General features: G+C 43.0%; 11 protein-coding genes and 4 non-coding genes across 24 annotated transcripts; 6 read left to right on the forward strand and 9 right to left on the reverse strand.

The window, feature by feature from the left end:
* Positions 1-4,780: 4,780 nt before the first annotated feature.
* CRCP (CGRP receptor component) lies at positions 4,781-45,756 on the reverse strand. The gene is made up of 6 exons (XM_073315997.1): positions 45,453-45,756; positions 40,586-40,622; positions 34,455-34,553; positions 31,506-31,600; positions 13,139-13,196; positions 4,781-5,226 (listed from the first exon to the last, which is right to left on the reverse strand). The coding sequence occupies exons 1-6, from the start codon at positions 45,719-45,721 to the stop codon at positions 5,080-5,082; spliced, it is 705 nt and encodes a 234-aa protein (XP_073172098.1). The 5' UTR covers positions 45,722-45,756; the 3' UTR covers positions 4,781-5,079.
* Positions 45,757-45,770: 14 nt separating this feature from the next.
* TRNAG-GCC (transfer RNA glycine (anticodon GCC)) lies at positions 45,771-45,841 on the reverse strand. Its single transcript has one exon. It is a non-coding gene; the product is annotated as a tRNA-Gly (tRNA).
* A 5,840-nt stretch (positions 45,842-51,681) lies between these two features.
* Positions 51,682-71,747, forward strand: ASL (argininosuccinate lyase). The gene is made up of 17 exons (XM_073315391.1): positions 51,682-51,787; positions 52,029-52,094; positions 55,130-55,324; positions 57,139-57,222; positions 57,855-57,911; positions 59,738-59,835; positions 60,759-60,836; positions 61,657-61,734; positions 62,460-62,512; positions 63,979-64,041; positions 64,698-64,812; positions 67,132-67,216; positions 68,348-68,407; positions 69,372-69,455; positions 69,885-69,965; positions 70,501-70,607; positions 71,507-71,747. Exons 2-17 carry the CDS (start codon positions 52,083-52,085, stop codon positions 71,655-71,657), a joined length of 1,401 nt encoding a protein of 466 aa, XP_073171492.1. The 5' UTR covers positions 51,682-51,787; positions 52,029-52,082; the 3' UTR covers positions 71,658-71,747.
* Positions 71,748-75,910: 4,163 nt separating this feature from the next.
* Positions 75,911-106,057, forward strand: GUSB (glucuronidase beta). Of its 3 annotated transcripts, XM_073315748.1 has the most exons (13): positions 75,911-76,154; positions 78,994-79,182; positions 80,832-81,013; positions 82,347-82,489; positions 87,653-87,840; positions 89,000-89,152; positions 90,007-90,185; positions 91,213-91,359; positions 92,226-92,310; positions 94,234-94,410; positions 95,564-95,699; positions 98,517-98,665; positions 100,413-106,057. In XM_073315748.1, exons 1-12 carry the CDS (start codon positions 75,957-75,959, stop codon positions 98,663-98,665), a joined length of 1,926 nt encoding a protein of 641 aa, XP_073171849.1. In that variant the 5' UTR covers positions 75,911-75,956; the 3' UTR covers positions 100,413-106,057. The 3 variants fall into 3 exon arrangements, with proteins under 3 accessions (XP_073171849.1, XP_073171848.1, XP_073171850.1); XM_073315747.1 differs by lacking the exon at positions 100,413-106,057 and having other exon boundaries at positions 98,517-98,786; XM_073315749.1 differs by lacking the exons at positions 89,000-89,152; positions 100,413-106,057 and having other exon boundaries at positions 98,517-98,786.
* Positions 100,380-126,401, reverse strand: VKORC1L1 (vitamin K epoxide reductase complex subunit 1 like 1). The gene is made up of 3 exons (XM_073315750.1): positions 126,097-126,401; positions 105,816-105,925; positions 100,380-105,172 (listed from the first exon to the last, which is right to left on the reverse strand). The coding sequence occupies exons 1-3, from the start codon at positions 126,288-126,290 to the stop codon at positions 104,946-104,948; spliced, it is 531 nt and encodes a 176-aa protein (XP_073171851.1). The 5' UTR covers positions 126,291-126,401; the 3' UTR covers positions 100,380-104,945.
* A 4,521-nt stretch (positions 126,402-130,922) lies between these two features.
* On the forward strand, positions 130,923-132,489 carry NUPR2 (nuclear protein 2, transcriptional regulator). The gene is made up of 2 exons (XM_073315290.1): positions 130,923-131,283; positions 131,917-132,489. The coding sequence occupies exons 1-2, from the start codon at positions 130,951-130,953 to the stop codon at positions 131,923-131,925; spliced, it is 342 nt and encodes a 113-aa protein (XP_073171391.1). The 5' UTR covers positions 130,923-130,950; the 3' UTR covers positions 131,926-132,489.
* A 3,359-nt stretch (positions 132,490-135,848) lies between these two features.
* On the forward strand, positions 135,849-140,085 carry CHCHD2 (coiled-coil-helix-coiled-coil-helix domain containing 2). Its single transcript, XM_073315275.1, has 4 exons — positions 135,849-136,034; positions 137,764-138,013; positions 139,060-139,216; positions 139,728-140,085. Exons 1-4 carry the CDS (start codon positions 135,985-135,987, stop codon positions 139,736-139,738), a joined length of 468 nt encoding a protein of 155 aa, XP_073171376.1. The 5' UTR covers positions 135,849-135,984; the 3' UTR covers positions 139,739-140,085.
* An 8,090-nt stretch (positions 140,086-148,175) lies between these two features.
* PHKG1 (phosphorylase kinase catalytic subunit gamma 1) lies at positions 148,176-162,949 on the forward strand. 2 transcript variants are annotated; one of them, XM_073315129.1, is made up of 9 exons: positions 148,176-149,000; positions 151,039-151,214; positions 153,335-153,389; positions 157,048-157,113; positions 157,622-157,785; positions 158,366-158,456; positions 160,126-160,279; positions 160,756-160,881; positions 162,343-162,949. In XM_073315129.1, exons 1-9 carry the CDS (start codon positions 148,831-148,833, stop codon positions 162,592-162,594), a joined length of 1,254 nt encoding a protein of 417 aa, XP_073171230.1. In that variant the 5' UTR covers positions 148,176-148,830; the 3' UTR covers positions 162,595-162,949. The 2 variants fall into 2 exon arrangements, with proteins under 2 accessions (XP_073171230.1, XP_073171231.1); XM_073315130.1 differs by lacking the exon at positions 157,048-157,113.
* Positions 162,950-166,245: 3,296 nt separating this feature from the next.
* On the reverse strand, positions 166,246-176,502 carry SUMF2 (sulfatase modifying factor 2). 2 transcript variants are annotated; one of them, XM_073315131.1, is made up of 9 exons: positions 176,301-176,502; positions 174,625-174,778; positions 173,465-173,579; positions 172,528-172,572; positions 171,227-171,377; positions 168,788-168,843; positions 168,127-168,211; positions 167,343-167,508; positions 166,246-166,465 (listed from the first exon to the last, which is right to left on the reverse strand). In XM_073315131.1, the coding sequence occupies exons 1-9, from the start codon at positions 176,383-176,385 to the stop codon at positions 166,369-166,371; spliced, it is 954 nt and encodes a 317-aa protein (XP_073171232.1). In that variant the 5' UTR covers positions 176,386-176,502; the 3' UTR covers positions 166,246-166,368. The 2 variants fall into 2 exon arrangements, with proteins under 2 accessions (XP_073171232.1, XP_073171233.1); XM_073315132.1 differs by lacking the exons at positions 168,788-168,843; positions 171,227-171,377.
* A 1,869-nt stretch (positions 176,503-178,371) lies between these two features.
* Positions 178,372-188,612, reverse strand: CCT6A (chaperonin containing TCP1 subunit 6A). Its single transcript, XM_073315779.1, has 14 exons — positions 188,411-188,612; positions 187,911-187,974; positions 186,731-186,865; positions 185,827-186,000; positions 185,537-185,640; positions 184,335-184,445; positions 183,578-183,737; positions 183,229-183,311; positions 182,703-182,799; positions 181,982-182,129; positions 180,380-180,513; positions 179,967-180,069; positions 179,166-179,238; positions 178,372-178,726 (listed from the first exon to the last, which is right to left on the reverse strand). The coding sequence occupies exons 1-14, from the start codon at positions 188,545-188,547 to the stop codon at positions 178,654-178,656; spliced, it is 1,596 nt and encodes a 531-aa protein (XP_073171880.1). The 5' UTR covers positions 188,548-188,612; the 3' UTR covers positions 178,372-178,653.
* Positions 183,885-184,017, reverse strand: LOC140899917 (small nucleolar RNA SNORA22). Its single transcript, XR_012155504.1, has one exon. It is a non-coding gene; the product is annotated as a small nucleolar RNA SNORA22 (small nucleolar RNA).
* LOC140899915 (small nucleolar RNA SNORA15) lies at positions 184,593-184,728 on the reverse strand. The gene has a single exon (XR_012155502.1). It is a non-coding gene; the product is annotated as a small nucleolar RNA SNORA15 (small nucleolar RNA).
* Positions 186,195-186,326, reverse strand: LOC140899916 (small nucleolar RNA SNORA22). The gene has a single exon (XR_012155503.1). It is a non-coding gene; the product is annotated as a small nucleolar RNA SNORA22 (small nucleolar RNA).
* Positions 188,424-212,354, forward strand: PSPH (phosphoserine phosphatase). 6 transcript variants are annotated; one of them, XM_073315786.1, is made up of 7 exons: positions 188,424-188,777; positions 190,884-190,991; positions 204,415-204,573; positions 205,875-206,009; positions 207,953-208,098; positions 209,701-209,849; positions 212,169-212,354. In XM_073315786.1, the coding sequence occupies exons 3-7, from the start codon at positions 204,434-204,436 to the stop codon at positions 212,277-212,279; spliced, it is 681 nt and encodes a 226-aa protein (XP_073171887.1). In that variant the 5' UTR covers positions 188,424-188,777; positions 190,884-190,991; positions 204,415-204,433; the 3' UTR covers positions 212,280-212,354. The 6 variants fall into 6 exon arrangements, with proteins under 6 accessions (XP_073171887.1, XP_073171883.1, XP_073171886.1 ...); XM_073315785.1 differs by lacking the exons at positions 188,424-188,777; positions 190,884-190,991 and adding exons at positions 194,505-194,761; positions 200,635-200,844; XM_073315787.1 differs by lacking the exons at positions 188,424-188,777; positions 190,884-190,991 and adding exons at positions 194,505-194,761; positions 200,635-200,844 and having other exon boundaries at positions 204,418-204,573.
* A 3,417-nt stretch (positions 212,355-215,771) lies between these two features.
* Positions 215,772-240,161, reverse strand: NIPSNAP2 (nipsnap homolog 2). The gene is made up of 10 exons (XM_073315780.1): positions 240,009-240,161; positions 233,536-233,675; positions 233,405-233,450; positions 227,755-227,849; positions 225,339-225,409; positions 223,917-224,057; positions 222,629-222,660; positions 219,466-219,560; positions 217,951-218,034; positions 215,772-217,125 (listed from the first exon to the last, which is right to left on the reverse strand). The coding sequence occupies exons 1-10, from the start codon at positions 240,104-240,106 to the stop codon at positions 217,061-217,063; spliced, it is 867 nt and encodes a 288-aa protein (XP_073171881.1). The 5' UTR covers positions 240,107-240,161; the 3' UTR covers positions 215,772-217,060.
* Positions 240,162-240,840: the final 679 nt, after the last annotated feature.

The raw sequence follows: 240,840 nt of genomic DNA on the forward strand, positions 1-240,840 counted from the left end.
GAAGCTAGAAATGGTATGGGATGTGCTTCTTTAATATGTATAGCTTCCTACACCTTCAAGATTAAGGACCATATTTTTCAGAACTCCTCGTCCAGTTGTGTGCTTTGTGTATACATGCACATAGCAAGCTAGAAAAATGGGCTGCAGGCTGGCTGCCTGGACAAGCAGCAGGACTCCAGGCAGCTAAGCCTGCTGGCGGGGACTCGGGGAGCAAGAGGCTCCTGGCTGGCTGCTAGGGACTGAGTAAGGACTGAGCCTGGGGAGGGCTACAGAAAGATAGTGTTTCCAGGGAGGAAGCCCTGGGGATACAGCCTCATACCTGGGCTGGACTACTTGAAGACCGTGTGACTCAGCCAGAGGGCTGAGCCACTGAAAACCCACCTGATAACCACTGAAAGGGGTCTCCAAACCTAAAGAACGCAGACACGCCCCATCAGAAGGGGGAACTTGCGAGAGGTGGGCTGCCAACCATGTTGCAGAGACAGAAGATTGACAGACAGATTGGGGTATGCAAGGAAACAATGACAAGGAAACAATGTGCAAGGAAACAATTGGTCAGCATGACAGGCGATCTCAGGATAGCAGCTATCTAACCGTTACGATTTTTGTAGGCATCATGGCAAAGGACAATTTTGAGGAGGGTTTTGAAGGAAGATGATATTAGCTTTTTGGGATCTTTAGAGGGGGCTGCTCCTAAGCATCAGGAGCAGCAGAAGAGAAAGCACAAAAGGTGTTTTGTTTTAAATTTAACAAGTGGGTGGTGGCAGGCATCACAGGCTGACTGGCAGCAAAAGTCAGCATCTCAATAGCAAATGAGAGATGCATATTCAGGGTGAAAAGTGGGGAAAAAAGCAGCTTACATTGGACCCAATGAGAAGGGAGAGCCAGTGAAGAGATGCATGGAGAGGGGTGCCATGGTCAAAGCACTGGGCTAGAAAAATGATCTTTGCAGCAGCATTCTGAATTGACATTTAGTAGCACTTGAATGGGTCAGTTTAGAAGGTAAATTATCTGTAGAGCCATAAATGCATTACCTGAGACACCTTATTACTTGATATCTCAGTTTCTGTAGAAACATACTTAAAACAAGATCACTGTCATTTTTTATTCCACTTTCTCTTTAGCCCCTCTCCTAAAGCTCTTGTCCATGGCCTTGCTCATTTTTCACTTTGACTACTGTAAGTCTCTGTCCCATCCTATCTCCAGTCTGTCCAGAACATTAGACCACAGTTAACTTCATCTCCTCACAATTTGCCCCCCTCTTTGAATCCCTTCACTAGCCTGCTGTCTTTAACAGCAACATCAAACCCATCCTCACCTTTGAGACCCTACATAACCTTACCCAGCCTACACCTCTGCTTTAATTTCCTTTTACTCCTCTGCCAAGTTCTCCCTTTACTATCTCTTTCACCATCTCACTCTCTTGTTTTCATGCCTTTTTTCATGCTGTCCCCTCTGCTTGGAAACATCTACCAAATTCTTCTCTATTAAGTGTGCTCTCTCTTTTCTTTCTTCAAAATCCTCCTCTTTCAGAAATCCTACTTTATTTTCTGCAGCAGTATTTCTGACACCCTCCTTTACCTAAACTTCTGTGATATGTTTCATCCGGTCTCTCAGGCCCAGAGTCAGCAAGGTACTTAAGCATGCTGCTAACTTTAAAAAAGTGGGTAGTCTCATTAAAGTTAATAGGATTATAAAAATGCTTACAGTTAAGCAAATGTTTAAGTATTTTGCTGAATCAGGGTCTCAGAGTGTAAGTTCTTTGGGGCAGAGAATGTGTATTGCTCTCTGTTTTATAACCCAGCATACACTTGCAGTACTAGATAACAGATTAGCGGTAAAAAAATAAGATACTGATCAGCTCTTTCATGTAACGTACAGCACACCAGAAGATGATATCACACATGAGGTAATATTTGTTTTCCATAAACCATTTGTGTCTCAGGATCATGGCTTCCAAGTAATAATCGGAGTGAAAACAAGCATGAAGCAAGAGCCATTTATAGTTCCAGAATCCACCGCCTGTATTTGTGCATTCAGAAAATACAGGCAGCAGGTTAAAACAAAATGCAGAGGTTGGAACCCTAGATAATCTTTCACAGAATATCATTTGGCAAAATAGTTCCAAGAAAATTATCATTTTTGTGTCTTCACTGAGAGAAGTAGTCTATTCTTGTATTTGTACAAAAGTAAATATTTTTATTCACCTGGAAGTGATTTATTGTTAAGTACATTAAATAAAAGGGCAGTTTATTAGAAATCCAAACAACACATTTTCAACTTTCAACATAAAACCACACTGACTCTGGCACAGATATATTATGATAACAAATCAACAATTTCCCACGTGGAACAACCAGCTTAAGAAAGTGGTTAAAATACTCACTTGTATTTTAAAGGGACTTGTGATTTTGCTTCTGTTTGCTCTGTTAGTTTTATAATGACATTTCATGAGCTGGCTTTTAGAAAATACAATAAATTCTAAAAGACATGGCCCATCCCTGCAAGCTGCCGAGCACCAGTAATGACCCATAAGAGCCAAAAAGGTTAATTTTAAAACAAATTTAAAAATGTATCTTTCAGTAGTCTGATAGTCCATTAAGCATTTTGGAGGGCTTCCCCTCCACCCTCTATGAATATTTACATTTATTTAACAAAAAGAACTCGGAACTTTCTTTTTAACAGCATAATCACTGTACCTTGTGCTAACACACACCTTGGCTTTCAGCCTTAGAATTTATTAACCTTATAGTTATACACTTCCTAAAGATAGCAGTAGTTGTCATTTCTACTTCAATAGCACCTTCCATCTTAGTACCTCAGAGAATCTTACAAATATTTATGAACTGAGCATTACGACACTCCTGTGAAGCATTCTACTTTACATAAGGGAAAACGGAGGCAGAGCAATGGTAAATTATTTGCCCAATGTCACAAACACAGGCTGTGAAAGAGCTGGAAACAGAAATCAGATATTCTGACTCCCACTGCTATCAACCACAAAATTCCTAGGAGTTTTTTTCAAACTTTTTATTTCGGTTTTTAACATATTATAATGACTGGTACAATTTTTGTTTGCAGACATAGCATAAGAAGAAACAGCGTTGCCTGTACCATATATGTACGATCTGTGATTTAATGATCTTTAACACTTTCAACATTAAGTGCTTGATCCTGTGGTCAGAAAAAACTATTGACTTCAGTGATTTTGCTTGAGCAAGGACTGAGCCTCATTAAACTTCTGAAAACAAAATAGGGAAATTCACAGTTAAGGCTGTCATGTCATGATTAACTCACCCAGGTGTGCCATGACAGCATAGCTCATGTGGACTGTGCAATCTTCTACATGTTAGACCGGGGGTGGGTAAACTACGGCCTGCAGGCTGGATCTGGCCCCTCAGAGCTTTGGATCCGGCCCGCAGGATTGCCCCCCATTGTACCGCAGGCCCCACACCACTCTCAGAAGTAGCTGGCACCATGTCCCTGGGGCCTGGGTGGGGAGGGAAGGGAAGAGGGCTCCATGCATTGCCCTTGCCTCCAGGCCCCAATGGGAACAGGGAGCCACAGCCAATGAGAGCTTCGGGGGAGGTACCTGGAGGCGTGGCAAGGGCAGCATGCAGAGCCCTGTGCCCCCCACTCCCCCAGGGGACGCGCAGGGACATGGAGCCTGCCCCTGGCCCCAGTGTGCGCCGCTGCCACACCGGAGTCACTTTAGGTAAGTGGTGCCAAGCCGGAGCCCGAACCCCTCCTGCACCCCGTCCCCCACAACCCCCTGCCTTGAGCCCCCTGCCTGCACCTCGCACCCCTCCTCCCTGCCCTCAGCCCCCTGCTGCACTGTGCACCCCAACCCCCTGCCCTGAGCCCCCGCCGCACCCCACACGCCTCTTGCGCCCCAACTCCCTGTCCTGAGCCCTATCGCACCCTGAACCCCTCCTGCACCCCAACCCCCAGCCCTGAGCCGTCGCACCCCGCACCTCTCCTGCACCCCAACCCCGTGCCCTGAGCTCCCTCCCAGTCTGCACCCCTCCTGCACCTCAACCCCCTTCTGAGCCCCCTCATACACCCTGTACCCCACCTCTGCCTCAATCCCTTGCCCTGAGCCCGTTCCTGCACACTGCACCCCCCCCACACACCCCAACCCTCTGCCCCAGCCCTGCATACAATTTCCCCACCCAGATGTGGCCCTCGGCCCAAAAAGTTTGCCCACCCCTGTGTTAGACCTAGACAACAGGTGATTTCAAAGGAAAACAGCAGCCTTAGACTTATAAATTTTTTTGTTTGTATTACTGAGAACCCTAACTTCATGGGCCAGATCCTCAACTGGTGTGAATCAGCATCACTCTCTTGATTTTGATGGGATTCTGTCCATTTACATCAGCTGAGGATCTGGCCCTATATTTAAAATAAGCATAGGGTCATATCAGAGGTGTCCTTGAGACTAGTTACCATATCAATACAGCCTTTACATTCCTCCACTTCCATGGTATAACCCTAAAGATATTAGTAGTTATAAGGATCTATTATTACTACTGATCTTATATGGATATTAAACAGTTTTTAAACTTTATTCTAACTGTGTACTGATACCCTGAAATGGCTTCTTCCACACACAATTTGCACTGCATTGTAAACTGCACTCTGAAAAACAGTTGAGTAATTCAAAAACATATGAAATCAATTATAATTATAGTGTATTGCTATGATAATGAGAACACTGCCAGCTGCATATACCCTCCTCAAAAAAGAACAGCTGTTACATGGGTAATGGAAAAAAAGAATATTCAAGCATAATGTTTATTTTCACTATTTCACAAACTCCTGTATTATGAAGCCAGTTACTATCTTTCTCACATCTCAAAACAGGCTGACATGAGAGCTCTCCTTTGATTTATGTTTCTTATAAACAACTGTTGCTCTTATGATTTACACAACAAAACATTAACGTACTGTACAACGATGTCACACAAGATTAAGCCCTGGGTGAAAAACCCCAGACCTGGTCTTTGCAATCAGAAAGTTTAGCTGGTTCTTTTCTCATTAAGCTTTTGATGATGTTGCCAACTTAGGTTCAGATGCTGTCTATTCTGGGTCACCTTCTTCTTCAGCTGCCATTGTCGCCTGTCTCTGCAGCTCTTCCTCTGGGTTTCCTGGAAGAATGCTGGAAAGTGTCTGAAGAAGTGACTCAATCTGCTCTTCTGTTAGTCTTTCTTCACTTTCCTCTACCATCTGCAAATCCAAAACAACCTACTGTCATTGTAAAATCCACACTTCCTCCCTCACCTCCAGAGGGAAGATTTACCCAGTTAGGAGGTGCTGCATTACCTGGACATTACACATTGTCTGAGCTCATTATGCAAACTTTTGCTTTTAAAAAGCTGAATCTTGATGATAAAAAATGTACTGCGGAATGATAGTTGCTCCATAGTTATGATGGGAACTAGCTCTCCACACTATAAGCCAGATTTGTAAGACCCCCATCTTCTCCAAAAAGAAACTTATTTTCTAAAGTGTCGCTTTCCATATGTCATCCCAGGGTACATTAGTATTTTTAAAGAAAATGTGTTAAAAATGAGCCAGTTTTAAAGTTATAATGTTATGAACATTTGGCAGAAGTTTCTTTTGGACATTTTTCTAAGACTTTGGGCTCAGGACCTCCCTAACGTGACTTGGCATAACATTGTCAAAAAATGTCTGAGTGACTTAGGTGCCTAAAGTTAATAGGCGTAAGCGCTTAAGTGCTTAGATCATTTTTGAAAAAGGAACTTAGGTGCTTTTGCAAATGTTGTCTTTGGTATAGAGATTCCAAATTTCTTTTTTTTCCTGTTAGCCTGTGGAGGAAAGAAATGCCTTTTAGGTTTTATTTGTTAGTTTTTAGGGGTGTTATTTTTAAATAAACATTTTGGGGGGATTTTTAAGAGTGCTCAGCACTGGTCTCTGTTCTGACTGAAATCAATGGGAGTCTTTGCCATGCTTCAAAGGGAACAGTTAGGCCAACACTGAATGCTTCGCAGAGTCCCACCTTTACGGTTTTTCTTTTTATTCATAAAAAGTTTAACTATTAATTCAACACACTGCACTAGCAGAAAACTTAGGGAGCTCTGCCATACGCTAAGGCCCGCTAAGTACTTAATTTTGAAACAGTTCGCTCTAAAGGAGTGAGCAGTATATTAATTCTCCTGCATGCATTCAACAACATATTATTATTTTAGAACACAACACAGGGGGATATAGTACTGGCAACGTGGGAGGGTGTAACTTGCATGGGTTGATAGCAAGTTTGGAGACACATATGGCAGGAAGAAAATGGCTGCATCTCTTAACTATTCACTTCCAGACTGTCATACTTTTGATTTTTTTTCTGAAGTTAAAATTTCCATGGGAATTATAAATGATATCTTGGGGGCCACTCATATCTGTTGACACAATAAGCTAGATCCACAAAGGGATTTAGGCACCTAATTGCCATTTTAGGCACCTAAATCCAAAATTAAGATCCTCAAAACTTTGAAACTTTTTTCAGTTTACTTTTCCTTGCTAAAGCAACTGAAAAGGCTTGAATTCAAACAACTGACCTGTCATCCTATTACTAACAGTGCTGTAGAAAGAGAGATTGGTCTACCTGGTTGTGCACCATATTATAGTGTTACATTATCAATTAGTAAGTATTATTGTAGGGCCAGAGCCCTATTGTGTTAGGCACTGTACAAACATACAAAAAGAGACAGATCTTTTGCTCCTTAGAGCTAGTTAAGACTGAATGATTAATTTCTCAGTGCTAATGATAGTGCATTAATTGTCCAGAGTGTTGTTTCATTTGGTAAACTGTAGTGTTTAATCCTGCTGCAACTCCTCATGTGAATAGTCATGCTGACATTAATAATAATACTTGAATAAGGAAATCTTGTAGGACTGGTTGATTCCAAACAGTGACTTAAGCATGCACCCTCGTTCTTCTTTAGAAGTTCTTATATATTGGAATGGGGCCAACACACAAAGTCTTTGTGTTTGGGATGGGCTGAGCGCTTGCTATTGAGGTCCATTCTTCTGCAGAGGTGCAGTATAACCAAAGAGTTCAAGGATCAAAAGAATAAACTAGAAAATTAGATTTCCTCCCCAGCAAAAAAAAAAAACAGCAAGTGTAATGACATGAAATGTATTATGCAATTAGAAAACAGCAAAGTAACATGTTAAAGGAGAAATGCAAAAGATTAAGCATGACCGAGATACAGACAAAGAGACAAATGGAAAGGAGTCAAATAAAAACATCAAACCAAGGAAACAGAAGGAGATTCAGTGGCTCATTCTAAGTGCTCCAGACTTTAGCACACAGTCTTCTGATTTACACACAGGCTCCTGATTTACAAGACGACAAAATGCTCCCTGATTACTGTATAGTAGTCTCTCGAGGAAACACTAACCTCGCAGAAAAAATAATATAGAAGGAAAAACACAAAAGGAGGGAAAGAAACAAACATTTTAAGTACTAACATTTATATCTAAAGGTTCACAAACAAAGGAACAAATACCAAATCATTTATGGATTATAAAGCAGTCCTGCTAACCTCTATCCTGCAACTAGCTAAAGTTGTAAAAGCAACAAATACAAACTCTAAGCAGAAGGGAATGCAAAACTTCACGCTGGGAAAAATAATATTTTTTTTGGTCAATGGATTATATATAGTGTATTTATTGGCAGGACCACACAATCCAAAAGGAGATAGATTACCTCAGCAAATGATGCCATGTCGACAGCATGGCATAGTCAGCCAACATTTCAATTGGACTGGACATTTTTAATGTTTACTATGTTCTCCGTGTTTATATTGTGTTTGGAGATACAGGTGGGCTTTAAAAAAGCTTCATGTGACTAGTGTAAAGCACCTGGCATTACAGTAACAGAAGGTACATGTTAAAAAACACTCTCCAATACAACCAGACAGACACGTGTCTCTCTCAAGGCTCAGAGTAAGAACCTAATTAAAATCAAAGTGGAAGAAATGCAATAAATCATAGTGTCTATGCTACTGGTTCTAATAAATAATTCCAAAGATGCTGCTGCATTTCAGCACTCACCTTTTCGCTACCCTAAATCATTGTAAAATCTCTCTGTTGCGGATGCTGTAGCATACGAGTTGCATTTGTATTGTGACAAAGTTCCTCCTCTGCCTTGGTGGTTCCTGCACTTATTGGCAGATTTTCTCACCTCAGAGGCTCACGGCAGCCCTCAGTTTGGCCACTTTCGTGGCTCAAATCTGCCATTCACTCAGTTAGCCTCATCACTGGCTAGCATGGGGAAAGGAAGAAGAACAATCCCCACAGTCTCTGCTGATCCACCTAGTAGATCGGGGAAAAGGCCAGAGACCTTCCCCTCTGGTGGAACCCACAGTCCAGGTCAACTCCTCCGGTATCAAGTAGGGAGTTGGGAGGATGGGGGGAACCCAGGCCCGCCCTCTACTCCGGGATCCAGTCCAGGGCCCTGTTGATTGCAGCTGTCTACAGTGGCTCCTGTAACAGCTGTGTGACAGCTACAACTCCCTGGGCTACTTCCCCATGGCCTCCTCCCAATACCTTCTTTATTCTCACCACGGGACCTTCCTCCTGATGTCTGATAATGCTTGTACTTCTCAGTCTTCCAGTAGTACGCCTTCTCACTCTCAGCTTCTTGCACCTCTTGCTCCCAGCTCCTCACACGCACACCACAAACTGAAGTGAGCTCCTTTTTAAACCCAGGTGCCCTGATTAGCCTGCCTTAATCGATTCTAGCAGCTTCTTGATTGGCTGCAGGTGTTGTAATCAGCCTGTCTGCCTCAATTGTTTCCAGAAAGTTCCTGATTGTTCTGGAACCTTCCCTGTTACCTTACCCAGGGAAAAGAGACCTACTTAACCTGGGGCTAATATATCTGCCTTCTTTACACTAAGAAAGTTGGCAAGGCACCGAAGTCTGCATGTGGTGTGTGTCCAGGAAGACTTCGCGGTGTTCGTGCTGTGTGCCCTAAAGTCCTTATGAGGTTGTCAAAAACAAAGAAGCATATTAGCAGAGCCCATGGCGGTTCCATGTGTGCTAAATGTGTCCATGACAGAATCAAATGAGCTTTCCTTATTGAAGAGGAGATTGTTGTGAAAGTGTTGAAGGCACAAGCACAGAGTCAGAAATCTAAGTGAATCTCTTTGTACTGTCTGCCTAATAAATAAAAAATCAACTTTTCTTGTGAGAAAAAAAAAAATCACTCTCCTATAGCCATCTGGCCCGACCCTGTCACAATATATATGAATACATGGGTCTGGTTTTTTTTTTTCAGGAAAATGCAATTGTGGGGCTAACAAGATCAAATGTATTGCCATGCTGTAGTCAATCATGCTTCCCATTTGACATAGACAAATACTTCAATTCAATTATTACATTCCAATGTGATATGTTAATACTATGAGCAACAGTCACGATTTTTTTCTCCTGCTCAGCAGTGGTCACTATGATAGGTTCAATGCAGGAGTCCGGAGAAAAGATATTGTAAGTGAGCACTGTTCTGTAATGTGATTGAATAAAATATTTTCAGCTGAAAAACGGCTGTTTCCTTAGGCATTTGATCCACAAATATATATTGCAAATGCTGGAGAATAAACAATACAAGGAACTTTAAAATACCCTGCACTGGTGAACAATTTTTGATGTGCTAATAAGACTTAGTGCCAGTGAAGAGAACAATTTGTGGGTTGCACATTATTGTTTTTTTGTAGATAATAGTTTCAAGACTATTAAATGCAAAAATCAATAACGAAAAAGAGAAAAGGTGCATTTTGGTACTTCTCAGAGCTACCAATCACAATATTCTTTTGTTCGAATGTAGGAGACACTTTAAGCAAGGAAATACTTGCAGTTTCCTCAAATGTAGAGTAATTCCAAGATGTTCAGCACAAACATACAAATAAGACAGACCATAAGAAAAAGAAATACAGCAAAAGACTGAGTGGCTGGATTCATCTCCTTGTGATAGGAAACTAGACAAGTACGCAAAGTACATTGTTGAGAACATGAAATGTTTAAACCTTCCAGCTTTTTGCATTTTCCAGAGCAATAGGTGTTATTATTCTCTGGTCAACAATAAATGACAATCTGCCAGTTTGGTTGCCTGGAGTGGATACCATGAGGCAGTGAACTCCCAGGTGTGGAAGTCTAGTTTTAAAATATGCAAAATTAACACCTACTGCTCCAATGAGAGACAGATATGGAACAATCTGTTCTTTAAAGAGAAGCTCCTCACTCTTCTACCACATCATTGTTAAGCGTTACATAAAGTTGGAACCCATGTCATGGTTAGATCAACATTACTGTCTTTCTTTTTTCTTTCTCTGTGTGAGTCACTGAGCCATGAACAACATATGTTTGAGATTAAAGCTAGAGGTCAAGATAGCTGTATTGCATACAGTGTTTAATCCAGTGGGATAAGGATTAGAATTTCATGCTGCTTTTGTTGTTATTGTTTAAAAACTATCTCAGCAACAATCTGGAGAAGGCAACTATAAACAAAGTGGAATGATTATGCAAGAGGAGGACATAAACAAAAAAGACCTGAATTAAACCAAAAAAGATGCATCTTTCTGTGGAGAGGTCTTTTAGATTAAATATAGTTACCCTGATTTATATCTTGTGCACTATTACAGGGCAGGAATTGTACAGGAGAGGATAAAAAGACTTGAAGCCAAAAAGAAAACAAATAGTACTAAATACCGTTTTACATAAATTACTCAAAATAAATTGGGGAAATTACACATACACACACATACTTAAACACACTTTTGGGGACATGGTTTGTTTTATAACTAGTTCCAGAAGGTGTCTCTTTTTAAAATTGAATTAATTCACCTGCTTTTTGTGAAACTTATTGTTAAAAATGTTCTGTATCTATTGCTGCAGATCTGTAGCCAGGGATGAGTCAAAGCTTTTAAGAAAAAAAAGTTCACAGTGCAATCAAGATCATTTTAGAGTTCATATTAATTTACTTGTATATTTTGCCTTTCAAATCCTCTAATCCAGCTAACAGACTTGCTTTCATGGAAACTTGTGTATAGACAATCCCTGTCCTCCTAAAGTGAATGACAAAACTCCCAGTGGCTTCTGTTTTTATGAATTAAATTCCTTATAAATACATGGAGGTTCTACTTGCTTGAGGATGCTGTAACACTAACTCTTGCCATTATATCAGTAAACAGCCATTCATTACACAGATCCCAAAGGCAACCTTCACAAAAATGGCCTGTGACAGCCTAATATTTGTTACTCCCCAAAGATTGATTAGTTTAATGAAGGATCTATGTAGTTTAAGTTTTCTGCTGACTTACTTTGGCAATGCCATGTGTACATATGAGCAATCCACTCATCTTAACCTATTCTGATGTTGGAAAAACTTGCACAGATACATCAATAATTCATTCTATTGTCTAGTCTGGGGTACAGTTTGGGGATGAACTCAAGATTAGTTGCCAACTGTAACATCACATTACCTCCTAAGAGCAATTTCTAATTATATAACAGATTGCTTTGGGTTACTTAGAGAATGGTTACGTACCAAAATTGGTGAATTCGCATTTAACTTGTTTTATTGCCGCAACTCATCAGTTTTAATAGAGCAATTTTAACTTTTATATTGCTAAACCTTGAAAGAATTGAGGTACAAATGATGTACCAGTGCAGTAACTTTACTCCAACTCAAAAGTCATATTTTGCTTAACTTGCCTCATGGACCTGAAGCTGAAACTGATAGCTGGATATTGGAGCATAAACAGATACACTCCATGTTATCACAAAAAGAAAAGGAGTACTTGTGGCACCTTAGAGACTAACAAATTTATTTGAGCATAAGCTTTCGTGAGCTACAGCTCACTTCATCAGATGCATTCATGTTATGTGGCTAGACAAGAGAATTAGTGACTGAGGAAGCAGTCAAATACAAAGGATGTCTTGAAAGTGACAATAAGATGAGTACATTTTAAGAAGAAGAAGAGAAGATAGAATGTGAACTGTGCTGAAACCTAATGAATTGTAAGTGCAATACAGGAAGCTAACAGAAATAGAGAGAAATTCTAAAACATTTGAAGGCTCTACTTCATCTCTTCTGAAAAGCTGCCTAACAAAACGAGTGAAGCCTTCATACTCTTGTTTGCAGCTGCAGAAAGTGGCATTAACTTGTAGATAAACTTGACAATAGCAGTTCCTGGGATATCAGATCAGCTGTTTTCACTGCTAGAAATGCTAGTTCTTGGCTATCAAGGAATATGAGAAGTAAGGATGCAGTCCTATTAGCATCCACTTCTAACCCATACACTTTTGCAACAGAATACAATCCGGCTATTACACAATCAACAGATGTTCTCCATGCAAGACAGCCTTATTAGAGGAATAGCCTTGTTACAATAATCTCCTTATTAATACAGCATTTGTGTTCTTTACACGATGCTCTGGAGAACATTTAACCTATCTATCCCTTTTTATCTGTAATATTCCTTTATCCAAACGTTATGTTCCAGCAGATTGATAATGGATGACTTCCAACTGATAGCTTCCCAGCTTATGCTCAAATAAATTGGTTAGTCTCTAAGGTGCCACAAGTACTCCTTTTCTTCTTCCCACTGTAGAGTTCTCATGCTACACGGTCACTTCAAAAGCACAGCGGCAGACATTGCTAACTATTGTTCTCTCCCAAATGTTTGCCTTCCTTGTACCTTAGAAAAATAATGAAAAGGAATATACCACAGTAGTTTTCTAAATCAAATTTCATATTCCAAAGTATTTGACTTTACAAAGCAACAGAAGAAACCCTTAGGTAAATGTATTCCTAGGACATGATATTATACCTCCATTTAACAATTCTGATGGCTATTTTCCATCTGAAACATTGACACAAACGTGAGAGTGAAGAGTTGCCCCTGCTGTGGGTTCTGAGAGGAAGAGGGGTAAGTCTTATAGAGAGGTCTCTTAGGGGAAGCAGAGAGGAAAGAAAACAAAATCAGAAAACATGAATATAAAGATGTGTACAGAGGTCCTATCAGTTAGTGACCATGAGCAAACGATTATTCAATTGATCTGCAAGATTAAAGATGCATTAATATATGGATTTACGCAGTTAGGAGAACTGTAACTTACCAGCTGTATCTCAACTGCGGTCATTGGCCTGTGGTTAAGCAACTGTAGCTTTTCTGCTCTGTTGAAAAGAAATATATATATATATTTACATAGAATTCTGAACAAATGAATGGTCAGATGCAAACACTTCCCTAATAACAGAGTTATTTCCAGAGGTCATTTTCACTAGAGTTGATGCATGGTCTCTGACCTTGATTGTCACAATAATTCTGTAGATGTCTTTTCTTTGGCTATCTACCCAAACTGGTATTTAGTAGACCAACGTGGCAAAGCAGCTTCCATTACAATCCCTTGTTTCCACACATGCATAACTTACTGAAGCATTAATCTTTTGAGTTGGAATTTTCAATGCTTTGTCTCTGCCTCAATTTATTAATAATACTTTGGACTACTCCTATAGCACTTTCCACCTGAGGATTTTAAAACACTTTACAAAAATCAGTGAAATTAAGCCTCAACATCCATGAGAGGTAGGAAAGCACCACCCAGACGCTGGACTTTATGATGAGTGGTTACTGAAAACCAATTTAATCAGATATAGGATCCTTCCAATCCCCAGGCATCAGCCACTTAGCGAGGTCAATATATAACTCAGATCTTACCCAATAATCATGCCGATGCCAATCCTTTAGTAGCTAAAAACTAAAGGTTTAATAATCTAAAAGAAGAGTGTTATTGAATGGTTAACAGATCATATACATACAAGTACTTTCAGTGTTCATAGATCAGGATCATAGCAGTGATGGAATGAACTGCTAGCTTGCAAAAGTCTCTCTAGAATCACCCAAGTAGATTGGGGATCATCAGTCCTTGTTTAGAGCTTCCTTGTTAAAAATCCAATCCAGAGAAATGAAATAGGAAATGAAGACAAAAAGGAGATGTCTCAGGTGTCTTTTTATATCCTCTGCCATGTGCTTGGAATTTTACTGTACTGTCCCAATCAAAGCCCACAGCCGCTGTTTGTGGAAAGTGACTGGCCAAAGATGGAGTCCAGGATCACATGTCCTCACATAGTTGGCTGGATCACAGGGGTGGGCCATTGGCCACTCAGTGTCTGAGGCATCCTCAGGGAGAGCTATCTGGGCAGGATAAGTTTCTTCTATGGCCCATCGTTACAGTGAAGTGTCCTTAATTGGCCATCAACACATAACTGTCTAGCCTTGATGTAAATGCCTCTATTGAAGTCAATGGAAAACTCCCACTGACTTCAATACAGAGTGCACCCATAAAGCCTTACTATACCTTGGATTCACTCTCCATAATAATTCTACTCATTAATCTACAAATTAAAAAAAAATTACACATTTTTCCTCCTTTAAGAGCTTTATTACTGAAGTGGAAAGAATGGAAGAAAACATATTTCAGTATTTATTTTACATCCTAGTGAAATACATATCTTCCCAACAGCTAAGCCCAAAGGTGCTGTCATATGCCAGAATGTGTTTCTCACTGCTCTCAAAAGCTATATTTTATCACTCTGGTCCTATTGACCAGGTCACGATATCAAAGTAGCAGTGATCTGAGCCCGCCTTAATGGCTTAGGGGAGAACCACACAGCTATATCACACTGCTAGAGATAGAACTGGTACGACTGGTGAGGGAATCTGCAGCAGTAATAAAGACATCTTATAATAAAAGGTCAGTAGTTGTAATTTAGTAAGTTTAGATACAATGAAAATGGGAGTTAAGATAAAATTTTAACCCTCACCCCCCTTTTGAATAAAAGTAATTGTTCAAGAACTATTTTAAAATTAGAGGAATCTCATTTCTTTATTGCAATCTGTATTTGCCCAATATTTCATTATTGTTCTTATTATTAATTAGTAAACTAGAATAAAAAAGAATCAGTTAATATTTATGGTTTTACTAGTTTGCCATCTAGGAGCAACCTCCCATTTTAAAAGGACTAAAGCTTCTTTCCAAGTTATTTAATAGAATTCCAAAGAGTATTTAAATGTATATTTATAGCAACTCCAAATAGCTTCTCATCAGTTTCTCAGAACTGTAGGAGGTTTCAAGAAAGAGGAAACCTCACATTCTTCAAGAGGAAAGAAATGCCAAACTCACAGAACTGTGCTCAGATGTCTGGGCCTTTGCAACCAGCTGGTCATTGTCTGCATGCCTATGCCCTCCAGATACCAGGGAAATAAAATATTAAACGGTTGACTGATAAGTACCAGTCTTATCATTAACCCTCTCTCGTTCACCCACCTCCTTCCGGGTGACAATCAGCTGGTAGAAGTCCAGCTGGGGGCTGTGCCAGGTCTCGAACAGGTTTTCCTGAAGCAGAGATGTCATTTTTGGGATGCTGGCAGGAGGTAATTATGGCAGCCAGGAAGGGGCAGGCATCACAAGAGGCCACTGGGAGGCCAGCACCCTCTTAAAAGGGCTGGGTCGATATTAACGGGGGGTAAAGTAGCCCCTCGCCTCTGCCTGTGCCACTGGTGCTGTGGCTTCAGCTGATATTTGAAGGGAAGGGAAGCTGCTGCTGGGGTGGCACAGAGCATCTGCAGAGGCCACACTGGGACAAACTAGATACCTGGGGCCTCTTTCCCTGGGTACTGATGATGCGAGGGGGGTGCTGGGATCACTCAACTGCCCCAGGCTCTCCTGGCTAGACTTGTTGTGTCACCCCCAGTATGAGTTCAGCTGCCCTTCCCAGTCTGTCCGGGGCAAAGAGGGAGGGGAGACGCACCATCCTAGGCATCGTGAGGTCCAAACTGGTTAACCAGTTAACCGATTAAATTTTAATAATTTAAACAGGTACTTTTTAAAATTATATTTACATCCCTTCCAGATACCATTTCAGTTTTAAATGGTCCTCAGACATAGTACCAGATTTCAAAGGCTGACAAACACCTTATAATATTTAAGACACTTCAATGCCTTATCACTTATGTATGCACCCTAGTAACCATTCAACAGCCAAGGCATTTACATGAGAAAACAGTGACAAGCGATGTGCTGCTCTGGTTTGTGTGCGTGCAAAAAGAGTGAACTTAATACTCATGAAAGGAGCCTGAATGACAGCCCTGGAGACTGAAGCCCTCTGTTTATCCAAAGAACATACACAGCATAAGCAGCCGTAGTACAAACTTTTCCAGGCTGCTCCACCAATATGTCTCTACTTTGACCTGAAGGAAAAATCCCACATTCCCAAAGACAAGATGACCTGACAGGTCTTTACCATCTCTGATGTCCATGATTCTATGAACAGAGTATTCCTATGAGAGACAACATGGTTCATTCAAATCTGAACCATGCTGCTGAGGCTGAAACAACAGTGTTAATTAGGTTTGGTGATTTTTGTGATGTGGATGCGTACCCATTAAGAACTCAGACTACCTCCTTATTTCACAGGAGCCTCCAAAGAAATGTCATATTCATTTCAAATCTGGCCAAAAACAATGTCCTAAAGGAGAAAGACTATCTTATCTTACCTAATTCCTTAAGCCGTTCAGTTACCATTTTTATAAAAGCACTGGAAACTGTTCTAAAATACGTTTCAACTTTAATACATTCACAATACAGTTTTTAATAATAATACACTTGTGAAATACTTTATATTTAACCATACAAAAAACTCTACATTTGCTTAATATTTGAATAATGTGCTGAACACTATTTACTAGAACCAGTCAAAATTTTTCAAATTTTGATGAAATTTAAAAAAAAAAAAAAATCAGGACAATCTTTGATTGAAACCATTTCTACTCCACTTTTTGACCATCCCTTTCATTTTAATTTGCTCTCATATTTACAAAGAACAGAATTTATTTCCCCCGCTACCCCCACAAAACAGACACATTCGCCATTCCTTAAGCAAGAATCTAGAATAAAAGATGTCTGACATCCGGATCAACTTCTGTAAATGTACAAAATTATTTTTGTTTTAAGGAACAAGATGCTTGCTTCCATTCTATAATCATCAGTGTCCTTTGAATTTAGCACTTGCCATGACAGCATGGACATGTATGCATCCCCTTAAGTACAACTACCAAGATTTGTTCTTCAGAGGAAAGGTAAAGTGTTTTTAGAAATGCCTGTTATTGTTTCACTACTTATACAGTGGTGGTGCATATCTCATAACGTTTTACAAAACAGGTAAAGATCATAATCCCAATTTTACAGACAGGAAAACTGAGGCACTCAATGATTAATTGGCAAGAGTTCTTTTGTATGCTTTTTGTTTGAATATTTTAAGAACAAACAAAGATACCATCTCCCTTGAAATAGGGATCAGCTAGTGTCCCTAGCCTGTCCAAAAGGCCTGTCCTTCCACGGCAGTCTCTACACGGGGTGAAGAAGAGAAATCTCTTTGCTCCACGTCCTCCCATGCAGGGTTTGCCACAATCTAACCCAATGTATCTAACCCAGTTTGTCCACTGCAGCAACTACATACTCTCTCTTCTGTCAGAGTAATTGTTCAGGGTTTTTTCCTCCCATCAATAATCCTTTTTGCAGCACAGCATTTAGCCTCTTTAATTCTAAAGTCAGACTGATTGCGCAAGAAGAAAATGATGGTTTACAAAAGACATGCAGGAGTCAGTATTAGACTCATTCCCTGTACCCATAACTTTGCTTTGTTTTTGGAAAGTCAAGGATAAGAGTCCAATATGCTAGCCTCTGGGAACTCTGCATATACCTCCACTGTTTTTCCATATTAGCCATTTATGAAGATTTCTCTACCAATAATCCCAAACTTGTTTACAACAATACAGTGTGTGTTAAGAATGTAGCTGGATTTAGAACTGAGCTGAGGTCACATTGCTGGCTGCTTTCTGTCTAAAAGATAAAGTATTTATTTCTGTTGGAGTTCATTACTATTGTGTGCAGCTGAAGACACAGACATGTAAGAATGAATGCTGATTAAAGATACTAGCATAAAATGTTCTAATGCTACAATTAAATAGGAAAAACAATCACAGAAGGAAAAAACCTACACTCAGAAAATAATACTATAAAAAAAGCAAAACAAAAAACAAACAACCCTACCCAATCTAAAAAAGAAGTCCTGGCTCGCTTGGGGAAAAGATGGTAATCAGTGTCTTCAATTGGTATTGGATTAGGCCATGGCTCACCTGAGTAATCATATAAGATGAATTTTTCCAGAGCTGGGAAGCAGTATGGATGATCCAGTGGTTTGAGCACAGGCCTGAGAGATGGGCGATACCATGTTCTAATCCTGGCTTTCAATTTGGCTTGATGTGTGGCTTTGGCAAGCCAAAACTTCTCTGTGCCTTGGTTTCCAGAGCTGTAAAATGGGGATAACATTTGCCTCCCTCACAGAAGAGTTGTAGAGATTCATATTTGTAAAGCATTTTGAGAAAGAAAAGCTCTATGTACCAGTTAAAATTATTTTTTTATATTAAATGACAATAGTCTAACCGCAAGTTCCTCACACTACACTCTCGGGCTATGTTTAGACCTGAGCCTTTTTAGCTGTTTCCCCCTCCCCCCATTGCTGCAAGATGCATGTTATTCAGTCCATCCAGGTGACCCAATCACCTTTATCAAGAAAAAAATCCTTGACTAAATAAAGGGAAAAAACTGTTTATTCGTAAACAATGGCTCTTGTTCTTGTTTTTCAGGCTGGAAGGAGCAGATGTCCTTGGATTTTGACCCTCTCTGCGTTCGACTTCAAAATGAGTTTGAAAAATGTGTTTAAACAAATGTCTAGCTAGAACCAATCCTAACAAAATGCTGGCTAGCCATAGGGTCTTAGATTAGAATATTTAAATATATGTATTAGTTGTAACATGGTCTGGCCGCGTGCATATTTGTCAATCCAGTTGTGTTAGGAGCTGGTTTAGAATGATGAACCCATGTTTCAACATGGTCTCTTAACTCAGTTTAAGCCCCAGTTTGGATGAGATGGCTGCCTTGAGGTGGGAGAGCTAGTTGCCAAGGTTGCATTTAAAAGCATCTTTTAGCTTCTGAACAAGTTTTATTCTAGAAAGTAAAGTTATAATAAAAGGGGCAAGGAACTTAATACAGAAAAAACAACAGCTGGGATCAGGTGAGTAAGTAAGATGTCAAGGTTTCCATTGTAAACATATAATTCTGAAAAATACACAGGTTTAACAATCTAATTTATAGCATCTAGCCAAAAAGAAGTCACTAAAAGTTGTACCCTGCACCGAACAGAATGGCACGAGGATATATTTTATGAAAACTAAACAAAATGGTGGATCAAAATATTACCAGAAAGCAGAAGCTGTTTTGGAAAGCGATTTTTGCTCCGCAAGTAAAAACTCTATTAATGGGGAGATTGGGTTTTGACAAACCATCTTTAGCATGTCGGTTTTCCAACTAACATTGATATCTGTAACATTTAGAATTATTTATTCCCCCAAACAATGCAGAGCAATAGTTCCATCTCCTTGAACCTGTCAGGAAATAAGGATGTTTTAAAAATACAGCTGTTTGAAGAAAATTCTGTGAAAAACAAAAATCCCTCATCAGTTCTTCCCAGAGGTACATAATTCATTATGGAAAAGAAAAACCTAGTATGGTTTTTCTCACTTTTTACCAAATAATTATTCACTAAGGAGAACATAATCATAATAGTTTTTGTTTGTTTTTTCCCCAATTATGCCTTGAATATTGGTCACATACCAAAGCTATGTCATCTCGAATATTAAAGATTTTATAAATTTCAGTCTTATTTATCTAGATTCTTCTAGAACAATTTTAAAAGACACAGATCTCCAGTTAACAGTACCGTGTTATTGGCAGAACAGGCAACAACAACAACAACTATAGACAAATGTACATCATAACTAGAACCATCTAATGTGATCAGTAAGCAGAAATACTCATCATTCCTTGAGACAAGGAATATAGGTTCCAAGAGTGTAAAGCAATGTCATCTCTCAAAGGGTGTTTTGACTTAAATGTCATCAATAGAAAACATAATAACCTGTAATGTAGTTTTTTAGAAGGCTTATCAGCAATGCAATATAATCTCAATGAGAAATGCTTCAACAAAAGATGAAATCATACAGACTGTTCTCAGTTTCCAAAATTTATGTGCAGAAAAATGAGGGGATAATTTACAAGAGGAAAAAGTAGCAAGTCATTAAAAACGTTTTATCTGGGCAATTTCATTGAGCTTTTGATCATAGTGCTTCCTTGCAGAAAAATGACTAAGTGCATCAAAAAAGCATTAGCAGCAGGGTACAAAAATCAAAAAGCAACATGAACAGTTTGCATGTCTTTTTTCATCCTAAGATGCCTGAACAGGTCCTACCAGGTTATAAACTGCAAATACTAATTTATACTGAAAAAAATTAGAAACCTCAGGCGTGAGTGTTAATGTCTTTCAAACACTGGATATTTAAGATTGCAAACAATGCATTTGAAAAAAATATACAGGGCTTCAACCGGAGACACAAAGGAAAATATCAAAAGTTACAGAGGTAGCTATTTGATTACCGGTAATTAGTCATCTATTTACTGATTGACCTAAATACTGTTCTGACCATCAGAACTGTAGGTTATCTTCTGTTGGTGAAGCATTTCGGATGATACTGGTTGGGTTGATCATAAAACTAGGCTGCGTGTGTGTTGATATTAGTATGAATATTTGTTCCCATGGTTATTTTTCATTCAGCAACCTACAGCGAGAACATGTTCTCTGATAACTCTTTGTTTAGGAAATATCCAGAGGCAGGGATTTGTTTAACAAATAATCAGCATGCACAGAAGTGTAATAAATATAGCTGCATCTTATGGCATGGGAGGTCCACGTTAGCAGTTCCCTCTCCTGTTTGCACAGATGTACTCTAAGGGTATGTCTACACTACAGCAGCTTCTGTAGAAAAGCTACAGTCTGCAGCTGTGCTGCTGTAGTACAAACACTCCCTACATTGACAGAAGGGGGTTTTCCATTGACGTAGGTAATCCACCTCTCTGAGAGGAGGTAACTAGGTCTCTGTATACACCGGAAGTTAGGTTGACCTAACTATAGTGCTCGGGAGGCAAAATTTTTCACAGTGTGCGTGACAAAGATAGGTGGACCTAAGAGTTAGGTGTAGACCAGCGTAAGTGTGAGCTGTGAGAACACCACAGGGGCTGTAAATATGAAAGCTCCTCTTTCCTCTGTATAAACAGCAAGCCCCTGACCTCCCTTTCCTCAAACTGAGTGGTACAAACAGAGGAGAACTCTCCTTTTCTCTTGCATGCTGCTGCAAGACTGGGGAACTATTAGCACTTCCTTCTCCACTTGTACATTGCTTCCAAGATTTAAATTTCCATCAAGGGATAAAAAGCAGGATTGGACTTTTAAAAAAGCAGTTCAAAGATCTAAAATTTTAACAGTGTGGCTTCTTTCTGTATCTATGATGTCACTCCTGCAGCATGCAAGGGAAGATAGAAAAAAATGCATGTATGCCGTGGCGGAACAAGAACCCACAGCCCCATGACACTAGCAATAGGTAGGCTACCCCCTATTCACTATATAAGCAGGGAGCGAACAGCCACTGTGTTGTTTTAGAGCAAAGAGCTCAGAAACTGATCTGCTCCCATCTAAGACAATGTCAAAAAACTCTCACAGATGTCATTCACATAGGATCATGCCCTACAAGTGTACGTAGGGTTCCTTGCTAGCATATATATATATATACACACACACACACACAGAGAACTTGATTATTATAAACTCGATCAAAAATAATCTTCACAAGAGGCCAGTGTTGCCAGTCTCAGTCTGAGCCCACAATTAATGCTGCCTTTGCACGAACATGAATACACAGCAAAGAATTTAGGGTCTGAGTTGAACTCATGATTAGTTATATCAGACAAGAACTTTGAGCCAGGAACTTTGGAACTCAGGTCAACCCATCTTTAACTTCCTATAGCATACCTAATTTAGGCAGCACATGCCCTAACTAAGATATCTAATTAACAGCACACTGTTGCAATGCCTCTGCAGATTTAAGTCCTATTGTGGATGCTACAATAACAACAAATACAAATAAGTAAGTATTATGGTGAAAATTAAAGTGGGAGCACCAACTTTGATCAATAGCAAACCAAATGAATTTTGCACATTTACACTTTTAACCAACTCCTTGTAATCAAACGTTAACTTTAATACAGATATTTTAAGTAGTGAGAATAAAACAGTTACTCACTTTCTCGTAACTATTGTTCTTCGAGATGTGTTGTTCATGTCCATTCCAAGCAGGTGTGTGCATGCCGCATGCACGCCAGGCGGAAGATTTTCCCCCTAGCAGCATCTGTAGGATTGGCCTGGGTGCCCCCTGGAATGAGGACAAGGGCCCAGTTCACTGCCTTCAGCCCCACCAGGGTGCCTTGGCTATACGAAGTTGCAGGCTTCCTGTCGAGTAGACCTTCCGGCCAAACAGGTCCAGTTTCTTGGCATCCCTGTTTTTAGATGGGGTGGATCCTTGCCACAAGTTTTTAGATGTTTCGGTTATCCACTTGATAAATGGCAATGCAACCCTGGATGGGCCGGAGGGAGCCAGGATGTCTATGACAGGGTCTAAATCCTCTTCCACCTTCTCTGCCTGAATCCCCAGGCTTTGGGTGGCCTGCCTCAAAAGCTGTTAAAGAACCCAGTTGTCCTCCAAAGCTAGGGCCGTCGAAGTCCCTGCGACTGCTTCATCGGGTGAGGAAGAGGGCCAAGTTCATTGCCTTTGGCCCCCCCGGGGTCCCTTGGCACGCGGTACTCGGGATGTGGAGCTGGTACCGATGAAGAACTCTGCGCCACAGCCGGTGCCGGGGCAGATGAATCCGGTGGGACTGAGACCATCGGCGTCAGTAGGGACGGAGCTGAGGCTTCCTGGAGAGCCGGTGCCGGAGCTGGCTGAGGTATCAGTGGCGAAACCATGGGAGTCGGTGGGGCCACTCCGCCCGAGGGAAATGCCATCATCGGCAGTGCCGGTGCTGACTGTGGCACGAACGACGCCAAGGACACCAACACCGTTCTGGAGTGCGGACCAGGGTGTCCAGAAGGGCCATTGAGCAGGTGGTTGCCACTGTTGCTGCCATGGTGCCGGGTATGGTTGGTGACTGTGCTGGGACCTGGACCTTCTGCTCCGCAATCTGATAGATCGAGCTGAGTCCACCTCCGACTGAGAGGTCTCCAAATAAGAAGACCATAGAGGAGCAGTCCCCTGGGTGGCCAACGAACGACGACCCAATTCTGGGGAGCGGTGCACTTCCGACGGGCCATCATGGTTGGCTTACCCCTGGAGTGGAACAGAGGGCATACGGTCGCCAGAGATTTGTCTCTCCTTTGGGGGGGAGGAGAGAGGGGACGGCACCTTGAGGTGCATCAGGTCTGTTGCCGCCTTGAATGGTGGTTATATGTCCACCAGATGGTCCGGGGACCAGGGCAGGAGTCGACAAAACCCTGGGTGCACGCCGTGTGCACGCCAGCCAGAAAATTTTTCCCCTAGCACACGGATACCTGCTTGGAATGGACATGAACAATCACTCGAAGAACCACCCTAGGTTGTCCTTTTCAAGTTCTCCACATTCTCATGGGAAAAAAAGTCTAATACAACTGTTGTACAGCAGGTCTGAGCTCTGGTAGTCTCCTCTTGCAACACAGGTGGAGATCTACACAAGTGGGCAGAGTAGCCTAACAGCACCAAGGTCCACCACTCAGAGCTAAAAATCAGAATTTCCTCCCGCTGCATGGAGGCAGATTTATACTTAAGGAACATGATTTTTCTAGCTGCTAGAAGAAAAATCATATTGTGGCATATGCTACCACTACTTTATATTTTATCACATGCTTCAAACTCATAGGGTTAAATCCAATCCTCCTACTTCAGCCAAGACTCCCCAGTAGGCCTCTGGCTGGAATGAAGATTACAGGAATTGCTCTATAGATAATATGCCCAATTACAATTGCACTGAAGCATGGGAAGTACAATGGATATTCTTCAGGAAGCTAGAAAATTATGCTGTTACTTAAGTGGTACCATTTTGTCTTCCAGGAAATGTTTTCATTCTGAAAACTCTGGAGGAGATAGCAGTGACAAAACACACAGCCCGCCCTTAAACATTTTAAGGGTTTTGCTTTGTTATAGTTTTTGTCAACGACAAGGGAAAAGTAAAATCAGCATGAAATACATTTTAAAGTGCTACTGATCTTCAGATCCAAATTTCTTTGAATTTGTCGGTTTAAAAACTAAAAGGATAATGTCTGGGTCCTAACCGTAATATACTTTCAAATCTTTAGGTCCACCTGATATCTAAAAATTGATTCTCCCAAAATAAAAGCTACATAGGTAATACAGGCAAGAAAAAGTGAGAGAACAGTCAGTTTTGATTTAAGCTCAATTACAAACCGTAAGATTGATACATGCTCTTTTAAGTGAAGTGGCATTAACAACCACATAGAAAAATATCAGATCCTTCTAAAGAGGACTAGGCCTGGAAAATTAATCTAGAGTGCCGCACAGTATCTTCCCCTTGTTGCCTAATTTTAGGGTATTAATATTATTGTTTATTTTAATAAAGGTTATAGGCTCGCCAATTGATCTGATCAGAACTTAGTAAGGTTCTTGTCCCAGAATCAGGCTACACAGAGTCTTGCAAGGACCCTCGGGACGTATGACAAGGACACTCATGCTGGGAACAAAATACAATAAAAGACTTTTATTGACATAAATGGAATAGTAATCAAATGGAAAAGTAATCAATCAGAATTAAAACGGAAATAATACGTTCTCTCTTAGAGGTATATGTGATATCATTTACGATAAAACTTCCTAGGTTAACATACTCACACCCTTCCTTGATAACCTGGTAGTAAGAGGCAAAGGACTAGCCTCGACAGTGGCATGCCAAAAGAGTCCAATGGTCCAGGTTCCTCAATTCTCGAGTGGAAGATGAAAAACTTAGAACAGGGGTGGGCCAACTACAGCCCGGGAGCCACATCTGGCCCTTCAGATGTTTTAATCCAGCCCTCGAACTCCCGCCAGGGAGTGGGGTCCAGGGCTTGCCCTGCTCTGGCGCTCCCACGTGCCTTAGCTCTGCACAGTTCCTGGAAGCAGCGGCATGTCCCCCCTCCGGCTCCTACGTGTAGGAGAAGCCAGGGAGCTCTGCTCCACACACTGCCCCCACCCCATTGGCTGGGAACTGCCTGGCCGCGCCTCTGAGTAGGAGTTGGAGGAGGGACATGCCACTGCTTCCGGGAGCTGCTTGAGGTAAGCGCTGCCCAGAGTCTGCACCCGTGACCCCGCTCCCACGCCCCAACTCTCTGCCCCAGCCCTGATCCCCCTCCCACCCTCCGAACCCCTCGTCCCAGCCCTGAGCCCCCCCTACACCCTAAACCCCTCATCCCCAGCCCCACCCCACAGCCCACACCCCCAGATGGAGCCCTCACCCCCTCCTGCACCCCAACCCCCAATTTCATGAGCATTCATGGCCAGCCATACAATTTCCATACCCAGATGTGGCCCTCAAGGCCAAAAAGTTTGTCCATTCCTGACTTAGGAGAAGCTAGAGAGCTAGAAAGCTATAGGAAGACCCAAGAAAAACTAAATTAAAACCTAACTAAACATGGTGATTTGCCCCTCTTCTAGCGCCTGACCACTATGTACCCACCTTCCATGTCCAAATTTAATTTCCTCACCCACATACTATGAGGTATGCTTACTCTATAGGCTGACATATTCATACGTATTAACAACAATTAACTCATTCTCACATCCAGTTATTTCTGGCCTGAACCGGTGGTTGTTATTTCCATGTTCTTTGTGGTGTACCCATTAAGTGCATAGAAGGCAATCGGTAGGCCACTTATCTATGTCAAAGGTTACAAACATATGTATGCTAACCTGCTTTAGCTCATACTGGATGTGGCCTGTAGGTTCCTTGAGTTACTGCCAAAATACTCAAATACAAAGCTATAAATCTATTATCAACAAACCCATAAGAAAGGAAATAACAAAGCAAGCAAGCAGGCTAGACCTCATATTTCCAAATACAACACTTCTGGATTTGCTAACGAACTAATGAATTAATTAAAGCATAAGACCTCAACAAGGTAGTTATATAATTTACTGTGATGTTAGCTTATAGCTTTTTTTACTTTTAAATTCTCTGTTCCAAGCCTTGAATTTCATCCAATGCTGCTGAGGCCCAAGTATGGCTACATCTCATGTCAGACTGTATCAGTGAGTTAGGTATTTGCATGGCTTTGAAAAACTGTCCGTTGGCAAGCCAATTGGCTGAAAGCACTAAAAACTGGAGGTTTTAAATTGTTTTAGTATATTTTACTACTTTGTTCTCTCTTTAAGAGAGGACTGAAAAATAAACTTACAGGGGTCACTAAACGCCCAACAAGTGTGTTTTGGAAAATGCATCAACATCACTGAGCACAGCAGCAATAATGAGAAACTTAGATCAGATCAGACCACCGGTCCCGCAAGGCCACTATGAGGAATCAGAAAAGGCTTGTGGCAGTTATTTTACTGGGATCACACCATACGCCAGCATTAAAATGCTTTGAACTATAAAACTATTACAAGAAATTAGGACACAATGACTGGCCATAAGGGCAATGCGCTTCCATGGCTACTCATCTTGTTGGTTTGCAGAGGGAAGGCAGAATAAAAATAATTTACTTGATAGAGGCCTATTTCTTCATGCAGCGCTACCTCAAGCAGTAGGTTAGGTGGTTCTCCATAGACAGTCACTGAGCTAACAAACCTATCTAAAATTCTGCTATATAACAGCTCCCCCTAGTGTTCAATGGGCGCAACAACAAATGGAAAAAGTTTCTCATTCTCACATAGTTCTATTGAATTGCATACCTTAGTTCTTCCTGTGCCATTGACGCATCAGACGGTACAGTTCCTCCATTGACTAAGTCATTTGCCAGTTATGTTACTTCTTCCCTAGTGATACCAGCACATCCAAGATCCTCCTGTCACTGTCTTCTGTCAGATCTTCCTTATCCTTTCTCACCTTCTCTTCCCTCCCTCTAATACCCAGCTGAATGTTTGCTTAGTGCATCTCCCAACTTCCATACGATGTACCTCTCCCAACCATCTGAGCCTTCTTTCTTTGATGATATTTTCTAACATGTCCTGCTCTGTCATCTCCCTTCCTCTCACGTTTGTTATTTTATTTTTCTATAAAATGTATTCTCTCTTCCGCAGCCATCTGTGATGAGAAGCCTCCAATCTCTGTCATTGGCCAAGTCTCTGCTCCATACAGTAGCATGCTCAGTACAATCACATGGTATCATCTTCTCTTTAGTTTGATGGGGAGACCTCTGTTTGACCAGATGTTGTTCATCCTTTCAAAACATGATGTTTGCTTTTCCTCATCTTGTATGAATATCTTTATCACAGACACCTTCAAACATCACCACGCTGCCCAGATAGCAGAACTCTTTTGACCTGTTTAATTTCTTTTCAATCCACATACACTTTTGCATCTGTTATCCAGTTTCTTACCTTCATAATCTTGATTTTCTCAGCATTTATTTTCAATCCCATTTTTGTTGCTTCCTATTCTACCTCTGAAGTAAGATCATTCTTGTTCCACATCATACTTAGTAAAGCAATATCATTGGCAAAGTCAAGATCACATAACTCATCTCCACTAACCCATTTTACACCATCCACAATGCCTTGTGTTGTCTGTTTAGTCACTCAATTTATTGCTAATGCAAAGAGGATTGGTGATAACTCACACCCTTATCTAACTCTAGTCACAACATCAAACTACTCACCCAGGGCCTTATCCGATCTTACTGCACATCTACTTCCATCATACAAACTCCTCATTATGTTGATCAGCTTGTCTGATATCCCACAGCTTCTAGCAATATTCCACAGTCTCTCTGTGACACTATCAAATGCTTTTTAAAGTCAATACAGTTGATTAAGATCCATTTTTACCAAATAGTAGCTTTTTCGATGATCTGCAGAAGAGTGAATACCTGTTCACAACATAATCTACCTGGACAGTACCCAGCCTGTTCTTCTCGTAATATTTCATCCACTGAGGTCTTCATTCTATTCATCATGACAGTAGTCGATACTTTCCCAGGGATTGATAGTAATACAATACCTCTTCAGTTCACACATTAAGTAAAGATCACCCTTTTTTGGCAATGGTACAAAACACAGGTGAAAGAACTAGTGCCACAAGATTGCCACGGACACCTTTTTATTGTCCTCATGTTAAACAGATATATTAAAGGCCCAAAACACGAACTATTGACTAAACCTGTGAACTAGTAACAGAGGCTGCGACATATAAGATTTTTAAAATAAGTCTTCAAGATAAAAATCTGTCAATCATTCACTCTTCAATCCTCTTCCTGGATTAGGATCAGATGGGAGAGTAAAGAATAGCTCAATTTTACCAAAACAGGAACCAGTGCAGTTGACTGGGGATGTACAATCAGAAGTATCTTGTAAGGAGAGTGAAAAAATAGCACTGAGGAGAGTGAAAAAACAGCAAATGCGGTTAAGGAATCTTAGTTGCTCACTGGTTATTAACACTATGGTTACATGGTTAAAGAGGCAAATGCTATCCTAGTAAAATAATACTGTGGATTTCTTTTTAAATAGAGTAATATATTTAACAAAGTTATTTCTCCTTAATTTATAGAATCGTGGAAGTTAAGAGATAAGATTAATCACATTGAATCCGTTCTCTTACAAGTGCAACATCACCATATGCTTTCTATGTTTTGGCGAAAGTTGGAGAAGTGGCTGCCAGATGTGATCTGGTAAATCTGGCCTGGACAAAATGAACAGAAAAGATCAGAGGGGAAACAAGTCCCAAGATCATGCAAAAACAGAACTTGAATGACTTTTTTTTGTAGGAGTAGCAGTGTAAACCCTGAAGTCCTATTCACATTCCAACTCAGACAATTATTCTGGGTGGGATTCTCAACAATGCCTAAGTGATTTAGCAGCAAAAATCCCATTGACTTTTAATGAGACTTGTGCTCATGCTGGTGCTTTTGAAAATCCCAGCTATCCTGCCTTACTAAAGTTCCCCAGCATTTTCCTTTTGGTACAGCATTCTTTCTTCCTATCATAGATTATTATATTATTTGTATTATCAAAGTGCTTAGGAGTCTCAGCCCCGGACCAGGGCCCCATTTTGCTACCCGCTGTACAAATACAGAACAGATGGACAGCTCCTCCAAACTTTACAATCTAAGTACAGGACAAGAGACAACAACAGATGGATACGGACAGATGGGGGAGCACAAGGAAACAATGAAACAATATTGGTAAGCATGACAGGCAGTGGTCTCAGCTCACCAGTACCCTGACCACTGTCAAGTTTTTTGTAGGCATCACAACAGAGGAGCGTTTTGAGACAGGATTTGAAGGAGGATAATGAAGTAGCTTTGCTGATGTTCATCCAGAGCTTCTCCAAGTGTGAGGGGCAGCATCGGAGAAATCACTTGTTTGAAAATTTAACGAGTGGGTTATGGAAGCTGGCATCATGGGTTGATTGGAGGCAGAAGTCAATTTTTTGATAGCAAATGAAAGATGATAGGCAGGGTGGAGCTAGGCCAAGAAGGGCCATGATTGTCATTCAACACATGTTAAACAGTCATAGTCCACCTGAGAAATACTGTATTTCAGCACAGGGAGAAATGTACACTATATAATTCAGTGTCACTTGCTGCCTACACAAGAAAATGACTGCCATGGGGATTTCAGGAAAAACTCTCTCACTTTCAGTGTCAGCTCTTTATAGTAAAGACTTTTCTCATACACACTAATACTTCAGTGTCAGACCTGGAAGGGATTAGGAGACCTTGTCTGAATGCCTGAAGGTGAAATTGTCCTCCTAGATTATGTAATTTGCTCAGAAATCCCTAGAGTGCTTTCAATTTTGTTGCATGAATGTGGTTTACAGGATCTATGTAAAGTACTCCATTGTAAGATAGTATGCCAGCATTGTATCTGGGCAATTAATGTTGACTACCATTGAAATGAATAAAAGCAGAAATGTTTAAGTTAGGTGGGTTCTCAGTACTAGTACCTCAATGTCAACACTGAGAGTGATGCTAAATGATCAGCAAAATGTCACTAACACTCTGGGCACAAGACACATGGGTTGAATGAATTTTCTTTCTGCCCAAGTTACTGCTGTTTCCAGAGAAGTAAGCATTTCCCTTGTAGTACTGTATACGACAGATAATCTTAACTTGTGTCTTTTTGGGACAGAACCAAGTTAGTCTTCTCCCCAGAGCAAGATTTCTTTACGGAATCTCCAGAGGAGAAAAAAGTAGTCAGAGAATCCACGGGGAGTACACTGTTCACTTGTGGAGTTAAGCGAGTGGTTTAGAAACAACTGAGCCTTTGTGAAAAGCTGTGTTTGAAAAAGGAAGGATGGAAAAAGAGAACAGATTAAAGCTATGCAGAGGGAGAAAATTGACTCACTCCTCCCAGTTCTCATGAGCTTAAAAATGTATGACAGGCTTAAAAATGTATGACAGGCTTCACTCACAGTTTGATGAGGTGTGCAGGAGACCTAGGCATTTCAGGCACTAGGAACACCCATTCACACTAATGCCTAAGAGAAAAAATGTTTTTGAAGCTTGTTGGAAGTATGAGGGAAGCCAGTCAAACTTCCACTCTGAATTCCCCAGAAGAGACTAAGGCTGTTGTCTGGGTGTTGATTCAAGTGAACAAAAACACATTTCCTGAAAATCACAGCAGACACACCTTTAGTGTCCAAGGAAAACAGAGGGGGAAAAGAAGTATTTTAATTTGCTGAACATTAATTAATTAGAGGGTACAATTCTGGGAAGCTGCTGAGCATCTACAACTCACAGACTCAGGTAAGAATTAGTTTCTTCAACAGATTACACATTTCCCATACATCTCTTTGGGGACCTTATTTTCAGTCACACTATTATGCCTATTCTTTGCCGGGGAGACATCAGGTTTTTTTAGGAATGGATTTATTTTTCTGAGGATAGAAATGAGCAAGATGACTCAACACACTGAGGTTTCTCTTAGTGTCTCTTTTTATTTTGCTGAAAATCCATCCACCTCACACAGTTTCTACCTCAGCAAACATATTTTTTAAAACTTCTTTGCATTTTGACTATGAGAACTCATGCTGAACACTATAAGGTAAATACAGGCAAACAGTTTGAGAAAATTTTGGCAAACAGCATCAAATTAAACCAAATGTGCATGTGTGTAGGTGTTCATCTGAAAAAAAAGGATGGTTAGACAGAGAATTTTAGTTTTGTCCTTCATTTTTCCGTGAACTGAATTAGACAAGTTAAGCAAAAGCAGACAAATTATTAAATTATTTTTATGAAGAACTGGTTTTGCATATTCTCATGCACTCATATACACATACTCAAAAGGAGATCTTTACTTACTTGGTTAGTTTATGGCCTTTCATTGCTATGAGGAAATCTCTCACAATCTCAGGACTTTGGAATCTGCATGGTGTTTTGGATATGTATTTCAATGTCTGCACAAAGTTGGAAAAAAACAAGTTACTCCACATTTATTTTTGCTTTATGAATCATATGAGATCTCTATGAAACAAGTTATTTTGTGAAAAATCTCCACACTCCTTTTGAGAGAAGTCTGAATGGGGAACTTAGTTCTTTAACCTCGTTCAGAAGGTGGAATGTGCTGTCATAACTGGCACAGTCATCTGGATTTCCCTTGATTCACTAAGACCATATTCATTTCTGCTCTGAAAGTATAAGCAACAGGCAGTACCTAAAAAAGTAATTATGTGATGGAAATTATGCCAGCACTTATCTAGGAAACCCTGCTGAAGTTGGTCCATACAGAGAGACACGGTCTAATGCTGAAAGACAGGAACTCCTATGTTCTAACCCAACTCTGAGGGTTCCCTCTGTAGTGTTGAACAATCACTTAACCTCCCTGTAACTTCACTTGCCCATCTGTAAAATCGGGATAATAGCTACCCAGATTTGGAAAGTGCACTGAAGTGTATGGATGAAAGGTCCTTTTTTAGTGCTAAGCATTTAAACACATGCAATTCAAAGGGTATTCACCTGTAACACATTTTCTTTATTAATTTGAATGAACTAATCTTAACTGGAAGATCAAATTGGGACCAAGATATTTTTAACAACATCAGAGATTTAGAATGTTTTGTATATGTATAATTCTAACAATACAGAGGATTTCAAAACCTTGTTTAAAAAGGGATCCAGTTGCTGTTAAAACTGAACTGAAGAACCACCTTATGGTATTCATCCTTGGGACCATGTAAAGTTATTTTCTGCCAAGTGTTCATGAATTCATTGCCAGTGGTACTCTCGTTCCCAGGCCATAAATAGCTAATTTGAGCTCCACAACTGAAACAAAGCCTTCCAGCATAAGGATGTTTTCATCTTTTACAGCTGAAAGCATGCTGTAATCAGCATATTTGGCAGTGCTTTCTCAAAGAGCTCAGAAGTTATTTATGCAGAGCATAATTAAAAAAAACTTTGCAAGGACATTGTAGTAATTTATTCAGATATTCTCAGTGAGACAATTCACTTCCCTGCTCTGTTATCTTTTACACTAAAATAATCTTGAAAGGATATGTTATGTTTTGTTTCTCTGTTTAAATGAATGAGAATCCAAGATGACATTATAATACATCTTTCAACTTATCTGAGCCTGTCATCCTAACTAAATGGAAGGCTTAGTGAAGAATCCCTGCTTTAGTTTTAAATAACTATATGCAGACTGCAGTTTACAGCTCCCTTTTTAATTTGACAATAACTTATGAGCTTTTGTGGACGTTGCTTGAAAAACACCCACTATAAGGAATTGGGATCATAACAGGATTCTAGAGAATTCTTGCATTTTTCTGAAATAAAAAATGTACTAAACATTACTATTATTTACCAATTTCCCCATTAAAATACCATTTTCTATTAGAGGAACACAGCGCTATTTCACTTCTGTAGTGATTTCTTTTCAAAACTCTGCTGCTTCTTCCATTAAAAAAAATTAAGAAGTACAAAAATGTCATATTATGGTCACATCAAAATTCAGCTCCTGTTTATTAAGCTAGATCCAGCGACTACAATACCAGGGGGTACATGCGTGCACAAAACTTATGAGTGTTTGTGTGTGGTGGTCAGAAATAATTCTATTAAGTCAAGTACTTAAAGCAAGTACACCTAGAATTAGTCTCTCTCTACTGGCACAGAATAAATGTCTAGATGGGAAAATGCATGGGAAAGCATTGCATACACAGGCAACAATATGATTAAAGAGTTAAACTGTAAATTATGTTTAGATGTAAATATACTCACAGAATGATCTTTTCCCCCATATATTTGCAACACGTGAGAATGAGATAGTAAATTTCAATGTAAAATTAAACTAGATTTTTGTAAACTTCTGTTTTATCAAATCTAAGGCTTATAAATTGCAATTTTGTCCTTTCAGACAAAAAACAAACAAAAAAGAAATCCTGGACGAAATCTTGCTCGCATGAATAGTTCCCCAGCAGTCAATGGGACTATTCATACAGGCCAGGAAAGCTGGAACTGGCCCAGTATTAACCATGGTGATATTAAAGACAGTTCTCTTCCACGGCCACCAGAGGTCAGACGACAATTTTTAAAATTAATTACATTTGATAAAGCTGCTAATTTAAGATACTCAAAACCATCTCATCCACATTAACCATCAGTAAATAATAGTTTTAAAGATTTTTCCAACAACACATCGAACATTTAACACTGAATTTGCCAGTGACTGAATGTATATGTATAATTTAGTTACACTGTGTAATCCCAGGTAGTAGTTTCTTTTTTAGTTGGAGAATTTAATTTACTTGTTTTTAACAGAGAAATCGATAGACCATGTGTGTTCTAAACCTCAGGTCTGAAATGCCTAGACTCCCTGGAAGTACAGATTCAAATACCGGCAGCATGTGCTGGCAGGCTTAAAAAAATATATTGAATGTAGTTTGCTGTGTTGAGGTCTTTTGAATGACACCTCAAAACCAGAGCCACAGCCTGTCTGCTCTCTAACGTTAAAAATCCTTTGGCAATTTTCATAAGAGCAGGACTTTGTCCTTGACCAAAATTGCTCCTTTCCTCCATAATGGTGTGCACCAGCTAGCCAGCACTTTCCACCTAGGTGGTTGTATTTCAGTTGTGCTGTTCTTTTGGGGAGGAAAGTTATATTACAAAAGTAAAATCTGTGTTTACTGAAACAACGTTTATCAGTAGGAAAATTCAAAGACTTAATTTTGCATGTGTGATTGTAAATGATGAACAGTGTGATACAGTCCAGCCTCTGACTTGTGCTAACGTGCTAAGGGAATGTATAACTCTACTCACTTCGTACATGATAGTGTTCAGATTCTGCTGGCCAGAGCTCTGTTTGTGTTTTCCACTATCTTTGCGCTGCTGCTTAAGATCGGTAAGTAACTGGAACACCTGGGAAAAAAAAAAAGTATTTTATTACTAAAATACTTTAAAAGATTTTTTGAACTAGTTTAGCATTTTTTCTACTGCTGTTTTTTAAACATTTGTTATTAAAATATTACCAATCAAATACAAAAGATTGCCCTGACTGGGAGACTGACTGGGTGATTAAAATGGTATTTTTATTTTGGTAACGGAAATGGTATTTCTATTTTGGTAACGGAAAAATTATTTGTATACAAGAAATGATGAGACAGCAGATCATTCTAAATTATGGTTATTGGTCTTGAATTATGTTGAACAAAAAGATGTAGAAAGTGTTGGACCAAAGCCTGTAGATATTTGAATGGACTATCAGCACTTGTTGAAGCCTTACCCAAAAGCCCCAATGGAAAAAGTGGTTACCAGAATGAATCAGCCACTTACTTTATTCTGTGCAACTGCTGCCTATGTCCCACACCCTGCAGTTCTTAATTGAAACTCCCACTGAAATCAATGTGAGTGTTGCTGGAATAAGGGCTGTAAGATATGGCCCTATCTTATAGTGTGTAATGTATGTATACATTAACCTACAATATTAAAAGAAAAATATTCAAAATATTCTGTTTTACAGAAACTCAAGTGTGCTGCGGGTGCAAGAAGAATGCGTGCCCTACAATTGTGTTTCTGTAACAAGCCTACGAAATTAGGCCCTGATGCTGCAAACACGACTACGTGTAGCGGTGCTACTATAAATTCACTTCAGTGGGGCTGCTTGCAGTAAGCACTATGCTTAACAGTAAGCATTTCTGGGATCAGCTTAGCAGTGTGCTCGGATGCCACAGTGATAAGTATGGTATAAAAACCTCAATAGATTTAATTAGTACACAAGTTCCTTAGAAAAAATAAATACAAGCAGCAATATTGTTGAAAAAGGGGTAATAAAGATGTCTCCACGTTTTTGAATACTCAAAACTGTAGGAATGAAATTAACTATTCAATGTTTTATGTAATAAGAATTTTTCAAAATAAATTATGTTTCAGTTTCTAAAATACAGTATTGACAAACCTACTACACTGTTGCTACATCTTCTTGCATGACAGCCAGAACTGTAGTAAAATGTAAAGACAACTTCTGTTATTTTTTTCGGCTCCAATGCAGCAAAGCGCTTAGGCTTCAGTGGTTCACGCGCTTAAGTGCTCCCAGCCAGGCTGTGGGAGGCATTCAGGACAGAAAGGTTTTCAATCATCTATTTAAAATTCCTTTTATACACTGTGAAAGTCCACTGATGGTTCTGTGTTCACAGAGACCCCCCAGAATGCATCCTTATGGGTCATTGCTGATACCAAAAGTCTCCATGCACCGACTCTTCTGGTGCATGTGTTGTCCTGGAATAATGCATTCTGGTGCGTCACTAATGAGCTCAGAAGAGGGAGTAAACTTTAAAAAGAATTCTCTAAACATTTAGTTAAAACAGTATTTCTCTATCTAAGCATTTATACTGTACTCACTATATTTGAGCCCAGAGTAGCAGATGGTACTATTTTTAAGGTTGTAATAAACCAAAAATAAATACTGCTTATATGCCCCATTTCTGAATTGCCTGTTGTAATTTTTAAACTTACTTTAACAGCAATGACAGGTTTCAGAGTAGCAGCCCTGTTAGTCTGTATTCGCAAAAAGAAAAGGAGTACTTGTGGCACCTTAGAGACTTACAAATTTATTTGAGCATAACAGCAATGCTACTTGCTGCCTTAAATACTGGATCCATAACCACAGAACCATATTAAACTACAACTGCATTGCTTGGGAACAACTTAGCTATTTGTGCAATTACTGTGAATGCCTTCACCTCATGCCTCACAATATGTCCAAAGCTGATAACAAAATCTAAGTAATGGACACCCTTCTATTTCTGCTTCCTTAATTTTTAACAAGCCCCACTCATGTTCCACTTATAAATCCCATGGCCTTGTAAAAATTACTGGTTCATAAAACTACAGTGAAATCTGATGAGCAATGTTACCAGTTTACTAATGCTAACTCTGCCATTACAGCAAATGTTGCTATAACAGATCTTCAAACAAAATGCAGTCTTTATATACTAAATAGAGTATAAATAAATATAACCAAACTGGGACTTGAAAGAGGACATTGATTCCACAAACCTACATACAAATAAGTATCAGGTTAAATGAGGGAAAGTGAATTATAGCTGTATTTACACTTTACTTATTCTAACCAATGCACTACTCTGTTGTAATATTTTCTCTTCTAAAAGGAGATAGGGAAGAAAGCATATTGTGCAAGAGTCCCCCTGCCTTCATCTTCGTCAGCACAGTTCCGTCAACACTAGTTGGCATTTTTCTAACTGTGGTCAGGAGAAACATGACTAGCCCTAATCCTAGGTGAGATATCATTTCCTATAATTTTTCACATCTATAGCACCTGCCACCTGAGGATCTCAACGCACTGTGTACACATTAACTGTAGACCATACCAATACACTACTGAGACGGGAAAGTATTGTCTGCAGATTATGAAAATGAGGCACAAACAGGTGAAGCAACTAGCCCAAGGAAATCTTTTAAAGAATCAGGGATAGAACCCAGATCTCTTAACTCTTAGACCTGTGCTTTATTCAAACATTTTTAGAGCAAAATATTAGCTTGGCACTGATTGAGTTAGACACCCTCGCCAAACTGCAATACAGAGAAAAGAAGGCACAAATAGCAGCCGATGGGAAATAGGATACTAGTTTTAGAGGAATCTGTAAACTGAGAGTGCTGAAAAAATGTGCTTAAAATGCCTACAGCTGCAGACACTGCAAATCCCTTCCTGAAAAGAATTAAAAAGCTATATGTGCTGAGACAACTATGCTGAGAAAGGGAAATGGTGAATGAGCAGTCTGATCAGTAATTCCATTTTCCACTTCCTTTCACTTTCTCACTCAGCACATATGGGTATATATGGCAATAGTGGGGAGGTACTGACGCTAAGATGATGATGGTGCAGACTTAGGGACAGAAAGTGGATTTAATAAACGTAGATATTTAGTGCTTATAATTAAGGGTCCGATCATGCAAAGTGATCAGCACCTCACTGCACTGGGCCCTTGTTCTGGGGTGCCAGAAGATTTACACAATGCAAGAATTCTTCTTGTACATGAAAGACAGGATCCATACCCAATTTTACCATAACATCCTTGCATGTTGAAAAGGAATACAGAGAAGTATTAGAAAGGTCTGATTCTGCAAGCAATAATCTTTTCAATACTTCTTGCTTTCCATTCTGAAATGGTAGATTTTTTAAATAGACATTTAATACCACACTTACATCCTCTGACATAAAACCATAGGCTATTTTCTATTTCTTAGACAGTAAGATTCCTTCCAAATATTTAATTAAAGATCTTCTAATGACTGCCAGGTGGCATACTCTGGCCTCGTCAAACACTTCAAGACTTAGCTCAAAGTCAGGATGAAATGGATATGTAACCCCAAAACTTCAGCAAGGAAATAATCTGAAGGAAGATGTATGGTTTTTAAAGCCTTAAAAAAAAAAAGCACTGAAATCCTCAAGTTACCTGGTTGAATTTACACCTCATACTAATGTCACATTTCCATCTTACCGTCACCAAAAAGGCATTTTCACTCTGAAGACTGTAAAAGAGGTGACTCAGTAAGGCCTTCTCTTCACTAGGAAAAAACGTGTTTTCTTAGCTAACATGGTAAAAACTTTATGAAGACAAGGCAGTTGTAGTTCTAATATGTGTTAGCAGGTCAAGGTAAACCCTAGGCTCCCCTCTAGAGTTTACCTGGACCCACTAACACATTTCCAAACAACAAACTATTGGCCATTACTAAGATTTTACCACCTTAAGAAAACACATTTTTTCTGTAGTGTGGACTTACTCCAAGATCTTTTAAAACCAAGCTGTGAGAGACTTACAAAGCGCTTTTTTTCTTAAAGCACTTATTTTAATTTCAGTAGGTATTTGAGAGTTCTGAGCTGCAGGATCATTCAAGTTAAGCATGAAATAGTGACCCTGCTATCAGCAGCCATTTCAGAAAACATCTGGATTTTTTTTTTTTTTGCAAAGATTTCCTCCAGTTCTAATTCTGTTTTTCTCTGCAACATGAAAATGGATTCAGCAGTTGATCACAGAAATGTAGGGCTGGAAGGACCTTGAAAGGTCATCTAGTCCAGCCCCATGCTGAGGCAGGAACAAGTATACCTAAGACCATTCCTGACAGGTATTTGTCTAACCTGTTTTTAAGAACCTTCAATGACAGGGGTTCAAAAAGACCCTTGGAAGCCTGTTTCACCACTTAACTATCCTTGTAGTTGAAAGGTTGTTCCCAATATCAAACCTAAATGGCTCTTGCTTCAGACTAAACCCAGTATTACTTGTCCTATTTTCAGTGGACATTAAGAACAATTGATCCTCCTCCTCCTTATAGCAACTATATTGAAGACTCTTAGTAGGTTTCCCCTCAGCCTTCTCTTTTCAAGATGAAATATGCCTACTTTCTTTTTAAACCTTTTGTCGTTTTTGTTCTTCTCCTCTTCTCTCCAATTTGTCCACATCTTTCCTAAACTGTGCAGCCAGAACAGGACACAATATTTTAGATGAGGCCTCACCAGGGCTGAGTACTGTGAAACAATTATCTCCCATGTTTTACATACAGGACACGACAGAATAATATTAGCTTTTCCCACCATAAACCCCAGATCATTTTTAACAACTGCCTAGACAGTTATTCCATTTTGTTGTTGTGCATTTGATTTTTCCCTCCCATGTGTAGTACTGTCTTTCTTGAATTTCATCTTGCTGAATTCAGACCAATTCTCCAATTTGTCAAGATCCTTTTGAATTTCAATCCTGTCCTAAGTGCTTGCAATCCCTCCCATCTGTAAATTTTATAAGCATACTCCCATTCCATTATTCAAGTCATTAATGAAAATATTGACTAGAACTGGACCCAGGACTGACCTCATGCAACCCCACTACATATATCCTCCCAGACTGACAGTAAACCATTATTAAATACTCTTTGAGTATGGTCTTTCAACCAATTATGCACCAACCATATAGTAATTTCATCTAGACCACATTTCCCTAGTTTGCTTACAAGAATGTCATGTGGAACTGTGTCAAAAGCATTACTAAAATCAAGATATATCATATCTACAGCTCCCTCCCACCTACTAGGTCACTAACTCAGTCAAAGAAGGAAAACAAATCATGCCAGACCAACCTATTCTTGAAAATCCATGTTGGCTACTATTTATTACCTTATTATCCTCTAGGTGCTTACAAATTGATTGTTTAAAAATTTGTTCCAGTATCTTTCCACATATTGATATTATGGTGATTGCTTTATAATTGCCTGGGTCCTCTTTGTTCCTCGTTCTAAAGATAGGTACTGTGTTTATTCTTCTCCAGACATCTGTGACCTCACCTGTCCGCCAGAATTCCCAAAGATAATTGTTAACAGTTCTGAGTTTGTTTCAGCTAGCTCCTTAAGTACCCTAGGGTAAATTTCATCAGGCCCTGCTGACTTGAATACATCTAACTTATCTAAACATTCTTTAACCTGTTCTTTCACAGTTCAGGCTTGTGTACCTTTCCCCTTGCTGTTAATATTAATTGTGTGAAGTATCTGGTCACTATTAACCTCAATAGCAAAGAATGAAGTATAATAGGCATTAAACACCTCAGCTTTCTTGATGTCATGCATTCTTAACTCTCCTTCCCCACCAAGTAGTGGACCCACACTTTCCTTCATCTTCAGATTTGGGATCAAACCTTGCTGTCATTCACCATGCAAACAGTACAAACAGCAGCATTTCTAGGTCCCCTTTAAAGCCAGGAATACCATTCTACCAAACTTATAAAAACAAAAAATTCAACACTTGAAAAATCAAGTCATACACAAATCTCCCTGATATCCTGTTTAAAACTCCCTGGAGACACTATTTGTATTTGGACCGGGACATGCTCTCACTGACATCAAAAGGATAAGTTGTCAGTTTAAAATCATGGTACAAATAAACTTACCTCAAAGTTACTCAGCAAGGCAGCATTTGCGTCTTTCCTGAAAAAGAGAAAATTATGCGTGTCTCAAACAAAACTGTCAGAAATCTATTCTCTATTCTTTGCTGATGTGTTTACACTAAAAAAGGGGACACTTTGTTAATTGCAGAGATTTTTTTTTTTTTTTTTAATAAAATCTTCAGGATCAAAATTCTGTTAAATCCTCTATCATTTCTGGCTATTGCTGCCTTTAGGAGTTACTTATTTTTGCACACTTCAAATGCAGCCATTACACAAACTAACTGTGTAAGAATATTTGGCTACAACTCAGCACACAAAGCATCATGAAGTGTTTAACTTGCACACCCCCACTGAATGGCTTATCATCCTAATTAAGAATCTGCCCCATTACTCCCGGATTAGACAAAACTCCCTGAAGTTTTGTCTGAGTGAAGAGTGATAAGCAGAACCATTACAGAAGACCATTATAAAAAAGAAAAATATATACAATACAGAATACAAATGAAAGAATAAAATAATATTCATTGCACTTCACCTTTATTTTGTTCTTTTAATGTTTATTTGACAAGTTCTATACTAGCAGACTGAAGTTTAGAGCTTCCCATTACTTAACACCAACCAAATGCTTCCCTATTAAGTGAAATATATAATAATTCTGACCCAATTAACCAAGAATCATTGACATTCACTATGCTAAACAGGTTTGCTCTGAGTTAAGCATGCCCTAACTAAGTAGAGAATACTGTAATTTATTTTTTTAAATAAATGTTATGTAGAAAAACTAGTCAAGAGCACCATACTTCATCAGAACAATATGTTCTGCTGAGCAGACAGTAGTAACAACAACAGAAAGTTAACATACAAAACAAACAAACAAACAACAACAAAAAAGGCTTTTCTCGGACGTCTGTGTTGCACCATATAAAAAAGGTAGAATGTATTGTCAAGCAGTCAACTGTTTGAATAGAACTGTCACATTCATCAAATTCAAACAAGCTAAATGCCTTCCACAAACTTCCACAGGTTCTACTATTGTTTTTAAATGAAAGGGACCTCCTAAACTGACTCAAGAGAAACTTCAGTAAGTAAGCTCACACACATCAGTTTTCATTCATGTTTTACGAACCATATCACTTTTGTTTATTTGGTAAATGCAGTTCTTTAGAATCTTTGCATTCAGTCAGTCTCCACAGAAATCCCTGTGGATGAGGACATTCTTTATTGTAAATAATAATAATAATGCCATGGAAGAATCACATATAAAGTCATCCAATTAAAAAAGTGAGATGATTATGTGCAGTAAACACAAGGTTTACAGGATATGAGTCTGTGGAGAATAAGTTTTTTAAACTATATTTAAGTCAAAGGATTGGTTTGTTTTAAAAACTGTATATCTCTACAGTTCAGGGGCTTTCACTTTTTTCGTGTGCCAAACCTAAACCCATACAGACCTTGGATTATCTCAACATTTTATATTTTGCCAGGCTAGTAGGATTTTAAATTGAACAACAGAAACATTATTGCTAGTGTGCTTATTCATGCTGAGTTATATCTTTATGAAAAACTGGCACCGTTTATAAAGTACAGATTTCAGTTTTCACGTCAGTCCCAGCCCTCTTATGGGTACTAAAAAACAACCAAAAGATTTAAAGAAAAGAATGTACATAAAATACCAGAACTTATTTTATATCAGTTCAATATGTAGTTTCATATCAGATGTCTAAACATATAGCACTCCACTGTAATGAGACTCAGAGATTAATGGAAAAGGAAAACTGACTTGATTTTAACACCAACTCTGTAATGTATTAGAGTCCCTTAGAGAGATATTAATGGCTTTAATTGCTGTCCTAAGTGAAATATTACTGAAAGATGTTTCTTGATATAGTACTATTTACATTACTGTATGGGAGCCCTTCTTTTAAAAAAAATATTATCGGCACCTTCTGCTTTTAACACTGAAAAATACATTCCATTTCTAAACCAAAACATTTTGTGAACTTTTTTGGAGGGTGGGTGTGGGGGGGGTAAACAGATTTTCACTTTGAACCTCTAGAGCGCTGTGACAATTTTATTTGAAGATTTTCCTCTTCTGAGGACTGCTTGACGAACAAGATGGGGGTGTTTGTCCACTAGGCCCCAACAGGGCTGAGAGTACTACGTGGGGTGGACTGCACAATATTCCCACCACATTCAGTGGGGCTCAGCACTGGGCAAAGGTCCACTCCCACGGAGCTCACTGCAGGATCAGGATCCTAGGCCCCAAATCCTGCAACCACTTACACACATACCTAACTTTACTACCATGAGCAGTCCCATTGAAATCAGTGGGGCCACGCTCGGTTGTAGAGTTAAGCATGTGCATAAGCGTTTGTTTGCAGGATCAGACCCTCAGTTATGATAGGCCCTACTCATCAAAGGAATGAGTAGGAATTTTTCAATGAGCCAGATCCTGTCACATGTTGAATTGCCACTTATGTCCTGATCCTGCTAACTGCTTCATGCATACACAGAGGTCCTTCCAAGCACAGTAGCTTGCAAGGCAGGGGCCTTACTCTAAAAGTTGCTACTCGGTTTAAGGCTGACAGAATACAATCCTATATTTGTAATAAAAACAACACCCCTCTTCAGTATCAACTTCTGAATTTCAATAAGTAGCTTCAATTATAATAATGGAGAGACAGCGTCTCAGATGGTATAGAACACCATTAGCTCCAGTGATGTCAGCGAAGAAGCTATGCTGACATACATCAGCTGAGGTTCTAGTACCTAATACCCATATTTCTCAGAAATCAGTGCTGTACGTACATAGATAACAGCACAAGTCAACATTTATGAAACTTGCTTTCTATAAATAATAGTTTATTATCTCTAGAATTCATTTTTAAAATTCAAAATAGATTAAACTCTCTGAGACACACAATCTAATTTTTCATTTAACTTTTTGGAAGTGTGTACTACTGTCGATTTAGAAATACATAGGTTTGTGTTTTATAACATGCACAGCACCCAGATATACAACAAATTGCTGGAGTTCCTAGCACTGCTGCCGTGAACCAGCACTCTTCTGCTGTAGTAACTTCCTGGTTTGTTTGTTTTGATGTTTAATTTTGTTTGATTTTTTGTTTATTTTTGTTTGTTTGATTGTCTTAATCGCTTTCAAGGTTAGTAGGCTAGGCAAGAATTTGACTTGCCTCTTGTGTTTTGAATTGTAGGTGCATGCATATTATGTTTCCACCCTCTCTGTGCCAGTCTGCTCCATTCTTGCAAGCGGGCATAAAGGTCCCCAAGGATCCCGAAAAGCAGGCTTTGGATTTTACTTTATGGCAAGAACAGAGAAAGAAGATGGGGAGAATGTTATGTCCATGCACGTCTGACCAGAGAGGATGGTTTTATTAGAGGGTTAAAACTGTTCCCACAGTGTTTTACTCAAATAACTTCAGCAATATTTTTTAAGCAAACAAAAATGCAGTTTCTCATTGGAAAGCTCTTAACAAACTGTCCAAGAGTATTGGCCTGATCTGGAGTATCAATACCTAAATAATTACAGTTTTTAACATATTCCAAGTATTTAGCCTCCCTGCCTCCCCAATGTTCCTCTTAAATTTACAGAGGGAGAAAGTGAAGTAATGATTAGATTTGGGGTGCAACAAAGCACTGCGCTACCCTTCATGTATTTCATGGGTCCGTATGGTACTTTGCAGCCATGTCGTGCATCCCACCTCAATTCTGGATCAGTACAGGATGATACTACATAGCACCAATGAGGTGAGAAGACACAATTATTCTGATGTGGTACCATGATGGGAAGCACTAGATGTCGAGGTGCAGCGTTGGGAGAGTACAGACCCCTGCGACTTTAGGACACAACACTGTCAAAGTGCAAACACCACCACCTTCTTCAACCCTGACGTTGGCCACGGAAGCAGCTGGCAAATGGGTGAAGGGGAACCCTCACTTCCCCAGGTTTAAGGGGCAATTTCACTTCACCTCACCTCAGCAGCCCTGTGGGGTCAGGATCCCACCTCCTACACAAGATTCTCAGTCAGCCCCAACTGAAAGGGAAGCCCCCTGCAAACACCTCACATACCATGCCCAGCTCCCCCTTCAGGCAGATCCCAACCAATAGGGGGGTCCCCATAACTTATAAAGTCCACATCCCACTCCTGTAGCCAGACCCCCCCCAGACAGGGGCTCCCCTCTCCCAGCTCCCACCCGTAGCCAGACCCCCCCAAGAGGGGCTCCCCCCCAGCACTCCCCGAGGCCAGACCCCCCCCCAGGGGCTCCCCTCCCGCTCGCAGCCAGACCCCCCCCAAGAGGGGCTCCCCTCCCCCAGCACTCCCCGAGGCCAGACCCCCCCAGAGGGGCTCCCGCTCACAGCCAGACCCCCCCCCCAGGGGCTCCCCTCCCGCTCGCAGCCAGACCCCCCCCAAGAGGGGCTCCCCTCCCCCAGCACTCTCCGAGGCCAGACCCCCCCCCAAGAGGGGCTCCCGCTCACAGCCAGACCTCCCCCCAGGGGCTCCCCTCCCGCTCGCAGCCAGACCCCCCCCAAGAGGGGCTCCCCTCCCTCAGCACTCTCCGAGGCCAGACCCCCCCCCCAAGAGGGGCTCCCGCTCACAGCCAGACCTCCCCCCAGGGGCTCCCCTCCCGCTCGCAGCCAGACGCCCCCCCCAAGAGGGGCTCCCCTCCCCCAACACTCCCCGAGGCCAGACCCCCCCCAGAGGGGCTCCCCCGTCACAGCCAGACCCCCCCGCCCCCGAGGGGACGCCCCTTTCGCTGGGTACTCGGCCGGCGCGGGAGTGGGGGGGTCCCTCAGCCGCGCCCACGCGACGCCCCAGGAGCGGCCTACGCGCGCGCCGAGGCTCCTTACACCTCCATCTCGCGCACCCGCCGCCTCGCCGCCGCCGCCGCCTGCCCGCTGGCGGAGCTGCACGCCCAGGCCGCCCGCGCCCCTGGAGCTCTGGTCCCGGCAGAGCCGCGCGCGGGGGCCGCCCGGCCTCTGGGCGGAGCTGCCGCACGCCCGGGCCTCCTGACGGAGCTCGGCGCTGAGGCCGCCTGACTCAGGGCGCGCAGCCCTGGGGCCCTTCTGTGGTTGTGGGCCTCGGCGGGGGCGCATCCCCATCGCCGAGGCAAAAGCATGGAGGCAAAGTTATTCTGGGGGGAAAACGGGGGCCAAAAAAGCGAGACTTGCATTGGCCGGGAATCGAACCCGGACCTCCCGCGTGGCAGGCGAGAATTCTACCACTGAACCACCAATGCAGGTGATGATGATAGTGCTCACTACCAGGTACTTAATTTAAAAGAGATTAAATGAGTATTTTTTTTGTATTTCTTTTCCATATATACTGAACAAGAGAGTCCAACCTATAGAAGCCTTGCACAAATGCCCTAAAAATGTACTTGTCTGCCCTTTAGCCTGACACAAGTTTTGGGGGAAGGTGGGCAGGGGAGGGAAGAATATTCCACTTGCCTATTAAAAAAATTAATTAGGCACTGTGGACAGAGAACTCGGTACATATAGAAGCCTTGCAAAAGTGTCCTGGAATTTCATTAGCTCTGGTTCCAAAACTCTTGGCTACCTTTTACCAGGATAAAAATGGGGGGGGGAAACATATCTCACTTGTCCATCAAAAAAATTATTGACTACGTGCAAGGAAATTTTGCTAGTTCTGCAACAAATATATAAAATCTGTTCCTATTCCCACCTACCCGCCCAATTCTATGTGTATTTCACCATCCAGGTCATAAGCACTCTCAATCCCCTTTTCTCCCCTCCCTCCTCTTGCACCGCTTTGTATATATATTTTATTATATTTTGTACACTCTGCTGAGTGGATTCAGTTGAAAATCCCATTGGCTAGGGCAGGCAAAATTCTGCCTTGACCAAACTGGCTGAGAGGCAGGAGTAGATGAATACAAGAAACAGTTTCTTCTGTTATTGATCTGCCATTCAGGAATCTATGTAGAAACAGTACATCAGTGATTCCTCCCATAACAGGCACAAAGTGCTTGTTTCTGGGGGCTGCATAGTGAATGCACAGTCTTGCACTGACTCAAACTCATAAGTAAGGATAAGATTTAGTCATGGGCATTTTTAGTAAAAGTCATGGACAGGTCAGGGGCAATAAACAAAAATTCACGGCCCTGTGACCTGTCCATGACTTCTACTATAAACCCCTGACTAAATTTTGGCGTTTTGCAGGGCTCCGGGGGCTCAGCTGCTGTGCTGGATGGGGTCCTCTGGGGCACCCGCTGGTGCACTGGGGGGGCCTCCGGGGCACCCACTGCCTGGGGGCAGGGGTAGCACACCAGGGGATGGCCCTGCCAGCCCAGGACCATGGCAGCCACCGCTGGTGGCGCAGGGCATCCTGGGACCCCCGCTGCGGCTGGCAGCAGGCGGCCCGGGACCTCCACGGCTGGCGGGGGGCAGCCTCGCCAGCTTGGGACCGATGCACTGCTGCTGGTGGGGGCAGCTCAGGACCGCCACTCTTGCTTGGGTGGGGGGAAATCAGTGCAGCTGACCCTGGGGCTGCCCGAGCTACTGCAGCGGCCCTGTGGTCAGTCGTACCTGCCAGCTGTAGAAGTCATGGAGGTCTCGAAAAGTCATAATAATGCTAAACAGGCAAAGAGATGCCTTGTAACTTCTTTCTTGGTTGGAGCAAGTCTCCGGATTTCTGCCTGCGACCCTAAGTGCTCATCTGTTCCCAGTTTGATGAAGGGGACGAAGAATGTCATGTTTCTTTTGGGAATACAGTGCTTCCAGATTGTATTCATTTCTCAAAGTTTTTTCGACTGATCTGTTCACCCCTGCCCTCCACCTTTCCTATACAATTAGATTTGGGATTCAACATCTTCAACATATTAATTTTTCCTCATGGCATCTCTTTTTTATCTCTCTCCCCAGAATTCCATTTTATTCCTAATCATCTGCATTTTCAGTTTCCCATGACTTCCCTCCAAGGCTTTGCTGATGGACCTTTAGGAACTACACCCTACCCCAGCTTCTTTTTGTTTCAGTTGCTGAATCTAGGAGCTCATGCATTACCAAAATTACCACTATGGGTCTTGCAAACAACTTTTCAGGAGAGGCGACAAAAGCAGTGATTAGCTCAGCGTTTCCAAATGCTACACTTTAGATTGGACTAGGAGTATGAGATACACAGAATAGAACATCCATAGAGAACACAGATGTGGGGTTTTCGAAATGTGCTCAGTGTGTCAACATTCTAAGCATAGGATTTTGATTGTTACTGCTAAGCCTCAGTGAGAGGGGGGCCTTGGTATTAACTATTGAAAGCAGGGGGCCTTGTAACTGCTATTGAAAGCAGATCTGCAGTGTTTGTATTCTTTGTTATGAAAGATGTTTGGCGTAGTCAGCATTTTGCTGATCACCCTATAGTGTCTTTTTGGCATTCAAAATTAAGCAATTTTTTTTTTTAACAAAAATGTCAACTCTGCTCCACACCACTACAGCTGACAAGTGCATTTGACTAGCAGTTTCAGTCCATATCGCGAATGGACCCTTTTTTTTTTTTTAAAGCAAAGTCACTGTTCAAAAAGAACCTTCTGAAGAAGCTGAAAGGTAGCACTTTTCTTCACCTCTGCTCTGCATTGTGAGTCAACGAGCTTCTACAGTTAGGCCTATTATTATTGTAGCATATTTCTGGAAACCACTCAAAACACTGAAAGAAGTTGAACACCACTAGAAAAACACTCCTCAGCCAAAAAAATACAGTTAAGAAATAGTAAGTTTGTGACCTTAATTTACAAAAGCAAGCGCAGTTAAGGTTCAAATGTCTAGTACCTAGGGGCAATGAAATGCAGTGAAATGAAATTAAACACGTCCATGCTGCTGAATGTGCAAAATGCCCTTTCAGAGCTGCCCAAGTACATCAGTTTGGAAAAGGGTATAGCAGGAAACATCAGTAAAGGGGTGATGCTCCACTCTTTCTCCCCAGTGTGGGACACATAGTGCTATGCTCTGGCACTGCCATTCCATCAGGGCCAAAGAAGTACCTTGCATTTAATTAAATAATTAAGTACCTTGTATTTAATTTTTTTTTAAATGCTTCTGTGTCACTTAAGCAAGTAAAAGACTGAAAGAATAAAACAGAAAGAGAAATAAAATAAAAAACAGAATGAAAAAAATAACTGAGATCCGAGTTTCTGGTCAAGCCCTATTTTGCAGTCCTATTTCGCAACTGCCTGCTGCAGAGCTCTAACTTCCTCGCTCAGAAGCACTCCATAGAAGACCTTGCTCATTGCCTGGCCCAATCCCTGAAACTTCTCTTTTGACCTCCAGTTTCATTTCTGTTTTCTGCAGTTTCCTGGTTTCTCATCACTATGAAAAGGACCGTTTTTGAGCTGTTCCATCCAGAAGAGTAGGACAGAGGATTAATCAGCTCCTAGAGACAGGCAGGTATATGAATGTAATAAATCAGAAATAACATCACTCCCACAGGCACCTGGACACCAGTGATGGATGTCATGTAAATGCCTGTGAAGATGAGATCAATAAGAAAAATATTGTATGATAACATACACCAAAGGCACTTTACTTGCAAAACTAGATCACCTGGGTTTTGTGCTGAGGCATGTAAGAGAAGAAAGAACATAAAATAAATTCAGTTAGAATGCAGATGGTGGATAATACTCAAGTGATTTACAATTTGGCCTCAGTCCTGATCCATCTGAAGTCAATGGAGTTTTGGTATTAACTTAAGTGGGAGCAGGTCTAGTCACTTGATAACTCATGGAAAACATATAGTATTAAGTCAATGGATAACCAGTACCTGGTTGACATATATGGGGGGGTGATCACCAGTCTACCTTTCACTTTGGGAAAGTCCTTTCCCACATCACCTTCCTGCAGGGAGACACTATCCTTGCAAAGAGAAAAGGAGTACTTGTGGCACCTTAGAGACTAACAAATTTATTTGAGCATGAGCTTTCTTGAGCTACAGCTCACTTCATCGGATGCATCGGACTATCCTTGCAAGGGTTGTATACATTCTACATAGCCGGTGCCGGGGCAGTGCAACACGTGTGGGCACACAAAAGGTGCCTTCTTTACATGACTCATCTTGTCATAAGGAAACTCTGTACTAGCTGTTTTGCCAACACAACAGCTTCCCCCCACCCCCAGGCCCAAAATAAGGAAAACAACTCCCCAAAGTGAGAGGAGGAGGAGAGGAAAGGAGAGGGGGAAAGAAGGGAACTGGAAAAGGGGAGTAAATAGTGGGATAGAAACAAGAGGGGATGAATGGAAGGAGAGGCCAGACAACAGGAAAGGACCAATAAAGGAAAGAGAGAGATCCTAAATGTGCATAGAGGAAATGGAAAGAAGAAAGAACAAAATCACAAGGAAATAGATGAGAAAAAAATAATCTGAATAATCTGCTGAGGATCTAATGGCTAATTTCCCTAAGGATTAATTTGCACCATTTCTAGAGTCTCTCCAAAGTCTTGACCCTTCAGACTGAGATAAATATTGCATTATAATGTAACTAACAAACAATGCAAATCATAAAAAAGTCTCAGGCAAAAGATTAAAAGAATGAAACAGAAAGCAAAAGAAACGGAATTAAAAAAAAGAGAACACATTTGACTGTCTGGAGAGGGAAGGAGAAGAAAGCACCCCCCCTTGGCTGCTGCATTATTTAATATTTAAAGCCAAGTAATAGATTTGGGGGGGAGAGGGTGATTTCCTTGGCTTCCCCCTGCTCTGAAATGAGTGACTGAAGTCCTCAACCTCAGTTTTGAAAATGCAAATCGCAAAGCAAAATTTAAAAGTTGGCATCCAGGATCCCATTGCATATTTATAAAGGTCCATGCCAGCAGCAGCACTGGTATTTCAGGTTGCACAGTTTAGCATCCAAGGATCATTCAGTTGCGCCTCAGCTCTCCTAAAAAAGTCAAAACGCTAAAAAGAGCCACTCATCAAGAATAATTCCAGGTAATCAGCAAGACTTGGAACCTTGTAACTATTCCTGCAGTATCCACAGGAAATGGGATTAATGGAATTGCAAACACAGAGATGGAAAAGACCTATTAAATCCCATATCAATCCCACCATCCTTGTTAGACCAATAGACAGACCAGACAGTTCCGGATTGATCCCTACCCGTAACAGGTATAGAATTGAATGCAGTTTGCAGGGGTATGTCTCCAGCTTGTGCAATTTTTTTTTAAATGCAGAAGATTTTAATCGACTACTAAATAACGAGCGGAGATGTCAAATGTCTGGCATTGAAACGAGCAGTGGTATTGCAGCCCTGGTGGTTCCAGCACAGTAAAGAGACAAGGTGGGTGAGGTAGGTATCACTCATCAGACCAACTTCTGTTTATCAGAGAGGCGAGCTTCCCAGCCACCCGGAGCTCTGCTTCTGGGGAAGCTCAAAAGCTTGTCTCTCTCACAGAAGCTGTTCCAATGAAAGATACCTCACCCACCTTGTCACTGACACCCTTGGTTAGGAAACCCTTGTGTTGCTCTCCATAAGGAATCATATGCCTTACAATTAGCGCCCTGGGAGGGTGTTTCCCCCAACATACATAATGGGGGAATGACAGGTTTCAGAGTAGCAGCCGTGTTAGTCTGTATTCGCAAAAAGAAAAGGAGGACTCGTGGCACCTTAGAGACTAACCAATTTATTTGAGCATACGAAAGCTTATGCTCAAATAAATTGGTTAGTCTCTAAGGTGCCACGAGTCCTCCTTTTCTTTTTATAAGGGGGGAAGTCTCTCCCCTGTACCTGGGGTGACCAGATGTCCCGATAAAGTCTTGATATTCAGGACTTTTTCTTATATAGGTGCCTATGGACCCCCCCCCCATCCCCTGTTCTGATTTTTTCACACTTGCTATCTGGTCACTCTACCCGTACCCCATAGCCCCCCGAAAAGTAGCCTCCCTACAAACGAGACAGACTCGGGGTCAGCTCCGAGCACCGCTCTCACCCCCTCTGCCGAGCTCTGTCCCGTGTGAGCAAGGCAAGAGGCTGCCGCAGCAGCCAGAGCGAGCCTTGGAGGCGGACGGAGAAGGGAACAGCCAGGCAAGGGGAGGAGGGCGGGGATGGGAGGGAACCTCCGGGGCCTTTCCAGGCTCGGTCCCGCCCCGCCCCGCGAGGGGCGTGGAGCCCGGGTGGGCTGTAAAAGCAGCCGGGCCGGGGCTGGAGAGGCGAGCGGCGCGGGGGCTTTGCAGCAAAGCAGGTGAGCAGCAGAGGGGCGTTTCGGGGCCCCGCGGATCTGGCCCTGGGGCAGCAATGGCCTTGCGCCGCGTGTGAGCCGGCCCCGGCCCCGGCCCCGGCCGGGCGGCTCGCCTGCTTTTCTCGGTCCCGGCTGAGAGTAAATAGCGGAGGGCAACAAAGCCGGGGGTACCTGCCAGGCAGGAGCGGCAGACCTGCTGCACTGCCCGGCTGAGGGGAGGAACCGGTGTCTTCTTGTCTTGCAGGTTGCACGAGTTGCTGAGGTTTCCAGAGGCGAGAAGGGGGAAAACTCCTCCGTCATGGCATCCGAGGTGAGTGTGAGCTTGGATGTATCATCAGGAGCTGCCGCCTGATCATCAGTGTCCCTGTCAGGGGAGCTGCTCCAGACCCCAAGTAAATGCTTTTGGAGGGAGTTGGCGTCAAAAAAATGTTGCAGCCCTCCATTTGCTGGAGGGTTTCTTCCCATGACAAGGGCAGTTTTTGTAGGGGGCTGTCGCTCTTGGGACACCCACTTGTAGAGTTGCTGGCCCGAGCCGCTTCTCCAGGCAAAGGCTCCATTGTCGGCACTTGCCCCAGTGAGCAAAATCCGACCCGCTCCCATAGCGGCTCCTGCTTCAGAAATTGCTCTCGCAGTCTTCTTGGCCTTATCTGCTATTGCGCACAGTTGCTGTCGATATTCTAATAAGCGTCCCGCACCTGTCAAAAATTTGCTAGCCTGGCTGTTTCCATTGTTGGGCCAAAGGTAGCAAATTTTGACTAGGAGTGAAGCCTGTACGAAATATATTATGAAATTCTGTGACCTCTAAAAGATGAGAGAAACTGTTTGCATGTTCACAGCTAGACTTTTTTTTAATCACTTGTAGTAAAGGTTCAGTTACCTCAATTTTCTGCTTATACCTGAATTAATATGGGGAGAACCTGAAACAAATCACGTAGATATATCTTTGCCCATTCCCCAGTCCCAATGCTGCTATGTTCTGGTGTCGATCTCCAGATTTCAGCCTCCTTCACTTGTCCTTAGTACAGAACTGATGAGGAAAAATCATATCTAAAGTTTTGCAGAGATCAGGCTGGGTAATTTTATTGGTTTGACAGGCAAAATGCCATTCACTTGAAACAGTAGAGGAAATCAATATGATGGCAACATGTAGGTGGTGGTGTAGCTGAGGCTGTGCAGAATTAGACTGACAATTTAGAAATAAAAAGGGCTGTATTGACAAAGCTGCCCTAAAAATATATATATATTTTTTTAAATCTCCAACTATAGGCCCTAATTCTACAGTCCTGGGGGCAAAATGCCTCAGGATTTCACTAAGTGTATTGCCCCCATAGGGACTGTGAGATAGGCTCCATGAACAATCTTTGTTCATTGGGGTTGGTAGATATGTGGAAACAGTCCTCGGGGAAAGACTTGCTTAACAATGACCCCGCCAGTTGATGAAATAGTGGCACTGATTAACCTGTCCAGTCTTCTGCCAGAGAAGGTGACTGTGATTCATGGCCTGTAGAAGGGGAAATACATTAGATGGGCAAAAGTATCCATTTAACAACTTAAACCCTGCTACAGGTACTTCCTGTAAATGCTTCCCAATTGCTCCTCTCTGTCTGCTAATCTCTGCTTTGGAAATTTTCTTTTTGAATCTGTTAGGCCAAACCATGGCGTTTTTACACAAGCAGACATCCCATTTGACGTCAGTGGGAGTTGTGCCTGTGTAAGGACTTCAGGGATGTGTCCATCTGTGTAAACAAGTGACATGGGACCAAGTGACATGTTTGTTTGCTAATGAAGCAATGCCGTTGTACAAATGCATGGTGAAATAGCTCACACACAGGTTTATGCATCTGAGTGGCTTAAAGTGTGTTCACTTCAGAAAGGTGCCCAGAAAGAATATCGTAATGCCACACTCCAATGTCAAATTCATGCAATGGATTTACACCAGGGTAAACTGACCCATTTGAGTTACTCTGTAAATCCAGAGTAACTGCATTTAACAGACCAAAACCTGTCCCTAAAACTTAACCCACAGCAGGCTTGATTCTCATGCCTCTTACACTGTGTTTATCCTGGTGTAACTCCACTGAAGTAAATGAAGTTATTCCTGATACACACCAGGATAAGTGAGGAGAGACTCTGGCACAATCTGAACTTAAAATACTTCATAATTTCATAAGTGCTTTTAATTGAGGTAACTTGTATCTGCCCACAGTACCCTCGCCATTAAAACCCCTCCCCTGCTTTTTATTCTTTGTTCAAAACAGTGGAAAAGTGCTAGTCTTTGCTATGTCCTTTGCTGACCAATTATTTTGCTCTAAAAGGATGTCAGGGGCTTTCAACTGCTTTAAAAGAGAGTCAATGCTGGTTGTGTGTCACATGTCCTTTTACTTATTTTGAAATATTAGGCCATAAAAATGCTATACTTGTGTTGGGGGCAAAGTACAATTGGTTAGCCCATGATCCAGCCGTAATGGCTCAGTAGCTAGACACTAATGACAAAGACAAACTGCACATCTCTGGAACAGCATGCAAGAGTCCTGGCATTCTGAATATTACGTCAGCCTTTTTCTAATCTGTGCTCTTATGATGACTCAAAGGCTGGATTGCTTATTATATGAGCATGGGCCACATTCTGCTCTTAGATGAATACTGGCAGTTCCCATTCACTGAGATTCAGAAGTGATGTATAATTATTTGCATTATGGTAGTGCCTAGGACCCCACTGTGCTACGTGTCAACACAGAACAAAAAGATAACCCCTTTCCCAAGAAGTTTACAATCTAAATACAAGACAAGAGACAACAGGTGGCTACAGAGAGATGGAGGGGGGAACACAGGGAAACAATGGGCAGCATGGTAGGCTGTGACCTTAGGACACCAGCCGCCGAACTGTAGTCAAGTTTTTTTTTTTGTAGGTGATTACAAACTGGTAAGCATGCCTAAGGGAGACTGACTCCAGATAAGGGTCTGGGAGAGCGAGATGTAACGGGAGAAGCTGTGGACAGGAGGGTTTCAATGTACAAGTTTAAAGCAGGGCCTCCTTGCTCCCTTTTTGTCCTAGCCTCTCTCTGCACAGGTTACAGCAGCGTAAACTAGCTTACAGCACCTTTGACATTACCGCCAAAGTTGGCCTGTTGACGTCAATGGAAGTTAGTGTAACTGGCCAAATTAATTGACAGAGTTGTACTCACCTACACCAGGTCTCAATTTGTTCCTTCTATTCTGGTAGACTCAGGGATGCTGTCCCACAGAATTAATACTCATCCCAAAGAGTGTTTCTTTGAAGGTTCTTTCAGATTTATCAGTATGTCCTTTTAAGCTGCATTTTTTTTTAAACTTCCTTTTCCACAGGGGGATAAACTTTGGGGAGGAAGATTCGTAGGAGGCACTGATCCCATCATGGAGATTCTCAACTCTTCCATGGCTTCCGACCAGCGGTTGTCGGAAGTTGACATTCGAGGAAGCATGGCTTATGCCAAGGCTTTGGAGAAGTCTGGGATTCTAACCAAGGGTGATTTGGAGAAGATGCTGAGTGGATTAGAAAAGGTATGTATTTGCTTGAGCACAGACTGTGGTAAAAGGTTGTCAGTCATTGCCACAGGTACCCAGCCTGACTTGAAGCTTTAACCACTGCTACTTGGCTGTTGATCTTCCTCTTTTCAGGTAGTCTGCATTGTAATCTTTCTTAGTCCTGATTCAAGAAAACATTTAAGCCCATGTTTAAGTCCCATTGTTTAAAAGTGGGTACATTACATGCTTCCCTGAAGAGGGATGGTGTCTTTGATTATGAAGTTGGGGATCCAGCATCTGTCCTGACCCTTGGCTTATCTCTGCTTCCCATTCAGTTGTATGCACTCTAGCCCACGTTGTGCTTAGGCTGCTCCATGCCACCAAACGGTTGCCTGGTGGAGATTTCCCATTTTAGTGTTTCCGTTCCTGCAAGCAGAAACGCTTAATCAAGTACAACAAATCTGTAATCCCACTCCATGCCCCTGCCATTTCTGACTCTGAAAGACTTGTCGTTTCTGTCTATAGCATAGCATCACAATATCTGAAGGTATTACAAAGGGGAATGATTTCCCAAAGAGGCAACTCTTGGTCATGACTCTATCCTTTATTTGCTCTTCACCTCAAAAAGAGGAGGGGTTTTTGTTTTACTGACTTCTGTAGTATACCTGTACCACTTTTGTTTTTTGGGAAATGGCAGTGTAGGTCTTGGGACTACTTGGATATATTTAGAACTATTGATCCCTGGAATCCTGAAGAGTAACACAGTCTAATGGCATGAACCCAGGACAGGGACCCAGGAACTCTAGTTCTAATGTTTTCTGACATTGGCTTGCTCTTGTGGCCTTTGGAAAACTCACAATCTCTCAACCCTCATTTTCTCCCCATCTGTGAATGACTAGCATTGTGTGTGGAAAGATAAGAGCCCGTGTGTAGAGACAGTCCCATATTTAAGATCAACAGCCTCAGTGGCATCTGTTTAAGATTTACTTAGACCTAGAAGAAACAGAACCCTGTGCTTAATATAATAAATGTTGTCTGGTAGCCTGTGACCCCAGGTAATGTGGCAGGAATGTGCGTTCTGAAAGTCTTCTACAAATGTTATTAATGGCCATTATAGAAGCTGGGACACCCTGCTGAGGTGCATTCAGTGCAAACCCCCTTCCCAGAGCAAGCAGTACTCAGGAATTGTTTCAATAGAAATTGGGAATGTTCTCTTTGAGCTGACGCACAGGATGCTCATGTGTCTGGCTGTCTGAATTCACCATATTGTATAGGGGTGAAGAGAAAAGTCAGCCGATAAGCCAGGGGAATGCATCTCTGTTAAGCCACTGTTGCTGCTTACACACTGTGAATAATGGGGAATCTATACAGTGTTTACGGATGAAAATGGTGGTGGTTTGTATTACTGGTTGCCTTTTCAACTCACTTTGTCAAGTACACTTTTAACCTCCTGTGTCAAAGGTTAGTAGCTAGAGGTGGAAAAACCAATTCATGGAGTGCATCCATCAAAGTGCAACAACACCTATTCCTGCACACTGAAGGAGGGTGTGGCACTGATCTGATGCAATTTTAATGAGACTTAAAATGTATTTCTAATCCGATAGGAAGAGTCTCTTAATAATGCTTTGCACTTTTTAGTTCCTCATTTTGATCTCTTGTGTACCATTGTGTAAATTCAGTGATTTCAGTCAAGTTATTTGATTGCACCAGTTTGAGATCAGGATGAGGCCCCAATTACTAGATCTCAGGATCGCAAAACCTTTTACAAACCTGACTGAATCAAGCCTCCAACACCCTTACGCAGTAAAGAATCGTCGTTAACCACTGCCTGGTGTCTCTTGCTGATGTAGATTTCTGAAGAATGGTCCAGGGGAGCCTTTGTGGTGAACAAAAGTGACGAGGATATCCACACTGCCAACGAACGCAGACTAAAGGTGCAGTTCCTCTAATTTCCTCATAACTTCCAGGTCATGCCTCTGATCAGTCCAGCAGTAGTAAAATAAGTCTTCTCCCCTTAAATACTTTGATCTAAGTGTTTCCTTTTTAGGCTACAGCCCTGTTGAGAGAATTAAAAATATGTTGCAATGACAAAACTCTTATTTATACATTCGGTGGCGTATATTTTTTTCCATCTTATTTTGTATTCAGAGTGAGAGGAGGCTGTCCCAAAATATTACTAGGAGGAGACTTGGCCAGACCTGGCCCAAAGCAACCTTGGGCCCTGATCCTACCGACCGTTATGAATGTTAGTATGTTAAGCATGCGGTTATTAGTTACTACTGAATATGTATCGTCTGGTGGCACCTAAAGGCCCCAGTGGGGATTATTTGTATTGCAGTAGCATGTAGGGCCTCTGATCAGGGCCCCATTGTGGACCAAGCACAACACAAAATAACTGCCCTGAATTGTATGGCTTTGGTGTATTTGCTCGCATAAAGTTAAGCGTTTGCGTCAGAGTTTGTGAATCCAGCCCTTGTCTTTTAAGTGGAGGTGGGGTCTGCTTTCTCTGCAGTCCTTATAGTTCCCATACCGCTAACACTGATGAAAATTCTTCTGTCGCCCTCAGGAGCTGATTGGGGACGTAGCTGGGAAGTTGCACACCGGACGAAGCCGGAATGATCAAGTATGGCAAGAATTGCTTTTTATCATTCAGTACTTGCTTTTTTTCCTCCTCTATCAGATTTCCTTTTACCCCCTTTCCCTTTTCTTAATTGCCATCCACAACACGATCCCTTGGGACTTAGTCACTGCAGGTGCGCAGCTCATCTAGTGGCCCAGGAGCGCTGGATGGACAGAATGAGCACAATTGCTGAGCAATAGTATTGGGTATGAACACAAATTGAACTCCATTTCTTTTGGCAAAGACACTGAAGCCAGACCCTTGCACAGCGTTCCTTTGGGACTCAATAGGAGCTCTGTGCAAACAAGAACCCGAGGCGCTTCAAGACTCTTTCAAACAAGTTGCAGCAGTTCCATGGCAGGTTGTGGTTTCCACCTGGACTGAACATCATTCCTATGTGAACTTAGTGGTCCAAAGCAAGGACAGAACTCGGGACTTAGTCCTGACCACTTGAGCTGAGATAGCTGCAGTACTAGTCATAGTCTGGTCTATCTTCTGCATCCACTAAAGGGTGATCAGTTCGTGCACACTGGAGCAGGTTAGAGGTGCTACTAAACTGAAGGAATGGCATACATATGCACTGCTTTGGAAGGCATCTAGCTCTCTGTTGAAGACTCTGGGATCTAATAGCTCTTAGAGAAACTTGCATTTTCCCAGCCAGAGGGTTGTGTTTGTGCAGAGAAGGGCAAAAATGCCCCCCCCCCTTGTGTAACCACACTGTATGTTCTGTTTCCATTTCTGAGGGACTTTAGAATCCCAAGTCTAGCCCATAGTCATGGGGATCCTCCTCTATAGCTCACACACATATACTCCGGCAATTAAATGGGAGTTACTGAAGCTGTCGCTATGGTTAGGCGAACACCTGCAGTTAGTTTTTTACACTTCTGCTTTGACCGCTAGCAACCTTTTTTGTCCTTATTAATTTTATAGTCCCAGTATATTCCATTTTATCACCATTACTCAGCAATACTGACTCCTCATCCTTTTCAATTCAGAGCTTCAGAGGTTAGTCCAGGCTGCTGACTGTTGCAGTAATTTCATTTGGCAAGCAATATTCTTGATCTTAGGGACATTGAGATCTGATTTACTAAAATGTGCAGTCCATAACTTTTTCCCAGACTTTTTTCTCCATCCCCCACCTTCTAGTTTGTTTCCCTAGATAATTTTGTTTTTTACTTCTCTCTCTGGGCCTGATCCAGCACCCATTGAAATTAATGTGATCTTTCCAATAGCTTCACTTCAGTGGATCTGGTCCTGTGTGTTTGAGCACGGAGTACAGGTTTCCTAGAAAAAGCTTGGGTTTATCTGTGAGCTTTTGGCCTCTGACAGGTAGATGGACCAAACCTCTAAGCTTTGGGCCGCTTGATGTTCTTTTGAGTCCCTTCATGCTTGTATTAGCTGATGTGATTATTTTCCCCCTCTGTTTGTCTTCTGCAGTGACTGGGACCTGATCCTAACATCAGTGGGAGTTACAGCCCCTTTAGGGAGCAGACCCTCTATTAAGGGAACCACTGATGGGGCCTGAGCCAAAGACCATTGAGGTTAACGGAAAAACTCCCATTGGCTTTGGATCAGGCCCCTGGAGAGCAAATTCAAATATAGTGAAACTCCCATTTAATAATGAATTAGATTGAAAGCCCTGAACTGTTTGAATGGCATCCGTAAGACACACTGAAGTTGTTTTTCCTATTGAAAATGTGTGTGTTGGGGGGAGGAATTGACTTTGTTATCCGGTTCCCCAAGCTGGCAAAAGTCAAATGATCTGGTGAGTATTGTTTGGTCACAATGTACATCATGCTCCATCTTGACTGACTGGGGATCTCTTGCAGGTTGTGACTGACTTGAGACTCTATATGCGAAATTCCTGCTCTGTCCTGTCTGCTCACCTGTTGCAGTTTATCAAGACTCTGGTGGAACGGGCTGCCGCGTAAGTCCTTATTTTTCCAAGCCCACACTAGGAAACAAAATGCTGTGGCCTCTCTTGGGGAAGCTGCTTGTGTGCTGTGATGTTAAAAATTCTGGGCCAGATCCTTAGCTAGTGTAAATCAGCAACACTCCGTTGAAGTCACCAATGTTCTTTCCATTCAACTCGTACAGTGTCCATGTGCAGTCAGGCAAAGTGCGTGCAGCTGATTGTCCGGGTAATATGGTTGGCCCCTTCTTTTCCCTTGGGGAATAGCTGGCCTGCTGCATGGAGACTTCCTCTTATCCCAGATGTATCCTGGCAACAAATCATGTTGAAGAGGCTAAAACTTAATTTTAATAAAGCAAAATCACACAGAGGCAGCTGGGACTGCTCACCCTTTCCAGATTGTAACTATTAAACTGTAATGAATTTAGCTGCTGACTAAACTACAGTGATCCAAACAATTTTTCATAGACTGAGCCTTCATTACAGGATATTTTAATGTCACAGATCTCTTCATAGCTAACAAATATGAGGATAAATAACTACTGTACAACAAAGGGTTGGCACTGCTCTAAACCAATAATGTTACAAAAACATCTTGAAAGCCTAGTGGACTATGCACTGGACTGGGAATTCCTGAGGTCTAATCCTGGCTCTGACATGTGGTTCATGGATTTAAGCCAGAAGGGACCATAGTGATTATCCAGTCTGACCGTCTACGTAACACAGGTCAAAGAACCTCACCCAGATATTTCTGCATCAAGCCCATAGCTTCTGTTTGAGCTACTGCATCTTTCATTAAATTATTGTGTTCAGTGCTTCCTGGCTTATTGTGAGCCTCCAGCACATAATCTGCAGGTTGTTGGATTTGATTTGCTGGACTCCTTTGAACTGTAGATCAGCTGTCTCCCTTTTCTCCCTCCTCTTTCTTCTTATTGCAGAGAAACTGATGTGATCTTTCCTGGCTATACTCATCTGCAAAGAGCTCAGCCAATCAGGTGGAGCCACTTTTTACTCAGGTAACTATCCTCCGTAGGATCTGCTGTGACAGTTTGTCCTTGGGGACCAGCTTATTGACACCTATGTGTGCAGCCATGTCACACTGTAACATCAGCACATGGTGATGCTGCAGTGACCCCCAAAGCTAACCTAAGAAGCTGCTGTTTTTCCAGATGTCTGACTTGGGATGGGTAGCACACCAAACTTCACGCTACTAGGAGCCCTGTGCTAAGTTAACCTTCCTTAATGCTCTTCCTGGGTTGTGGGTGGCTTCAGAGAACAACCACAGGGGCTAAGTGCATAAAATCCAAAGCTTTCCCTGCACAAACACCAGACAGCCAAGCTCAGGAACTAAACTTAAAGTAGCTCATAGGCTCTGCCACAAAAGACCGTAGGACCAACCTAACCACCCCATTTTAATCTGCACTTAGTTTACCAGGGTTCTGAGCCCACAGTCTACTTTGAGTAAATCTGCTTTCTGCAAAATCATTGAGGGGGGGCCATGGAGACAGGTGCCCCCTTTTCGCACTTAGAGGTGATCCCTGTAGGCCAGAGTTATGGCTCACTGGAGAGGGCAGCATGGGGAAGCTTGCACAGCTGCTAGCTTTTCCATCGCTTCACTGACCAAGCATCCCTCACCATGGTATCTGGGTGCCATGCTCTCCATGCCCATGGTATCACAGGCTCTGTGACCCACTGACGAACAGGATTCTGGTCTCCAGGGTTGACAGCCTGGCACTCTTTACAACAGCTACATTCCACTTTAGAGAGGAAAATTTGAAACCAGCTTCTTTCCTACCCATCATCTTTTTCCCTTTTGTCCCCCCCCCCCCCCCCCAGTCATGCAGTTGCATTCACCCGCGATTCTGAGCGTCTGGGAGAAGTGAAGAGAAGGATCAATGTTTTGCCGTTGGGAAGGTAAAGCATTCAGTTGTTCTGCTTGTTCGTTGTGGTGGGGTAACACTTCTGTATCTTACAGAGAAAACACAGATGTGAGGGCTGGGGTCCTTCCGCTTAGTGAGCCCAATGTGAGCTGTATGTGCTGATGGAGGAGGTTGTTGAGCTCTGTTGTAAATAGCACAGATGGCAAAGCTTATAACCTTCTTGTGCTCCCCCCCCCCCCCCCCCACTTTTGATACATTCCTTCGGACTACCCTAATCATTGGTATGCATCATCTAAGGCTCTGTCAACTTTGGAGGGATCTACTGTTAGCCTACCTGAGCGAACATGGACTGAGAGCACTCGGACTGCTAGTGCTTCTCAGGGTAATGTTGTACCTTCAGCCCAAGGCCCCCTGGGTGGCAGATATCTGAGACATGGTTGTCTGGATTTGTAGAAGAGATCTCCAGTATCTATAGGCTCTTCTCTTGGGTACAGGATCCTGCCCTAAACACTTCAAAATAGAAACCATGCCTTAGTCACAGGGGTTGACTTTGGCCAGGAGCTAACAAAACCTACTACAGCTGCCCACATACGGTGCACGATGGCTGCTTTTTCTACTGCGCTGCCCAGGTATCGCCAGTCTTAAGACTGGCTTCCCTCGCCGCTTTCTGTAACTGGATTTATGTTGTGGATGCTACTGCAGGTTTGTGAGTGTAAGAAGTGCAGTGCGTCATGCATGAGGTTTCTTTCTACCTTGCAGCGGTGCTGTAGCTGGCAACCCACTGGGTATCGATCGAGAGTTTCTGCGTAAAGGTAAAGTGTCTTTCCATTCACAGAACTGAGTGAGTGACAAGTCTGGGGATGGTAACAGATTGACTGCTGTATCATAGACTAGATCAGTTAAGCAAAACGCTGACTTTTATAGGTACTACACCCTTTTCATGAGGCTGGTAGGGGAATAAAGCTCTCATCAGCCAAATGAATTTAATGTACATTGAGGAAACAGGACAGGGGTTGGGGATGAGGGGTTTGGGTGGGTGTTCTAGGGTGGGTGTTCTAGCAGGAGGGTGTTCTAGGCTGGGACCGAGGGGTTGGGCAGGATGGCTTGGGGTGCAGGCTGCAGACCTCCAAGCAGCTCCCAGAAGTAGCAGCATGTCCCCTCTCCGGCTCCTATGCCGAGGCATGGCCAGGCAGTTCCCAGCCAATGGGAGCTGTGGGACCTCGTTTGGGGTGGGGGCGGGGGCAGCGTGTGGAGCTCCCTGGCTGCCCCTACACATAGGAGCCAGAGCAGGGACGTGCTGCTGCTTCCAGGAGCCGCACAGAGTGGCCCCCAACTCTGCTCCCCAGCTGGCATGCTGAAGCAGGGCAAGCCCCAGACCCCACTCCCCAGCAGGAGCTCGAGGGCCAGATTAAAAAGGCTAGCGGGCTGGATCTGGCCTGCAGGCCATAGTTTGCCCACCCCCGCTATAGAGGGTCTTCACCCAACTTCCTCTTGCTATGCTTTCTCCTTCTCCCCCACAGTAGAAGAGGAAAGATAGCTAGTTCCCTGCCCCCAACACTTTCTCTAGCATGCTTAAGAGAAGCCCTAGTAGTGGGGCATTTTGCTACAGCAGCCACTGGCAGGGAATACTCCTCTTTGCGTCTGCCTAAGATGAAGCACAGGTAGAAAGATGCTGATCCATGCACTGTGACAGCAGTAGACCCCAGAGGCCTTGTTAAAGTCAAAACCATCCATCAAAGACGAGGCAGTACATCCCTGAGTTTTGTGGGTCCCTGGAGCAGACTCTGGTTGGAAATGGAGTACTCTGGAGCCATCTGTGATAGCCATTAAACCAGGTATTCCAACTCCACTGTCTAGATATGTTGCAATATCTTGCCATGCTGCTTGGAAAATAACTGGCACTAGAAGGCTTGGTCCAAAGCCCACTGAAATCAATGGGCAGACTCCCATCAACTGCACTGTGCTTTGCTTAGGGGTCATAGTCCTTCTCTTGTGATAAATGTGCTCTCTGAAGTGAGATGAGATTACAAATATTTGGTGCTCCAGTGCCTGCAAGAGGAACACCGTAGCAGAGCTGATCAGCTACTGTTGCCTTGAAAGTCTAGGGCTAATAATTCAGGCCCTGATTCATCACCACTCTTAAGCGTGTGTAGCAATGGTGCTATTCCTGCTGAGAGTTGAAGTACATGCTTGGGTAGCCTGGTGAAGCCAGGCTTCAGAGCTCAAATAATAGCCAGCAGTATGACCCTGTGTACGTGTGTTTGTTTTTAAATTGCAGAACTTGACTTTGCTTCCATCAGCCTGAACAGCATGGACGCAACTAGTGAGCGAGACTTCGTGGGTAGGTGCAACTTTATCACTTTTTTTTTTTCCCCTCTCCCTGAATGCTTACCAGTAACCTGCTTCTCTGAGATTCTTCCCAGTAAATTTATCAAGAGGGAGAAAATCTCAGATGTGGTATTTCCCACCCCCGCACACCCACACTTCCTGGTGGGGAAGACTTGAGCTCTTAACCTGGCAATAAATACTACATATGAATAGCTGCTGTTATATTTGTGGCCAGAAGTTGGGACCCCAGGGTCCTGATCCTCAGCTAGCATAAATCTGCAGAGCTCCTTTGACTCCAGGGCTATGTTGATTTAGCTATGCTGAGGATATTGCCCCTCAAGAGGAGTTCAGTCCCTCATGGTCAAACTCCCAATGCCATGTGCTAAGGAGATGGAGTCACCATTAATTTGAAACTATCAGGGCTTTGTGCAACAACCCAAGTGATGGACCTTCCACAAATCTAATAGATCTCAGGCAAAAGCTTCGAAGGTGACTTAGGAGCCTTAGTCCCATTGACATCCATGAGTCTCTGGCTCCTATGTCACACTTGAATTTTACCTCAAATGTTCACTGCCTGAATTTTCCTGCAGCTAAATTACAACTTTGACTAGCAAAATGGCAGCCAAAACAAGACCTTCATATGCTCTTTACTGTCATCCTTCTCTACAGTGGAGTTTCTCTTCTTCGCCTCCTTGTTAATGATTCACCTAAGTAAGATGGCTGAAGATCTCATCATCTATAGTACAAAGGAATTTGGCTTTGTGACCCTCTCTGATGCCTACAGGTAACTCTCTAGGGCTTATTGCAGGTTGTGGGGGGACGGGACTATTTCCCACATTCAAAATAAAAGGTATTGTGAATGAATATGAATTGTATTAAAGGCTTGAATACAACAGGGGATCGTGGAGGGAAAAGACCCCAAAACCTCAATCAAGCCAGTTGCTATAAATCTGCATTGCTCGCACCCTGCACTGGGATCAGGAGGGAGAGGAGTCTAGCTCCCCTCAGAGTGGGCTGCTAGGACAGAGGGGGGGTCTTGGTGGCTGGCAGTCACATACTTGGACTTCAGAGATCATCTCCCCGACCCAACGGAGCATGCTTCCAGCACCTGTTTTTCTGCACCCTCTTTTCAACCCACTAGTATCGGTAGCACTGCAGAGCTGCATGTGTCCTGCCCCTGTCACCACAGCATAGGGTTGGGTGGTTTGGGGAGGCAGGGATGGGCACTATAGATATATTTGCCATATCCTAATGACAGGCTTGGCACTGAGCTGGGACTCTTCTCGATCAGGTGTGAAGAGAGAAAATTAAAATGTACTCCAATGTGGAGCTTCCTGCTTGCAAAGTCCTGTCAGATGCCCAGTAACAGCATGTGTTTGAGCGGTCTCTTATCATTCACTTCTGCACCCAGACAAATATTCCCTGTTAACCGGATTTTTCCTTCGGGTGCAGGGAGACCTGGTTACTTGTGTGACTAGTTCCATTTTGGAACAAATTGCTGCTGGGAGAGGGGCTGTGGATTCTACTCCCTCCTTGCCCTTGCCACTAGGAAAAATCACTCAGCCTCTTTGCCTCAGTTTGCCTGCCTGTAAGATGGGTATGGTAAAGGGACTTCCCTGCTTCACAAAAATATAATGAAAATGAAGACTAGAGTGTCAGACAGTAGGAGCTTTATAAGCGTACATATTACTAAAAAATATTTTGACTCTGATCCCTGTAAAGGCCAGATCCTGTAGCCCTACTCTGCTGAATCTTCTGTCATACTCACTGGGCATTTTGCCTGAGTAAACACTTGTGGAATCAGGCTGTAAATGAGAAGCCAGGAATAAAAAACCTCCTAGGCTGGGAGTTCCTGTAAAAAGGGCCTTTCCTTAAAACAGACTTGTTTTGCAATCTTTCTAGATTTCCTGTTACTAGTCTCATGTCTCACTCTGACAGAGTTACCAAGCCACAATTTGTTAGTATATCCTGGTACAAGAAAGACCACACCCTTAGGGGACTGGGCTCCCTTCAGTATATGTACATAGCTGTTGAATAAGACAGCTAAGATCTTTCCATCTAGACGGAGCTAAACCCAGAGGAGCTTTGATACTGGCTCAGGAGCAGGGATGCATGATAGCTGTAGATAAGATGCACCTCAAATATACCTGCAGGCATCCCTGCCCTCTTCCCATGAAACAATCTGGCACATGTAGGCTGCGTTAGGGGAGAAACAGCACATCTCAGGGATCTGAGAGACCCAGAGAAATGTGATATTTTGCATCTTATTTAAAGCCTTCATTAGACAGACACAGCATCACGCTACCCCAGCAGCACTTTAACGTGCAGGGGCTCTGATTCTGCTCTCAGCTGTGCTGGCTTAAATCCAGCCTCGTTCCATTAAAGTGCAGCTACCACAGTGTCAAAGTGGCAGACTCCACTCCTGGCTTGTTTAAGCGAACTAAGCTGAGGAGGCTGCAGAGCAATAGCACGCGGCTCCAGTCCACAAAGGATCAAATTCAGCCTTGGTGTAACCCCACTGAAGTCAATGGAGTTTGCAGGGATTCGTGTGGCCCCATGTGTCTAAGGCCATGTAAAGGAACTGGCATTTCCTTCAACTGTGGCTCTCTGTGTGCTGAATTCCACCCAGTGACCCCAGCGTAGTATCTTACTATGAGTTACCCTAGTCTCCTTTAACATCCCAATGCAGCATTTCCCAAAGTGTGGGATTGGGGGCTGCAAAGGACTAGCGAGCAGGGCAAGGAGCCATTCTCTGACCCCCTGCTAACATGCCAGAGTTCACATGGGGTGGTGCAATGGGTTTAGTAGTCCTGACATTTTCTGGAAAATTCCTGAAATCCACTTTCCACAGTTTGGGAACCCCTGCCCATACTGTGTGTGTCAAGAGGAAATTAGCCCCACTGTTCATCATGAATGCTGGAGAGCACCAGCTATTTCCTGCCACATGCAGTTAGACTGTACATGGTGGTGGCAGGTGTAGCTTCCCTGGGCCCCCAGGGGTCTGCTGTAGTGCAGTGTTAGGAGTCCCCGTGAACTTTCCCGTCTTGCTCTCCCTACAGAAAGGGATCTCGCCAGTCTAATGTGCTCAGTGTTTTGTTTTCAGCACAGGGAGTAGCTTGATGCCTCAGAAGAAGAATCCAGACAGTCTGGAGCTGATCCGCAGCAAGGCTGGACGTGTATTTGGAAGGGTGAGTCTGCAAGGGGAGGAGATGTCGGAGCACTAGGGTTTATCCCCAGTTAGTGTAGCTGGGAGAGAAACTTAAATCCCACCTGTCATACTCTGGTTCTCTTCCTGAATCTGGGGGAGCCACTGGGCAAGTCAGAGGCCAGACCTGAAAAGATTGGCTTGGCTTTTGTTTGTAGCATGAGACGCCTCGGGCCTGATGGCTCAGAGGTGCTGACCACCCACAATTCCAGCTCACGTCAGTAGGAACAGATGGTGAAAACTAAGATCAAAGGTGTGCCAGAGTTTGGGGCACCCAAAGTCAGAGGCCACATTAACAATTAGGCCCTAACTTCCCCTATATATCTGTTTCCTCACTGTCACCGGGAGATAATAGGGTGTCCCCACTGTTGCACTGTATTTTGATCTTCTCTGTTGGAAGATGCTGTGTACATACACAGTGTTGTTAGTCATTACACCTGCCAACCCTTCGAGCATGCTACTAGACAAAGTAGAATATAATCCCTAGGAAAGATTGTACCACAAGGCTACAGACAGCAGGCAAAGCACACCTGCCGGGCTGTATCCCAGCTACATACCACAACTTGGCACTGATGGGAGTTAGATCGGTCAAACAGGACAACATGGATGACCAGCAGCAAAACCCTTACAAAACACACAGCACTACTTGAAGCAATGGCACAAGGTGGCCACCAAGTATTACAAGTAACACCACCAAGAGGCCAAGTCTTGCCAGTGGAGGAAAGTCCATCAACTGTGTACAACAGGCATAAGAAGGTGCATGTCTGCTATACATTTGATAACCATCTACAGAATCCTCTAACTGCAGTGGAACTCTGAGAATGGTCCATTTGGGGTGGGGGGGGCTGGTCTGCCAGTAGGTGTTTGCTTTGGTTAAGGTTTAAAAAAAATCTGGCAAATTATGGACTTCACTAGGAATAGGATCAGCCCTTTGAGAGTCTTCCCACTGACTTCAGTGGGCCCTGGATCAGGCTTTAAATGAGCAATGTCTGGTGTACCAAACTCTGGCCAGAGGATGCAGCCTTGGTTTTGTAGCTCTGCTGAGTGAAAGGGTTTAAAATTCCTTGCTATTCTTGTTTTAATCCAAGTACCATAAACTTCCCCTTCTCTGCAGTGTTCTGGAATGATGATGATTCTCAAAGGACTCCCAAGCACCTACAACAAGGACTTGCAGGTAAACCCTCGTTCTCATTCCATTTCTCTGCATAGACACAACAGAACACACTCCCTCCAAAATCCATTAATACCTACACACTGCACATGACCTGCTTGGTACATGGCTGTTACGTATTCAGAGATGAGGGGGGTTTAAAGACTGCAGTTTGTATTTGAGTCGCTCCAATCCTAATGATTGGATATGGAACAAGAGACAATTGAGAATTTTAAGGCTACAGAGCTAGATGCTCAGCTAGTGTCAATCCAGTATATTGATTTCAATGCAGCTATGCCCATTTACACCAGCTGCGGATCTGGCTCAGGTTCTGGATGGCTTGGAGGGCTGATAATAGGACATAGCTTTATTGCCAGATTTTCTGGTTCAAATCTGGCCCAGAGTGACTGCAATCAAGGGTCTCTATCCTCTGATAACTGTTAGCTGAGCTACATTAAGGGAGTTGGTGAGGTTGCCATCCAGTTGCTACCTGGAAAGTTTCTGCATCACAAACAGCACCAAGGGTGGGTGTCTCCAGCCAAGAGCTGAGTGGGTGTGGGGAATGAGCTACTCCTGTGCCCCTAGCAATAACCACTCCAGAGCACGTGGCAGAGAGCTGCATGGAGAAAGCTTGCACTGATGCTGTGTTTGATACAGGCCTTCGCTCTCTTGGGCTGGCAGTCTGGCACCTTTCACTAGCACAAAGATTCATTTAAGAACAATCTACAGTGTAGTCAGCCCCCCGCTGAATTGCTATTGTTAGAATGTCTTCAGCTGGGCACGAGACCGCACAGGGAAAGAAGGCTGTCATCATGCCCAAAGCTCCATGGGCTGGCAGTTCCTCCAAGTGTGGTTATTTCCACTCGTGTATGGAGACTGAATGTGTTTGGTCAGCACGGACATTGCATCCACTCACCAAGCTGCTGCTGCTTTCTGCTTTGTCCACTGCACTAGGCTGACTGGGGTTTTTATTTTTGTTAACAAATAGGAAGACAAGGAAGCAGTGTTTGATGTTATCGATACTCTGAGTTCTGTGCTACAGGTGGCAACTGGAGTCATTTCCACTCTCCAGGTAAGACTAACTTTTTACTACTGTGTTTTGGGTCTGATTCTGCGCTTGCGCACCGCTGTGTAAATCAGGAGTAACTCCATCCAAGTCAAGAGTCTCGCTGGTAAAAAGTGATCCAAATTGGGCCCACAAGTTGAAACTTATCTCCCTGACGTTCTCATATGCAGACCCCTCGAATGGGGGGTTGTATAGAGGAGAGAGTCTCAGCTGAAGCCTTTGTCCCTCCCAGTAGTTTAAAATGCAGGATCTGGATCATCCGCTGTAGTAAAACGAAAGGCAGGGAGTAAATGTTTTCAGCTGGTGGGTTGTGTTTTACAGTGAGGCCTTTCAAAAGCCAGGCCTCTCCTTGTGATCTTGAAATCTCTTGTGTGAGGACTTGTCAGTGACCTGTGAGTAGCTGTTTATTTCTGCTTGTGGTCCTCCCTTCTGCAGATCCATAAGGAGAACATGGAGAAAGCTTTGAGCCCTGACATGCTGGCTACTGACTTAGCCCTCTACTTGGTTCGTAAAGGAGTAAGTATTGAGGAAATCCTAATGGAAAGCATGATAGAGGGTTTCGAAGCCACAAACACTCATGGCGGGTGTGTCTCAGCTTGAGAGTGCAAATATGATTGGGCTCAATTCTCCTCTGGACAACATCCCTTGACATCAATGCACAGTAGGAATGTTAAGCTATTCCATTTTGTGCCAACAGCTGGATATGTCTGAGAAAGGGGTCACTCTCCTTTCCCTGTGAGGCACCTGGTTATGTCATGTTGGATCTCCAGCTGATGCTCAGTTTGTGCCCTGAGCCAGCAGGACTGAAAGCCCTTTTGAATGTATCCCTAGTAGTAACTGTTGCATCATGGCCTGGCAGACATTTTTGCAGATAGTGTTTCCCTGTGTAACATGCACACCCTGTATCCCAGAAAACCCAGCCTCTGACATCACTGGGACTGTTGCATCACCTTGTAAAACAAGGGCCACAGTTACTTAAGTGTTCACACACTCTTTGGTCCTGGACCATAGTCGCTTGCTCACTTTTTGTTGTTTGTACTTCTAACTGCAGATGCCATTCAGACAAGCCCATGCTGTGTCCGGGAAGGTTGTCCACCTAGCCGAGACAAAGGGCATCTCCATTAATCAGCTCAGTGTGGAGGACATGAAGAGCATTAGGTTTGTATTCCTTAACTTAGCTTTCAAAGGCCATTTGTTAAGGTCCTCACAACTTGTCCCCTTGTTGTACAACTCCCACAACATCTCACCTGGGCACAACTCAATCTCAAGCCCTTCTGGGCTGAATTACCATGTGCTATTGAGGTTTACATGTGGACAGTGTGCCCTAAAACAATGCCTGTGTGACAAGGGGGTCACCCCCTTTACCCATGGGGAGGTGCCTTTCAGCTGGAGCCAGGCATGGACAGGGAGATTTGTGCTTAGCTGGGGAGGGGAACAGACACTGCAGCATTTCTCACCAAAGCACTATCCACTTCTCCGTGGAGTAACTAGAAAGTGATTTTATTTGTCAAACTTTTCGTTGATGTTAATATCAGCTTCTGTAACTGATGGTGTGTGACTATGCAGTGGATTCCCTGAAGCAGGGTGGATTGAGTCTCTCCACTGACTAGAGTAGGATTTGGAGCCGGCCCTAGGTTCCAGATCCTTCAACGGGAGTTAGCCTCAAAGATATTTAGGTACCTATGGGCTTAAATGTCTTGCCGATTTAGACACTCTACAGTGCTAACTCATGTGACCATTTCTAAAAACTGAAGGCCTGGTTCTCCACAGTCTTGCCCCTACCTTGTCACTGGCATCTCTGCAGAGCAGGTGTATAACACTGCCCTTCTGATCGGGTAGCACTCACTGTGCACAGGCGTAACTGACAACACAAGGTGCAAGGCATGGCAGGAGGCCTTGGGAATTTTGGCCTTCACTTCAGTGGGAGTGAGCTCCATAACCCAGGCAGTTATTGAAGCATGGTGTAGCCGGCTTGCAAAGCAAAATCCATTCAGCCTGTAGGACAGACCCCAGGGTGGAGCTCTCCACTGACGCATGGCCTCATTTTGCCTCCCCAGCCCCCTGTTTGGCACCGACGTGTCTCAAGTGTGGGATTACGCCAACAGCGTGGAGCAGTACACCACGCCAGGGGGCACGTCCAAGAGCAGTGTGATGGTGCAGATCGAGCAGCTGAGGGAGCTTCTGAAGAGACAGAAAGATCTGTTTTGAGCATGGGGAAACCATCCCATTCGTGTGAGTTTCTGCTTATCACATGACTCCCGAGTTAATAAACCTGGGTGTATTGTCTTTCACTGAAAACCCTGCATGCCTGCCGTGTCTTTCTTCCCCAGGAAAACCCCAGCAGGGCTTTTTCAGCTATCACGAGCACTGGCTGGGCAAGAGCTCTAAAGAACAGAAAGCCCACCCTGACCTGAGCAAGCCTAGGTAGGGGAGTTGCAGGCTTGGTCCCCAGAGGTTCTAGAAGGATTTTACAGCAAAATCATTCAAGTTTAATAGCAGTAGGAAAAAGACCTTGGGAATGCAGGGGTAATGGGTACAGCACAAAGAGGAATCAAGGAACATCAAAGGGGCTATCCAGCATATTAAGGGGAAGTCAAGTCACATTAAGAGGAGTAGGGGTGGTTTTCCTTTGCACATGCCTCTATCTCCTCCAGGGTATCACATCCCCTGGCTGTGTGTCCCAATCAGGTGATGAGGGGAAGGTTTTCCACTTCCCAAACATCTGTGTTGCCTCTTCCTGACCAGGGGTTGTGCAGCCTAAAGACATTCTCCCATGGAACATGAATTGTCAATTGAAAATGGCTGTGTCTTACTCAGATCCAGGGTCTGGCTCTGGTACACCATTAAGCTAAAGATGCACTTTCAGATGTTGTTTACAACACACACACAAGTCTCTGTGGGGAAGCGAAGGCCACACTGTTCTCTGGGGTGGACCCCTACTCTATTGGGAGCAGAGTTCTTACAAGTATTCATTAATGGTTGGATTCCACTAATCGTTTACCAGCCTCCTTTGGAAGACAGGAACTTCCCAAACAAAGGGGAAGGGGGCGGGGGTCCTGAAGTGAAACACTTCAGGAAAGATACTGCAGCATGGTTGTGTCTTGAAGATATTTATAGAGTTCACTAGCAACTGCATAGGTGGGACACACAAGAGTGCAGTCACCTTGGGTGGAACACAAGTGCACACTACACAAACATACTAGGGAGGGGAGCAGAGGACTAACTGCTCCATCTGTAAGGATGGGCAATTTTAGTTCAACAAAAGACCAGCTTGGAACGTGAGCCAAACCAAAGGGCAAGCATGAGGCTGTTTAGAATGAGACAGCAACAGGCTGGCCCGGACTACTAATGCTGGCATCTCAGTGCAGGGCCAGTGGCTCATTACCGACCCAGAGAGAGAACCCCCATAAGGACCTGTACCAGCGAGGTATGCCCACAAGCCACCCTGCTTAGTGCAGGGGATCTGACCAGAACACAGCTTAAGCTGGCATAGCTGCAACCATCACAGTTACATCAATGTTGGGGTAGAAACAAGCCACTTTCACGCTATGTAAGACATCTAAGTTAATGCGCTTTCCAAATGGGAGGGGAGGCTCAGCCATGAAAAATAATCCCCCATTTCCCAAGAGTCAAGACTTTCCTTTCTCTGGTACTAGGGTGGACCCATTGCCCTAACATAAAAAGGTGCAATTCAGAATCACGCAACCCTGACCTTGTTTGCACCGGTCACATGCTCAGTTTCCATATTTTAGGACACAGAGCTCGCTCAGTTCTGGCTAGCTAGCTGGCAGAGGGAAAGCAATGTCTCTGCACAAGTGGAGCCTTAGATGAAAAGGGCATGAAATAAGATTGATGCACAAAACCAACCAGGTCAAAAAGGAGTGTCACCTCCTGGCCTTCAGTGTGCGTGTGTTATGGGTTGCAGAGCCAGCCCCCAACCCCCAAAAAAATTAAAATCAGCTGGGTTGCTAAGAGGTGCACTTCAAGCATTATCTTATTAAAGCTGCAGTGCCCACGTTACTCACGGCCCAGCCTCCACTTTGCAGCTATTTTCTTTCTTTTCCCAAACCTTCTGTAGCTGAGACATCTCCACACTCAGTCAGCAGCTTTTAGCCACCCACTAATGTGATGGCCCTTAATGTCAATCAACAACCATTAAACAGCCAGAGGGGTATGTGTTGTGTGACACAGGGTCCTGCCGACCCAAGGAACAAGAGAGCTGCGCAGAGAATCATACCCAGGTGTTCTGCATGGCCAAGCATTCCATGAACACAAGCTGTCTAACATACCTCCCACCCCTTCTCCATCACCCGCAAGTGGGGCCAATCCCTTCACTTATACCATGCTGGAATAAACAGCTGTTGTCTCTGTAAGTGAGTCACTGGGACACAAGATTCCAGTGACTAACTTCCAGCTGCTCAGTCACTGGGGCCACTTGACTTGCAAGCCAGGAGACTGAAGTGAACCAGAAAAAAACTACTGTACCCAGAAAAAAAAAATCCATCTGAAACCATCTCCTCCCACCCTTGCCTTTGTGTGAGTCTTCCTCCGCTGCCACTAAACAGCATTTAATCCCGTCGAGGTTTGGGGGATGCAGTTTGAATGAAAGCTGCTACCCGAATTACAGCCCTGACCCTGCCGCTGACAGCGTGCGGACGGACTGGAGTCTATGGAGTTCCATGCAGGTGCAGCAGTGCACCCCTGTGTCGTCAATTGACAAATCAGGGCCTCAGGGTCCAATCCTCTCACTAGTACCGCTCAGGAATAGCCCCAGTTACAATCACGCAGGTGGCTTATCTTTCTTAGCCATTACCTCTCTTTGTAACACCTACACACTGCTTAAGGAAGGCAAGCAGAATCGGTGGCATAGACTTTAAGGTCAGAAGGGAACCATCATGATCATCTAGTCTGACCTCCCGCACATCGCAGGTCCCAGAACCTGACTCACCTATTCCTGTAATAGACTCATCATCTCTGGCTGAGTTACTGAAGTCCTCAAATAATGATTTAAAGATGTCAAGTTACAGATAATCCACCAGGCTGCAGAGAAAGGCGAAAACCCTGCTATCAATCTGCCCAGAGGACAGTTCCTTCCTGACCCCAAATATGGCCATCAGTTAGCCCCTGAGCATGTAGTCACACCCAGCAGCCAGACACCTGGGAAAGAATTATCTAATAACTCAGAGCCCTCCCACTCTAGTGTCCCACCACTGGCCATTGGAGAAATTTGCTAATAGCAGTCAGAAATCAGCTGGATGCCATTGTAGGCAGTCTCATCGTACACCCACGCCATAAACTTTTCAAGCTCAGTCTTGAAGCCAGTTTTTTTCCCCCCTAATACTCCCCTTGGAAGGCTGTTCCAGAACTTCACTGCTCTGAGGGTTAGAAACCTTCATCTAATTTCAAGCCTAAATTTATTAATGGCCAGTTTATATCCATCTGTGTATGTGCTTATGGGGCTTCCATCACCATGGTAGCAGAGCACCTCGCAAGTATTTTAAATGAACATCATGTCTCCCTTCTTACCAGCCTGGAAATAAATTTGGGCCCTAAAGTCACAGGGCAAACTTCTACTGTCATTGAAATTCAGAGTAACTCCACCTATTTAGGTTGAGTCCCTCTGGGTTTACCTACAGGGTTGCCAACTCTCATGATACGTGGTGTGTTTCTTAAAGCCCCAGCTCCTGGAGTCATATGAGTATGTGAGGACCTCAGTTTTCCTATTGTAATAAAATTAACTTCTAGCTCTCACAGTTGTGGAAAAATGCTTGCTGACCCAAAAGCATCTGAAAGGTTTAAAAAAAACCCAGAAGATTAAAAAGAATCTACATTATTATTTTACAGTTCTGATGTGTGTGTGTGTAGGGGGAACATGACGACTTGAGTAATGATTTCTGAATGCCTGGGGTGGGCAATCCTGAGTCACTGAGAACAGAACGAAAAGGAGTACTTGTGGCACCTTAGAGACTAACCAATTTATTTGAGCATGAGCTTTCGTGAGCTACAGCTTACTTCATCGGATGCATACTGCTGAAGTGAGCTGTAGCTCACGAAAGCTCATGCTCAAATAAATTGGTTAGTCTCTAAGGTGCCACAAGTCCTCCTTTTCTTTTTGCGAATACAGACTAACACGGCTGCTACTCTGAAACCTGAGAACAGAACCTGGCTCAAACTCTGTACAAGTTACACTGGGAAATATTTGTTATCCTATTTCGACTGTGAGCTTGTCAGGACAGGGGCCAAATCTTGCCTTCTTATGGATCTGTAAAGTGCCTAGCAATCGGGCTCAGTGTAGGTAAAAGACTATAATCCCCTGGCCCCATGGCCCAGTCAGTGGGATCACATCCACGTTCTGTCACAGGTCTCAGGCACACAGAGAGCCTGGCAAGCCCATAAGCAAGATGGCTGCAGGTGCCTCCAGCTGGAAGTCATGTGAGTGTTCCTTGCAGTCAGCTGGGCCCTGGCTCAGCTGACTGCCTCTTGCAGAGCTGCCCAGCAGACAGCAGCATGGCTCTGTGCTGTTCTCTGTGCCTGCTGCTGCTCAGCTGCCAGGCTCTCGCCCTGCGGGGAGGGATGCTCTACCCCAGGGAGTCTGCCTCCAGGGAGCTGAAGGAGCTGAATGGCATCTGGAGCTTCAGGGCCGACTTCTCGGAGCAGCGGGACCAGGGGTTTGTGCAGCAGTGGTACCGGAAGCCCCTGAGACAGGTATGGGGGGGGGGCACCGCTGGGGCAGGAGTGGCAAAGAGGGTATCTGCCACTGGCCTTGGCCACCGAAGAGAGACGTCGGGCCAGCCTGGGAGCTGAGAGTTTCCACTGGGTCCCCGCTGCAGGCGAGTTAAATGCCTTTGTCGCCAGGGCTTGGGGCCCGAACCAGAACCCAGGCCCGGAGTTTGGATCCAGTGGCATGAGCCCATCTCTGTAACGGGGCAGATGGGTGAAAACGCCACGGTCCCAGCACCAGGAGTTCAACCCCTTAAAGCAAGTCCTCCGCAGAGGTCAAACGGAGCTGTGAGATTCGGATCAGGGGGCTGGTTCAGGCCCATCTCTCGTGAAAAGCAGGAAATGAGCATCATAAATATCAGCATGAGACAAGAGGGAAAAAGAGCCCCTTTCCTCCAATTGCTCTTTGTTATATCAGTTTCCATCCTGACCTTCACTTGCCGTTTCCTGAAACACAGGCATGGGTGTGAATACTGTATTAGGGGGAGGGAAAGAAAAAAAAAAAAGGATCTTTCGGTAGTACAACTTAACTGTTCTTTTCCGGTTATCTGGGCATGTGATTTTAGCTTCCCCTTTTCTATTTAACTTGAGGCAAATCAGTTGCTGTTTACTTCCTGCATTGCATGAATAATGTTTAGCATCTGAGTAGTGCTTTTCATATTCAAGATGCTTTCCAAATACTAATCAATAAAACTGAGCAGGCTTTTATTGTTTCTCGGTTTCATTCACAAGGGCCTGAAGCAGGAATCTTGGAACGTGTATGAACGTTTGATTGAACTGTAGAAAACATTACAGCAATCCTAGTACTTCAGAAATTAATACCATTCTCTAAAGAGTAGTTATACATGCTCAATGTTGCAAAATTCGGGAAATATAGAATGATTCTAACAAATAGCCAATACAAAAATAATGGAGTAAATGTTGAATCTTTTCCAAATGAAAACATGTCAACAGTAAATATAGAATTTACTTCAGAATAGTTATGAATACAAGAAGGCAAAGTGGTGTAATGTAATGATATGTTTTGGTTTATTTTGTTAAAGGGGAATAACCATTGGAGTGTGAGGTGCTGCAATTATGGGGCACTTAGAGAAATAATATCTCAGAGAGGGGGGAGAGACAGAGAGAGAGAACAAACACTGTATGGAGTATTATATTTTGTAATATAGTTTGAGAACCTGTAATAGTGAAATAATTATACCATCTCTAGGGTTTCCTTATGTCATCCATGGAGGGAAAATAGCAAGCCACTGGTTACACTTTCTGAAAGGCATGCAATTATTTTTTAATATTTAGGGGGGCGTTAATATTTATAGGCTGGTACTCAATCACTTTAGATTCAAACAGAATAGTTTGTGATCACTGAATAGTTTTAATCCTTTACAGTGTGCAAATATCGTCGAGAGCCTCTTGCTTAAAAACGCACTGAATTTGCCACATTTTGTAGCTGTAGAAAAACTACCTAGTGCTCAGAAGACAAAGGGCCAGATTGTCATCTGGTGCTAACTCAGTGTCAGTGAGGCTACACCAGTTTCCACCCGTTGAAGATCTGGCCCCAGACCGCCCAAATTCTTGGCAGCCATACTACTACTGCTCTCTATGATCAGTGACTTTAAGGATTGTGCCTAATTGGCTGAATTATTTGCGAGAAAGGATGGTCCCGTGGTTAGGGTTCAATTCCCTGCTCCACTATAGATTTCCTGGGTGACCTTGGGCAGGGCACTTAGGGCCACATTTTCAAAGGTATTTAGGTGCCTAAAGATACAGCCAGTGGGATTTTCAAAAGCACCGAACCAGATTAGATATCTACCCCATGGAAATTAACCGGCTTAAGTGCTTTTGAAAAAATCAACCTAGGCCTTTTGCAGCCTGAGGCACGCAAATACCTTTGAAAAGCCGGCCCTTAGACTCTCTGGGCTTCCCATCTGTCAAATAAGGATAATAATAAATTCCCGCCCTTTCAGGAGTGTTGTGAGGATAAATACGATGGGAATGGACGCCACAGGAGTACCAAAGAGATTTATGTGATGGCAGGTGTCCAAAGATCCCTGTTCGGGCTTGGGGCTCCATTCTGTAGAAATAACACAAACTAATTGTACAACTGGCCGTTCCCATGCCCTGCGTTGTGTGGGGCAGCTGTGTGTAAGGAGTTTGTGAAAGTAGCAGCGGGGGGACTGGAATTGATGGAGCAGAAACGGGCACTCTTCACTAAGTGTGCAGGTCAGTGTTTGAAATTCATGCACGTGATTGTTCGTCAGCAGCGACCAGGGGGAGAGTTATAACCACATGGGAAACATGAGCACAACAGCCAGATAGATACATTGGCTGTAAAAGTTCCTTGTGAATCCCGCCCTGTGTGGGTTAATGAAAGGTTTACTAACCCTCAGCCCTCCCTGCTGGCTAATTGGTGTAACTACATTGCCAGTAAATCCTGAACAGTTAGTGCAGGGCGACATGAACGTAACCCCAAACTCGGACACAATTTGCCTTTTGCGATGGGGCTAGGGCCTGAGTTTCTGGTCAGCCTGATGTGATATGATTTTAGGTGGAAATTATGCAGAATCTGGTAGGTTCAATCTAAATCGGGGAGAGAAGAATTTCCCTTTGCATTTTGTAGGGGTCCATTCCAATCCAAAAAGCCAAGTAACGTAAAGGGACAGAAACCCCTGGTGAATTTACAGCAGTTGATGGACATGAGACTCTGACCCACAACGGATGTGCCCGTGAAACTTTTTGCCCTGTAACCCAGAAGCCTAACTTCACACTGTTTTCTTTTTAGTCTCAAGTGAATCATTTCACCCTCTGTCTCCTTTGATCCTCTCAGAGTGGGCCTGTGATCGACATGCCAGTACCTGCCAGCTTCAACGAGCTCACTCAGAATCCCAACCTGCGGAAATACACTGGCTGGGTTTGGTATGAGAAGGAGGTGCTGCTTCCCAGGAGCTGGCTTCCGAACGCCCTCAATACCCGAGTGGTGCTTCGGGTCGGCAGTGCCCATTACTACTCCATAGTTGTAAGTATGGTGGCCCGGTGAGCAATTCGCCATGCATTCAGCCCTGCTCAGAGGCTCTCGAGATACCCACAGTAAAAGCTGCCCTAGGGGACCCCCACATCCTGTATTATAGAAGAATGTGGCAGCTCTGTGTGTTCTGACAACACGCGGCAGGCATGTTTACACCGGGGTGCTGGAACAATTTTTATAGTGGGGGTGTTGAGAGCCATTGAACTAAACAGTAAACCCTGTTTATAATGGGACCCACTACAAGCCAGGGGGCGTGGCAGCATCCCAAGCTCCAGCACCTATGGTCTACACCAGGGGTGGGCAAACTTTTTGGCCCGAGGGCCACGTCTGGGTATGGAAGTTGTATGGCGGACCATGAACGCTCACAAAATTGGGAGTTGGGGTGCAGGAGGTGGTGAGGGCTCTGGCTGGGGCTGGGAATGAGGAGTTTGGGATGCAGGAGGGAGCTCTGGGCTGGGACTGAGAGGTTCGGAGGGCAGGAGGGGGATCAGGGCTGGGGCAGAGGATTGGGGTGCAGGGGGGTGGCTCAGGGGTGCAGGCTCCAGCTGGCTCTTACCTCAAGCAGCTTCCAGAAGCAGCGGCATGTCCCTCTCCAGCTCCTATGTGGAGGCGCTGCCAGGAGGCTCTGCTGCACGCTGCCCCATCCACAGGCACCACTCCTGCAGGTACCGTTGGCTGTGGTTCCTGGCCAATGGAAGCTGTGGGGGCAGTGCTTGGGGCAGGGGCAGCGTGTGGAGCAGAGCCCCCTGATTGTCCCTATGCATAGGAGCCAGAGGGGGGGCATGCCGCTGCTTCCGGGAGCTGTACAGAGCAGCCCCTGACTCTGCTCCCTGGCTGGAACACCAGAGCAGGGCAAGCCCCAGACCCCGCTCCCCAGCGGGAGCTCAAGGGCTGGATTAAAACAGCTGGCAGGTTGGATCTAGCCTGCGGGCATAGTTTGCCCACTTCTGGTCTACACTAAAAACACTGCAGCGCCGATGTAGCTGCACCACCGTAGCGAGGGGAGAGAGCTCTCCCGTTGGCGTAGTTAATCCACCTCCCCGAGAGCCGGTAACTGTGTTGGCGGGAGAAGGTCTCCCATCGACAGCTCTGTCTACATGTTAAGTTGGGCATAACTACGTCGCTCAGGGAAAAATCCACACCCCGGAGCAACGGACAGAGTTATACCAACATAGTAGTAGGCCAGGTCTAAACTATGGACCTAAGTCAGCACTCTGCAGTTTTTCCCTTTGCGAGTCCAGCTGCACCTTCTATGTTTGTAAATAAGAAGTGGAGCCAAGCCACAGATCTGGAGTCCAAAGTGCAGAGGGCTCAGAACAAGGACCTGGTGGTATTTTTCCAGTTCTAGCTTCATTGATCCTCTGAGCTAGTAGCTGAAAGTGTTGCCCCATTGCAGGGCTGAAGGACACCAGTTATTGATGCATCTGAAGCACCCCGATAAGTCTCCCATGAAGGTGATGTTGGCTTTGTGGGACTCCACTGGGAGATAAGTGCCTAGAAGAGCTGCAGGGGTGGGCCCTTGGGAGGAGAGCTCTGACCCCGGTATTAGTATTCAGGGAGGTCATGTTCTTCCCCCCAGCCTAGGGTTCCCTGTGATATCTAATGTTGCCACCCCACCCTTTCTGTTTCTTCTTTTGCAGTGGGTCAATGGTGTGCAGGTTACTGAGCATGAAGGTGGCCACCTCCCCTTCGAGGCAGACATAAGCAGGATTGTTCAGGGCGGCTCCAGAGCTGCGTGTCGCATCACCATTGCACTCAACAATACGCTGACACCTCAGACCCTGCCTCCCGGCTCCATTCAGTTCATGAGGGACGAGTCTAAGTGAGTTCACTGAATTGCTACCAGGGCAGTGGTGGAAGTTACACACCAGAGTTATCCTCATTAATCATCATGTCCTAGGAACTCATTCAGCACCTCCAAGTAACATTAGGCCCCGTTAATCCCTGTTAATGCCCAGTATCTTGTCTCCCAACAGTGGCCAGTGGCAGATGCCTCAGAGGGAATGAGCAGAACAGGCTAATTTATCGAGTGATCCATCGCCCAGTTGGCCAGTCCAAACTTCATGCAGTCAGAGATTTAGGGACACCCAGATCAGGGATTGCATCCCTGACCATCTTGGCTAATAGCCACTGATTGCCCTAATTCTTTTTCAAACCCAGTTATACTTTTGGCCTTCGCAGCTTCCCCTGGCAATGAGTTCCACAGGTTGACTGTGCATTGTGTGAAGAAGTACTTCCTTTTGTTTGTTTTAAACCTGCTGCCTATTAATTTCATTGGGCGACCCTTGGTTCTTGTGTTATGTGAAGGGGTAAATAACACTTCCTCATTCACTTTCCCCAAACCATTCCTGATTTTATAGACCTAGATCATATCGCCCCTTAGTCATCTCTTTTCTACAATGAATATTCCCGGTCTTTTTTAATCTTGCTTCCTATGGAAGGTGTTCCACACCCCTAAGCATTATTGTTGCCCTTTTCTGTACTTTTCCCTATTATGTCTTTTCTGAGATGAAGTGACAAAAACTGCATGCAGTCCTCAAGGTGTGGGCATACTGTGGATTTATGTAGAGGCAATATGATATTTTCTATCTTCTTATCTACCCCTTTCCTAATGGTTCCTTAAGCATTTTTTGACAGCCGCTGCCCCTTGAGCAGATGTTTCCAAAGAATTATCCAGTTTCTTGAGTGAAAACTGCTGATTTAGACCCCATCATTTTATCTGTATAGTTGGGATTATGTTTTCCAATGTACATTACTTTGCATTTATCAACACTGAATTTCATCTGCCATTTTGTTGCCCAGTCACGCAATTCTGTGAGATCCCTTTGTAACTCTTTTCAGTCAGTTTTGGATTTAATTATCTTGAATAATTTTGTATCTGGAGTAATTCCTGTCTTTTAACCAGTTACTGATCTATGCGGGGACCTTCCCTCTTATACCATGATTGCCTACCTTGCTTAGGAGCCTTTGGGGAGGGATTTTGTCAAAGGCTTTCTGAAAGTCCAAGTACACTATATCTACTGGATTCCGCTTGTCCAAGTGTTTGTTGAATGGGATGACGTGGTCTATTGCAGGAGTAAAGTGAGTCGCTAACATCTGTACTTTGCTTTTTAATTCTTGTGAAATGGAATGTAACCCTTTCCCCTCCCACACAGGTACCCTAGGGGTTATTTTGTTCAGAACACAAGGTTTGATTTCTTTAACTACGCTGGAATTCACCGGCCGGTCGTGTTGTATACAACCCCTTCTGTCTACATAGACGACATCACTGTGACTACAGCCTGGGCCGGGAATATTGGTAGGTGTCTAGGCAATGATGGCAACTATCTTCCTATCCAACGGAGGCAATGGGAAAACTTCCTGCTGGGGAATTCTTGGACGGGTTGAACTGATCATGTAGTAGGTTTAGTGTGGGCAGCCACGTGTGCTCATTTGATCACAGAAGTTGTAAAAATATCCTTCAGGGGTTTAAAAGAAGAAAAAAGGCACTTGACTGACAGTATAGTCCACGGTTCTCAACCCGGCGTATGCAGAGGTCTTCCAGCGGGTACGTCAACTCATCTAGATATTTGCCAAGTTCAGTGTTTCTCAACCTAGGGGTCATAATTTCCTGGGGGGTCATGGGACAGGTTTGGGGGGATTGCAAGTGCAGAGCTGACATTATGGGGAGGCAACCAGGCAATTGCCTGGGGCTCCATGCCACAGGGGCCCCCACAGAGCTAAGTTACATGCTTTAGCCCCAGGTGGCAGGGCTTGGGCCCCGGGCAGCAGCTCAGGCTTCGGGTACACTGAAATGTAAATACAATATTTATATTCTGATCAATTTATTTTATAATTCTATGGTAGAAATGAGGAAGTCAGCCATTTTCCAGTAATAGTACGCTGTGACAGTTTTGTAGGCAGGAAGTTGTTAAGAGAGGTGAAATTTGGGGGTACACAAGACAAATCAGACTCCTGAAAGGGGTCCAGTAGTCCAGAAAGGTTGAGAAGCACTGATCTAGTCTAGTGAAAGGATCCAGGTGTAGCACCTTGAGGGGGAATTTTGTGTAAGGGCCAATCCTGCTTTGACTGGCATAAGGACCAGTGCCAATGGAGATGATTTCTTGAGCTCCACAAAATCCCCACAGGAATTTTCTGGACCTCAACACACACACATTATGCCCCATAAAAATCCTTCTGTGTACACATCTTAGGTACTGACACGGCCCCCATTTCTCTCAGACCTGAGCACTGACAGTCTTTTAATTCATTTACTCTCACAACTGCCTGCCTGGAAGCAGGGCCTGGCTCTTATGCCCGTTTCACAGGTGAGAAACTGAGGCCTAAACAAGGTCTCACACATAATCTGTGGCAGAGCAGGGAGTTGAATGCCGGTCTCCAGAATCTAAGACCAGTGCCCTAAACGCTAGATCAACCAGCCTCATCCTCCCTTCAGTAGCGCTCTGCACCCAGCTGTGTGCATCCTGTATTCATGTGTAGCCTTACAAGCCCCAAGCTGGCTCCCACTGGGGTCAGTAGCCAAACTCTCAGTGGTTTTAAATGGTTCAGGTTTAAGCTACGAAAGTGCCTGACAAAGGCCTAGTTGCTCTTCCCCTTCTGGACACTTATCAGGCAGGCGCATTTGGGTTCCCCCATGCTGTTAAACTTCCTGAGTCCCAGCAGTGTTGGGCACGGCCTCTGGTTTTCCAGGCACATTGTTGGGTGCAGATCCTCTGTTTCCACCCCCTCGTGAGACCTGAGACCCCATAGTCCAACTGCCTAAGACCTTAGAGTAGGCAGGCTGCCCCATGCCCTTTCCCGGAGCACCAGCACTGGTTCACCATTTACCATTTCAGGGACCCAGGAGAGTTGAACCACATAACACAGGCTTTGCAAAGGGGAATTCTAAACCACTCCTCTTACTTTGGACAGCACAGATGATATAAAGATTCAGACAAAATATTAAACACACGCATTTCCCTACCTCAGTTTCCTCACCACTCTGGAGCATTCTTTGGGCTTAGGTCAGAGTGCTCTGGGGGGTATTGTGGCTCCTTCTTTTCTTACAGCTTCTCCTCCAAATCATAGAACTTTTGTCTGCTCGCTGCAGTGAGTACCCTCTTTTATGCATGGATGCTCTCTTTCCTCTTCTAGCCCCCCATGGCTAATAAGAGCCTTTCTTTTATAACCTTCAGTTCCTTTGCCGTGTGACCCTCTCATCAGCCTTGTCAGGTGATCAATGGCCCCCACCAGGTGAGTCATTACTTAGTTACCAGCCCACCTGTGTAGACTGGTTCTTCTGTAGCCAATTGTATGTCCTAGGGTCCTTCCCTGGGAAGTTTTAAAAACTCTCCACTGTTAACCCAAATAAATTGGTTAGTCTCTAAGGTGCCACTAGTACTCCTTTTTCTTTTAGCGGATACAGACTAACATGGCTGCTACTCTGAAACTGTTAACCCTGTGTCACCACTCCTGGGAATTTCAGTTCCACATGGAGGTAAAAAGACAACTGAGAAGACAACCAGCCCCACATTCAAAATGCAATCCCCAATATCAAACAAAACTCATTAGCCATATATAGACAGATTCCCCAGATTGTCGCAGCACTTTTCATTCATAGATCTCAAAGCATTTGATAAAAGAGGATCATTATCCCTTTTTCACAGATGGGAAAACCAAGGCATGGAGCTGTGAAGTGACTTGCAGAGTTGCTACCCAGGTCTCCTAGTTCCCAGCCCAGTGTTCTGTCTATTGGACCCTGTTGCTAGGCATATTACATTCCTTTTAATTAGTCTTAATTATTTCAGCTGCATCTCTAGAGCTTGCCTTTTAAATTGTTCCTCTGATTATATGTCATTGAGGATGACTATCCAAATGATTGCAATTGCTTTAAAGCCATGTCAAATGGCCATAATCTTCCAGGTACACAAAGAATATAAAAGTCCAGTAAAATGGCTCATATCCCTAGAGAGGTAACCTCCAAAGGCAGATAAGAGTCTAGGGAAATGAAGGGATTTTTGCTTGACTGGTCCATTTCATTTCGCATGTATGGACGCCTGTCTGTTTAGAGCTGTCACTTGTAATACATTTAATTAGTTTCCCCTGCAGCGTTAAATTGAGGGCAGCTGCTCAAAAACATGCTTTTCCCTGTAGCTTGCCTGGTGCAGGTGCAGATACTAGGCCAAGGTGTGTGCTATAAAGGGTAACTGTTTCTCTCACCCTATTTCTGACAGCTGCAGGTCCTTGCAACAGGAAATGCAAATCTGGCTTAGATTTCCACCCCCAGCTCATATTAAGCAGTGGCCAATTACTTTCCATGTTTCCTTTTCTGATACTCTGTCCCTCTTATCTTGACATTCTGTGCTATGTCCCCCGCATTTCCCGCTGTGTAAATGTCAGGCTTCTCCTCTGCTACACCCTAACCCTGCGCTTCCCTGCATCTCTGTGCATGTCAAATCCTCTGACATGCATCCCTGGCTTCACCTACCCGTCTCTCTTTGCCTCAGTCACCTGCTCCTGCCTGCCCTCCTTCTGTGCTTGGAACAACCTCCCCAGGAACATTCTCCAGGCAGGCCCCCCCCACCGTCTGAGAGCTCCCTGTTCCCCCTCCCACTCCCCTCTGGGCGTGTTCTGTGACTGTGCCTTTAGATTCTGAGCTCATTTGGCAGGGCCATGGTAGGTCGTTCAGTGCAAACTGACAGAGCTGGACGGAGAACAATAGTCAGGAAGCCAGCTCTGAGCGAGCGTATAGGTGTGTGTAGTTAGCACTGTGTTAACACCCAGCCCTGGAGACTGGAGCCCTCTCTCCACAGGAGGTCAGCAGAGGCATTGCCAGCTCAACCAGTCCTGCCCTGTGTGTGCCTGAGCTTTGGTCTGGAATTAGGGTGCCCAGATGTCCCATTTTTAAAGGGACAGTCCTGGTTTTGGGGACTTTTTCTTATATAGGTGCCTATTACCCCACCCACCCACTGTCCCGGTTTTTCACAGTTGCTCTCTGGTCGCCCTATCTAGAATTCTTCAGGGTGAGACTCTACATGCCAGCAATGGGGCCAGTAGTAGCAATTTTGGTGATGGGGACACCAGTCCAATGGGAACTGGCCTGAGACCCACCAGACTCATTTCACACAGGCCTGGTGCCTGTGAGCCGACTAAATTCCAGTCTTGGGCTTGGTCACTGGGAAGATGAGCACTATGGTACCAAGCCATAGTTGGGTGTCAGCTCATACACGGTACCTTCTTTCATCCACTGATCCCTTGGACTGGATTTGAAGCGGCAAAACCTTTGTATCTCATATATTGTATACATACAATATGATGGGGGCTAATTTAGCTACAGCTAATCAGGAAAGAGATCTTGGAGTCATCGTGGACAGTTCTCTGAAGACATCCACGCAGTGTGCAGCGGTACTCAAAAAAGCAAACGGGACGTTAGGAATCGTTGAAAAAGGGATAGAGAATAAGACGGAGACACTCTTATTGCCCTTCTATAAATCCATGGTACGCCCACATCTTGAATACTGCGTACAGATGTGGTCCCCTCATCTCAAAAAAGATATACTGGCATTAGAAAAGGTTCAGAAAAGGGCAACTAAAATGATTAGGGGTTTGGAACGGGTCCCATATGAGGAGAGATTAAAGAGGCTAGGACTTTTCAGCTTGGAAAAGAGGAGACTAAGGGGGGATATGATAGAGGTCTATAAAATCATGAGTGGTGTGGAGAAAGTGAATAAGGAAAAGTTATTTATTTGTTCCCATAATATAAGAACTAGAGGCCACCAAATGAAATTAATGGGTAGCAAGTTTAAAACAAATAAAAGTTCTTCACACAGCGCACAGTCAACCTATGGAACTCCTTGCCTGAGGAGGTTGTGAAGGCTAGGACGATAACAGGGTTTAAAAGAGAACTGGATAAATTCATGGAGGCTAAGTCCATTAATGGCTATTAGCCAGGATGGGTAAGGAATGGTGTCACTAGCCTCTGTTTGTCAGAGGGTGGAGATGGAAGGCAGGAGAGAGATCACTTGATCATTACCTGTTAGGTTCACTCCTTCTGGGGCACCTGGCATTGGCCACTGTTGGCAGACACGATGCTGGGCTGGATGGACCTTTGGTCTGACCCAGTATGGCCATTCTTATTTCGGTAACAAGCTCATGAGCCAAACAGTCCCCACAGACCATTTACAATGTAGAAGCTGGGTGAGGAAGCAATTCTTCAACTTGACTAATGCAGGGTATTGCTCTAAAGGAAACACCGCTTCTAAGTCAAGGCTTTCAGACTGGGAAGAAACAATCTGTGTCACTCCAATTAATATGTATCAATAACGTGAAGTCCAGCAGGTAGCATGTCAGTGATGTAATTATTGGGAGACCACCCAGCACTGCTAAGCTTGGTGATGTAGGACCCACATCACAGTGGGGTCACCGGGAAACATGTCTGATGGGAGAAGGGTCTTCAACCTGCTCCATGCTTTCTTTTGGTTAGGTGTGGTACGATACCAGGTTTTGGTGACGGGCAGCACCCGCTACTCCTTGTCGCTGAATTTACGGGAGAAAGAGGGGAAAGTGGTGGCTATGGGAGAGGGACCGATCGGGGAGTTGAAAGTGGTGGAGCCAAGGCTTTGGTGGCCTTATCTGATGCATGAAAACCCCGGATACCTTTATTACCTAGAGGTAACATGCACATATTTGTCTCATTTTGTGTGTCTCTCATTTCATTCCCCTCCTAGGGTTACAGAAATTCATGGGCATCATGAAGCCTGTTTTCCTTAATCCTCCTATCCTAAGAATCCTGCCTACATGCTTTCATTTCATGCCCGCTACCGTGTTGCTAATCGTGCCATAATCAAATCAAGGTTTGCTACCTTCTTGGCTTACTGAGCTGAAAGCCAAGCCACTGGGCAAGAGAGGGCTGGCTGTGTGGGGAGGGAACGCGAGGCCATTGGCTTCAGGATCTTACCACAGTGCTTGTAATCCTCACTGGTGTCTTGTCTCAGGGCCCTGTCCATCTCTTACTGAAGTCAAGGGGAGTCTTTCCGTGGACTTTAGCAAGCTCTGGATGAGAATTCAACAAGGAAAGAGAGGGAGAGCACCCAGGGAGTGACAGAGGAGATAAATGATCCACCTGGAGCAAACTGCTAACCTGCTGCACATATTTAACAACTGCAGTGAGCTCTTTCCCCCTTAGTACAATACAGGCATTTGGCTTTGTTTTCAGCGTGCAATCTTGGAGGATTAGATGTCATACGTGTCTGTCTTTATCTCCTCTGCCTGAGTAGGGATTTAACTGTGATGTAGGGTAGATCCACTAACCCACAGCCAGTTTGCAAAGCCCCAGGTGCATGCTGCCTGTGAGCCGGCTAAATTCCAGTCTTGGGCTTGGTCACTGGAAAGACGAGCACTATGTTACCAAGACAGCAAGAATGGAGGGTTCTGGCTGTTGGGGTTGGGTGTCAGGTCAGAGCTCTTGGGAGGAGCAAGTCCCCAAGCCAGCCAGCCTGCCTCCCTTCCTCCTGCTGTACTCTCTACCTTCCCCAGCCTGGGCTCCTGCTGTGACCCACTTTCCGTGGGTTGACCAATCCCTCAGGCCAGGAGGGGAGGTGGGTGCCATCAGGGGGACAGGCTGGGAATGTGGAGGAACCAGCCAGTGTAGGACAGCTCAGAGGTGGGGTTGGTGCAGCTGTAAAATGGATGGGGAGTGCCATGCTGGGATGGGCTGCCTTCAAGGGGTCTGTGAGAGGGAAGCATTGGCTGGGAGGGAGGTAGAACTGAGCGTATTCTCCTCAGTGCGCTCAGGGTTGAGCACAGATGCTGGTTTCTCTTGGGGATCCAGGTGAAGCTGTTGGCGCAGGTGGGCGGTGAGCTGTCGGAAGATGTGTACACACTCCCCATCGGGATCCGCACTGTCCATGTCACCAGCAGTCAGTTTCTCATCAATGGAAAGCCCTTCTACTTCCATGGAGTCAACAAACACGAAGATGCCGATGTAAGAGCACAGAGCGGGGTGAGGCGTGGGGGGCCGTTTCTGGCCCCACCGCCAGAAACAGTCCATTGCCTACCAGCCCCTCCCCAGATGCACAAATGCAGTTGGCAGTAACATTGTGAGGTTTATACAGAGACATCCATGGGGCACCAGGCCGTTTAGTCCCTTCTGTGATACAAATAGCGGCCCCAACTGAGAAACAGGCCCCATTGTGCTAGATACTGTGGATATGCCTACTGAGAGATGTTCTTTGTCCTAAAGAGTTTACAATCCCAAATAGACAAGCCCCACAAAGGGTGGGAAGCATTATTATCCTCATTTTACAGGTGGGCAACTGAGACACACACTTTAGTTTGAGGGTACACAGCTGCGAAACCCTGGCTCTGCACAACACCTCAGCTGGTACCGTGGAAACAGCAAACCCTGTTTCCAGTGACTAATGATTTTTCCAGCCTTGGTGAGCCTTCTGCCCCTCTCCCCTCCAAAGCTCTTCTGCATAACTATTCAGTTTTCAGCTCTGTGTGAGTCTTTTAAAACTCGCAAAGACAGACAAATATTGTAGTGTTGGAAGCCGAAAGGCTCCCATGCTGTCCACTCAGGATGGAACCCAGGCAAGCCTGATCGTGTCCCTCTGCCCTGTGAAAGTGAGTGGAGGGCAGATGGAGCCCAGCCGGTACAGGCTGAGAGAGAGGGATGTAGCAACATGTTTAGCCTGAAGCCAGGATTCTCCGGGTGTAACACACAACTGTGCTGTCAAGCTTAGGGAAGCGACTGTGAAGCCTGGAAGGTGCAAGCACAGTGAAAAGTATTACTGAGTTCTTATTCATCATGGATTGTCCTGCCTGCTCTTCCCCCAGATCCGTGGCAAAGGACTGGACTGGTCCCTGATCGTGAAGGACCTCAACTTGCTGCAGTGGCTGGGGGCCAATTCCTTCCGCACTAGCCACTACCCCTACGCAGAGGAGATCATGGACCTGTGCGACGCGTATGGCATTGTGGTTATTGACGAGTGTCCGGGCGTGGGGATGAGAGATCCGTAAGGGATTGTTTGAAAGCTCACTCCACCCTTTGTATTTCTCCCTGCTCAAGAACGATTATTTCCAGCGCCCCGGCTCTACTGAGTACACAGCCCCTGCCCGGGGAAAGGTCTTCTCAGGTGTGCTGGGCACCTGTAGCTCCTACTGACCGCAGCTGCATGTGCGGGAACTCGACCCCACGTGAAAACGAGCCTATGACGAGGTCAGGCCTGTCTACACTCGCTGGTGTGATGGAGCAGGCTACAGCTGTGCAGTTTCTCAGCATAGTTAACATACTGTTCAGTCTTGCAACGTAGATGGGCCCAACCTGCCTTCCTAAACTACACTGCAGCCCAGGGCGGGAGCACGCTTGTATCCCAGCTACACTGCAAGGGCGAGCTGTGCCTTATCCCCAGCGGGGAGAGGGGCAGGCCGAGGGAATCAAGCTGTAACTGGAGCTACCAACATGGGGGGTTTTAGTAGAAAGAGAACCTAGTTCATCTGAGCCTTGTCAGCCTTGTTTTGTTTTTCCAAATCCCAAATCAGGGGTAGCTTGGTTCTGGAGCCCGTTTAAAGCAGACCACCAATGTTTGGGGGTGAGGGGAGGTTTGGCTCAAAGGCTCTTGTCTGGGTTCCGCTTTACTTCAGACACACAAGCTGCGCTGGGTGATGGTGAAATCTTGGCAGTGCTGTAGAAGTCTCTGAAAGGCTGCCTAGAAGTATGTATTTTAAGCTGGAAGTTGAAAGAGGAAGAGATGGTGGTTTGGCTCCTGAGAAGAGGGAGCAGGTTTCAAGTTCAAGGAGTGCGTGAAGTAAAACGTATTTTGCTAGAATATCCAAGAGGCCAGCTGCTGTTCTGCAAATAGTTATCCCCATCCAGAGATACAGGGCCATCTTCGTTTCTGGTGTGGACGGACTTATACCAGGGATTAATGTTGGTCACTACGCTCCAAGACCATTCATTACATTGTTAGTGTCAATAATGGATTTAAGGTGAGTTTTATTTAGCAGTTTAGTGACCTGCTCTTGCTTCCTTTTGCCTTTGAGGGAGAACTTTGGGAATGCATCACTGGCACACCATCTCGTGGTGATGGAAGAGCTGATCCGCAGGGATAAGAACCGGCCCTCAGTTGTGATGTGGTCTGTTGCCAATGAGCCAGCCTCGGAGCTATCGCCGGCAGCTTACTACTTTAAGTAAGTGCGTGTTCTTGTGTGTGGAGGTTGACACTCAGTTGTGATGGATGTGCCTCATCATTTTTCATTTTTCAGGTCAGTTGCATTGGGAAGTCTGGCAGGTGTTCAGGGATCCCTTCATCTATTGTAGAGTTTCTTTGTAAAGCCTAGGAATTTGTATACATGTTCTATGTGCTTACTACATATTTCCCCAACACACCTATTCTGTTGCATATTGAGTTTAATGCCCCGCAGCAGCCTCCTAACCAGTTCTCTGAGCTAAACTCTGAAGAGCCAACAGGAGATCATTTGGAATGAGAGAGTCCTTCAAGACTAAGATTCAGGTAAGGCAGAATTGGTCGAGGGTTTGGTCATTCCTAACTACAGAAAAAACAGGATCCAAATTCTCTGCTGGCTTAACACTGTGGAGTCAGGCCAGCATAGAGCTTGGGCCTGCATACTGAAGAAGCTCTGATTGTTAGAGTACCACCACTCATTTGTTCTTGCTGGGGCAGGCCACAGCACCTTATCTTGAAGGCTACAGAGACACTGGCCCCCTACCCCTTCCTCTCTCTTTCTCTTTTTAAGTTATGCTTATGATGTCTTATTGGGACGGACACCTCTCCAGCGATTTGTGCAATGGATGTGTTTCACCCAGGCAAAACAGTCTCCTCTCCCTGTGACTCCTATTATTTTTAGCTAGAATTACACACACTTGGTGGGGGATAACTACCATCCAAGACCCGCACCGTTTCACTTTCAAAACTCCTGCCTATTAAACTAAACACCAACTCCAAAGGTTGGGGGCGTGGGGAAGTTCGCTGATTTTTGTGGGGCTGTTTCTCCTTTTTGGTGATGGACACTTGTGTTTTACTGTTTGTAAACAGGACAGTGATAGCTCACACTAAAGCCATTGATCCTACCAGACCCGTAACCTTTGTGTCAAATGCTAATTACGCTCATGATCATGGTGTAAGTTTAATTTCTTTTCTCCTTTGTTTGCTTAATAAAACTGGGAAAGGGGTAGATTTTAGGAATGTTAAATAACCCTCTTCTTCTGCCCGCCCCCCTGTACAATCTATTAAAGATTTTTGGAGGAGAGAACATTTGAGTTGCACAGAGAAGCAAAGCGCACAGCAGCCCTGCAGTCTTTACTCAGGCAAAACTGAATCCAGGAGAATAAGTAGAATGGTCCCTTCTCAATAATGGTGTGTAGGATCAGACCCATTGTGTAACTGTATAACCTATTGTGGATTTTTGTTGTTTCACTCCTCATTGTGCCTATTAACCCCTGAGCCTCTCCCTTGCAAGAGGCTGCTTGTTAAAGCATAGAATAAAACCTCTTCAGATGGGAGCAGGCCCCACGTATAGTATAGTAAAGAATGTTTTGTCTCCACTCATTGTAAATTACTCTTGTTCTTCTTGGGCAGATGCCTATTAGCTTTCCATAGTCTAACCACCCCCCATGCCTGGCTTGAGCCTCTAATCTAAGGGTATGTCTACCCAGCAAAAAAAGACCCGTGGCAGGTCAACTGGGCTTGCACTGCGGAGATAAAAATAGCCGTAGAGCCGGTCGAGTTTGGAGCCCTGAAACCCAGCATGCGAGGAGGGTCTCAAAGACGGGACTCCAGCCCAAGCCCACACATCTGCACTGCTACTCTTAGCTCTGCAGCGCGAGTCTTGAGCAGGCTGACCCTGAGACTCGCTGCCGCAGGAGGCTTACCCGGAGTTCTGAAACGGGGCTCGGACATTGGCCCATGAAAGCCTTTGCCGGCTTAGTCCTGCTACAGGGGCCCTACATGCAGAATTGAGGGCCTTGCTTTAAGTGCTTGTGTTTGAAAACTGGTCTCCCTATAGAATTTCCTTGGAAATCAAAGACAACATAAAAAGCTTTGTGATGTTTTTAGCATACCATGTCTTTGAAACAAGTCTATTTTTAGATGAGCTTGTACGGCTACATATGATGGGTGTATATAAATGACTTTCCCAAGTACCTGCGAGAAATCCCATTTCATTTTCCTTTCAAAGTAAGCTAGTTTTTCCTCTCTAAACTGGGTTGTCCTAGAGCAAACATGTGTGGCCTTTTGGAATGCTATGACTTTTCTTCCATTGGCACAGGATCAAAACCACGGGGGTTCGTTTCCGTTTTAAACATAGCAAAGGCGGCACTGCTGTTGATTACCCCAGTGTCCCATCTATCGCTAGTTGCATGCACCCCATCATGCTCCACGCTTTTTTCCTACAGCTGAGGGAGACGCAGAAGAGGTTTAAAGAACTTATACGCTGTAAATTCTGATTTCAGAACTTTATTACAAAACATGTTAAGAGAACATTGGATAAGTTACATATAACATCATTTTATCTTCAATGGGCTAGTGCCCTCTGTCATACTGTCCAGGTGGTAGAAATGGCATACAACTCGCAGAATGCATAGTCCTAAATTACACAACTGATGCATGAACTTAGTCACTACTCAAAGTAATTGACCACTAAGTTGATCATCACATTATCTAATAAGTTAAAAAGGATGTTTAAATGCACAACCAGATCCAAGACACATCTTGGAATTTCCAAAAAAACCTAACATACCTAGGGACGAAACAGTTAATCTTGTTTAACTGGCTACTTTGCCTACCTTAATCTGTAAGAAAATGCCAAAATTAACATAGGTTGATGGGGAAAACTGCTTGACTTGGTGAGTTTCCTCCTGTTTTTTCTGGGAATAGGGTGGGTGGTGGGCAGTCTCATTTTTGTTTTAAAATGCTGTGGGCCAAATTGATCCTACATGTAACAACTTAGGTCAGTAGAACTACAGCAGAGAGGGATGTAGCCTTGTGAATATACGTAGGTTACTTTGGGGTTTGTTAAAACTATTACTCTACATTATTTCTTCAGGCTCCATACGTGGATGTAATTTGCGTAAATAGCTACTTTTCCTGGTACCATGATGCCGGCCATCTGGAGGTTATTCAGCTGCAACTCAATACACAGTTTGAGAGCTGGTATGAAACCTACCAAAAGCCAATTATCCAGAGCGAATATGGAGCAGATTCAATTGCTGGGCTTCACAATGTGAGTTTCGCAGCTGTGCCAGTTTGGGAAACACAGTGCCAGTCAAGGAGGGAGGGTCAGTCACAACCAACCAACCCATGAAATGTACTGACCCCTTAATTCTGAGACACGCTAGACACAATGTGAAATATACTCCTCAGCTGCCACGCAAATTATTCTGGACTCTACTGTTGAAACACTGGGCCCCATTGAAGTCAGCGAGTTCTGCCCTTGATTTCACTGGGGCTAAGATGGCACCTGAGGAGATGAGTTCTTTAAGTAAAAGCACTGCTGTATGCCGCAAGCCACGAATACATTTCCCTAATCTCTGAGCCACTAGCCTTCTATAATTGTTTTTTGCCCCTTTGAAGACCTGTCAAACTTAACATTCTGATTGTGGTAGCTAGTTCTCCTGTTTTCCTTACTTAAAACACTGCTTAAAATAGACTGGTTTACACAGTGTAACTCATTAACTGGCTCTTATGCGATGTTGCAGTTTTCCTTTTAAGCTGAATCACTGACATTTAGGCTACAGTTCACTCACTGATTTACACTTTTGTGGTCAAGCCTCCAGAAGATACAACTTGGAATATTCTCTCAGTGCTTTGGCACTTGTGGAGAATATTCAGCAGACAGGAAGGTACGGTGCTGGGGAGAAACGTCCGTTCATTATGGGGCGATTCGATTGTGTAGCTTCGGAGAAACCATTTAGATGTAGGTTTCAGAGTAGCAGCCGTGTTAGTCTATATCCGCAAAAAGAAAAGGAGGACTAGTGCCACCGTAGAGACTAACCAATTTATCTGAGCATAAGCTTTCGTGAGCTACAGCTCACTTCAAATGTAGCACCTTAAAAGCCGTTGCCAGGAAGTACATTCAGAAGTTGATCAATCAAAAACTATGTTACTAGTTTCTCCCCTATGAATCAAAAAGGAACTGCCAACATAGGTAGAAGATGAATTCAACACTATCTAAAACTTCCCCTCGCAGTTTCAATTAGATACCCTTCTTCGGTACTTCTAGCCTCTGCTAAGTAGCCATCACATCCCATAATTCAGCAGTGGGTGAAGCGAATGAATAACTGCACAACTCTCTTCATATGAAAAGTCAATTGAAAACCTTTGCTGACACCTGCTATGTCCTATGTTTGAGTCTTTTCTCCCTTCTTTGGTTACAGGACCCACCTCTTATGTTCAGCGAGGAATACCAAAAGGCTGTGCTAAAGGAATACCATTCAGTATTTGACAAAAAGAGAAAGGACTATGTGATTGGAGAGCTCATCTGGAACTTTGCTGATTTTATGACAGATCAAGGTAGGCTGGGATTCCATTATAGATTTAAGCTGCAATGTAAAGGTAAGTATTTTCTCCACACATCGTGTTACGGAATTGAGAGTACAAGATTTTAAGTACAAGCATGTGTTCTAGACAACCTAGTTCGTATATGTAGCACTGAAGATGGTTAAATGCAGCATAACTTATTTAAAAGTTCCCTTGTCACTTTCTTCCACATGAACAACTTTTTTCGGGGGGAGAATGAAGCGAGTACTATAGTATCAGGCTACTGGCTCAGAAAGAGGCAAAGATGCCTAGCACAACCATCTATCCCAAAAGCTTCCTTTAACTTCATTTTCTCTGCCAGCTCTGGAAAACGTGCTCTCTCTGGGGAATTGTGAAGAAGACATGAGCACCATAAGCATATCAACGGCAGTCTAGTCATATCTCGTTATGAAAATAGTACCGTTGTTCAGTGTACACTAAACAAACTGCTCAAGTCTTTCGGCAACTGGGGAGAGTCATAGCTACACTACAAAATAGAACTATCCCTCCCCCAACCCATACACAAACACGGGGGCTAAAGCTGTACTCTAGCCAGACTGTGGGTGTAGAAAGAGATCACTGACTTTTACAGTGTCTGCTGTGTTCTTAAAATGCAAAACAGTCAAGCATTTCTCCTTACTGTAAAAATCAAGATAAGTCTGTCCTTTCGGCAGCTGTTGTGTGGTCAGCTGAAGTGTTCAAAGCCCCCTTATGTGGTATGCAGAAACTTCATGCTTTTCACGAAGAACTTCAGAAACGCCCTCTGTAGCCAACTCCCACAGCTTGGTCCCTTTATTTCTCCAGCATCAGCACCGTTAGATGTTAGTTGATTTAGGACTGAGAGCACAACCTTGTCACAAAGTTGGATTTGAATGGGATAATCTCTCTACTCTTCCATTACAGCTACTCATTGAAATGTAGCTAGAATTTAGGCCACTTGGCTCTGATGCTTTAGACTCAGTCAAAGTTCATTAAAATGATGACTTAGTAAGAAATGGAAATATTCTATTTTTGCTGTTTCTCTAGAAATGGGTTGTGTTCCAAACAAGCTGGCTCAGTCTAAACTCTTGCATTAAGGCAGGGGAAAAGTGACATTTTTCCATGACCAAGTCAAGTCTCTGGCTAGGACCTCATCACAAAGCAGCATTTCCGATGCTGAATGGTCTCTCTCCTTTGGCTGGGGTGAGTTACAAAGCATCCCACCACTAAGAGAAGTGCTGTAGGAACACCTTCATCACCAGTTTGTGGAGACGGTGCACTACGACAGAATGCAAGTGAAGTCTGCTCATTCCACCCTCTCCTCTTCCCCATCCTCCCAAATGCTCAGCCTCAACTATCTGTTTTTACTTTCTAAATTCTGCTCAAAGTTGCTGTAGGTGTTTCACAAGTAACTCCCATCACTGCACCTACACTGGCAAACTGCATTAATCACACTGCAGGCAGCTTCTCTGGCTGTAGCCCCAGAGGCTCTGCACAGCAGGGCTAGATGCCATGATGGTAAAAGTGATTGATCTTGTATGCTACTGTCTCCACCACCGGTGCATGACCAGTCTCATATGTTCCCAGGGCAGAGCTTAAGCCAGAGTACAGAGAATCTGTTGGAGTTACAAGTGTGACAGAGAGATGGTCAGCAGAAGCAGCGTGAGCACTGTCTTGGGTGGAATTCTGTAGGAATCTGTTCCACGGGTGCTATCTTCAGTGACTTAAGTAAAGAGCATGTGAGATACAAGGCTCTAAAGAGACCAGACAGACATGGGCGTAAAAAAATTAGGAGTAGTGGGGGAAAAGATACCGATTCAAAAGGAATAGTGGAAAGGCAATTAGACAAAGTTTGCAATGGCAAATCACTGCAGCTTTGGGCTCCACTCACACCATGCAGCATGGAGGAACTGGAGGTCACTTGGAGAAGATTTGTTGTTTGGACTGGTATGATTAAAAACTGAACAAAAGACTAGTAAGGTGGACAAAAGGGCATGAACAGCAGGAAAGGAAAGGAAAAGAAAGGAATGCAGGGTAAGGGTATATCTTCACTACCCACCGGATTGGCGGGCAGTGATTGATCCGGCAGGCAGCGATTTAGCATCTAGAGCAGATGCGATAAATCGATCCCTGAGCACTCTCCTGTACTCCAACGCCACGAGAGGCGCAGGCAGAGTCGATGGGGAAGCGGCACCAGTTGACTCACCGTGGTGAAGACACCACGGTAAGTTGATCTAAGTATGTCGATTTCAGCTACATTATTCACATAGCTGAAGTTGCATAACTTAGATTGATCCTCCTCCCTCCCACACCCCCCCCCGTAGACCAGGGCTAAGGGTGAAGAAAGAAGAAAATCTAATTGAGTATCAAAGTAAAGTTTTTCAGTGAGATTTAACTGTAGAAATAGAGCACAAATAGAACCCCCAGCTATTTAAGATAAGACTGGTTATAGACTATTAAGCACCAGCTTAATTAAAATTCATTTAATTAAAGCAACACAGCCCATTCATACACACACTTAAAGCCATTTACAACTCATTTGACAGCTATGAACCTATGTAAGTGCATAGTGGTTTAAGCTAAATCAGTTTTAACGCACCCAGCGTAACAGTAATCATCTTCCATATATAGGAAGGTGGTGACTTAAGTTTCTTCTGTATAACTTGGTTGTGAAAAGCTGCTACTAACATTCTTTCCCTTTGGCTGAGGAGTTAGTCATGTCACGTTGATTACCGCAGGGAAAGAAAGGTGTCTTACTCTGTACACAGATGCTTTATTTTGTGATTCTTCTGTAAAACACCTGCTTTATTTTATGACTTTTTATATCTACAGCAACCAGTCGTGTTTTAGGGAACAAGAAGGGGATCTTTACCCGTCAACGACAACCAAAGGCAGCTGCATTTGTCCTAAGAGACAGATATTGGAAGCTTGCAAATGAATCCAGTTGTCTCCGTCCAACACTGACATATTACAATTTATGAGTGGGTATTAAGCTCAGATGTTTTCATTAAATAATATTTTGCTTAATATTTTACTGAAATCTAATATTACAGAATTAGTGCAGCGTGTTTGAAATAGTACTAAAATAAAAATATTTCCATACCATGGGTTCTATTTAATACACACCACCAGGCAAATTGAAATATATCCATAGAAAATTAGTAATCAATAAGCTGTATGGTTGCAGGTGGTAAAGTGGATACCTAACGTTCTTAATAACTAACGTATTTGAGAGAGGTAGATTGGGAGACATGCATTAGCTCTCCGGATTTTTAACACTGTAGTGTTTTCATACCCTATCCCTGAAAATGGATTTCCGGATAGCTACGTTCTGAAGGAATCACCCTTTCCCCTCTACCCTCTGGTGCCTCAGAATGAGTACTATAATTGATTAGAATTGCTCTGCTATAAGGGTACACAACTAATTCTAGTTAGTATGGAATCTATACTACATTAGGTTGTTTCATTATACCACAGTGGCTTCTACCCTACCATGCCAGTCAGACATAAATAGACATGCTTATGGATAGCAGCTCCAGTTCTTTTAAGTATGAACTTCTCTCCTAGGACTACAAGGATGAGATGCAGCCCCAACTTTCAGCTTGGAGGAGCTTAATTCACATTTGGAGGTCAAACCGTAGTAGTATTCTCAGTAGATAAGTTAACTTTGTCCAAGTCTGACCTGAGCACTATCACTTAACACTGGATTGAAATATAGATACTGTAGCACCCTCAATGTTTTTGGGGTAGACAGATTTGTTGATCTTCTAACAAATTCAGGGTGCCAGCCTTACCTTATTGGCTACAATACAGTCTCAGTGAAGCTAGTATAGTGGAGGTAGTTATAAAAGCTTCTTACACAAAGATTGGTTTCAGAGTAACAGCCGTGTTAGTCTGTATTTGCAAAAAGAAAAGGCGTACTTGTGGCACCTTAGAGACTAACCAATTTATCTGAACATAAGCTTTCGTGAGCTACAGCTCACTTCAGCAGTATGCATCCGATGAAGTGAGCTGTAGCTCACGAAAGCTCATGCTCAAATAAATTGGTTAGTCTCTAAGGTGCCACAAGTCCTCCTTTTCTTTTTACACAAAGATTGTAAGTCTAGTCCTACAGCAGCATCACCTTGCCAGATCCATGTTCCTGAACAGTGGTTGCTTACTAGATTTTGGATAGTAATTGATATGCATTAAACTGCCTGGGTGTCCCCATTTCTGCACACCATCCCCTGACCAGAATGATTAAGAATACCATCACTTATAGTTCTCCTTTATGCAAATATCTCCTTATGGCCTGATGTAAGGGACTTAAATTTCTGCCCATATATAAAGAAAAGAAAACAGTGGCCACTATTTATTGGGTTTGGATGGTATCAGAGTGTTCTTCCACTCTTGAAGCAACACATTAGAAGCCAAGGGCAATTCTAACCACCACATGCAGCAATAAAAAAGGAAAGATACACTCACTACAGAACTCAGAACAATTTTCTTTTAGTTTCCAAAAGAAAACCCAGACTATGAGGATGTCATGTTTACATTACATACTTACTTAAATTTTACAGATTTCCTAATTAACTAAAACTCAGAATATAAAAAAGTTTATCCATGTTAAAAAGCAGTCACTCAAATGTTATCCAGTACTTTACTGAATACCATATTAATCCCATTACCAGCATTTGAAAGTCATTTAAAAACTTGTTAATTTCTAAACTTTAATTTTTTTTTTTAAAGTTTCTTTCCCCATTTCAACACTGACAGAATGACATACCAACAGCTGTCACATCAAGATACAGAGACAAATTTGACATGGTTAATGCATTACAAACTAGGACTCAGATCCCGACAATATGCACAGGACTTGCAATTTCAGTAGAAAAAGCTACACTTTTGTTCACTTTCCAACAAGACAGATGGTTAAGGGTTCAACATCCATTTGTGTGGTAAGCACGCATGTCAAGGAGAGTCATTTCCTGCTTAAGTTCTCCACAGCTCATTGCAAATTTAAACAAAAAACGGGAACACATACTGCAGGTTTAGAATACTGAGACATTGTCAGAGTGGAGTTAAAGCAGATCTTCACACCTAACAAAAGTAGGCAGTGAGTAAAATAACACTTAGAAATATGTTTGCATGTTGCTTGAAGAACTGTAAACAGTAAATCCTTAAGTCAATGGTGCTCAACCTTTACGTACCCATGTGCACACAACATTCAGCAATACATGAAGCTACAGGAATTTTCTGCACTAGTATCTCTGGGGACTCAGTGCTTCAACCTTCTACTGCTAACATACATCTTTTTGAAAAAAGAAATCACAACTGAGAACATTTCTACAAACAAGATTACAGTGCTGGCTTTAAAACCAGTTTCTAAGGCTCTGACTGAGTCCAAAAAGGCCTCTCGTCAGGTTCATTCAAGCTCTTTGTCTGAACGGCACTACTGCAGTGTAAGAATGATTGCAGCAAGACGCCCACAGGTCATTTCTACATTTATTTTTTTACCAAAAAAAGTTGTGCAACAAATAAACATTTATATATTTACATTAGTTTTCTTTACCTGTTAGCAAAATTGTATTCTAAACCTCTGATATAGAGTATCTCAACCCATACTTGATAAAAGGAACATCTGCCCAATGACTCCACTTTAAATGGATGTTTACTCTGGAGTTTAAAGCACTAGTAATAAATATTAGATGGAACATACTATACAGAACACATACCTAATATTTAGGCCATGCTTAATACAGTTTTACGGTAACAGAATACTTCACTTTTTTTGGACTAGTTTTGTCTAGATCATGTTTAAACAATGTTGGCTGAACCAAAGTCAAGTTTTATCAGATTGTTTATTTAAGTTTAGTTCAAACAAATTAGGAGCCACACTTGCCTCGTGAAGCACCTAACCATCCATTTTGACCAATCAAGACCTATTAGAGACTTAGTACAGTAGAAGACAAGTACTACAGCATACAGAAATTTCTCTCCTCTAAATGGAGAGTTTTGTTCTCACCTCTGATACTTAAAGTGGTGGGAAATGTTTCATCGGCCTTCTTGTAGCAAATACCTTACAATAAGGAGCCTTTTCAGGAATGTTTGCTTTCTAAGCAAGTCTTGGGATTCGATTCTTTTCCCTCTCCTCTTATCACCCTCCAAAACCTGAAAGGGTAGAAGTCCAAATTTTGAACAGCTTTTGTGTTTTGAAGAAAGCACAAAATGGTATGAGTGCTGAAGCCACAGTTGGGATGGAGATTTTTTGTTTGTTTATTTTTTAAGTCTGGATACTAGGTAGCATTTTGCCTTATTCTTGTACCCCAATCTTTCCATGAAAGTTTACCAGAAGTTACCTTTAATTTGAAAAAGCTCAAATTAGCATATTTTAGTACATTTGGCATGCCATTTACTCTGGTTGGGGGGTAGGGGCGGAGAGATGGATTAAGTACTAGTCTGATACCTGGCACATTACTAATTATGACATGAGCTGTTTTACTGGAAGAAAAATGCTGTCTCTCATTGGCAGCAATAAAGAAGAGAGGTCAAGTATGGGCAGTGTCTACCAAGAATAATTGTTTTGCCCTTTATTCACACAAATTGCATTTTCTCTGACATAAAAGAGAAACACGAGAAGAGGAAGGGGTCATTTCTAGCAAGTGTTATTTCCATGTTAGGATGAATTATAAAGTAAACACTAGAAAAGCACACAAGAAAAAGGATTTAAAATTAAGGGTCAGATTTGCAAGGGTTTACACGCAGCATCGTGACAAACTCTTATGGAGGCCAAGCCTGATATACACGCAAATGGGGGCCGCAGGCCGGGTGCCTTTTGCAAATCTGGCCCCAGATGATTCTGCTGAACAAACTTTAAAGTTACAGACTGTGCCCGCACAGTTAAGCACAAAGACACAGTGAAGACAGTCAACACCTATATTTTCAGCAGATGGTTTTGGGGGTTTTATGCATTAAGTCATTAATTAGACCAAATAATACTTATTATACTTGTCTCCACTGCTCCTTATTCTCAGATATTAGCATTGTGACTAATCATTTCAAGCAGCCCATGTTCACCTTTTCTTTCATTGAAGAGATGCCTTAGTGTAGCAGATCACATGAATGTATCAAAATAAATCCATACAACAGATTCAACAGTGGTATTTCCCCAAACCTTGAGCCAGGAGAGGGTAAAGCTTTGAGGTACACAGTTGAAAGTTGCTCATGTCAAAGTTCAAGGCATCTGAGAGAACTAAACATCAAGACAAGCTTTAGCTCTAGTCAATACAAAATGTATTTAATGGCGACATTGTCTAGCGCTGTTAGACAAAAGAGACAAGTTATTTAGTGTAACACGTAACAGATGTTACTCACACCATAGAACTCCATCCATAAATCAAATCTCCACCTACTTCCAGGGTAAGAATCAGAAATTTACCTCAACAGTAATTTAAATACTGTTGTGAATTCATCCTAAATATTTATTATCACTATTATACATCATACTTTCACACAGTTAAGTTTATTTTCAACCCTTTAGTGTTTTTAATTCATTTTACAGTACAACACATAAGAACAGTGTCCCTTAAGTAGGCTCATATTTAGTAGAATTAACTAAACTTGCTTCTAAATCTGAAGATGTATTCTTTAAATGATCTAGTTCAATCTAGCTGACATGAGGGAAGAAAAGTCATGGCACCAGCGACTGGAAACTGTTGAATCAATGTATTCTGGATTCACCAAGTTTCAGAGAACACGGTATTTGGCTTGTTTGAGGGTAAATGAAGTATCAGATTATCAGCCCCACATGTCTGTCTAACACACTGGCTTAAGGAACCAATCATATTGCTACCACTTCTCATTCTAAGGACTAAAATGGACCATAGAATACTTTTCTACACACTGTAAGTTTATTTGTTAAATAGCAAGGACGCTTCTGCCTGCCAAGTTCAACACACAAAATATTTGGTTTACGAATTTAAGACAGAAGGCACTTTCAACATTCTACTTCAGGATATATTGAGCGTAGACACACTGTTTACAATTTTGTTTACTTTTTAAAAATAGTTCTTAGAAAGAGCAATGATAGCACTACTGTGTTTCATTTTCAAGAGCATGTTTACCTACTTATCCCACTCAAACAGATAAGACCCCTTGAAAGGGCAATACGTGTCAGTTCTAAAGTTCATTTCTAAATATAACACAAATCAAAGATCCTGAAAAAGATCAGTGAAATATCTGTTCAGTCAGTGCATTACTCAGCTAGCCCAGTAAGTCTCTGGTACCCACTGTAAATTACAATTCTATTTTGCAGCATTCAATGTAATGTCAGATTGTTGTTGGTAACACTGTGTTGGGCTGTCTGACACCAGTTTAAAATGAAAAACAGATCTGCATGAAAATTAAGCCATTCCAAGAAGTGCTACTCAGATAATCTTATATAAGAGATTTCTCCAGTTTCAACATACCACCTCCCACGCCTTCATGTATTAAATTTCCCAATGGTGGCTTTTTGCAGGCTATGTTAAAGAGTCTTCATTCGGTACAGATATTAAATTACAATTTCATTACTGGATATACCTGAAGTTTTAGCTTTAATTCCATTTTCATTAATAGGGGAAAAAAAGATGGAGCAAAGGTAACATCACTTGTATTTCTGTACTGACTACTACTAGTGCTTCTCATATATGGGCTCATTCCTTCCATTATTTCAATCAATCAATCAACTATAAGCTGAACATTCTTAAAGTTGCTACACTAACAAAATTGACTGTACAGTGACTTCTGCAGGAATGGATCCAATATTTCTAGTTATTTACAATATCATGTTTTAGTCAGATCTACATGTTTAAGTCCATCTGCTAAAAATGTAATACACATACTGTAAACATGGCAACATTAAATATGGTACCTCTATTCTAGGATATTTAAATGGCATGATCACATCTCATCATATCTGAAGTTGAATTTATACACAGGATATTTTCTAGCGTTACCCACTTTACAAGTTGCAAGGAGTCTAGATTTTGTGTGGCTAAGAAATTTCTTCAAAGTAAAGTTAAAGCTTGTCTTTGATTGTATTAGAGCTTTTTCTTTTGTAGCCATATTTAAATTGAAGATTAGCACAGAAATTATCTAGGGCCCCTTCCAATTTACAGTTATTAAAAATATCAGTTATGATTCTTGGGAAAAGTGTCTGATATGAAAAATAAAAAATTACTGCAAAATAAACTTAAATGGAAGTCAGGTCTTCAGACTATCGGTCAAAAGTTCAAACATGTGTTATTCCTGTTTGGGCTGGAGTTGCCGTTTCCAGGCCTCATTCAAGTAAACTAGTCGTTTGTAGTTGATGATAAAGAGAATGAAGTTCAGCAAATATGTGATGACGCATATAATGCAAAATTCCTTCAGCACAAAGTACAGAATGTATGCCAGGTACAGTGACCCTACTACTGACACTATGGAGGATGTCATGAGGATTAGAGCTGCTACTGCACTTGCTGTCATACCTGCAACAAAAGACAAAAATTATTATTGCTACTTTAATGCCCTCATTCCATAGTTAAGCAAAAAAATTATGAACTAAAATTTTAACTATTTCTATTCAGTGAGTTTGTATTCATATAGCTCTGCTTAAAATACCATGAGTCCATGCTGGTTGCAAATCACAATTTGGAGCGGAGTTTCTAGGTTCTGTATTGCAGTTCTTTTTTGATCAGCAGTGTGAGTGGTATTATCATCATCTTTCATGTTCCTGAATTATGGGAAAGTTACCGGTTGATGAGGTTACATCTATGAACATTTTCATTGGTTTTAGATCATATTACAGGGCCGGGCAGAGATGGGTTTGCATGTGTTACTAGTCACACATCTTATCTCACTTGTTTGCCTGCTTGCCACATGCAGTCTTTGTGCCAGTGCTCATATTAATGATATAGAAGAATACTAAAAACAAGCAAAGTAACTCTTGACGTTATTAGGAGTTTTAGAGCTACCACTGTGACTGGACAGCTAGACTGGTGTAAATTGTGACTTGCACCAGTGCAATTTATCGTGGTTTCATCCAGGTTTAGCAATGTTATATCAATGTCCTGTTTTATTAACATCTACATTGTTATATACTTTAGATCATAAACAAAGTTAAATACTTACCAAGTAACATTTGTAGTATATAAAATACAAGTCCAAAGACACTGTTTGGCTGATTTATTGCACTGTCCTTTCCAAAGATGGAACCCAACAGACCAAATCCTCGACCCCATCTGTAAAATAACAAACACCAATAATCCCAGATTTGAGATCTGCTTCTTTCTAACCCAAATTTCACTTTAGTACCATAGGACGATATTCTGGTGCAACTAGAGCATTCCCTATATGTAGCTCAAACTTTGCTTTAAAAAAATACTTTGTCATAATGAGGGTGTACTGGATACAACGCTATCTCATGCATCCATGCTAAAATTGGGATTTATTACATTCAGTACCAGTATAACCACAAAAAAATGCAAGACATTATAACAAGTCATTTATTTCTGTAGGAGTTATCAGTTTGAAAATCTTGCTAATGCTTATAAGCTATAATGGTAAGTCAGGATTTATTGAGGAAACCTTTAGCAGAATCTCTCTCCACAATATTATACGGAATGTGATTCTGATGTAGCGTCTCAACAGGGCAGGCTTCAATTTTATAAATGATAAAGTTATAAAAGTAATAGTACAAAATAGCAACTACAGTAAGAAGGAATTTTCTAATCAACAATCGTGTATTTGTGCTAGGAATAGATGGTTCCTTCTCTCTAAGACCGAACACGTCAAGAAATATCAGTGGCCAGAGCAAAGTAAGGATAATTTTTTAAAAGTGACAACTGAAAGAGGAGATAAGCAAAGTAACTTGAATACTGAAGCAATGTTAAATTACAGAACATTAGATTTCTATTACTATTTATAAGTTAGATGTCACCTGCATTTTCTCCAACTATCAAGCCAAAGTTTCCCTACATCTGACTTTCCCACACTTTAACAGCCCCGATGAGGATGATTTAGTGCTTTTCATCTCCAAACACTTTCAAATCAGGTATGCTTCTATGAGCAACATTTTCAAAACATCCTCAGATCAGACATAGTTAAAGCAAATCAGCCACTTCGGAAAAGTGGGCTCATTGGTTGAACTACTATGCCCACCAGCCGCCTCATCCATCTCCTCCAAACACTGTAGAGAGAATTACACACCAATTCCTAGATAGAGTCTGACTAGACAGTCAACTGTATTAAAAGCACACTAATTTGTTCCAATATGAGTGTGTTCCTTGGAAATGCTACATGAATCCATGTTCTCCTAAACCTCAAAATGAATGTATGAGAAATGAAATTTAAGTATAAATATGAAAACCCATATTGCTTAAACAAATTGTTCTTCCAGTGTTAAAAAAATCGCAAAATACCTGGTTTCCTCAATAAGCCAAGTGTGAGCAGAAGAGTTGGGTTTTTTAAATTAAATCTTATACTAGGCAAAAATTAAAGTTTATGACCCTATCCACTGGTGGAAAGCTTCCTATAGCAAGTGGACCTTCAGTCCTAGGTATTATGCTCTTACCTACTTTGACCCCAATCCTGCAAACACTTATACACAGGTTTAACTTTACTAATTTGTGTAAGGCCAGGTCTACACTACAGAGTTAGGTCAACATAAGCTGCCTTACGTAGACCTATGTAAGCATCTACACTAAAATGTAGCTCCCAAAGACGTAAATCACCCACTACATTGATTTAACTCCACCTCCACGAAAGAGGTAGCACTTAGGTCGATGTTTTTAGGATAGACACTGAGTTACTTACGTTGCCTGTTGGCTGTCAGCCCCAGGATGAGGGGGCCTGCAACTGTCAGCCCTGGGCTGGGGGTTAAGGCAGTGGAAGCACTCTTGGTGAGGGTGCACAGAAGGAGCATTAGTGTGGACATGAAACACCGCTTTAATTACTGCTGTGGCTGTACGTCAACTTAAGTTGACTTAGGATACGTCTACACTACAAAATTAAGTGTGACAGAGTTCAAAGACTGGAAATCCTGCAGCAGATTCCCATTGTTACCACACTCGCCTAATCAGTGGCACGCAGTTTCACACCACAAATCTGTGTAAGGAGTGAAAACATGTGAAATTCTCTTGTACTTGGTTCCTTTCCGTCTCTGTCTCAAATGGCTTACTAACAGGCAATTTATTATTGCTGATATTTAATCTGTTTGTGAGTTGGCAGCATTTAATTTCTTTATAAAATTCCTGGGTGGAGCTCCAGTGCTTCTGATCCAGTACTTCTCACAGGTGTCACCTCTAGAGTTCATGGTAATGTCCCTCCTCAGCACTAAACTTTTCTATCTCCAGCTTGTTTGACTGCTTCTCAGGTGATCAAAATTTAAACTGAAGTAAATATTCATGATAAAGAGCATGCAAATTACAAGGCTACCAGACTCAGAACCAGATTTGGGTTTCTTAGCCCTCATCTTCCAGGACTTGTAAGGGTTGGAAAGGCAGTACACTAAACTCAAGTAGGGTCTTCATGGTCCCAGAAGCATGGACTACTTCCAGAAAAGAAGTAACTTGGCTGTGTCATTCTCTAAGTTATGGACTAGCTCTCATTAACTTATTACAAGTACTGATACAAACAGTCAAAGTTTCCATGCATCTGGTAGGTATCAAACAGAGGAAGTATGCCAGAGTAGCACCAAGCAGACATGTTAATAACACATACTTATATTTACAACCATGTGCAACTTTTGTCTACAAGTAGCTTCTCAAACCTTTTTCTCTACTGTAATAGTACAAACCTGGTTTCCTTCAAGTTTGGGCAAGCATGTAACTTCTCTGCATCATTTGGTCATCTCAATTAGGAAGTACAAAGAAAATCCCACTTCAGAGTTTTTATTGCATTTGCATTTAGTATACCGAGTGTGTGATCATATTCTAAAATTTTTTGGAAAGTCTCTTGTAGATCATTAGCTCTCTGGTTCAGTGAATAGTAGTAGCATTTAGTGAATAGTAGTAGCATAACAGTTTTTGGCAATTCAGTTGACGTACCTCGGCAAGAGAAGGTCCTATGCAATTGGGGCAGTGGCTTTTGGGATCAATATGAGCATATCGTTTATTAATTTGTCTATGGCAGGTTGCTAACCCTTTCCTGTGTCCTGATGGAGGCAGCCTCTACTGCTGACTGTGTAGTGTTCCATCTGCATTAAAACTTGCATTATTTTAATAAGTGAGATGGCTTGCATACATAGCTCAAACATCATCCAAAGTCTAATGGATGGCTATGCAGTACTGCACAAGATGACAGCCCTTTCCATAGAGAAAGTGCACAAAATGCATACATAAAGTATGCTTTTTTCAAAATCGAAATGGGACTCTAAACTTCTTGCATCTTCCATTTGGTGAGAAAAGTTTACTTGCTTTTCTCTTTTGCTATGTCTACACTACAGCAGAACAGCTGCACCGACACTTAACACTTCAAGCTTTTAAAGCTGCAACAAGGCCAACAAAATATATAATGAACTATTCCATGTTGCAGACACCTCTACCATCCTGATCTTTTTACAGCTACATACAGATGGCTAAATTTAGTGAGCCCCTCATTATAGGGCTGACTTCAGAATCTTTCCATTAGCAAAACTGTTCTTCTGCATTGTCCCAAGAAGGCCACTCTTCCAAATGCAGAGTTGCTGTTTGTTTAGGTTTATGCCAAGCTTTTCCCAGAACCATTTCCCAGATTGGACCATATCCACCACCTGTGCAATCCTCCACAGATTTGAATCATTGTGAAATATTGTATGCTCTAAGATCTTTTGGAGCTTATTTACATGGGAGGAGCAGATTATGGCTTTGCTAAAGAGGTCTTTACAAACTGGAGATTTTAACAGTCTTGGGGATGATGATTCTGATTCCTTCCCTATGCGATTTAATTTTATTTTCAATATCTTTGGAAATTCCAACATGGTTTACATGAAAAGTTCAAATTTCTGTAGTATTCTAGTTTCCATTCTGTAGCCAGTGAAGGTTTTTGGAAGAGATAGTTTGCTGCAACTGTGAAGAAGCAATTTGTTATCGACTTGTCTGAGAGATTCAACAGACTTGGCTCTGACAGACCTCAGAAACTGGGTGCCCTCCTCAATGGCAGTAACTGTTCTACTAATTACCAATTCCCATGCAATCCGTGCCACACATCGGCTCTATTGCTTTGGATTAAGGAATCATTTTGAACTAGAATTCCAGTCTTACTTTATTGAACAGTGCTAGTTTGTTGGCTTAACTGCTCAAAGGTTCTTCAGGGCCAACGATTTTCAGCTTATAAAATGCTACCGTTTTACATGCTGCTGTAAACTCCCTATTCAGGTTATAGCAAAGTTCACAATAAACAAAGAAGGAAATTCAATTAAACAGTAGTTAATAAAGAACTGGCTGATGCAATAAACTCAAAAAACATAAGAAAATGTACCACTCAAGATCACCATTTCCTTCCCTTTATTGATTTGTAACTGTTGGATCGGACAAGTGTTCAGTTGCGAAAGTAATGCAAAATAAAAGTACTGCATGATTTGGTGTTACACAAAAACTATACTTGGCATGTGTACGTATGCCACAAGCAAGTTTCACTCAGTTAGAGGAGAGGCAATTTGCATGAATTTTAAGACAGTTTTAAAAAAGTTTCCTTTAGGAAAGATTCTGCTGCCTGCCTCAAAGAGAACTTCAAAATACCATTTCAAATTTTTCCTCCTTCAAGTTATCACAGCTTGTCAGCTCTACTTAAGTTGTTTGCAACTAATACCCTTAATGTTTTAGACAACTTTATGACTTGAAAGCGTTCTTAAAAATTTATGTAAAAAAGACCTCATAGTAAAGAACCTGACACACAATAAATTTAGAATAGTTTATCTAGCTTTACCAGAATCACTAGAACTGTGAATACCGCACACAATTCTATTCACACATGTCCCTTTTAAAAGAGTGGAAGATAGGCAACATCTAAAGGGTTTGACAATTTTGACTTGTGGCATTTAAAAAGGCTCAGAAGCAACCAATTCTTAATGTTTTACTATAAATATATGCAATTACCTATATTTGACCCTTGTCTTCCTCTTGTTACACCGTGGCACTGATGTGTCATTCTGTCCATCCATGATGAATGCTCAACGAAAACTTTAGAAACTGTTAATCATTAGCTCTGATCAGCTATGAATTTCACTCATGTTCAAGAACACCACATCCAAAGGAAAGGAGGACTTGAGCATAAGCTTTCATGAGCTACAGCTCACTTCATCGGATGCATTCAGTGGAAAATACAGTGGGGAGATTTATATACACAGAGAACATGAAACAATGGGTGTTACCATACACACTGTAATGAGAGTGATCAGGTAAGGTGAGCTATTACCAGCAGGAGAGCAGGCGGGGGGGGTGGAGGGACCTTTTCTGGTGATAATCAAGGTGGGCCATTTCCAGCAGTTGAATAAATGGATACAAATCAGACATCAAGAATTATAACATTCAAAAACCAATCGGAGAACACTTCAATCTCTCTGGTCACTCGATTACAGACCTAAAAGTGGCAATTCTTCCACAAAAAAGCTTCAAAAACAGACTTCAACAAGAGAGTTCTGAATTGGAATTAATTTGCAAACTGGATACAATTAACTTAGGCTTGAATAAAGACTGGGAGTGGATGGGTCATTACACAAAGTAAAATTCTTTCCCCATGTTATTCCCCCCCCCACACACACACTGTTCCTCAGATGTTCTTGTCAACTCCTGGAAATGGCCCACCTTGATTATCACTACAAAAGTCCCCGCACCCGCTCTCCTGCTGGTAATAGCTCACCTTACCTGATCACTCTTGTTAAAGTCTGTATGGTAACACCCATTGTTTCATGTTCTCTGTGTATATAAATCTCCCCACTGTATTTTCCACTGAATGCATGCGATGAAGTGAGCTGTAGCTCACGAAAGCTTATGCTCTAATAAATTTGTTAGTCTAAGGTGCCACAAGTCTATTTCCTTGTTATTTTGTTCTTTCTTCTTTCCATTTCCTCTATACGCATTTAGGATCTCTCTCTTTCCTTTATTGGTCCTTTCCTGTTGTCTGGCCTCTCCTTCCATTCATCCCCTCTTGTTTCAATCCCACTGTTTACTCCCCTTTTCCAGTTCCCTTCTTTCCCCCTCTCCTTTCCTCTCCTCCTCCTCTCACTTTGGGGAGTTGTTTTCCTTATTTTGGGCCTCGGGGTGGGGGGCAGCTGTTGTGTTGGCAAAACAGCCAGTACAGAGTTTCCTTATGACAAGATGAGTCATGTAAAGAAGGCACCTTTTGTGTGCCCACACGTGTTGCACTGCCCCAGCACCGGCTATGTAGAATGTATACAGCCCTTGCAAGGATAGTCCGATGCATCCGATGAAGTGAGCTGTAGCTCAAGAAAGCTTATGCTCAAATAAATTTGTTAGTCTCTAAGGTGCCACAAGTCCTCCTTTTCTTTTTGCAGATACAGACTAACACGGCTGCTACTCTGAAACCTGTCATTATGCAAGATCCAAAGGAGTGCACTTGAAGAACTGGCTACTCCATTATAAGTTAGCAAAGGCAGCTAAAAGTAGCATCTTTGCTATTATGCATCGCAAGGTTCTTTACAAGTGACTAAACAAACAGCTTACATGTTTAATACTGGTTTAGGAGCTGGCAACAGCTATCAGTGTCTCAAACGGAGAATGAATGTAATTCCGAGCTTGTTAAGTGCAATAAAACTGAACAAAAAACAAACAACCCACCACCCTTAAAATTGATGGCCAGGAATCAAATGACTAGCATCCAGATGACTACATACCCAGATTCAATTTGGAATATAAGTTCTAATAAGGTCAATAAAGCTGGCCTGAACTCATGGGGTGCACCTTTGATCTTTACATCAGCTTTTGATTAAAGGACCTAGAATGTGCGTTAATATGTAGCAAGGATAAGAACCTTGGTTGCAGCTTTTGCACAACTCCGCTAGAGACTTTGGATTAAGCCCAGTTCACAGCTATAAGGTCACTTGGGTCACTCTGCCAGTCTTAACTGAAGCTCTTTAAAAGCCAACAAAGAATAGAGTCAAAGTTCCAGTTTGTAACCTTGCCAACAGTGCTCAAAAATACATTTCAGACATTTACTTTCATGATTGATTTTAAATATTAGTATACTTAAGAACGAAGATATTTTATTCTATATACCTTTTACACTTCACATAAGAAATGATAATTAGGGCTATCAAGTGATTAAAAAAATGAATCATGATTAATCACACGATTAAAAAATTAATCGATTAATCACATTGTTAAACAATAGAATACCATTTATTTAAATATTTTTGGATGTTTTCTACATTTTCAAATATATTGATTTCAATTACAACACAGAACACAAAGTATACAATGTTCACTTTATATTTATTTTTTATTTACATTTGCACTGTAAAAACAAAAGAAATAGTTTTTCAATTCACCTAATACAAGTACTGTAATGCAATCTCTGAAAGTTGAATTTACAAATGTAGGTTTATGAACAAAAAAATAACTGCATTCAAAAACAAAACAACGTAAAACTTTAGAGCCTACAAGTCCATACAGTCCTATATCTTGTTCAGACAATCGCTCAGACAAACAAGTTTGTTTACATTTGCAGGAGATAATGCTGCCCGCTTCTTGTTCACATCACCTGAAAGTGAGAACAGGTGTTCTCATGGCACTGTTGTAGCCGGTGCCACAAGATATTTACGTGCCAGATGCACTAAAGATTCATATGTCCCTTCATGCTTCAACCACCATTCCAGAGGACATTTGTCCATGCTGATGACGGGTTCTGCTTGTTAACAATCCAAAGCAGTGTGGACCAACGCATGTTCATTTTCATTACCTGAATCAGATGCCACCAGCAGAAGGTTGATTTTCTTTTTTGGAGGTTTGGGTTCTGTGTTTCCACATTGGAGTGTTGCTCTTTTAAGACTTCTGAAAGCATGCTCCACAGCCTGTCCCTCTCAAATTTTGGAAGGCACTTCAGATTCTTAAACCTTGGATCAAGTGCTGTAGCTATCTTTAGAAATCTCACATGGGTACTTTCTTTGCGTTTTGCCAAATCTGCAGCGAAAATGTTCTTAAAATGAGTAACGTGCTGGGCCATCATCCGAGACTGCTAGAACATGACATATATGGTTGAATGCGGGTAAAATAGAGCTGAAGACATACAATTCTCTCCCAAGGAGTTCAGTCACAAATTTAATTAATGCATTGTATTTTTAATGAGCATCATCAGCATGGAAGCATGTCCTCTGAAATGGTGGCGGAAGTATGAAGGGACATACAAATATTTAGCATATCTGGCATGTAAATACCTTACAATGTCGGCTACAAAAGTGCCAAGCAAACGCCTGTTCTCACTTTTTGGTGACATTGTGAACAAGACGTGGACAGCATTATCTCCTGAAAATGTAAACAGACTTGTTTTTCTGAGCAATCTGATTGGCTGAACAAGAAGTAGGACTGAGAGGACTTGTAGGCTCTAAAGTTTTGCATTGTTTTGTTTTTGAGTGCAGTTACGGAACCAAAAAAAAAAATCTACATTTGTAAGTTGCGCTTTCACAATTAGGAGATTGCACTACAGGCATATTGAAAAAATACGTTTTTCTTTTTTTACAGTACAAATATTTGTAATCAGAAATAATAATATAAAGTGAGCACTGTACACTTTGTATTGTGTTGTAACTGAAATCAATATATTTGGAAATGTACAAAAACCATCCAAAAATATTTAATAAATTTCAATCGGTATTTTATTGTTTAACAGTGCAATTAAAAATGTGATTAATAGCGATTAATTTTTTTAATTGCAATTACTTTTTTTGAGTTAATCGTGTTGAGTTAACTGCAATTAATCAACAGCCCTAATACAATAATAATAATAATAGCAGCAGCAGCTAGACTACAATCTCACGTATTTCAGCTTTTAGATCTATAGCAGATTCACATGCAGATGCCAATTTTATAGCAGACACTGCTGGCTATTCAACCTAAGACTTAACAGCAATTTTCTTCATTCTAGGTAAGCTTTGCTAAGTTACTTAGGCCTTGTCTACACTTGTAAGTTGGAGCGCATTAAATCATCCCTGCGTGCCCCAACTCCTGAGGTGTCTACACTGGCAAGGCATGTAGAGCGCCCAGACTCCGTGGCTGGAGCACGCCTGGTAATCCACCTCCACGAGAAGCATAGAGCTTTCTGCGCCCCGGCTGGAGCAGCACAGTGCCAGGAGGCACTCTGACTGGCCTCAAGGAAGTGTCCCACAATGCCTGTTCTAGGCACTCTGGTTATCACTTTGTAGTATACTGCCCTGCCCTCAGGTGACCAACAGTCAGACCTGCCCTTTAAATTCTCTGGGAATTTTGAAAGTCCCCTTCCTGTTTGCTCAGCAAGGCATTGAGTGCTCTCAGAGCATCTTTCCAGGTGACCATGCCTCCATGCGATCCCCAGTATAGAGCAATGGCGAGGTGCTAGACCTCATCAGTGTTTGGGGGGAGGAAGTTGTCCAGTCCCAGCTGCGCTCCAGCTGTGGGAATTACAACACTTACAGGCAGATATCAAGGGCCATGACAAAAAGGGGCCATGACCGGGACACAGTGCAGTGCAGGGTTAAAATGAAGGAGCTAACGCCTACTACAAAACGCGGGAGGCAAACTACCGCTCGAGAGCTGCCGCCACAACCTGCTGGTTCTACAAAGAGCTGGACAAGATACTTGGGGGTGACCCCAACTCCACTCCAAAGAGCACCATGGATGCTTCAGAGGCCGTGGCAGCCTAGAATGCAACAAGGCAGGAGGAGGAAAGCAGGAATGAGGGTGCTGAGGAGGAGGGGAGCCCAGAACCAGAGAACAGCCCAGCATCCATAGATGCATGCAGCCAGAAGCTGTTTTCAAGCCAGGAGGAAGGTAGCCATTCGCAGCAGATGGTTCTTGGGGAAGAACAAACAGCAGAGGAAGTGCCCAGTAAGCGGCTTTTATTTTGAGAAGGGAGTTGTTGGGTGTGGGCTGTTGGGGAGAGGAGGGTTGCAGAAAGAAGGGTTAGGGCTGCGTGCATGCCTAGATGCAGAATAGGGCTTTGATGTACTCTCACATATTGCAGTAATTGGCCTCAGTGATCTCATCGAAGGTCTCATGCAGAAACAGGGCAATCCAACTGCACAGGTTCCTTGGCGGAGCCACTGTGCTCATTGTCCGAGTAAGGCTAACATATCTGCACCACTGTGCCGTGAGAGGCAGGGGAGGGGACCATTGCTGCACACAGGCAAATCGCATAAGGGCCAGGGCTGAAGCCGCATTGTTACCCAGAGTCACAGTTCTTCTGAGCAGGATGTGATTAATGGCCCTGCACACTTGCCTCAACACGATTCCAACCGTCGACTTGCCCACTCCAAACTGGTTAGTGACCGATTGGTAGCTGTCTGGAGTAGCCAGCTTCCAGACTGCAATCACCACGAGCTTCTCCACAGACAGGGCAGCTCTCAATCTCGTGTCCTTGCACTGTAGGGTGGGGGCGAGCTCAGCACACAGTCCCATAAAAGTGGCTTTCCTCATCCGAAAGTTCTGCAGCCACTGCTCTTCATCCCAGACTTGCATGACGATGTGATCCAACCACTCAGTACTTGTTTCCCAAGCCCAAAAGCAGCGTTCCATGGCGGTGAGCATGTTTGTGAATGCCACAAGCAATCTCACGTCGTATGCATTAAGCGTGTCAACATCATCATCAGACTCCTCACTGTCACTTTGTAGCTTAAGGAGTAACTCAACTGCAATTCGTGATGTGCTGGTGAGACCATATTCCTCAGCAGTTCGGGATCCATTCCCGCAGACCAAAAGGGAAGACAGAGCGCGCAGAACAGAAACCATTGAAAGATGGCTCCAAATGTGGCCGGAAGCACAGGGACTGCCAGGACGCGAAGCGATGCATCACACGGCATTGGGACAGGACCCATGATGCCCCGCACCCCCCATCCTCCTTCCCACAAGCCTCAGCACCAGAATGGGAAGAGGTACTCTGTGGGATAGCTGTCCATAATGCACCACTCCAAAAGCTGCTCCAAGTGCTGCAAATGTGACCACACCACTGCACTTGCAGCTGACAGTGTGAACACATGGCAACCCTTTTCCTGCTGCTGGTTTAACTCCTGGCACGCTACATCTGCAAGAGCATGTCTACATTTAAACCATTGCAGCTGGGCCGCTGTGGTGCTTCAGTGCACATACTCACTCCAACAATGAGAGGATCTCCAGTCACCGTAGTTAATCCACCTCCTGAAGAGGCAGGAGCTAAGCTGACTGTTTGATATAGCACAGTAGGTGCGATAGCAGATGGCAAGTTTCTGCAGTGAAAATAAGATTTAGAAAGTAACTATACTAGTGGCTTTCAAAACAACTTCTTTCATACAACAAAAATGATTAATCCATATATAACTGCAAAAGTTTTCAAATATCCTGGTATTTTTGCTCTGGAACAACCCAAAACCAAGACCTGGTCTATTCTACAGAGTTAGGTCAACGTAAGGCAGCTTACATAGAATCATAGAATATCAGGGTTGGAAAGGACCTCGGGACGTCATCTAGTCCAACCCCCTGCTCAAAGCAGGACCAATCCCCAGCTAAATCATCCCAGCTAGGGCTTTGTCAAGCCTGACCTTAAAAACCTCAAAGGAAGGAGATTCAACCACCTCCCGAACACCTCCAGTGCTTCACCGCCCTCCTAGTGAAAAAGTTTTTCATAATATCCAACCTAAACCTCCCCCGCGCAACTTGAGACCATTACTCCTTGTTCTGTCATCTGCTACCATTGAGAACAGTGTAGAGCCATCCTCTTTGGAACCCCCTTTCAGGTAGTTGAAAGCAGCCATCAAATCCCCCCTCATTCTTCTCTTTTGCAGACTAAACAATCCCAGTTCCCTCAGCCTTTCCTCATAAGTCTTGTTTTCCAGTCCCCTAATAATTTTTGTTGCCCTCCGCTGGACGCGTTCCAATTTTCCACATCGTTCTTGTAGTGTGGGACCCAAAACTGGACACAGTACTCTAGATGAGGCCTCACCAATGTTGAATAGAGGGAAACGATCACATCCCTCCATCTGCTGACAATGCCCCTACTTATACAGCCCAAAATGCCGTTAGCCTTCTTGGCAATAAGGGCATACTGTTGACTCATATCCAGGTTCTCGTCCACTGTAACCCCTAGGTCCTTTTCTGCAGAACTGCTGCCTAGTCATTAGGTCCCTAGTCTGTAGCAATGCATGGGATTCTTCTGTCCTAAGTGCAGGACTCTGCACTTGTCTTTGTTGAACCTCATCAGATTTCTTTTGGCCCAATCCTCCAATTTGTCTAGGTCCCTCTGTATCCTATCCCTACCCTCCAGCGCATCTACCACTCTTCCCAGTTTAGTGTCATCTGCAAACTTGCTGAGGGTGCAGTCCACACCATCCTCCAGATCATTAATGAAGATATTGAACAAAACCAGCCCCAGGACTGATCCTTGGGGCACTCCGCTTGCTACCGGCTGCCAACTAGACATGGAGCCATTGATCACTACCCTTTGAGCCCAATGATCTAGCCAGCTTTCTATCAACCTTATAGTCCATTCATCCAGCCCATACTTCTTTAACTTGCTGGCAAGAATACTGTGGGAGACTGTAACAAAAGCTTTGCTAAAGTCAAGGAATAACATGTCCACTGCTTTCCCCTCATTCACAGAGCCAGTTATCTCATCATAGAAGGCAATTAGATTAGTCAGGCATGTCTTGCCCTTGGTGAATCATGCTGACTGTTCCTGATCACTTTCCTCTCCTCTAAGTGCTTCAGAATTGATTCCTTGAGGACCTGCTCCATGATTTTTCCAGGGACTGGGGTGAGGCTGACTGGCCTGTAGTTTCCTGGATCCTCTTTCTTCCCTTTTTTAAAGATGGGCATTACATTAGTCTTTTTCCAGACGTCCGGGACCTCCCCCAATCGCCATGAGTTTTCAAAGATAATGGCTGATGGCTCTGCAATCACATCTGCCAACTCCTCTAGCACCCTTGGATGCAGCGCATCTGGCCCCATGGACTTGTGCACGTCCAGCTTTTCTAAATAGTCCCGAACCACTTCTTTCTCCACAGAGGGCTGGTCACCTCCTCCCCATGCTGTGCTGCCCAGTGCAGTAGTCTGGGAGCTGACCTTGTTCGTGAAGACAGAGGCAAAAAAAGCATTGAGTACATTAGCTTTTTCCACATCCTCTGTCACAAGGTTGCCTCCCTCATTCAGTAAGGGGTCCACACTTTCCTTGACTTTCTTCTTGTTGCTAACATACCTGAAGAAACCCTTCTTGTTACTCTTAACATCCCCCGCTAGCTGCAACTCCAAGTGTGATTTGGCCTTCCTGATTTCACTCCTGCATGCCTGAGTAATATTTTTATACTCCTCCCTGGTCATTTGTCCAATCTTCCACTTCCTGTAAGCTTCTTTTTTGTGTTTAAGATCAGCAAGGATTTCACAGTTAAGCCAAGGTGGTCCCCTGCCATATTTACTATTCTTTCTACATGACGGGATGGTTTGTTCCTGTAACCTCAATAAGGATTCTTTAAAATACAGCTGGCTCTCCTGGACTCCTTCCCCCCTCATGTTTTTCTCGCAGGGGATCCTGCCCATCAGTTCCCATCAACCTAATTATGTCAGTGTACATACTACAAGCCTTGCTCCTGCTAATGTAAGTTCCCTACTACACCGACATAACTCCGCCTTCAGGAGAGGCACAGGGCTTATGTCAGTGTAGTAAGGGCAACACTGTGTCCCTGTGGATACTACCTGTTACTTACATCCCCTACTTGCTGTTATTCTTCTCAATTTCAGGGCTCTATGCTGGAGCTGTGAAACTGACAAGAAAGTCGCTCAGAGTGCTGTTACCCTGGGGCAGATGAGGGGCTCCCTGCTCCGAGCCCAGCTGCACTGAGGCTCCCCGGGCTCTTGGCCCCCATACTACCCTCTTAAACTGGTGGAAGTGCTCCTGGTGAGGATGTGCACCACCGACAGAAGAAGGGCAGTGTGGACATGACCCACTGCAGTAATTGCTGCGGTAGCCGCAAGTCGACCTAACATAGGTTGACTTAAGTTTGTATTGTAGATATGCCCCAACAATCTGAAATCCCTGTTCAATGTGAACTACAGAAGCCAAGTTAAACCCCCTGGAAGACATTTTAGGGTCAACCCTGATGGATCTGTGTTTCCATACAACATACCTACCAAGGTAGCTTAAATACTATAGGAATGTCCACACACTCCTGACCTTCAAGAAAGATCTACTACTTAAACTTTATTTTTTGCTGCACTGAGTCAACAAAAGCCAACAAAAATACTAGCTTGCACTCAGTGTGGTCGAAGTCACAAAAGACAAACCAATAAGGAATCTGTATTGGTGCCTCAATACTGAAGAATGAATAATACTAATCAAAACGACCAGTAAAATTTAAAATAAATGCTGTTTGCTAAGACAGTTCCAAAGAATGGCTCACAGGGTATTTTGCTTTCTACCCCAGATTGCCATTATGGTTGCTAACCTTACACCTCAGTCACTAATAATTGCAGTAGTCAGGGTTAAAAATATTAGAATATTCTCTTGAAACTACAGCAATATAAAAGTGCTGATGTCAGTGGACTTACCATTAAAGAGAAAGATAACTGCTATAAAATGTTCTTAACTTGGAATCAAACTTGACAGACATCAAGTTTACAGGAACTGCCCCACAACAGAACTGAATAGGAACCTGTAATATAAACAGCAGGTTAGGTGTGAAGTCAAAGAAGCTTTGATCTATGTCCCATGGTTTAGATATGGTTTAGGGGTGGTTCTTGTGAACTTGACCTTGATTATATCTAAGGCCTGGTCTATTCTTAAAAGCTGTACCAGTATAAGAATTTTGAATAGGGGTGTGATTTTAAAAAAACACCACCACCAAAGTAGTTATACTGGTAAAAGTTCTAGTATGGATGTGGTCACACTGGGCTGTATATCTTTTTCCTCTTCCTGCATGGGAATAAACAATACTGGTATAACATTTTAATACCAGTATCAAATGTCCAAAATAGGGGGGTTGTACCACTTTAAATAAAAAAGTTATACTTCTATAAATATCTGGCATAGTTAGACAAGCTCTAAACACTATTTATTAATTGTATTTGATAAACTAGTAAACAGATGCCATTGTACAAAGAAAAACATTAGTGGTTACACAGCAATGCTCAGGAACTCCACATGAAACAACTGGAGAACTGCAAAGACTCATCCACAAAAACAGCAAAATTTTCTAGAGCGTGTTTATAAATTAATGACTTTTTAAATTTGACTATCCAAATGTATTTCTTGCATGAGATATACATACAGCCACCAAATGTTTTTCAGCATAGTCATCTTAGAAGGGTTGATAGCTGACGTCCTTCCACACTTGGTAATACCTTGAAGATAGAGTTCCTGAAGTAGATTGTTCGAAGAGTCGCACCCAAGTCAATGTCCACTCTTAAGAGCTATTGGACTTATCTTTATTCTAGGACTTACTTGATAAACTGAATGTGCCCAACTAGATCAATATTGACTATTTCCAAACCCTCCACATTCAGCCACTCGGTGAAGGCTGCAGATATTGTTCAAGATGTAAAATTAAACCTGCCCCAATGGTCACTCACACTAGCCACCAGAAATCTGTCTCAGAGTTGCCACCAACATGTTAACACACATTGGGTTAGGGGCTACACATTAATAGTCATACGCTGACATGCCCCACTCCATAAGACATTTAAAGATCAACCTGGAAGATAGCCAGGAGGCGGAAACATATCTGAAGACCTAAAACAGTCCACTGCAGTATGCAAGGGACAAAGTAGGGGAAAAAAAAACAAAAAAAACCCCAAGCCTTTAGATGAGAGGATTTAAAATTTAAATTTAACTTTTTAAAAATAAAGTATCACAAACAACCTTGCATGTTTCATTCTGGGTTTTTTTTGAAGCTACTCTGGAATAGTCTAGCCTGCTGTAAATAACAGCTATCAGTTCCTTTCATGATTGCCTTTAACAGATTTCATTGTAATTAAAATTTTACCAGCTATTTACAATTATTCTTACACATAAAAGAATTAAGTTATTAAAAACATTACTGTAATTGCCAAGTGAAGATTTTGAATGTTTCCTTAGTTCCTAACATTTTTCTCAGATGCAGTAACATGAGCTTACAGTGTTCTTGCTAACTTTCGCTTGTGAACTCCCTCGGGGACTCAGTTATATTTGGAAGTCTCCCAAGGCTTCCCATGTTACTGAAGTGTCAACACAAATAGATGGAGAGCATTCCATCTCCAAAAGGAAGATAAAATGGTAGAAAGAAAAGTTACTCCATAGCATGCAAGAGATATAAAGGATAGATTTCTTGTATTCTGTAATCATATTAAAGTATAATTTGCCATCAAATACTAAATTTTAAGAAGTTATTTGTAACTCACAAAGTAAATTGTTTCAGTTAAATATAAACATTCTACTTCCTTATTTGAGTATAAAGTGTGTTAATTATAAAATCAGGCCCTCTTTATAGTTTGCCATGTATAGCAAAATAAAATTTATATTCAAGTATACAATAGTTCATTCTTATAATTAGAGGAATATTTAAGAAAGTGGTCTTGCAATGTTGAGCAAACTGTCATTTTAGAGTGGCCTGATACCAGCTTGAAATAAACTCAATAGAAAGCTTATATTTCACATATAAAAGTGAGGAGCTAGATTTCTCTGATTAATTCTTCATGATGAATTAATTTTCAGATACATGGTTTTCCAGGCCTCTCCCCATTAATAGTAGCCTACATTAATTATTTCCCTTTTCAATGCTGAGTCAATACCTGATTCATCTTTTGAGTGACTTGTGAAATGCTAACAGTTTATTAATAGAAAAAATATCTTCCCTGAAGACCAAAAATTAATCCCCAAACTGACCAGATCAAAGCAGAATAAATAAATTTATAGACAAGCTAAATTACACATTTACTTTTAATCTAAACACATCAACTGAATGTTTTTATTCAATCCACCACTTGTACAAACACTTTAAGAAAAGATATTGACCCAAGGGGATTCATCTACAAACCATCAGATCCCATTCAAATTTCAGTCACAAATCTAGCTTAAGGAAGAATACTGTTGCACAACACTAACAAATTAAAGACTGGTCTTTCAGTTGACGACAGACGACTAACTAATCTATTTGCTGTTATACTGTGAATTTAAATAGCGGATCAGAATAATAAGTTAACACTAAAATTACTAGCATACCTGAAAATGCTGGAACACCATAATTTGAGCCTTCACTGTCTCTGCCAACTTTAACTGGAATTTAAGTTCCAATGAAACAGTGCTATTGCTGGAGGTGTCAAACTATTTAACTGAAATACAGTGAAAGGCAAGAAACAGCGTAAAAAGAAAAATCTCCATTTGGCGGTGTTTTAAGAGTGACTATTCTTTCAACAAAAATGCACAGCTCCCCTGCCACAGATAATCCTCTCACTTATGTATTGGAAATATTATCATTTGCTGAAAGCGCGTTCTTCTCCTAATATAGTTTGAAATAAAGATAACTTGCATGCTTAATATCACCTGTTCCACAGACACCCTTTGCATGACTGCTCCACCTGTCTTGAGTTACTTCTTTGGTCCTTGCACATCCTTGTACATCACAGGAACCCAACACTCAGATTGTAGTAGTATATTAGGGCTTGTTTACACTGGCACTTTACAGTGCTGCAACTTTCTCACTATGGGGTGTGAAAAAACACCCTCCTGAGTGCTGCAAGTTTCACTACTGTAAAGTGCCAGTGTAGACGGTGCAGCAGCGCTGGCAGCTATTCCCCTCATGGAGGTGGGTTTTTTTACAGTGCTGGGAGAGCTTTTTAACATTGATAGTGAAGACGTGCCCTTAGTAAGTGCTCTAATTACTCAAATACTCTGAAACCTGCCAAATACTAATGAGCCATTAAAAATTCCTTAAAAAGTTAGAGCACTTTTGCATATTCAAATATTTTGTAAAAATTAATCACAAGACTGTACCTCATTATTTACTTACTTGAAACTTGAGACCTTATATATGCGCAGCATTTTAAGTACAGAAATTAAAGAAAGGGGTGTAAAACCCTATGGTCTAATCTTGAAAATGTTACTTAGGACTACTGTAGTCCCACTGACTTCTGGTCCAAAGGTTGGAAAAATTGATTATTGTGACGGTTGCCCCACTCAGCCAAAACACACAGGACCAGACTTTTGATTTTTTGTTACAGCTTCGGTAACAATTATATTGTTAATGATGTTTGAATAGTTTAACATAAGTGGCCTAATAACAGTTTAATGTAATTGCTCAAGTTGTTTGACCATCTTAATCTAAAGAGAGAAGACTAAGATTTTAAGTTATTTCTCAAAGAGAGAGGGCCAATTCTCAAGTCTTTTCTTGGCTGAAGATTAATCTGATGACTAGCAGAAAAGCAAAAATGAAGTCCCCACCCAGACCCAACAAAATTCCTTTCAGAGATTGGTACATAAACTTCTCAACACAGTATGTTGCAATGTTGGTTTCAATCACAATAAAATTAGTTTTAAGAGTAAGTACTAAGTTATAGTTAGACTAAATTAGAAAGCAAGTCCCATGTACTCTTTCATTTATTACAGGATTATTCTTCCTATGATTAAATCCTGATATGACAATATGATAATTGCCTAATATAAGTATTTTGACTGCTAAAATATTTGAGTTAAATAGAAAAAAAGTCATTTCTGCAATTCTCACTGAATTTAAGCCTTAGGTGTTTGAATAAATAATCATGAACACGTTATCGCAAAAGCATCAACAAAAAAACACAAAACTTTTCAAAAATATAAGCAAGTTGTTTAGAGAATGTTTGTTTGTTCAAGGACCAAATCCCTCCAGCTCTACAACTTGTTAAACAATAGAGAGAAAGATTTCTAATCTACAAGTGAATGCTGTCTTTGGATAATCCTCTTGTTTCTTAGACTAAAAAATAATTCCTATTAATTTTTCTTTAAAAAAAATTGTGGAAAGCTATATGCACTTAACCACATTTGTAAGTTTATTATAGTTTGAACAGTGAATGGCAAAGTTACAGCACTATTAGTGTGTAAAAATAAGGGATACATACATTCTCCACACCATTTATGATTAAATAACTTAGCTGCTTGCCAATGGAAGTCAGATTAGTACCATATAAAATTTATATTCTATTAATCTCCTAAAATACCTGTAAAAATGGAGAGTAGCTATCCATTTAATTTTATTACTGATACTTAAATAGAGAAGCTCATCCTACAATATTAAGAAAAATCCAAATTTGGAATGGAGTCTTCAGTACTGAAGTAAATTAAGTCTTACCCTTAGCATTAAACATTAAGCATTTTTAAATGCATCAGACAGACACTCATATGCACTATGGGGTAAAACAACATTTACTGAAAAAGCACTTCAACTGTTTATGTTAAAATTAAACAACCTAAACATCCAATATCTTAAATATTTTCCTCAAACTCTGATTATTTACACCATTTAATTTTGATGAACCACGTTTTACCAAAAAATGCCTGTCACCCTAATCACTGTGGATGACAAAACACAAATGGCATGTACTTAATCCTCAAACCCTCCTCGCACCCAACAAAAGACACACAGAAGAGCAATTCCTACCTCATTCCCTCAATACATGACACAACAGCCGCTTTCTATCAGCCCGGAATCCACCCCTCATTTATCACAAGTCCATAATGGCAAGATTACCATTTCCCCAAGGCTGTACCCAGCAGAAGCAATTGAAATGAAGATCACAATCTGGCAGAGCGAAATAATCCCACGTCTCTTTAGGTCAGAATCCTCCATCCTCGAGGAGACCCTGACGACAACACCCCTTTACAATTCGTCCCGAGCCATGAAATCTCCGAGTCCTGCAGCCCCCCGTGAGAGGCTAAGGGAGGCAGTGATGGAGCCTCCCTCTCCTCCCCCCTTTGCCCTTGGGGAAGAGGAAACGCACCCCGGTACCCGCTTCACCGGGGAGGGGAGCTTGCTGGGGGGGTGGGGAGTTTCTTCCCATTACCCCTCAGCTGGAGAAGCGCCAGACCTAGATTCTCCACGTCGCCCACCGGCCTCCTCCACCCACCACCCAGAAGCCAACCCCCCACCCCAATACCTGTCACCCCCGAGTCCACCCCGCCCTCCTGTCCCGCCCACTCCTGGCCCCCGGCGCCGGGCTTTCCCACCTCCCCGGGCGGCCCCGTCCTCTCGGCTCCCTACCCGGCCCCGGCCCCCGTCTCTGGCGCCTGCTGCAGCCCCCGGCGACAGCCCCCTCACCGGGAGGCGATGGCGGCGGAGCAGCGGACCCGCTCGCTGAAGTCGCACAGGGCCCGATAGTGGAGGTCCCGGCCCTTCTCCCGCTCCAGGTGGCAGGCGTAGAGAGAGAGCAGGATGCCGGCCGCGCACACCGCGTAGCGGGCCACCCGCTCCCAGCGCGGCACCGACACTCGCAGCAGGACGGGCGCCGCCATCTTCCCCCCTCCCTCCGCCTCAGCGCCCGACGCGGCCCCGGCCAGGGGACAGCAGCGCACGCGCGCCGGGAGCCCATTGGCTCAGCAGCTCGGCCAACCTGGACGTGGCGTTCCGCGCCGGCGGAGGTGCGTCAGGGCGTTCCCAGACGCCACGTCCAGGAAGGGGTGTGGCGCAGGCGCGCTCAGGTCGGAAAGAGGTCACCGTGTGGCGTCCGGGCGCGAGCCGCGAGGCTCGGGGGTGGCGTGTTCGAATCCCTCCGCCGTGTGGTGCGACCAGATTCTCGTGCGACAGCCACCCGTCCAGCTGACCTGGTAGTGGAGTCTTGCCTGCTTATGTCAATGGGGAGAAGGGATCCCCCTTTATCAGTGAGGGATGGGGTCCATGCTGTGGTATCAGTTGAGCTGGGGGCTGGTAGACCCTAATCTCAGATCATCTTCCCTACATTGGCTCCCCAAACAGCTTTTAGCTGTACCCATGCTAGGCTGGGCATACCCTGCTAGAGGAACAAGGTGTTAACGTCACACTCGATTTTGTGAACCAAGGGATCTACCCCAACGGATACCCACTCAGTTACCAGTTTTGTTTTGTCTTTGTAATAAATGACAAAGTGCGTTAGGACATGGTCAAAGGGCACATGAATAATATTGCATGGACACGAGGGGGAGAATGGAAAACATCAATATGGGGTATGGGCTTGTGGGGGTAGGCCTTAAGGTGCTTCTAGATTGGCTGTAGATAACTAATATTTTTCTGCCAGTAGCCATGTAGTTTCCATGACCATCCCAAACACCACTAAAATGTCAATAAACAACTCCAAACTCACTTTAAGAAATGAGGTAATAGAAACTCCATCCTGCTCCCTTTGAAATAAATGGAATTTGTGGCATTGACCTCGGCAGGACAAACTATCAATGGGTTTTAGCACATGCATCTCCTTTTGAAGTCCCCTTTATGCTTTAGTCCATTTGGAAAGAAACAAGAAAGGTACAAGGTATACCATTGTTCTTAAGAACAATGCTCCCATTAAGCCTTACTGTAAGATTTGAGAGGTTACGGAAGAAGGAAAAGGCGGGGAAAGGATAGCGTAGGACAATAATCTTAAATTGTGTCTAAAAATCATCAGTGATTTGTAGATTCTTTCCTAGTAATCTGCAGGACTAAACTTTTTGAGAACTAAGCAGTAGGGTGATTAAGGAGGAGAGGAGATTGATTCATGAGAATATGTTTTCTTATGAATTAACGTCCTAGAACAAGATAGTCTAGAAAATAAGGTTTTTCTGGCAGGAGCAGTTTCAATACATCTCTGAAAGAAAAGGAGTACTTGTGGCACCTTAGAGACTAACCAATTTATTTGAGCATAAGCTTTCGTGAGCTACAGCTCACTTCATCGGATGCATCATTTGATGAACCACGTTTTACCAAAAAATGCCTGTCACCCTAATCACCGTGGATGACAAAACACAAATGGCATGTACTTAATCCTCAAACCCTCCTCCGATGAAGTGAGCTGTAGCAGCCGATGAAGTGAGCTGTAGCTCACGAAAGCTTATGCTCAAATAAATTGGTTAGTCTCTAAGGTGCCACAAGTACTCCTTTTCTTTTTGCGAATACAGACTAACACAACTGTTACTCTGAAATCTGTCATAATACATCTCTGGTTATAGTTTGAGAAGCCAGCTAAAGTCTCTGAACTATAAATACAAAAGAGGTATAACAGCAGAGTCTAGAATCAACCTTGCACTATTATAAACACCCTCCACAGCCACTATCTTCCTGCATATTTAAAGTACAATCACAGCCCATCTATCCCCCTACTCTCTTGAGCCTTCTGGGCTTGCTGCTAGACATACTAACAGACAGTAACTCAGTACAATATGAGCCTCTGTAGAATTTCCCAAGGAACAAGAAACAATAAAGCAACACAATGGCAGCATTCATCGCACAAATGATGCCATTAGTGCCTCTTTTGTTCTGTGGAACAAAAGCAATACACAGAAACACATTGTGAAATTACTGCAGCAAAGAGAAGAGATGTATTGCTCAGGACTCATAAAAATGTATTAACAATAAAAACGGCTGTCCTTGCTGTCGAGGCTCCAATTTCTACTGCTGTGGCGAAAAAAAGTCGGGTTGCACAGAAGAGATAATAAAGGTGAGGTATGGGGGAACAGAAACAACCCTGTGTCTTGCCTGGCAGCGGTCACATTTTTGAAGTTCAGCCCCCAAATAACACAAAGTTTCCAGTTAAGAATATTTTTATGTATACTTAATGAAGGCGCAACCAGGTAAGAACGCAGGCAGTGCCTAAGAGGTGTTTAGCACACTCAATTCTTATTAAAGTCACAGAGAGTTGAGGACACAACTCTTCACAATAGGCACTCAACAGGTACAGGACTGGGTCCTGAATTTTTACTTCAGGTGGAATACAATTTATTTTTCCTCTGTCAACTTTTGAATGATGCTTTCTGTGTCAATGGCTGATTTATAGAGGATGTGCTATTGGGAATCACTATGGGCCAAATTTAGGAGAAGGAGTTCAAAACTAGTTCCAAAATCTGAAATGATTACTATCTGGAATCCAAATTCTGTACGAAAACCTATAGAAACATGGAATATTTTTCATATAAATACAGCACAGCAAATATTTTTCAGCCTAGTTAGATTGGCAGCTGGTGTAATAATATATTTAGAAATTATTAAAAATAGAAATTATTGCCTGGCTGACAAACAAAACCAAAAAACAGGGACGTTCAGGGAAAGATACATGCCATAGAGATCTTAACAGACTGGAGAAAAGTCAGGGAAAAAGAACGACAGAGATTAAGAAGGTGGAGGAAACAGCTTCTGAGACAATAATAAAGGTCCAGACCTGCAAACAGTTACATATAGTCCAAATTGATTTAAAAAAATCCTGCAAACAGTTTTGTATGGTCCCATAAATTAAAAGAAATTATGTGAGTGGTTTATTTGTTGTATATGTCACACTAAATGGGCAGGTTACCTCACTGATTTGCTTTTGTAAGATATTTTGTTGCAGTATAAGTGGTTTGTTTGTCTCCCCTTTAATACAGGAATTAACAGAAATTACATCTGTGATTCAAGCTGCGCTTCAGACTAATAATACTTTACCAGCTGATAATACTAATGATGTGATCATGCAGAGAGAGTATCACTAGTCAGAGAACAGCAACATCGTACACAACAATGCAGAAATAATTTGCGAGCGGTATTTAATATAATTCTAGTCTTGTACACATTCCTTACATAGCAGCAAAAAACTGAAGTAAAAGGAATGACAAATTTTCTCTTGTGGAAATTATTCCTCCTTGGGCTTGAGCATTAAGTTATAATGTTGCATGGTAGCAATCATATTAAATATATGAACTTCTGAATGCTTGCATACAATACAAATAAGAGATATACCTGCCTACAATGGGAAATAAAGCAACCTGAGATTTTGCTTTTGGCTGATTCCCTCTGCCATTTGAAAAACAACAACAAAAAAACACACACACAGGGCCCAATCCCAGGTCCATTGACTTCAACAGGAGTCCTTCTATTTATTTCAGTGGATATTAGCTCAGGCCCCTAATCAGGAAAAAAAAAAAACTTTTCTACATTAACTGAATAAGTAGGGATCAGGAAATCAGAGGGACACATTTATCCATGGTGTGCATATATGTAGGTTGTTGTAAGCTCTTTGGGGTGAGGACTATTTTTCATTATATATTTGTAATGTAGCTGTGGATCTCCTATTATACATGTAAACAACTAAATCCTTTTTAAAATCTGAATAAGCTTGCTATCTTATGGCAGCAATATCCACAGGTTAATTGTGCTATCTAAACAAGTATTTCCTTTCATCAGTTTTAGGTATATTGCATTTGACTTTAATGTGTATTAAGTATCTAATAAAAGTGCCAGATTTCCTTTTTCTAATGCCTTTCATTATTCTTTTTACATCTATCATGTCCCTTCTCTGTACTAAAAAGTCCTAATCCTTTCAATCTCTCCTATTTTTTGCCACCTATCTCTGATCCTCTTCTTTTTCTAACATATCCCAATCCCATGGTGGAGTTCTGGTGATCCTGTGTGCCAAAAAGGATGTGCATTGTGCAAGAGAGAGCCTCCCACTCTTTGCATATGGGGAGAGAGAGATAGCAAGGTCCCCTTTGTATACAGGCTTGGGGGGGGAGGTCCCTCTTTTTCTAGGTAGATGAATGCTCCCTTTTTATGTAGAACTGGGGTGCAGGGGACCACCCCTTGTAGATAGAGATTTGTGGTCAGGAGACACCCCCTTTGGGTATGAATCTGCTATACAGGGGACACCCCACTTTGTATATAGACTTGGGGGCAGGACCACTCCCCTTGTGTATACATCTGGGGCAAAGCAAGGGGCACACCCCTCCACATGTAGGCCTGAGAAGTGAGAGGGGGACCCTTTGGCATAGGCCTCTGTTGCCATAGCAACCCCGCAAGCCCAGGGGCCGGTAACCTTCAGAGAGGGCGCGACATGGTCTATGACGCAACGGGAGGGGTGGGGTTTGTGGCGCGTTAGAGCCCGCCCTCCGCGGCGGAGCCAATGGGAAGGCGGAACGGAGTGCCCCCTCCCACTCAGGTGGGCGGGACTGCGCGCAGACAGAGCCAGGCTCGGCAGGCATGCGAGAGCCAAGGGCCCAGGAGGAGCCCGAGGGCCCGGCCGCCGCCCGGCCGCAGAAGGCAGCGCCCCCTGGGGCGGAGGAGCCCGAGGAGCCCGAGGCTCGCTTCGACCCGTACGAGTGGTACAACGTGCGGGAGTGGAGCGGGCCGCGGGGCCCGGGCTCCGGCGGGAAGGGCCGCAGCCGCCGGGAGCGGGAGCTCCGCACCAACCGCTACCTCCCCGCCGGCCACGAGAGGAAGCTCGCCCAAAAGCTGCGCAACAGCCAGGCCAAGCGGCGCCGCCGGGAGCAGCGCGGGCCTCGCTCCACCCGGGCCGGGAGGCGCAGCGCCAGGGCGAGTTACGCGCTAGGCCCAAGGGGGGTCCCCCTTCTCCACCCACCCCCTGGACTTTCCAGGGAGGTGACCCGCGCTCCTTACACAGCTCCCCCATCCCGAAACCCCTTTGCAGCCACGCAAATCTGTACACTAGCTTCTCTCCCATACCCCCTGCACTGCCAACTCGCGAGCCCCAAACCGATGGTACCCCTCTGTAAGCAACGCAAGGTCCATAATGTTCCTTCTCACTGTACTCAGCTTGTAAGCCTCTTGGGATAGGGACTTTTCGTTCTCTTGGTACAGCACCTAGCACAGAGGAGACTAGGTCCCATGACTAGAACCCCGAGGCAACATGGTAGTACAAATAAATAATAATAATGAGCGTTAGGACTAACTGCGGTGATAAAACTTCATAGCCTCTCTATACCCCGACTTTCCCCCCTCCTACTTTGAAGCATCAGCATGTGCAGCCCAAGGAGCTGCCTGATTTTAAGGCACCACCACTGTCAATATTCTTGGGAGAGGATGGTTTCATGCTGATAACAAAGGAGGAGGGTTGGCTTACCTCATGTTTAAATGAAACAGCGAAACGTCACACAGTAGCTGATCATGTAACTAAAAGAGACAATGTTTTGTGTCTATTTCTTGCAGGCTGAATAGAGGACCGGATGTTAAACCCCTCCACACATTCCTACTGCTCTTCCCCTTAGGAAGAGGGAGCTCTGCTCAGGAATGCTATGCAATGGGATCTCCTTAACCTCACCTGTTGCACTGTTTAAATACCATGTCTTGTAGGACAAATAAGTGACATGTTTTTCAATAAGACCAAGGTCCTTGGTACATTTTTTGCCTCATCTTGTGTTATTTTATGTAATGCCAACAGTATGCTAAGCACTTTACAGACAAGTAAGAAGCTAGGCTTTCTGAATTAGAGACTTTACATTTGAATAAAGACTGGGTGTGGATGGGTCATTACACAAAGTAAAAACTATTCCACCCCCCCCCAACCTTCTTGTCAACTGTTTGAAATGGGCCATCCTGATTGTCACTACAAAAGGTTTTTTTTTCTCCTGCTGATAATAGCTGTGTTAGTCTGTATTCACAAAAAGAAAAGGAGTACTTGTGGCACCTTAGAGACTAACCAATTTATTTGAGCATGAGCTTTCGTGAGCTACAGCTCACTTCATCGGATGCATACCGTGGAAACTGCAGCAGACTTTATATACACACAGAGAATATGAAACAATACCTCCTCCCACCCCACTGTCCTGCTGGTAATAGCTTATCTAAAGTGATCATCAAGTTGGGCCATTTCCAGCACAAATCCAGGTTTTCTCACCCTCCACCCCCCCACACAAATTCACTCTCCTGATGGTGATAGCCCATCCAAAGTGACAACTCTCTACACAATGTGCATGATAATCAAGTTGGGCCATTTCCTGCACAAATCCAGGTTCTCCCAACTTGATTATCATGCACATTGTGTAGAGAATTGTCACTTTGGATGGGCTATCACCAGCAGGAGAGTGAATTTGTGTGGGGGGGTGGAGGGTGAGAAAACCTGGATTTGTGCTGGAAATGGCCCAACTTGATGATCACTTTAGATAAGCTATTACCAGCAGGACAGTGGGGTGGGAGGAGGTATTGTTTCATATTCTCTGTGTGTATATAAAGTCTGCTGCAGTTTCCACGGTATGCATCCGATGAAGTGAGCTGTAGCTCACGAAAGCTCATGCTCAAATAAATTGGTTAGTCTCTAAGGTGCCACAAGTACTCCTTTTCATCTTAACTAATTGGTCTTGTTACAGTTGGTATGGCAACACCCATTTTTTCATGTTCTCTGTGTGTATATATATCTTCCTACTGTATTTTCCACTGCCTGCATCCAATGAAGTGGGTTTTATCCCACAAAAGTTTATGCCCAAATAAATTTGTTAGTCTCTAAGGTGCCACAAGTACTCCTTGTTTTCTTTTACAATTGAAGGCACTACAGTCATATCTGTTAGTGTGGATGCTTGTGCCCAGGTGAAGCTTCACTGAAGTCAGGTTCCTTGCTAGTAAATCCTGTTGCAGAGTGGGTAGATGCATGCTTGAGTAATCTTGTTGAACTCAGTGAGTTTACTCAGGTGTGTAAAAATTTGCAAGATTGGGGCCTTAAATCTCAGAGTTGCTGATTACAGCCTTGATTTTACATGAGCATATGTACAGGTGGATCTCTTGTACTCACAAAGAACCCAATTGAAGTCAGTGAATGAGAGTCGGTGTGGGCACTGGGATCCAACTGCACATGTGAGTTTGGAAGATCAGGGCTTAAGTGATAGAGTTGTGATTTTCAAAGGGGTCTAAATTAGGGAGGTTTCAGGGATCTTTAAAAATCTTAGCCAGAATGTTGAAAAGGTACACCATTAAAAATCAAATGAAATCAAGGAGGTTGTTTTATTTTTTTAATGGGGATTAAAGTTGTTTAAAATATTTTTTTTTAATTTTCACTATTTTCAAAAATATCTCAGTCCCTTATTGCTGTTTGAAAGACCCATACAAATAGGGGAAACTGATTAAGGCCCCTATCCTGCACATGTGTAATTTTACTGACATGAGTAGTCCCATTGTCTACTATAATAGGGGCTACTGGCATGCTTAAAGTTACGTATGTGCGATTACAGTAGTGGCAAGGGGCCCTCATCAGGATCAGGGCTTTGTTATGCTAGATGCTTCACAACTGCAACAAGCATTGTAGATACAGTTTGTGTGCCAAAGAACAGGCACATGAGTAGTCTCACAGTGATTTACACAGGCATGTAAAACTATGAGCATAGCTGTTCGCAGGATCTAGGACCTAAAATATAGGGGCAGCTACATATGAAGTGGTATCAAAACCACAAAATAAACTGAAATAATATACATTCCCATCAAGTTCTATTGATCTTAAGAGTTGTAATAACAGTAAGTTAACAAAAATTAGAGAGGAGTGTATTTTAAGTATATCCCTTCTAACTCTCCTTTAGGGCAATGTTGGTGTTTTTCTTTGTTTTTAAATGACTGGTTATGTATATTGGCATTGGGCTGTACATAGTACCTTTTTATATACTGGTTAATTGTATATGATGTTTCTAATATACGATAGCTATATGAATATATGTAAATACAGGTATTATTATTGGCTTTTTTTTTTAAAAAAAAGAGTGGCTTTTATTGTCAGTAAAATCACATAAGTAATCTGATTTTGATCATGGCAATTTTTGGGAGTTGGGTCCTGTCACTTCTCCTGCTGCTCTTAAGATTTTTTTTTTTTTAAGACTCCCATCCTACAACGAGCTGTGTGTGTGTAGACCACTGTTCCTGCACACAACTCTGTGTGGAATCATGGTCATAGTTTTTCTGATCAATACTTGTTTTTTTACTTTCTAGACAGCTGTCTAAATCTAATGATAGGTTGCTTCTGTATGCAAAAATGACACAATTATGCTTTTTGGGGAACTGGTAATTAAATATGGATAAATAGAAAATGTTAATCAGGGCAGTGAGATATGAAATAAAGGCAGAGGGGAGAGACGTGTGCCACTTTTTCTGATTGATATCATAATGCTATAAAGTTGGATTTAATTGATTCACCTGTTCTCTAGAGCATATAACTATTAATAGATCAAAATTAAAAGGTGGCAATACATGTAAACGAACAGTATAATTTCTCATACATGCCAAACCAATCACAGTTTAAAAGAGAGAAAAACATTTAGGACTTTAGCTGAACAGCTGTGAACAGATGTTGTATTACAAGGTACTTTGAGGATGAGTCTGTACTCAAATAAGTTTTTGGAAGTAATATTTGTATAGTACTAACACATTTCAGACATGTGAAAAAACCTTTAACATTAACTAAACTTAGCTTAATTCAATATATAACAACTCATTTAAACACATACTGTATACAACAGCATTCACAAGACTATGTAATTTGATTGTAGATGGTTCTACTCTAAAACTTTCCTACCAAATACATTTATTGGATCTGTAGTCACTTATTTTTCATTCTCTTGGATTGAATTTTGAACAGTGGTGCTGCTGAGTGACATTAACATGAGATGCGTTTACTATTAATTCACATTTCTATTACGGCAGCACTTAAAAGGTCTCCATCAGGAGTGGGGTCCCATTATGGTTGCTATACAAACAGATACATTAAATTCTTTATCATTCTTCTACCATATAAAATTGACCATTTTTAACTAAGATTTCACCCCCGTAAATGTTAAGATCAACTCCACAGGTACAGTGATCACAGGGTCTCAGACTGGCCCAATAGTTGCACTCCACTTCCCAATACCGCAGACATCCATCAGCCTATGGATAGGGCCTTAACCAAGGACGAGGGGCAGCCCTAGAACATCCTTCCTCTACCCAGCAGGGCCTCCCCAGTGGGTCCCTCCTCCCCCGGCCTTGGTCTGAGGGCAGGTTGATGGGGACAGCAGGGGAGTCTCTCCCAGCCCTGGCAGGGGGTGGAGACTGGGCCAAGGGAGCGGATCGCAGAGCATTGGCTCCGCCCTCTACGCCGCTCTTTGCGTGTGACGTCATGAGGGCGCGCGCCGCCGCTGGCAAGCCGGTGACCTTCAAGGGGGCGGAAGCGGAAGCGGCGGCGGCTCGGATCAGTGCGGCCCGCGGCGAAGGCGGGTGCAGCAGGCGCAGTCCCGGCCGTTAGCGAGTCCGCCCGCAGCCGCCAGCATGCCGAGGGGCAGCCGGAGCCGCACGTCCCGCATGGCGGCCCCGGCCAGGTGAGCGGGGCTGGGGGCGAGCAGCCTGGAGGGCAGATAGGGTGCGCTGGGGGGGGCGGGCCCTGTTAATCTCACCTTGTCCCTCCCCCCCCCGGCCTGGCAGGGCAGCAGCCCCTGCGTGGATCCGGGTTCGTGGGCCTCCCCCAGCGAGCCTGGTGCGGGCGCAGGGCAGCGGGGGATGGGCGCGCCGTGAGGCCCGCGGCGGAGGCTGATCCAAGGCCTCGGTTATGTAACCGTCTCCGGCCTCCTCTCCCGCCGAGGGCGGCGGTGTTTGCTGAGCGCTGCGGCCTTGTCGAGGCGGTCAATGTTTAACCGGCCTAGGGAGCAGCCGACTTGTAACCGGGCGGGGTGCTGCCTGGACAGGCCTGCGCTAAACTAGATTGTGGCACCTACAGGCTGGACGGGCTGTGGATCAGCCTTGGCAAAAGCCAGCTGGCTCCGGTTTGAAAATCCGCCACACCTCGATTATCCCCCAGTTCACACAGTTTTGTTCTTTTCATTCACATTAGGGGGAGGGGGTCTGAATCGCCTGTATCCATTTGTGAAATCTTTATGAAAGTTTCCAAAAAGGAGACCTAAGCCTAAAGCATGTACACCAGCCCTAGAGTTCAGTCTTTGTATTGCAAGACATTTATGTGGTATAAACATTACAGGTATTCAAAAACTCAACTCTTAAATAAAAAGAAAAGGAGGACTTGTGGCACCTAAGACAAACAAATTTATTAGAGCATAAGCTTTCGTGAGCTACAGCTCACTTCATCGGATGCATTCAGTGGAAAATATAGTGGGGAGATTTTATATACACAGAACATGAAACAATGGGTGTTACCATACACACTGTAACAAGATTCAGAGTAGTAGCCGTGTTAGTCTGTATTCGCAAAAAGAAAAGGACTTGTGGCACCTTAGAGACTAACCAATTTATTTGAGCATAAGCTTTTGTGAGCTACAACTCACTTCACTGGATGCATACATCCGATGAAGTGAGCTGTAGCTCACGCTCAAATAAATTGGTTAGTCTCTAAGGTGCCACAAGTACTCCTTTTCTTTTTACTGTAACAAGAGTGATCAGGAAAGGTGAGCTATTACCAGCAAAGGGGGGGGAAGGGGGACCTTTTGTAGTGATGATCAAGGTGGGCCATTTCCAGCAGTTGACAAGAACAGTAGGAGGGGAAATAAACAAGGGGAAATAGTTTTACTTTGTGTAATGACCCATCCACTCCCAGTCTTTATTCAAGCCTAAATTAATTGTATCCAGTTTGCAAATTAATTCCAATTCAGCAGTCTCTCGTTGGAGTCTGTTTTGAAGGTTTTTTTGTTGAAGAATTGCCACTTTTAGGTCTGTAAGCGAGTGACCAAAGAAATTGAAGTGTTCTCTGACTGGTTTTTGAATGTTATGATTGATGTCTGATTTGTGTCCATTTATTAATAGCTCACCTTTCCTGATCACTCTTGTTACAGTCTGTATGCTAACATCCATTGTTTCATCTTCTCTATGTATATAAAATCTCCCCACTATATTTTCCACTGTATCCATCTGATGAAGTGAGCTGTAGCTCACGAAAGCTTATGCTCTAATAAACTTGTTAGTCTCTAAGGTGCCACAAGTACTCCTTTTTACAGATACAGACTAACATGGCTGCTACTCTGAAACTCAGCTTTTAAATGGAGTCTTTTATAAAGGGTGTGGGGTTTTTTTTGCATTAATTATTTTTTTTCCCCAATGCAGTCGTGCACCGCAAATGAGAGCAGCACCCCCACCCCCTGCAGCTCGTGCTCCAGTACCAGCACCTGCCCCTGCATCTGCAGTGACTTCTGCTGCTGCACCAAGGCAGCCTGGTCTGATGGCACAGATGGCTACAACTGCTGCAGGAGTAGCAGTAGGCTCAGCTGTAGGACACACACTAGGTCATGCCATGACAGGAGGATTTGGTGGAGGAAGTGGCTCTGAAGCTGCAAGGCCTGACATTACTTACCAGGTACATGGCTGATATTGTATCTTCAGTCTGAGCTATGAATGAAATGGGAAACTTGTAAGGTGAGCCATAGTGAGTGACACAGGCCTAATGACAGCTTAATCCATGGAGATGGTATATGGGGATACATGCATAATTCTATTCTAGTGACTGGCTTTTGACATCCCCCTCACCCCCTCAAAAAAGGGGTGTGTAACAGATTGGCTCAGTCAAATCTAATGCCCTTATGGTTTGATTGGTAAACTAGCCATCAGAGTAATAAGATGTTATGGGTATTCAAGTGTTATTAACTGCCATTCTAGGATTCATTAAGAGTTTGTGATGAAGGTCTGAAATATTTAGCTGTTGGATTTGTGCACAAGAGAATTTCCATGTGCTGCTTTTCACTCAAGTAGAAAAAAAGACTAGATCGATTAAGATGGTCAGCTAGAGGCTCAGTATAAGGCTCAGATTCTGTCAGCTGCATTTGAACATCTTACCTTGTTCTGCTTTTGTACCAAATTCTTAATCTTACTGAAATAGACTGGAGAGTTATGGATTAGCCTTCCATTAGTACCCTTTCTGATCACATTTTTCTTTAAAATGCAGACACAACTGCAATCCAAAACATTAACTTATTTATCAACAAGTCTCCTAACTATAAGGGGAACAGGAAAATATCTCAATGTTTTATGAGTTTAAATTGACCTCTATTCACCAATGTGATGTTTGGGACCAGACTTTTTTGGGTACTCTTTCCCTGTATTGGGATTTGAATCCCTCCAGGGTCAGTTCTTACGTTGCCAAACACTGGATGAAATCTTAAGTCCACTAAGTTCCTAAGAATGGGAAGACTCCCTTTGACTTCAGTGGGGTCAGGATATTACCTCTAGTATTTGAAAGTTGCACAACTTCCAAGGGAGCTCCTGCTGCCTTCACAGGGGAAGAAAGAAGCAGAAATGTACCTATTGTAATAAGTAGTCTTAGGGTGTGATTCTCTGTATCTGGAAATCTTCATCCACGTTCATTTTTTCAAATATGTGAATGTGCTTCTGTGGCTTCCTTTTCAGGAGCCTCAAGCAGCCCAGGCTGCATATCAGCAGCAGTCCCAGTATCCGCCCTGCCAGTACGAAATGAAGCAGTTTTTGGAGTGTGCACAGAACCAGAGTGACCTCAAGCTGTGTGAGGGTTTCAGTGAGGTGTTGAAGCAATGCAGGTTTGCTAATGGTGAGTAGCTTACTTAGCTCTGTGTAGTCTGGTACAGACTTAAGTCACCTGATTAATTCTCTCAGGAACTGGGCCTGAACCAGCATGGTACTTGGTAATATCCATTCTGGTGTGCATGCCAGAGCCCCCTGTAATTATTTGCAATGGAACTGAAAGAATGCACAAAAGCTTCTAATGTTTCCTCCTTTGCTCCATGTCCAAGTCTGAAATTAAAGGTGGACTCCAAAGGAGTGGTACCTACGCTAAACTGTGTAAGGTGCATTGACAGTGCTTGTCTAATTATGGGTGTTACTCTCCAGAGACATCTGTTCTGCTTTTTATTGAGGTGAAATTGCTAATTGTGCAACTGTTAATCTATGCAAGCACAGTTGGAATATGAAACCTAGTGATGCCTAATGTCACTGAGGAATTAAGTCTTCCTGAATCATACAAAGCAAATTAATCTACAGGTAGTGAAGGTTCTCGGCATTAAAATTTATCTTGTCACTAATTCTAACTGTTTAATTTACAGGTTTATCCTAATCAAGTTCTACAGAATGAAGAAGCTGAAAATGAGCATCCAAAGATCTAAAATTGAAAGATGCTTCAGTAGCTTTAGACCTTAAGTTTACTATCTGTAATATCTTGTTAGTTCATATATTCACAACTGAATGTCCAAACCTTGACACAACTTAAAGGGTCCTTTAGATTTTTCTGCCACATTGATAAACATGCTGGATTGTAACAGGATAGTTCTAAACTAGAGATCAGGGGAGGGAGTTGAAATATTTTGCCCATCTTCAGAATCTTATACAAGGGGCCTAATCAAAACTAGTTCTGCTTATTACATTGCTGTTTAAATGTGAGACTAAATAAAATTCTCAATGTTTGAGGTGTCTAATGAGAGCCTGTGAATTAGGAGTTCCCACTTTCTGTGGGAATAAGATGTGGAAGTAGATAGTTAGGGAAACACCCCTCCTATGTTAGCCTCAAGACCACATTTTCAGGAGAGCTTAGCACACACATGCCCTGTTCATGCTGATGAGCCCTCTTCGAAGTCTGGTCCCTACTGTTGGTTCTGAACACTCTCAAAATCTGACCTGAAGGGTATGAAGGAGTAATGCAAACTTGTCTCTCTGCCATCATCAATCTTTAGAAAAACCTCAGTCATATGAAAATCAAATCTGCTAAATCAGCAGTTCCTAAACTTGTATGGTGTGGTCAGGTTCTGAAGTGTATGAGACACTCTCCCCCTCCCCTCCCCCTCCCCCCCCACTGAGATTAATGTGAATCACTTGCTTTTCTCCTGGGGCATTCTGCCTCTTACCTCCATTAATACCTTCCAAGGTCAGAAGGGACCAGTGTGAATATCTAGGCTGACCATCTGTGTAATGCAGGCCATAGAACTTTCCCCAGAATTGTTTGAATTAGAGCACTTTTTAAAAAAAGCTTGATTTCTAAATTGCCAGTGATGGAAAATGCACCATAACCCTTAATAAATTGTCAGAGTGGGTAACTACCCTCCCTATTTTATTTTAACTACTTCTTATTTCTGGTCTGCATTTGTCTAACTTCAGCTTCCAACTGATGGATCTTTCAACCATCTTGGTGGTAACTGCCAGCCCCTGTCTCTTTCCCCTACCTAGCAGTGGCACCAGTAAAGGCACCTATGTTAACTTCTCCTTGTTTCCAGCTACTCAGGCAGCCTCTGACACAAGCTTGGGCTTCTGTAAGTATCTGGAAACCAGGAACATTAGCACAGTGGGCCTACATCGCACCAGCTCAAGCTGGGAACAACTGAAGCAACTGACATCACTGAATACAGCAAGGTTTGTCCCCCTAAGGATTAACTACCAGGCTTCATTAGGAGATCTCTCTTCATGTAATTGGTTCAATGCGTGTTGCCTGAACTCATGCCATCTTAATTGGTTCAAGCTTTATGAAATAGGGAGAGGGGGCTAGTCAGGGAAAGTTCCTGCAGGAAATCCAGAAGCGTTCAGTAATTGAAACACTGTCATGTTACATTGAACAAGAGCTGAATGATGACCAATACAGCAAAACTCAGATCACATCTGAAGCATGACTGTGTACTCTCTAGAAAACGTCAATGTGCAATTCATTAGATCGTGCAAAATCCTGGCTCTCAAGAGCAGCAGAAACAATGAGTATGTGACAATGGTGGCAGGTTCCTTTTTTCCACTTCAGGGAAAAAGATTACCAAGAAACATTCCTCACAAGGTCAACAATCCTGCATGGTGGTATGCCGTTCAATTGTCTTCAGCAGCTGCTGCATCTACTAGTGCTGCTAGTAACAGCCTGCACTGCTACATGTTACCAGCGACCTTTGCAACTATCGGCTAAAAACCTCTAAAGAAAGAATTGGAAGTAGTCTGATTTGTTTTAAGATGCCCTCCTTAACTGCTCCACTAGAGGGTGTTGCTGTTAAAACAGCTTAAGGATGTCAAGTGAAATTCAGCTGCCTTTAAAAGCTGCCCAATACTTATGTTCTACGTTATGTACAACCCATGAATGGAATCTTCTTCACAATTGGAAAAAGCAATAGGCTTTTAGAGGAGGGCTTAGACCTCTCCCGCTCCAGTGCAAAGGGGAAGGAGATGACGGTTATATGAATTGCTTTCCACTGTTCCCCCTTTCCTCTTATGCTAGTGCTTGATATTACCCATTTTCCATAGGTATCGATATATACCAGCATACAACTTGACTGTTCCCAGAAGGTCCCAGGCCTAGGTCTGACTTAACTCTCTGGTTGAAGAGACAAATTTTATGCCTTAAATAATGCAAGTGTTCAAAATACGACTTAATATGTAGCAAGCAAGAAAGGTAGAAGTGATAAAGTATTCTATGCAGCAGTGCAAAAGAGGTTAGAGGGTAAGACCACATCTACCATGCCATATGCATTTCTGCTTTTCCTACGTTAGCAAAAGCTGCTCATTGGGTAACACATCTTACGTATGTTAGAGAATCTGCTATCCTTGAACAAGCAAGCTTACACTTGATCAGCTTATTTTTAGGCTGTAGGTGATGTATAGCTATGTAAAGCATTAAGGTGCAGATGGAATTTATGGTGGATACTGTTCTTGAAATAAGAGCTGGACTAAAGTACAAGGATACATGTAGATATAGGGGAAAGCTTCATAAGGTTAAGAGAACAGTGCAACAGTTTACATAATGGCCTGGGTAAGAATCTTTACCACTATGTATCTTTAAAGGTGGCTTTGTAGGCTGAGCACTTCCTCTTGAACTAAAGTGGAGATTTGCTGTTCCCTCCCCATAACAAATTCACATTTTAGCCTCAAATCTATTTCGGTAGAGGTTTCATAAGACTGCTGTGTGGCTTCTCCCATGGGAGCCATGGCAAGAATAGCTGCAGTAGTTTAAAAAGTGTGCCTAGCATCCCCCTTGCAAGGAACTTGCTGCAGTACATCTGCTCAAAGATATGAGACAAGAACAGGGAGAGGCAAAGCTGGCACGTGACCCATTTCAGGAGTGGAGAACAGAAGTACAAGATGGTTAAAGAACCCTTTCAACATTATTATTGAGTATATACATTAGCATAAATGTTCAGAGAGGGAAGCGAGCATGAAGGACAAACACGTTGAAGATGGGGCTTCTGCCTTCTCACCTTGTTACTACTTTTACCAAATTAGCTTTAGCTTAATTACCTCCCACTCCTCTGGCTGCACTTCAGAATCATGCATGCTGGGATTACAAGTCCTTTCTATGCTCCCTGCCTGAATTCCATAGAATCTTACCTAAGAACAGTTGTGAATTGGCTCCAAATGCTGAGGGGAAAAAAATACTGATCGCTTACGAGAAACTACCCAGCCTGCTCCTGCATGCTGTTACCATTCAGTAACCTGCAGGAGAGCCAGGAAAGCCCTGCTGCCTGTTTGAATGGTTTCTGATCACTTCAGAATAGGGTCATTCATGTTGCTTTCCCCCCCCTTCCGCTCCAAACCAGCAATTAAACAAATGTTGTGGCGCTGTACGTTCATGTCTGAGGTTCTGGCATTGCTTCCAAGTAGCACTGCAACTTATTTTTGGCTTTGCAGCCCTCACACGGACGCTGACCTGGAACGAGTTAGCAGCCGTGCTGACGGCTGGGTTGTTATTGTGGAACTCAAAGTGGTCTGTCTCTTAGACCCTTATTGTTCAAGTTCATTTTGATATTTGTGGTAGTAATTTGATCCCTAATTGCTGCTCCTGGAAAATTTGGGCTGAAAGTAGAAGGCAGAATCTGCAAAGAGGTAATGGTAAGTAGGGACCTGCTGTGTCTAGCAACAGCTCTCTTGAAAGGAAATGAGCAGTAGGAGTACATCTACAAAGGAGAGTGGTGGGGAGTGTATGAAGCAACAGGTTAGAACTACAAACCATTGATATGTTGTGATGTTTTATATAGCACCTTACAAGTGATCACCATAAATCATTCTCAATTGTAAGGCAGAGAGCCTTATTTTCTTATGTGCCTGTGTCATGGTGGGTCCTTTTGGTACCATAGAAGTAATTATGTAATCTTGCTGAAGTTGAAAGCCTCTCTCAAATCCACTAGCGAATGCTAAAACCAGCAAGATATCTGGAACAAACGTATATTGTCTAATCAGGCCTTTGGAATAGATTGTGTCAAATTCTGCTGTCATTACAATATTGTAGCAGTGTAACTGGAATGACTCCATTTACTGCACTGGTGTCAAAGTAGAATTTGGCCCATTATCTTGCAGTATTGAGCTTTATATTAACATACTTGGTAAAGGGACAAAGGGTGCATCAAGAGTAGAAAGACTGGTTCAGAGAGATGCTATTCCTGTATCTGCTATATTCTTTAGGGTTTAATATGGGGTGGCCAACCCATGGCTTGCGAGCTCACAGGCGGCTCTTTTATGGTTAAAGTACGGCTCCTGGAGCCCACTATGTCCATTTCCCCCCCACAGCTTCTCTGTCCAACAGATTGCCAGGGATGGGGAGTTTGGGGTTTCTGCCCTGCAGCAGGGTGGTGTGGCTTGGGGCTTCAGCCCTAGGGGGCACACCAACTGGGGCCCCGAGCCTTGGCAGGCACCTCCCATGGGGCAGAAGCCCCAAGCCCTGCTGCAGGCATGCCCAGCTCTCGAGGTTATGACAATTATCGTATGTGGCTCAGAGGGTCAGTAAGTTTGTGTGTATATATTAAACCATAAGTGGCCAATCAGTTATTTCAGGCTATCAAAGTTTCAAAATACATGATATGGGGATAATATGAAATGCAGACTTGGTGCAGATGTTTGTTTATCCATACTGAGATAATGGATTTTCCTTCTCTAACTAAAGAGTAATATTACCCTGGTAAAGACAACTCCTTTTACAGGATCAATACTGCTACTGGACTGTCCCACTATTGTTAGTTCTTTACAGCAGCTGCCTGTAAAGGAGTCCAGTGGATTTTAAGCAAGCTCTGTTAGGCTGGAGTCTCCTGCATCCATTGAAGTCTATGGGAGCCCTCCCACAGAAGCGAGCTCCACATCTAGGTCTTTTCCCCACAAAACTAGACAAAAAAGAGAGACCTTAAAGGTCTGATCTTGCAAGGTGCTGAGCGTATCCCAGGTGGTATGGAGCATTCTCAGCTCCCCCTGAAGTCCTCCAATCAGGCCCTTAAGATTTGAAAAGCCTGTAGGACCCCAGCCTGCGAGGTGTTGAGCACTTCAGCCTGGTGTGGCAGTAGAGGGCCCTCAGCACCTCATGTGGTGGGACAAGACTTGACTATATGAGAGGCCTTGGGGTGGGTGTAGGTGCCCTGACACCACCTGCCTTGCCAGGTGCCACCCTTGCAGCTGAGCTCAGTAGACAGTGAGTTTTTGCTATGGGTGTAGGACTCACTCCCCCTGTATACCTGCCTCCGTTTCCCCCTTAAAAACAAGCCAAATCCACAAGCCCTCTTGAGGACACTTTGTCAGAGGTGTGTTGGTGTTCTCTTTTCTCTGTCTGATCCTCCCCCTTATTTAAAATATCCCCTCTGGCTTGCCTTAGCTATTGGTTTATATAATGCTTGTGCACTTTCTAACTTCTATGTTATCTACAGCACCTGAAAGAGCTTATGGGGTATAGGCTGCTCTTTATAAATTCAGTGGCCACAAGTTAATTAATTGAAATTTGTTTGTGTTAGTTAAGGGTTGGATGCTCTTCCTTATTTAGCACTGATATAAATAAGTTAGATGGATATTAAGTGACTCAGAATGGAGCATAGATCAAGACATACAGGCTGAAGACCTTCAAGAAGAGCTTTTCGTTTCTTAGAACCAGGCCAAGACAGACACCATTTGGGGACATGATCTGAATGCACTGCAGAGAAATGAAAGTGCACCTGTAGGTATTGTAGCAGAATCATCATGTTACTGGTAGGACAAACAAAAAGACAACGTGGAGGCAAAATTGCTACAGTGGGACCTTCTGGCCAACTGCAACTGGCCATGAAAGAAACTTGGTGAACAGCCCCTCCAAAGCTTTCAGGCATGTTTAGAGAGGTAACCTCTAAGGCTAAATGGCTTATGTTAGAAGCCTGTTTTTTGCAATGGTGCCGAACATGCACACAATAGCTGGAGAATTTCAGGAAGGCCAGGCTCAGCAAGGAGCACTGTGGGAGTTCAGTTCCTCATGGGACCCTGTCCCTAGAGGTGTCTAAACTGGGATATCCAACAAATGAGGCCATCTGTGAAAGTTAGGGCCGGACCCTACTTCCTTGACAATACTACGCTCCCGTGGCTGCAAACGTATTTAAAAAATAAGGGACTGTTTTCCTAGCACCATGTGTAACCCACACACCTCTTGGTGCAGTGCTTTGTCCCATGGAGTGGCACAGAAACCACTGAGAGATTGATGAGTCTGCTACAACCTTAGCTAACAGCTGTATGGCTTTTAGCTCATGCAGTAGAGGCTCATGCATTTATCTCCAGAGATCCCAGGCTCAATCCTGCCAGCCAACGACCGGGGTCTGTCAGTGTTACACCCACACTGCCCCTCCTCCTGATATCATCATTATTAATTAATAAGCAGCCCTCAGCTACATTCACCAGGGGTATTTCTTGCTGCTTTTTTGCAGCACTCAGCAACTACCAGTGTTGTATAGAGAGGTAAACATAAGGGACGTCCCTTGTAATTAGGGATGTCGGCATTCCTGGCCACTGACTTCAATAGGAGCAGCAACTTCAACCCCTCTCCCCACATGTACACACACACAAAGAACCTAAAAACTCCTTTCTGTTAAGCACTGAATGTCTCCAGGGGGATTCGGAGCACCCTTAACTCCCACTAGGATCAGGCCTTAAGTGTACCGGTGCTGAATGGACTCTTGGAAACTTTATTTCAAAACTGCTGTATTCCACAGTGATGATATGGGGAGTCTTAGAAACACAAAGTGCGTTATCCAAACCCTGACCTTATGAAACCGAGCTGCTGCAAGCTCAGTGCTTCATAAAAAACGGAGGCTTGTGGGAGAAGTCCAGCTCTCACTGTCTCTATTTAGTATAAACTTTAGTTATGTCGATCAGCAGAATATCCTCCTGGCAGAAGCAGCAGCTCAGATGTCATCCAGACCTAAAACTGTATTTGAGTGGGTTTTTTTCTTTCGGTGGGAGTCATTTTTATTTAGTTTTTAATGGATTTTTAAAAATCCAGACACTTCAGACAGTTTTGTGAGGCTTAATGCTTTATTTAAAAAGCTGACAATGTCTCATTGGGGGGAGAGAGGGTGCTCAGAAATAGCCATTGGCCAATGTTGTTGATGTGCTATAGTTTATTAGGCTAAAGGAGCCTGACACGTAAGCCAAAGATTTCTCAAGCTTCTATTGATTTGGGTTGCCTAGGGTGAGACATTCCAAAAGGCCTGGTTTTCAGAGAGCACCAATCACCCACTCTCTGAAAATCAGGGCCCTTTAATCACATCTCAAGTGGGGTACCAGTGGCTTTTGAAAACCTTGGCTGTTGATAATGAGAGCAGCAGTGGTTTGAGCACAGGCCTGGGAGCCAGAAACTCTTCTGCTGCCAGCTCACTGTGTGCACCTGGGCATACTACTTAACCTCTCTGTCTCAGCTTCCTGTCCCCCATAGCTGTAAAATTAAAATAGTTACCTTCATTCGTCCCCAGGTTTGGGGTCCTGGTTCAGCCAACTATCCCTATTCAGCAAGGCACTGAGCACACTGGAGTAAATGGGACTCAAGCAGATACTTTGCTGAACTGCAGCTATACTGGGGGTCCTGGTGCTTGCCCTTTAAAGTCCTTGCTTTACTACAAGAAGGAATACTCTGCCCTTGCCATCCCAGCAAGAATCCAGTGTTATTCACTGGAAGTCTTCCTGCAGGACTGAAGGAATTTTAAAAGGGCCTGGAGTACACCCAGCAACTGGAGTCAATGATTGCTCACTCCAGCCGAGGGGTTAAGTAGACCCTGTGTGGCAACAGAGCCTGTGTTCCTCTGTCTGTGAGATAGCGAGCCAGGGAGCTACAGCAGCTCTGCATGCCCAGTATCCTCAGTAGAATTATCCCTGTGCTCACTACAGCCTCTACTATGAGGGATGCTATAGGGCCAGGACAGTCAGGAAAGGGACAAGATTTCAAAAGTGATTTGGGGTACCTCAAAGTTTGGTGGCCCCAACTTGAGAGACCTTAGAGTAGCTGACCCTCAACCTGGGCTCAACTGTAGTCTTGTTGGGTCTCTTGCTCCTGGGTCCCCTATGGAAGCCCCCACCCCTGGCCAATCTCACTGTTTCTGGAAGGAGTTCTGCTCACTCTTGGGGTCTTTTAAGAGTCCAGCTACAGTTCACTTGTCTGTAGTCCCTGCAGGGGATTCCTAGGTCTTGTCACAGGCAGGAAGCAGATTTACAGGGTCCCTTGCTCACATCAGGCTCATAGTGTCCCCCAACCAGAGTGGGAGGAAAGGCTGGCTACTGCCTCAGGCAGGGCTTCCCTTGCTACTGGAGCTTGCTGGCAACATTCCTACACCTGGGCAAGCTTCCCCCTGTCCTCTGTGGCCAGTTTCACCTTCTTAAGCTCCCCTTCTCCAGGTGGTGCATGTTCTGAGGGTGGGCCTAACTGGTGCTGCTTGAGTGCAGGACTGATAGTTTCTACCAGCAGGATGGGGGGGCCCAAACTTGTGAGACACTTTGGTTCATTGAAGTCAGTGGCATGTTTCCATAACTTCAATGGGATTTGAATCCTGCACAGAATAGAACATTCCCCATCAGTGAAATGCTCCCTTTCATTTCGTCCCTTTCTATTGCCCACCCTGCCTTTAGAAGGAAGCAGATACAAGGCCAACTCCCATGAGCACTGCAGCATGCCACCTCATCATCACTGGTGTGCACACATATGGCGAATGAATGCACCTGGTCCTGGGACAGTGATGAATACAATTTTGTTTGCATTCTGGACCAGACCCTCAGAGGCATGCAGGCTCCTAACTCCCATTTATTTCAGTGGCAGTTAGGAATCTCAGTGCCTTTGAAGGTCTGGGCCTCTGTTTCTAGTTCTAAGATCTATCAGACATCAGGACTCGGAATAAAAGAGACAATTGGAAAGCCAATAATACAGAGGTGCAGGTCCATTTTTAGTCATTAAGACTAAAGGCCTGGTTAGAGGAAACAAAGACAGCCATGGTACTATTTAGTTGCTTTTTTCTTGTTTTAGCTACTTGTTACCTTGAAGCAAGGCTTTATAGTGGGCGCAGTGAGGATCCAAACATGACCAAGGAGGAGCAGCTACCAGACTGGCATTCGGCCAAGGAATTTTATCAGAATTATGACCCGAAGGAAATTCTGGGCAGGTAAAGTCAAAAGACAAAATCAGAAAGGCCAAGGCACAGAATGAGTTACTGCCTTTTATGTTCCTTACTAGGTGTAAGAAATGTTTTTTTAAGTACATTTGGCGAAAGATGAAGGAAAGTGGAGGTCCTCTATTTAATGGGGAAGGGGAGCGAATAACTGATGACATCAAGAAGGCTGAGGTTTAATGCCTATTTTGCTTCAATGTTCACTAAAAAGGTTAATGGCGATCAGATACTCAACACAATTAATATTAACAACCACAGGGAAGGAATACAAGCCAAAGTAGGGAAACACCAGGTTAAAGAATATTTAGACAAGTTAGATCTATTCAAGTTGGCAGGTCCTGATGAAATTCATCTTAGGGTACCTAAGGAACTAGTTGAGGCAACCTTGGAACTATTAGCTGTTGTCTTTGAGAACTCCTGGAGGATGGGTGAGGTCCCAGAGTACTGGAGAAAGGTAAACGTTGTTGCCCATTTGAAAGATAGGTACCAAGAGAATCTGGGTAATTATATACTAGTCAGCCTAGCTTTGACACCTGGAAAGAATCCATTTGTAAGCATCTAAACTCTAAAAGATAATAGGGTTATAAGGACAAATCCATGCTAGCTGTTCAAGAACAAATCATGCCAAAACAACTTTCTTTGATAGGGTAACTGGTCTAGTGGATAGGAAAGGAGCAGTAACTATGATATATCTTGATTTCAGTAATGCTTTTTACACAGTCCCCCATGACATTTTCATAAACTAGGGAAGTGTGGTCTAGATGAATTTACTATAAGGTGTGCGCACAACTGATTGAAAGACCGTACTCAAAGAATAGTTATCAATAGTTTGCCATCCAACTGGGAGGGCATACGTAGTGAGATCCCGCAGGGGTCAGTCCTGGATGAGATGCTAGTCAATATTTTCATTAATGACTTGGATAATAGAGTGGAAAGTAGGCTTATAAAGTTTGCAAATGACACCAAGTTGGGAGGGGTTGCAAACACTCTGGAAGACAGGATTCAAAAGGACCTCAACAAATTGGAGACGTAGTCTGCATTCAACATGATGAAATTCAATAATGACAAGTATAAAATACTTCACTTAGGAAGGAAAAAAAAATCAAATTCACAACCACAAAAATGGGGAATCACTGGCTAGGTGGTAATACTGCTGACAAGGATCTGGGGGTTACAGTGGATCACATCTAGAATACGAGTCAACAATACGATGCAGTTGTGAAAAAGGGTTATATTCCAGGGGGGTATTAGCAGAAGTCTTGTATGTAATGCCCAGGAAGTCATTGTCCTACTCAGTACTGGTGAGGCCTCACTTGGAGTACTATGTCCAATTCTGGGCGCCACACTTTAGGAAAGATGTGGACAAATTGGAGAGAGTCCAGAGGAGAGCAACAAAAATGGTAAAAGGTTTAGAAAAACCTGATCTATGAGGAAAGGTTAAAAAAAATCCCAGACATGTTTAGTCTCGAGAAAAGAGGGCCACTAATAGTCTTCAGATAAGTTAAGGAGTATCAAACGGAGGATGGTGATCAATTGTGCTCCATATCCACTGAAGGCAGGAGAAGTAGTAATGGGCTTAATCTGCAGCAAGGGAGATTTAGGGTAGATAGTAGGAAAAACTTTCTAACTCCAAGGGTAGTTAAACTCTGGACTAGGCTTCCAAGGGAGATCGTTGAATCAGCATCAGTGGAGGTTTTTAAGAGCAGGTTGGACAAACACCTGTCAGAGACAGTCTAGGTTTACTTGGTCCTGCCTCAGCACCAGGAGCTGGGCTGGATGACTTCTTAAGGTCCCTCCCAGCCCTGTATTTCTAGGATTCTATTTGCAGACTATAGCTGCAGATACTAGATAGGGTCCACAGCAGCAGCTTGGGGAGTCAAACTAACATGTGGGAGCCTCACTGTATTTTCCATTGACCCAAACTCCCTTACCCCATCCTGTTAGCCCTATGCTAGTGCATGAGCACCAGGAAGTGAAACTGGCTAGAAATTTTCCTCCTATTCCAATCTTTTCTTTGTCTTGGTCCTGGCAGAGGGGTAAGCAGCGTGGTTCGTCGGTGCATTCACAAACCCACCAGCCAAGAGTACGCAGTTAAGATTATAGACATCACAGCTGGCAATTTGTCCCCAGAGGAGGTCCAGGAGCTGAGGAAAGCCACTATCAAGGAGATAGACATCCTTCGGCAGGTCTCAGGACATCCCAATATCAGTAAGTCAAAGTATTAGTATGACTGGGCACCTGGGTAACAAAAACGGACCACAAAAAGAAAAGGAGTACTTGTGGCACCTTAGAGACTAACAAATTTATTTGAGCATAAGCTTTCGTGAGCTACAGCTCACTTCATTGGATGCATTCAGTGGAAAATACAGTGGGGAGATTGTTTCATATTCTCTGTGTGTATATAAATCTCCCCACTGTATTTTCCACTGAATGCATCCGATGAAGTGAGCTGTAGCTCACGAAAGCTTATGCTCAAATAAATTTGTTAGTCTCTAAGGTGCCACAAATCATCCTTTTCTTTTTGCGGATACAGACTAACATGGCTGCTACTCTAAAAATTGATCAGTGGCTTTTTCCACCCCATTTTCTGTTCTAGATATTCACAAGAGTTTTCAGATTTTGATTAATCCCTTTGGCTCCTTGAGCCGAAATCCCGTCAGGGAAAGGATGCATCTTCTGTGGATGCCCACCTGATGGTGCCCGACAGTGATATCTTGCTGGGAATTGGCTCAAATCCTAGATGAGCAGGGCCCTCGTGAGCCCTTCTGCCACTCACTGCTTCCCCCAGACCCATAATGATCCCAGTCAGCATTGTTGCTGGACAGAGCACAGCACCTGCTGGAAGCAAGATCCCAACACTCCATGGAACCTCCAGCCGGGGAAGACAGATTAGGTGAGGCGTTAGGCCAAAGCTCACGGACGTCAGGGCTCTTAGTGGGGAAATCACTTTGTTGACAGACGCAGTCTGTGACCCATGAAGATCTCTGCTTCAGGCAAAGAGTATGGCTTGGTCTACACTACGCTACAAGCTTATGTTGGTGTAACTATGTCGCTCAGGGGTGTGGAAAATCCACACTGCCGAGTGACAGTTAGATTGAGCTAGCCGCCAGTGTAGACAGCACTATGTCGACGGGAGGGCTGCGCCTGTCGACGTAGCCATCACCTCTTCAGGAGGCGGAGTACCTATGCTGATGGGAGACCCTCTCCCCGTTGCTGTAGGTAGCGTCTTCACTAAGCGCTACAGCACACAGCTGCAGGGGCGCAGCGCTCTACAAGCCTGGTGGGTGGCTAAAACCTGCAAATTGACACAGGGCAAGCACCTCACTTCAGAGCCTGCTGTGTTCACATTTGATTCCTCAGGACCTTGGCTTTGGTTTGCAGGCTCCGGTACCATATGAGGAGCCTGAAATTCCACCCTGACACCTCTGGTGTTGTGTGTTTCACTTGTTAATGACTCAGCTCTTCTGAAAAGTACAGGCTGTGACCTCCAGGACATGGTTTCCAGTTCTGCCTGATGAATGTATTCTAGGAAATGGAAGGGTTGCGTTGCAGATTCCTGGGATTGGTTAGTTTCTCTTCAGATGATTCCAGGAAGTCCCTTTCAGTGCAGTGCCATTAGAGAATCTGACCAGAGAAAAGCTACAGGAAGGAACAAGGGGTTTAGCTAGAATCCATTTCCCTGAGGGCAGGGATGTAGTCCCACTGCCAGAAGTTTTAGATAGTAAAGCTGGCACTGGTGTCAACAAGACAACACTCCTGGTCTCATTTTTCACTCTTCTTGGGGAAGGGGGAGGAAGAGCCATTGAGGAATTCTGTGGTCTGTAGGGAGGCAGAAGGTAATTTCCCCAGGAGGTATTTGGTTACTGTGATGATGTACCCTTTGGTGCAAGGGGGTGAGCACAGCTAGCCAGGACTAGGCTTGCATCTCATCTGAAAGGGGAGGCCACTAGTAGCCCAGTGGTCCCTAACCATGCTGGGACATTGCTGTCTCTGATTCACCCACGCTGCTTTCTGCAGCACTGGGTTTTCCTTGGTGGTCTCCCAGCCAAAGACAAACCAAGCTCAGCTCAGGATCCAATCCAGCAATGTGCCGGGTGACTTCTGCAATGTGTCATGCACTCTCAGCTCCCACTGAGCTCAGTGAAAGCCTAGGGCACCCAGCCACCTTCATGGATTGGGGAGCTCGGAGAGGAGCTCACATTTTCCATCCTTAGGGAGTCAGTGGATTAGAGTCTCTTTGGGGCAGGGAACGTGTCTGATTGCACATACATAGAGCCCAGTGTAAGTTACAGCACCGTAGTGATAGTTGATATCCTGTTTTATTGCAGTTCAGCTGAAGGATAGTTATGAATCCCACACCTTTTTCTTCTTGGTGTTTGACCTGTAAGTACCATCTTTTTTTTTGTCCTCCTGTCTGTCTGATTGATCAGTGGGGGCATGTTCTGTTCAGTTACACCCATTCAATCCTTAAGGACATCAATGGGGTTTACCGTAATGTATCCAACAGCAATATCTGGCCCTGCGGATTTATAGATTATTCTTATTAGTGGTTGCCGTACCAAACTGAAGTTGAGACTATAAAGGAGTGTGCCCCCTCCTTGCAACAGATCATCCTAAGCCTGATAACATGCAGGGCTGGCTTTAAACACATGCAAGACAAGTAACAGGCTGGCACTCTAAGCTATTCCTGGCCTGACCCCTCTCCTGGCAGTGAGTCCAGGGGAGATTTCCTTGGTGGTCTCCCAGCCAATCTAACCGAGCTCTGCTCTGTTTAGGACCCAATACAGCCAGGTGTTGGATGGGTCCTGCAGAACACTGAGCACCTCCTGCTCCTAGTGACCTCTGAGGGAGCAGAAGGCAGCCAGCCACCTCAGCACCCAATTCGCTGTCAGGCAGAGTTGGGCGTTTGGCTGGCAGTTACTTCTCCCCCCATTACCTCTAAACCCCAGCACCATGGAAGGCTCTGGCTGGGCAATGGAGATGATCTTCCATAACATAAGCTAGGTGATGTGTGCTTTTCTGTATGAACCAAGCAACCAGTGCAGAAAAGCTCCCAAGCATCTGATCTGGTCTGACTCAAACACCCTCAAGCTCTGGCTGACCAAGCTGGGATTCTGGTTTGGATCCAGCTTGATAAAAAGAGTTACGCAATCGACATAGATCCCCGCAGGTTTCTCAGGAGCTCAACCCCATGCACATACAGCTGGCTTCAGCTGGCAGAGGAAAAGTAGTTCTATTGAGTAGCTGTGCCAAGCAGTGTGAGGTTAGGAATGCGGCACAAGGTGAGAGAGGAGTTGAAGGCGGGGTTTTTTGTTTGTTTTTTTAAATGTAGCTGTTCCTACCATCTCGGCCTCAGGCAAATCAATCACCAGAGCGGCTACTGGGACCAATTGAGAAGAGGTGAAATGCTTAAAGTCAATGACTGAGAGAAACAACAATAACTTTGCTCTTCCCTAGTATCTTCTATCTGAGGCTCTCAAAGAGCTTTACAAGCCGAATGCACTAATCTCACTGCCCCTGTGAGACTGGGAAATATTGTCACCCGCACTTTACAGCTGGGGAAATAGAGAGGGTAAGAGACTTGCCCAGAGTCCTGTCCCAAGCCTGTAGCCGAGGTGGAAACAAGTGCAATGCGTCCTGTTTCCCCTGATGTACCCTTGGAGCCCTGCTGCCTGACAATAGTAGGATCACAGCGGATAGCTCCATTCTGGTGGAATTACGAAAAACACTTCCCTTGAGTTTGCCTCCCAGCCACGTTAAAGGTCACAACAGTCTGGTTGAGAGGAGGGAACATCCCTTTTATAGAGGCACCCTCTAGTACTCCTTCAGCATGGCAGGTGATAAACAGGAAATCCGTGGATCTAACTGAAGGGAGAAAGGTAGCCAGGAAGGCCATGACGAGACCTCACGTGGCCCTCAGAGTGAAGGTGGCTTTGCTGGTTATGATGCTGGTTCAGCTGGTGTCCCCATTCCCACTTTACTGTTCTTCATCCCCTTCTATCAGGAACTTTCCTGTGTACACCCACCGAGCCGGCTGGCTAAATGAGAAGTGAGCGTCAGTCTCCCGTCAGCAGACACCAAGCAGGTGGCCTCTGTTCCAGTAACCGTTGCAAAAGGGCGTTTGTGAATGGAATTTCACACGGGCCCAAAAAACCACCAGGCACCCAGCAGCACTTTGCAATGTATCCGACTCTGCCAGGACTCAGCGCTGTATGCCCAAGAACATTCTCTTCGCTGCTAAGGCCGCAGCCTCCCCTGTCAATACAGGGCTGGCTGCAGCTGTCAGCACAGGCAGCCCTCCCCTTTGTGGGAGCGAGCGGGGTTGCTCAGGTTTCCCTGTAACCTTTGGCAAGGTCTGTCATAGATCCTGGAGTCTATTTATACATTTGGCCCCATCTGCATCCCCAGAACTATCTGTGTCTTGTGTAATGCTTCAGCTTCGATCAGTCAGGGCTTGTGGTTTCAGCCAGCTCTTTAGAAGGTAACCAAGTGGAGTGGGAAAGGTATGAGCTCTGTGGCTTAGACTTGATTTAACTCAGGGTGTGATGTTGCACCAATTCGGTTAAACCACTGCAACTTTGTGCGGGAACAAGCCCGGAGAGATGCTTTTCTGTCACTGCTCTGAGGTGGCTGCATTAACCCATCTTCTTACGCCTCGTAGCCACCCTTAGCAGAAGAGTCCCTGGATCTGAATGCATCCAGTGGGGCAGTCTAAGCAAAAACATCCGTCTCCTGTGGGAAAGCTCCAAAAGCTAACCGATTGCAAGAAGTCACTGCATGTATCAGGCATCCTTTCTGGGCCACCTCTCATCAGCCCAGGGCTCAATTACTGATTGAGTAATTACAACCCCCCACCCCCCATCAGCTTCCTACTGGGGAAACTAATTACTCTTAGAGTGATCAGAGGGCAGGCTCACCTGTTTGCACCCTGCACTCTGTCACAGAGGGGCTGAGAATTTAGGTGAAAAATCCCACAGAAAAACCAATAAATAAATAGTTTTGAGTGGTCAGAAAAACTACTATTTGTTGTGTAAAAGACTAGGGGAGTATTCCTTTAAATAGTTTGCAAGCCCTCTAGTGGTGCTCATGGTGTTCTAGGTTTTAGAAGCTGCCAGAACCTAACCAGAGCAACCAGAATACGTATGTAATGACACCTTGAATGTTGTGTATTTTCAGTAAATATGGTTATTTGGACCCTACTGTGGTTCCTTCATATTATGTTTGTGGTGTAAAGGGCAAGAGAAAGAACATTATTTAGAACTGTCAGCTTCTTATCCACCACATCTATGGCCTGGGGGTGTTTGGAGTCATCTCTGTGCTCTTTAGTGACCAAGATAAAGGGCTTCCTCCTGTTAAACCAAAAACAATTCCAGGAGAGGGATCTGGGTTCTTTCCTAGTTCTGCATCAGTGGAATTGTTAACTAAGTTCATTTGCAAAATCTTTATTACTGGTCATGATGTAAGAACCAGAGAGAACCCAGCTTGACTCTCAGATCGAGCTTACGGGGCTGATTGATTCGGGGAGGGGGGGAGAAATCTACTCCCTTTTACTTGTGAATTGAGTACAATTCAGTGTTACCAACTCTCATGATTTTATCATGACTCTTATAAACTTTGTTGTTTTTCTTAAAGCTTCAATTCCCGGAGTCAAGTGATTATGTGAGACTCCCAGCTTTTTTTTTTTTTTTTAAATATGGTTCCTCATAGTTAGAGGAAAGCTTGAAAATGTGACCTCACAGAGTACAAAGTTCAGAAGGCAAAATGAAAAGAACCCCATATTTATTGTTTTACAAATCTCATGATTTTAAAGCCAAATCTCTTGATTGTTTGAGCCCTGACTCTTGACTTTTGCAGGCTTGTAGTTGGAGATACTGAGATTTGCTTGATGTCACAGAGAGAAACTGGGAACCCCATAGACCTTTTCCAGGGTTGTCACTGCATTTTACATGCAATGGTTGATTCCAAAGATTTTATTTCCATTTTACATTGTGGCTGTGACTCAAGTCCAGCATCTTTAAATGCCTTGTCTTCCTAAACACAGAATGAAGAGAGGAGAGCTTTTCGACTACCTCACAGAGAAAGTCACCTTAAGTGAGAAGGAAACCAGGTATGGTGAGACAGACTTGAACAGCACAGTGGTTCAGCCAGCACTTCTGCCTGGACAAACAGTGGCACTTTGGACCCGCTAGTCCCAAGCTCCCCCAAAAGGTCTCCAGGTCTGAAATGGGGTTCCTCACAGCCCAGGTTTCACACCTTTCAGTTCCTGAAGTTGCCCAAAACTGCTGCTCTCAGCTGGCAACTTGTCAGGAGTGCAAGGGGTTGCACTTACAGGCACCTTTTGGTCCACACCCAGCTTCAATGGAACGTAAGGACAACCAGTGTCTGTTCCTAGGGCCAGCTGGCAAAGCTCACTCTCGGGCTACTGAATTGGACACTAGGGTTCAGCGCTACAGTGCTCATCTCATTGCCTAAAAGCAGGATGGGCTCAGTGTCTCTCCATCATTTTCAGGCTGTCTGTGGGGAGAGAAGGAGAAGAGGGTATGGGTTCTCTTTTTGGATGGGTTGCTTGGCAGAAGGAGGACTTATCTCCCCCATCCCATTATCTTCCCCTCTAGGAAGATCATGCGTGCACTGCTGCAAGTGATCCAATACCTCCATTCTATGAACATCGTCCACAGGGACCTGAAGCCGGAGAACATTCTCCTGGATGACAACATGAACATCAAGCTGATGGACTTTGGCTTCTCCTGCCAGTTGAATAGGGATGAGATGCTCAAAGGTGGGAAGATTATTTGATCACAGCAGTCAGAGGAGGAGAAGACTTTCTAGATTGTCTATGCTATCCCCTTGGCAGGGCAGGCTTGCTCCTTCAGCCTATACACCGGTACTTTGTCAAGCCTTGCTTTAAACATCTTAACCGATGGGACTTCCACCACTTCCCTTGGGAGGCCATTACACTGGCTTCTCCTCTGGAAGTTCATCCTAAATTTTTTCTCTTGATTTCTACTAGTTGCTCCTAGTTACACACACCTGTGCCATCCTATACTAGCTTTTCCAGTCACAATCTTACTTGCAGATACTAGTTATTTTATAACTCATTGGGATGAGATTATTCAAAGGCACAAATGGCTGTTTGGCTTGGTCACTCTTCTCCTTGCCCACATTACAGGTTATAACTCGATATTGGACTACCCTCATTAGATACCAGTGAAGCATAGTTAAGGACTATATAACACACACTGGAAACATTCTGTCCAGCAGCATCCGCTCAATGAATAGCTATTTACTGGTTACAGGGTGGTACAAACCTCTGCAAATTCACTGATGTTAAAGTGAAAAGTTCCATCCCTTTCTTGCAGAAATCTGTGGCACTCCTGGCTATCTAGCGCCTGAAATATTAGAGTGCTCCATGGATAAGGACCATCCAGGGTATGGAAAGGAAGTTGACATGTAAGTAGAACATTCATAAGTAGTGACAAACTTTCCTAGTAACTGGAGTGAACATCTCCTCCCTTCGCGCTGGGGTTTACTTCTGAAATGCACATGCTTTTGGATGCTGGGAAAAGCAAGAGGATCTCATACAAACTAGTCTCCAAGGATAAGAGACCGGAATACCAGCCACAACTGGCTGGGGTCAGTGAAGAGCTTGTCATTTGCTCAGCGCACTGTATATGGGCTAGTGGTCCACACATACAACTGAGAGCCAGGAAGATCAGACTTCTAATCCCAGCTCTAACAAATTCTCTGCCACAGTTTCCTCGTCTTTGCCTATTATGTGAACACACAGTGCTAGAGAAGTAGTATTATTTACCATCAACTGTCTAAAACATGGGAATAACAACCTTGCTTACTTGCCTCACAGGTGTTGTGAGGCTTTGTTAACGGGGGTTTTGAAGGGGAATAACACATAGGGCCAGATCCATAAAGGTACTGGGGCACCTAACTGCCACTTAATTCAATCTGGGCCTTAGTGCTATGTAGGTGAAAAGCAGTAAGTGCCATTAATAATAGTGAGCTGTGCACGATTGGGTGCCCAAAATGGCTCTTTGCTTTTTCACACTAACAAGCCCTGAAAGTGGGTTTTATACACCCCCTGAGAGAGCAGTCAGACAGGAAAACAATGCTCTTCTAGGGCCTGATCCTTGTCCCAGTGAAGCAAATGGGAGCTTTGCCATTGACTTTAATGGGCGCAAGGCCAGGCCTGTGCAGATTAGTAACTGTAAACAGACACGTAATGGCTAGACAGCTGAGCTGCTTTGTCAGCTCTCTTCTTGCGTTAGTCACCTGAATTAAACCGGGCACCTGACAAGCCTCATGGGTGTAAAGGCTATTTGCTGTGCAAGGTTCTCCCATTCCTGGCTAGCCGGCCGTGACAGAGTGACTCCAGCACACTCACCCCTGACAGCACAGGCTTGTCAGGTGCAGACTCCCGAATTACACTGCAGTACAGTCCAGACAGCTGACTCCTATCCTGCCAGGATGGGGCTGGGGGGGCATACAGGACCCAGTGGCTTCACCAGTGATAGGCCTGAAAGGCAAAATAGCCCTCTCTCTCATGGCCCACCAAAGCTTCCCCACAGTCTAAAGCAGTGAAATCAAAACAGGTCCAGAATAAAAGTCTAACTCACAGCTTCCCTGAGCTAGCGCAATGTCTCTGGCGAGTGAGGAGGGCCACTCCACTCTTCCACCTCAGCATCTACTCCGACTTCCTGGTCTTTCCCACACAGGAGAAGTCATAGGTTATTTCTCCTTCTGCACACAGCCCCTCACACACCCATGCTTGCTCCTTAGCTAATGAGCCCCACCTGAGGAAACTCTGCTCTCCTCGTTACCAGCGGAGGCAGTTTTTCCACAGTTGTGGCCTGTTCTGCCAACCCTCCCCTTTCCCAGCTTGACGGAGTGTGAGGTTCAAACACCCCAGGATAGGCCCGAACCCTGCTCTGGCCTCCAGTTTTATAACTGGGCCCTATTTGTCTAATAAACCGAGCACCCCAGAGACATTTGACACCCAGCTCTGGATCAGGATTTTGCAGTTTATGCCTGTCTTGGCTTCCTTGTTGTGAGCGATACTAATGAATGTGCCCAGAGGACTGATACTGGTCGGCTCTGTCTTTGGCAGGTGGAGTAGTGGTGTGATCATGTACACCCTGCTGGCTGGCTCCCCGCCCTTCTGGCACCGGAAGCAGATGCTCATGCTGCGGATGATCATGAGCGGGAATTACCAGTTCAGCTCTCCGGAATGGGATGATCAGTCAGACACAGTCAAAGATCTGGTGAGCGCTTACTTGCCATGGAAGGAATGGGAGAAAAAAGGGAATGTCTCTCTGGCTTTACTAGTGGGGTAGGGTGGCCTGGTGGATGCAGCAGTAGCATGGGTATCCTAAGACCTGGATTCTACTCCTGATTCTGTCCTGTGTGATCTTGGGCAAGTTACTTAGTCTCTGTGCCTCACACCCTTTATCAGTCTTGTGTGTATGGACTGTAAGCTCTTTGGGGTAGGGACTGTGTTTACACAGTGCTTAAAGAAATTACACCCCAACCTTGGGTAGGGCCTCTAGGCTATACTGTCATACAAATAATAAATAACACTCCAAGTATTTCTAGACACTGCTCTTCTTATGCAATCTCGAGGCCTGAGGAACCAAAGACAGACAAGAATCCAGTAGCGGGGACACTTGACGGAATGCGCCTGGGATGGGGTAACAATAAGGAGAGAGGGGTACGTCCGTCTGACTGTGCCTTCCTGCAGATTTCCCGGCTCCTGGTGGTGAATCCTAAGACGCGCTACACAGTCAATGATGCGCTGGCCCACCCGTTCTTCCAGCAATATGTTGTGGAGGAAGTGCGGTACTTCAGCCCTTTAAGGAAATTTAAGGTAACAGAGTTTTTTAGACCCTTCCATCAGGACTGACTGACAGTGACCTTTCAAACACATTAGAAGCGAGATCGCATTCAGCCGGTTTATTATTTATTCATCATGGTCGACTGCCACGGCTCCAACACTGATTCGACTGTTAATGAGGGTGAAGGATCAGGCTGTTAAAGATGGGCCCAAACTGTAACTATGGAGCCAAACTTTGGGACTGAATTTTGTAGCTTGGGTTCATCTCTAATGCACAGGAAAGTAATAGATCCGTTTTGTTTAAGTCCTATCCAGTATATTAGTGCTTTAGAGAGACAATACAGTGCAGGTACTTAATACATTATAGATAACCAGATGGAGGCCAGGCTAAAAGCAGTGCCCACATCATTTATTTTTTGATATATCCTAGTGGGTTTCCACTGAAATTTTTAATGGAAGAAGCGTGTTACAGAGGGATTTGAACAAGGAAAAGGTAGACTGGGGAACAAAATGGTAGATGAAAGTTGGTGTTGATAAATGCAGAGGAATGCATCTTGGAAAACATAATCCCAACTATGACAAAATGATGGGGGTCTAAAGTAGTTGTTACCACTCAAGAAAGAGATCTTGGAGTCACTGTGGATGTTTCTCTGAAATCATCCACTAAATGTGCAGCAGCAGCCAAAAAAGCGAACAGAACGTTCGGAACCACTAGGAAAGGGATAAATAGAAGATAGGAAATATCATGCCATTATATAAATCCATGGCATGCCCACACCTGGAATATTTGTGCAGTTCTGGTCTCCCCATCTCAAAAAAGAAATAGATTAAAGACAGAAAAAATACAGAGAAGGGCAACAAACATGATTAAGGGTAAGAAACAGCTTCCATATGAGGAGAGATTAAAAACACTGGAACTGTTAGGCTTGGAAAAGAGATGACTAAGGGACAATATGAGAGAGTCTATACAATCATGAATGGCATGGGGAAAGTGAATGAGGAAGTATTATTTATCCCTTTACATAACACAAGAACCAGGGGTCACCCAATGCAATTAATTGGCAGCAGGTTTAAAACAAACAAAAAGAAGTACTTTGCACAAGGCACATTCAACATGTAGAACTCATTGCCAGGGGATGTTGTGAAGGCCAGCTTCAAAAAAGAATTAGATAAGTTCATGGAGGATAGGTTTGTCAATGGCTATTAGCCAAGATGATCAGGGATGTGACCCCATGCTCCCGATGCTGGGACTGGACGACTGGATGACAGGGGATGGATCACTTCATAATTGCCATGTTCCGTTCATTCCCTTTGAAGCATCTGGCATTGGCCACTGTCAGAAGACAGGATGATCCTGGGCTAGATGGACCATTGGTCTGACCCACTAAGGCCATTCTTATGTTAATGAATCAGTTTAAAGTGACAGTCTGTTGATTAATTTCAGTTTTCCAAAGCACTTGCCTTTTCACATGAACTGGTTACCTTTCATTTCAGGTCATCTGCCTGACAGTTCTGGCATCAGTCCGCATCTATCATCACTATCGGAATGTCAAGCCAGTTACCAGGGAGGTACTAATGAGAGACCCCTACGCTCTGAAACCCATTCGCAAATTGATCGATGCCTGTGCCTTTAGAATCTATGGACACTGGGTGAAGAAAGGAGAAGCACAGAACAGAGCAGCCCTGTTTGAGAACACTGCAAAGGTGATTTTGCTGAGCTTAGCTGCAGAGGAAGCGTTCTTTTGATTTAGTCCTGAGTAAAACTGCTTCAGCACCGTCTTCGCTTAAGTTTGTAAGCGCTAAGGCAAGCAGATGCTCTGGAAACTAACCGCAGTCTCCTTTATGTTTTCCCAATAAAATCTCAATAGATAATATTAAACCCAGGGTGTGCCAAACCTTGACATTCTTATTTGGCCTTCAAAAGCTGCCAGGTGCACAAACCTCTGCAGAGCCCCATCAAACTTCAATGAGAGTTTTGCCTGTGTAAGGCCTCCACAATTTGGCCTTGCCATACCGATATTCAACTTCCCTCCAAAATGACATTTAAGAGCCTGATTTTTTAGACGTGGCCTCTAAGTTTTGCAGCTGTAATTAACTGTGTGTGTAAATAAATTAACTAAAATAAATAAAATAAAATAAATTAAATAAATAAACTGTGTGTGTAAATTCACCTGCATCAGGCAGGTGAACATCTTAAATGCCAGCACGTGTGCCCCACATTAATTCCACCTGAATGTTGTGGTTTTTTTTGGCCTGGAATGAATTGCAGGCACAAAATTGGTCCCCAAGCTGAGCGCTTTTGAAAAAGAATAGAGTTGGGGGCCTAAGTAAAATCCTAGCTGTGGCATTCGGGTACAGCTCCAGCTCTGAACATCGCAGCTCTGTCCCCTCTCTACTGCAGAGGGAACCAATAGGGGATGCAAGAACAACAAAATACACTTAGTGCTTCTCCTATAGGAACCACACCCTTTCATTGGCAGGATGGGCCATGCTCCCCTGAGCTGTGGTAACAGAAGGAGCACCCTCACATCTGTGTGAAATCCTCTCCAGCCATGGTGGCAATATTTTCTATTATTGCCATTTGCTATAATCAGGCTCATGTTGCTCTTGCTGGTGCCTTCCTGCTTACAGCTAGGACCTCGATCCTGTAAGCTACACCTAGGCAGACCTTTGCACCTGCCCCACCGCAGTCAGGGGACCTCCACGTGGGCGTAGAGGCTCACCCCTAAGAAGCAGCTTGCCGGATTGGGGCCTCAGTGTCTGGCCCAGGCCAGCCTGAGGTTTCAAAGCCTTGCTTTCGTTTGGTAGTAGGCACGACCTGTTCTGTGAAGATGATAGATTGGCCGCTGAATGGTTAGAGGCAAGGAGGAAAGGGGACAGGGGTGTGGAAAGCAGCCCCACCCATGGGACACTCACAAAATACTAACCAGTTACGTTCAATTGCTTGAGGTTAAAAACCACATGAAAAAGCTGGTCAAGCTTTGTTTTTACGAGGTGGCTGTTGCTATTAGAGACCCACGTTTCCAAGCTTCTGGGACCAGCCTTCACTGGCAGGGCCTTAAGTACGGTGGGCTTATCCCGTATCACTTTTGAAAATCGAGTCTTTCAGGGCACGAGTACCCTGGTTTGGGTGCCCCACTGCAAAGGCGAGTGTTCACTGCCTGTTTTACCATCTGTAAAATGAGGCTAATGATACTGACCTCCTTTGTAAGGCGCTTTGAGATCCACGGATGGAAAGTGCTGTATAAAGGCTAGGTATTATCCACTGAGCTCTTGCTTCATTTAGCTTTGGGGCTAACACATTTTTCACATTAAAAAAAAAAAAAAAAAAGCCTCCCCCCTGGGCTGTAGTACAATTGGCAGTTTATAACTCAGCCTTTAATACAAGCTGAGGAAAACTTCTCTTCCTGTCCACCAAACCGTGGGGGGGGAGTGAGGGGGGAAAGTTGTGACAAAACCACCACTCTCAAATTTGTGTCAGTAGGAAAAAGTGACCCGTCCAAATCCCCCAAATGGCAAAAGGCCACCTGCATGTGAAACCAGAAATCAGAGCCTTCATCTTAAGGGACTCGATTGGCTCCTTCCTTTCTATCAGGGATAGGGCATATCCTGACCGGTGACTAGTATCTCACATAGCACTCTTCCTAGCCAACAGATTCCATTATGTCATTATCACGGCCAGCCTTAGTTACCACTGTTGTAACCAGTCAAGCTATAAACGATGCCTTAAGTGCGACAGGTGTTTTGTTTCCAAAGCTTTAATGCACTATGCTGAAGAGTAACAATTCATTTTATGCATCTACAACTTAGGCTGAGTTTTTAAACAGCCTTTGAATGACGGAAAATGCACATTGCAGCTAATGGTGACCTGTGTACTGCATGTGTATTTAGGAGACATTTTAAAAGATATAGGGCTAATACACAGACCTCACATTGGGCAAAATGGTCAAGGGCTTCAGTTTATTTATGTCTGTTTTGTAAACTGTTTACAAGTCAATAAATAGGCTTCATTTTACTTAGCTGGTGTGACGTGGCATTGGTAAGCTAGTGCCTGTTGCATTCTGTCAAGTAACATATTAGGCTGGGATTTGTAAAGGGGCCTAAGACTTTAGGTGCCCAACTCCCACTGGATGCCAATAGGAGTTAGATGTCTAACTCCTTTAGCTCACCCCCTTTTGTAAACCTCAGCCGTAATGCTTAGCATTTATATTCAAATGCTTTACAGACAATAAGTAATTCGTCCTCCCAATAACCTTGTGAGGTAAGTATGTTTTATTATCCCCGTTTTCGAGGTGGGGAAACTGAGGTAGAGCTGAGGTTAAGGGGCAGATTGTCAGAGGTATTTATCAACTTAAAGATGGAGATAGGTGCCTAGTGCTTTTAAACCAATGGGAGCTTGATTTAATTCCCATTTTAAATCAACAGGCGTCAGATGCCTGGGTGTTCTTGAAAATCCCACTAGGTCCCATCTGCATTTTGGATAATCTGGGCACAAGAGACTGGCGTCAGGTCACCTTGGCTGTGTCTACATTGCACTTGCTTCCTAAAATTTCCCACCACGGCAGCATGGGTGATGATAGCAAGAATGGGAATGTTTGTGGAGGCTAGTCACTGGCACGGGCCTGGGACATTTAGGTTATTTACTGAGAATACAACTTTCTAACTCTAAGAACAGTGAAGCTCTGGAACAGGCTTCCAACGGAGGGGGTGGAATCACAGGAAGTTTTTAAGAACAGGTTGGACAAAGAGCGGTCAGGGATGGTCTAAGTTTACTTGGGCCTGCCTCAGTGCTGTGGCCTGGACTGGATGATCTCTCAAGGTCCCTTCCAGCCCTACAGTTCCATGATTCTAGACGCTGTGTTGTGGAACAGCGCTCAGAGCCGTGGCTGATGTACACTAGCTCTCCCGCCATCAGTGGCGCAGGTGGAGCTGCGACCACAGAGGATTGGGGTGGGGGGGTGGAGAAGAGTGTAGCGTAGCAAACCTAAAGTGTCCCTGAGTCAGAGCGGGGATTAGAACTCAGGAATTTCTGGCTCAGCCCACTCCTGTCTTTCTCAGTTACCAGCAGGAACAAGTGCAATCCTTGCTCACATGAGTAGTTCTTACTCCTACAGAGCCAAGTCCTGCAATCTTTACTCAAGCAAAACTCCCAGTTTTTTCCAAAAGGAATTTAGGCAAGTAAGAGCCTAAGCAAAGGCTGCAAGAGTTGACTCATGAGCAGCAGCATCCGTGTCCCTGGGACTACTCACGTGTGTAGGTGTTTGCAGGACTGGGCCCACGGGGATGGATGGCTGAAGTTAGCTGAAAAGAGAGCAGCAGCAGCATCTTAAAAAGTCAAAAAGAATTGAGACAACTGGACAAAACCACGCTCAGTGTCTACACTCTCCACTCTGACACTGACCATTAGTAGCAAATGTTTATTTTTAAAACTCGCCAAACTTCGATCCAACATAGCTACAGGGAATCGCTGGCGTCTCCACGGGAGAAAACGTCTCAGGACCATTCCAATAAGTGATGTCATCACAGCTCTGTTTTACTCTCTGTTTTCCGACTCAGGATGTGGGCAGCACAGCGGAAACCCAGGTTATCTGAAGCAGAGTCTGGTGTGTTTCCCATCCTGGGAAAGGACAAAAAAACCCCTCCTATGTCGATTCAGTCATAGATTTTAAGGCCAGGAGGGACCATTAGATCCTCTAATCTGACCCCCTCAATGACACAGGCCATAGTGATCCCTGTTTTGAGCCCACTAACCTGTCTTTGACTAAAGCAAATCTTCCAGAAAGGCAGCCAATCCTAAAATGATACTGACACATGGGGCCATTTTCGAAGAGCTCAGCTCCAATGTAGGCACCTAAGTAAGTGGCCAGATTTTCAAAATAACTCAACCATCAACATACTGTGTGCTAATTAAAAAAAAATCTGGCCATTTAAATTAGGGGTCTAAATGAGAGCAGAGCATTTGGGAAAATCTACCACTTGATGTACAGAATTGCTGCAAAGGGGCTGATGAGTGATGCAGTTCCTCCCCCGGGCTTTTTAAATGAGATCTTCTGACAATAATTAATATGGAGAAGGAAGGCAAAGCAATTTAATTATTCAGAAATTGTCATTTACATAATCGCTGACAAAAATGAGTTTGTCTGTATGATTTAAAACAGTTGAACATTATTTCCCACTGTTAATTACACTTCATTGTTATAATTTCTATCCTTATGTTATTTTCCCTTCCCTCTCACACTGTTGTATTGGGTGTTATACACTAGCTGGCATCTGGCCTTCATTCCAGGATTGGCTGCTGTCCATACAGAATTTGAGAAGTGTTTGGGGATTTATTATTAATAAATAATAATAAAGTGGTCTTCACATTAGTTAAAAGTAAATAATTATTAAATAGCAAAAAGTTTTAAATAAATCTATGTAATGAAGGTTAAGTTACTATAAGCCCCCCAATGTGGTGCAAAATAGCACCTGGCCACAGCAGTAAGTAAACCTACCTAGTAGTAACAAGAGCTTTGTGATTGGCCGATCCGTCCACTGTGTCAATCCAAGATGCACCTCGCAGGACGTGCATTTTCTGGGCACGCTGCCTTGATACAGGTCCATGAGGTTGATACTCTGATGCAGTCCATTCCCAGGTGTTTCCTAACAGGTCATAGAGCCCTGAGATATAGAAATTGCTTAATTAGGATCCATAGGAGGACACATACACTGTCAATACAAAGCCCTTTTGGAAGCACTTTGGTGCAGTGAGGGTTGTTTAAGACGCCATCAGAAGAGCATGGTCTAATGGCTAGAGCAGGTGACCAGGAATCAGAAGCTCTGGGTTTTATTCCCAGCTCTAATACACACTCACCGTGACCTTGGGCAGATCACCAAACTTCGCTGTGACCATCTATTTAGTGGGGGTAATAATGCTTGCTTACCCTCAAAAGGACATTGTGAAGCTTAATTAGATAATATTAATAAACTGCTTTGAGATTCTCAGCTGAAAAGCATTACTGAAGGACAAAAAGTCATCAAGTATCATTATTATAAATCATTGCAGGCAATGTCATGCCTGTTGTGTTAAAATGTCTCATGTCAACATCAGCCAATTTAAACAGCATTCAGAAATCTCAATGTGCCCAGCATCAACATATCTAAATGCCAAGAAACTCCATGTCAGTTTAGGTTTTAAAGTCCAGCTACAATCTTAAGGCGTTATTTTATTATTTCTAAATTGAAATTAACAAAAGAATTCATTTGCAAACTGGGGCAAAGGTGCCTACTAGTCCATACCATAGTTGTTCTGAGGAGAGAATGCGTTCACTGGGGAAACACCATGGTAACCATCTTCTGCCGTATCAATCTTTGGGAAGATTCCCTGTGTGAAGAGAGGATTTTACTCGAAGAAAAAAAACCCAAATAAACCTCACCCAGGATGGCACAGAAAGGAGCTTGTGCTTTACAGAACCTCCTCATGCTTAAAATAATGGAAACAGTCTAACAGTTGTAAATTACACAACGTGAAGATATTTCAGTATGAAGAAACAATAGTTCAACCATTCCAAGTGCTAAACAGGGAGATCCCTCCCTCGTGAAACTCTGAACCTCAACAGCCACAAATGTTGAGGAATCTGGATTCCACTTCCGCCATAGAGAGCAGGGTGAGATTGCCACCTTGCAAGGATATTCTGTATAAATATTAAGTATTTATGGATAAATATTACCTTTAAATTCTAAATCCTGGAGATTGGGGGTGGAGGGGGAGGGAAGAGAGTCAAATGGTGGCAAATTTAACAACTGACCTGGGAGCCCTACCAGCTGATGTTCAATATCTTGAAGACAAGTCAGTATGATTTACTAGCTAAATGTTTCCTTAGGTCACTTTAGGACATTTTTCTTCATCAATAAGCCATCAAGACAACCCGTAACAGACATGATGGTATTAAGACCCTACCTGCCAGAGATTTGTACGATTTGGTTGAAATTTGTTCCCCCAAGGATATACTCTGCCTGTCAAAAAAGAAGAGGCGGGACCAATTATTTCCTTCCTGATCAAACCAGGATACCAGTAGGAACTGTCAGCTTTACCCTTTCTCACTGATGTACAGGGACCAGTGCTGTTCAACATATGCATAAACGATCTGGCAAAAGGTATAAACAATGAGATGGCAAAATTTGCAGACAATACAAAATTACTCAAGATAGTTAAGTCCAAAGCTGACTGCAAAGAGTGACAAAGGGATCAGACAAAACTGGGTGAGACTGGGCAACAAAATGGCAAATGAAATTCAATGTTGATAAATGCAAACTGATGCATACGAAAAACATAATCCCAGCTATACATACAAATGATGTGAGTCTAAATTAGCTGTTATAGCACAAGAAAGATCTTGAAGTCATTGTGGATAGTTCTCAGAGAACATCTGGTCAATGTACAGCACCAGTCAAAAAAAGCTAAAAGAATATTAGGAACCATCAGGAAAGGGATAGATAACAAGATGGAAAATATTATAGTGCCACTATATAAATCCACGGTACGCTCACACCTTGAGGACTGTGATGCAATTTTGGTCACCTCATCTCAAAAAAGATCTATTAGAATTGGAAAGTACAAAGAAGGGGAACAAAAAAAGGTTGAGGTGTGGAACAGCCTCCATCTGAGGAGAAGTTAAAAAGATGGAGTGTTCATCTTAGAAAAGAGACGACTAAGGGGGGATATGAGAGAGGTCTATAAAATCATGACCAATGTGGAGAAAGTAAATAAGGAAGTGACTATTAGCCAAGACAGTCCAGGACACAACCCCATGCTTTGACTGTCCCTAAACCTCTGACTGCGACAAGCTGGGATAGATGACCAGGGAAAGATCACTTGATAAATTCCCCTGTTCTGTTCATTCCCTCTGAAGCATCTAGCACCAGCCACTGTCGGAAGACAGGATACTGGGCTTGATGGATCATTGGTCTGATCCAATATGAACATTATGTTCAAAAGGAAACCATACATTGGTTTTAAAAATAAACATTTTGACTCTAAAGGACACAGTGCATAGCTGGGAGGGCAGTCAGTGCCCTAAACTGCTTGTCATCAGCCCTTCTGATTACCACTCCTTTTGCCAGTTACTCTGGTGAGGATTTTCAAAGGAGCCTAAGGGAATTAGGCACCTAGAGCCTACTAAATTTCAATGGGAGATTTGAACATCTAGCTGCCATAGACTCTTTGGGAAAAAATAATCACAGTTTCTGCGCATAGTGATTTACAAACATGAACTACACATGGGGATCAGTTCATCCACCACTAAAATGCAGCTGCCTCTGGAGTAGGACACTGCCGGCTTCTTACTGTTGTGAAGTGAAGAGGAATATTGTACCTGATTGAAAATGCAGGGGGAGTTTTTAGGATGGACATTAATTTGGAGCTGGTATTTGACCTGGATGTCAGAGCTAAGGTCTCTTCTCTTACGAAAAAACTGTGGGAACACAGGCATTGACACACTTGATCAAACCCATGGGTCCACCTGGTCCAGTATCCCATCTCTGACCGTGGCCAGCACCAGATGCTCCAGAGGAAGATGCAAGAAACTCCACGCAGGCCCATGTGAGATAATCTGCCCCACATGGCAGGTCACATCTCAATCTCAAACAGAAGATGGTTTAAACCTTGCAGCATGAGATTTTGTAATCCCTTCCCACACTCTTCTTTTAAATTTTGCATTAACTGTTATAACTCTGGATATTCTTGTTATCCCTGTAAACATCCAATCCCTCTGTGAATCTTCCTAAACTATTGGGACAAAGTCTTGGCTCCATCAAAGTCAGTGACAAAACTCCCGTTTGACTACAACGGGGCCAGGATTTCACCTGTGGCCGTAATGACGTCCTGTTGCAATGAGTTCCACAAGCTTTGATGTTCATATCTCAATTGTAAGTGGATCAAGCCAAGTTCACTTCTCAGGGCCATGCCTCATAACTGAGCACCTAATGCTATCCAGCTCCCTCAGGCAAAGCACATCTTTGTAGCCAACTCCAGGACAGCCCATTATTCCTGGCAGAATGCACTGCAAAGCATGAACATTAAGGGCCAGACCCAGCTCTCATTACTGAGAAGAGAATTTGGCCTCCAGAGCTTTAATCAGAGAGATGGCTCCAAAATGTATTCATGTAACTAATTTCATAGAGTCATGGGTTTTAAGGCCAGAAAGGACCATTAGGTCATATAATCTGACTTCCACCCACATCTCCCTGCGGAGACCAGAACCCCCCAGCAGAGGGGAAGGTAGAGCTTTGAGTCTGGTCCCCTGCCATCCCAGGCCACCCCACCATAGACTCAACTATAATTATTTGATGACTTAGTTTGGTTTGAAAGAGATCAGCTCAAAGAGCTTTTCTTACATACTCTCTAGTCCTCCCCTTGCAGCAAATTCCCACTCTGCCTCAGTAGGGAGTCTCTTCCCTTTCCACTTGCAGTATGCCTGTGCATCATTCCAGCTCACGTGTAGCACGGGGTAGTCCAGCTTGGTTTTTATCCCAGATCCTGGACCTGCTGGCTGAGGAGAATTTCATTTAACAGGTTTTCATTGAACCATAAAAACTTTATGTAAAATAAACCCAACAACAGGGAACAGTATAGAGTCTGGGAGGCCTACAATTAGACACATCATCTATGATGTGCTGCCATGAGCATCCACCACTCACTTTGCTCTGCCTATCTGTAAAGTACTGAAATAGACAAGAATCTTGGACTTCAGGCGTTCAATGGCTTGTCAGCTAAGGTGGCAACACCTTTGAAATCTATGGGGGGTCGGGGGCAAGAAAAATCTGTGGACATATTTTTTTTAACACCAAAAACATTCATTAGCCCAAGACAACTTTCTGAAAGGCGGGGAGGGTACAAATGATAAATATTAAGTAAGACAGTCTGTGGCAGAGCAAGGAATTGAACCTAGGTCTCAGGTTAGTGGTCGAAATACTGGCCCAGCCTGCTTCACATGAATGTATAAAGATCATACTCTGAACTTCTGCAGGATTTGGAAATGCATCCTTTTATCTTTTTCTACATGGTACAGGGCAACTTGCCTTTGACTACTTGGCAGAAATCAATCTAACTAAAGACTGGAGGATATGCATCTGTCTCAGTTAAGGATAGACCCTCAGAGACTTGCGTAACACATAGACACCAGTTCTATCTACTCTGCTAAAAAGACTTGGCTGGTAGTGGAGTTTATCCCCTAGACAATGATCTCAAACAGGTCTGCAGATCAACTGTGGCCTGTGATCACATCCAGGTAGCTAACAGAACTCCTCCAATCACAGTGCCCCCTAAATATATAAACAAAACGGACAAGAACAGTGCATAGCCGGGAGGGCAGCGAGTGCCCTCAGCTGCTTGTCATCAGCCCTTCTGATTACCACTCCTTTTGCTAGTTATTCTGGTACGGATTTTCAAATGAGCCTAAGGGAATTAGGCACCCACAGCCTAGTAAATTGCAGTGGGAGATTTGAACATCTAATTCCCGGAGACTCCTCTGAAAATCACAGAGGAGTCTCTGCGCTTAACTCTCAATTTCCTCCTTTTATGTGAGTGGAATTGCTAACATTGTAATTAATGCCGTTTCTTCTCCCCTCTGAAGTTCAGCCCATAAGCAGACAGTCTCTGAAGCCCTATGGGATTGCAATTCGCTCCTTTGGACTGCTCACCTGTCGCCAAAATGCATTGTCAATCGGCAACCACCAAGGGGCAGACTAAGAAAAAGGAAAAAAAGAGACCAGATTAAAACACAATCCTGCCATTGAATCGTCCTCAAGCCTTGACTCTTAGTGCTTAACCCATTTCACAGCATGCGGAGTGTTTTTGAGTTGGATATGGTTAGATTCTGTGGCTGGATATGAGCAGCTGGTTCATTTTAAAGACATTTCGATAAAGCTCATAAGTAAGGTACAGGGGGCATCTGATTTTAAAAAGAAAATTCAAGATTTAAAAAACTCCTTTAAAAATGTAGGCTTCCCTGTTTGCAATTCTGTTGAATAAATATCAGGAGATGCCTTGCTCTCTCCATACTCGCCTAGCAGACCCTACTGTACATTCTGCAAACTGGGGCCTTAAATCAGGTAAGGCATAATCCTGCTCTTATTGGGGTCAACAGGAGTTTTGCTCTTGGTTTCAATGGGAGCAGAATCAGGCAGGGAAAAAGCCAAAATATTAAACTAGTTGTTACCCGGTGGTAGTATTCAGCAGAAAAAAAAAAATACCCATTGCAATCAACGAAGTCTTTCCCTCAGGGGTTAATGTTTATAGCAAGACAAACAAATAAAGGTAACACGGTCAGGAAATAAAGTGAAAAACTCCCCAGTGAGGAATCCAATTCCCTCCTAATCCCTGCCGTGTGGAGCCTAAGCTTTCCAAAGGCTTGCATTCCTTCTTCTGGGCACCTGGCTAGAGTTGAAGTTAACGTCTCCTTTCTTCACATAAGGCCACAACATAAATAGTAGACTTTTCAGGAATGGATCTGCTTGTATTTATTCCACCATCCGGACACCACTCTGAGTTCCAAGGACAAACACCACAGCCCTCTTTTCACCATCAACCCCATAACATATTGTTCATGTCACTTTACACACTCCAAATGCACTTTACCTCCAGTTTTTGGGTCACTTTTTTTTTCAGCTCTTCGGATACAAAATCCTCAAAGACAAAGCTCCAGCCGAAGGCTTCTGCTTCAGTTTTATATTTCTTTTCTCGAACAAACTCTCTGGTGTAAACATGTCAGATATAGGTCTCTGGGTAGCACTCCCACAAGGTTAACACCACAAAATTTAATGATCCACATGCATAAGAAGTTGATAAAAGTAAATGTAATTTACAAGAGCTATTCACACCATTTATAGTTTATTGAGCCCCTCCCCTAAATCCAATCAGCTCAATGGAGTTAGGTTTAGAGATGAAACTGACCCAGTTTGTATTGGTTGAATGGAACTGCTATACTGATGTGAACTTTTTTTAATATTTAAAAACAAAATTTATTGAGTTTCTTTATTTAGATTTATTAAAACAAAACAACCCAAAAAACCAACCAATCAAGGCAGCAGAGTTACTAGAAGTTCCTATTCTAAGCTGTGAGTGCACTTTGCAAAAATTCACGTTGAACAAAAGCCACATGCAACCACTTAAATCCACTGCTCCTATTGCAAATCTGTCCCCAAAATGTAATTATCCAGGGCAGCGAATAACCCTGCCCAATCTGTGTTCTATCGCCTCCCAAAATAGCTGAGAATCAAGATGAGCTTCTCGGCACGTCCAAAAAGGACTCATTAAGATATCAGAATGATCTCTGTGCCAGTGCAGGATAGTCCCTCCAATACATAGTCTAGTGCAGGGGTGGCCAACCTGCGGCTCCTTGTACAGGCACCAGGCTACAGGTGCCAACTTTCCAATGTGCCAGGGGTGCTCACTGCTCCACCCCTGGCTCTGCCACAGGCCCTGCCCCCCCTCCACCCCCTCCCTGAGCCTGCCATGCCCTTGCTCCGCCCTCCCCACCCTAGCTTCCTGCACACCACGAAACAGCCGATCAGGAGGTGCAGGAAGGGAGGTGCTAATCGGCAGGGCTGCCGGTGGGTGGGAGGCGCTGGGAGAATTGATGGGGGGCTGCTGACGTTTTACTGCAGCTGCCAACAAAGGTAAACTCAGCAAAGATAGCTTCAGTCACTACCCAGACCAACTGCATCTAGCTGAAAGTCTCCACCACCCTGCGCCATCCAGTCTCTGCAAACTAAGCAAACGCTAAGTGTAGGCCTCACCTGAAATCCCGGTTGGTGACAGGATATTTGTCAATACCAAATGACTTCACTGTCACTTCCTGGAGAGGCCCTTCATTTTTACCGTCAGGTGAATTTGCTCCCATTTGGAACTTCCCGCCAGGCAGTTGTACCATGTTTCCATCATCTTCAAAAACTATGAGAGATGTTGTGATACAATATAACATTAATTAGTAACAAAATCTTGGAGTGCGTACATTCTTCGCTGGAGGTATGTCTGCATGCTGGGGAAGGAGGAGAATAGAAAGTTGATAATTATACCTAGCATCTAGACAGTGCTTTATATCTTGAAAGTCCTTTGCACAGAGTACACTGAGCTTATTCCTGGTGTAACTCCATGGAAATCAATGAAATTATCCCTGAGAAAAATTTAGTCCATTCACTCATTCTCTCTACTCTCCTAGGAGGAAAACAAGGAAGTATTGTTATCTCAATTTTACAGCTGGAGTAACTGAGGCAGAGAGGCTAAGTGACTCACTCTAGGTCTCTTAATATGCTACAGGACCACTGCTGCTGAAGATACTGATATCTGAAAGACAGCTCCTCTGCATGGCAACAGATTAACCACATAAAGGAATCAGACTAGCAGCACAAAACACCCCCAGCCCACACAGCCTGGATCTGCCCTATGAAAGTTTTGTAAATGCACAGAGGTTTTATTGTGAAGGAACCGTTAGAGAACCTACACTATGAAGGGTTCACTGAGGACAACTGCAGCTCAATCTGTTGCTTTAGATTAGACTCAGTGGTTGGTTGATGGCAATTTATAAAGAGCAGCATTCCTGGGTATTGCTTTGAGTATTCACTCCTGGCATCTAGTCTCGCTCATCAGTTTTTACATGCAGGATTTCAGGCCACCAGAGGAATCTCCTTTGAAAGTATTCAAGGTCTGTCACTTTTCAGCTGCATCAAATGACCCAGGGATTCACGAGGGAAACTCTGAAAGGAGTAGCCCCTCCAGAGATGGGCAGGCCCAGGATTAAATACTGTGTTAACATATTTAGAAATGACTCTGCAAACCTTCAGAAAGAAAGAGAAGGGAAGAATACATTAGAGTGGGGAAGTTACCAGACCTTTACAGCTAGGAAACAAATTTGGGCATGGGGGTGCGAAGAACGGAAGATGAGTAGGAAGGGAATTCCCCTAGCCTCCCCAGCATCACAAACATCAGATCTAGAGCTGAACTTTGTGGGGTATCCAGGAGGATTCTGTCTTAAGCTTGCACTTTAGAGTCAGTGAAGGGATGGATCTCCCAGCTAACTTTTCCAAAGTTTGGAGGTGGAGGTGCTGGTCTCTTTTTACATTGCTCATTTCACCTAACTGCTGGAATAAGTTTAAGAGTTTGATACTGGTTCCTTCAAATCTATTTAAAAGGGAACAGATGGGCCCTTTCTTCCTTGTTTTCAGGCAGTTAAGGATTCATTTTAAGGCAGTACTTCAAGTCTCTGTTCCGGGAGAAGGATTTAGGGTGGTAAGAGTCAGGGAAGACACTTCCTTGAAATGAGTTCCGGTTAATGCAGCCCCTGACAGAAGGGGAAAAAGTCATTAAGTGGGGGCAGGCACCACTTATTAAGCTCTGCTGCAATGAAAGAGTGTAAAGGGTAAAGGAGGTGGAACGGAAAGGCGGAGGAAGGCATGCTTTGGACACATGAACTCACCTTGCAGACTGGAGCTGCTCCCTAACACACAGGTGCCTAACAGGAGAGCCAGCTGCACTCTCCCAGCAGAGGAGCAGGGTAGCATCGGGGATAGGAACAGGAGATAATTAGAAGAGGAGGTGGAAAGGCTGCCTGTGACGCAGAAAGGCTGGGTACTGGGCTGAAATGCTTCCGGGATCTCCGGCTAGAAGGGAGGCCAGTCAAAGATCTTCCCGGCCCGAGTCCCCGCCTCCCCCTGCATGGAAAGGAAAGCCGGGGGGTGATGAAAGGGGAGGAGTATGTGCACAAGCGGCAGCAGAGAAGCTGGCTTCTGCGTACATGGAGTCGGTGTGGAAATTAAGTCATATTTAAGCCATAACCAAAACCCAGCCCGTGCAGGATCGCTCCTGACGGTGCATTAAATTAGTGCACAAGCCATTTGGTGTTCAAGAGGCAAAAGCCAATCACTTTTCACTGAAGCGTTTTCCTTAAAATTGTTACCCAGAATACCTAGGATCCCTCATTTAAAGAGGGGAAAATATCTTACCCTTCTCCCCCCAAAAGCAAGCCTAAAATCCAAACCGATTTTGGGCACTTGACACTTTTCACACGATCATTTTTGTGCTTCCTGGTCTGCTTTGCATGGGTTTTCATTACCATGACAAATGAAAGGTGTTTTGATTTTTAAAACATGAGGGAAGGGAGGGGACTGTAGGCTCCCATAGACGCAGACCATCCTACAGATGGCGTAGATCCTGGAATGGTTTTTCCTTTTTTTTCCTTGGAAAGTGACTAGCCTTTATATTGCGTCCCTTTAAATGGGGAAAGCACTAGTTACCCTACCTGCTCAGTCAAGAGGACACGGCATTTCAATTCTTGAACCTACTCTTACTGAGATGTTGAGATTTTCTGCAGAGGAAATTTTGCAGTTTTAGAGCCTCTTTATGAGCTCTTCCATACACAAGTACAGAGGCTTCCTTTTTAACTCAACTCTCCAAAGACTGATTCTTCAGGTAGTGACGTATGACTCTAGTGTTACAAGATATTGTTTCAGGATTTTGCTTTTACTCAGTAGGCCTCATACTGTATTCCTTGTTCACCCAAGCTCCATGGTGGGGGATAATGCGCAAGGAATTATCAGACCAATGCCCATATTCACAAAAAAACAAATGTAATAGGATAAATTAGTAAGCACAGCTAGAGTTGAAAGAAGTTAAACATTTCTTGATTACCATTACAACAAAAGGCATGCAAGACTGAAGCTAGAAGTTCTGTAATGTGGAAAACAGAACAGGCAGGCAACTGAAGTAAGAATCTACATTACCCACAGTGATATCAGGCCAGACCTCAACCAGTTGATCCCATACTTGAAGTTTTGATGGCATTGCAGCTGGGTCTAGTTCAAGGTTTGTCAAAGAGTTCCTGTCCATCCCTCCCCCTAAACTCCTCAAGCTGCTGCTCAAGCAGCTTGTGTCATTGGTGAATTTGCATCGGAGTTATCAGATTCTGCCAATAAAAAACCCCCCAAACACTCTAGGAACTTGCCAGCAGGTTTGTGGACTATTTTAAAAACACCCTGGATTGTAGATCACCATTATACATTGCTAATTAAATTCTAAGAATTATGCCTATAAATATGCACAGCTTTCCCCCTATAGATCTCATATCACTTTACAAATGAAGGTGTTTACCCCCGCCCCACACACTTTGTAGACAGGGAAACTGATGCATAGAGCTGACATTAACGGCCGTAAATCAGTCGCATAGCTAGGAAAAGAATCCAGACTGACACTCACCCAGTGCAGTGTCCTACACATTAAAACATATTGCCTCCCAGACAACTAAAAGGTATTCACAAATCCTATGGAGACTCTCCACTCTTAGCAAATCTTCCAAGCTTCAAAGAGTTTGGTGCAATCCAATCTGCATGTGTACATGAGCCACAGAAAGTCATCCCTGCTGGGGGTATTCTAGCAATATCCAGAAAGAGGTGTACAGATAAGTGACATTTCCTCCCAGCTGACAATTACATAAATACATTGACCTGTCTCCCACATTAGCCATCCCAAGCAAAACTGACACCACTACAAAATAAGCACAGAGCAGAATTGTTTATTGGGTAAAAAGACTGTTGTACATTTCAGTGCAATTAAGAAAAAAAATAAATAACTGATTTTAGAACCTAATATTTGAATAGGAGCGAATGTTTGAGAGTGGCTATGTATACTCCAAAGAGAGGGCTACTTCTGTTACTGTGAAGATCCACTGGAGGCTGGAGAAAATAATGCCTGTAGCTGGATTTTTTTTTTTTTTGAAGTTACTTAAGGGCATCTCCCTACTCAAGGCAACCATCACAGCAGAGGGCAGATTCAGTTCAACCTTTGAGAGACGACATTCCAGCTCGCATAATTTCATCAACCAAAAGAATGTTGCTAGCGATCACCGTGCTAAAAAGATCAAAACATTGATGGTCAAAACTTCTGCATTATTCTACAGTTCATCCAAACAAGAGTACCAACTGCATGCATCTCCCCCCCTTCAGTCCCCACTTCACACACCCACTCTGTAGATTATGTTCTACATTCACTAACTTGTTAAAAAACTTGTACCGGCTGTTGAAGTGTCATTCTGTAAGTTATTATAAACCAATCTTGGCTTATTTAAGAAGTTTGATTTCTCTATGGCAGACAGAGGTGAAACAGATATCAAGACTAGTCATTTTTATAAAAACATGTGAGTACAATATAGTTATATTTCTACACTGTACATTTAGATAAAATATTTCTGTAAAGATTAACCCATCCCATATCAATCCATCAAATTTGACTAGTAGCAATGGAAGCCTATTTTAATTTAAAATTAAAAAAAAAATTACAAAGAATTTACCATGAATGAAGTAGTTGTTTTTTGACATTATAATTATCCCAAATTCCAGCTGTCGCCGCCACCATTGGTTCACCTGGGAATGCAAAATAAATCCCCTTTTAAGCAATTGATGCGTTTTATTAATGTAGTTCAAAAATCTTGTTACAGACAATAGGAAATCACAAGACATTAACATGTTCTCCCCCCACCCCCACCATAGGAATGGCCATATTGGGTCAGACCAAAGGTCCATCTAGCCCAATCTCCTGTCTTCTGACAGTAGCCAATACCAAATGTCCCAGAGGGAATGAACAGAACAGGTAATCAAGTGATCCATCCCTTCACCCATTCCCACCTTCTAGCAAAACACTTGCTGCTGCCACCAAGAGGCAAACCAAAGCATCTCCTACTTCATACTAAACACTGGCCTTCATCTTTGTGTGCCCATATGTTACAATGAAAAATACACTTTGTAAATGGAGTGTCTGAGCCTCCAAATGTGGAGCAGTGGCTCACCAAATCAGTTAATTCTCTTGCATAAAGCTATATTGAAATTAACATTATTCATCACGAGTGAAGTATTCTTCTAGGAAATATTCTTCTTGTAAATCTAAACAACTAAAGAAGCTGCTGATTGAAAATCTGCCAGAAGATCTTACAAAAATTCCGCCAGTCTTGAAACATCTTTAGAAGCTAAAGCATGATGGACTTGCTGTACATTAAATAAAAGCTCCATTTCCTCCTCAGCAGAAACAGCACCATTTTGAGGGCTCAAAGCAAAAATTAATCCTAATTGTCTGAACATATTTTAAAGTTTCTTACCAGTGTTCAGATCAACTCCAATAAGTTGTCCTGATCCTGCATATTCGGCCAGAACTTTCACTAGTGTTTCCTGGGGGTCATAGCCAGAGTTCTGCGCAAGAACCTTGGAGGGGGAAGGAAGGGGAAAAAAAAAGCACATTGTATGTATTAAACTTAAAGCCCTGTATGTTGTTTCAGAAGGTGCATCATTAACTGTTAATCTCTACCGCAGCTCCCAACATATCCCCCTGCTGGTATAACTCAGACAAAAATTAGGAAGGGTATACATCCTTGCCTTCAGTTCAAAACATTACTCATGTCTGTCCTCTGGCAAAAGACTCTTCAGTGAAGTGGACTACTGCTAAAACAGGTACAATTTTCTACACTTTATAACTGCTCTGAAACTATTACTTTAACCAAGAGTACTTTTATACCTTAGGAATTATGAGCAGAGCATCAGCAAAGGCTTGAACTCCAAACTGGGCTCTTCCTTTTACATTGGGCTTATGTTTCACAAGAGCATCAGCTATTGCCACTTCTAATGCACCAGCTCCTGCAACTACGCATCCTGTAAGAGATAAAACACACTATGTAGTCCAATTGTTTGATAGGCTGTACACTAATTTAAGTTAGTGGTCATGAAGCTCCCACAGAGACAAAAAGAGGTCCGTTTAAGATTTGCTGACTGTAGTGAAGAGCTCCAAGCTTTTACGGGGCAGAGAGAAAGCTAGGAAGTTGAAACAAAAGCGTGTATGTTTCTATCATATTCACTAAAAACATGCCAAGACGGTGGTGATTTTTAGTAAAAATCTTACTAATTGGCCAGCAGTTATATTTTAGGCCCACTGTAGACATTTCAGCAAGACAGCAGAAAGTCAAGTCAAGATTATTAGTATTACATGAAGTAATTTAAATAAAGCACCAAGTCTACACATATTAAAAGGTTTTCACATCAACAGTTTGCAGTTCTCATGTGTCATTTTTAGTTAAAAAACATCTAGAAGAGCTGCTTTGTTTTTGTTTTCTCCTTCCCTTTGAAATGGAGATTGGAATAGAAGAGAAGCAGCAATTCTACCGTTTTCTTGGAATAAAACTCAGGTTTTGGTAACACCATACATATATACTAATTCAAGATACTTTAAACAGATTTTTGAAAAATGTGTTACCGGTTCATTATTTCCACTGATAAGAAATGCTGTTCTAATGATACTTCCCAGCATGAACTCTAGACTGATAATGCAGAGTAATAAACTTTTAGATGACTGGAAAGCAAGCCTTTCCTAGCCCTCGTCTATGCTTCCAGAGGCATAGAGGGTATATTACATATAGCTACACACAGCAGTGAAAAATAGTCCGTGTCCACACTGCAGTATGTAGCTACATGTGGCAGTGTAGCATGGGAGGCACTGCTTTGGTGTGTAGAGATTTATGTAGAGTAGATTACCTAGGGTTCTGGCATGTCTATTCAGCCAAGCAGTGCTTCACGGTCTACACTGCTCTTTATATTTGTGCTAGTGAGGTGTGTGGTGTCTGTACTCTATATGCTGCCACACATGTAGACATACACCTTGCAGCTAAAGGTATGTATTTTTTATTCTTCCCACTTCCAAAAGCACTGAATTTAATTAGATCTAAAGTTTTAATAATTTTCCCTGTAGTGATTAGAGCATCTTGTACTAACAGAGTATTCCAGCAACTTTTAACTGCAGTACTTAACTTATTCCCTTTCTTGGAGAAAGGCAACATGCAGCTATTAATTGTGTCACCTAACATGTAACTTCAGTTACAATAACTGACCAAATGTGTGCCCATCTTTCCTAAATACTCACTTTAAAAACAGCAAGGCACTGGGAACACTTCAAGTAGAAGTGTGCTTTAGCACAGAGTCTGGATAAACTATTAACAAAAGCGAACAATTTATCCGTATCACCTGACAGAAAAGTACAGGCACATAGATGTGCATTGGCAGCTGTTTTGCACATTTCAAGATGTGCCTCATAAGACCTTGCTAAATGAACCACCACCACGAGACTTACCATCCTCAATAGCATTTTTGACAGCACGTAGCCCATCTCTTACTGCATCCTTGATTTGTATGAGCGTATGTTTATTTGGCCCCCTGATCAATAGGGTAACAGAGCGAGGGTTGTCACACTTCTCAATGAAGGTAAACTTCTCTTCACCCTATATGCCAATAGCAAGTTTCTAATATCACATTTTTGCTTAACAAAAAACCCCACAGTACATCCATGTAAATCACTAAATGAAAAATATTTAACTATGGTGCATCTGAGTATTTTAAGACCGATGTCAACAAGAGAGTTATTCAGATAAATTAATTTTATACTGAACCTTTCAGGAGGGGAAGAGAGAGAGAGAAGGGGAGAAGTTTGTCTCCTCACCCTCAGAAGCTGTTCAGATACCTTCTCAATGATATTTTATCCTTAAATAGAGAACAAGTTTATTTTGTTTTTTCCTTTGGTTCAATTTTATTCTTTAACCCCAAACACATTCTACACATGACAAGGAGCAACAAGGACAAGAAGTCCCAGTGACTTTTTATGAGACTTCCATTACTGCTCTCAAACTTTTAAATGAATTCTCATGGGCACCTAAATGCAGGCAAAGACCTCCATATGTTTAGAAGTAGCAGAATTAACAATAAAGCCTGAACTGAAAAAGACTGCTGCAGACACCAGATAGGAGCCAGAGGAATATCTAGTTTAGCCTTGGTTAGAAGATGAAGGTCTTACGCACCAGTGTATACTCGTAGACAAGACCAGCATGCCCCAAACAGTCAGCAGTGAGGTCATCCACAGAATTCATAGCCATACCACCACAAGCAAGTGTCAATCTGAAAAAGGATGTACATAAAAACACCTAAAGCATGTTACATTAAAAAAAAGTGAAAAGAAGCTAGAGAATCTTAGTTGTGTGAATAGTCCTGAGTGAAGATGCTTTTCACACCATGCCATATATTGTTATAACATATAGGCTGGTCTCCTTATTTGTGAATTTATTTCAAGATATTAAGGTTTGTTTATTCAGGGGATTTATTTCCTAGTGTTCAAGTTTAAAACAATTCAAGCCTCTTCTATTCTACTCGGAGTTGAAAGCTTACTGTAAACATGGTTTATACTGGACCGACAGTTTTTACTCCTGTAAGAGGTGTATGTGCTTGAGCTAAAGGGATATTTTATTTCAGTTTTGAAAGAAAATATACAATAAAGTAAAAATGGAAAGAGTGAAAGTCTAACACAAAATTCCTTCCCCAAGAACTGACCTCTCCATGTTCCTCCTTTTTGCTCTGCGCAAAGCTACTATTCCTTCTTTTGCAAGTGCATCCAAGGAAAATGGGTCAATTCCCTATAATCAAAGGGAGAAGTACACATTAAGAAAACTAAAAATAGAGATTCAGTCCAGCACTAAAGACCAAATTGTACATTCAGTTCATACAAAAGTTAAGTGGGAGGTATGCACACTTATCTGAAAAATACACTGCTGACCAAGCCTGACTAGGGTTTGTCTGAAGAAGCCTATACACTTAACTGAAAACAAAGCATCAGGCCTGCCAAGAATGCCAACATTTTAAAGTAATTTTTCCAGTTACTTCGTATTCTCATTTATCTCACCTTTTGATTGATCACAATAAATCCTTTATTTGAATCACCACAGACTCTCTTTTTCAAATCTATGATTTTGTTCACTCTGTCTTCAATGAATTTTCTCTCAGCTTTTACTAACTTCTCTCTTTCTTCTGCACTCTTATAGAAGAATCCCGAGCTCACCTCTCTGAAAAGAAAAAAAAAAAGAAATTGTTCAACATTACTACTAGTGCTCTAGAGTGTTAAAATAGCAGAATCTTAAAATCAGAAGGGGACTTAACTTACATGTTTCAGTTAAGACATCAATTAGCTAAAATTACAGTACAGCACTATGAAGTGTACAGTCCTTTTGAATACATGTAAAAAGGAAAAGGATTCCTTCCAATGCAGAGGCACAGTACAGAATTATTCTAGCACAGAGTTATACCAAGGTAACTATGAAGTATACTTGGGTGTTCACTGTGCAATGTAAGACTTGTTGGAGGCATAAGGGAGACTTTGTCATTCAGTAAGCCAACAGAAGGGACGATTATGCTAATGTGTCCACAATCCAGCCCACCTCAAAAGCCAATTCATCACTCCACTAGTTTGGAGTTAAACATTTGACTTCATTTCCTCCTTTTACACAAAACCAGGCTAGTTCTTTCTCTCTCTCTTTTTTTTAATAAAAGGATATTCTAAAGTATTTATTACTCTTAAAAGGTTTAAGATACATATGCAAATATGAATTCACACTACCAGAGTCAGGTATATTTCTTCCCTTGTCTCACTGGCGACTACTTACGTTTTTTCGTATTCTAGTGATACATTGCAAGTAAGGATGTAAGCATCTTCCACTCTTTTCTTCATGTCCGGATGACGAGCACCATGGTCCAAAACAAGTCCTCTAATCAGCCTGTAAAAAGTCAGTAAGATGACCTGTAAGAAATCCTTTATACACAGGGTAGGAAACTTCTGTTTTCCTGAAATGTAGTCATAAAACTCATACTATAGTTGAGCAAACAGATTAACTACCATACTGTCACATTAAGAATTCCTTGGATCATGTATCCTACTTGTATGGACATGCTAACTTTACACAAAGCATACCATTAGGAACAAGTGAAAAGGAAATATACTCTAGCATAGTGTCTGACTGCATTAGCTACTGAAGAAGCCAATGCAGAATTCGTCCATGCCACTCAAGTTAAATATATCTACACTTCTTTGTATTTTCAAAGAATTTTGAAGCATTATGGTTCTCGTAACATGTAATTCTGATAAGATTTTATACATCTTCACTTAAGAGGACACTTAAGACACATTAGGAGCCACCCCGTGCTGCCAATATTTTAGAGTTACAAAAGGTGGAGAGTTGGATTCCTGTTCACCTTCCATTTTTGATTAGTCACCTAAAACTTACACTTCATCTATACTGGAAGTGGACTTGCATTCCAAAAAAGATGGAATAGTTAAAAAGGAATAAGACACTTCATGTTTTTGACGCTGACAACTGTTTTAAAACAATCTTTGAAAGTGAACAGTTGTATACATGTACCTAATGTACATTTTATACTTGAAATGAATGTGTAGTGATAATGATGTTCAGAAAAGTGTATCAGAAGAATACAGTCAGATCCTCCAGCATAAAGGGACATGATTTAGTCTCACTTGTGTCCAGTCCCTCCAGGCCTGTTAGAAGATTAGCAAAACAGAGATTACAGGAAAAAGGCTATTTTTCAGGTTATTTATTTTGTAATTCTGACAATACCTAGCTATTCGTCAGTTCTGTAGTTTTCCCTGCGTAGTCAGTTTCCTCTTTTCAAAGAAAAGAGGGGTAAGAAAAACGGGAAAACGCAATTGTAAATTGACATAAAATTGGCAGAGGGACTCAGAGGTGGTATACTACCCCTAAAGCTACCTTCAACTGTTTTAAAGCAATTAAGTTTCAAGCTATGATTAACCTTTAAGTACAGAATGCATTACCAACATTTTATAGCTACCTACGCTGTTTCAGTTTCCGATTTGTGCTTCATCTCCATAATCTCAACCATGTAGAGGTCAATAGGCTCATCTGGTTTTCTGATTGCCAAAACAGCATCTACTACAGCCTGAAATAGGAGAGAATGCCTCCATAAAAAACAATGCATTCATCAAAAAAGCAACCCAGCCAGTATTTCCTCAACGTGCATACATTCTCACCCCTTCCCCAAATAGTTACAGAACAAGCTGAACACCTGGAGTTCCTTACACAAAAGGACAGTAAGGTAGATGACAGACAACACATGCACACTTGCCTCTGTTAAGATATCAGCAAGTTCTGCATGAACTTTAGTACGCAGGGACGTTCTGGCAACATCCACAAGTGTCTCCCTGTCCATCTCCTTGGTTACTTTGACTTTCTCCAAAACTTCAAGTGCTTTTTCCTTTGCAGCTTCAAATCCTTCGGTGACTATTCTAGGGTGCAAGCCCTAATTTTTTAAAAAGAGTTAAGTAACAGAATGAGTGGACTGAAAACTCCTATTTACTAGTTTTACTTGAAAAGTTAAGATTTGAAGTGTTATCTCCAAACTTCGGATACCACAAACACCCATGACTTTGGTGCTGTAAGACTGAAGTTAGAATTTGCATGCTACAGAGAAGGGAAAAAAATAAATAAAATAAAAATTGTACTGTCCTTCTGAATACATGTAAAAGGAATGGCACTCCTTCTAATGCAGAGGAAAAGTACAGATTATTTTAGCACAGAGTTATAGCCAAGGGAACTACAAAGCACACTTGGGTGTTCACTGTGCAACATGAATTAATAAGGTATCAGCCTAAGTTTCCTGGCACACACTGCCAGCAGCGATTCCTTACTCTAGGAAGGTGCCTCTTATTGTCATACAATTAGAAAACAAGAGCTTTAAATTCAAATAGAAATAAGTCAAAAACAAATTGGTAGATACAAGGTACATCCTGCATCTATCATAGGTGGTTTCAACCTGTAACAACGTAACCCTGGCTAGCTGATCATCTGTTTTAGTTTTTACCCAATGTATTTACACAATAAAAAGTGTCTCAAAATAAAATAATTCTGGAAGAGCTGTAACACCGGAAGCCTTTTTTTATGAACATGAAACATTAACTGCAATGATGCTGAACAGCCTCAAAGGAAAATGTTCACTCATTTTCTTATGAGAGTGAAAAATTCATACGTACCTCGGAAATATAGAGATCCGCCTGCTTCAGCAGCTCTCCAATGATCAGAACATTTGAAGTGGTACCATCTCCAGTGATGTCATCCTGTGCTGTTGCTACTTTTGCTATCAAGGAGGCTGTTGGGTGTTGTATTTGCTAAACAAAAACAAGACACTGAACAATAAATCTTGAATTGTTATGGGAGTAACTATCTGAAACCAATTTAACCTGGCCAGTGCTTACTTTTCACAACCACTAGTGCATCTGAATGATTTTGTTTTTATTACTTTAAAGTGACACCATCTAATTAAAGAGTCATATTTAAAGAACCAGCTATAGTGGTCATAGACTTTGCATAACTCTTGTTTTGACCAAAAAGCAATGAAAATAAAGAACCAAAGCACAGCACTGGTTTCTTCAAACATTAAGAAGTCCTTATCAGCCGAGTTATTCTAAAAGGACCATGTATACATGCCTGACAGTGACCCGGGAAAGGAGAAAAAGGATGTTATTTTAAGAAGCAGCACAGAAAAGTTAACCTTAATGGAGTAGACAGAACATACAAGCACAGAGTAGACGGCATTTAAAAGTGTGATGTAAAGTACAGTACAATGAAAGATTGCTGTAATATTTCATTTAGCTAGCATGTGGCAGGGAAACTACAGTGTAGTAATGGATCTGTGTGTAGCAGAAACTCACACGTGGACCACACCCACCATGCAGCCCAGTACATTTTTCTTTTTCTTTTTTAACTTCACACATCTGTACCTTACTACCTTTGGCCTCAGTTCTGCATGTACATCTGCCCAGAGCCCTACTGTTTGCAACAGAAATGCAGGCCTCTCCCTGATCAGATGCAAGACTAGGACTTTAGAGACATACCAGTGTTATGTGAACCAAAAGAAATGTTGGGTAAACAAGAGCATATTTAAGAGTAACAGGCAGGATACTGAATGAAAGATCTATCCCTTTCTGAAGTCTGAAATCGGTAAACAACAAACCAATGAGGCAACGGATATATTTTAACTAGGGAATTAACAACTTTCCTTTATGGTTGCCAACCCATGAGATTTAGCGAACATCTGCCCAAACTACCGCTGCCTTCAGCCACTGTATGAGAAGCCCCGTTCATCATCGTTACCGCACAGAGCTCCAGCCGCTCTGTTCGCCCCAGGGGGTCGGGGGAAAGGGGCGCACTCACCATCTCGTGAAGCAGCACGTTGCCATCCTTGGTAAGCTTGATCTCTCCAGCCCCGGACACCAGCCTGCGAGGGTCACAATGCAGAACAGTCAGCGGCTGCGCAGCCTCCGCCCTGCCCCGCACCCCAGCGGCCTGCGCGTGGCCCAACCCCAGCGCGTGGCTTAACCCCAGCGCGTGGCTTCCCAGGCGCCTGCACGGCCACGGGCCACCGGCGCGGCGCGGCGCAGCCCGGCCAGGGGGCCGCGGCTAGCGCCAGCCTCCCGCCCGCTGCTTTGTCTCCAGCGCTCTGCGCCCCTCGGCCTGCGGGAGCCCGAGGCTGCCCGGCGCCTCCCGCTCCGCGCGGGGCCGGCGGAGAGCCCGCCAGCCACGGCGGACAGCGGCTCCCGAGAGCGGCCGGCCCGGCTCCCCAGCGGGCCCCACCGCTACACCCGCCTCGGCCACGCGGCCTCTCCCGGGCCCCCCGCCTCGCCTCGCCTCAGCCCGGCCCCCGCGGGTCTCACATCTTCATGGTGCCCTTGGGGCCCAGATTGGTCCGCAGCACGTCCTGCAGTCCCCGGGCCGCGCTGATGTTGACGGCCAGCGCCGCCTGGGCCCGGGCCACCTCGGCCTTAGGGTTGAGCGCCTTCACCGCCGACATGTCTGCAGCAAGGCCGGGGAACGAGAAGGCTCCAGCTACCACAGCCGCCGCCGCCGCCCCGCCCTTCTAGAACACTCCGCCGGCGCCAGCCCCGCCCGCCTCCCATTGGCCAGGCCGAGCCGGCTGCAGGACCATTGGGCAGCTCGCTTGTCGTTCGTTCCCAGTGCCCGCCCCCTGCAGAGGCGCTCGCGGCCGCTGGAAGCCGTTAATATGCAAATCTTCGTAATCACGTGCGCATATTTTAATTAATATACAACGAGAGCTCATTAATATATACAAAGTTATTACTGTACAATAGGATGACCAGAAAGCAAGTGTGAAAAATGGGGAGGGGGGGGGGTAATAGGTGCCTATATACGAAAAAGCCCCCAAAATCGGGACATCTGGTCACCCTACTGTACAACCATGCCTAGTCATGTAGGATTGCGACTCAATATATGAATAACGTAATTAACATGCACAAAATAGCTGGTCACAGTTATAGCTATTTGTATGCAAATCAAATAATTAACATGCCTCTAGGTCATTAATGGATATATTACTAGTTAGCAATGGCAATACCCCAGTTACTAAAATCACAAGCTTGCCTGAGTTAGAAATTAGCCAAGTTTTTTTTTAAATACTGGATTAATATTGAAATTAGCTTAATGAATAACAGATAAACTCAATTAATATTTCAAACAGCCTTCTTTGCTCTCCCTGCTACTGCTATACCCTTGATGTGCTGCTCAGAGTAATAAGCAAATGTCCAGTATTGCCAATCCCCAATGTTCAAAAATCATGAGTCAGGCTCCAAAAAACTGAGATTTGCTTTAAAATCCTGAGATTTCACAAATAATAAAATTAAGAGTTTTTCTTTTTATTTGCCTTGAATTCTGAATCTTTAGGGTTCCCTTTTTCAAGATATTATCTGTAACTATGAAGGCTCGAAACTTGCTTGTTTTAGATGAAAGTTGAGATTCTCAGGTAATCACAGGACTTCAGGAGCGGAGGCTTTAAGAAAAACAACAAATATTGCGAGACTTGTGTACTTGCAATAAAATCAAGAGAGCTGGGAAGACTGAATGTCCTCAGCGGGGTGTTCATAATAGTAAATTCTACAGACTAGCTTTTCAAAGGGGCCTAAGGGAGTTAGGAACCCAACTCTGATTGAAAGTCAATGGGCTGTGGGCACCTAACTCACTTAGGATCCTTTAACACACACACCCCAATCCTCAGTGGAACTATTCATAGAGTAAGCACCATTGGCCATATTTTTAAGGTATTTAGACGCCTAAAGATGCAGATAGACAACTAGTGGTCTTTTCAAAAAATCCTAGGTGCCTAACTCTCATTCACTTCAGGCACCTATCTGCATCTTTAGGTGTCTACATACCTTTGAAAATATGGTCTGTCCTCAGTGGGACTAGTACAATAGTAGACGCAAACCTCTGAGTGTAGGTGCTCACATACGTAAACAATACACTTTCACTGGGAGAGAAAGGATGGCCTAATGACTGAGGGACTAGTCTGAGATGAGGGAGACCTCTGTTCAATTCCCTGGTCTGCTATGGACTTCCTCTGTGACCTTAGGCAAGTCACTTAACTCCTCCGTGCCTCAGTTTCCTATATATAAGAGATCCCAGAGAGGAGACAGGTGCCTTTGGAATAATACTGCTCATTGAAATATCATGATATAATGCCCCTATGACTGAAGTGGTTACAGGATACATAGATACCTCCACTGTGATTGCAGATGCCAGATTGTCAAAGGTAGTTAGGTGCCTCTGCCCTTGGTGGGTCTAGCTACAGGCCAGATGGTGGTCGATCCTGTGTGTCCATACAGGAAAGAAAACAAACACCCCCTTTACTATTCCCTCTTCAAGCAAAGCACACTTGGGGGGGGGGAGGGGAGCAGCTTCTGCAACAGTCCACTCTGCCCATTGCAACATGCTGGCATTACAGAGAGATGTAAACTATGCCAGGTGTAGGGCTGATGGAGGGTATGTCCATCCATTGCCACAGGGAGGGAGCTGTGAGGCCGAATATGACTCTACCTCACAATAGGATCTCCAGTCTGATTGTGGGGCAGCACAACACCGTGCTGCCTTGTAGATGGGCTCATGGCAAAGCCATGACAGAGGTCCAGACTAAGTACTACACACTTTGCCCTTGGAGGAACTACTTGCAGTAGTATGCTAAGGGTACAGTGCTTACTAGTGAGAAAGCAGGATGAGGGAGTTTTGGGAGACCTGGTTGTGAATGATAGAGCTAGGTATGGGAGCCCAAGAGTTTCTGTGCAGCTGAAAGGTGGCAACCTGCTTGGGTTACTGACTTTTTGATGTTTTTTTATGCAGTTGGTGAGTAAGCATCAATGGGAAATATATCAGCATGTTTGGACCTCTGTGGTTTTGCTGAGCTGCTGGCAAGTTATTCTAGTGAGGATCCAAAATAAAAAATACCAGGTAGGCTTTCTTTGTCATTGCATTCATCTTTTTTTAAATTCAATATTCTAAAATGCAGGAAATTGCACTTGGTATCTCAAAATGTACTGTTAGAGGGGACCCCTGGAATTTTAATTTTAATTGTCTACTCTGTGTGTCTGGCTACTGGCTACAGGCCTGGAGAAAGACTGCACACATAGCTTTTGGGATCTCTGTCCCCATATATCCTGCCAAGGAGACTCCACTCCTGAATCTTCCACACATCCCTGACATTCTCCCCCAAAGGATTCCACAGTCCAAATATCACACCCAAACATTCTGACATGCACCTTTGATTAATGATGATTAGCCGGCCTAGCCTCTAGCTGTAGCATGTAGCATGCAACCAGCCAATAGAGGGCAATATAGTCAAACACACACATACATGTGCACATGTGTACACACACACATTTCCTATCCTTCATATTATGCAACTTCCAGGTGTATGATCTTTTCCTGTGATGTTCCCTGGAAATGGGGCAGTTGTATTGTCAATATAGATAAAAAGGGGTCAGTGTCAATATGAATCCAAGGCAAGGCTGAAGCCATCTGTAAGGAATTCAGTTTTGGCCTTGCCCCAGCCCTGATGCCTATGGTGTTCAAATACTCAGGAGCTATTTCAGATAGGGGGCTTTGATTTAGTGCAGGGGAAAAAATGTAGTCTTTTTTTTGTTTTAGTTAGAGTTTTTGCATGTTTTATCAGCAAGAAAAGCCAACTTCAAAAGAAATCCATCAGTCCTTAGTTTAAGTCAGTATCTACACTTCTCACCAAATGGCGTTTTCTCAGGAGCCTCAAGGAGTTAGTGTCCAATTCACATTGACTTTCAAGGGGATTAGGGTGCCTAATTCCACTAGGCCCCAATGAAAATCCCAGCTAAAAGTCTCTGTGCTTCCTCCCCGGACCACACATTTGAGGGCTGCTGTTTCAGAGTATGCAGAACAACTCTTTCTTATTACGACTTTTATATTTTTAGAGCAGTTGAACTCCCATTTTGCATCAGTTTTTTAGGGATCCATGCAAACCTGTCGATTTACAGCTCATTTTCATTTCAGTTGTTGAACTGTTGTGCATTTAATTTTTAATGTGCAATAAAAATATAAGGGCAGATACTTGCTGGAGTAAATTGTCCACTGAAGTCAGTGATGCTGTGACAATTTACATCAACTGAAGAACTTCCCTATAATGTTTAAATGGATGAAATCCTGTCTATTAAACCCAACTAAATCTATAGAAACCAAAGGGGGGATATTTCTACTTGACATATGCAATAAGAATTCTGTCGGCCAAATTATGCAGTCCTTACTCAGGAAAAACTGCCATTGGGTTTCTGAGTAGGAACCATTTTCTCTAGTCTTTATCTGATTCAATTTGTCCAGCATCAAACTGTGATTAACCCATGTTAAAATAAACTATTTCTAAGCCTGTTTAAAAACACAATGTCCTGACAAAGATAAAACTAATAAACAGAATCAGAATAGACATTAGAGACGTCAGTGTCACTCCAATAGGGGGTCCTGCCATAGGAGTACTCTGACACAAGAAGCTACACATAGATGCTCATATTGACCACTGATTATTTAAATATTGTTAATATTTGAAACGACAAGGATGACATAGAAGGAGGCACCAGTAAAGCTTGTGACTTTAATTAATCCACATAAATCGGAGGAATAAGGTTGCCAGAATTGCAAAACAGCTGATGCATGAACTGTGACTGTTGTACTGACTGGCTCTTGACAATCTTTTCATACGGATGCCAGTCACAAGACTGCCCATCAAGAAGTGAATAAATGGAGCTATATCAGCCACAACAGCTTTCCTGCCTTTGAATATAACAACCAACTTAAAAGGAGAGATGGCAGTTTTCGGTTGGCTGCCTGAAGCTCCCTAACTAATGGTTACAAGTAGAGCTAGTCCAAAATTTTCTGATGGAATATTTTTCCACTGGAAAATGTTGATTAATCCAAATTGAAACATTCTGCAGGAACATGTCAATTTTGACAAAATTTAATGAACTCCCCTCACACCCTCAGCTTCGAAATGAAGCATTTCAACCTTATCTGAATGGCACACTTTGATTTTTCATTTAAAAACAACTTTGTTTCAAAATGTATTTTAGATTACATTATACACTATAATATAACATTTTAAAAAGTTAAAATAGAAATAAAATGTTTACATTTTAGCTAAACAAAATGTTTACAGTGACCTAAATCAAAATTTGTTGAAAATGTCATTTTGCAGGAAATTTGGAAATTCAATGTTTCTTTCCAATTCAGAACAAAAACTGATTTTGAAATCATGCAATTTCCCACAAATGGAAATTCCAGTTTCCACACAGCTCTACTAACAATCCAGATTATTCATAAAAAGAAATCCGCCCTCTAATTTTGGAAACCACTATAATTTCAGTCCCTAATCAAAAATGCACAGGAGTACCAGTATAAAAGACTGTACACTATCTTCTACATTTGTTTAAAATAGTGTAAATTTGGAGTCATCACACTGATTTAAATAGAGCCACTCCAAATTTATATTGCTGTAAAAGTTGAGGCTTGATCTTGCAAGATGCTGAACAGCCTCCTGGTCTTGATATAGTAAAGCACCTAGGCATGTGTTTAACTATAAGATTGCGAGTAATCCCATTGACTTCAGTTATTCAATTTCTCAGTGCTTAGAGTTACCTTTCACTAAAATGCATCCCTTTTTAAAAATGAGAAGGTAGCTTTTTTATTCAGGACAATAATCACTGGCAATTTTGGCTTACAGAATGCCTGGCAAAATGGGCCAGATCCCAACACAGCTACATCAGTTTACATCAGCTGAGGATCTGTCCCCAAATCTCCACAGGTACCTCAAAATTCCTTCCTATGTTTCCATATTCATGTGTAATATGTATCAGAGCTATCTACATTGGCCTGTCAAACCCTGTTTAAAGCAAGTTCATCTGAACTGTGCTTGAACTGGCCATGCTAATTTAGTGAAAGCCCACGCGTAGAAGGGAGCTACATTAATCTTTAAATAGGCCAATACTTCTTACATCTCTTTGGTACCATGTGTCTCTCAATTCACGTGAGAATGGAGCTATTCCTCAGCTCCAAGCTGGATAATTTAAGGGGTCAGATCCTCAGCTGGTGTAAATCAGCTTAGCTCCACTGACTAAGAATTCTTCTGTTACAAATATAAACACTGAGTTATCCTTAGTTCTGGGGATAGTCTTTGTAACCGTATCCCTTGCCTCTGCATTACTAGGAATAGTAATCCTGGACCACGGCCCCTAACATCCCTACACCCACCTCTTTGTGTTTTTGTGCCAAGCTCTTTTGTTTCATTTTGCTGAGGCTTCAGAACCCTGATAAATTTCTGTGGCACAGAGTGACATATGAAACGAGCAAACTCTCCACCTCTCCTTGCAATGCTCTCTCTGCCAGTACATCCTTAGCCAACCAGGGAGCTAGCAGGGCTGGGCTATAGGCGCTCCTCCTCCAAAGGGGGCAGGATTGCACCTCTCTTTCCTAAGCCTGACAGCAAACAGCTGAACACCTCTAGTTTCATGCATGTAAAGATTAAAAAAAAACTAGCCGTGCTTACTCAGCAGATTATAAAGAGCTATTTAGAAAATGCACCTTTCTTCCTGATCAGCTCGTGCCTTTGTATATATATGACCAAAGGTCCCAGCTTATCATTTCTTTTCCTGCACAACCAGGAGGTTTCCAGCAGCAGCAACAGCAGCCACGGGCAGTACAATACTGTAAGTCACAAGGACTTTTTTTTTCTCTGTTTAAAAGGGGATGTCTCTCTGAAACCTCATATCCATCTTGCTCCCAATTTGTTTTCTATTCCAGACAGTATGTGATGGACTTAGTTTTCAGAACCTTCCGGGTATTTCTTGTTGTTGGTATGACTGTGTTCTCACACCAGATGCAGTGACAGTGAGGTGCTGGTTTGCAACAAGAGTATAAATGAATGATGCAATCCTATAGAGGGGAATCATCATCACTTTACCAGAAGAAAGCACTACCCAAAAAGCTGAAAGGGGTCCTATATTTATGGGTATATCATTTGGTCTCCTTTGCCTTTTCCTCATCTATTTTTTATAAAATATTTAAAGCAATTTACCCTGGTGCATTGCTGTTAGATGTCAACTGACAGTTGCAAGTAACCCATCTGTTGATTCAAAATGCAAATATTTATTTACATTGCTTCCTTTAAAAGCTGAACTGAAAATCAACATGTTGAACCACGCTCAGTGATACCAGGACCTGAATCCTTTAGTCCTTGTGCACCAAAAACTCCTTAGGACTCCCAAGCTCTATTATTTTTAATGAGTATTATTATTTGGTCTTTTAATGTAATTACTGCTAATAATAATTTGCTCAAATATAGCTCCTTTCATCTGAAAAGCTCAAAGTGCTTTTCTAGCATTGTGAATTAAGCCTCGCAACAACCTTGTGAGGTAGGTATTTATATTCCCATTTTACAGATAGGGGAATTGAGGCACAGAGAGATTAAGTAATTTGCCTCATCCTAACATGCAACCCAATCCGGCACCAGCTGAAGTCAATGGAAAGACTCCCATTAACTTCAGTGAGAGCTGGATCAAGACCCACAGTAAGTGGCAGAGTTGAGACTAGAACCCATTACTCCTGACTCTCATTTCTCTTTAGTACACTAGAAACAATTTAATATAGTAAGAGTTAATTTCACATCTGTGCAACAAACCAGGGTTCAGTTCTGCCACGTGAATATAGTAATATTTCAGGATTGATTCTGTTCTCATATACACAGGTGTAAACAAGGAGTAACTTTTGAAGTAATTGATATTACACGAGGGTTAAACCAGTGTAAGTGAGATTAAAATCGGGCCTCTTGTGCGGTCCATTACTATTGATAAGGCGTTTACAGTTTCACTGAAAAGGAAGGGGGGTGGGAGAGTGGGAGACACCAGATACTGTTTGTGATGTACACCACAGCCCTAATGATCTGTTTAAGGAGGTACTTTTGGTAACTATTTCACTAAGGTTGAGCTGATCTTCAGTTTTTTATGACAACAAGTGTAAATGCAACAAAAAGTGACAATGTGGATGGGGATGGATAGCACTTCTGAAAACTAACATATGATAACAAGTGAAGTGAGATTGGGATGTTGATTTTCTGATCTCACTAGGCAAATCAATACCTAGTTACATCAGGCTAGAAATAAATGCAGCCAGAAAACCACGTGGCTTCTAAACATCATTCCCTTTTCCCTCTTAAAGTATAATTTATCAGACTTCTTGCTTTTCATAATGTACAAAACATTCTTCCTCAAAGGGTCGGAAAACTGGAAATATTTCAATTGTTTTCTTTAAACAGTAACATTTGGCACTGCATAACTCCTAATCCTAATCCACTGGCTCCATCACCTCTAGGTTATGTAACAAAACTCATCTATAAACTGTGGATGTGCCAGGGCTGCTTCTGGGTGTCCTGGCAAATCCAGATGGTTGTAGAAAGATCTACTTTCCCTTCCTTGCCACTGCCTTCTTTGTTCCTCTTTGTTCTTCTTCGTTATCTTTCCTTTCCCCCAGCTGTGCTACTTTGCTCTTCTGAACCTTCACTCTCTTCTCTTAAATCTTCTCTGATCTCTCCTTTTCCCCAGCTTCTCCTCTTTCCCATTTTCTTCGTTCACCTTTTTGTCCACCTTCTTCCATTCACTTATCAGACTTGTATGAATGCTTGCTGTGTGGAACCTTTCCAAAGGTGAAATGACAGAGTCAGAAATCTAGCCTGCCTTCCAGAAGTCAAATGCAGGAACTCCTCACTTAACATTGTAGTTATGTTCCTGAAAAATGCTACTTTAAGCGAAACGATGTTAAGTGAATCCAATTTCCCCATAAGAATTAATGTAAATGGGATGGGGGTTACATTCCAGGGAATTTTTTTTGCCAGACAAAGACATACGTATATAGATATACACACACAGTATAAGTTTTAAACAAACAATTTAATACTGTACACAGCAATGATGATTGTGAAGCATGGTTGAGGTGGTGGAGTCAGAGGGTGGGATATTTCCCAGGAAATACCTTACTGCTAAATTATGAACTAGCGCTCAGCTGAGCCCTCAAGGATTAACACATTGTTGTTAATGTAGCCTCACACTCGACAAGGCAGCACAAATGGAGGGAGGAGACACAGCAGGGCAGAGGCTGCAAACATGGGAAACTGAAACCCATGCTATCCCACTGGAGCACACCACTTCCTCTACTTTCCAAAGTGCTGGGGTGTGTGTGTGTGCATGTGTGTGTTAGACAGAGACACACACACTGTGTGTTTGTATGTGTGTGTGAGAGAGAGAGAGACGCGCATTGTCCCTTTAAGTACGCTGACTCCACTCTAAGTACACTGCCTTTTTAAGTAGATCAGCAAGTTGAGACAGCAGCTGCTGCAAGCAAGCTCCCTCCTTCCTGAGCCCTGTCATGTCCCCCCCATCCCGTGTTCTGTGGAGATGGGGTGCATGAGCAGGGGGAAGGGGACACCCTGACATTGGCACCCCTCTTCCCCCCACCCCCTGCACAGCAAGCAGGAGGCTCAGGGAGCAGCTCCAAGGCAGAGGGCAGGAGCAGCACATGGCAGTGCGGGGAGGGACACCTGAACTGCCAGGCAATTGATAGCCTGCTCGGCCACTGCTGCACAGGGAGCTTAGGGGAGCTGATGGGGGGCTGCCAGCCCACCCTGGTTCCAAGCCCCCACCAGCTCGCTCCAACGGGCTGCTCTACCTGCAAGCAGTGGACAAAGCAGGCAGCTGCCAAACAATGTGATAAGGGAGCACTGCGCAACTTTAAAAAGCATGTTCTGTGATTGATCAGCAACATAACAACGAAACAATGTTAACCAGGACGACATTAAGCGAGGAGTTATTGTGCTGGAAGGAGGCAGGCTTTTCCAATTTGATGTACCTGCATCTTTCACATGGAGATAGGCCTAACTGATCTTAGTTGTGGGAATTCATCCTTTTCTGTCTATATTGCACAAACCTCAGTGCATCTATGCTAGTAGATTCTCTTTTTCTCAGTGCAACTGGTCTTTGTCAGCCTTAGAAGCTTACATAACCTCTTGGACCGTGGGTCTCTGGAGTAAAGCCAGACACACGATAGTTCCTCATGTCTTCTACTTGGAAGTTTGACAAAGGTTTTCAGTTCTCCTTCCACTCCTTTTGAGATCTTATACACCACACGTCTGCACAATGTCCTGGTCTTTATGCTTATCTGTTTCCAAACAACACCTGCTTGTGACTAACCTAGCAACTCCTTGCTTGTGCTGGCTGTGCTCATAATCGTTATACTCCACCTCATTTGAGGAACTGCCAGAGAAAAAGGTGCAGGGCATTGCTTTCAGCCCTGAAGAAAAGTCAGATTAGAGATCACCTCTGTCTACTTCCTCCTGTGTCTTCCTTCCCCACTTCTATGCGTTTATGCTCTGTTTGAAGAGGTCCTTAATGGGTGGGGTGTGACCCACAAGTGGGTCCCCGGGGGTGCTTGGTTGGTGTGGCAAAATCATGGGGTCAGGAGGGCCCAGTGGGAGTTTGGGCTGACGCTGTGACTGCTCCCTCTGCCCCCACCCCGACCCCTATTGTCCGGTACCAGTCACAGGACAGCTCGGTGGTCTACCCGCTCCCCTGTTACTGTCAGTTCCAGGGCTAGGGAAATGGCTTCAAGACTCTGTCTTCAAGACTCTGTCCAAGCCCCTTGGAATGATGCTTCCTAACCCTAGAGCTGAGGCGACCCCTTGAGCTGTGCAGGCATGAAGGACAAAAAAGGAAGAACCCCAGTTCACCTGAGGTGTATCAACCCTCACCAACTCAGGCAGCACTGGCTGTACCGACATACGAGCCCCTCATTGCAGTAGCACCAGCCTCCCTACCCCAAGCATGCTCTGCACCAGCTGCCCCACCCCACAAAGCCTCCATCATCACCTTTTTGATCAGAAGCCCCAAATGCCCCCAACAATTAGCCCATGACTCAAAATCCTAGCTGTAGTGTGGGGTGGGATGATTTTCCAGCTATTTTGCAGATTGCAGGCCAAAGGAGATCAGAAACATCTGCTCTGTTTTACACATCAAGCCCGGATTCTCCTCGGGGATCAAGATCACGCCACCTAAGCATCTCCTTCCACAAAGCATGGCCTTAAAGTACTTTCCAAAGAGTCACTGCATGTAATAAAGAGAAGGAAGTGTTGGTCTCAGTAGTGGCTTCACAGCTGGCATCAGTGTTTTTTCTCTCCATCCTATATCCCAGTCCATCAGAGTCAGCAGCAATGGCTACATCACAGCAGGGAATGTCCAGGAAAGGGAGCAAACTGGAAGCGCTGAGCCCAGGGATAGGCAGAACCCAGTTGGTGCCCATGATTAGGGTTTCTGCCTATCCCAGTTTTCACAGGATACATCAGATTTTGAGGAGGCATAGCCTGAAATATATTTCAGGCTAGCACTACATCTTCACATGGCAGTGGTGTATCACCACAGGATGACATGCAATGCAACCTCACATTCTCACGATGCAACATGATAACTTTGCATACGGATAGATCAGCACTGGGACATCATGACACAAATGTCATGCCACTCTGAGGCAATATGTTTGTCCGGTAGAGCAAACTTTAAAACCGGCATCTATAGCCAGGGTTGAATTCTTGACAGACTTCATAATTTTCTGCAGACTGGATTTTAACCAAATGCTCTCCCAAAAATGTCAGTACATGCTCTTTTCAATTCCCTTGCTCAATCACATGTCACAACACATGGTTCTCCAACTCTGCCCCAAAGTCAGAGCAAAAAATTCCAGTAACGGCATGACCAGGCAGATATGGAGTCAATTGCAAGTTAAGGCTGATGCAATGTAAAGCTGGAATTCAGTCACATACCCACCCACTGAGAAACCTTAGCTTAGTACCAAGCTGTAGGTATTGCAGGGCGGTTTATGGTTTATTTCTATAGCTATGTCGTAGCACTAAGTTTCTTTTGCATGCAGTGACCGTGTAATGTTATTATATTATGTGTTCTTTATGCAATTGCATAAGTGTAAGGGGTGCATCACAGAAAAGTACATGATGATATCCCCACTCCAGAGAGCTTGTAGGCTAAGTGTTGGGGGTAGACTGAAGTTTACAATCTGCCCTGAGTGAGGGGCAGCGCGTAGCTGCATTATTTCAGAGTCAGACTCCAGTCCCTGCTTCCTCCTAGTTCCCTGAGAGAAGAAGGCAGCACCAGCCATTTTCTTGGCACAGGTTACTTGCTCTCCACACTGGCTCAGCTGTGCCTTCTGGAACATTGTGGAGGCTGAGCCAGAGCTCTGCCCACTCCCTCTGCCCTACCTACCCACTCCCAGCCCACCTGCGTGGGAGGGGAATAGCAGCCCTGCAGCAGCTGCCCATGCTCCTCACACTCCTACCTGTGGTACAGGTAAGTGCAGGAGGGTAAGGGGACTCCTTACATCCCTTTATATCCCTGTGTGAGTGCACAGCAGAAGTCAAAATCTGGTTCTTGTGGAGTGTGCCACACAAACCCCTAAACCAGGTAGATAGACTATATGTCGCACATACTACTATTTCACAGGTGCCTTAGTAGAGTTTTATTTTTCATAGGTGTTTTTTGCCAGCTAAATCTCTGTCTCTGCCTCTCGTGGTGATATTTCATACTCCGTGCTGATAGCGTCCTGCTAAATACACACGAGCGTTTACAGATAAGGAGTTACCTGTTCTCAGCCACAAGCTTTATTCCACCTGTTCGATGTGGCATCTTTGGCTGTTGTCTTCTGTCTCATAACGAAGGACTGGAGCATTCCTATTTATTCGGTTAGTTGTGTACTACATGAACATTTACAAGACCAAGTCAGTCTCTTTGATGACTGTGTGTATAGTACGTATGTTTTCAGTTATTACAATAATTGTTCATAGACCCTTTCACCCCAAAGGTTCTCAAAGCTCTTTCCACGGGGTATATACAGTCATTCATCCACTGGCAGGGCAGAGTGCCATAAACCCGCATGTTTTACAAAACACAAGGACCCTGCTCCAAGGAATCTCACTGAGACAAATGCCAATACATGAGGTAACAGTTTACACACACAGCTGTGGAGCAGGGGTGGGCAAACTTTTTGGCCCGAGGGCCACATCTGGGTATGGAAATTGTATGGTGGGCCATGAATGCTCAGGAAATTGGGGTTGGGGTGTGGGAGGGGGTGCGGGCTTTGGGGTGGGGCCAGAAATGAGGAGTTCAGGGTGCGGGAGGGGGCTCTGGGCTGGGACAGGAGTTTGGGGTGCAGGGGGGGAGGTGAGGGCTCTGGCTGGGGGTGCAGGAGGGTGCTCCGGGCTGGAACCAAGGGGTTCAGAGGGCGGGAGAGGGATCAGGGCTGGGGCAGGGTGTTGGGGTGCAGAAGGGGGTTGGGGTGCAGGCTCTGGTGGGCACTTACCTCAAGCAGCTCCCAGAAGCAGCAGCATATCCCCCCTCTGGCTCCTACATGGAGGCGCAGCCAGGCGGCTCTGCATGTTGCCCTGTATGCAGGCACTGCCGCTGCAGCTCCCACTGGCCGTGGTTCCCAGCCAATGGGAGCTGCAGGGGTGGTGCTTGGTGCGGGGGCAGCGCGCGGAGCCCCCTGGCTGCCCCTACTCATAGGAGGCAGAGGAAGGACATGCTGCTGCTTCCAGGAACCATGCGGAGCCAAGGCACGGGCAGAGTGGGGCAAGCCCTCAACCCCACTCCTTGGCTGGAGAGCCAGAGCAGGGTAAGCCCCCAACCCCACTCGCGACGGGAGCTCGAGGGCCGGATTAAAACGTCTGAAGGGCCAGATACGGCCCCTGGGCCGTAGTTTGCCCACCCCTGCCATGGAGAAATGGTCAGTCAGAGCTCCATAAGGACAGGAAGTGAAGAATAACTCAACCAATTGAAAATGTATTGGGAATGTAGCTAGGGTGGATGCAAGTACTCAAATGGGAATTCTGCCACATGACTGGGCTTAATGCCTCTTTCACATGGAAAAGATCTTGGGACGGATAAGCGAGCAGGACCTCATTCTTTATGTCTCATCAGACGCTTTTATTTCTGAGTCAGAGTCCTTGCAAAGTGGGGTCCTGTCCATGACTGAGGTCCCTAGGTACTGTGGTTATACTAATGGTAAAGTATAATAATGTGGAGCTAGAGCATGAAGAGCGTGTTAAAGTCAATGGAAGTTTTGCTCAATTAAGGACTGCTGAATTTGTCCCTAAGTTCTTACTTGGTTTTTAATTAGTCCTCAGATAAATTTCGTATCACTCTCCTGGGAGTTTTGTCCAAGAGAGGAGTGAGTAATAAATGAGTGAGAACTTCAGGATTTAGCTCAATAACAATAGGATGGACTTAAATAGCAGCTTTCCTTCTGAACATCTCAACTATGTGTAGCCTACCCAAAGGTGGGCAAATAGTATTATCCCCATTTTATAGACTGGGGAACTGAGGCCATGTCTATATTGAGAGTTTGAAACAGCAATAGGTCAAAGCACACTATGGAACTTCTAGTGCATGGCGACAGAGTCCACACAGCCAGTTAGTTTGCAGCACGCTAGTGCACTGTAGTACATCCCCGCTTGCCAAGCACTAACTCTTTATAAGCAAGCCCTGAGACACAGAAAGATGAAGAGACTTATTAAATGTCACACACAGGTGCACTGGCAGCATGGGAAATAATAAGCTGACTAAGGTTTCCTGACTCCTAATCCCCTGCTTTAACTATTCAGCACTGCTGTCTCTCAGCTTTTATCAATCCTACCACCTACTGTCTCTAGAGGTCTCTCATCCAAATACTGAATCAGTTCAATCCTTCTTAACTTGTGACATTTACCAGGATCATGCCACAAGCAGGTATATTTGCAGGCAAGGTGGCAAAGAAGTTGACCGTGAGTGTTCTGATATATATATTGGGCAGAGGTGGGGAGACTATCCTGGAAAAATTAAAACACTTATCCCACGGCATCCACTGGCAGCTGTTTTAACCATTCCCAGAGCCAAGCGCTTTCTTACAAAATCAAAACGTCTCTTACTTTAAAGGTGCCCTTACAGAGCTGGATATGTGATGATCAGGGTCCCATCTCCACCGGCAACAGTTAGGAGCCCAAGTGTAAGAAGTGTGTTTTAAAAGGACAAGTAATATGTTCTCTGTGGGAACCAGCCAGGTCCTCTGTAAGTAGCTGTAGGGCATCTTGCCATCAAATTATAGATGAATACACAAGAGGCAAAGGAATCTGCATATAGTTTAGTGTGATGAAAAGAAAAGATGAAGCTGTGTGACATGACACCAGATGGAAGAACAAGGAAGATTCAGGTTAATCACATGCAGGGATGTATAGTAGAAAGTATTGGTGATTAGGAAACAAATCAACCCCAAAACAAACCAGCCAAACAAAAACATCTGGGGTATGAGGGTAGGTATAAAGCTGTAGCACTGAGTATTTCTCCCAAATACAAACAGATTGCTAAATATGGAATTACACCTTGGATTTGCCTATAAAGAGAAAAAGCACAAGATGATTCGTGGGATAGCAGGAAAGTATACTCATGCTGTTTAATATCCAACTGTAAATCCTGTGTTTCTGATCTACAGAATTATCTGTGCCCAACACAGCCAAGTAAACAGATACAAAAGAAAGGGAAAGCTATTTTATTTCAGCAGTAATTATGCACCCTGACTGTCCAGCTGAGTGACACTTTCAACTTCTAATTTTAAACATAGTCCTCTGGGGAAAAGGTTGTTGTGTTATGACATTGTGACTGATGTCCTGGGTCAACTTCACTGAGACCAGGAGGATAGTAGGACTTATAAAAGAATTATGTTTACTGTCTGCTGGGCTTAGGCAGAAACTTCACCTCTGGGCAGATTAATCCCTAACTGTCCTTGATGGGATTTCTTGCACTATCCCTCAAGTATTTGGCACAGGCTTAGATGGACCAGGGTCTGATCCTATGTCCTTCTACAAGTCCTTGGGGTGAGAAGTCTTGTTTCCTTAGACCTGAGAGGGTGAGCTGGAATTTAATGTCAATCACTGCAGGAGAGTTGGATTCAGATAGTACTGACATTTAATGCAACAACTATAAGCTTGAGCCCCATTGGAGCATCAACTGGCAGCCACTGCAAAGAGCGAATCAATAGCTGAGCCAAATCTCCACTGCCCAACTCCAGCCTTGAACTCAGACTGAACATCAGCCAGCAGGCACCACAGAGAGCAAATCAGCGAATGAGCCAGGTCTTCACCACTGCCCACTCTCATTAATAAGGACTGGCTACACGGCTGCATTCAGCACTAGCTGGCAGATGACAGATCAGTTTCTTAGATGGCTCAAAACAGAGTGCAGTGCAGTGACCGGCAGAAAGAACTTCTCCTCTTCTCTTGCAGCAGGAAGGTTCCCAGAAGGATGGCCTCCCTCCTGGAGCTGAAGGAAATCTTCCGCAATGCCGATGCAGTGTGCTTTGATGTGGATAGTACAGTCATCAAGGAAGAAGGAATTGATGAGCTGGCAAAGTTCTGTGGAGTTGGGGATGCTGTGGCAGAAATGTATGTACACTATTTGGTTATTTATTTCATGTGCATAGCAATCAATAGTAATAATGGCTCAGCTTCATCCCTGGCCAGTGGAATTACATCAGGGACAAATAGGTTAAAGAGGATCATAGTAATAATAAATAGCATCAATGAATACTGGACTAACTTACATTTTGGAATTGTGGATATACGGGGCCTGAGCCAATGTTCATTCAAATCAATGAGCATCTGTCCAATGAACACCAGGCCCCTACTTTGTTAAGGGGCTTTTAGTTAAACTTTGGAAAACAGTAGCACAGCTTGGTCCCTCTTTTTTGTGAAAGAAAGAAAATACATTTTGGGCCATTCGGAGGCCTGATCTTGCTCCCATTGCTGCCAATAGCCAAACTCCCATTAACTTCATAGGGAGACGAATCAGGCCCTTACTTAAGGAATGCTGGTCCGATATGGAGAAATAAAAGATTTTGTCAGCTGGTTCAGCCATGCTCATGTACAGCATGATGGGGTTCCCTGTCAGGGCTACGTATCTGCTTTGCTTCATGGTCCTCCTAAATCACAGCATTTATCTTTAGAAGTATCAATGATCCTCTTCCACTGAGCTTGGGGAAAGTGTCTGTTTGTGAATGCTGTAAATAAATACCTTACAAACCTCAGACTTGATGAGTTGCTAACAAGTAGTCATCCATCATCAGTTCAGCTCCACCTCTTTTTAAAGCTCTTTGCTGCCCATCTTCTGTATTTTGCCCAGTAATATCGGTCAGGTAACTTCAACCTGCCATGTTAGAGTGCTGTCCCTCTTTGCTCCATTGTAACTAGAGGTGGATCTGAACTGCCCCAAAATTTTTGGAGGGGGATTTGAAATCTGGCAGCAGTTCCTAAATATCATGCAAATTTCTCAGCTCATCAGATCATACCTTTTCAGAATGTGGACACAGCAGAGCCTAGAACTAATGGCACTTAAGAACATACAAGCGGCCATACTGGGTCAGATCAGAGGTCCATCAAGCCCAGTATCCTGTCCTCTGACAGTGGCCAATGGCAGGTGCACCAAAGGGAATGAACAGACAGGTTATCATCAAGTGATCCATGCCCTGTCTCCCAATCCCAGCTTCTGGCAAACAGAGGCTAGGGACACCATTCCTGCCCATCCTGGCTAATAGCCATTGATGGACCTATCTTCCAAGAATCTATGTAGCTCCCTTTTGAACCCCGTTATAGTATGAATAATTCCTCTTCTGTTAAAAGTCTTTGTGACAAATCATCTTCTATCGAGTGTAATTGATTTGCACGGATTTGTTTGGATCTCAATTTAGGACACGGAGAGCTATGGGAGGCTCTGTGACATTCAAAGCTGCTTTAACGGCACGACTAGGACTTATACGTCCCTCCTGCGAGCAAGTGCAAAAACTAATTTCAGAACATCCTCCTCAGCTCACACCAGGGATAAGGTAAGATGTGTTTCAAGTGAGCCTTCCAAAACCACAGAAGGCCAGACACTCAGTTGGTGTAAATCAGCATAGCTGTGTGAAGTCAGTGGAGTTACACCAGCTGCGGATCTGGCCCAGAATGTTTTCCGGCTTGACTTTTACATGGTATGTGATGTTCAAATTGGGATGTTACAGTGGGATGAGTCCATTTCTGTGGACTAGTGTCCACATCAAAGCAAGTACCATCTCGGTTGGTACTAAGGGGCATCCTTGTTGGCAGTCTCAGCACACAGGCCAAGGACTGAATGGTTATGGACCATGATCTATCCCGTCACCTTTAGAAGTGGTCTTTCTAGGTCAGGCGTGTGGCCCTTTGATTGCACTGCCGTTGCCCTAGGTGTGTGTGTTCTGGAGATACAGAATCTGACCCTGTGAAGTGGTGAGGGCATTCAAATCCCAGGACTGGGCCCATCTAGAGAAGTCCATTCTTCAAGGCTATCAATTCATTACTAAAGTCACAAATGAAGTTTTAAAGAAACTGGGGCTCAGAGTAAGCATAACTTATTTTAACCTAACAGGTATTTTCCACCCCAAAGCAGAGAGTGGCTGAAAAAAGGCTCTTATTAGAAAACTGCCCTCCTAGCAGGCTCTAATTCTATAATACCAGTGTTGTGAGAAGATATTGCATCAGCATTTTCTCCTTGAACCGAAACACACATTAGCTCTCTCTGTAGGGGTGGCAAGAACACAAACGGCACATTGTGTCCTTGTTTGGAATCACGATTCTCTTCTATTTACACTCACCCTCTTCCTTTTTCCCTCCGCTTCGCTGTTCACACCGCTCCTCTGCTTTAATCCTGTACTTTCCTGTCCCTTCCTCTCTTCCTACCACTTCTGCTGCTTTGCTTTTGCTGCTTGTTGGTCTTTTGTTTTAGGGCCAGATCCTGCCAGGTGCTGAGTGCCTTCAACTCCCGTTGTCCTCACAGATTGGGGGGTGAAATTCTTTTGTCTCCAATACAGCTTTTGGAGATTCCTTTTCTGTAGCTATTGCCTTTTTCTATAGGAAGGCTGTTGCTGTCCAATGTTCCCTAGGAAGAGATACAGCTCAGGGTCAGTGAATCCAAAAAAACAGCTTGTGCTTTAGATCAGTGGGTCTCAAATTTTTTTTTTCCCCACAGACCACTTGAAAATTGCTGAGGGTCTTGGCGGACCACTTAATGATCTTTCCAAATGTTGTTTGTACTGTTATTTAACTACTGCAATGTGCTTTGGCTAAAAGTGCTATATTGAAAAAAACTTAAATTTTTTTTGTTCTACAAATAAAAGCACACAACTCGTATTTTAATATCAGTAGTCTTACCTTTCTAATGCAATGGATGTGCCCTCTCTTCCCCGCCACAGCAACCCCTGAGCTGGGGCTTGGAAGGAGGGGGGGTCTCTCCCCTGTCACAGCAGCTACAGAGCTGAGGCTGGAAAGGAGGGCAGTCTCTCCCTGGCAGCTGCAGCCCTGGAGCTGGGGAAAGTTGCCTCTTTCTCTGGCCACTGCAGCCCTGCATGTCCCAAATTTCCCCCACCCCCTCTTCTCACCCCACTGACCCCTCCCACTTACCCACTAACCTGAATTGACTTGAATGTCAAGAAAATTGACCTGAATGTCAAGAAAATCAGTTCCCTGATCCACTAGTTTCTGAGCAACTAATTGCCAGTCTGTGTCTCAATATAATACAGATTTGTTATAGCTCCTTTCATACAAACTCTATGGGAGCCTGCAAAGGAAGAAGGGAAAGTCTAAAACTGCACTGAAGTATGGTATTGAAACCCAGTTCCTGAACAAAGAAGGATAATGCAAATTGTAGTCAGCTTTGTTAATGAACGATCTACTTGGGATTCCTCCTTCCCTCTCTGTTACTTCTTGATCTTGCTAGATATTCAGGGCTGGTTGTTGTGTTTTCTTTTCCTATAAGGGAGCTGGTAAGCAGGCTTCAGCAGCGAGGCATCCAAGTCTTCTTAATATCCGGAGGGTTTCAGAGCATTGTGGAGCATGTCGCTTTACAGGTGAACATTCCAACAGCAAACGTGTTTGCCAATAGGCTGAAGTTTTACTTTAATGGTAAGATGTGATTGGATGGCTCTTTTTTCTACACATTGATGGTCACCATTTCACTTCAAGCTGAAGTAGGATCATGGGCTATGGTGGCTTAAGAATTGAATGGAAAATCAACACATTGAAATATGATCATTTTGCTTCTATGAATGGCCTCTCTGAACTGAGGTTGATGGTTCTCAGTCCTGTTTCTTGTGATCAAGCGTCCACGTTATAAATACTGTTACTACGAGTGGCACTGATTGTCCCTTATTGACTGTCTTAGTAGAGAGACCAAGGAGAGCGGAATGGAAACTGAACTGCCCATGCTCCCCTAGAAAGGTCAGGGTTAAGGCAGTTTGGCGACCTAAAAGCATTTAAAAAGTCACAGGACGTAAGACAGAAAATGAAGCGTGGGTTGCAGTAGTGGCTTTACAGCCAAATTCCATGCTCTGCCGGAACCATCCAGCCTGCATCGTCTCAATGCCAGTTTGGGCACAGCACCAGGCAAGGAAATTGTGAGCCCCTCTTCTTTCTCTCTCTCGATGTCTGCCAATCAAACTCATGGGGGTGGGCTGTTCTGTGGATGGAAAACTGCGAACTGCTGTGCTGTCAGGCTGGCAACTTTCTCCAGCACTAAGTTGTCCCCCCGCCCCTCTCCCAAAACTCTTTCTTCTCCCAAAACTCCCCTCTCTCCTCCAAACAAAACAAATCCAATTGAAACAATTTCTGGCCGTACAAATTGTTCTTTGGAAGCCATTATTTTCCCTGAGACAGCATAACACAATAGGGTAAAGAAACAAGCATGGGAAATATCCTACTAATAATGATAGTTGGTTCAGTCTATTGTGTGTCTAGAATAAAAGATCAAATCATTTTTTTTTAAACTACGTGCTGTACTAGGAAAAAGAAGCAAATGTTGGAGCTCCTTTGCATGGCTGTGGAGGCATAGAAAGTCAAGTTCTTTTACATTCTTACTATGGGTTTGATAAGATTTCAAGTCAAAGTTAAAGACTGTCTCATTAATAAAAACACAGTTTCTGTTCTTTTAGCTTCTGTTCTCAGTGACTTTGGGGTAAATCCAGAGTAACTATTGACTTCAATGGACTTGACTTCAGTGGAGTTGCTCTGGATTTTACACCAGTGTAGCTGAGCAGAATTGGGCTCAGTGGAGGTTCATTATTCTTACTTACACTGAGTGTATGCCACTGATTTTAATGGGGTCACTCCTGAATTACATGGTGACAGTGTAACCGAGGGTAGAACCTGTCCCAATGCATCTGTGAATTTGTGGAATTTTTTGCCTTTTCTCAGCATCCAACACTGTGAAAATATTCACACCTTTGTGGCACTGTAAGACCCACAAAGTGATTTAGGTCAAATCTACAGTTTTTAATGCATGCTTAATTTCCAGTTAATTCAGTGGGGGCTTTATGCATGTAAAGCCTTCGGGATTGGGCCCTAATTAGTTATTTCCTAATGAAAAGGCCATAGACAAAGTAAAAATCCCTCTTGATTTTCAAGAAGTTCATTGGTGTCTTTCCTAGGTACTTGTGATTCTCTGCAACCCACTGAAGCAATTGGACATGCTGCCCAAGTATCTAACTCCTCCTCCCCACATGTTTTTAGGAGAATATGCAGGGTTTGATGAGACACAACCAACAGCTGAATCAGGTGGAAAAGGAAAGGTTATCAGTCATCTGAAGGAAGAGTTTCACTTTAAGAAGGTAGTTATGATTGGAGATGGAGCTACAGACATGGAGGCATGTCCCCCTGCGGTGAGTATCCAAGAACTGGATTTCCCTTTTAAACAAATGCTTTCATATATATATCAATGGCAAGACACCATCTGTTTGACCATTATACAGTATTTACGGGGGATCGTTAATGCCTTTCAGTCTATTCTGAAACAGTACCTGGTGAGCTATTTGCAGCAGCAAAGGCTGTGACAGAGATCAGATTTCCTGCCTGACACCAAGAGGGGGGGAAGTACTGATGGGCATTCACCTCCCTGTGCCAGCAGGCAGTGGGATCACCTCAGGGTGGACCAAGGGATCAGGCCATTCACTCATGTACCCCTTTCATTCTGGGTCACACACACACTCATTACGTCTCTCTCTTCTTTGTGCCATTCGAGCTGGCAGAGCCCTCCAGATCTTACTGCTTGTAAGTGGTGCAGCAAACACCCACACCTGCAGCTGAGGTCATCACCTCCCTGCCTCTCCAGCCCTTAATACAAAAGCCTGAAAAGAAACATCATAATCCTGTTATCACCTTACACTCATCACTCTTCCTGTAGCCCACCCAAGCTTCTCTTCCGACTGCTCCCTTTGGCTCCTTGACCCACTCCCAGCTCCTTGCCTTCTTTCACGTTGCGCTTGGAACAGATTTGGAAGCCAGCCAAGCACACTCCCTCAGAAATCTCCTGAAAACCCTCCAGTGCCACTAAGCAGTCCAACTGTAATGCCTTCCAGTTGGTCTGGACAATATTGTTCAGCACTCGACCTGCCTTTTAGACTGTGGCCAGCACCTCCAGATTTGCAATTCTTTCTTGGGTATTGTTTACCTTTTTCAGAAGCATTGCTTGCACGCACACACACACCAGCCACATCTTTTGTCACAGTAACACTAAGGCCATGACTACACTACTCGCCGGATTGGCGAGTAGTGATCGATCTATCAATCATCGATTTATCGTGTCTAGTGTAGACGCGATAAATCGATCCCCAATCGCTCTGCCATCGACTCCGGAACTCCACCATGGCGAGAGGTGGAAGTGGAGTCGACGCGGGAGTGGCGGCCGTCGATCCCGTGTCATGAGGACGTGAAGTAAGTGATTCTAAGTCTATCTAAGATAAGTCGACTTCAGCTATGCTATTCTCGTAGCTGAAGTTGCGTATCTTAGATTGATCCCTCCACCCCAGTGTAGACCAGGCCTTAGATTCCTGTTAGTATCATGGTGCTTCCACACAGATTCCTTCAAGTGCCCAGATCCCAATCTGGGCCACTGATTTATGGTGCTTATGAACCATGCTCCTGCATCCTTCTGGTGCACATGCTGCCTGATACTAGCAGAGCAAGAGTGCTAGTCTGATGACTTAGAGGGTGGGTACCAAGATCCTTTCTTGCACCAGAGATAACTTCTCATGGGGATGGAGCAGACACCTGCTGAACATGGCAGCTCTCACAGAACTAGGAATAATTTAAAAAAGAATTAAAAATACAACCTAAAAAAAAAAGTGCCTTTTTACAGCAGGTGTGGATCTAACTTGCAACTTACCATTACAGTCAAGTACCTTCCTAGAATACTAATGCTCTTGCTCTGTCAGAATCAGGAAGCACGTACCTTAATGTGGGCCTGGGGTGTGCTCCCTAAATACCACAAAATCAGCACCGTGTTATAAGGAACATGCATGATGCTAGTTCCAAGCATCAGTGCTTGTGTGATTCTATTATTTTTAATTCTAACAGTGCGTACCTTGGCAGCAAGTGTGTGCACTGTGATTTCAGATTAATATTTGTTTAATGCCTTAAATCTCTCACGAAACAGCAAAGAGTGAAAGTTTAAATGTTGCATTTTCATTGATCTAAATTGTCTAGGCTCTAGAAACGATGATTGTTCTTGGTTAATTATTTGAGCCATTATTAGTTAATGATTGCATTTGGTATCTGTCACAGGAGGTGAGTGGAGTTAAAATAAACAGCAGAGGTATAATTGTAGTATTGGGCATAAACATTCGCCTGTGAACTCCTACTGGACTGTCAGTTCAAGGTACAGTAGCAGCATAAGTCACAGGAATTTTCCTCAGATTTTTCAGTAGAGTCTCGGATGTGAACAATCTCAATGTCACATGGTATTAGAGAATGACCCTTCTCCCATGGCAAAGTTCCCATTGACTTCCAGGATGCAAGATCAAGCCTTTTGATGAAATCCATCCCAGCAACAAACACAGAAAGGCAATTTTTTGTGGGGTTTTTGCTACAGATTTTGAGGATAAACTCATTCTTTTTAAAATATTGAACATATTTACACTGAAAATCCCCATTTCATTAGTGGAAAGCTTAATATACGAACCTATTCATTTCTGTTTTGCTAGGACGGCTTCATTGGATTTGGAGGAAATGTAATCAGGAAACAAGTAAAGGAGAAAGCCAAATGGTACATCACTCACTTTGACGAACTGCTTAAAGAACTGGAAGAACGATAAGTTATACAGTAACATAGTATTTTTATTAACAATTATAGTAGATCAATATATACAATGCAATTAAACATATTTTTGTTTGCACAATTGTGTACTGATTTTTTTTGTTTGAATTTGATGCTTCCAAATAACTTCCCAAGATGTTCCCTCTTGGACCTGCCGTTCACATTGCAAGTGGTCCCATTCCCATAGTTGTTAATAAATTGGTACTTTATAATGTATGTTTCTTCAAATCACTAAGGGCCCCATTCTGCTACATTTATTCACCTTGAGTAACACCTTACTCTCCTGCAGAAAGGTCAGATTTGCTTGGCGCATGATAGGGAGGGAAAGCCATTGGCTCTCTGGCCTGCATTAACTAGAATGCCAATTGGCTATGGTCACTATAGACCGTACGCCAGCTGAAAACTGGCCAATCAGAGCTACACTTTGCCTCTCATGCTCCCAACAGCGCGCCCCCCCGCTTCCCCCCCGGATACTGGCATGGGTACGTAGGGCAGCTGGTACAGAGTCCAGCTATGCTGGCTGTGAATCAGTTGAGAAGTCCTCCTGCTGAGGGATTCTCAGCTGGCCTGAGCGGTTCAAAGGAACCACTTCAGGTGGAGAATCTGGGGCCATGGCTTTGATGTGCGTTTGTTTGCCGTGCGGAAAGCAGTGAGGAACGCCACACTGAGCGGAAACTCTGCTTTGAAATGTGAAAAATAAGCTGCTACCATTTGCTGAAAAGCAGAGTCAGGGCTCACAATTCCAGCAGAGGTGTACCACCCGTAGTTATGCGATGTACGGATAACTAACCGGGGGCACTGGCTAGAAGTTTCAGAGTGTGCAACTGCTTGCTCAGGGTGAACGCTTGTTGGCAACTCTCCCAAAAGTTCAGCGTTCACATGTCCACTTATCGTGGTATAGAAAGGACAGAGATAAATGTATGCAGCGTAGTTGTAGCTGTGTCACTCCCAGGACATTAGACGCATAAGGTGGGGGGGGGTTTGCTCCAGAAAAAGATATGCCTGAGACACAAGGAGGGGGAGGTAATAAGTGAGTCATTTTCTGTACAAAATTCCAAAATACTGCATGAAGACAGCATGGGCGTCGGTTTTCTTCCAAGGAAAGATGAGCACACTATCACCATAAGTTTTTCTTTTTTTGGCCACTCCTTCCAAGTTTGTTCTTTAGCAAGTTTAGTTGATTAACGCAAGGAGCAGATAACCCAACAAGCTGATTTATTTTTGAAAATGTCTTTTCAAACAGACCTTTATTAGTGAGGGCTGACTCAGAGGGCAACATCTGCTCTGCTTGATAAATCTGCATCTGTACTCTAGCAATGGGCAAGACAGCAGGCTGTTTACTACAAGACTCTACAGTGGCCTACAAAAAATACTCCCTTTTAAATTCATCTGGAAAGAAATCTCAGCAAGTTCCAAGAACAGCTCATGTACAATAAGTCTTTTGTTTAGGTAGGAGTGTTTGAATAGGGCGAGAGAACTCTGTTGCTCTTGCTGTTATTCAGGGTGTTTTCTGCTCTGCTCTGAGATGCAGCTGTAGAGTTTCCAGGCATGAGAGAGTTTTTGTTAAGAAATCTAACGTCCAATACACAGCTACGGCACTCACTCAGGCCCTGTCTCTGCAAACAGTTATACACCTACTTAATGTTAAGCATGGGTAGCCTGACTGAAGTCAATGCATTAACTTAAGCATATGAAGAAGGGTTCGTACAACTGAGGCCTCAGTGTACTTCTGAAATTCTTCTCCACGCCCGTCACCGTGATTACAAGTGGAAAATGGAAACGTGGATTGTACCTGACATTTCACAGGACTTCTTCAGGTGTGATTGTTTTGAAAAGAAAACCGTTCTCCATTGGGCAAACAGCAAGCCACACCTCTTCCTAGGTGGAATCAAGAATTATTATTTAGCTCAGTAAGCTCTCTTCTCCTGGCTAGCCTCTTTAGCACTCTGTGCTTTACAGACCGCTAATCAGAGGCAGTACAGCAGTGAGAACAGCAGCAAGAGGAAAGTTTCCACACCACAGGTAAGGTGCCAGTCCAATTGCATACAAGATCCATCACAAAAGAGCCCAGGAAAATTTTGGGAAACAGTGCAAGGGGTAAAGTAAGTAGGCAGTGCCAGGGGTAAAGTAAGTAAGTAGGCAGGCGCTCCCCTGACAGGAGGGGAATAGGAGAAAGTAGAGGAAGTTACAGGAGGGAAGGGAAATGCCCTACTTGACCCAGAAGAGGTAGGAAAATCATGCAAAGCCATTGCTCACTTAGAAAAATCTGTTCTTCAGTCTGTGCTCAAGCACATGCATTATATTCCTTTCCCCATGCTTTCTCTCGTGTGTTTAGATTGTAAGCTCTTGAGCACACAAACAGTCTTTCACTCTGCTTGCACGGTGCCTAGGAGACACTGGGTGCTACCACAGTACAAATAATACTAAAGTTAGGAAATTAATAATAAAGTTAGGAAACTATTAAGTTGAAAGACCAGATATGCACAGGTGCTGGAACTAGGAGTGCGGTGGGGGGAGGCAGCACCACCCGACCTGAAGAGGTTTCCATTATATACAGGGTTTACAGTTTGGTTCAATGGCTCTCAGCACCCCCACTATAAAAATTGTTCCAGCAGCCCTGCAGATGTGTGTCACATCCATGTGCATTTTTCAAATGCTGTATTATCTTGGCCAAAATGGGTAGGTTAGTGCATTAGCTTTTCACCTGCGGAGACCAAGGTGAAAATACTGATGCCAATCAATAGTAAGTTTGGGCATCTAGACTGGAGCATCAGAGACAGGGGATGGAAATTACAGGCTAACATGCAGGATTCAGCATAGTTGCCATTGTCTAGCACTGCAAAGCCATCTAACAATCGGGCATAATTAAGTAGCTCTACTCAAGAGAGGCCTGGCAATAGAATGAAACAAGGATGATGTAGGTCAAGGGGTCAAGACTGAAGTATCAGAAGAATGTTAAAGCTTGCAGTGCCAGGCTCAAACTGGCATTGTTCATCCCTCACTCTCCTGAGCAATGAATGTGTTCAGTAATTAAAAGCAAAAATAAGCCACACACACAAAGAATACACTGGATAATAATAATAGCATGGATCGTTTGAAGCCATACTCTGCAAACCAACATGGGTCCTGATCCTGTAATCGGATCTGGCAACATGGATCCCTGTAGCCTATATGACAATCTGCTGGCTCTACATGGGTGCAGGGCTCCACACCAGCAAATCTAACTGAGGGATCAGGGCTGTGGGCATAATTCCCTATTCCACATCACATCACCACACACTTTTGCAACTTAGTATCTTATTTGGAAATTGTATGTAAAGTAAATATCAGCTGACAGTGTGTCTTTGTGGAAGTAATAAACTTCTGGAAAAAGGGCATATTATGGCAATGTTGGCCATCTAAACTGAAATACTGTATACTTCCACCCTCCCCGCCTTTTTCATAATAAACACTGCGCAGCTGGATGGAGACATATGGTGCCAGTAATATGTGAAAATTAAAAGGATTTTATTGACTGATATGTTATTGCAGAAAACTCATTGAAATGTACAAACTGGACATTCAGTATGTGATTTGTACATACAATATATTACAGTGATTCTTTAACTAATCTGAATAGACATTATTGTTTTCACTTGTAGGATGGCCACATCATGATAGATACTAAAAAAGTCGATATGCTCTATTCTAAAAGTGAAATCAAATCAGAACTGGACATAACGATACATTGCTTTATGCTAATCATATTGACTCAACATGCGCCATCATCACAAATCGTTTCAGAGGCACCTACTGTGGAGATAGTGAAACACCTGATCAAGCATCTATCCGAAGTCATGATTGCTTATTAAACAAAACCTCTTTTCCTAGCCTTCAGAATTATTTTCAGAAATACACGATTAACAAAACGTGAGTGCCTGTAAAATTTCACATCTGTGTTCCTTGCAAACATTGATTCTAGTACTGTAGATCATACAGCCCAAAGCATTGATTAAATAATTTCATAAAGTTAACTCCAGCTATAGACACCTAGATAGAAGTGTTTGTTTCTACTCCAGAGCCTTATCAAAATGGAATCCACTATTTTCTGTACATTCATCAGCTATCATCTGATTTGTAATTCATTTTCCACTAATACTTGCACTTTGTTTATAAGGGAGAGTAGTTCAGTAATTCTACTGTACGTTATCATTTAAATATTCTCAGCTACTTTGTAAATTTAGAATTATTTACTGGTTCAATTCCCAATAAAACTGATATAATGGTATGAATTTCTCAGATACAAAGCTTTGTTTAAATCTCTCCTATTTATGGGAACCAACCAACATGGATTTTTCAATCGGTAATTACTACAAAATGAATATACATTTTCCATTATACAAAAGCCCCCTGAACTGTAACAACTTCCCCAGGATTTAAACACAGCATTAGTTCAAGACTTTAAATGACAGCTGTGTAACTCTCCCTTTGATGCTACTAAAGCGTGGCATCAATACAACCCCAAGACACACCATGTATCTGTATGCCAGGCTCAGCTTGAGGGGCCAGTGTCACAGATGAACTGGGGTATGTCTTTGAGTTCTTAAACTACAACCCTACTATTCTTTTCCTGGTACATTTCTAAATGCGAAAAGTCTTTCGATTCTGAAGAAAAGAGGTTTCTTTGACAATCTCAATATGGTACTTTTATGTTTCTTTGACCATGATATATGATGTATACCATCAAATTAATTTAAGAAATACTTGTCACTTCATGTAGGCACAGGTAAGTCAATAACTTTACTGAAGTGGAGAGATCTTCAATGGTATCATGATTCTGGACTCCATTTCCTGAATAAGTGGCACTGAAAAAAGGAAAGATAGGCTCTCATTTACTAATAAAGATCCCATTGGTAATTCTGCATACTCAACTTGGAGTATCGCTGTCATCAAACTACTCTACTAGTTAGTGCATGTCAAATCTTTACTAATCACCAACCACCCCTTTCCTCTGTCACCGAAGAATAGTAGTTTTGAGAGGAAGCAAAAAAAAACCAAAATTATTTAATAGACTTTAAATCTGCACTAAGGGTTTTGAAGACAAAAAACACTTGTTGCTTTTCAGCAAGATTTAAGGTTAGCTTGCAATTGTACTGTAATATTTCCATTGTAATCTGACGGAACAACATTTGAAATATTTAGCATAGCTTACATGCCAGATTTATTATGAAAGCTGTTTCTGCTATCAAAGGTCTCCTGGATCCTGGCTCCAAAGTCTACTTTCCCTCTTTAGAGGAATTTATGTCACAGGGTTCCAGTGTTTCACATTATAGCTTGTTCCAAAGAAAATATAATGGATTCTTTTAAAGATATATTTCACTATTTACCATACAAGTTTTTGTGCACAGAAAATTAAATCTTTGAACAGATCTATTCCCTTAGTAGATGATCTTTAGTACAAACCTGTTTTAATACAAACATTGATACAGGAACTACTGTACATCAATTTGCTGACATTTACAAAAACTGAAAACAGATTATTTAAACTGACTTTGTAACTGACAAACATACCAGCAAAATAAAAGATTCACGACACGGTAACTTACTGAAACAATCATGGTGGCATCTCTGTCCATTAAAAAAAAAAAATGTTTACTACATGGCCCATTCCAATTTAGTTCAGCTCTTACCTGTATAATATACTAGTTCATCCCAGCCATGTTTATTCCATGCAGAATTTCTTGTATCTTCTCTGGACTGGAGGTCTTTGTAAGCTAGAGTAAAAAAGTACACACACAAAATTTAGTACTAAGTCAATGTCCTGCTGTCCATAACAATCACGTTTTAAAATATTTAATTCTGTGGTTAAGAGGCTGCAGTCATTTGGAAGAAAAAGAAAAAGGTAGTTTCAGATGCTCCCCTTAAAACAAAGGAAAAGCTCCAAGATCAGAGGAAAGGGTGAAGGCAGAGAGAGCGAAAAAGTCTACACCGTGTATGGAAACCATTCCATGTGACTCTCACATGGCTGGTGCTCCCTTGGTTTTGCTGCATGTGGAATCCTCAGGCAACTGCTCTGCCTGACATTTAACCCTGGCAACCAGCCTTAAGTATTGCTCGGAAGGCTGGTAGAAGTCACTGTAGGTCATCAGAACATTAAGCTCCACTCCCATGCTGACTAGCCCCTTTCAAATGGAAGGTTTCAGAGTAGCAGCCGTGTTAGTCTGTATTCACAAAAAGAAAAGGAGGACTTGTGGCACCTTAGAGACTAACCAATTTATTTGAGGTTAGTCTCTAAGGTGCCACAAGTACTCCTTTTCTTTCTGCTTCTCTGAAACCTGTCATTATGCAAGGCACTGCATTAGCCGTATGGAGTGGCTCAAATAAATTGGTTAGGTGCCACAAGTACTCCTTTTCTTTTTTCAAATGGAAGTAAGATGTAATTGTGGCAAGTGATGCCAGAGGCAGAAAGGGCATTGAGGGGGCCTTGATACCATAATTATCGCTGCATTAGAAATAGATTAGATAATGCAGCACACAGGGGCTGGATCTCTGCATGGGTGCTCTAGGATTCATGGTGTTGGAATCCAATTTCCTGTGGATACCCTTGATGCCTGAAGGCTGCAGCACACATTTCCTCAATGCAGTTGTTAGACTGTGAGCTTCTCTGAAGAGGCCTGTCCTCCTGAACTGTCCAGAAACCCCCTAGCACACAGTGGGTGCCACTGCAAATAAATAAATGTTCAACTCTCTCTGATGTGAGGGGAGCAGACAGTGGTAACCTGAACAGACACTTGATTTTTCCTTCCCTCTAGGAAGGTATGATTTGACCCTTAGAAATTAAATCTTTGATTACTAATTTCAGTGTGAATTTGGCCTGAGGGAAGAAACGGCAGGACTGAACTCATTACATCCACTTTACTTGAAGCAAACAGTAAGACTCTGATAAGAAAGGTTTGTGATGCTTTACTGTAACTTCTGATAGAAGTTACAAAAGGACAAGGAAATGTCTATTTTGTGCTTTTAACTTTGGCAACTAAAACTGGAAAATAAATGTAAAAAACCCTTGTTGAAATCAAAATGCAATTCACATGGTTCTCTATCTATTCCACATATCTAGTTACACCGAACGGAATAGGTCCTTGTTTTAAGGACCTATTTAGTATAGTGATAGAGGAGCGAGTATAGCAGAAAACAAAGAAGCCTACCCCAAAGATGATGAACCATATATAACTGTCCGATTTGTGAGAAAAATCCTCCAACTGCTTCATTATTGTCCTGTCGGAAACGAATAGCACGAGCCCTACAAGAGATAAACAGAACCTCTAGAAACAGTAGATGGGCACAGCAAACAAGTGGTGATTGGAAGGAAAGCAGAATTAGAATTAACCCCATCGCAAATGTTAAAGCATTTTGCAGCACGCTCCAGATGTAAAAAACAAAAATACAACCCTATTCCCAGCAACAAGCAATTAAAATAGAACTTGTTAAGCCACATTAAACTTGGAGACACACACCTTTATTAGATTGCATGCTGATCGTTTTCTAGTCTTCAACTTTAATTTTGGAGCCAGTATGATTATCACTGTTATGGTTTAAAACGGCAAGAAATTTCTAAAGGGTTCATCAAAAGAGTCTTCTGAAAGTGAATCCTCACACCTGCCAACTTTATACTAATTTTGAGTGTTAGTCATATCAGGAAGATATGGTATTTGTTAATGTATTGTCTTTCACACTTACACACATGGATTTTAAGTTACTGGAATGCAAAGTTCTTGTACACATACATCTTTCCTAGGCAGTTGCATCACATGATGCCCCAAGCCTATTTTTAAACTTTTAACTCAACTAGAAGCTGCTACATTTTCTGAAGTGGATCTGTTGCCAACCTACAAATGTATGTGAATGCGTACCACCACAATAATAGTATGAAACCACATTACTGGCAAATTACTGAAATTAAACAAATTATCTTGATGCACATTATGCTCTTAGAAAACCCAAGTCTTCATTCTTATTCAAAACAACTGTAAATACTCACAATCATGCAACCGCAATTCATTAGAATTGCTTGGATGTAGGTAATGTAAATGTAAGGAACTTATACGGGTATTAAACAAGATAAAAATCAGGCCTATATACTGAAGAGGAGACAAACACTTTTACCTATATCTCAAAATAGAAATGTGATACTCGGGAGGGTTTTAAAATGAGCTTTATTTTAAAAAGATAAAAATCTAAGGTTTGGCATTATAAAAATAGTATCTCTAACTTTGATGCTGAGGAAGCCAAGAATGATCAACATAGTGTTAAGTAGTTAACCCTCTGAGTTTCAAAGGGCAGTACTTTCTAGAGAAAACAATGCATTGCCATGAATTCTGCACTACAGTACTGCATTGCTCAGAAGGCAGACGGGACATCTGGCCTTAGCTGGGTACACCCAGCATAGGGAACAGAAAACGCCAAGTGAGAAGGGGGAAGGTTTGTCCCTAACAAAACTAGCAAGTGATTAAGTATCCAAAACCTGCTGAAGCCAAGCACTTTCCACTGCTTCCTTGGCTGCCCGTGTCCCATAGGAAGCCTGGCTCGTGGAAGACTCTAGCATGTGCTCCTCAGTCTGGGCACCCTCTACCCACAGAAGTTGGCTCTAGGTTATAAAGCAAAATGAAAGATCTGAGACTACATTTAATTCTAATTAAATGGAATCTACAGAGGCCTCTCACAGAGAGGAAAAAAAAGTATGCCAATTCTATTGGCAATCCTTCAAATGCATGACTTCCAGAAGCAGCAACACACATAAATTATTAGAATCTTGAGACTCCTTAATATTTTGGGAAAAGAAAAAAATCCTTCCTTGTAAATTAAAACAACCACCACCTAACCAATGCCAATATATTGTATTGTGTACTAGTCAAACCGTATGGATGCTAACTTTGGCGAATTGGCCAATGGGTTAGGAGTCAGGTGACCATATTTTCAAACTAAAAAACAAGCATGTTTTGCACAACCTTTTTTCTGATCATCAAATACGCAAGTCCTCCGCCTTTTGGCGCCTTTCTTTGATTTGTTCCACCTGAGCTAGATGAGTTCCATCTGGAGCAACAGGAAAACCAAAGAAAGGCTCTGCCTCTTCCCCCTGTGTTCCTCCACACCTGTTTTCCCTCCTCCATGTGAGTCTGGCAATTTTAGAGAAAAGGGAACCAACAGAGACCATCAGCTCTCCCTCCCACCACCACCCATTTCTTAAGGGGTCAGAGCAGAGGTTTTGCATTAATTAGGCTGGATCATTTGCCTTATTACTACAACTCTGGCACATGACAAGTTATAACTAGCTTTGGTTTTGAACAACTGTCAGCGTGTAACACACACTTACTGTGGGAAGGACGAAGCAGGGACATATACTGCTATAAGATATTTTGTAATGATAAGAAACCTGAACATTTTGATAGACGAAGTAAAAAACTGGGAAATTTCAGGTGTTCCAAAAGAAGTTCTCAAGAAACAGAGACGTATCAAAAACTGGGACACATACAGTCTCTTTGTGTAAAGGTCTTTATTTGTTTTGATCACACTACTATGGACAAACATGAGCAGGAGTGGCAAAAGAGTTTAGCCGGTAGAGATCTACAAGTGAGAATAGGTGAGATTCTTAGTGGTAGAGGACGGTAGTTCATTTTGTAGTTGTGAAAGAAACCCAATGCCAGTAGTGCCCAGGTGTATTAGAAAGGTGGTGGTGTCTCTTCTACAGAAGTCTACTCTTGCCAAGAGTCTGAGCCTGCTCTTATCGAAGTCAACAGCAAAATTCCCATTAACTTCAATGCAGTAGGATCAGGCACCAAGTCAGTAACATTGGTACTGTCCCTGAGGAGACTGATTGGGAAAGTAGACTGAACATAGGACAGCAAGCAAAATAATCTAGTTTTAATCTTGGCCCTGACATTGGCTTGCTATGTGGCCTTGGGAAAATTCCTTCCCCAATCTGTGCCTCGGAGTCCTCAATAGTAAAATTAGGATAATACTTCCCTTCCTCACACAGTTGTTGTGAAGATAAAGCATTTAAATATTAAAGGATGAAAAATATGATAGAAGTGTTAAGTATTATTTACTTCTCAAAAGAATGACAGCTTTTAAAATGACAACAAACAAGAGAGGTCCCAGCATTGTTCATGGAGCCACTCCCTTTCCTTCCCAGAAAGACAAAATAAAAGAACTAATTTGTCAGAGCTGTGTAGGACCAGAAGCAGCTCATTAGCTCTGTGTATCTGGAAGGGTTTGGGGATTATTCTACCATCTCCACCTACATGGTTTTAAACTATGAAACGTAATTAATAAACTTAAATTACACTACACAACATGGTGAAATACACCTACCAGTAGTTGCCCCATTCAATCATTGTTCCAGGCTGAAAGAAGAAAGAAAGAAATTTCAGGTCTAGTATTTTAAAGAAAACTAGAGTGTTGGGACAGTTCTGTGGCATATTTTTGAAAATGGATCTGACAAATGTGGAGTTATATGAAGCAAAAATATAAAGGGGAGGGAAAGAGGGGCTTCCTTCCATATTTCACAAACTGACAGTGATATGCCTGCTGCTTGATCTAAGCACCACCTTATGGCCATCAATCTTCTGAGCAAGTTAAGATTTATAGGGCTCCCATTTTGAGTCTGTTAACACACCACATTAACCAACTGAAGGAGTACCTTGAGTGACAGAAGGCACTTCTTTCCCCTGAGAGGCTGTGCATGCTGCCTCTGCAGGGTCCTTAAATGTAAAAGGTAAGAAACTGAGATGTGACTTTTCAAATATTTTTAGAATAGAATTTTTCAGGCTTGACAGACCATGCCAGCTGCTCAAGTCCTCACTCCTGCCTGCTGGCATTATTACAGGTTTTCAATAGTGCTTCCAACAAAAATGTATTTTTAGCATGTCTTTTCTGCCAAACTGAGCACTGTTTAATTTTCACTAATCTGAAGGGTGTTTTTTTTTTTAAATAAAAATGAGGAAAAAATGAAAAATACAATGGCATGAGCCAAGAGCTACTGAAATCTATTATTATCATAATCAATTACTTGTATTATTGTAGTGCTTATGACACACTAATGACAAAGGGGAACTAAAATGGCTTAAAACAAGATATTGACATTCCCACAAATGTCAGTGATGCTTTTTTGAGCTACTTTCATCTTGCACGTACATGTTAGGAGAATACAACATTGAGAATTCAGTCATCGATATTACAGGGGCTTCCATTCTCACAGGATTTCCATTTGAAAAATACCATCATTTATCAAATACATTGATTCCTTTAAGTGCTTAAAGTTATGACTGTATATTCATTTGCAATTACACTGTACAGCTATTATAGATTTTCTTTCAGTCTCTTGCATGAGTGTGCGCGCATTTCCTTTGAAGTCAACGAGAGGCAAGGGTACTCAGCACTTCTCAGGAAATGGCTAGCACCTTCTAGGATCCAGCGTTTATCGCTGGATTCTGCACACATTGAAGCCAATAACACTTTTGCCATTGACTTCAATAGGAACAAGACTAGATCCTTAGTTTATTTTTAAGAAGGTCTGTGTTTTATTTTACACATGTGTACATGTGTGTTGAATATTTTAAATTTTTAATCATTCACAAAAGACAAAATATTTGACACTTACTCTAAGTTGATAAGATCTCAGTTCATAAATATTAGGACCCTCCCTGGGAACAGGTTCATTCCAGAAACTAAACTCCAACAGAAGCTGGTTCTTGCGAGACAGAAGCATGTTACCTCTTTCTTTGCGAAACTCTGTGAATTCCTTAAAAATAACAGTCATCATTAAACTTTAATATGTTACATTAACAAATTCTACACTTCTATAGTGGTTGAGATTTTCAAAACCACCTTGGGGATCTGTACACCCAGTTCCCATTGAATTTAATAGTATCCAAATTCCTTAGGCAGCTTTGAAACTATCAATCAGTGTGTTTACACATCATAGTCTATATTAACAATTTTTGTACTGAGCAGTTTGGGTGTGAGCTGTTTTAATAATGCCAAGCTAAATAAGTAAAATCCAGAGGAGTGATTTTCTACACAGACTGTACTGAGTGGGTGCATGACAACAATGTTTTAACTGATAATTAGATTGTGTGTGTTCTGAATGGCTACTGACAGTATCCTGAAGAATGTAATTCATCTGAGCTGGTGCCAGTGGCTGTGTGGGGCAGAGGAGAGAATTAGGGTGGGTGAGAAAAGATGTAGGACTCCAGATCTACATCATCCCCATATACAGCAAACATGCTGATGCATTTGCAGGAAAAGAAGTGGGTAGCTCATTAAAAGCTAGTGGACATTCTTCCATGCTTCTACACAGCACCTAAGGTCACTGGCTGTGGCAGCAGCTCACATGTACAGTGCTGAAGGCTCACACAGCAGCCTGCCAGCTCAAGCATCACTTTTCTGCTCCCACTGTAGTAAGTATAGCCTGGCACCAACAAATACCTCCAGCCCCCAGCATGTGACCTTCAAATAAGTGGGAAAATGGGGAGGGGAGAGAAAGAGTATCTGCAAAAATCATGTAAAAGAGCATAATGAGAATAAGACAGGAGGGAAAATAAAAAGACAAGACGAGAACAAAGTAAAGGAGAAGCATTATGTGAGGGGACATGGTGGTGGGGGCATGCTCCGCTGGCAAACCATCCCAAGAAGGGGCTCTGACAAAAAAGCTGAGAATCACAGCCAATTCATAACAGCAGAATATAAATGACTAACACCTCTTTGCACTTCTACAATGTTATACAGTTGAGGAACTCAAAACATTATATAAACATTAACACATTCAACCTCAGCACCCAAGAGGGGTGTGTGATCCCTATTTTACAGACAGGTACAATGAGGCACAGAAAGATGAAGTGCCTTGTCCACAGTCGCACAGTTAGTCTGACAGAGCTGGAAATAGACTGTAGGAGTTCAAACTTCTAGTCTTTTGCTCTGACTGCTAGACTATGTTCTCTAGTGACATTGGGAAAAATATTTCTCAGTAAAACATTTATTATTTCTAGCCAAAGTTTAAAATGTAGTCTTCATTCCGACTTACTTTATTTTGTCGGAGCTTATTCATGACCTCAGTAAGAGCTGGATAGCCTCCCTCATACCGCCAGAGATGTACTGAAATAGAAATATACCATTTTAGAGGCTTATGACAAAAGACATGAAACACCATAATGTAAATGAGGCCATTAACACTAACAAATGATACAAAAATAAAAGCTGACTAGCATGTTCAAAATGCATTCTCAGTGCTATGCAGTCGAGACATTTGCTTTTTGACACGGGGCTTTCCTTGCTATTCTAGCAACAGATGATTTACCCTAAAGGCAAGAATGTACAAAGATTTTTGAAGGGCGCTTTTGCTGTATACTACTTAGATGGGATGCTTCTATGTGACTATAATTAAAGTTGAGCTTCAACTTAAAAGCTGTAGCTCATGAAAGCTTATGCTCAAATAAATTGGTTAGTCTCTAAGGTGCCACAAGTACTCCTTTTCTTTTTGCAAATACAGACTAACACGGCTGCTACTCTGAAACTTAAACCAGTGTCTTATGCCAAAAATGACTTGGTGCAGAGCTTCAACTGATAGTAGGGCAGCGGTGACACTTGTATTTCAATTAACTACTCAAACAGAAGGAGCACAAAACTTTTTTGTAGGATAGATAAATAAAACAGATGCCATTGTTAATTTTTTAATTGCTCAGTGATAAGAGGCAACCTTAAAAAGTGCGCCAAGCAAGACCAAAACCCTCTACAATATTTAGAATCAGGAGGAATTTCCTCATCAAATAATAATTTCAAGATGGGATGCCTATTTTGACTGAAATTTGACAATGCCCTTTAAGTGCTCTGTGTAACAAGACTTCTTTACAAGTTTTCAGAACAGCAGTGTTAAAATACTGAGACTCCCATTCCCACCCTCTTTTCTTCCATCTTCCCTCGAAGACCCACAAAAGCTACCTTTCCTCCAATGGAGATGGGATGGGAATGCCTTGCTCTGAACTAGTTAATGCTGCTTCATGCATCTACCAGAAGAGTGGACTAGACACCAACCTAAGGCACTCCACTTGCCAGAAGACGTGTGCTGCTTCTGCAAAGATCCAAACTTGGATCCAGTGCGTTGTGGCCTTTGTGTGCCAGGCTAGCTGCTTTTGGTACTTAACATCTAGTACCCAGTACTAGCAACCCAGTACTAGCAATAAACTGGAGACAGGTATCGAATACACTGGAACCCTTTAATCCTCTGTTATGTTGCTAGGACGGTTGCCATAAAATGCTTAGGCAGGCTTTGGAAATGATTGCAGGGACATTCTCTGTCAGTATGCTTCTGAATTCGCAAAGGAGATTGTCAAGCAGTATTTTAGGTTTATTCCGCTCCGTACCTCAACATTTTCTTTATTTTTAAAAATACTCTCTTACAAGCTGACAAATCTCTGTCTACAGATATCCTCTCACCTTTAGCCAATGCTAATATTATAATTATATAATATTCAGCAAATACAGCTGACATTAACATACACATTAGCATATGCTCTTGTAATTGAAGCAGCAGCACTGATATTAGGATAGCTTTGGCAACAGTGTGTGTCTGCTGTAGAACTAAAGAGAGCACAGCATGCTGGTTATGTGGTTTCCACAACATGAGAGCTGCTGCTATATCCCTTTAACTTCTCAGAGACCAGGGACTGTTCTAAAAGCCATTTAAAATCATTTAGACGTCTCCCCAGACCAGATTATAACACAGATACAACACTTTGTAGTTATATAGCATATTTTCATCAATTTGAAGGGAGGTTACATTTTGATCCTGAATTACAGGACACCATCCGTTTAAGGAAGAAATATCTAGGGTATCAGTACAGAACCCAACTGGCCATGAGACAAGAGTTCCATTACATTTTGTGATAACTTCAACGTTGCATAACAGTGCCATGTGACCAATTATAATAGGACACGGAAAGTCAAAGTTAAACTTTTAAACTGGCTCACACCAGCTAAATTCTATCTCAGTACACCTTTAACTATGGCTTTTAAGCCTAAATTTTCAGAAGCGTGATCCTATGCCTGAAAAATAATGCAGGGACAAATTGTATGCAGGTGCAAAAAAAATGCAGGAACAAGAGAAAGGGGCTTACCATGTACTGTCATCCTCTCATTGAGAGGAGATAAAAGTGTATTAACTAAGTATACAAATGTGTTTGAGAGAGAGTATTAGATTAGTGCGAGCACCTGAATAAGCATATTTTATGAGTCAACACTTCAGTATCAAATTCAATGTGATAAAAACAAAGCAATTTTAAAGTTAACAATCATTAACCAATTATTTTATGTAATCAACAGCACACATATCCTCAAGTACACTGTTAAAGGTTTATGAACAACAGTGATGATGTAAAAAGAAACCTGCCAAGCACATATTTCACTTGTACGGTTTTACATTCTGTTGTACTTCTATCTCCTACCAGCCTGATCTTGCTCTCCGTACCACGTGTTCCAAGTCCCCACCAGTGCACATGGGTAGTGTTTTTCTTCATGAATCTTTGGCAGCACCTCTTGACTTAAAAACAAGGAATACAGACACTACGTTGCATTTCCTTCAGGGAGGCTACATTTGATATGCATAACAAATCATATTATGCCACCATTAACTCAAAACTATGCCACCACATGTTCATTATGGTATGAACATTCACAAACTTCATTTTTCAGAAGAGAAAGCAGAAATACAAAAGCCTGCTGTATGCAGGAAAAACTGATCACTACAACTCTCTCTGTGTAAACTTAAGCATAACCATCTGTATGTTTACATAACCATCTGTATGTTTACTAGATGACCTTCTGGGGTCCCTTCCAACCCTGATATTCTATGATTCTGTGTGTGTCTAATACACTGTGTGTATTAATCTGTGTGTCTAATACACAGCACGACCCATCAGGTCTTTTGATGTGAACCCATAAAACATGTAATGTTACCTGGCAGGTTACCTGATATATTAGCAAGATGTCCCAGTCTGAGGGTGTGCAACACACTTGCATGACTTGATTCAGGAACAACTTAAAAAGTTTTCTTTTGTTAGCAGCAATGGCAAGACACAGAGATGGGAAAGGATAATTCGTCTCTGACACTAAAGTTCTATAACAATGACATTTCTATTATGCCACACAGATGAAGATAATCAATCACTTGGTCTGATGGACATGAGTAAAGTCAAGTGATGGTTGCACGCTGTAGCATTACTGAACAGATTAGAAAGCAGATCCAGTCTGAAACTAATTTATCCATTAAAGCACAACGTACACAGCGAAAGCTGCCTAAAATCCATCTCCTACATGCAACCTGGTCTTGAGCAACCACTGGTTTCTTGCATGGTTGTTTAAAACAGATTTCACTATACTGTATTTTGATGAATAAGCTTGTTTCAGACTAGCTGAATTTTCTCTTTATTACTTTTTATTGCTGAATAACTGTCAGACATTTAGCATTCTGGCTAGCAGCCACGGATTCTATGTACCATAATAAATAAGGAAGAAGAATGGTCTTATGTGTAAGGAACAGCATTCAGAGTTAGAAAACCTGGGTTTTATTCTTAGCTCTGCCACTGACCTTCCATGTGACCTTGAGCAAATCTCATTACCATTTGTGCCTCAATTTCTCCATCTGCATAACAGGTATAATACTATGCACTGATCTCACAGAGGAGCTGGGAATTTTTAAGAATTTATGTTTGTGAAGCATAACAAGATCCTAGGATAGCAGTTGCAACAGTAAGGTAAATTATCATCATTACTACAATAAAACTGAAAGCTAGTTTTTGCTCTAGATTAGGAAGAATCTCATCTGATTCATATATATGAGCACCACCTTTTTGCCTTTTATTATCAGAAGTCAAATTGGCTCTCAAAGCTTCAGAATGGAGCCCCCTATCTCTGAAGGTTCATGAATTAGTGTTATATCTGTCTTTGTTCTACTATTTTTCTATTAATTTACACAGTAGGGCTGGAAGATGTCATCAAGTCCAGGTTCCTGTGCTGAGGCAGGACCAAGTAAACTAGACTAGACCATTCCTGACAGGTGTTTGTCCAACCTGCTTTTAAAACCGTCACAAGCTCCCTTGGAAGCCTATTCCAGAGCTTACCTACCCTCATAGTTAGAAAGTTTTCCCTAATACCTACCCTAACTCTTTCTTGCTGCAGATTAAGCCCCTTGCTTCTTGTCCTATCTTGAGCAGACATGGAGAACAATGGATCACAGTCCTCTTTATAACACCCCTGAACGTATTTCAAGACTGTTAAGCAAGTCCCACCGCAGTCTTCTCTTCACAAGTCTGCAGATGCCCAGTTTTTTTAACCTTTCCCCACAAGTCATGTTTTCTAAACCTTTTATCGTTTTTGTAGCTTTCCCCTGGATTCTTCTCAATTTGTTCACACCTTTCTGAAAGTGTGGCACCCAGAATTGGACATCGTACTTCAGCTGAGGCTTCACCAGAGCTGAATAGAGAGGGACAATGACCTCCCGTGTCTTACATACAACACTCCTGTTAATACACCCCAGAATATTAGCCTGCATCACATTGTTGACTCAAATTCAATTTGTGATCCACTAAAGCCCCAGCTCCTTTTCAGCAGCACTACCACCTAGCTAGTTATTCCCCATTTTGTAGTTGTGCATTTGATTTTTCCTTCCTAAGTGAAGTACTTTGCCCTTGTCATCCTTGAATTTCACTTTATTGATTTCAGACCAATTTTCCAATTTGTAAAGGTCATTTTGAATTCTAATCCTGTCATCCAGAGTGCTTGCAACCCCTCCCAATTTGGAGTCATCCACAATTTTATAAGCATACTCTCCACCCCATTATCCAAGTCATTAATGAAAATATGGACTAGTACCAGACCCAGGACTGACCCCTGCAGGATCCCTCCCATCTTGACATCAAACCTTTGATAACTACTCTTTGAGTATGGACTTTCAAACTGTTGTACACCCACCTTACAGTAATTTCATCCAGACTGTACTTCCCTAGTTTGTGTATGGGAATGTCATGTGGAAGTCTGTCAAAAGTCTTACTAAAATCAAGATATGTCACATCTATGTCTTCCCCCTATCCACGAGGCTAGTAACCCTGTCAAGGAAGGAAATTAGGTTGGTTTGGCATCATTTGTTCTTGAAAAAGTCCTGCTGGCTATTCCTGATAACCCTGTTATCCTGTAGGTGCTTACAAACTGATTGTTTAATCATTTGTTCCAGTATCTTTCCACGTATTGAGGTTAGGCTGATTGGTCTATAATTGCCCAAGTCCTCTTTGTTCCCCTTTCTAAAGAAAGGTACCCTGTTTGCTCTTCTCCAGTCCTCTGAGACCTCACTCATCCTCCATGAGTTCTCAAAGATAATCGCTAATGGTTCTGAGATTACTTCAGTTAGTTCCTTAAGTACCTCAGGGTGAATTTCATCAGACCCTAGTGACTTGAATCCACCTAACTTGTCTAAACATTCTTTAACCTGTTCTTTCATAATGCAGGCTTGTGCACCTTACCCCTGGTTGTTAATATTGTGTTAAGTATCTGGTCACTATTAACTTTATTAGCGAAGACTGAAGTAAAATAGGCATTAAACACCTCAGCTTTCTTTGATGTCATCCATTCTTAACTCTCCTTCCCACTAAGTAGTGGACTTACACTTTGGTTCATCTTTCTCTCACTCCTAACGTATGTATAGAACCTCTTATTCTTGCCTTTTATGTCCCTTGCTAGGTGTAACTCATTTTGTGCCTTAGCCTTTCTGATTATGTACCTAGGTGCTTGCAATGTTCCTTTGTACTCCTCCTTATCAACTCATCCATGTTTCCACTTTCTGTAGGATTCCTTTGTGATTTTCAGGTCATTAAAGAGCTCCTGATGAAACCACACTGACCTCTTCCTGTCTTCCCTTTGCATCAGGATAGTTTGCAGTTGTGCCTTTAATATTGTCTCCTTGAGAAACTCCCAGCTTTCCTGAACTCCTCTTACCCTTAGATTTTCTTCCCACTGAACCTTACATACCATTTCTCTAAGTTTGTCAACATCTGCGTTTTTGAAGTCCTTTGTCCTTATTCTGTTGCTCCCATCTTTCCTTTCCTTTAGAATCATGACATCTATTATTTCACTATCACTTTCACCCAAATTGCCTTCCACCTTGGGATTTGCTACCAATTCTACCCTGTTGGTGAAGCCTCCAGGGTCAGGATGCCAAGATTCATGATGGCTAATCCTTATCATCTTGAGTTGGCAGTATGTAATGAGGACTCAGACTGCTCAAGATGAATTTTTGGGGATACCGAGGGAAGCTCAGGGAAGCTTCAGGTTTTCATCCCTCCATTCTTAAGATGGACCCAATTCTCTCCTTCCTACTTGAATACTTAGGCTGACTTGGTTTGGAAAGATCAAATCAAATACCATAGCTTTCAGTAGATTGCAATCACTCTCCCTGTACCTTTCCTTGAAAATAAACATCTCTGCTTTGACTTAACATTTATTTATCTGATGAAGCAGTGCCATTTCTCCACTTCCCTACCCCATATAATTATATACATTTATACTGAGCTGGTTGAAAGTGATTTGCTCCTCTCGAGGTATGCTTTTCTTCTTTCAGTCATGAGAGGAAAAAAGATTACCCTGGAAACGATTTTTTAAAGATTCCCCCCTTGTGTAGCAAAGAAGAACCTTTGTTTAATTTAAATGAAGAAAATAGTTTTCCCCCAGTACATTCTCTCTACTTTGGGTGTTTTAACAATAGGATCATTCATACTGTATTAGAGATATAATAGTGATTTTATCCAAAGCAAACCAAAGCACTTTACAAAAATTAATTTATGAAGCCTAAAAGAACCCCTGTAAGGAAGCTATGTATTATTCCCATTTTAGAGATGAGTAAATGGAGGCACACAGAGGTCAGGTAACCTACTTATGGTTACATGGAGAGTCATTAACTCTCTTGAGAGCAGAAGTCAGGAGTTGTGACCTCCAGACTACCGTTCTAGCCAACAAACCACACTTAAAACAATATTGGTTGCACTAGGATATCATTATCCTAAAACAGTGTTCTATTTAATTGATATCTTCTCTTAAATGATCAGTGTCAATGAGAAAGAACTGCCATTTTGAAACATGGGAGGCTCATGTTTCCCAAGGTGTGTTCAGCTCTTTCAAAGTGTAATGGCTATGGCTCTAATACAGCAACTAGACAGTCAAATGAGAATTCACATTTCTGTAACTGGTCTTTAAATTAGTATAGTACATTCAAAAAACATAAATACTGATACTTATTTTTAAACAGCAAAAGAGTTTTTGGAAATCCTATATAACAGCCCTGTGGGTAAAATTCACTGCAGATCAAGCCTGCACAAGGATTCACAATACCTCTTAATATACGGTTCTCAAAAATGTGACTTTTCATAGAATCATCAGGGTGAGTGAATGTCAAAGCTTGGGGTTTTATCCCCTCCCTCAAAACTTTACTTCCGTTTTATATTTGATATTTAGTGGCCCCTCGCAAGTGACCATCTCTCTTTTCTTCCCGTTTGCAGACAGGACTCCCACCAGGTAGATTCCTACATTGTAGCTGAAGGAAGGAGGGAAGCTGTGGGGGGCGAGGGATAGCTCAGTGGTTTGAGCATTGGCCTGCTAAACCCAAGGTTGTGAGTTCAATCCTTGAGGGGGCCATTTGGGGATTAGTCCTGCTTTGAGCAGGGGGTTGGACTAGATGGCCTCCTGAAGTCTCTTCCAACCCTGATATTCTATGATTCTATGAAGGGCAAACTGGAACAGCAGCATCTGCCTAAAAAGGCTGCAATAGCCTTAAGACAACTAGGGGAGGGAAGAAATGTGCACCTGTGTCCTTCTCATATGAATCCTAAAAACAGCATCTGGTGCAGTTCAGTGAAGGAACAGCCCAAGGAACAGGGCGGTACTAGGGGAACTGGAAAGAAGCATCTGTGCCAACTGTCTCCAAGAATAAATGGTTTATTCAAAATAATTCTCTTCTTCCCAAATAAAAAAAATCACACATCAGCCAATTTACAGAATCCCATTGCTCAGATTCACATGTTGAAAACCACAAAGTATAATATATGAACTTACCAAAGTTTGTTGTAGGCATCTAGGTATTCTGGCTTTACATTGTGAACTGAAACAACAAAATTCAAGGATAAATGTAGTCGCAAAAATAAAAGAAGATAAAAGGAAATGATAAATATAAAAATATCACTCACACTGTATTTTATACAGACTGCTGGTCTCCTTTTTGGCTAGTAGATTGGAGTGAGCATCTTTCCTTGGATCCACTTTGCGAACAAAGAGTGATTTTAACCAGCTGTCTTCACCTGCTCTGTTAGTTGATGATGCCAGCCCCCTACACATCAATGAATATATTACATAGTTACTGAATGTTTATTAAAAATGCACAGACAGGAGGAAAGTCAGTCAAGATCAAGTTTAACATAATATGGTAACGTATACAAAGGAATGATGCGAAGTCTTCCCATTACCTCACTCTCCAGCAGTGTAAAGGTACAATGTTTACCCAGCAAGGTATACACCGATTGAAAAGACTTCCTGGGATGGCACAGAACTGGTGCAGCTACACTACCCCACTTGCACCCCTTGTACTGAGGAAGGGCATGGCTGGAATGCTTCTGCATTCCAGCTAGTCCCAGCTGATGCAACAGACCCAGGAGCCATTGCAGTCAAGCATATGGTAAGTAGTTTTGATGCTGCTCTATGGCCTTGTCTACACTGCCACTTTACAGCGCTGCAATTTTCTCGCTCAGGGGGGTGAAAAAACACACTCCTGAGAGCTGGAAGTCTCAGCGCTGTAAAGTGGCAGTGTAGACAATGCACCAGTGCTGGGAGCTATCCCCTCGTGGAGATGGTTTTTTTTTTTGTTTTTTTGTTTTTTTTACAGTGCTGCGAGAGCTCTCCCCCAGCACTGGGGCCACGACTTCACAACCACGTTAAAGCGCTGCCAGTAAAGAAAAACCCTAATGTATATCAGGTTTTAAGCCAACCCCAAAACATTGTGAGGCATAAAGCCACTTTTGCTTCCCTGCCCTGCCCCTGCATGGATTAGAGCTCTGTAAGAGCAGAGAATGGGAGCCACTATATATTTTTTTCTTTTAAACTATCTTTGCTCAAGCAAGATAGCTACGTCCCCCCAGAAACTTGCGGTCAAAAATGAACACCCTAGTGCACGTGCACAAGAAAAGACGTGTGCAAACATTGCTTTGTTTACTGTGAATGGCACAGTAAATGCCACGTGTTCCTGTGTTTACTGAAACAGATTTCAAGAAAACATGATAGAAAACAAATAATACAGGTCACAGTATACTCTACTTTTGGAACAGGTTACAGTGGCAGAAGTCAAGGAGTCTGCATAGATTTTAATTTTTGAACATTAGCCATTATAATGTTCAGGGTTCAAATTCATTTTCTTTGTTCAATATTTACAGTTTTTCCCACTTAAAAACTGAGTTGACTTCGATAGTGTGTCTGAAAGCCTAGCTAGTTTAACAATTTAGTTTCTGCAAGTACCTCTGCAAAACTGCTACTTTCTACCTTCTTACAACAATACAGTACACAATAAAATCACAACAGACAACATGGTTCTTCTGAAAGTAAGAATATATTAGGACTATTTTTTCCCCTTTTTCAGTGGTAGACAGAAACCAGAGCCACCAAATGATGTTCACTAGCTTTATCTACACCAATACAAATAATCTTTCATTCAAGTGAACAGCAAACAGAAAAGATTCTGTTTTTTACTGCTTCATCTTTATAATGTACAACGGTGGCCTTGATCTTACAATATTTTCCTTCCTCCAAACCCGTTAGGAGCATTTGCTCGCAGCTTCTCCCCATTTCCTGGAGGATTGTGGAAAGATTTTAAATTATTTAATTATACTGAATTATTCTGGAGGATTTTATTGGCTGGGAGATCCAGATCAGGACAGATTACAACCTTCAGCTGTGATATTGTCTTTAAGGTTCTCAATAGACTGTGAAAATGTTCCAGAAATAAAAATGTTGGAAAAAAACTGTTTTTGGAAAAATAACACTTTGCAGTTCACTTTAAAAACACATAACCCCCCCCAATACACAATCTTCTAATCCCAATAATAATAAAGAGGCATAAAGTGATGTGGTATCTTATATTGCTTATCCAAGCAACATGCTGAAGGAAGCAGAAGACATGTGACAGCTAAGAAAAGAATAGCTGGGAATGAGGTGACCTTCAACACAAAGAAATGACAAGAACATCTCTCACTGCTCCACTCCACTTATTGAAAAGTGTATTCACTTTCTCTGATCAAATCCCCACACACTATTGTGTAGAAAGCTAAACAGGATACTACTAAACAGAAGTATTTACAAAGACCTCCAGTGCCAGAGATATTGCGGGGTATAGGGCTAATGCAGTTGATCTGTAGCCCTTCTGTGCCACATAGCCAATGCAATCCATAAGTCAGGCCTTCTCTCTATTATATAAGGTTGATATGTACTCATCTTCCCTGGAGGGTGTCGTGAGAATAAGTTGATGGTCTACAAACATCCTGACAATAAAAGTCCTAAGTAATCATATTTACTTCCTCATTTGTGCACTAACATTACCACTATCAGCAGCAAGAACATGAAGAGTTATGGGATACTATTGGATGACCAATTCCTCAGCTAATAGGAGACACTTACGCCTTTGTTGTTATTTGCCACATAAAATTAGGAGGTAGTTTTCTCTTAATCTCTCAATGAAATGGTGACATTAATAACTCTGCAATTCTTGGATACAAAGTACCATGCAACTGCAAAGAGCTTTATGAACATTGATTAATAAAGTGTTACTATACACCTGCTAGATAGCATGAGCAACATTTTACTTATAAGGTAACAAAGAAAGGTTACAGTTAACATTTCTGAAAATGGACACTTATTCTGTGTCCCAAGTTCAGACAGCTAGGATCTGATTTTTAATTGTCCTGAACATCTGCAGCTCCCATTGATTAACATAAAAGTCATTGGCGCTCAGCTGGTAAATCCTGCCTGAGGTATATCAAGTTGGGCACCCAAAAACGGGTAGGTCCCAAACTAGTGGCCATTATTGAGAAATGTAACCCTTGTTTCGCCAAGACTGACTACGGGGAAAAACTGGAAACTGAACCCAACTTTCTTGGCTGCCAGTCTTGGGCTTAAACTGCAAACCCATCCTTCCTTTTTAAAACAGAGACATGTATATATTTTAAATGTGAATGACATTCCCTATTAGAGTTACAAAAATTGGAAGGAACAAAGTCTTGTTCTGAAATAAGTGTGTTCACCTTCAGATAAGACAAAAAATACTAGACATGTCATGTTCCCATGGATTTAAGCTGGAAGAGTTAGCAAAGTAATCACATTGATTAACATAAGAGTCAGAAAAATAGATAATGCTGCATAAGGGCACTTAGCCCACAAACTACAGATCCTTACGAAAGCGTAAGGCAAAACTGATTGTGAACACAACAGTTCTATTGGAAAAAAACTATTTTAATTCCCCCCACAGAGATACTGCAAAGCACATAATTATACAGAACATTTCAGTTTAAAGACCAATCTCATGATAAGTTACATTATTTCCTTTTTTCTCCTGCTCCGGGACTGTATCTGAACTTTAGCATATTGTAACTGAATAGCAAATAATGCATTTTTTTCAAATGAATGTCTTATGCAACCAGGGCTACAGCTTCTGGGGCTAGACTTGAATGTCAGTAATCAGTACGGTACACAGTGAATTTTCACGGCAGAGGACTGATCAACTGAAAAATAAAAGTTAGTAAATTAAAACCATGGCCCAGTTTGATAATTATTGCTGAACAGTCCCCTTCTCAAGAGTTTGTCAGGGACAATAATGAAAACCTTGAAATGAAACAAATACAATAAACGTACAACCATAAGAAATCAGCTTTGCATGACATATTACTGGGTAGGTACAGTATTTGAAGATTATAAAGTAATATGATTATCTCTCTGTTTTCAAAGTTACTACTTCTTAGATGTAATCCTGGTAGTATAAAGAAGAAGTCCTCATTTCCTAGGTGTATTTTATAAGGATACTACAGTGCTTAATATTTTTAAATACGAACACTATCAACTAAAACATGAGCAACATTTAGAATTTTGGGAGGGAAATAATTTTTAAAAGCTCAGATCCAACAGGTATATTTCCATTAATTTGTTTTAAACATCTTCCAATATAAACAGTTGTTTTTAAACAAAAGCATCTTCCTCCAGTGTTGTCAATTCAAAGATGTCAGTGCTAAGAACTTCAAAGAGAAACTGACTATAAACAAGAAAGAAACTGACTTTGTTGATATTAATTGTTGAGTGGTAGTGGAATGCAAAAGATAACAGGATATAAATGGAAAAAAGAACTTGGATTTTTAGAATACTTTGAAATAATAATCAAATTTATAATAAATATGCGTACAATATGAATTATAAATTGACAGCATCCCCTTAAACTCTCCAAAGTTTTACTTCTCAGTAGTTTGAAGTAAGACTTATTTCCTTAACAATTCTCACTGTTTGACAAAAATGGATACTTTCCTATATTTCTAATTAATCTTAAAATCAGCATAGACTTGTGCACAGTATCACTGATGTCAGCAAAACTTTGAGAATCGTCTCCCTTGTCTTACTACTACAAAGCCAGTATATGCGTTGGTCGTAGATGAGCTGCTTTCCACCAAAAATGTTCCAGCTATAGAGAAATAGATTTTCTTTAAAGGATATCCTGACTGCTATTCTGAGCTCTGAAAGAGACAGAAAAGACCCAAGTAGGTCATCATCTAGTCTAATCTCTTTTCTAGTTCAGAAATGTTCCCTGCAGTAGAACATTAGTGCTTTGTACAGTTCAGTTTTAAATATCCAAAGCCATGGCATTCCCCACTGGAAGATCACTCCACAGTCTAACAGATTCAGAGGCCAGAAGGGACCATCGTGATCATCTAGTCTGACCTCCTGCATAATGCAGGCCATAGAATTTCCCCAAAATAATTCCTAGAGCAGATCTTTTAGAAAAAGATCCAATTTTGATCTAAAAATTGTCAGTGATAGAGAATCCACCATGACCCATTGTAAATTGTTCCAATGGTTAATTACTCTAATTGTTAAACATATATACCTTACTTCCAATCTGACCTTACTGTCTGGGAATGTTTCCTGATATGTCCCACCAGATTATAAAACAGGTTTAAGAAAACACTACTTGACATCATCTCTCTAATGCCAATAAGAATGTGTTTACATCATGGATAAAGGGTAGGTATACAGTGTTTACAACACAGCATAACATTTTTGGTTTTCTGGGAGCCATAATTCTCACAGCATTACACGCAACCTATCGTGGAATCATTATCAGTCCTTTTACGAAGGCACTACTTGATTTTGCTAGCTGTGGTCCCAATCCTGCAAGCAGTTATGGATGTTCTGAACTTTAAGCACGTGAAGTCACTAGGTCGAGCTAGGTACTCAGAGTAAAGCATATGCCTAAGTGTTTGCAAGATCAAGGCCTACAACTGCACCTGGTAGGTAAGCAATCATGCAGTGTGCAATGGTGTGTCCACACTGGCTTGTATAGAGAGCCAAAAAAACACAGAAAAAATCAAGTACTCCTGTGTTGTTTTTTTTTAAGAAAAAATCTTTGATACCCAAGATTTCAAATGGACACTACCAGGTTAAAACAATGTAACAAAACAACTTTCCTTATTTAAGAAGCATCATTGGTAACTTGTAACAAAGGGAAAGTTAGAATTTTGAAAATGTATGTTTATTTTTCACTGTTTCACTTTTGGCATTACCCTTCAACTGAAAAATAGTAAAAGACTAATCAGTTTCTAATCGATTTCACCTCTCTGTTCTCAGTGCTACAGTAGGCCGCTGGAAAATGTTTATTTAAAAAGTTGCTTACGATAGATTAAAAGCACACAGGAAAATATTTCTATTAAATATTTTAATAAATATTTCTTAAATCTATCCATCAAGTTTTCTTTTAGCCGAAAACCTATATTCAAGTTGAGTACAAATCCTAAATATTTGCCCTGACACCATCGCCCTGAAAGAGAAAAATTTGGAAGAAACACTTCACTGAAATGGAACCAATTTGTCCGAAACAAATACCAAAGTTAAGGGGAAAGTAGACAAATAAACCAGACTCTTCAAAGCCATTCCAAGCGGTGCCTGTTGGGGCATGGGGCATCAGATATTTAGACACTGTCTTGTGGGTTTCCCTCTGGGGGTGCCTGTGTAGGGGGATTGTGTAGGAGGTTCCCAGTCTCAGTTGGGGCGGGAGGAGAGGTTCAAACCCAGGAGGGGACGGGGTTGGGTGGGCATGATCCCAAATCCAGGTCGCGGGGCGGGTATGAGGCGGACGGTGCATCCGTGGGGCGGGCCCCGCATTGGGGGGGTGCACACGCCTGGGGAGGCGCGGGGGGTGGGTGCCCGGCGCGGGCTGTCCCTCGGCGGAGCGGGGAGGCCCACGACCTTGCGGGAGACCCCGGGCTAGGGACGACGACGCGGGGCTGCCCCTCTCCTGCCCCCGGTCCCGCCGCCCGGGCCCCTCCCCGCAGGCCAAGGGGGCGCCCTTCACAGTGCGGAAGGAGTCCGCGAGGGGGACCCAGGAGGCCCGGGGTCCCGCCTGGAGGAGCGCCGCGCTCACCTGAGGGCCAGGCTGCCGCGGGCCGGGAGGCGAGGCCCTGCCCTGGCCAGCCCGCCGGCTCCCCCCAGGCTCCGCCGCAGCAGCACTCGGGTCGCCATCTTGCTCTGGCCTCCTCCTCCTCCCAAGCTCGCCCGGGCCCGGGAGAACCCGGGCCTGCTGTACCCGCTGGCGGCCACTAGGGGGACAGCGGGGGGTGAGCAAGACCCCAGAGCAGATGGGCGGGGGGGAGCGTGGCGCGCTGGGGAAGGGGGTCAAGGGGGACAGCCCCCCCATCTCTGCACCCCCCCCACGACCCTACTCGTTAACCCCTCGGCTGCTGGGCTTGGTATCCGTGGCTCTACGTCTCCCGAACACATCCCATCAAGCCAGGCACCTGCAGCATCAGTAGAAGGGGATGGAGGGGATTTTAGGGTGGAGCCCCATTTGCCCCCATGCAAATCTGTTAAAGCCTATCTTCACCCACCACGTGTAAGTCCCTTGGGGGTCATGCCAGTGCTTCTCCTCCTCTACTGTTAAAAGAACAGGAGTACTTGTGGCACCTTAAAGACTAACAAAGTCTCTCTGGCGCAGGAGAATAATTCTGCATCTCATCAGCACTTCAGCCAAAAAAACATTATCTCTGTAAGGAGACCAGGGTGCAGGAGCCAGCTCTGCTACTGGCTTCTAGCCTTGGCAACAAGCCCTTTCACCTTTCTGTGCCAGTTTCCTCCTCTGTAAAATAAAGATACTATTTTGCACATGCTTAACTTTACTACTGTGAGGAGTCCCGAGGATGCATAAGTCTTAGTGGGCTCGAGAGCCTAAGGTATTACTTGCTAATGCTTGCCACTGT

This window comes from Lepidochelys kempii, chromosome 17 (assembly GCF_965140265.1).
Source record: "Lepidochelys kempii isolate rLepKem1 chromosome 17, rLepKem1.hap2, whole genome shotgun sequence".
Classification (NCBI taxonomy): Eukaryota; Metazoa; Chordata; order Testudines; family Cheloniidae; genus Lepidochelys; species Lepidochelys kempii.

Excerpts from the sequence above, each read along its gene's own strand:
- CRCP (XM_073315997.1), bottom strand. The coding sequence starts at position 45,721 with ATGCTTTTGCCTCGGCGATGGGGATGCGCCCCCGCCGAGGCCCACAAC. Across the intron at positions 40,623-45,452 it reads CGGGTGCGCGAGATGGAGGT|GAAAGACGCAAATGCTGCCT; the intron begins GTAAGGAGCCTC and ends TCTCTTTTTCAG. Across the intron at positions 34,554-40,585 it reads CCTTGCTGAGTAACTTTGAG|GTGTTCCAGTTACTTACCGA; the intron begins GTAAGTTTATTT and ends TTTTTTTCCCAG.
- ASL (XM_073315391.1), top strand. Across the intron at positions 57,912-59,737 it reads GACGAAGCCGGAATGATCAA|GTTGTGACTGACTTGAGACT; the intron begins GTATGGCAAGAA and ends GATCTCTTGCAG. Across the intron at positions 69,456-69,884 it reads GAGTCATTTCCACTCTCCAG|ATCCATAAGGAGAACATGGA; the intron begins GTAAGACTAACT and ends TCCCTTCTGCAG.
- GUSB (XM_073315748.1), top strand. The coding sequence starts at position 75,957 with ATGGCTCTGTGCTGTTCTCTGTGCCTGCTGCTGCTCAGCTGCCAGGCT. Across the intron at positions 81,014-82,346 it reads TTCATGAGGGACGAGTCTAA|GTACCCTAGGGGTTATTTTG; the intron begins GTGAGTTCACTG and ends CCTCCCACACAG. Across the intron at positions 87,841-88,999 it reads GATACCTTTATTACCTAGAG|GTGAAGCTGTTGGCGCAGGT; the intron begins GTAACATGCACA and ends TTGGGGATCCAG.
- VKORC1L1 (XM_073315750.1), bottom strand. The coding sequence starts at position 126,290 with ATGGCGGCGCCCGTCCTGCTGCGAGTGTCGGTGCCGCGCTGGGAGCGG. Across the intron at positions 105,926-126,096 it reads TCCGCCGCCATCGCCTCCCG|ATGGGGTCGAGGATTTGGTC; the intron begins GTGAGGGGGCTG and ends GTTATTTTACAG. Across the intron at positions 105,173-105,815 it reads TATACTACAAATGTTACTTG|GTATGACAGCAAGTGCAGTA; the intron begins GTAAGTATTTAA and ends CTTTTGTTGCAG.
- NUPR2 (XM_073315290.1), top strand. The coding sequence starts at position 130,951 with ATGCGAGAGCCAAGGGCCCAGGAGGAGCCCGAGGGCCCGGCCGCCGCC.
- CHCHD2 (XM_073315275.1), top strand. The coding sequence starts at position 135,985 with ATGCCGAGGGGCAGCCGGAGCCGCACGTCCCGCATGGCGGCCCCGGCC. Across the intron at positions 136,035-137,763 it reads CGCATGGCGGCCCCGGCCAG|TCGTGCACCGCAAATGAGAG; the intron begins GTGAGCGGGGCT and ends TCCCCAATGCAG. Across the intron at positions 138,014-139,059 it reads GGCCTGACATTACTTACCAG|GAGCCTCAAGCAGCCCAGGC; the intron begins GTACATGGCTGA and ends CTTCCTTTTCAG.
- PHKG1 (XM_073315129.1), top strand. The coding sequence starts at position 148,831 with ATGGTACTATTTAGTTGCTTTTTTCTTGTTTTAGCTACTTGTTACCTT. Across the intron at positions 151,215-153,334 it reads CTCAGGACATCCCAATATCA|TTCAGCTGAAGGATAGTTAT; the intron begins GTAAGTCAAAGT and ends GTTTTATTGCAG. Across the intron at positions 160,280-160,755 it reads CAGACACAGTCAAAGATCTG|ATTTCCCGGCTCCTGGTGGT; the intron begins GTGAGCGCTTAC and ends GCCTTCCTGCAG.
- SUMF2 (XM_073315131.1), bottom strand. The coding sequence starts at position 176,385 with ATGCTACCCTGCTCCTCTGCTGGGAGAGTGCAGCTGGCTCTCCTGTTA. Across the intron at positions 174,779-176,300 it reads GAGCAGCTCCAGTCTGCAAG|TTTTTGAAGATGATGGAAAC; the intron begins GTGAGTTCATGT and ends CATCTCTCATAG. Across the intron at positions 168,844-171,226 it reads TGCAAGGGGAGGACTAGAGA|GCAGAGTATATCCTTGGGGG; the intron begins GTATGTAAGAAA and ends CTTTTTTGACAG.
- CCT6A (XM_073315779.1), bottom strand. The coding sequence starts at position 188,547 with ATGTCGGCGGTGAAGGCGCTCAACCCTAAGGCCGAGGTGGCCCGGGCC. Across the intron at positions 186,001-186,730 it reads CGGATCTCTATATTTCCGAG|GGCTTGCACCCTAGAATAGT; the intron begins GTACGTATGAAT and ends TTAAAAAATTAG. Across the intron at positions 182,130-182,702 it reads TTGTCTACGAGTATACACTG|GGTGAAGAGAAGTTTACCTT; the intron begins GTGCGTAAGACC and ends ATTGGCATATAG.
- PSPH (XM_073315782.1), top strand. The coding sequence starts at position 188,758 with ATGCAAATCTTCGTAATCAC. Across the intron at positions 204,574-205,874 it reads GGGGATGCTGTGGCAGAAAT|GACACGGAGAGCTATGGGAG; the intron begins GTATGTACACTA and ends ATCTCAATTTAG. Across the intron at positions 209,850-212,168 it reads TGGAGGCATGTCCCCCTGCG|GACGGCTTCATTGGATTTGG; the intron begins GTGAGTATCCAA and ends CTGTTTTGCTAG.
- NIPSNAP2 (XM_073315780.1), bottom strand. The coding sequence starts at position 240,106 with ATGGCGACCCGAGTGCTGCTGCGGCGGAGCCTGGGGGGAGCCGGCGGG. Across the intron at positions 222,661-223,916 it reads TGAGATCTTATCAACTTAGA|CCTGGAACAATGATTGAATG; the intron begins GTAAGTGTCAAA and ends TTCTTCTTTCAG. Across the intron at positions 218,035-219,465 it reads TATGGTTCATCATCTTTGGG|CTTACAAAGACCTCCAGTCC; the intron begins GTAGGCTTCTTT and ends TTTTTACTCTAG.